We start from the raw sequence: 288,358 nt of genomic DNA, 5'->3' as shown, positions 1-288,358 counted from the left end.
TGCAAGACAGCAACTGCAGTCCCTGAGGAGTTGCAAAGAGCAGAAGCAGGCCCTAAGAGAATTGGTACATTTTTCAAAATCTGTTTAGAGACCTAGAGGAGAGCTTTTCTTCTTTGGTGAAGAAAAAGGAAAGGTTATTGAATGATTTTAGTTCATTAGGCAAGCTGATTCACTTTATGAAGGGGAAAGGTAGTGGAACAAGGCAGAAAAAGAAGGAAGAGCTTTTGCTTTCATTCTTGTATCACTATTTAATGAAGCATTAGAGAGCTTCATTTGAAGATTTCACTTTATAGCAAAGCTAATAAGAGGATTTATTCTTTCCATTTATTGTAAAAATGGTGTGAATGATACTAGACTATTTTCTTGTCATTGTTTAAGCTAGTGATGTTAATTCTAGTGGCTGTTTTTGCTTTTCGAAGTGAAAGATATGAACAAAACATCTAGTTTCTTGAAAAGAGTGTGCATAAATAGATTATTCACAGTTGGCATTTCTGTGTATCCTGATTCACTTTATCTTTGGCTTCTTGCCGTCTGGCATATTATAGCAAAAATACAAAAGATGACTACAGAAAATACAAACTGTTTTATAGTACAGGGCATGCTGCACATAGAGTGATGAAATGAGAGTGATGAGAGGTTTCATTAACAAGAACACAGTGCCATGTCAGCCCCAGTTAAATGTCTCAGTTTCTCTTACTGTTCAAAGGCACTGTTGGGCTAAAACCAAAATGGCATAGCTTCTTTATTTTGAAAACAAACCATCAGTCTCACAAGCAAGTGATCATTCTAGTAAAATGTGAAGGTTTCTGTGACTGGCTTCTGTTTTTATTATAACTGTCTTCCAACACTTCTTGCTTCTTTTTGCGTACGTATGCACACCAACAAGAAAATCAGTTATGCAAAAGTTTTGGATTTTGCCATTAAAATATCTAAGAGATGCAATGGAATTTATAGAACATTTGAAAAAAGAGATGTTGATCAACTGCTTCAACACCACATTTGGATTTTGGAACAAAAGGGGAGAAGATCCAAAATCGGGGATGAATTTAAATTGTATCCATCAGGCTACTTCTGTGTGATTTCTCCCTTCAGTATGATTGACACACTGCTGTGCAGTGTTAAAAGATTTAGCATGAAACTTACCTGAGTAGTGAATGGGAACTACAAAGAGAAATATCAGGAGGAATATCTGAAAAATTATAGTCTTGTTCATCACAGAAAAAATGAGGTTTTGCCACTGAACGTGATGAACATGTCATCTAAGCAACAGACTTTCTAGTAGCTTTTTAAAAAAATAATCCTTATTAAGAATTTAACATAAAATTAACTAGATTTCTATTAATAGCATTTAGTTAGTTACTGTGCACAATAATCCGTAAAGCTGGGTCCTTTCAGGAATGATACTGTTACCTGTTATATTTTGTTGTCTTTTATGGTATATGTTACTCATTTCCTTTCCATAGCAGGGAATGTCTGGGCCTTTCTTTGATGTTGAGTAGGTCAAATATTCCCCAAAGTAAGTATGATGAAGTCTAACTGTCAGGGGTAGCTAATATGCCTGATGTAGATAACAGTTCTGTGCATTGAATTCAACCAATATTCAATGTTTTTGGCAAACTAAGGTGTTTTCTATGTGGCACTCAGTAGGTCTAGTGTTCTATTTAGTACTCTGTATAAATAGATGGTTCACTGTGCGCTGATCATTACGTGTAATTCAGCTAGGCATCTTTTAATAGAAGGGAGTATGTATGGATAGACAATTTCTTTATTTATGATGAACAGAAGAAACTTTATGGAGAATGATTTTAACAGGATAACACGTAACAAACTTTCTTCACCAGCTAGCTAAGGTGACTCTTCCTTGATTGCTATCGTATGATTCTTTAAGGAGAAAACACTGATACAACATTAAATAGGAGACATTACTAACACCTCCAGACTGAAATGCCAGTAGTAAAGACTCTTCTACTGAAGGCAATCTATTGCCATCTCATAAGAGCACTTATAGAAAACAGAGAAATTCATAACAGAATAATTGGCAAAGCTGTTAATTTCAGAACATGGATCTTGAAGAAGATCCTAATCTCCATTTATTTATATGGGAGTGATAAAAGGAATTATGAATCATCTTAGTCAAAAGCAGACTTAGTCACTCTCTGTTAGTTTTTATCAGTCACAAAGGAGATGAACTCACTTCACACAAGTCATTGAATCTTCCTTCTTTTTATTTATTTATTTTTTTGTATTCCATTCTGAGATTCATTCTGCTTCAGATGCAAGCCCTTCTATCAAGCCATCCCATGATAATATCTCTTCTCTCAAATTTCTAGTGGTCTTGTTGCATTTATAGAATTGCAAATGTAAACAAAGTGGCAGATAGAAACAAATGAAGAGCTAGGGTCTTTCCCCTTCTCTCTAACTTAGATTATCTAAAGTATCATGGTGCGAAGGACCTGTTAGAACTCTGACTATTTCCATAAGGCATGGTACATCTTTCTCCTTTTCAAAGCAAGAGAAATAATTTAGAGAGCCTGGCGTTCCTGAGCACTAACCGCATCTCTCGCTATCTTACTGTGCAATTTCAGACCACTCACATTAGTTCTCTCTTTCAATTTCCCATTCTGTAACATGAGGGATGACATTTACATACTTCACAAGAGTGTTGTGAAGATTGATTATATAATTTTTGTAAGGTACTATGTAAGTATTAAATATAATTACTGTTAAAGGACATTGTTTACTTGTGTTTCCATAGTTTCTTATGTTGATTGTAATCAGTTGTGAAGTTTTGTGCCTTTCTAAGAACAGAAAAGACATCAGTAAATTATCTGGTATTATGAGCTAGTACAACACTCTTTCTCCTGACAACAGCATCCTATCTCTTCTGCCAGACAGTTAGAACACTAAACTACAAATTGTGTAATATGTCTCTGTTTGAAGAGATGGCATGACAGTCTTTGCATTGGAAATTAGAATCATCTAATAGAAGGAGAAGTGGAAGGACATTAATACTTCAAAGCAATTACTTTTGGTATCACTTAATTTTGGGCAATTCACAGTTTCATTGGACTCATCTGCTGATGTTGATAATTTAGGAAACCTTTCCTTGGCTTATTCTTGATGACACTGAGTAATGGGTTAGATGGTTATGTGTGATATAGTAGAGTACTATGGAGTAAAGCTTTGTTAGTCTATTTGGAAAAAAAATGAATCCACAAGTTCACCCAGAGGTTGAATGTGGAATTTGTTATAATAATAAAGATATGAAAAAATCTGAAAAGATTGCCACTGTCAGTTTCTTTTAATCTGTAATTTTAGACCAAACCAGTACAAATACTGAAGTATATCGTCCGTTTTTTCCTTTGTGCATTATATTATGCAGGAGAGTTATCAGTGTGAATGCAGAAGATAAGTCTATTCATAGGGCTTGATAAGAAAACATATTTGTAAATTTTTGTAATAATCTGATCAGAATCAGAACTTCCTATTTAATTTACAGTCATCTGCATCTTCTAGCACTAATTATGTCTCTGTTTCCACTCTGAAATCTTCTATGAGACATTTTAGTTTCAACAAATTGTAATTTTCTAAGAAAAAAAATAAATCTACCTTCTATTCTTAATGACTGAACCAAACCCTGTCTAGCTTGTGAGATAGGAGATTACAACCAAATGATACAGCAGCACGATGCTAAGGTGCTGCTTAGAGGTGATAAATTGCAAATTGCTGTAGTGTCTTTGGAGAAAAGAAGGGAAGCAGTTTCAGCTAAGATAAGTTGCATAAGCAAGTCTCAGGTAATGAAAAACAAATCAGTAACCTGGAGGGAAAATAAAGCACATAAGAGAAATTTCTACTTTTCCAAATACTGGTATAAAAAATACAATGAATATGAAGAAAAACTGACAACTAGAAAAATAAAAATGTACATATTCAGGATATCCATGTAACCAAAAAGTCTGATTAAATAAGTTTCTGTGTTGTAAAGAGATGACTGCAATCTCTGACGCAGTGCACTGACTGCTGCCTCCCTTGAATCCCAACAGCTCTTTTGAAGAGGAGGAATGGTAACAGGGTACCAGCTGGGAAAGAAACCCCTGATCCAGTTAATGCTACTGAGAACTTGTGAACCTGGTGAGAAATATTATAATAATGCCAGTCTAAATTGGAAGCAAGAAATCCAAAATAGTTCTATCACTGTAAATTTGAGTAACAAAAGTACGATCCGTCCAGTTTCTTCTTTTCCCAGATTAGACAAGAAAACTTAAAATAAATATTCATGTTCTGTATTGTTTTGACTCACTTTGAACTAAGTAGTTGCCTTTTCTGTCTGTTGCACCCCAGTTATCCCTACCTATTGGCTTAGAATACAGATAAATATGGTGCAAGGACACCAGGAAAATGTTTCCGTTTCATTTTTCTCCCCCTGATGATTCCCCTTCCATGAAATAAAATAAAAAGCAATAAAGACAAGATGAAAACTTTCTTATTAGCAATGATATTCACTAAGTGACATGAAGAGTCCTTTGGAAATATTTATATTCTGAACTTGTCAATGAGTGGAAGTGTCTTGTGTACACTTTTTATAGAGCTTGAAAACTTCTAGTGCTAGTGTGAATCTGTTCATAGTTATTTGTTGAAGTGTGACACATTACTGCATAGGAACATCTGCCAGACCAGATATTAATTAATATGCATTGTCCAAAACATCTGAATCTCAAATAAAAACTGAATCTTGACTATGAAGACTTTCCACATTGCTTCTGTTGCTAAGGGAACGACTTTTCTGTTACTCATGATATTCATGTGAATCCTAATTTTTAATGGCTTTTGAGAAAGATAGGAAGAGAAGCAGAAAATGCATAACAAACAGCAGTGAAAGATGGGGAAAATACCTGAATTGTGTTTTATCTTTTAAAAATACTACTTATTTCTGGAGAGGGGGAGGTGAGAATTTTCATTTTCTCAGGCAAAGAGCCACAGCTATCATTTTGTATTCTTAGCTCTGAGTGTTGCAAAACTGAGTGAAGTTAAAGGAAGGTTTTTCTCTTATTTTCTCTGACTTTTTCATCCCTTTCTTACACCTCATAATTCCTAAAATATTCAGACATGCAAATCCTCCTATTGCTTTTCATATATACAAGTGAGTTAAAAGTTTGGATTTAGAGTTCCCCTCCCTCTTTGGTTTTTTTTTGGGGGGGGGGAGGGGAAGCAAAGGTTTCAGAAAGTAAATAAACTCAAACAGGTATAAATTTGATAAGTAGTCATTTTATTACATATTAAATATTTTTATGTATTTGGTATCTAAATCTTCATTTTTTTCTGTTGAACTCAGAGACGTTAAGCAAGACTGTGTTTTCTCTCCATTCCGCTAACAGCTATGTATAGCAAAAAATAGGATTTTTTCCTGAAGGATCTCCTGAAGGCCAGAGATATAGATAAAGATAGAACTTGTCAAAAATTCCTATTAAAGCTGTCTTGAATAGAAACTGGGTTTTCAACATAAGTGGTTTTGTATAGATTAACTTGCTTTTCATTGACATTTTCTTTTTCTGCAGACATTTTTTGCTTCAAATTAGGAGTTGTGGTAATTCAAAGACACTGTAATTTGTAGCAATCTGAAGAGTTTTGCATCTGCTCGGTGATAAGCTTATAGCTTTTTCTTTTGGACATGATTACCTTACGATATTGTGATCTCTGTCCAAGACCATTCTCCACACGGTAAGGCCAATTAAATTTTTAATTTAAGAGATGGAATGGAAACTGCCTTCTTCTTAAGTGGTGCTTAACACAAGCAGCACATTACAGTGCTGCTCCGGGAACTCATTTGCAGTGACTTACTGGTAGGAGGTTACGGCTTGCAGTTTGTCCTTTAAATGCTATTTTAAATGCTACTGCTGACTGATACATAGACTCTTTAGCTAACTAGCTAAACTGAACAAAGTAAATAAATTAACCAACTGAAACTGGTTATTTTAATTACAGAGATATGATTAATGATGGGGTGCTCTTGTTGGCTGTCCCCATTCATGGGAACCCTTCTCTCAGTCTAACAGAGTTTACGCTTCTGGTTCATGCAGTTAGACTTTTTCCAGTTTTTGGACTGAGTTTAGCTCTGGCTGACAGAATAAAGGCCTAACAGGGATATGACTGTAGGCTATAAATGTATCAGGGTGTAGAAAGCAGCAAGGGACAAGATCTGTAAAAATTTGACCATCTGAGCTGATGGTCAGTTTTGGCACAAGTACAAATGGGTACCTTTGTCCGAAATAAATTTACCTGAAAATTAAAAATAGGTTCTAAGTCTTTAGAGTCATCAGCTCCTGAAGAATTCTACCAATTGAAGAAGTTCAGGTATAAAAAGATTAAAATAAAAAAGGCCTTAAATGATTTTAGTTGGAAACTTAATCAAGCTTAAGAAAAGAATGAGGAAGCATGATGCCCCAGCTAATGGGAACTAGGCTAAGTCACTAAGGAATTCCATATATATTCGATTATGAGTTTGCTGGGCTGAGGGTTAGCAAGGAATATTCAGGTACTGCTTTGATGTTAACTGACTTCTGAAATCAAGATTGTATTTTGTTGCTATGCTGTTGTTTGGAGGAAACTTTGTTTATATTTTGTAAAATCTGTTCAAACACTGAAAAATACTATGAAGACAAGACACACTAAAGACATGTGAAGAAATGAATAGATGTGGGGAAGTACTTCTTCACCTCCTACCCTCCTAGTCTTACTAGTAATATGAAAACCAAAGTTAGAAGGCATATTTTACTTCAGAATGATTTCACTCTGTGTGCCATTAGTAATGAATTCTAGCTGCCTTGTCATGCCTATTCGATGCAAATATAGAAATGTGATAAGAGTGTAGAAATATAAGATTTGCTTGAAATGGTTGTTGAATGAGATGGATTAATAAAATATGTAAGTATAACATGGAAACTTACTATGGTGTTACGGGCAATGAATTTTTGATGTGTTCAATGCATAGCACATGTTTTAGAAATGCATTGTTGCTGTAGATTGTGGGCCATATTGTAGAAGAAAGCCAAGATGATACCAGATGTTTTTCCCCATCCAATTGCTAAAGAAGTTAAGTGTCTGACTAATACCTGTACTTCTTTTGACTATTATTAAAGAAGAATTGTATTACATTGTTGGAACAAATGATGGATAGTTTAGTATGCATGTTTGGTAGATTTAAAAAAAAAAAAAAGGCACATTTCAGTTTCTAGATAATGGAATAGCTAATGTTTCAGGGAACCATTGCATAAACTGCCATTTTTATCATGTTAACAAAATGTGTTGAGAACTGGTTAAGCTATTAAACCTAAAGAAGTAGCTAGGAAAAAAGGAACTGTGCTCATTTCTGTTCTGGGATAAGTACTGTCTTATACTTTGGAAAATTTGGTGGATAATTCAGTCATATGTTTGAAAAATCTCAGAGCCCTAAGTCAGGGTGAGTAAAGATCCAACTGCTTTAGGTCAGTATGCCTCAAATGCCATGGAGAAAATTCCTGAGAGCGAAGATCAATAGATTGCACAGGGTGTGAAATTGGAGGCAGTCTAGAATGGGGCACCATGATGTGCTTGACAGTGGCTAATTTGAAGAACAGTGACACTTGGAAGGGATTTTTTTTTTAATAGAGAAAAAGAAATAGAAAACATTGAGACTGTCATTTCTGAACCAGTACTAGATGTGATAAAGTTTATTTCCATCCAAGATCAGTTTTCTCCAAAATGAAGAAGCTCTAAAACAAAGTACATGACTTCCATGGCAAAATGGACTGCAGTGTTTTTTTTTTCTTTTTTCTTTTTTTTTTTAGGAGCAGCATAGACTCTTCTTCAAAAGAGATATGAGAATTATATGCAAATATTTTTTATTTTTACAGAAGTTACGGAAAGTATTTGCAACATCAAACATTTTCTCACATTGATCTTTTTTCCAACATATTCTTTGCAAATATTTCAAGAGATTTTTGTGAGCCAAGAAATGTTCCAATGTTTTCTTTTGTATCAGCTCAAAGGGCAAGTGTGTAGAAATAGCTAATGCTTAGCTCCAAAATTATGGAATTATAAAATACTTTTTACAAAATATTTCATAATTCAATTAAAAAGAGGAAAATAGATGCATCATAATTCTCAGTTAGCTGAAAATTAGAATACTACTTTATAGACTACCTTCTGCCAAATGGCTTTGACTGTGAAAATAGAAGCCATTGTTAAATTATGCAGCATACTTAAAAAATACACACTTTTAATTGGTGGCTGGGTAAATGGTACATTAACAGAAGAATGATTTAATTCAGATTTATGAATTGTCTTTTTGTTGTTATTTTGCTTTGATTGTTTTATTGTTTTTCTTTTTTAAATTTGCCACATTCTTTTTTAACTCTACTGGTTGATAACCTTGTAGTTGCATTTATACAGCTTCTTGCTGTACTGTATCCTTTCCGTAGACTGTCGTGAAAAGTAACAGGAGGCAAAGAAAGAACATTACTTAATGCCTTTGAGGATGTGATATTTTTGTAAATGTTGTTTCGGTGCCAGTGAATCAGCATTTTTCCAGCATTGAAATGCCATTGCTGAAGCCACCACATACGTATGGATTACTTCAAACAGTAGGGATTCAGCACTGTGAAAGAAGATAATGCTCCCATACACGTGCAATGGATTCCTGCTTACACTTTGAACAAAATAATTTTTACAAAAAGGTTGAGAATCGTATTTCTGAGGTGTCACAAGATGAAATATGTTAGATGAAACTGGATTTTAAATAAGCTCTTTGCATACCAGGTGGGAGTCTGTGTGTGTTTGATACAGGAGACCCTCAGAGAATGGCAGTGATGTAGACTGTCTCTGCTGAGTCACTCTGCTGCTACTTGTTGAGGCTTGTTAAAGAAATAGCATAATTTTTATCACATTGCAATAATGTGTTTTTAAGTTAAAAAAATGTTGCCTCCTACAGAAATGTGTCTGGGAGGCCAAGCAAAGCTGAACATCTAAACAAGTAGCCATAACTCCAAAAAGGAAAAGGAAATCTAAATACAGTTTTACCATATAGCCTTCTACCTAAAAGGGGAGGGTTTGAGGCAGAGTATGTGTGGTAGGGATGGAAAAGGCAAAAAAAGGATTAGGGCATGCTAAATTTTGCAGTTCCATGTTTATTATGAAATTATAATTGGTAAAAGCAGCACCAGATAGACTAAACTAGGTCAGTTCTACTCTGCTCAGTTTTTAAAATTTTTAACAAAGTGTGCCATTTCTTTAGAAGTTATGCTAGGTAAGAAGTAAAGAATAAAACAAAAGAGAGTTAGTAATTTTTTCTGCAAAATAAGCCAAATATTCATCCTGCTTTGGTGAGGTCAGAGCTGAAATAGTACTGTTCTACTGTTCACATGTGCAACAGAGCTGCTCCTTTATCGTGGAGGGTCACAGTCCACACACATCCCTGAATTTCTTGCACATCAAAATTTAATGTAGATGAGAAAACAGTAATGTTTCCTACAAACATAATGGGGCAGCTCTTAGGTCTGTATAGTGGGACATCCCTAGAGTCAGTCATGTTGTGCGTCATGCATTGCGTATTTGTGGTTTAGACTAGAAAGGGTCTAGGTCTCTATAAATGTCTCCTGTAACAGCTACATTCCTTGAAATGCTCCCAAATGTTTAACTGAAAATTTTGCTTGTATCCTCAAGAATTTATTTTCATAGTGTACAGCAGTGTCCTGAGGTATTAGTCTGAGGTATTGTACATATTTGTTATTTTGAGTACAGCTATTTTCTCAGGAGAAGGTCTCATAAAAACTTTGCAGGTCATTGGATATGACTCTTTATTTAAATATCTAAGAGTTTATTCCACCAGGCAGCTCTTTAAGCTTTGAAGTCCAAAAATTCCCTGCTTCCTTTACTGAGTTTGATGTAAGTGTGAGAAACAGCAAAGTCATCCAGCTGTTATGAAGATAAATATTTTTCTAGTTTGACTGTTTTATGCACTTTTATTGATTCAGTTTATTCTTAAATATGTGGCTTGACTTTACAATCTGATTACACTTAGATTTTTCTTGTCCAAAATCAAGCCTAGCTGACTGTTCATGCACACTTGCACAATATTTATAACACTTAGAATATGTTATCAGAGTTCATGAGCACCAAGTTCTACTAAATTTGAAACAGGCGCTTTCAATTTTTACATCGCATCTACTAATGAAGCCTACTAATAAATTTAATGCAAATACCAACATTAAGTCCCTGCAATAGTTCAGCCACTGTAAATAATAGAATAGATAGTTGGCAGCACTGCTGACAATCCTCCTGACATAGTTTATTACTAGTTCCTGACTAGTTTATTATTAATTGCTAACATAGTAGAGTGTTCACTCCTCTATACTTAAATTCATGTCAGCATTTTCAATATAAATCTCTATTTTCTAGGATTTAGACTATTTTTCGGCAGTGAACAATCAGAACTGTTATGTATCAGGCAAAAATATAAAATGAAAAATCTGTATTTTCTATGTAGAAAAAATGTTCTCACAAAGTGCAGTGGTACAAAGTTCACATAATTACCCAAACTTTCCCCTTCGCTAGTTCTGAGATTATTCATTTTGGTATATATGGAGAAGTTTTAGGGTTTTTCATAGAAATGTGATATCTCTTTTAATCTTTTAATCAAACTCCCTAGGCAACATATTTCCAGTGTATAAGTAGTGTTACCACTGGAAAAGTTTCCTAATGTCGGACCCAAATTTCGCCTGTTGTCATTCAAGCCTGATACTTCTAATCATTCCCAACATGGAAAACTGGGAAACAGATTGCCCCCCTTTCAAGAGCCTAGCTGATAATTAAAAATAGGTTTTTCTAAATGAGAAACCCTAATTTCTTCAGTCCTTCCTTATATGTAGTTGATTATTGTTTGTGTTCTCTGTTGTCTCCAATTATCTCATATATATCTCTGAAGTATCAAAATACAAGATGTCACAGCTGCTTTCGAGAGGAAGCTGAGCAGAGTTCATACTTACACAATTTCTAAACTTTCTGTTTATATTGCATTGTTCTTTTGTTTTTTGTTTTTTTTGTATCAGCAAAATACTGTTAATTCATGGTCTGCTTGTGATCCATTCTAATTTCTGTTCTTCTCTCCATATCCTTTTCTGCACGGATGCTGTCTACGCAATCACTCTGATCCTATATTTCTGCAGCTGATTTTTCCTCTCTAAATCTTGCACTCAAACATACTGAATGGTATTTATTCCCTAGGAAAATAGAATTGCATTCTATGCTCCTTTGTTATGGTTCATGTGAATTCAAACCACACTTTTCACTGAACTGATGGTTTTCTTCAGCATAGTGCCTGTAAAAATGTCATGCACTAACTTGCTTTTGCATCCTTATAGACCCAGACAGATCATGTGGAATCCTTCTCCTTATACATTTTCTCTTTTACAATAAACTATTCACAAGTTTTCTCCAATTAGGGTTTCCAAACAGCTTTGCAACCCAACCTGTTGCATTTCATGTAGGGCAAATCTCCTTGCTTAGGAAGATGTCATATGAGACTATTTCAAAAGCCTGAGAAATATTAGGATTGCTGTGTTTTCCCCATTTCACAAGTCCTGTTATTCTGTTGTCATGCATTCCACTTTAAGTATTAAATTTAACTCTTGTAGGAGTTTAATGGGAAATTGTGCCTCCCCAGCCACTGTGTTGGAGACAGTGGTTACCACTGTGTTTGGTTTCAGATGAGAGCTGGTTATGATCTGTATGTATAAATCCTACTTAAGGGTTTCTGTGAGCAGCAAGTTATGTGTGTATACACAAGATGAGGCTTATATAAAGGATCTGAAGGAATCCAAAGGCAAGTAACATTATGCTTCCTAATGAGTTAATGGGTTTAGTTAAACCTGTAAGGAAATGCATCTTGACTAACTTTAGATAAGTACAACGCAGCATACACATCTGAGCTACTGCTCTGAGCTCTTTATAGTTTCTGTTGAGAAATAGGTACTGCAGCAGCATGATTCATGTAACCTATTTTAGAGGTCTATTTTAGATGACTATTTTTAGATTATTATTTTAGATGTCTACTTAGATGTCTATTTGAGATGCATTGCAACCTTTCAGAAGCTCTTTCCTTTTATTGACCATAAAAGAAGTTTGGAGAATTAACCCAAATGTAAATTTGAATAGATCAATCCACTCTGTCTTTGGATGAAGTATGTGTCAACTGTTCAGGCTCTGTGTCTTTAAGACCTTCAAAGCAACTTATCAGACCTGGTTTTGGTCTACACTTGGGTTAATGAATACCAAGTGCGTAGGGAAAAAGAAGAATTGAATTTGAATGATCTCCGCAATATCAGGCTTAAAGTCTGCCTAAAGCTGTTAAACAGGGTGAGAGAAAACTAGGTAGAATTATGTGATTTATTTTCCTTCTCTTTATTTTCCTGTGTGCAAATGCACAATGCTTTACGCTATCTACTTTAATATTTTACATTTTATTTTTAAATGGTTACTTTTCTTTAATTTTAGCCTAAACTGATTTGCAGTAAGAGTGATTTCAGGGAACTGGTGGATGCATTCTGTTTTCTCAAGATATCAGTCCTCAGAACTGTGGCCTGAGGACTCTGTGAAGGTTACCAGTATATGTTTCCCATACATCCAGAAGGTAGTAAACTCTGTTTCCACTTACCTTGGCAGACTGGTGTGAGAGTTGATAATGCTGAGGAAGAAATAGCTTTTGGTAACCAGTGGAATATGTAGTTTAACAGAAGGAAATAGAAAGTACTAAAAATCTTTTTTTGTTGTTTTTAAAGTTAAATTACTATTGAGAAATAGACTTATTTAAGATTAATGGTACCTACCTTTCTTGCAGATGTTATGCAGTTTTTCTCATTGAACTGTACGTAAGTATCAAACATCTAATATTTCCTCTCCTTTTCTAGTCTGTAATCCCTGAATTTGCCTGGATTTTTAAGTTTTAGGTGAGGGTGTTTGGTAACACTCTCCTATGTCTTGTAGCCCACTTCTTTTTTTTCTTTCCTTTTTAAATAAGGATTGAAGTCATCCATTTTAATCACAATTTAAACGAGCAAGAAAGTAACTTTCATTTAAAAAATTGATTTTAGTCTTGTTTGGCATTCATACGTGTTAATCAGTTTCTCAAGAAAAGCTGGTACTCATTAGTTAGTAACAATCTCGAGTAAGCTGACTGGCAATTAAAATAGTACTTGACCTGCATTTGGTACTTCTTTTTGTACAGCTGGATAATAGGTTAAATAAATATTTTAACTATCATTCAGTTTTGCATTCATTAAGGGTTTTTTATTTTTTACTTTTCATCCTTCTTGTGTTAGAAAATATTAAATGCCATTTTATGATTCCACCTATTTTTTAAAGTTATTATATATGCTGCAACTTAAAAAAAAAAAACAAAAAAAAACCAACAACACAAACACTTCACCTCTTCAGGTCTATTTAATTTTTCTCAGTTTTCTTCTATTAATAAATGAATGGGATGCCAGTACTTAGCAGGCTGATGAGAAAATGTAGTTAAATAAAGTGTCATACCATGAACTAGATTTCCTGGAAAATGGGGAAAAAAAAATCAGAACCTGTTTGGCTAACTCATCTGTCTGCTGGTACTGAATTTGGGTTGTCTATTCTTCAAGATTTTAGAAATAGTCAATATTAGCATTTTGCATCTAGTTTTGTTTTGCAATGAAAATAGATTTCTAGGAAAATTCAGTCTGAGAGGTGCCTCAAGAGGTCTCTAGTCATGCTCACAGCTGGGTCAGCTGTAAGGCCAGACCAGGTTGCTCAAGGCTTTGTCCTGTTGGGACTTGAAAATCTCCAAGGATGGAGCCTGCACTGCCTCTTCAGGCAACCTGGTCCATTGCTTCACCATCCTCATGGGGAAAAAGTTTTTCCTTACATCTTATCTGAACCTCTTCTTTTATATTTTCTGAGGTTCAGTAAAAGAACCTAACTTTCAAAAATCAGTTCTTCTCTTGAACAACCACACCTTAACTGATAGCCTCCTACACTATCAGGTTTGAATTTCTTAGAAACTACAGCAGCAAACTTTGAGGTGAATCAAAATAATTTTATTTGTTGTAAACAGTTCTAGTAAGAACAGGTCTATATATCATATCCTAGTTCAACTTTAATACATTCATTTTTTACAGAAAATAGATTTTTTCTTAATGAGCCTGCATTCATTTTAACTGGCATATCCTTTTTAAATTCCGTGAATGCAGTTTTATAAACCCTGAGCTACTGTGATCTAAGCGCTGTTCTCTCCAGTAAGACTTTCTTATATAAAGGGTTGATAGCACTTAAGATTGAAATAAGAAAGAATTAACTGAAAAAAGACAAAAATATAGAAACCCAGTAGATAAATACATTAAATAGATTAGTCCTATATTCTCAAGGAAGGTGAAAGACTGAGGAGTATTTGGGGGATGGGGATGGGGATGGGGATGGGGATGGGGATGGGAGGGAGGGGTGCAGAACAAGCCTTATATAAGGAAATGAAGATTTCATTGGTAGGTTGTACTTCTTTGGGAAGTTGTCCCTTAAAGGATCCACTTTCTAGGTATTGAGAAATACATAAAATAAAAAATTACCACTTGATATACTATACTTGCTGTACAGTCATCTTCAAGAGTAGATAAATAATTAAAAGCAAGGCCATTTGTTCAACTTCAAATAATAAAATTAAAAAAAGATTTTGCCATCCTTTTCATATAATCTGCTCAATAATGCAGTATTTCATGTCTTTAGCAGACTGAAGTCAAATCCAGGTTCTACACATTCAGAGTAAAATAAATGCCAATACCTGTGTATGATAAATAAACAGAAGAAAATGAACAGTAAACAAAAAAATTCTATACCTGTACTGACATCAAACAACTATGACTTAACTGAATAACAATGTCAGTAATCATTTTTGTATTAAAAGTCTGGAAACTGTGAATTATTTGATTCTTCTCAAGCCCACAGGCAATTTAAGGAAGTCATTTTTAAGGTCTGCTTTATATCATACTATAAATGTCAGTTTCTTTGACTGTTGGTTGAATGTTGTTCTTTTCTCAATGTCAAAAATAGCTAAGGGAAAGGTCCCTCAGGGTGGAGGTTTCCTTGGGAAACAAGGGCTTCCTATTTACCTCTGTGACTAATATTTATTTTTTAACCGATACCAAAATGCTGGCAATTTTGCCACCAACAAAGCCACCTTTAGTGTGGAATTAGAGATGTGACTCTTCTTATTAATGGGGTTAGCGTGCTTCTTTGTACTGAGCAGATTATTAAGCTGAATTTAAAGTTCCAGTTCAAAATAGCATCATACTCTATTTGAGATGCATGAAGGCCCTCATGTGGGTGAGCCAATTTGGGTGCGTTCTGACATTTGAAAAACAGTTCAGCAGCTGGGTCTTTTAATTTTGTGTTAAACATATGTAAACTCATTCTCCTGGATCAGTAAAACTCATTACCTATTTCAAATCTACAGACATTCACACTTGTAAGTATCCATGGCCAGTTTAACACACCATGAAATGGCATTTCAAAACATATATTATTTATCTTCAGCAACTGTAGACTTTCTCTGAACTCACAGATCTTGGGCAAGACTTCTGTACATTCGTAAGGCAATGTGGGTTAAGCTCCCTTCCAGAGAGTTCTGCTCCTTTCTGATGGCTTTCTTTTATAAACCACCTCCCTAGAAAAGTGAAAATTAATGGCTGAAAAAATATAATGGTCTGAATGATGGTCTGGTAGGTTGTAGTTCGTAATAGTGGTTGAAAAAATATGATGGTCAGATAGATTATATTTGATAATAGTGGTTGACTGAGTGATGTATATTGTCTCCGTTACTCTCAGAATTTAAATCTCTAAGATTTAAATCTAATGAAGACTTGGATTTTGTGGCCAGATAAGTTTGGTGTCTAAAAAGAAAATGTTGCAACAAAAGTAATTGAAGTCTCTCTAATCTCTCCATGACATGGATCCAGAGCTTCTGATCCCTTGAAATAGATATATATGCACTATCAATTTGGTGAGATAATTCAGAAGCTACTTAGCAGTTTATGTGAGCCCCTTCACCACCCCCAAGAAAGAAAAGAAGAATCAGTGGAAAAAGGAGACATACATATCAGAGGTTTCTCTTGCCAGAGGTCTTGGTGGAGGTTACTTGTCCAACACTGAGTCTCCCAAGCATCTGAAGTTGAAACAGAAACTTTTTTACGTGTGCCTTCTTACTAATTTTAAATTGTGACTTGTACCTACCTCCTAGCTTAAAAGCAGTTTTGAGGAAATTAGGTCTGTCCTTCCAGTGAGCTATATTCTTGATGAGGAACGTGATCTGAGCATAAGATGGACCTTTGTGGCAGGATTATCAGACTGTATTTTTAAGTAGGAGTAGAAATCTTTGTGAAAAAATGCATTTATATAGGACTATAAGTAACCCTATCACTGACATTTTAATTTTCTGGATGTCTATCATCAAAGCATGTTGAAAAGAGAAAGAAGGTATATTATTTTAGTAAGTCCATAATTGTGATAGAAAAATGTCATTTTTATTAATCACAGCTTATATTTCATTAGCAAAACCCTCTTTTAGCAGTGTTATGAATATTCTAAACTAAGTATTCATCTGACACCCATGCTCTATTAAAATTGGGAGTTTGCTAAGGGTATAAATTTATGATACTAAATTTATGAAGGTTGATATAATTAAGATGGGCAGGCCGAAAGGAAAATGCATCTATCAAACATCTTCAAGGTGATCAGTGTCAACATTTTGATATTTAAAGCCAAGATTTGAAAATTGTGTAATATAAGTTATTAATCAAAAAAAAAAAGAGTCTTTGCTTCCTATTCTTTAAGGATGAATGATACTGGTATTCTATTTCTGCCATGGGATAATCTTGAAAATGGAGAAACAAGTACATGGCAAATTGCTTGAATCTGCTGGCTTCATATCTGTTGGATCTTGTATATTTTGAAGAGGTTAGTCCTTACTAAGATGTTGCATTGATGAGCCATGCTTTTGTGTCAAAGACTCGAGTGTGTAACAAAAAGAAGAGATGAAATGCTTTAGACATTTATGTGAATTTCTTGCTAGTGTGGCTAGAATTACAATCTGGATCAGCTCTGCTGTGCTGTGATTCCCATGCTGTAGAAGACCACATATAAATTCTGGCAAATGGAACCTGTAAGTGCTGAAAATGGGTTAATTTTCTATTGAATGTGAATTAATCATTTTACTGTTTCCCAGGCTCATTATAATTTTTACTACATAACTTGATTAATTTCTCTCCTTTTGTTCTCCTGATTTAATTGTCAAGAGAATGAGTTATCATGGAATACTAATAATTCTGATATAGTTTATGAATTAAGGTAGTAGAACTTAGATCTTTTCGATATTCTATGCTCTGGTTGGCTATTCCACCATGAGATATATTACTGACTATCATTTGGGGTCCATAAAGCTCAGTAAAGATTTTCCATTTCCAGAGAGCAATTCTGTCTTTTACCCTTAGGAAAGAATGTCTTAAAAATGAGTAGAGCAGAAACAATAGCAGCATTGGGTGACAAATGGACTAAATATGCTTAATCTCTTAAGAGTAAACTGCCTCTGTTAGGCATAGACTGTCCTAAGGAAGAGCGCATTGCCTACAAGTAGGCCTAAGTGAATAATTGATATTTCAGGGCAGCTGTCAAACTGAAAATAAAACTGTAATGACAGTAAATAATAAAATAATGACATTTCACACTGAATTCTCTCCTTTTTTTTTCTTTTTTTTTTTTCCTGTCTGAAATCCAGCTGCCTCATATGATACTCCTAACTAACTATCAGGCAAGGAAACTATCATGATTCACTGGATTTATTATTTTTTAAGTAGTCCAAAGCCATTTTCTTTACAAGCACAACTGAGTAGGACCTACCCGAGAATACCTAACAGCTAAAGCACTCTTGTTGCAAGAAGAAATGAGGGGACCAAACCCTACAGGAAAAGTTACCTACCTATTTATTGGTTGAGTGCATTAGCTACAAGGCTGTCAGATAAAACAGACCGAGACCTAAAATTTTGTTAGTCTAGCAACAGAAACTGCAGATTAAACTGTTATCAAATTTACCTTAAATGCTTATATGGTTTGGAAATAACTGAAATTGTGTTTTCCCAGGGCCCAATAAAGAGAAATTATTACTTAAATTTCAATTAAATGTATTTTCAGAAGTAAATTATTTATGGGTACAAGCTACATAATCATACACCTGCACTAAATTATTAAAATTTTGTGTAACATAATTAAATAGCACAATTGAATAACTGCTAAATGCTCTGTATTTGTGCTCTCTCGGCTATAGTTTCATTGTTGTTTCTTCAGCAATGAAAGTTCCACCACAAAGGCAGTGGTAGGGAGAAGATCTTCATTCAGTTTTGCCAACCTCAATCTTCCGATGAGAGTGCAGACAAGATAAGTCATAATTTTTGTGTAAAAATTGTGTATTGCATGTATTCAGGGAAGCAAACATTTACAGATGAGGCTTTGCAGTGCCCAGGCTTCTACTTTTGTGCTTATGAGCTCTAGAAATAGTAGTAGATTAAGACTAGATCACTCCTGAAAACTGATCCTCTTTCCTCAGTCCCCTTTACTGTTACAGTAATAGTAAAAGGGGCTCACATTGACATGGGACTATTCCCTTTGGGACAGTTTGTCCTTTACGTGTAGTAGCTAGGGTGTGGAAGACACCCCAGACTTCTCCTCCTTTTAGGTGTCAAATCTTTACCATATAGCCTGCTGATGGTTCATTAGTAAATGGGGACTCACATTCCTTTGCACATCGCCTTTGTATATCTGCAGATTCACTCTCAGTCAAGACCTAAATTATGAGATATATATCTAAAATAAAAATATAGGAAAATAATTTTAAGAATGTGTGAAAATAATTATTGATATGAAGAATATACTAAGTTAGCTTAATGGGAATACAGTTTTTCACAACTGTTTACAGCAGCAACATAATTTGCATTCCCTTAATTCACCAGAGGAAGATGGAATAGAGAGTTAATCAATTAGAGCACGGTAAAAATTAGAATAAAAATTGGAATACCAAGGCTTCGTGATTCTGTCATTACTATTATCATTTTCAGGATTCAAGTTAGTGATGCCTGCTCTATTCATATGAAACTTAAGTATTCTTATAATTACCTCTTGTGAAAAAATCACTAAAAGTAACAGTATAATCTGCTCATCCTGCAGTCTTCATTCTGTAACCTCATGATGTTCCCTTGGTCCTAGCTGCACCAAAATTGTTTTTTCATCATTGCTTCCTGTGGAGAATCTATTGGCTTCTAACGTAACATGTTCATATGACAGGCTTATTTCCAATATGCTCTACTGCATTTAGGTGATTTCCCTGATTGCTATGATGCAACAAAACACCATTTTTTGGCATAAAGGTTCGAATATCACTATAGCTTTTGACAAATAGTCTACTACCATTACTTAAAGCTACTGTCTTTACATCTCATAGAAAGAAATACGTTTATTAGAGTTTAATATATGTTTACTAGGGTTTCTGAATCACTCAGAGATGCAGAAACTTTTGCTTTCTAGATGCAAGGAACTTCCTGCTTACCTCTTGGTTTTATACAAAAATTGTTATGGTGTCTTTTTCTGTCTGCTCCAAGGTATAAATTGACTCAAAGTCCAGCAGTAAGGAGACTTCTGTGATAACCTTTTAAGAAAGTGCAAGCAAGTTTTCTTATCCTTCACAACAGGGATTTCAAAAATGAACCACTGCTTTCTGTTAAACGTCTGTTGGTACCTTCCAGTACTCTGCAGTGTGCCTAGGGCTTACCAGAAAATTTTCAGCTGAAACAAATTCTCAGATCTCTCCTGTGGCAACAGTGTTTGCTGGAGCAGTGGTTTGAACTTGGCTCTCCTACATTCCGGATGCTCTGTGTTTATCCTTGAAGTTTTATTTTTTTTTCTTGAAATACCATAAATGTTTTCTATCTCATACTGGTGCAAATACCAACAAACCAAAATTTAAATTTGTTGGGGAACGGAAAAATGATGTCCTGCCCCATTCAAATCTATCCTAATTTTTTGAATCTTTGAAGGACTGGGATTCAAATATTGTGCACATCTTCCCTCCCCTTACTTTGAAAAGGTAAACATGAAAAATCATTACATTTGTGCAGTTTGTCTGTGTCTGCTGTTTCAGTTGGCTGAGATTATTCTGAAGACCTAATGAGTACTGTCATGTGGGGAGAAGGATTTTCTTTCGGCAACAGATTGCAATAAAAGTTCTATTTGACTTGTCACCTTCCCATTGCTTTCTGCTCCCTAGCTGCTTGGCGACACTGCCCTCAACAGCGATGCAGTCTAGTGGGCCCTGGCACTAATGTATTTCTGGTGGATTTAGGCCGTGGTCTGATGCCTGGTAGATTTATTTCTCTTTGTCTTACAATTTTGTTAACAATGATGATCCATATCTATTTCTGACCAAAGTTGGCTAGACCTGGAACAGTAATGACTGAGGATGTCAGTTTGTCACTTTTCTACAGAAGTTATAGTTTCTGTGATTTTTGTCTTTAAAAATGAATCCATAAGTTCTGATGGGGAGATTTTTTGCATCTGGATGACTGTTTTGTATGTGATAGTGAACAGCTGAACTGATTTAATTTGAACTGACAGTTGCAAATCTGGGCTTCTTATGAGGCTGAGAATGAGCAGAAACCCTTCATAACTGGAGTGGCACAGGGCTGAAGGGATACTACATTCAGTGACTAAGGTTTGGGGGACAAGGAAACATTGCTGTTAGCTGTGCACCTAATAGTCCTCTACACCAGCCCTTTGTGGTGTGGAAATTTTAGACATTGCTGAGAAACATAAGGAAATCTTGGAGAATTGCTGCTCTTTGGATAGATCTCACCTTCCTTTCCCAGCCCTGTCTAAATTCTGTAGGTATTTTTTTCTGGCCTTTAAAATGGGGTAAGCTGTGTTGTAATTATGGCTGAGCATTCTGTAAACTTGTACCCTAGTTTCCCCGCACAGTAAATTGTTAATGTAATTATACTCTGAATGACCTCGGATGTTTTAGTTTATGTTGCTTGGTTTCCTAATCTATGGAATTAAACCTATATAAAGATGCAACAAATACTGTAATTTAACAAGCAGATAATTCCCTGTTTTAGAGCTAAATATCCTGGCCCAAATAAAGATTCTAGATGCAGCAGAACTGTATGAATTAGGGGAATATAATGAATTTAGAAGGCTGTATGCAGGACAGTGGCCATGTATGCCTAAGAACAGGCCTACATGGTTTCATTACAACATGTAGAGGACAGATATAAGCTGAAGGTATTTTAGGTTGTGAATGGTTACAGCAATCCTACCATTACAGAAAAAGCACATAATAGTCTTGGAGAGGGGGGACTTAACATCTCTCTTCTCATCCATCAGTTTTGTTAGTATAATATAGTTTGGATGAAGGCATGACCTTATTTAACATTGTGTATGGTCCAATGCTATTTTGATATGTTGGCTGTGGTAAATCCTACTGTTTCCACGCGCAGTGGACTTGTATTTCCAGACCATTCACAGCATATTTCAGTGTAGTGGTAAGTGGATTCCCCCTTTGCTGCCTGTACATAGAATTCACCTGAAAACAAAAATACCCTGTGGGTAATAATACATGTACCTCTACATTCAGCAAAAAGTACTCATATCACTGTCTGGTAGTTTGGCACTTCTTATAGAACACCATTTGTCTAATTGTTTCTTTTTAATTAAATGCTATTTATACCAGCAGACTGCAATGAGAATCTAAATTAACTAAGAGCCTTGTAGTGAAATTAAATCTGCTTATTAAACAATTGTTGAAAGTTTATTTATTTTCCCCCCAAATTATTTTTTCATTCCAATACAGTGTTCCTAAGAAATTCATTAATTTCTGTTTTTTAGTGTTTTAACTTTAGTGAAATAAAGGATTTGTCTGAACTAATTATAGTTTAAGAGATTTCCTTAGCTATAAAGGTTTGAGGTCTTTTTTCACAAAATAAACTTGAAATGTTAAAATGCTGTGAGAAGTCTAATATCTTTCTTGTAGGAAAATTTGCAAAGTTCTATTTTGTATTGCGCAGTCAAGCAAAAACCAGCATTTTCTTCTACTTGGTGATGTATACCACTAAAAGCTGCAAAACAGAGGCATTGAAAGTATGCTAAATGCAGTAAAAGGGGTCTTAGTCTCTCCTAAGTACGTGTTTCTCCATGTGTTTATATGTTTACATGTATATGGGTGTATACATAATATCTGCGCTCCCAGGAGCTCCCCCCACCACCCTACACTGCTGCTGGTCACAGATATCAGGACTACAGCTGGAAAAGAGGCACACATCCCCAATTATCTGAGAGGTCTGGATAAACAAAGTTTGAAAGTGTATTTTCATTTGAAGTGTTTGACTAATAAGCAAGCAAGTGTATAGAAAAAGAAAAGGTCAAGTTCTGTGCCCTGTCCATGTGCTGTTCTGATACAGAATTAATTGTGTAGAGATCAAGAAGGTTGTATGCAGCCTGTCAGGGAACAGAAGTCTGTATCCAGCTGTATATTGAAACTATTTCTAAAGCCTCAGGGCTGTCCTAGCTTTTATGGGGGCTGTCATTTATCAAATGCATCCATACGTTTGAAGATTCACTTTGTACCTTTTAATTTCTGCATGGGATTTAAGGAGTAGTGTCTTGAGATGTGGCCGTATGAGAGAATTTACAGCTTAACAGTGCAGGTTATAACCTCTGGTTAGACCATTGGACTTCAGCACTGATTACCCATTAACCCATTAGTCACTGCAAAATCCATCTGTTGTCCTGACTGTTGTGGGGAAGAACGGCATAAAGTTAAAGGACTTTTGTCTTGAATCTCACTCACTCCTAGCAAATCCTATCTTCTTTATGAAGTTATCTGGGATGTTAGTTTGCTATGTTGAAGTGTATTCTACCAGATTTGTTTGTTTATGTTTGCTATTGTAGAATTTGTGTTACAAATTTAGTTTGAGCAGTGGACAGCCCTGTAGTTACAAATACAAACAAAAATATATAATGAGTTCACACAAATTAATGGAGTAATTACTGAAGTTATGTACTTAGAAAAAGTTGTCACTTAACAAATATAAACATTTTCTACAATTATGTTTTAACGAACCCCAGTAAATTGGTTGGAAATCAGTGAATATACTTTAATAGACTAATAATACTCAGTCTGTCTGACTCAGTAATCAATGGGCTGGTAATCAGTTTTGGAAATTTTTAACTCTAGGTCACTGGAATAAGTGGTATTAATAGTGACTGAAAATCCTTGCTATGTTAGACTATATGAATTGAGTTGCTGGTTTAATCTTTATTTGAAGTGGAGTGGATTGAAACAGTACTTACCTTTGCCATAAACTACACTTTTATTAGTATTTTAGGAAAGAGATCAGTGTTTAATGGAAATGGGAGCTGCACTAACCTGTCATGGGAACTGCACTACCCTTTCAATGAGAGAATGTGACATATCAAATATTGGGGAGGGCAGGGAGAATTCCGCAAGGAGGGAGGCATGATTGAATCAGCAGGGCTGGAAAGTGGCCTTTGAGCTGAATTTTGGATGGAATAACAAAACAAGATTTACCAAGGCCAGGGAAAAAGGTGTTTCAGAAATGTGACTCTGAGAAGACATGAATCTGGACAATACTTTTATCTCTGAGGATAGATAAGAGGAGCTGTATGATTGTGATATTCTTGTGCAGAAAGATATTAGACCCTAGCTGGGTGAGAGGATCTAGAGAAAGATCAATGTTGAATATGATATTTAGATGATGGCAATAGGTGTCAGATAAATGATGAGATAGTCCGTAAGGAAAAAAAAAAAAAAGATATAGATTTACAAAGAGAGAAAAAGATTAAGAACTCCATTTTAGCCCTGTTGAGCCTGAGGTAATAGCTAGAGGTGTGGGCATGTCAAAGAGACAGAGATTTTATTTTGGAAAAGAACATCGACGAGACACGTCTCTCTGCTTGTTAGCTTTTGCATTTGCAGAGCTTAGCACAAACAGCTAATCTTGATCTTTTGAATGAGGAGTATGAATAAATCAAAACATGGAATATCTAACGTAGTAGTGTAATACAGAGATTTTAGGGGCCTGAGTTCAGGATGGTCACATAAGCCATGTCTGGAAAAATGAAGACTGACAGGGCAGCCTAAATAAGCTCCAGTAAAACCTTTATAGCAGAGCATATTGTGGTTTAACATATTCAGTACATGCCATCCTTTTTTCACAAGGGATTTTACTCTTGTATCTTTTTATAATTTTCTGTGTCAATAAAGCTTTACACTATTTATTTCTTTTGAATATTAATTAGATACTTTAGTAGTACTTTCCTTTGCACTAGCAAAAATTATGGCAATCTAAATATTTTATGATATTTAGTATTCTATCAAAACTGAAAATCATTTTAAACCAAATTTATACCTCTTGCAATGGAGAGTAACTTAAACCAAGCTCTATGAAATGATCTGTTATAATACACTCAAGAATGTGTGTCTGTATTTAAGTCAATATTTGAGTTATTCCCTTATCTATGTCTGCATGCAATTTACATGAGATACATAGGAGTACTTTGCACTGATGTAAAGAAAGTAGAGATTTGGCATAGGCGTTAAATCTCTTGGAATCCCTAACAACATCAACAGTGATATGACCTAACTGAGCTCCAAGGCAGAGAGATGTGCAGGGTTTCTACAGCATGACTATGTTCTGGCAAATTGTGTGGGTCAGGTGCAAAGAAACCCTTTGCAATGAACTGGCTTCTGAGATCTGTATGCAAAGGCAGGGTAAGGTATGCTGGTGACCTACACAGCTGGGTTGCAATGTAGTTGCAATGTTGATCAGTGATAAGGGCAAGAGACTTGCAAAATGTGGGCATCCACTGCAAGGTTGGGAGCAGACGCAGGGTAACTGCAGCCGTTCTGAAAGTTCAGGCCATGCCAAGCAGTACGTGCTGGGTTCCAGTGTGAAGGCTATAGCTCTTTATATTTCAATTTACTTCTGATACCTTCAGGATGAAAAATGACAAACTCTAAGATGTTTTCATTAATTGTTATTAATTTCCATTTGTACAATTTATGCTCTCACTTAGCAAATGCAGGGCTGTAAATACCTGCACTATATTATTTCAGGCATCCCATCCTTCTATTTTATATTCTCTTCCTCAGGAACTTCATAATTGCAAACAAAAGACAGAGGTCAGAAATAAGCATGAAGATGATGGAGGACACATTTACGTTTTCTGAAATACATAGAACAGGAGTTTACATTCACAAATCATGGTAGCGAAAATAAGAGGTGTTTTGCACAGCTGTGACAATTTACCTTTCTATGATAGTCTGTGAACAAATTTTAACTAACTCAATAAATGACATTCAGAAGTCTTAGTCTTCCATCCTGATGCATCTTTAGATAGAATTACCAGTGGATAGTTTGGCACATCTGTAGCTTAAAGCACCATTTGTTTAATTGTTCCCATTTAAATGAACACTACTTATTTCAGCAGACTGTGAATTGATTTTAAATTAAAGTATGATCTGGTAAAACAGGGAACAGTACAAAAGGATTACTTGTTCTCTATTTTCTCCGAGCATCTAGTGTTATTTCATTTTTCTTTAAACAAGGTAAACATAATATTTTTGTATTTTACCTTCAAGTGATCAGGGAAATTCAGGGAAACTTTGCATCTTGACTCCAGGGCCTAGTTTTTCTTGACAAATCCATTAAGCAATTAATGTTACTAGGAGCTACACACAGTCATTAAGGTGAAATACATATCAGCCATCTTCACCTTGACAGGGAGTTAGGAGAGCAAACACCCACGCAGAATTGTTGTGTGGGACAATTCCTTCTCCTCAGAAAATCTCCAGGTGGTAAAGCAACATTCAAATATTTAAGGGTGTGATTTTCTTTCTAGACATCTATTCTCAGAATTCTGAGTATGTGTAATGATTTTTACTTGTTCTTTCCTAGAGCATTTGCACTTAATTTTTGCAATATGAATCTCTTAGCACAGATGAACCAAGAGTTAGGGCAGTTTGAAATAAGCTGAAACTTGAAATTCAACTGTTTTGAAGCAAGTGTCTGATCCTTACAGGAGGTGAACATGGTTCTATTTTCATAGGCTACATATGACATATCTAGAAAATGAATGAAATATTTTTAGAGAACTGAACAATCTTATTTCTTTACAAAGAGTTTTGCCATGATGCTAATTCTATTGCAAGCACCGATATCTTAAAAAAAATAAAAAAATCTTTCTTTATTCACTCAAGATCAGATCTGGAAATTTGATCTTGCAAAAATATCAAAGACTCTCCTTAAAATTCTCACAGACTTCATTTGTCAGCAGCTTTTTACTTGGGTAGATTTGTTTCAGTTCTGCTGTGTGCATTTTACCTGTGAATAGTGCAAGGAAACTGTGCATATGCTGCTGTTTCTCTCACGCACAGCTAAAATTTACATTGTACATGTATCAGCAGTTTCTGTGTACTTACTCTTGCACAGCTCTCCCTTCCAGAAGACATTTTTGCTTGTATTTCAGTACATTTTTCAGAAACGTGAATCTGTCAGATATTGATTTGTGTGTGTGACTATAAAGCATTTTTGAGCATGCATATTTTCAAAACAAATACAACAGGTGGTATTTCAGAAGTGTTTTCCACTTCACGTTTGGGAAGGATCCATGTATTGAGCACGGTGGGATAAATCCTTAGTCATAGCCAAGGAGAGAGTAATAGAAAGACACTTTTATAATTCTGTTATTGTGAGGCTGTTTTATGTGGCTAGGCTTCTGACTCAAGCTTGCTGAGAACAACCTGTGACTTTTCAGGCTAATAAAGCAGCCAAGACTGGTTAGGTGTCTGCAGTCTACAGGCATTATTTTCTGCTTTGGTCTTTATTATGATACTTGCAGAAGTTCAATCTCTGTTGGCAGAGTACTTCCAAGAGACTTATACATAAGGCAACCTCTCCTGGTTATCATGTATATTGTACACATGGTTATTATCAAGTGGAGAAAATCCTTGATTGGTTTTACCTATTCATTTAATTATATCCTGTATAACATGCCTCCTGGGTTACAGGAAATCTGTGCCCATGCATGTTACTGTCTAAATATTCTAAATCGTTTATTCTCAAATCTCAGAATCAATGCCTGGCAGACTATTTCAATTTTTGTAGTGGTATTTACTTTGTTCCATGAGAGAAACAATAGAAATGACCAGCAGAAATCCCCTTGTTTCAGAAATTGATAAAACAGGCTTTAAAACATTTAAAATTTTTACATTATTATGGTTTAGAATTAAAGTTTTAGAACAGTGTGATGAGAAATAATAGAGCAATATCTGAAATTTTATAGTAATATAATGAGGGAGTCTTTTTTTTAAAGAAATTACAGTTTGTTTTGGTAATTGACAAGCTATTTTCCTGACAGTTTTCTGTTACTTTTATGCTAAAATGTGTTTGCAGCTGAGCAAATGAAGACAAACATCACCTTCTTGTAGACATTTTATTTATTACAAAACAAAACATGCCAGTACACAGAAACTGTTTATATGTTTTAATGTATTTTTTCCTAAATATCAATATCTACTCTAGCACCAATCAGTAAAACGAAATTATTATTGATTTCAGAAATCATAGCTTTAACAAATAATACAAGAGAGTGATTCTGCAATATCTACTAGACTCACAAATATGAATGAACTGAACATCATGTGGTGAGCCAGGATCAGAGATCAGGTTTAGCTGACTGAATTTTATTTTTTGCCTTCTACAAGGCTGAGATTGTACCAAATAAAGAATTTGACATTTGGGGTGTGAAATTGAACTGTGAAATTAGAATCTGCAGCATTCTTTATTTCACTGTTGTTTTTTGAGTAGAAAAACAATAAATAAATAGATTCACAATTACTGAGAATGTTTTACCTCAAAAACTTCAGGTGATAGTGTTTGGTTCTTTTCATCAGTTATAGCTTTTGAACAGAATATGGCTGTTTTTACCCAGGTATGCAGATGATAGGTAAGCAGCCATAGTAAAATCCCTTTCTTGTGTATTTTATGATGGAAAGCAGTGCTTACTTGATTTGTGCATCTGTTCTCAGCATAGAAATGGGAGAATCCTAGTGCTCTGGGACATCTTTTAGGCAAACACAACAAAAGAGCGTGAGGACAATACCATCCTTGTTCATGACACCAAATGTGTCAACCCCTTAGTTTGGGGCTGTGAATAACATGTAATCATTTTCTTCCAAAAAGAATATGCACAAGACTTAATTTTTCATCCTAGTTCCACAGAATGTACTTTTAGAGAAATAGGTTTAGGTGGCATTCCCTTCATGGCCAAACTTGGGTGATGAACTTTTTAATCCGTATATAATTTTGATACATATAATCTGAAAAAGCAATATATTGTTAGATCTTGACCTAGCAGTTTGATAGTATCCCATTGCAGTGTTCTGGAGCTCTATCTATCTTGTTACATCTGTCAAAGCTCTGCATTTTTTCTCCCCAGAAAGTCTCACTGATGCATGTTTTTTCTATCTATATACCTTTGTCTTGCTGTGATTCCACTAAGTCTTTTGAATGCGTCTCAGATTCTTAACAGGACTTAAAGTATTCAAAAAAGTCTGTAATTATCCTTTAAAGAACCTTCATTAGGTTTACAGTGATGAATGTTTAGGGCTGAGACATCTCTTTGAGATATCCTTCAGCAAGGGTTTTCTTTTCTTAAAATCACCTTAGATGTCTGGTCTGGTTTGACTTTAACACTCTATGTATCTTATCACCTCCCTAGTCCCTTACTCCCTTATTTCATTGTTGGGTTAGCTTTATATTTTATTTCCTCCATTGCATATAACTCTCAACCACAGCAGAATCTTTCTGTTAGAATGGGAAAATCATGACCAAATCCATCTGCTGTGAAAAACAGAGACAAAAGAGAGAATATGGAGGCAGAAGAGACAGAAAACAAGCTGCTGGTAAAGCAAGAAGGTAGAAAAATGAGAAGGGCAAAAGGCAGAGAATATGAATGAGGAACAAAGGAGGAGGGAGACGCTTATGTTCAAATGTGCAATTTTTGATCAGTGTATATAGTTAGGAGATTTCTGTTATGACGAGTCAGTTTGTTCTTTGTCATCAGAGCATGGCTAGTATTGCTGTTTCGCTGCATTCTGTTCCTGAACTTTGTTGGTCAAACTCAGTGCCACAGGCTAGTAGCCTATAATAGGCTGGAAAAAATCAGAAAAGAAACCTGAGCAGGCTATGGCTCTGTCCCCTGCAGGTTTTGATTGCTTTAGACCATCAATCAAAATGCCTGGTTAATGTATTTTATACTGTCTCCTCCTCTGCTGCTGCTCCTGTTATCACTAAGGAACAGTTTATCAAAAGAGCACCTCCTGTAAAGAAACCAAGTGTCAGTTTTGACTGACAATCTGAGAAAACTGAGAATACAAGTGAAGGGGCTTTAAGCAGTGCCCCTTACTACTTCACTAATAAAAAAAGACTCGTGGGAGACATGGAGACTGTGGGAATATTACCTGTAGCCTTGCGTCTCTTCCCAGTATGCACCCATTCAGCTGATTATCATGCTGTGGCACAAAGCTGTTTGGGGAGTGAGGGCAAAGACTGTGACTTAAAGTCTGGGCTCTGGATAATATAAAGTTTGTGAAGATGCTGGAAGATATAAGCAAAGAAAATCGATGTATGTGGTACACACTGCTATAACAGGAAGTTAAGTTATTTATGGTCAGGGAACCAATTTCTTCTTTCCTTCCTCTGATTAAAAAGTCTGATTTCTGTAATGGTCCAATGGATATATTTATGTACCATTTGGCTGTACTGTATGGTGCCACTTTCTCTGATACATGTTTGCAGTTAGAATCAAAGTAGGCTGCTTTCAAAGACTTTTTTTTTTTTAATTGTAAATACAGTATCAGTGCAATCTTATTTGTTCTATTTCATGGTGCAGTGAGACCTACTTCAACAGCAACAAAAATAGGTAGGGGAAGCATTTTTTCTGTAATCTGATGTCAATTTTGATGTCAAAGAGCATGAGGTCATTAACATTATAACTAGCCATGTGTATACAAACCACAGTGTGACTAGTACAGGAAATATAGAAAGCATTGTAAATCTAGCTAGAAGTCATTTCTTAGTGTTGATTCATGCTGCCTAATGGAATTTAGTATCTACTAATAAGAAATAAAAATGTTACCTTGCTTTTAATAGAAATGATGTGAAGTCAGTGCTGTTTTGTCAGGAAATTCCAGTTTCAGTGATGAGCCTCATAACTATTTTCACAAGACTTGGAAAAAACAAGTCCTTGGAGAACTCAGCCCAATCAGTTATGTAAGTGTCAACAGATTAGGGGCTGCTGTGCCTAAATTTTAGATACCTGTCTTCTAAAGGGACATCCAGAAGCCCAAGTCTGATTTTTAACCTCTTCACACCAGATATGAACAACCTAAAAAGTGCAAACTATTATCTTAAAAATGTTAAATAGGATTCTTTTTATCTGAAAATATGTATTATGCGTGAATCAGAACGTTCAAGGAAGATCCTCAGTGTATTTTAGATCATTATCTGGAAGCCAGTTAGAACCTAACCTGCCTATTTTTTTTTCAGAGAATATCAGAGTTTCAGAGAAAATCAGGGTTTGCTAACTATTTTTTTAATAGCTCTGTTATTTCTTCTAGTGTGGTATGGTGACAGAATTACCCGTCTTTCACATAATGACTGTTTCCCTAGGAGATGGACAACTTCATCTTGTTCATTTGTTCTTACCCTCATAGGGTTCCAGTGACTATCTTCTCACTGCCCAGGCTTATGTCTTAATTACAATGCTATCTCAAAGGCAAAGAAAAGGCGCTCTTCACTCCTTTACTTGAAGTTGGGCCACTCAAGCAAAAAGAAAAGATTCACAGTGTAAGAGAATAAGCTGAAAGAAACCCAAACTACTGCTTAGGGCTCTCACTGGCAAGGGACCTGATGCCTGTGGTAGAGCCTGTATTTCACATTAAGCGCTCACTGTGTAGACTCAAAAGCAGCTTTCTCTTGGAAGGTGGGGAATATGCAGGCAGCATTTCCCCAGATTGAGGAGAGACTTAAACACCGGTCTCTGGCTATCCATTTCTCCCACTACTGGGTAATCATATAAAAACAGATACATCACCATTATAGCTCTTGTTTTCTGAATGCCAGCAGGTCTTATTCAGAAGCTGGAGGAGCCATTGCTCAAGCTGGGGCAGAGGCATGAGTACTGTACAGAATGAGTTAGGTGCTTTCAAAGGTAGATGACTCCTGCACAAGTATCTTTGGCTTGCAGCATTGATGAGCAGGATATGAGTGCCTACTGTCCTCTTTTGAAGTTTATATTCATGATTTCCCTGTAATGTCAGGGAAATGCTTAAATTTGTTAGGTGTGTTATCTGCTGGGAATAATTTACTAAGCCTATTAATGCATTTCTAAGGAGGGCTGTGCACATCTCAATTAGAGATAAAAAGATGGCTCAGAAAACAAAAACAGCCATGCAAACATTTCCGTATTTCTGGAACCGATATTTAAGAAAATTCTGAAATGCTTGGTTACACTTTCATTCAATAGTTTTCAACTCCCTGAACTTCTGTTTTACTTATTCTTTTGCTCCTCAATTAGTACTGAAAATCTTTGATAAAGTTACTGTAGGTGAAACCAGCTCAAAGAGGAAATAATGAAAATGTTATGGAGAAAGCAGGTTCTTAGGAAAACAGAAATAGTACCTTTAGAATAACAATCATAGATGGGGTCTTAAGTGAGGCTGTTCATTTGTCTAGTAAATTAGAACCTTAGTCATTCTGAAAGTGCTAAAAAGGGAGAACACTCTATTTTATCATTAAAAAATGTCTGGCTCAATATTGTCACTCTTCTGTGAAGACGGTAATCACACTTTATACATTTTGCTGCCCTTTTAAGTGGGCATTTGCTTGAATAGCAAAATGAGTGCTGTGGAATCAGATATCAAACCAAAGACCTTTTGTAAAAAGCTTCTTTGGTTACCTTGCATGTTCACATACCTTAACATGGTTATATTCACACAGGTATCTTTATAATGCCTGTTAGGATACCATTGACATTGAAACATAAGCACTGAACTGTTGGAGAAACCTAATAGCTGGGGCTGCCTTTAGATCCACCGTGGACTGTGCTGCATGAGCCAGTGCAGCACCTATTCACACTAGTAAGTAGGCTGCCATTTTCTTTGTAGAGTAGTGCTGCAATTGGGAGAAGTTTTTTGGCTTTGAATTTCACAGACTTTTCTGATAGAGAAGCAATGATTCCTGGGAAACTTGTTTCTGGGCTTCTTAAGAGTCTCCTACTGGCCACAAAGTCTTTTGGTTTCCTTAGGACAACTTCTACCCAATCCACTTCAACTTCTCTTTTTTTTTTCCAGATCTCTTTCCCCTATACTTTTTTTTTTTCTTAATCTTTAACCTTCTGGCATTTATCACAGTCCCCTTTCCCTTCCCCACTTCTCACAATATCCAGATTTAACTGGGGAACAGACTTTGCATCTATTCATCCCAGACCTTGCTAGCTCTGTAAGCACATCGTATTTGTTCACTGTGTGACTATGATGACTGATCTTAGAGATCAGCTGTCTTGCAACTTCTAGACAATCAGCTAAAATAAGTGAAGCACTTTGGGGCATCATAGTCTGTGACTGGTTGACCCTGAAGATGAAAGGAATTTCTTTTTAATAGAGGTAAGACTAAACATGAGTTTTCACACTGTAAAAAAAATCAAATTAGAGGAGTTATCTTGTCACATTTAAATTAAAGGCAGAGAGAGAAATGGTGCTTTTTTTTCAGACATTTCTGTTTCATGCACATTTTTAACATGATTCTTCTTAGATACTGGTAATGGATGTTTTTAGAAAAGGATATATTAGTTATGTTAGGCTTTGAGCTAAAAGTATCAATTTGTATTGTTTGTATTGTAAAGTATCAAGTTTATATTTCATTTTTGACATTTTACCGTTTCTTTTTCTTTTTTCCTTTTTTTATTCATATCCCATATAATAATTCCTTGCATGTTTTATTTCAAGATAATAAAAGACAATTTGTATAACATACAGATTCTACATGTAACCTATGCCAGTAAAATAAGTTGAATAGAACTTGTAACAGAAGAAAAGTTATTCTTAAAACAAGGCCAGTCCTATATATCAGTAATCTCTCATGCATATTCTATTCAGACTGTTTTTCAATTCCACTTACTCATCATCCTTCCTCCCCCAGAAGCCTGTACTCCTCTGTTTCTACCGCAGAATATGAAAGTGTAATTTTAAAATTACGTGTTTAATCTCTGTTGTCAGGCAGCCCATAATTAAGGAATGGCAGGCATCTCTGAATCTGAACTAGCAGTCCTGAAAGCTCACCTGTGATAGGGGAGTTCAAAGCTATGTATTTAAATTATTTCAAAGTATTCTAGAATGGGACTTAGTCTAGAATAAGAGGACATTAGTGCCACTTGCTGAAAAACTCATACCTTGATTAATTTACATGCTTTACTTTTCAAAAACCTTTTTCTATAATTATTTTACTTAAAAATGTACACAAACATTTCTGCACTTAAATTTTGATGTGTGTGGTACTTGAACAAATACAAATATTTATTCTTAAATATGAGCACAATTTGTTAGTTCTGGGTGCGCACATGCTGGATTAAATGACCCATTTGAGGTCTGGGAAAAACCCACTGAAACTGATTGAAGTCTTTCCAGTGATGTCATCTAAAGCCTGAACCAGGACTGCTTCTGGAGATCGGTCACATTGTGGAACAAGGTAAAGTTTTCTATGGCATCCTTAAAACTTGTGCTTTTAAAAACATTCCAGGCAAAAAAGCTGTTTTAGAAAATGAAAAACAAATTTAGGCCATAAACAATTTTATTAATTTATTCTTTAAATATGGAATGGGAAAAAATGTCCTATTTTTCTAACTTTGAGTGCCCTTCACAGTGTCTCAGTGGTTTTTTGTTGTTGTTGTTTTTTCTTGTTCTTGAGTTGCTTTTCCCTGTGATGGTTCTAATGTATATATTACTACACTATCCCCCATGCCCCATTTTCTTGAGGATAATCCTGGAATATAGGGGAAGACTATAAATGTAAGAAAGACTAATTAACATCCTCTCTCACTGATTACTGTGACAAACCAATGTAAAGATCCTGTAAATGAGGGAAGGGTAAGGTGAACAGCTTTAACAAAATCATAAAATACAATGAGGGGCTCTTTAGAGTGTAATCTTTCAAACGAGGTTGCTCTAAGGAGATGAATTTTAATCATGTGTTACAGCCCATAAATATAAGGCAACTTCTTATCCACATATTCTGGTTAGTCATTTTTATTAATAGCTTCTCTAAGTTTTTATAATATAATTGTCCGTAAAATAGATAAGCAAAAGCAGATATATTTAATTGCAAAGATATAGCAGGTATTTAGACTAATAACTGAATTACTTAATCTGTCTGTCTTGGACACTGAAATGGTTTCCATTATTGTGTTGTCTGTGCACCTCACAATTAACAACATTTTCTTCCTTACAAAGGTCTGAAACATGAGGAAGTAGCAATATCTGTATTTTAAAAAAGGGTGAGAGAACTAGGACCGAAGACCCAATCCTATGGTTTTATTTGTGACTAAAAGTTAGGTGACAAAATGCCAGGACTGGCAACTAAGTGTGGGGAGGCTGGGCCTTGCCCTGGGAATTGCTTCTCTGCACCACGTAAATCAGTCACTACTCAGAATATGGAAACTTTCCCGAGAGCTATGGTGGGAGCGCAGATGTGTTCCCTTGACTCCTAGGCTGCAACATCATCCTTGCCCGTGCACTTATTCTCTCTTTCTCACCAACAAGGGATCTTAAACTCCTTTTTTTTTTTTTCCCCACAACAGAATAGCTTCAGAAACTGGGAGAAACTTCTCTCCACCGTCCAAACTCAACCCACTAAGTAGGAGAGAGCTGTGGCTTCAGTTTCCGCAGAGGCAGATTCTAGTGTTTTCCACTTCTGGGGAAAGTGCTCCAACCTTCAGACTATTGCATATAAGGAAAGGTAGACTACCACTGCAATTGCAGTTTGAAAAGGATGTTGTGGCCACAGATAAATCTAGTGGGTCATTAAGTCCATTACATGTGTATTAGACTCTGGTTACGACTGCCCTCCCAAGGAAGCAGCAGAGTGAATGCTTTGTTTCTGGAGCTTAGTAAGGCCTGAGAAAACCACTTTGCTGCTCAACACTGAAAATAGATACAGACACAGTTTTTTGAGTAAAGGTGATTCTAGCACTAGTTCGAGGCTGAATTTTGTAGCTTTGCAATTTGGGATGTGACAGCTAACTCATAAATCTTTCATAGCCGCCTTTTGATCTGGCCCAAAATGGCTGAGGTTTATTCAGGAAAGTTGTGCCAGCAGATGAAGTGAACCTAGTAGCCTGTATCAGACTAGTGCCAAAATTATTGCCTTATACTTCCTCTCTTAGTAAAGATTACTGAAATTTCCGAGTTAACTGTTTTCCAAAGGCTTATTTACATAATTATTTAAATAGCATATGTGGACACAGAAGTATAATCTTAGACACCTGTTCTGAAAATATTAGTCTAGATTTTAAAAGGTATATTTTGTAGTATCATTCTGCTTTCAATGCTTCAGTCTGCTTGTATGAGAGAACTCCCATTGATACCTGCTGAGACTGAGACTGGGACATGGAAAGCATAGACCTCTTCTCTGATGCAAGACGGATTGTTTTCTATTGTTTTAGTTGCGTGCAAATTTTCTGTAGTTCTGGCATTTAAAATCATGTGAGGTGAAAATTAATCCATCATTGAAATATCAATTAGTGGGGAGTTTTGAAACCTAATCCATATAAAGTTTTCATTAGCTGTCAACTGCTTCTTTTCTGTAAATCCATTAAAAGCAAAGAGCAAGAGTTACTCACTCGGAGTTACAAAACAGAGTTCATTAGTTTGTTTCAATATAAAATCCCAATTTTTAATTATCCCTATTTCCCATGTAGATTATATAAGAAATAAAAAGCTTGTTATCATTTGCATTCAGAAAGTGCATGATGAAGTTGCATTTCAAAACAAAGCAAAGCCAGCTGAATACTTAATTTGGTTCTATCATATTATTAAGGCATGGAAAAGCAAAAGAAGGGAATAACTATAAAAAATATTGACTGACATACATGAAATTAATGTCTGATCATGTACAACATATAAATGGATAAGCAAATCCACTAGTGTTCAACACTGACTACAACTTTCTTCATTCCTCTTTAAGAATTCTTTTCATTAAGGACTTCATAAAACTAAAATACACCAGTTTTTCTATTCTCTGCTTATCAGATATGAAACAAGGAGTGGCCTGTGCTGTAGCCATGTATTACACTGATGGCATTTAAAGTTCATAAGGAGGTTACAGGAGAAGACAGGGAATTTCCCAGGTGAAGAAAGTGTTTATCGCCACTGTAGATGGCTTTCACTATGTTGCGATCCCTTTGTGGGCTCCTAGTATAAAATCATGACTGGGGATTAAAGAGAGTATGGAACCTCTTTCAGTTTGCTTTAATTAAAGTAAAATTGGAGAGTTTCTACAGATTGGGGCAACAGATGTACTCTGTTGGAGGTGACAGTCACTTGAGTGACTTAAAGCTAAATCAGGAGTAAAGCTAAAACTGCTCTTCTCTGTTTATATCTCAGGAAACTCAGCCCCAAGTCTTCTCCACTGTATTCTTCTAAAATGATAAATAAGATCAAAACTTTCCAGATTGATTTTCATGACTGTAGGATTCCCTTACAGTGCTTTCCAACATCGTGTGGCACCTGTCAGTTTGTTTGTCATTTGCTCCACATCTCCGTAAAATCTGCATGTTTCTTATACTTGCTTAGCTTTTAACTGCACTAGCAGTATTGCTGATATCAGCAGGAGCATGCACAGCTCAGTCAAGGTTATGTTACAGCCAAATCATTCTCTTCTGTAAGAAAAACACTGAAAAAGATCAATATTAAACCTTGATTTGTGGAAAAGCCAGAGCATTATCTAGTGTTTCAGGAGGGATAAATGACAGTATGGAAGGCCTAAAGGATATAATCTTCCTTGTAATTGCATCAAGTGTGAGGATCTGAAGGGAATCTTGATTCCCAGTGCGAAGATACGCATTCGTAGCCTCTGCAGTACTCCTTAGAGACATCCCTCCCCTTAGCAATGTGGAGGGCTTAGTGGCTGCTCCACTGCTGTCTTCCTAGTTGCATTTTAGTTCTTGCTTCAAGGAACATAAATGTTTGTAATCAGAAGTTAATGCTGCTTTAAGCAAACTGCAGTGGGAGCTTGTCATGAGCTATTTGTGTATAGAGAGACACACTTCCTGGAGGATGAGGAGAAGGATGAGTGTGCAGTGGAGTAAGTATTGAGCACTAGAGCAAACAAAGCGGAACTATGTGGTACTGTGTATTAAACCAACTGGTTAATGCTTTTTGTTGTTGTTTTGTTAATAGTGTGAGAAAAGTCTTGGTAGGAGTAAGAGGAAAGAATAATAGCTGGAAAAAGCTGCTAGGCACCTCTTTTTCATTAGCATCTTGTTTATCATCCCAGGACTTTGGAATGCTGTGTCTCATGAGATTTCCCCAGATCCCAAATTCCCATGGATCTTTCATTCTCAGACAAGAGTTGGTCTGGGTTCTTGATGCAGTATTCAGCACAAAGGGCAGCCTAAATAAGTGAGTGAATTTGTCCAGTCATGTCTATAATAATAAAAAAGCACAAGAAGAATTTATTCTTTTTGGTTTTGTATAAAAGAGAATCATACAAGACAATTGCTCATTTTACATTCAGAATGAGACAGCTTTTGCAAAGGCTTGATAGTTTCCTGGTATGGATGGGGAGAAGTACTCCTGTGGTTGCTAATCTTGCTGTCACTGCTCATTTCCCAAACCTCTCTCCCTCACAGGCTCTGTGTCGTCCAATGAAATAAAGGCGGACCACCTACCTTTCACATACCTACAAAGAAATTCTGCTCCTTCAGGAGATCATTGTCCTATGCAACAGCTAGCTCTCCTCTGTGGTACTGCCATATTAAGAGCTGCACATAATATCATGTGATGTATATACTGTTAAACCATAAATAAGTAAACCTACACATAGAAGCTAGAGACTATTCAAGCTGGATATTTCCATGTATATAATCTCTATAGGGCTGCAACAAAAGAATGAGGGTGTTAAGAACAAAAAGAGTAATGTGTTTTTTCTTTTTATTATGCCTGGAAAAATAATATCTCAAGGAAAAAAAAAAGAAACAAAATAATTTTCCTTTAGAGAAATGTGTGTATGTCTAACACGTTGAACAACGTCAACATCAGTTAGCCTACAGTATGTAGAGTCTGACCCTGGTCTGTAAAATCTTGTCCAGATCAATGAAACACTGATTATTTGTAGCTTACCCTAAGCGCTGACAGTGCAGGTGAGACCTGCCCATTCAGTTTAGAGTTACTTGTGTTTTTGAGAAAGCTGAGTCCCATATCTGTGACCTTGTTCAACTTGCGCAAGTCTGTTTACTGCCTTTCTTCTTCCATATTATCTCCCTGTTACACATTGCTTCAACAAAGCACCAGATTTGTATCCTAATACAGTCACAAATTCTGTTGGCAAAAGAACAATTTCACACAAATTAAGATAGGGAAGCCATATTACATGGCTTTTTCTCCTAACATTGAGGAAATCAAACTTGTATAAGTTATATCTCATGTTATACAGCAACTAAGCCCTTGTCTGCTTTCCACTAAATTTTCAGACTTTGAACATGAAACTATTACATATAATTAAAGTCTAATGGTGTTGCAGTTTGTTTGTATGGTCAAAACAAATTTTACATAAACAACTTACTCATCTTTACCTTGATAATATTTTTACTTCAAGGAGGGTTTTCTTTTGCAGAGAGAAATAAAAAATAGGCTTTTTATGGTATTATAATTTCTGCTTTTTTGGCATTGAAATCTTGATATACAAGGCTTGATACACAAAGAGAGCTAGGCTGCATCTGCTTAAACAGGTGCAGACAGACTTGAGCTACAGTTCTCATACTTTGAGTAGACAGACACAAGATAGCTCCAGGCTAGATGCTTTGTAGTCTTATTTGCATTAGTCTGTGTAGACATATCCTTGGGCATAATGAGAACACACAGCTCCACATCTGACTTTCAGGTGCCTGAAAGCTGCAGATTTCAGCCAGGCGGCTACGCTCCCTATCTTGTGCACAGAGGGAGTCAGTTGTGAATGGGACTCGCAGCAACCAGAGCCCTCTGGACAGCTACCTGAGTCAGCCTGTGTGAAATAATAAAGTAAGAGAATTATTTTAATATTCTGTTCCTATTGAAGTCTTAAAAGGTTGATTCTGGGCTAGATGCCATACCTGTATCAAACTGTGAGGCAGAGCCCAGAACCTTCTCCAAGATTTAGTTGCCTCCTTCAGAAAATGGAGCAGGAGTTTTTCCTTTATTTGAAAGAGTTTCTAGAATTTCTGGTGTTTGAGTCATCATCCAGGGTGTGTATCTTTGGTTCTGGGCTCCTTACTGTCCCTGAAGATTCAAATCCATATTTCCAAATCTGGCACAACCAATAGCATAAAACCAGGGAGAGGGATTCTCTGGATCCTTTATTCTTGTCAGGCCCTTTGGCTCCCACTCCATTCCTAACCCAAGAAGCATTACTTCCCTGTTTCTACTGTAAATACCTCTCTGATGCATCTTACAATTTGTTTTTTCAATAACTCGACCATATTGGTAGCTTAATAGTCAGCTCACAGTTGGCTGATTAAAGTAAGTCCTCTCCGTTCTCCTTTGCTTCCAACTTAAGAGCTCCTAGCTTACAGCTGCATTTATTGTTGTTGCTATCAGCCTTAAATAATACACTTAATGCATTTTTTACCATTGCATGTTGTTTAACTGTTATTCTTCAGCAAGGTCATCCTGTGCTTTGTGTATGATTTTGTAGTCCTTTCCTACATTGACAATATCTTCCTGAACATCTCCCAAATCGCGAGCCCCATGAGCCTGTTCCTAATATTTGCACTGTAGTCATTAGTGAATATATTAAACAGGATTCAATCTTTAATGTAAGATTGACCTTGATACCTTTTCAAGTTTCTCATTACCTTCTATTCTTATTCATTGCCACATATTCTTTGCTAAACTCCATCTTTTCTACCTTATCAAATATCTTAACTGTATCACACTATGTCAAATGCATTCTGTGTCCAACATCTACTACATTTCCTTCTTTTAGGAAGGAATCAGTTATCAAAAAGAGCTATCAAGTTAACCTGGCATGATCTACCAATAGTAAATCCATGTTACGTTTTATCCCCTCACCACCGCCTTTCTTAATTAATTTCTCCTTTAAGTCATGCTGAACTTAGGAGCGAAGCCACAGAAGTAGCTTAGTATCAAGTTCTGCAGTTGTCTTGCCTTCTTTTTCTTACTCCCCTCATTTCTTTTACTTGTGCAAATTTTTCTATTCTCCTTGACATGTGAGACTTGTTACAAATGTTTATTAGCAGGTGCATAATTTCATTCTTCAGTGTCCTGTACTGAAATTGTAGCTTCCTGTGCAGGAACCCAAGGGGCACAGAGTGTCTCCTGAATAGGGATCAGAATTCCTGAATGTGAACTGAGAAGATTCAGGGGGCTAAAAAAAGGTGTTTTCACCAAGCCTTTGAAAAGCTGCCTCCAGCAGTTTCACTGCATCCTCCTGGGAAGGGAATTGGAGTGATCCTACAGCAGTAGTCGACATGCTGCCTGTGCAGGCCCACACTTTGTGCCGTCCCTCAGACCCACTATTGCAAAAGTGATCAGAGCGCCCAAATAGTGCTGTTAAGAGAGTGAATTCTTACATGGGTTTATCTTGTGGCTGAACCGAGCCACTTCTGCTTACATGAATTATGTGTCATGTGAGGAAGAAATAGAATTTTCATTCCTATTGAAATCAGCATCAGGTGTAATATTTGGTAAAATGTTTTGTTCACAGACAGCTCCCCCCCCCCCCTTTTTAACCAATGCACCCTGAAGAGGAACTTGCAGCTTTGCAATCAGTGGACAAATTGTACAATTCTGCCCCTACTGGAAAAAAATAGTGCCAAGACTGATAGTTATACTGTCTTCATTTTTGACAAGCATATTTTACTCTATGCTATCCTTATTATAAAGATCAATGTTTACAAAAATATGCTAAAAAATTTTATGTGAATATGAATTTTATTTGGCCTTACAAACAGCTAAAAAGATACCAAACCTTGTAATTAACGTATCCTATGTAATGAGTCAGAGAGGTGTTTTGTCTGCTCATTTATTTTTTGTTTATGTTTGCTATTGTGCATTTTTGCTCTCTGCAGTCTAACAGTTACGAGGGTATTGTTCTGCAGGGTTGGTAGCAATGTTGGGAAGCAGATTTTACATGCTCTTGAAACAGTCCACTTTGCATTGAAAGATACGATTTGTTCCAGCTGCATTATATGACTAGATTGCTGTAAAGAGAAATCCGTAATACCATTAAAACTGCAGCAGGTGGCACTAGAAGGAGGGTTAACCAGGGCCACCAGGAGGGGATCAAGAAAACAGAAATAAATGGGATAAAGACAACAGAAATGTTTAAAACCTGTGTATCTTTCCTTCTGTTCTCCTGCAGTAATGATAAAGTGGCAGAGTTGTTTGGATATAGAAAATACAGGCTTGGTGGAGCTGGATTAGTGAAAGGTGAGATGCAGAAGGTAATGAGTGAATAGCTAATTTCCACAGTTTGGTGGTTAGTTTCTGAGGACTTTATGGGGAATGAGGGATTTACTGGGGAGGATTACAGCAAGTCAGTGTGGATGCTGAGAACTGTGCATGCATCTGTTCTTGCATTTCACAAACAAATAATCTATTATTATATTTGCTGTCATTAAATATAGTGTAGTGAATATCTATGATATTCTGAAAATGACAGTAATTTTTCTCCTGTAAAGCTGGCTTTCTGACAGAGCACAAGGAAGTGCTACTGCTGTGCTATAGCTGACTACATTCCTATGTCTTTATCATCATTTTAAATTGCCTTACAATTAATAAGCACATTGGAGTAGTATCAGGAGTATGGTTAGCATGAATTTAAAAGTGCTTTCTCTTTGTAGACAAAAAGTCACAGGGAGAAAAATTTTAAAGGAGAATTATATTTCTACTAGTTTGAGTTTGCTTAAAAAAAAAAATAGGTGGAGGGGCACTCTGTAAATGAAGGTTGGCAATACCCAAATCAAATATTCAAACTTTGATACAGACAAATTTTGCAGATGATTTAAGTGTGAGGATGAAGCTATATAAAAATAAGACAGTCACTATTTCAGGGAACTTGCAGTCTTTCTGAATGATACATATATGCAGATCACACTGGGAAAGATCCTGTATCAGACCAATGGGGAAAATGCTACATTTCAAAGAGATAAAAGTGAATAAGGTTTCTGGCATGCAGGAAAAATTTCAAAAACAAAAGATGAGAAAGCAAACAAAACACTGAAACAGCGAGGGAAATAAAAGGGGGCAACAGGAAGACTAAATAGTTGTAAATAATATATACAGCCACATGGGAATGGGGAAGACTTGTCCAAGTCCCACAAAGAGTGTCTCAGAAGTTAATGACAAAACTGGACACTATATGGGAGAGAAGTGGGAATGGAGATGCTGGAATAGAAAGATAAGATTATTTGAGCAGAAGCATTTCATTTATGTAGGAGAGAGATGTGTGATGATGAAAAGGCAGAGAGGAGGTTGCAATATTCTAGGTGAGTCAAACCATGCTATTTTGTATGCTTTCTAGGTACCATGGATTCATCCTTGGATAAAGATGATGATTAACATGACATTCCAGATACTTGCTGTTCTATAGAGTTCTGAAAGTCTGTCTGTCTACACATAAACATACATATACATTTTGGCATATTATTTTGTTGTATCAATAAAGCTGACTTTTCCACACTTATAAACGTAGATTGCATCCATTTGTATATTTACTTGTAATTCGGCCAACAAAAAAAAATGCTGTGACCTCTCACTGTCAGATGTGCCTTTCTGGTGACTCTAAGCTATATTATAAGACAAATATTTACCCACAATGGCACTGGCAATTTTACAGAATTTGCATTACATTACCAGAATAATAATTCTTCCTAATTCAAAGCCCTAGGGCTCTTAGAGCTAATCCTAAAGCCCTTGCCAAGATTTTGTATGATATTTGTCCTATTTTTTAACAGGAAATTTTGTCTAACTGCAGAGCTCAGGAATCTCCGATGGGTTATTCTTTAGAATTGGGATGCAGCAGAAAGAATATTTTTATGTTCACATTAATTTAGTCAGAAGGTCAATATTAATTCAGGGAACTAAATGACAAAGAAATCCAGCTTATAGACAGGATATTATATGGTTGAACTAAACTCCAGGAAGAAATGTAAGCATTTAAGGAAAGAAGTCTGAGACCCAGAAGGCCAGTTCATCCATGCTCTCTTTAATATAGTTTCTCCATGCTGCTTTCATACAAATAAAAGTTGATATGGAGGTTAGGGAGGCAGAACACACAGTAGATTGTCATTTTAACTTCTCATGAATCTTTTTGCCCAATATGGTCACTTAGAAATAGGCCTATCTAATCTTAACCATGCTGATATGCTATTTTAAATGGAATGTACCCAAAAGTTGCATTAAGCACCTTTCAAAGGTTTTCTGTTGTTTAGCATTTCTGATTTTCGATATTTTGCCCAAGCCATGCATACATTTTTGTAAAACCTACATTAGTGTGGCTGAGGTAGTGTGAAATGAAAACTCTTCTGATTCTTCCCTCTCTACTTGAATCAGAGGATCGTTCAAGGGCTTAGGAAGTTGATTTAAATAAGCAACTGAAGTTCAGAAGCTTCGAGGGGTTAATCCACATTTCCTCTCTGTTCCACTGGTGTTCCTAGCATCAAACCATTCTACACCGCAATATGCATTAAATTCCATCATCTCTACAACATGCAGAAATGAAACTCTGCAGTACCCTTAATGTGCTTTCTAGTGGCTGACCTATTTGGGTGGAAGGACCTGTTGGTATTTCTGAGCTTCAAAGCTCTCTACCTGAGGCAGGAGGACAAAATTTGGGCGCTGAGCTGAATTTGCAAGTGTTAAGTGTGCTGTTTACGCACCTCAGAGTAACTGTGAATATCCTTATTCATCATTTTAGTAGTTTCTGACAAAATCTAAAGACCGTCTATACAGTGGAAGCTCTATGGAAACAGTAGTGATGAAAGTCTTTAGTGCAGCATTAGTATGACTGTAGTTCTCATTCATGTCGGGAGGACACTAATAAGAAGCTTATTTCTCTTACTTGGAGGACTGTATCTTTTCTGTAGTTACCATTCACAGCAATTTAGCCCATTTTGCAAACATACTTAATGACCTAAAATTCCTCTGAAGTTCCTCATTTCTGAAGTGAACTGTTTGCCCTTATGTTGCAAACATTAGGACAGTTTAAAGATAGCTTCCACTTGGTGAAAGGATAGAAAATAAAATGTGTTCTGTTTTCCTATTTGGGGGCTACAGTTTTCTGGAAAAGCCTGTCACAATCTTATGTTTATAATATAAATGTTGTGTTTTATTGGTTAAGATTGTAATTCTTTCATGTTGTTATTAACGACAAACCTGACCAGAGAAATTCATGGTGCATTTTGCTGAGAGGCAGCAGATCATTCAGTCCTGTGCTCACTTTGTAAGTAAAAGTACACTGTTCTTTTACTGGTAAGCCTAGGATCTCTACTGCATTTATAATCTGTTCATTCAAAAATGCAGAACTTCAGCAGTGGAAAGTGGACAAAATTACCACGCTCAAAAAATACGAGGAGCAGCAGCATGCACAGCTAATTCCTCCTGTTATCTCCCCCCTCCCCGTCTTAAAAGCTAATGGCAAAGAGCCGGTCGCGGGAGCACCCAGCAAGCGCCTCAGTGCTCATGTGCTGCCTGCTCTGTCTTATTGTCTGGCTTTCATCACAGCCTCCCATTTCCTAGCTTTCACCACCAGGGGTGTCCAGGACACGCTAGGAGAGCGGCGCTTCAGCAAGCGGAGCCGTATAGGCTAGGCTAGCAATTTAGCCCTGAGTGATGCTGTGAAATCGGAGGAAAGATTCTCGCTGCAGCTCTTCGGGGATTGCTGTTGTTAGGGGGAGAAGCAGATTTGGAGGTGGGCATGCATGTGTGAGAAGATGCGGAGGGCAGCTGACTGAGGTGTCTGGCCACTGGGAAACACTGCAAGGAGAGAGAGGCAGTGCGCAGAAGAGGCGAGACTAGAGGACTGAAGTATAGAGCAGCTGTTTCCTAATACTCTGTCTCTTTTGGGTGCCTCAGTGAATGTGAACATGGATTCTGTCACTGAAATCTTCCTGAAGCTTCTGGCTCTCATAGCTGTTCATAACTGGAACATGCTAGTGGCAGGAAATAAATGTAAGTATTGCATATGGTTTAAAACTCAAACCAGAGTGTTTTGAAAACTTCTGGGATATTTCATCTGCCTTTAGAATAAATATTATTCTTGAGAGAAATGCTTACTGCTTAGAAATCATAACAGCAAGTTACTAGGCTGAAAATGTTCGAAAATCCCTCTACAGATTTTTGTTATGAGTCTATGTGCAGCGTATTGCTTATAAAGCTTATATTCTAGGACTATCTGAAAGCAACATTTTACTAAGGAATTGCATGTTCAGCCTCATTTTCATTTTTGTTTTGTGTTATAAGTGCTGCATTTTCCAAGGAATTATGTCTTACAAGGAAATTACTGGCAGATTTCTATTGTGTTCTGCATCAGCTTGGTTTTTAGCAATTTGTAATTTTGCAGGTTGGTATTTGCATCTCTGAATTAAGCTGGCACTCAAATAACTCTGATGAACATTATTGTGCAGTTCAAGAGCAGTACAAATGTAACAGGAAAATGTGGAGAGTGAGACTTTATGGGCTCTGTATTGATTGCTTAGGAAATAATGTGCATGCATGACTAAAGAAGCGAACGCTATCAGTTCTAGCAGAAAGTTTTTAAAAAATGAGTAAATCATAGTTAGCCAGTAGGGTGGTATGGCAAAATAAAGATAGTGATTACTGTGTTTAAGAGAATATGCCCTCTAGAAGGCAAATCTGATGTACACACTAAAATCTCTGGTTTCAGTGCTGAGTTGTATTAGGGTTTTTTTTATATTAGAAAAAAACTTATCAGGAAACTAATTTTCAAGGTTTTTCTTATTCAAGAATTGTTCTGAGGTATTCTTGTTCCATTTCAGCTTTAGCAAGCTGAAGGATTTCATTTTGTATACCCATAGTAGAATAGTTGCCTAAATGCCAGATGCTCATAACCTGAACTGAGCGTCATTTTCTCCCCTTCCTGTTAAGGCAATGGCCATGCATCATAGGAACAGGGAGGGCAGAAACAGTGCCTGTTTGGGAAGAAAGTGAACGACAGAGCGAGTGGGAATGGTCAGGAATAACCTTAGAGCCTGGCAGCAGGGGCTAGCTCCTTGGAAAGATTTGAGCAATGACAGAGAAGTTTGAAGTGCTGGGTGGATCTATAGCCTAGGGTTTTGCATATGGATGGTTTGTAAACTAAACATGCTCCCATGAGCCAGCCATTCACATTGCAGCACCAAAATGATCTTGTGCTGTCATTCAGTAATGATATCTCATTTGATACTCAAGTGCATAGAGTAGCCCTAAACATGAATACTAAGTTCCTCTTGTAAAACACCCTGCTGCAATCCAGCCTCAGCTTTAATTCTCTTCATCATTCTGCATTGTGCAGTTTATGAATACATCCATTTTCACAAGACCATGATAATTGAATTGCACATTAATAGCATTTGGCACTATGCACAAAACTAAATCAGTCACTTATAGGAAGGCATATTAAAACCACTGCAAAAAAGACTTGTGGCACACAACAAAGCAATAAAGCACTAGAGGTCACTCTTGCAATTTAGGAAACAAGGTTTGAGGAAAAGAATCAAGCCTCTTTCCAATACAGAATTATGAAGGATAAAACAAATCAGATATGAAATACAATTACTGCTGTTTTTCTCAAATACTTCTCAAAAGCAAGCCAAGCTTAATTACAGTATCAAATGGATGACTTGAATTAATAGATTTCTTTTTCATATTTAAGTCAGCATTTATAAATTTATATATTTTTATTTATGAATAAATCCTAACTCCTATTTCAAAACATCTATCCAAATTGAGGAATAAGTATTCTTCTCACGTTACAGACTAGGAAACTGATTGTGGGGAGAGTAAATTAAAGGACATTTAAATGTGGGGACATTTAAATTAAGGAGTGAGTGTTAACATCTGAATTAGATGAGTTTGACTCATCTAGTGCACATTTCTCCTTTTTAATATCTAATCTAGAAAAATACTCTCTCCTTTTTTTCTTTTTAGATGGGGACATTTGGGTGGGAGAGTTAGTGTGTTTTTAAAGTGACAATTTCCATCTCGAGTCTCAAGCTATGAATTTGGCTACTGCGTTCAGTTTCATAAAATGACCTCAAAAGGAATGGTTTGCCGTAATTACTGATTACAGCAGATACATGTAGCAGCCATTATATACCCACTTTAACTTACTTTATGTCTTTCTTCTTGAGAAGTTTACCAGGAATTGAAATACTTTTCAGTAGATGGTCCTACTATTGGCATTAATGTATTCAATACTTCTGCAAGAACAGGTAAAGTTAAGTTTCCTTGTGCGGATTTTGATGGCTAGATTGTAGAGTAGGCTGTCAATCATCAAAGAAAATAAAGTATTTTTATTCTTCTTCTAAAGTAATCCACCTTGCTTCTTCTTAATTTTATGATTCTTTTTTAATACCAAATGCTGAAGACTTCAGTTTTGCTTTGCCTTTACTCAGACCAACTCCCAGTAAGAAAACACCGAAGTAAAGACCTTTACATTTCACCTTGAAGTGTCAATGCTAATCTTACTAACATTTCTCTAAAGAAAATTTTTTGGATCAAAGATTGATATGTTTAGAATTATTTCTGTCTTAAAGGATCTGCAGTATTCCTCCTTTGAGTAAAAAGACTGTGAAGTTCCTAAGTTATCTGAAGATGACAAGCCCTATCATCTTGATTATGAAAGTTTATTTCTGTTTTTTTTTTTTTTTTTCTGAAAAATAACACTGATGTTTCCTACCAAGAGAGGTAATGATTGCTGCTGGAAACCCAAATCTTTTAAAAGTTCTGTTGCAGTGCTGCTTCATGTTAACTGTTTCTTATGCTTTCTTCCTCCCAAGGAATTACACTTCCAAAGCAGCTGAAAGACATTTGAAATACATGGCCAAGAGTGAGAAAGTATATGAGGTCAAATGTGAGTTTTAAAAGAAGGATCAAAGCAAGTACTCCCATAAAGCTTTTTTCATTGGGGCTAGCAGAGAGTTTTATTTTACTGGGAGCTGGCTCTACCACTGTAAATCAGCAAGTCACTAAATCAGCCTTTGAGAACTTGCCAGAAATTGGCACTCTAAGAGGTGCAGTCCTTTCTCTGAAACTCTGCAAAACTGAAGTGTTGCACAAAACAAAATTAAACCCCCTACACACTTTAACGCAACTGTGACTAAAAATTATTAAGGCTAATTTTGGCAGTGAATGGAAGTAAAAGCAGCAAATTAGGGACTTTTCATATAAATTCTCACCTCTTTATACCTATTTCTCTTTGTAAAGCTTTCCGTTTTTACAGAAGCTTTTATTTTCTCAATTTAGATTTTCGTATTTGTGCCACAATGATTCTAATCTCTATAAACCCAGAAATGCTTATTATTATTATTATTTTTATATCTCTGGGATTTATTGTTAATGCTATAGCAGAAGACCTCTTCTGAAGCTGACGGAGAATGAACGTTAATGATACTGAGACTTTTCATATAAAGAATTCAATGATCACATACCTTGATTATATTATCAGATGCAAGTCATCGTACAAGTAATATTCCCAGGGAAAAGATTACTTACTATTGTAACTTCATTTTGGAAAATGTTTTAGAATTTCATTCTGATATTAATCATCAATACAGAAGAGATTTGTAGACTCTTCTTATTTGACAACTTCATAAATTGCATTTAAAATATAATAAAATGTTGTTTCTCATGAAAAATTTCTATTAAAATGTAGTTCTTTTAATGTTAGTTTGTGGCTGATGTGAAGTGTAGGAGTGGAGAAAATAGAAATGTCCTTAAATTTTGTTTAGTCTCATTAATATTTGTCTTGTGTTTATTATTATCTATATTCCTTCTAAGCCCCATCAGAGATGAGGCTATCTCTGGGCAATTATTTACATTAATAAAATATTACAGCCCTCTCTAGTATATTTTGCACGTTTTTAGTACAGTAATGTCAAAAGCTTGTATTAACAGCACATCCAAACCAATACCAATGGATGCAAATTTATTTCAGTCTTTCAAGGTCAAGAATTCACATGAAGGCCTTGGGTCAGTTACACTGAGTATAATCCACAGTTTGCATCCCATTGCTCTCGCTTTACAAATTCCCTTAAGTGTATTTGTCCCTGGACTCAGTCAGCAGAATGGGCAGAGCAGATTTGGTTATTTTGATGGATATCAGATTGATGGATAGTGACAAGCAAGTAGTAACATTCTCAAAGTAGGATAGAGTCAACTATATCAGGAAAATGTGGTAGATTATGAGTAAGGTATGTTATGCATACCAGTGATAACATTTGCATTGTGTGTTAGGATTCACTGTGTTTTAGTTCAAGTACCGTTTGCCAGTCAGGAGTTACAAAACCATCACTAACTTACTCAGATCTTAATGATACTGCAGTCATGACCTTTCACTTTCTTACAGGATAAGTAGGTGTAAACGTATATCCATATGGATCAATATGAAAGACCAACTTTAACTTGTCTTATCCGGTTACACGTATCTCACAAAATAATGTGTACTTGTATGACTATATATAAAGTACAATGTTTGTTTAGTATTTTATCTGAATGGTTCAACAGTAGAAAGCACACATAATATGACTTGTAATATGTCATATATTCATATCTCTTATACAATATATTTGCCAGTATTCTGCCTTCTAATTCATTTTCTGTAAGAACTTTAGCAGCCAAAACTTAACAGCAGCTTCTAAAAACTTCAGTTGGGAGAAACAAGGCAAATCTCTCTCTCGCCTCTCCTGCCCCAAACAAGCAAATCAAAGAACGCTGGAATGGTGAAGAAGTTACACATCTTTCAAATACTGACTTTCTTTTCTCAAAAAAGAGACCCTCTGCTTTCGTTGTCCCTCACAGGTTTACTGCAGAGTATCTCACAGAACTAGATATCTATTCTCTGGGTAAGTCAGACTTGCTTCTCAGCACTTTTGTATTTGCATTCATTGTTTTTAGTTGCTCTCAACAGCGAAGGCACTAGGAGAGGTGGGGGAAATGAGACCAAACACTCTCTGATTCAGAGTGCTCTGTGTCCTGGAACGAACTGAGCAATTCGTGGGCTTACATGATAAAAGAAATATCAGCATTTAAAATCCGTCATGTGTGTAGGTGCATCCACATGTACACATTAAATTTATTTAAGAGGTTTCTGAAGTGCAGAGTTAAATTTTCCTCTTCTTAGGTCACTTCTCGGTTTTCAATAATGTTATAAAGAGGGATGGAAAACAAAAATAGTAGTGATAAAATTGTTTGTTCTGCTGTTTTGGTAGGTTAATTTGATAATTCTTGAGTGTAAAATACGTTTAACATGTGTATAATTTATAATTTGTAACCTTGACAGTTAGGGCCTGCACATGACTTTAGTTTAAAGATGAAAAAGACATCTGTGTGTTTCAGTATATTGCCATGTATTACATAAGTGTCATAGTGACAAAAGTTACCTCTCTTCACTTGAAAATATGCAATTTATAGGAGATACAATACGCTATCATGATGAAAACAGTTTTGCTTTATTTTTTGTGGGAAAAAAAAATGCAACATCACACTAGGGTTTAACCAAACCTGGTTAATAGAAATTTTAATTCTGCAGGGGTTTTGTATGTATTTACTCATACTTACTTATATATTGTGTGTTAGTGTTTTATGTATGTACACATATAGCATTACAGACTAATGTTTTTTAAAGGAAGACTCTATAATTCTCCTCCCACCAATTGAAACTGGTACCACTCACCCTGACTAATATTTATGAAATGAAGAGGAGTATTGGTCCAATTGTTTTGTTTTTCAGAAGACAGTTTTTACTGTTTATTAAAAATGCTTGTGCTATTTTTTAGTTTTAGGAAAATGTGGTGTGGACTGGGAGGTAAAATTGGTACTTTTTATATTCTTTTTAATGAGTATTTTCTGTGCAATAATTTGAAAAGTGATTGAAAGCCTGGAAACTTCTGAGATTTTAAGTAGATTTAAATTAGTAACTACAGAATTATTATTTAAATACTATACCTACTTAATAGACTACTGAAGAAAACTACCTCTAGGGTTTTAAATCACAAAGGATAGAGGAAAAAATGTGGTTAGAAAAATCTCTCCAGCTGGGTATCGGATAGATTATTAAGTATGTCTCATTACTTGGTAGTGCTCAAGAATAAGCTATTGCTTGTTCCTTGCTGGTAGAGTGTCTGTTTGTTTCTATAACAATCTTTTAGCAATTAGCATATTTACATATGTGGTCTTGAGGGAAAATTAGATTAGAAACACCACGTTGGGATATTTGAATTTATTCTTATTACTTAATATCATTCTTTATTCAGCCAGCAGCTGAAATAGATACTACTCTTTTTCAGGCTTTTATCAGTCCACCCTTAAATCCAAATAAGAAAAGTTTTCCAAAAGACAAGTTCTTTCTAAAAACATAAAGGTCTTTTTTCTATTATATTAAAAATTTACCATGAAAATTTCCCAGTTGCAGGAGGAATAATTATGCTATTTGCTTGGGTTGAACTTCAGTTGGTTGACTTTTTCAGGGTTACTGTGAAAACATACATCTAAGGAAAATTCTAAACAAAAAAACTGAAATCTCAGAAAATATGTGGTTTAAACAGGATGCAACAAATACCGTTACTCAGATACCAAATAACTTAGCAAAGCACCACACTAGGAGAGCACATGAAATAGGTGACTATTAGAGTAGGTCTAGAGGAAAGGACCTTCAGAGGGGAACTCACAACATAAAATCGATGCTGTAAGTAGGCTGAGTTCCACATGGGGAGCCTGAGTCAGTTCAGGTAATTCACCTGCAGCTTTATGCTATGTGTCAGTATCCTCTACTACATTTGATTAGATACACTCAGCATGGACATTCTGTAATTATCTGAAAATATTGAGGAAAGGAGAGGAGAAACTTTTTTTCTCAAGGTAATGCATCATGATAAAGCTCTTGTGATGTTTCTTGTTATGTAATACTAATAAGAAGATGCTAATAAGTAACTGGAAGACAGTTTCATTTGGAACTAATAGGAGCAGCAGAAGGGAGATTTTGTTTTTTCTGAATTTTCGCTGCTTCATTAATTAGCAAAGATGCCTTACTTTTAAGCTATATGATGATTCTGAGGGTTTCTGTAGAGGCACAAAAGTTGGGATTCATCTGTCCAAATTTAAAAATCCAAAACTTGGATGACTCCTTCTGAGCTAGTTGACTCCCTTTTAGTCAATGGAAAAAAAAAAAAAGCTGTTCTTGAAGGAAAAAGTAGTTTATCTCATGCAAAGTTAGTTATCTAGTATAAGTCAGTTGATTTATAAATTTATATAAAAACTTATATATGTATAAATATATATATTTATAAAGCTAATATATATATTTCTATATATATAAATATATGTATATTTGTAAAGCTGATTTGATTTATAATGGGCACTGTAGGACTGCCTATTTCTCATTAGTGATTAGGGCTGGGAATCTAGATGACTAGGTCAGCTGCAGCTGTATAGATGGTAGACATCAAAAGATACATGAAATGAATTCCAATTCCACCAAAATATTCTACTGTAAATACATGTTATAAAAAAAAAAAATACACCATTACATACTGATTTTGTTGTAGAGGAATACTGTGGTTACATCCAACACATTGGTGCTCAGGGTTGAATTCCCCAGACTCTCTTGACTGTCTCTGCAAGCATGCTCTCCTTAATAACCTAAGAGTTAAGGCTGCTCTGCTCTTGCTGGTCCTAGACTAAATATAGGGACTAAATGGGGGAAGCTGGAAATTTCATAGCAGTGAAAGTATCCTTTGCTCATGAAAGGATGAAGTATACTGATATTTTCAGCATACACAATGCTGTTATAGACAGAGTGAAATCAGGCTCCTCCCATTGTCTTAAATTAGCTGGAATTACCCATTTGGCCCACCTGAAACATTGTCTGACCTTTCCACCCCTTCAACAAGCCATGATTTAAAGCTCCATTTTAACCCCAAGCCTGCCAAAAAAATATATATTTTTTTCCTTCTAAAGAAAGCAAAGAGTGAAAAATGGCTGTATTGTAAACACAGTCAGCAGAATGCTACAGCATTTCTTTTTATAAAGGAGTGATAAAACAGATAAGAGATATTAGATACTAGGTATCTTGGTAGTTTTATGGATACTTTAAAGCCTTCTCTGTGTCCAGCACCTAATGATGGTTATAGTCTGGCTGTTATACTGGATAGGAGCTGTTTTATACTCCAAACCAGCAAACTCTAGGTCTTCCAGTAACTTCTTTTCCTGACCAGCAGTCTGGTTGGCAATGGTTTGAAATCATGGTGAGACTTACTTACCATTCTTTTTTTCAAAAAAAAGACAATCTTAAATGACTAAGATTTTTTTAAAAATCAATGAAAAGCACCACTGGATCTCAATGTCTTTATTCAGCTAAAGCTCCTAGGGAAATCAATGGGAGCTTTGCCTAAATAAATATTGAATAAGAGCTTTAGAAAGGATGAACTGAATATTCATGCAGCGGTGATATGCTGCATAGTTTGAATATAACTGGTCTCTTTATTTCCTTTCTATGTACAAGTCTTTTCATTTTGCCATGTTTGGAGTACTCAGATACAGAACTGTATAACAAACAAGAATTACTCATTTGTCCTAGCTGACAAAAAATAAATATGAGGAGAAAAAGACATTTACAATTTTAGCTAGTTCCTGTGGTTAGGGAATTTCTGTGCCTGCAGTGAAAAACTACTGCTCTGTTTTTCTGAGCCAATGGTAACATTTTTGATGATGACTGATTTTAGTTTTCAAGAATAAAGTATCCCCTCAAAAGTTAGGGCTTTCAGGAGTGTCTGGAAATGTAGCAGAGCACAGTGGAGGGTGCTGAGCTCTTGCCCTCCATGTGGCCAGGTACATTTGGTGTCTTCTAGTCTTTTTAGTCTGAATCTAGAATCTGTAGAGCTGTTTTTCAGTAGCACCATGCTAGGAGGTCAGGAGCTTCTCTGTACACCCCAGTGATCCCATTTCTGGGATGAAGCAGAGTCAGTCCCAGTGTCTCTTTGTCTGCAGTGTAGGACTGAGAAATGATCTCTCAGAGGAATGAAGAATCATAAACCTTCTCTGCAAGTGCTGACCTGTAATTTGAGCTTATTTGCTTTCATGTAAAATGTATGTATAAACATAAATCACTGCTTATGCTTCTTTCAGTGTGGAACAGGAGAGATGGAGCCACAGTTGAGGGTGGTCACATTTCTTCATGTGCTTTTGGAAGGTCTGTATGACAGCAATGAGCCTAGCACAAGAAGAAGAATATGATAGAGTTTTGCTCATGACACAGTGCTGTAAAAAAGTCCTGACTTCACTGCAATATACTTTTGTCGTAAAAGGAAGTAAATAATTAAGTAAAAGGAAGTACAGAAGCAGTTAAATGCTAGATGAGTCAGCTTTCAAATCTCTCTTTGGAAATTACAGAGCCCAACTGTGACTGTTAGATGTTTTGTCAGCTGGGAAAAACATAAGATGGATATAATGCTAAACAAGTGTAAAACCTCAGATGTCCTGGCCACGGTGCGAGGTTAAAGGTGACCACAGCATTGGCCAGAAGGAGACTTTTAAGATATGTTAGGGAATGTCTACATTTCTTTTACAGATGATCACTTTTTACCATCTGCTCCTCATCCATTTTTAATCTATTTTGAGGCATGATGACTTCTTTCTTTTTTCTCTCCTTTCCCCCCTGGGGACTCAAAAAAACTCGTCTGTGCTCAATTTGTAAACTTGTTTTGATTTTCATGAACTGTCTTTATCTTATAGATCATTCTTATTCTGTACAGCTGTGCTTTACTGAGTCCTGATTCATTCTGCTTTGGCAGGAAAAAAGAATTAAGAGATAGAGACTGGGGAAAAGGTGATTGATGTTCAAATACTGGTATGTACATTTCTGTGCTACCTACAATAAAGAGTTCATTATTTTTGAACCTTTTATAAAATATCTGCATCTGTTTGCTTGCTTGCCATATCCCAGAAGTGGTAAATATCCAATCAGACTGCTCTAAATTTTGAGCTCTGGATAAGGGAAGGATTCACATTTATACTGCACTTGAGCTCTGTTATACTTAGGATACTGTAATAGAAAGCAAGCTTTTTTCACCCTCCTGTGTTATATTTGCAGAAAAACCTCTACTCTGGCAAAGACTGTGTTCTCCTTCGTCTATCTCTGTGTTTATTGCTTATGATTTAGGCATCAGTTTGTTTCTTTGAAAGTGTGGGATCGTATTCTCTGTAGGTCTAGGTAAGGTTAGACTAAGAAATTCTAACACAGAATTCCCTGATCTAACTCTCACTGCTGGTAAGGTGCATATGTGTGATAGAGGTATTGAAGGGAGTAGTTTTTGTTTTGATGTTTCTAATATAGTTTGGAATGTCTCAGTGGATGTGTTTCTAACGTACTGCCTCAGGTGCTGAAAATGTATGTTGAGTGGAATCAAATTATGTCAATATTTCAGTGCATGTTTGTCCATACTTGAATATTAGGAATTGAAAGGCATGATTCAAAAATCTACCAGTAAACTAGTGTCAGTAAGTTAACAGTATGACAGATCATAATGGCTTACTTAAGAAATGTTGAATATGGAGTGCATATTTACATGTTTTCTTTCATAGTTATTCCTAACTGTGTCTTGCCAAATGCTTTTACACCTTATCAGCTTTTTTTTTTTTTAATGGGAGAGTCATCTTTTATACCTGGACTGTTATTTGACAGTTGCAAAGGTGTTATGATGTGCTGATTCTATGTATATTTAAATATATACATTATCAGTGTAGTTTTAATCATGATAGAAGTACATTTGGAAAACTATATCTCAAGTTGGAAAGTTTCCTTTTCTCAATAATTCAATTTGATAAGTCTAGCACAAAACAGTCTTAAATGTGGCAGATGCTACCTCATGAGAATATTGGGATGTTGCTTTGACACTTATATTTCTACCATGCTGTGTGCCAGTACAGAATCATGTGTGGGAGAAAGGGGTAGTGAAGAAAGAGTTCCTCTAACCCCACTGCAGAAACTACTTAAAAAACACATTTGTAGCAATGGAAAGCTTGAATCAGAATATCAGATGCTATCTAGAGCAAAATCCTTTTTCAAAATGTAATACTGCAAGATATTGAACATTTCTTCAGCTGTAATCTCTCATAAACTCTCATGGTTGGGTAAATGGGTCCTCCCAAGAGGTACTGAGTAGGTTGCCTACTTGGAACATAAACAGTGGTCTATTTTGTAGTGTCCTTTATGTCTGCCTAAACATAATTGAAAGGAGTATTATAATCCATTTTAATTTCTTCAAATCTAAAAATTCATTGTAAATTTTTCCTACAATTAATCTTTGTCATCACTGAGAAAAGAAGTCTTATGTCAGTTCAGAGAGTATGATACATATTATAGAACATGGACATTGACATGGAGGAGAAGTTGTACCTCTTCTTCAGACCAAACAAAGATTTTATTTTCAAAACCTAAAATGCAAGACTCAGAAGAAGATTGAACGTTCTTTAAAAGAGTAAGTGACATTCTTCTGTTAAACCACTTAGGACTTGTGTAGCATTTTATTTAGCTACACCTGCTAAGTTGGATTTTGTGGTTACGTTAAAATAGAATTTCCAACAAATTGACATACAATACAGTTGTTGAAAGGCTAGAATGTGAACATGGACAAAGCACGGATGTCCACCACTTATTCTGTTACATTTTATAAAGAAATTTAAAAGTGAAGAATATTGACCTGCACAAATTTTTGAAGGACTTATAAATTCATTCATTTGCTTTCTAAATGTACAGCTAGTTCATATCAAACATCGTTCTGAATGTTTTTTCCTATTGCCTCGGTTTTAGTTTGTTTTTATCAAGGGCAAACTTTCCTGTAGTATGAAATGTTACCTGATTAATCAAAACCAAGATTTGCAGAGCCTGTGCTCTCTCACTGAGGTGGTATTTTGCAAAATCCCTCTATTCACTTTCACAGAGGTCAGAAATTCAAATGGCAGATTGTGTCCTTTTACTGTGGCCTGATTTTTTTCCTGGCAAGTTCTCCAACAGTTGGAATTATCTCTGTTTCTGACATGTGGTTTGGTTGCCAAGAACAGCCTTGGCTACTCTGCTCTCTATTGGTTGGTATTGTTCCCAAGAAATGCAGGGATTTCACAGTGATATGAGTGGATGGAGGTATATCCTTCCAGCCTGGAATTCTTGCATGTACTTGGTATCTGAAGCAAGAACTCATTTTTTAAAAAAAAGAAGAGAGTAACGGTCAGTTAAAATGCGTACAACTAGCTGACAGCCTATTTTTTATACATCATCTTATGTGCTGGCAAATAGGCTTGATCGCAAAGGTTGTTTGTGCATGTCAACACTCTTTGCACGTACAGTGTTGTCAGCTCTCGTAGCTTTTATAGTGTCTTATGGTACTGTCCACTTTCTGTTAAACTCCAGCATTCAAACAATTGTACTAAAATGAAAGCTTTAAAAAGACCTTTTTGAAGTCTAATCTTCGTAGGTGGGGAGCAGAGAATGAAAACATACAATGAGATACCTTAGGGAAGGCATAAACAACCTCTGCACAACTCATGAGGATTTCAAGTGCAGTTCCCATTCTGGGGTCCCCGTCCTGGCTGTGGAAGGAAGGAAGTCAGCAGATACCCGACTCAGCTCAGCCTCTGTAAAAAGCACTAGGACTTTGTAAACATATTCCCAGATTTTCCCTCTGCCTTGCATCTATAAGTGCTTGTGTATCTGAGCTATTTGTGATGTTTTATATGAGAACTGATTATAGTGCCAGGCAGATTTTGTCCATATGGCTCAAAACCTGAAAGAACAAAAAAGAATGAACTTGTTATCATTTAACTCTCAAGAATTAAACCTCATAATATTTTGATGCATATTGTCAATAATTAAATTCTTTGGGCTGGCAAGATTGCATATGTAATGCTTGCCAATCTAGTTGTAAAAAATCACCTTGCATAGGTGTTTTTGACATTTCTAGATAACAAATCAAGATTTTAAAATTTATTCTAATGTAAATATTTAGCATATGTTTGCATCTTTTTAATGTGCCTCACACCGCAGAGGTCTTTGACCTCTATTTTGTGCTCAGTTTCTACATGGTTTTCCTACTGATGTCCATGGGTAATTGTATATGTGAATTTAATACAGGACATATGTAATACAGTTTAGTTGCAGATATCAACACAGAATGATAAGGAAAAGATTTATTGTTATTCTGAGTTAGTTTCAGAGTTAATTTTGATATATATTCAGAGCAAAGATACAAATGCAGAACATGCAGAACCTGCTGCATAAACATCTTTTTACTTTTGATTCCTCATCTACAACTACTGGGTTGCACTCACATCCATAAAAGTGTTACATTTCCAAATGACATAAAGCTTCTTTAGAATACTTTTTTTTTCTCCCCGCAGTAGCAGTTGTGACCATTTCTTGACGCTTTTATGTGATGCTATTGTGCATAGCCATTTTTTAGTCAAAATACTGGTTTGTTTCAACAGAGGATCTAAGCAGTCATGGCAGAGAAGTTAGGAAAGGGTTGATTTTTATTAAGAGTAGCAGGCGGAATTGCTGCTCTCTTTTATTAGATTGGTGGGATCCTTTTTACAGTGTCCGTCAGGACTGCAGATGGAAAGGATTCCTGATTGCTCACTACAGGATTTTGTGAGCAAGGCACATTTTAGGGCATGCTGGCACTGCTTGCCCTCCGATTGCAATGTCACCTGTAGGTGCTGCACAGGACTAGCAAAGCTGCGCAAACAGCCAAACACTAAAGAAGTTTGGCAATAAGATTAGTGGGATCGTGAGTTATTGAGAAATGAAGATGCAGCCACTGATCTATATTTTCTGGTGGTATGAAATGCCATGCTAATGTGTATTAGTCAGTATTTGCTTAGGCATAGTATTTCTGTTGCTCAAGAAGAAAAACAGCATTCTGCATATTCCCTCCAGTTTAATTGTATTTTACCCTAACTATAACAGAAACAGACACTATGGAGTTAAGAACTTTGGACTATGTCTTGTTTTAAGCTCAGTTTTGCATTGACATTGAGCTATCAAGAGGCCAGGGTAGCTCTTTTTTCAGATCTTTTCTCAGGTCTGCATACATGTTTTAGAGCAACTTGGAAATGTCTGATTATGCAAGTGCCATGATGTACGTGTAGTGTATTTTGTTCCCTTCCTTTGCCCATTTGCTATGTCCTTGCCTCAGCAGAGAAGTCCTTGTGAAGTTGTCTTACATAGATTACAATCCTGCTATATGTACCACAGCAGCACATGGGACTGTTCTTTGCAGCAGCTGCTTTTGATCATGTAGAACACCTTTAATAGTCCATCTGTTTCAAAACCTCGTCTTGATGTCCATGTTTTTGGTAATGCCTTATTCAGAGTCAATAAAACAAAACACATCTGTCTCCCTCACCACCCCATCTGCCTGTTGCCATTAGTTTAAGTTATTGATTTAATAGCAAGAAATACATGGTCTGTTATTAAAATTAGTTACTCTTTTGAAGAGAAAATGAGTAGCTAGTACTTTACTCAGTAGAGCAGGAGCATTCATTGGAATGACAAGATGGGCTTTATTTTAATACCAGATAAATTCATTAAGCAGTAATGAAATGCAACATTTTTCTAAGCACTGTGCTGTATTAAAGATCATTTGTTTTCTTTAAAGGAGAATCACATTTCTTTAAGTAAGCCAACAAGGTAAGGTGTACAGCAGAGCAAAAAACTTCTGCTATTGTGATGGTATATACAACTCTTCATGGACAGGTGAGGAGACTGTGCTCAATAGAACAGCTTCTGGCAAGGGATTTCCTCTCCATCAGCATGGAAAGAGTGTTCACTGAGAAAGATGGAAAAAGACTGGAGGAGGTAGGGCCAAGAGCAGAATGAATGAATTCTGTCAGTCAAACCATCCTTTTCAGAAAAAGGAGCGCACATTTATGCTATGTACTGTATCTTTGAGGCTTCAGCATTTGCCCAGAGATTAAGATTTTATCTTCTTCAGCCTAAAATGATTATTCTATTTATGGCTTGAGTAAACAAAACAGTAGAAGCTCATAGAAAATTCTTATTCTACTAAAAATTGACATACTGATAAGAGGGGTGGTAATTTAGTTAACAAAGTCAGAGCTGAGTGAGTTGGTCTCATAACTATGAAAGCAAATTTCTCCCAAACTCCATTCTTTTTATTGAAAAAACAGTTATCGAACTGCAGGGCTTACTCTGCAAGTAAATTGAAAAATAAATTGTGCCTCAAAGGCCTTATTAATTTTTTAAAACAATTTAGTGATATGATGCTTTATGAAGATTCTTCTGGGGTATTATTGTTATATAGTATTTCAGCTCTATTACAGCATGTGGGAGCTGTAACAAAATCTTTTCTCCTTTTTTTTTCTTTTTTGTCTACTTTGGGTAGATCTCTTCATAATATTGCAATATCGTACTCCAAGCATAAGTGGAAAAGGAAGGATTCTTGTGCGTTCCTGTGTTTTTCAGTGCTGTGGATAATCAGCCTGAATAGTTCTTGCTTTATTGATATTTTATCTGTAAAGATGTATCTGAAATGTATCTAAACTAATAGTGTTAACAGTCTAAATAAAGCAGGAACTGTTCAGGATGATTGTCCATATGTCCATCCAATGGACCAATATCCAGTCCATTGCACAATGGACTATGGTTCTAATGCATTTGCAAAATTTAAATAATGATTAGATGTAAGCCATTGGTTTCATTAAAAGATCCATTTTTAAAATTCTGGGGTTTCTATTTTGTATGAGGAAACTTGACTTCATCAGCATATGCTTTATTGTGTACTTAATAGTTCAATAGAGTTGTAACATTCATCTGAGAATGAAAGGTCAGTAATGCTGAATTTTTTCTGTCCCATTACTTTAATTTTCTTCGTGACCGTTTCTTGCAAAATATGAAAATGATCCATGAAAAAGGAACTTCTCCCTTCCTGAAAGTCTCCTAATTCCTGGTTTACAAAGACATGATCTCTCTCTACTCTCTCTCCTTCTTCTCTGTCCAAGTGATTGAGGGTTGTGGGAGGGATGCTACCCACTGCCAATAGCCTACAGTCACTCAGTTAAGTCAGTGTCACAGTTCATATTAGCGGGTAATTTTATGTCGTCTTATGACTAACTAATCCACCTCAGTCATGTCTAATGAGCCTCTGACTTGAAATGAAATTCTTGTTATTTTCCTGCAGGTATATGAATTTGTATTTTCTACTGCTAGATTTCATTCTGCTTCTGTTGCTCTGTCATCATCTGTTTCTTTCTTATGATATTTCAATTCTGCCCTGTACTGATGATGCCTCCTAATTTTACAAGGACCAAAATTCATAAACACACCTCTATTTTTGGTGTCACAGTCTTAATGAAAATAAAAAGTACCTAGATTCCAAACTGGTCTTTGAAGAATTTCTGTGTTAATTTCCTTGTGGTTTGATTCTTCCCCCCCTCAATAACTCCCAATACCATATTCCCGATAGAGCAATTTTCTTATCTAGGTTATAGTTTCTTTCTCCCACCTATTCCGGAATGACTAGCAATTTCCTATGCAACAAGAGATAAAATCAACCACTGCTCTTCCCTCTAAAAATTGCCTGTCAAAGAAAACCATAGATTACTTTGACACAATCTACATTAGATAACCTTTGTTCCATTTTATCTAGTTTCCCATTTACCTCCATTTCCTTCAGTATTATTTCGTTTCAAAATTGTAGTGTCTCATGTATTGTTGAAGTAAGATTTACATGTGTTTAGTTGCCCGCATTGCTCCCCTTCCACCTTCCCTGCCTCCTCCCTTCTGTCCAGTCATCCACTACCACTTCTCCCTGATAGGTTAGTTTACAGGGCTTGTTTCAGGATTTGTGATATCTTGAATCAAGTTTTTCAGAATTCAAGAATACAGATTTTATTCTAAACAGAGTTAAGTTGTTATATTCCACTGCTGTTAATTTGCTTTCTTTTGTTCACATCATTCATCCTGTCTCTGTCCCTTTGGTCATCAATAACATCTCTAAAATATTTTGAGAGACTTTGTTATGTACACTTTGTAGTTCAAATTATATTTGAACAAAAGGAAAGAAATTTCACATTTAATATTTTTTCATACTTTAAGAAGAAATGAGATTCCTGTTACAAAAAGTAGAATGTCTCATCAATAAACATAGCCACAAAGTACCTGGTAAACACCCTAATCTTCTGAGTTATGGATATTAGGAAATAAACGTACTCAGAATTCATTCTTAAATTACTTCACAAAATATGTGCAATAAAGGTTTATAAGTGTTTAAATAACGTGAACTTTGGAAATGTTTCTGGAATAACTAAAAGTACTCTGTATATACTGAATTTTATGTTTGTTTTTTGTTATATTATGAGAGAACAATTCCATTTTATTTTGTAATGTTAGTTTTTCTTTCACCTCTTTTCTGAAGCTAGTTAAATCACATAATGTACCTGCACTGCTGTGAATCAGTAAGTGTTTTGAATTTACTAAAAACACCTAATCAAACATAAAAACAAATGCAACTCAGCAGTGAGTTCTGGCTTATTTATAAATGAGTTGTGCCTGCATAAATGGGTTGTGCCTACTCTTCAGTAGCCTGCCGCAATTTAATTGTGTAGTATATTTTTATAAACATTTTTTTAAGTAATTAAAAATGTTTCTTTTTTGACTTCTTGAGTAGATTTTTTTGGAATATTGTTGATTCTGGTGTATAAAGTATTCAGCTATGGTACTCAGCCAATTACATCTTTTTAAAATGTTACATGAAATCTCACTAGGTATAAAATTTGGTTGTCTATAAGTATCTGTGTGTATATATTTAGATATAATTCATAAATTAATAAAGATAAAGTTACACTCGTGGTATAAAGTCATTTTTCTATATGAAACCTAGGAAAATATGGTGTTTCTCTGGAGCAATCCAACGTTGAAACCCCCTTAGTATATATATAAACTTAAAAAATTGTTTAAATTGTGCAGTGTTGTAACAGTAATGGCCCATCATTTTGAATAAATACAAGCAGTTAAATGTAATGATTGTTTTATGGAAATTACTTTGGCTCATTCCCAATTTTTAGGGTACTTCTATTAAGTAAATCTAAATAACTTTTAGCTAACAGTTACATTAAGCAACAATGTGAGTAGTATAACAGAACCTCATTGCATTAAACTGAAGAAGAATTACCAGTGCTTTATATTAAAATGTGTATCTTTTTTGACATTAGGTCCCATAAGGTAACTATCCTGAGATACTGTTTCTAACCACTGCATATAGACAAGGTGCCTCTTTCTCTAGTTGACTTAGGGTTTTTGTTGTTGTTGTTGTTTTTTACGTAAGGAAAAGATTAATATTCCATAATTATTCAGTGTCTTCCCAACCCAGAAAAAGGAAAAGAAGAAAGAAAATAAACCTCATGGTACTATATAATTTACCTGAACTTTTAAAGACTTTCAAACTGTAAGTATTTTGAGGCTTTTTTGAGGAAAAACTACAATCTGGTAATATTTATTATCTGAAAATACTAAAACAAAAATAATTTTGTCTGACTGTAGATTCAGTTTCAATAGAGAAGACTAAGTGCTGACTATTATTATAAAAATTACTGAGAGAGAAAGGGTTAACTATGCATCTCCTATATATATCTCTGAAGCCTGTTTTTCACTCCCCTGCCCAGCAGGCTTACCATGAACTCTTCTGCTAAAGGCCAAGGTTCTTCGGCCCCTGTGAAATGAAGAGTATAAAACTTATTTATAGGCAGTTTTAAACTTCAGCACTTCTGAAAGCTCTCAGTCTTGATATAGCCCTTCTCCAACCTTGGGATTTTCCCATTAATATTGAAGACACCATCAGCGTGTTCCTTCAGTCTCCACAAGCACTTGTTTTATGTGTGTGTGTGCATGCACAGATGCTATTCTGTCATTACAGGGAAAGGATTCTATTTTCTTTCTGTTTTTTTTCCCCTCCATTTCTCTCTCATTTAAAAATAAAACTTTGGAGGAGAATGAATAAAAAACCTAATATCTGTCATTATGATAATTAAATGATCAGCTCCTTATGAATGAGATTCTCTGTGAGGTGAGAAGCTTGGGAAAGACTGTCTAATTAAACCTTCAACAGCTGCGAATGTGGACATGTAGCTGTAAGTCATACTTGGGTTTGCTCCTGTCTGTATATGGATATATGCATTTGAGACTAATGGATGGAGCTAGAATAGGAGGTAGTAGGTGGAATTGAACTGTCAGTTGCAATCAGATGTGAAATATGCCATATGAATTCATTCATTTGTTTCTGACAGAGGAGGGAAAAAAAGCAGAAAGTACAAGTGCTAAAGAAGCCTACTTTTCTGTGGATTTACATCTCACAGTATAAGATTGATTGTATGTATATTGATTGATATAAGCTGCAATGTAAATATCTACCTGGGTTTGTGGTATTGTTTACAGTAGGTTGTGTGCATTCTCTGGTGTCTTATAAAATAAAAGCCTTCCAGCTTGGCTTGCAGGCAGGATATTGTTGAAGTCCCTTTCCCATGTCTGCAAAGCTTTTAGGAACTTAACTATCTGTGGAACATCCACCATGCTTCAAATGGGGTTGAAATTAGGAAACAGAATCAGAAGTTGGAAGACAGAATGAGGAAGAGACCAAAATAGACAAATGCAATGTAATTGTAGTACCTTCTTTCTTTAGGGAGCCAGGTCAAACTGTATGTATGATTAAGGTATTTTTTCTTTGCATACATCTTTTAAGTTCTTGGGTGTATTGGGAGAAAATAACTGTCCAGTTGCATATGACTTGGGAGATCGCTACTAAGCCCTCCTTTGCTTCAGTTACACCATCTGGTATCTCTTAGACATTCTCTGAAGATAAGTAAGTCCTTGAATAAATAAATACCATAAAGGCACACTCAGATAGTATACTAATGGGTGCAGTGAACTAGTGTAGGATAGGTATGTACTGCTTTCAGGCATAATCATATGTGCTGTACCAGTTTTTAAGGAACAGCATGGGGAGGGCATGCTTCTCATGCAAGTCCAAGTACAGGAAAGAAGCATCCTGCCTCTGGCATTTTTAAATATGTCCATCTGGGGCAAAGATCATGAAAAGTACACTGAAATGTTAAGAAATCTTGCTGGCTACTGTGACTGCTACTGCTTCAAAGTAGTAACTGAAGCTAAGTCTGAGATTTTCTCTTATTTGTTATTTGTTTTTCCTATATGGAGTATGGCATTGCTCTGAAGGAGAACCTTACAAATATAGTAAAATCACTGTTGTAATTTAAATTCTAATTGAGATGAACGGGAGGTTGCAGGTCCCTAACTGCAGTCCCCAGGAACAAGAGCAGAACCTGGCGAGCTGACTTCAGTGGCTGATGGGCTGGTAGTGAAAACCAGCCCTCCTGGCCCTCATGACAGGTAGAGTTGAAGATTACAGTTGTCCTAACAACTCAGATGGTGTTTGCCAGCTTGGCCTCAATTCCATCTCCCATGAAAATAGATGTTGAATCTGGAAAAAAAGATTTAGACTGATCAGCTGAAATATATTGCAAATCCAGTGTTGACTGCCATGGCAGTTTGGGTAGTTTTCTTCATTCATAATGTATTTGCTTCATATATGGAGAAGCCAATCATTCTTTCCTTGAGGATCAAATTTTTAAGCTGATTTATAGTTGTTTCTTCCCCCCCACCCCCACCCCTCACTTCTTTTCTCCAATCATGGGAGTTTATTTGTAACTATAAGAGTAAACTGATGTCATTGCTCTAAGTATTACTTTGGTTTAATAGATCACCCTTGGAGCTGACTGGTAATTTTATTTCTCACTGTGTTGAAACTTGACTTTTATTGCCTTTGAAAAGATCTATTGGGAATGTTTAAATTAAATATTTAGTTTTGGATCAGTTCAACTTGAATCAAAATTCCCATTTATCTGGAACAAAATATTTTAATCACATGGCTTAAAGTTAATCATTATCATTCCAAGCTGTTGTAAAGTCTCATGGCACCCCAAGCTACATTAGGTTATACAGTCTTATTTTTTGGCTGAAATGTACTTCCTGTAAGGCAGTGTTTCCTCACTGTGAGTTTCACAAGAAATACAGTCTAACAAGAAAATCCAGCTCATAGAAAAATATGTGGTTACCCAACCTATTGCTCCTAGAAGAAGTTGCTTTGATTTTGGACTTACTAGAAATTAAATATTTTAGATTCTTATTTCATAAAGATTGTGAATTATGGACCTTTTCATTTCATGTTTATCTTTCCCTCCAAGTCAGAATGAGAAAAATATCAATATGTCTAGAGGAAGAATCACTCCCATTTTTTTTCTTTATTCATTTTGTTAATCTAATTAAACTTTCTTGACATGCATGGAACAATACAATGCAGTTAAATTTTTCGGGGGTGTAAACTGAACAAGATTTAGATGAATACTTGATAAATAAGTATTATCAGATGTTATATTCATGTTTTGTTGTATGAGCTAGCTGGAGAAGTCCAGGTAGTGGAATGAAAAATACTGTGCTATACCTACACTTGCAAAAGTATTGGGGAGCATTTGGGCAGTAGAAATTAATTTTTAGAAGTGCAGATGATAATCGTCAGGATAGTCTTAGGCAATTTTTTGGTCTGTTTTTACTCCCTCAACTCATTCCCAGGTGTAGTACATGAGTTATTGTGTACCAGAAGTTTGGCTATGGCCATACTGTCTGGGTGGTTAGAAGAGTTTGATAACATGAACATAAGACTTCCGTTGCCTGTTGACCTCAGCGCCAGAGAATATAACAGGCACGTTTCATTTATTCTTATAAATGTAGCATTTGTAAACTATTTATTTTACTTTCCAGTTTATATTGCAAGAGACAAATAATTCCTTCATACCTTAGTCTTCTGCAGCTTTGGAAAATCATTTCTCTAAAGGCAAACTGTATCCAAAATAGAGTGATTCCAAGGAGAATATGCATTTTAAGAGTGGTAGCATGGCATGATTTGGCTTCAAATTCTTAACTCTATAAGTCTTTGCCTCAAAGTTCTCATGTGTCCTTGAAGTAATAGAGTAATTCTACATAAGTTTCTCTGGAAAAGGAAGAACAACTTTATGCTCCATTGGCTACCTAAATGCTGAAATCCTGTAGCTGTCATATCTTACAAAGAGAATATTAAATTTATCAAGAAACAATAGAAATGATAAATGATTGATAAATTATTATTTTTATTCTTTACAAATCTAGAAATGGTTGTGTCATTAATGCCTTTGGAAATAATTGGTAATTAATCATGAACTCCTGTAAAGTATGCTTATAGCTGCTCTTATTTCCAAATGGAACTTTAAATGCCCTTTTTGCAGAATTAAATACTTTAAAAGTGTCTTACCAGTTCAAAACAAATCTCTGGTGAATAACTGATGACATTAAATCATGTATGGTTGAACAGAGTAACCTTTTAATAAATCTTATGGGAAAAATAGTAATAATGAAAATCCTCATTAAACTTTTAATAAGAAATTGATACCTATTGATGAAGTTTACAAATTCTATTTAATTATAATAAAAATATAAGAATTGTTTTCTATAAAAATAAAGGCTTTTATTATAACCATTTACATCTCCAACTGAATACAAACACACTTTTTTCCAAAAACAACTTCAAGATTTGTGTTAATCTTCAGCTGATTGAACATACTTAGTTATAATTCATGTAATCAACAGTAGTTGTAATCTGCTTTAGCTAAAGTATGAGAAAATACAATGTAGAGATATAAGATCTTTTTAAATCTTTTTGATCGCAGGATCACAGAATGCCTGAGGTTGGAAGGGACCTCTGGAGATCATCTAGTCCAACCCCCCTGCTCAAGCAGGGTCACCTAGAGCACGTTGCACAGGATCGTGTCCAGGCGGCTTTTGATACTTTGGATTGTCGTCTATGACAATGTTAGTAACGTAGTAGAGGAAAACATGGCTTAATCAAGGTTGGGGGGGGGGGTGTTTGGTTTTTTTTTTCCTTTTTTTTTTTTCCTTTTTTTTTTTTTTAGCATTGGGCAATGGTCTGGCATTGTCACTGTCTTTCCCAGTGTGCATCACTGGGTAAATGCATCCCATTTCACCATTTTGATTCGATAGCTTTTCAAATTCCATTTTGTTCTGGAAGCAAAGGCAAATCCTTCTTCTTTGCAGTGTGTTTGCTCACATCAGAAGGCCTGAAGGATTGTTGTCCCGTTTGTCCAAGTGGAAAACTTGGCTATTCTTTTTCATTTACCAGTAACCTTTGAACTGAGACAGATGAAGGGAAGCTCAGGGTATCACCTTTGTCTGATCATGGCCTGCTTTGATTCTTTTCTGTCTTGTCTCAGCTTGGTGTAGAAATGTGGGAATGACTTTCAGACATCCTGAGCCAAACAGCCATGTTTTTTTCTGGAATTAGGTGGAACCTTTGGGCGGTCACTCTCATGTGAAGCAAAAATTATTTATTCTTGTGTTGAATACATATAAAGGATGATACAAATTGAATTTATGTTAAAGTGGAAGTCATTACAAAGGATAGAAATGAACTCTGTCTCTTTCTAGACAGACATTACTCCAGTTCAGTACACCAATTAAAAATAAATATAGGAAACATATTTTAAGTGACATCTTAACTAGCAGGTTGGTGAAAAGCAAGAGATATGAGATCACTGAATGAGAATGGACTGAGAGGGAGATGACCCAGTGACTAAATTTTTCAGCATTAATTAATTGTATTGGTTATGTTTCTTGAAGACGCAAAGTTAGCAACAGATCAGTAGAAGAATTTTTTTTTTTGACAAGCATGTGCTCCACTAGGATTTCTCCACCAACTGCTGGACTTAATTTTTGCCTCGTGACTTTCATCTTTTATCTCTGTTTTATCGATATTTAATACAAAAATGATATGAAATAAAGGTTTACTTACATATTGCATGAACAGATCTTTTTGTTGTCATTAATAATTCAATTATCTGTTTTCCAGAGTGCACTACTGTGGATCTAATTAATTGATATATGAAATAATTATTTTCAGTTCATTTAAAAACTATATAAGTTTGCTGTCATTTTCTTCTTGCCATTACCACCCTTAAGTTCTTTCTGGTTTTCAATAAACTTGTTCTCACAGGAGCAGTACTTCAGCTTTGGATAGTTTTGTGTTGGAAATGATAATCACTCTTTATTCAAATGTTTGATATCTTATAGTCTATGCAACTTCTTAAAGCTGCCAGGACCTTATTTTATTTTGAAATGCAGCATTTTTCAGTGCTAAGAAAACAAAAGAGGTCTCAGATTTAAATTAAACTGTAATGCAACATAGGAAGTCTAGATGAGATAAGCCGTGTGCCAGTATCAAGTTTGTTTTGTGTTCTAAAAGTATAAAATTTGTCAAAATGAAGCATGTATACATTTTAATCTTTCAGAAAAAGGAAAAATATTTGCAATGTACACATAGAAATATTAAAGAAGAAGATTTTTGTGAGGAATTTAGACCTAACTCAATGGTTAGAAGTGAAAATGGGCTTTACAACTAGGAGAGTATCTCCACTAGCACTTGGCTTTCTAGTGGATATTTTTTAATAATTAATTCTGAATTTATTGTATCCACTTATTCTGTAGTAAATTGCATCATGTATAAATCATAAGCAACTGTGTTATGTCCCATGTCTTTTAAAACATGTTAAGATGAGCCAAGCTTTCCATTCAGCTACTAAACAGCTATCATTATTTAAAGGAATAATATTGTGTCCGTCAAAGGGATTTTATCAGCACATACTCTGTTTTGAAATCTAAATGAAAGTGCTCATATGTTTTGGAAGTACTGTATTGGATCACACAGTTGTTTTTAAAGTGTAGTCCTGAGGAAGAAAAATTACTATCCAGTCAGTAAAGTCAGTCTTCCCCCATGTAATTGTACTTAAGGCATCCAAAATTCTTTAGACAGTCTTGTGTGTTAATGTAAATACCTGTGAATGCTTATTAACTTTGAGCATTAAAAGATCTCAGCTTAATTTTATGAAATGAAAGAACTTTTCTAGTGTTTTATTCTAGTTATGATGCTGAGTGCTGTTCAAGAGAATTATTTAAATATATTCATATTGGGAGTAAGCTAGCACTTCATTAAATGAATGCAGGGCCTTTCAGATGGAAAATACATTTAGAGATATCACTGCAGAAGGACAAATGATGATTGAAACAAAGATCCGATTTATTCTTAACAGAAGTCAGTGGAGTCGTAACGATTTTTTCCCCTCTTATCAAGAAGTGTGGTTTAGATGAGTGGACAGTGAGGTGGATTGAGAACTGGCTGAATGGCAGAGCTCAGAGAGTTGTGATCAGCGGCGCAGTCTAGTTGGAGGCCTGTAGCTAGCGGTGTCCCCCAGGGCTCAATACTGGGTCCAGTCTTGTTCAACTTCTTCATCAATGACCTGGGTGAAGGTACAGAGTGCACCCTCAGCAAGTTTGCTGACGATACAAAACTGGGAGGAGTGGCGGATACACCAGAGGGCTGTGCTGCCATTCAAAGAGACCTGGACAGGCTGGAGAGGTGGGCGGAGAGGAACCTCATGAAGTTCAACAAAGGCAAGTGCAGGGTCCTGCACCTGGGGAGGAATAACCCCATGCACCAGGACAGGTTGGGGGCTGACCTGCTGGAGAGCAGCTCTGCGGAGAAGGACCTGGGAGTGCTGGTGGACACCAAGTTAAGCATGAGGCAGCAATGTGCCCTTGTGGCCAAGAAGGCCAATGGTATCCTGGGGTGCATCAGGAAGAGTGTTGCCAGCAGGTGGAGGGAGGTGATCCTGCCCCTCTACTCAGCCCTGGTGAGGCCACATCTGGAGTACTGCGTCCAGTTCTGGGCTCCCCAGTACAAGAGGGATGTGGCACTACTGGAGCAAGTCCAGCGAAGGGCTACAAAGATGATTAGGGGACTGGAGCATCTCTCTTATGAGGAAAGGCTGAGAGAGCTGGGCCTGTTTAGCCTGGAGAAGAGAAGGCTGAGAGGAGATCTTATCAACGTGTACAAGTATCTGAAGGGAGGGTGTCGAGAGGATGGGACCAGACTCTTTTCAGTGGTGCCCAGCGACAGGACACGAGGCAACAGGCACAAACTGAAACACAGACACTTCCATCTAAACATGAGAAAAAACTTCTTCACTGTGAGGGTGACAGTGCACTGGAACAGGTTGCCCAGAGAGGTGGTGGAGTCTCCTTCTCTGGAGATATTCAAAACCTGCCTGGATGCAATGCTGTGCAACATGCTCTAGGTGACCCTGCTTGAGCAGGGGGGTTGGACTAGATGATCTCCAGAGGTCCCTTCCAACCTCAACCATTCTGTGATTCTGTGATTATTATTCCTAGTGACGGAAAACAGGAAACACTGTAATGCTTCAGACCAGCTCACTCTTCTTGCTCTTATAAAAAGCATTCAGGAAGCCAGTGGGTTTGATCACCTGAGGATTCGCCCTGCTTAGGCAGAACTTTGCATGACATTGAGCTGCCACACATGGTCCTAAATGCTGTCAGCCCCAGCCCTGCAGTAGCTGATGCGAAGGGCAATGGAAAGGGAACTCTGCAAAGCCCACATGCTCACTGACAGCAAAGATGCTTGCAGGCACAGTAAAACAGTAAAAAGTAGCAATACCATTGGATTACTCTTCTTATTTTTAATCAACACAGTTCTATGTATCTCTACTACTTGGAGGCAGCTGTTTCTGGTTACTTCATTGTTCTAATAAGTTTGGCTGAGAAATAACTTTGTTGAAAATTGCAGATTACACAGAATATCATTCTGCCAATGCCATATCATGCTGAGGAAGGAGCAGTAAATAGCAAACTCACTGAAAATTAATGTCTGAGATGTAGACTATCAGTTCAAATCAGGTAAAATGCTCAGAACATAGTCATACAGACTTTCACTGGTTTCAGTTCAGTTTCCCTGAATTTGGTGATGAGGCTCATGTTAGAATTTGAACAATAAAGCTTTGCCATAGTCAGAATCCTATGCTCATCTCTTTCTAATGCAAAGGTGGTACCTAGGGTATGTTGTGTTCAGTTCATGTCAGAAAAGGATGAATAAAATGTTTTCAAAACAAAATCCTGAAATCTGACTCTGTTCAACATGACATCTCTGTGCTGTCCGTTCATGATATTACTTAACCATGCAGTTAAAAAGTAATAATAATAAAGCTCTGTTTTGTGCATTGTAGAATTGTTCTTTCAAGGAAAACATTCCATCAGTTGAAATGCTTTTAGCAATTTTAACAAGCTTGGCTGGGAATAAGCTTTCAAAAATCTCCAAAAGGTTTTCTTTATAATTTAATACAACACAGTGGCTCTTGAGGGGGAGCGGCAGGGGAGGGGAGAAAGAGGAAAGTATTCCCCTACTCTCCGTAAGTGACTTAGAAATGTGTAAAGTGAACAATATAGGAACAGCGAGATATTCCCTCTTGTTTTTTATTAATTTTTACTCTGTGTCTTATTGTACATCATCTTGATAGGTTAACTATTAAATTAAAGGAATGCCTCCACAGCATAAAATATAGTTGCAGAATTTTGTTTTGAAATGATTCACCATTTAAATCCATGTGTTCTGGTGATAGGAGTAATTCAGTGTTTTGGATATGTACTAAGGAGCTTCCTTATTCCTTGCTATTTATTCTGTTAGAGAAGCCCAAAGGCAGATTTAAAGCACTGGTTAAAAGTCCTTTCTCTGTGCAAGACCAACCCAGCATAGCATGATGCCACCATGCTTGTTAGGCTAGAGTTTGAATGCGGTGCCTGACACACAGGCATCTTCAGTTAAACTTGTGCAAACAAAGGAAGTCCATTTTGTAAGGAAGTTCTTGTCTGAGTCACTGTTAAAGTCAAAGCGCAAAGAGGTCACTTCATAAAACAGATTTTGATCCACTGTTTTTCTTCTCTGTGTGGTGAAGTTCCCTGTGTTGCATTATATTTTATGTTGAGAAAGAATACCACTGGTTTCACAAGTTTTAGGAGTTATGATCACTATATAAAGATCTATCCAAATGTCTCAGAAATCATTTTGTCTCCAGGTTTCGGTTCAGGACTTTATTATTATTATTTATTTTATGGATATTCAGCTAGAGCCACACTGAATTTCAGTTTGAGGAAGAAATTATATTGGGGGATTTGCAGTTAATTTTCTGAGAAACATGCCAGTGAAATATAGCATACAGTGAAACTTTCAGTGCTTGGCACAGAGCTGGTTTGAGTAAATTTATAAGCCTAGTGGGTTATGAAAGAGAACGTACCTTTCTTTGGCCTTCTTCCTGGGACACAGTTATGCTCTGATCCAGCGATGGGAATTTGCCAGCTAGTGATTTTCCGATCTCTTCTACTCTTTCTTGTTCTCAGATTTTATCAATGCCTATTGGCCTTCACACCAAATATTGGCTTGTTTTATCTTAGAGTGTAAATAACTGTTGAGGTATGTGTGAGAAAAGTATTTTAATTTATGAGCAACTTCTGCACACCCTTTCGTGAAATTCAGTCCTATATGGAGTGCTATATAGCACTTAAGCTGTTAATAGGGCATTGAATGGTATGTGGATAAACAAATGGATGAGAGCACGTTTATTAGATCTCTGTGCACAGCTGCAATTGCTGGGATCTGTCCCTGTGAAGCCTGCACTGAAAAGCTGTTTTCTGTGGAAGCCGCTGTGGTGTGTTATCATTAGTCATATTGATGTGGCATGTTTTCTCTTGGAAAAGATGCTACTGGCTCAAAGGAGGTGCGCATATTTCAACACATCAGAGAACGCTCAGTCGCCTGTATTTACTGGATGGTCAAAATGCGTAGGGTGGTTTACAGTGTGCCTACAATGTAGCAGTAGGGTATTCCACCAGATGCACTTGTACCCCAGAATGTTTAAGTGGATAATCACATTTAGGCTTTTGTATGTTTCTTAATGCACTGATAGATACTGCATATGAAGTCCAGTGTAAGAGATGTTTACACTAACACATTACAGTGTGTTGCCAAAAGATTGGGGGAGGTTTTTTCTATTGTTGGGGCAAGAAATTGTTTATTAGCTAGTAAAATGGAGGAGATAGCAACTAGTCTAGCAAAGAGACATTTGAATATTCAAGGAAGTGAAACAGTGAGTATTTTAGTTAAGAACGATGGTCAGCTAAAGGAGGGAATAAACAAAGTCTGGATCCCTAGAAGAGTTTGAAGATGAGTTTGGCTGTAAGATCAATGAAGCTGTTTGACAATGCACTTGGAGGGAGGCACCACAGGCAGCCCCTTGACAGGGGAGTCATCCTGAGCTGCTGCTTTCTGTGATAAGCAGTCCCAAACCAAACAGGGAGGCATTCAAGATAGGCACAAAGACTGGAACAGGAATTATGCTTTTGGTGGAATGAACAGCAAGCAATTTGAGTACAAAAAGTGAGCAAGGAAGAGAAATCTTTCTAATGAATGTTAGTAAAAGTAGAACATGCAATTTTGTGGGTTTTCACTTTTTCATATGAAGAACATTGACAAAGTTGTTTTTTTGGGGCATTCTGAATTAAGTGAAAATGATTTAACTGAGTTTTAAAGTAACTGGATAATAAGATATTATTCATCAGTGCATGTAGGCTGGAACACTCTGACAAATATCTTAGCTTTCAAAATACCTCTTCCAAAGCATGCAAAAGGTAATAGTGTGTAACTCCATTTCAACCAAATGGCCAGGTGGAGAAATGGCATCAAAAGAGAGGGAGAAGTGTGTTCCAGTCACCCATAATAATTGAGAAGGGACTGTAGCATACAGTAACATGCAATGAGGGATGCAGACTTGAGTTTTAAGATTTGTAAGGAATGTGTAATGTTCCTATTATAAGTACTTGTGCATTATTAATTTCTTCTGCTTTTTATTTCAGATGTATCCATGTAGAACTCATTATAGATAAATAGCAAGACTATAGATACTGTCTCTATTTTTAAATTTACCATGGTAGAAGCACTTCTCATTTTCAGAACATTAATAAATCTGTACATTTTTTTGAAATATGAAAAAAAATATGTTTACGTAAATGACAGTCTTTTCCATTTGGTCCTCTTAAAATGTTTTGTAGCTTTTTTATTGCATTTGATTAATGAAGTCAGATTTCATCATTCATGTCAGTGATTCTGACAATTTAAGTACCTCAGTCAATCCTGATTATTCGGAAAAAAAAAAAAAGTACCCATGCTTAACTCTGTGCCCATCAATAGATCATGGATATCCATGGGATTACTAGCTCCCATATAAATTTAGGAATTTATGTACAGAATCTGAACAAATTATGCCCTCAGAAACATGAGAAAATTAGTAGAGAACTAAGTTTTCTTCTTAAGATATACAGAAAAAGCAGAAAAAAATTATCTAAAAATTTAAGTTCAGTAAAAATTAACTCAAAGCTAAATGACAGTTGCTGAGTCATTTCTTTAAGAAAATAAGATCCTGGAAAATTTGAACCCAATACTTTATCAAAATTATGGCATGAAAGATCTTCATCGTAAGTGTAAGGAGAAAGAATTACACCCTTTTAATATTTTCAGTATTCTTATGCTCCAAGTACTGCCATTTTAGTCACCTTTGTTCATATCCTCGTACTCCTCTAGTATTTCTCAGTGAATGTGCTGACTGCTTCATGTACAGTTGTAGTAGTAACCTCACATAGAAGATTTTGCTATTTATCTCGCATCTGAGCAGAGTGGAGATACCTGTTCCTATTCAGTTTACACTGATTTGTAATACATGACTCAAGCAATGGAAATAGTTTTCTTTTTTAAAAAGTGTCCATGCATTCTACATATGTCAGAATATCAGTTAGTCATTGTTTTCATTCACAACTTAAAAATTGATCAACTAACTTGTCAGTGAACAGGAGTGGTATTTAGACTTTAAGAAAATAATAGTTTTTAATGACAGAAATGTATCTTCATAAACAATGATTTGGATAAGATGTAAGGATAGAGGCTAGAGTAATAGTAACTGCGTTTGAGTCTAAAACAGAACATCAGGGTGGGCTTGGGTATTCACATCAACTGAGCGTAAAAACTTTACTAGTAAGGACACACTTCACACCAAAGGAGTAAATGGCGTATTAATTAGAAATCTAATTGATAACAGTGCTTTTGTTAATACTTTATGCCTGGATAACTTTTAATCATGTGACTTACTAAGCTGTAAGATTTTTCATTAAATGAACCTGCATTGTACATTATTAATGTCAAACAACTTAAATGCATGAAAACTGGCTCAATGCCAATCTCAAAATGTGGCTGTAAATCGGATGATATCAGTAAGTTGAGCTGTGGTTAGCAGGATCCCTCAGAGACTGGTACTTAGTCCAGTCCTATTTTGAGAATGATATATGACAAAATAAAAGTCACATAATAATTACTGATCCTGTAAATAAAAAAAGAAAGGCAGCGAGACTGATCTGTATTGTCTGTTTACAGATTCATCATTCAAAATACCATGTTTTTTAGTGAGATAAACATAGATTTAAGTCACATGGGTAGTACATATGGGATCTACCAATTTAGGCTATGTCCAGTAGATGGGAGAGTATCCTGGGAAATACTGACCTAAGAAATGTTTAAGGGGTCATTGTGGGAAACTTCCTCAAAATGAACACTAGGTAGCCATGGGCAAAGTTTTGACAAAGCATCTCAATACTTTAAAATAATGGGACAAAAGAAATAAGAGCTAGGAAATCAATTTGATTTCTGTACAAAGCACTCAACCCTGCTACTGGTTCCTCTTCCAGTAGCTTCCCTTCAGAAAAAATATGCAAATCCTGGAGAAAGTTCAAAACATTGCAAGGGTGGGAAAATGAGTTTCACTGAATAAGATCAAAGGAATTTGTCTTATTAAAGAAGTGGAGAAGTGATTTGATCTCCATCTGTATAAACTTGCACTTGAAAAAATATAACTGATAGTGAAGTCAAGAGATTTTTCATTCATTTTGAGAAAAGATAACAAGATCCAAAGGCTTACAACGGAAGTTAGACTTAAGATCTTATCTTTGAAATCTTATCTTTGAAATAAGATGTTATTTCCTAGCATTAATGATATTTAAATTTATGAAGTTATCAAGAAAAAGGTGGATTTACAACATGGTAAAATACAATTAGACTGTGTGTATGTATGAATGATGTGCTTCCTATTCTGTTTCTGGGACAAATTTTGTAGCCTGTTTGTATATGGAATCTGGTATTGATTCTCTTAGTGTTGAAATTGGTAAATGTATATATTGTCATTACCTCTTTTCTTGCATAATGCAGATTTTAATGGTATGGCCCACAGCATGCCGAGACCTCTTGAGTTTCATTGTTTGTGCCAGTTGCTTTCTGACAGAGCTGGCTCTCTACCTTTGGAGGTGACAGGCAGGGACCAGAGTACATGCTCCCCTCCTGTCTTTGACCAAAACAGCAGTCACTACTGTCACATGTAGCATTGCTTGGCCTTGGACCTTTCTTCTTGTCTTTGGCTCAGCCAATTGTGCTGACTTTTTCCCTTGATGCAAATTAACTGCTCCTAAATTACCTCTCTGTGATACATCCCAGAAGGATTTTGCTGTTACTGTTAATTCCTCAGCTTTGGGAATGGAAGGCAAATGCCTATAAAGGTAACCTAAGCTGTTTAAGTCTTGTTAAACAACTGCAAGTGATATTGCCAGAGGTGGTTTAAAAATTATCTTCCTTTACCTAAGACACAAAGACTGCCAATGAGTGTATTGAATCCTGCGCGATGCAAAGTGGCCCAGCTACCCTGCTCTCCTATTCAGAAATTGTGTTTCAGGTGCCTGTGTATGGGAGGTACTTGCAAACCATTGCAGTTGTCCTGCAAGGAAATATTTGGCGAGGCTTCAAAAATAAACCAATAACTAGATTTAGAATAACTAGATTTAGAATTTTCCTCTCAGGCTGAGAGGGACCTTCCTGGGATCCCCTGGACATTTCTCACTGGATTGTTTATCACTGAGATTTTAGAAGTGCTGGCATTTCAGTTTCTGCTCTTTTCCACCACCAGCACTTTGAGTACTGAAATTTATCTAACTAAATTGCCATATTTGATATGACCTCTGAGAGACAAGAGATCAGATTGGCATCTTTTGGTCTGAAATTCTTTGAAAAATTTAGCAAGAATTCTACTAATAGTAATACAGAAGTAAATATTGGTAGATACGGTAAAACCATGAGACTTTTACAGCTTAAACATTCTTACCTGTATTCATTTTCCCCTAAACACCATTCCCTCTCCTCACCTCCCTATATTTAACAGCAAATAAAGCTGTATCTTGCAATTGTATTCTTTGTTAAGATACAATGAGATTTATATATGAGAAAGAACATTAATAATATCTTTCCACCAAGTGGTTTGTTAATCTAGTTTTACAGTGGCTTAATATATGATATATTTTGCTTGTATTAGTAAGAACCAAGCTGGAAATCAGTGGAGGTTCATAGCTGTAGAACTGTAACAGAAGAGTGAAATCAAGGGGATTTATTGTTGTAGTATTTTATACCTAAGTGGAATCTTGCAGATCTCAAGCAAACGTTACCAATTTGTAAAGGTCTGTGCTAGATCATCCCCTCAGAGATACTGTATAGAGTGATTAACAGCCAGGAAAAAGTTTCCTTTTTATAAAGCTTTGGTTCTAAGGTGTATCCTACAAATGTAATTTCCATTGACCTGAAAGAACCTTAGTGAAAGAACTTAAAAATACATGGATTTTTGTAAAATATTTGTGAGTTATTCTGTATATTATTTCTGGAGTGGGTAATCTCTTTGCAAACACAAGGAGATCTTTAAATGCAGTTTCTTTAAGTTTGCTGGCTGAAACATGATTATAAAGATGGCCAGGACTTTCTACATACAGCTCATTCCCAGTTGATAGGATTTAATTGAAAATGCCTTTTCCTCAGTTAATTTCATTACCAGAGTCCTGGATTGTATTATTTTTTGAGGCACTGAATTTAATTACTCATTTCTCTCTGAAACATTTTGGTGTATATTTTGCATTGAATAAAAAAAGGTTTTCTCTTTCCTCTTCTAACTTGTAAATAGACAAAATTTTCTTGCAGAGTGAAATGGAAAGCCTCTACCTTTGAGCAAAGTTTGATTAAAGAAAAGCAAAGTTATAATTTTAAATAGAAACAAACAAAACAACCCCTGCCTCCTTCTTTGTGTATTTTATCTGCATGTTAGTTTAGGAGAAAGAAAAAGGATTTCTACATTCTTCTAGTAATGAGGCGTTTGAAATACTCTGATTTTTTGTAAAGATAATTTATTAATCTCAAAAAAAAAAAATTGTTAACATCTGTTTATGTTATCCCAGCTGAAAAATAAATGAAATGCATGATCAAACACTCTGAATTTCAAAACATAATAGAATGGCACAAAGACAGTGAAAATTTAATAATCCAATGCAAAGGCGTAAGATAAATTTCATGAGAAATGACATTCCATGCTGTTATAAAATTAGTTTTCAGATACTGCACAGCTACATGGGAAACAGTTAATACTGATTTTAAAAAAATATCTATTTTGTATCGGTGCCAAAATAATATTTTACTTTTAAATTGTAAATCCCTTTTATCAGTTTCGTTATTATAAATTATACTTTGTTCTCTCTCAAAATCTTGCCATTTTACTACCATAAATTTTTAAAATACTTTCAGCTGATATTAAGAATTGAGTTATTTTCATTGCTTTTCACAGAATGAAGCCATTATATATACTGAATTAAAATTTTTACTCATAAGCTCAGTCTAATTAACACTGTTGAAACACACTGATAAATAGCTAAGGTAAATAACATGTAATACTTTTTAATGTTAAAAAAGCCTTATCGAGCTATATTTTTATTTGCCCAGATCCCCACCCAAACTCAAGAACAACAAAAAATACAATGAATGAACTTTTAATAATAAAAGTACTACGTAAACAATATCCATTTGAGTTGGAACAAATAGGCATGGTCCCATAAGATCCCACCAATTTTAGATTCTGCTGGTGTTTTAGAATGTGTTCTGCTTAGTCCTGCTAGTTTTGATTTCTGTTTGATATAGAGTATTGCTTTAAGAAAAAATAGAGAAGGTCCTTGCATATCTGTGTCGCTTCTACTTTCTTGTATTTTCTTTAGGGTACACCTTGAACAAGCTGATATAAAAGTGTTACTGCAGCATATTTGGTTAATTAATGTATTTTGCTATATGTCTTTAAAGTGAATAAGTAGTACCTAATAGAAAATGATGCATTTCTCCCGTCAGCTCTCAGTTCTAATTTGTCCTACTCTAATGTTTTATTGAATCAAATCCTCTTTCACCACTGAATTCAGACACATAAAATGTAATTGGAATCTATAAAAAATACAGCCTCAATCCAACAACCATTGAACTTAATGGAAGGACTTACTTTGGTTTCAAAGGGCATTAGCAATTAGAAGCTAAGTCATAGTGTCAGGTTTCTACTTGCACGGGAACATAGACTGAAAGTTTCTAAAAAAGACCAAGAGAATCAGGGGTTGTTAAATCAATTATCAATATGTCTTTACCATCAGTTAAGACAAGAGCTGTTGGTTCTTGGTAGATCTCTGGATACTGGGAACAGGGAAGTCCTTTATTTCATTTTGTTAAAACTAATTAGATTGTCCCCATGGTGTTCATGCTCCTATCTCTAAACTATGGGACAAAGATGGTTCATGAATTCATGTGAAAAATGAAAGGTCAATAAAGGTGCAAATAAAAAAAATCTGAGCAAAACATAATTCCCAGTGGTAACAACCATATCAGGTATTGAAGATTTATTACAGTGTGTCTGTCTTTGCAAATGTCTGTCTTTGGAAACAGAACTTTTTTTTTTTTCATCAAGTCCTTTGTCATTACATCCTGATCCATCTCACTTAACTTGTTCCAATCTATCTTTCTCCCTGTGGTCTGGCTTATAAGCCAGTCACAAAGGCTTCTGTGCTTCTGGACAGCAATAAGGTAGCCAGTGAGCCCGTAGGAAAGACGTCTGCTTCTTCTCCCTTCCAGTTCTTGGTCCTTCCTTGGCAAGAAACAACCACAACTGTGAAGTCTGGATTGCTCTTTGCAAAGAAGGAACTCTGACATTGCATGTTTGCATTAAGGTGGATGTCACATGCCTAATGAGAATTGACTATTAGGGAAATTTAACACTAAGTCAAAGAATTCTGTGCTGAATTTGTGTGAGCTCCAGTCTTCAAAGACTAATAACTTTAGCAGAAAATGAAGATTTTCTCAAATACAACAAAAGAATCAGTCCTGCTGTGAAGGTTATCCCCTTGCTAAAGAGATAACCGTTCTTTCCATTGGCAGGAAAACAGTAACAAAAGTCTGAAGACCTTTTTTATTTCTCTTTTTTATCTTGGGCAATGAAATCCCCCCCTTTCAAAAAAAAAAAAAAAGAAAAAGAAAGAGAAATAGCTGAACACTCTATAGAAAATTCATGTTCAAAGAAAAAGATTAGCCTAGGGCAGTCACCAGAAAAATTTACCTTGAAGGGTTAACACTTTTCAAAGTTATAAGCAACTGAAAATGGCTAGAAAACCTCAGCAAACGGGAGCACTGTGAGCTTTGATGGCTCGTATATGCACTTCAAATGGGATACGTAGAAATGCCTAAAAATCTTCCACAGAATGAACTGAAGAACAGAAAAGGGGAACGCTACTAGCTAAGAACTGCTTCAAGAAGCTCTTAAAGGTGTGCATTACAGGGTGAACTATTATTGTGGCCTGTTTTATACTCTTAGCTACCAGTGGGCAGCAAGGGACACAAGATGACGAGGTTATTTGAACAAAATAGGGTTATTTGAACAAAATCAGTGTCTCCCTCTTTAGGAAGGGAATGCAAAGTGAAGCCAATAGCAGCAACAGCAGCAACGACAGACCAGCTTGCCTGTTAAGTAGTGTTGTATAAAGTATAGATAAAAGGCCTGAACTAGCCTGATCTTATTGTGTGTGAATCCGTCAACTTGACTTCTCCTCATTATTCTCGTCCTTATTGAGGAAGAGTTCACCACAGCAAGGATCAGCTTTATGCTCAATACCTCTCAGCAAAAGAAAGAGAGGGGCACATCTCCTTTTAAATGTGTCATATGAATCCCATTAAATTCAGTGAATCTTTAAAAACTAATTACAAACTTGCACATGGGCCTAAGACTAAATTACCACAGTTAACATATTTAAAAGTTCTTTTAAGTAAAGTGAGATATATGCTCATTCCTAGAGAAAAGTAGATATTATCTTCTGTTGAAAATAGGAGATGGTCTCAAGGGCATTTGGGCCTTCAGGCAATAGGAAGAACACTTTAAAGCATCCATAGCTGAATCATAGCTGAAAGCTATACCTACTGGAGGATATGTTTTGTGGCACCTTTTTTTAAGTTTCAGCAAGTACCACTCCTGTCAGTACAATATGACATTCTTTTTATTATTAAGAGCCTTCTTTCTTAAAGCTGCAGTTTAAGATCCTTATTTTTAAGTTAGTTATCACAGGTATTCACAGAATCACAGAATCACAGAATCGCTGAGGTTGGAAGGGATCTCTGGAGATCATCTAGTCCAACCCCCCTGCTCAAGCAGGGTCACCTAGAGCACGTTGCACAGGATCGCGTCCAGGCGGATTTTGAATATCTCCAGAGAAGGAGACTCCACAACCTCTCTGGGCAACCTGTTCCAGTGCACTGTCACCCTCACAGTGAAGAAGTTTTTTCTCATGTTCAGATGGAACTGCCTGTGTTTCAGTTTGTGCCTGTTGCCTCGCGTCCTGTCGCTGGGCACCACTGAAAAGAGTCTGGTCCCATCCTCTCGACACCCTCCCTTCAGATACTTGTACACGTTGATAAGATCTCCTCTCAGCCTTCTCTTCTCCAGGCTAAACAGGCCCAGCTCTCTCAGCCTTTCCTCATAAGAGAGATGCTCCAGTCCCCTAATCATCTTTGTAGCCCTTCGCTGGACTTGCTCCAGTAGTGCCACATCCCTCTTGTACTGGGGAGCTCAGAACTGGACGCAGTACTCCAGATGGGGCCTCACCAGGGCTGAGTAGAGCTCAGTTTATTTAAATCTGAGTGTATTGATAACAGCAAATTAAATCCCTCCTAAGCATTTCAGCTTCACCTGCACAAGAAAGACTAGAGACTCCTAGAGACTCCTAGGGTTATTATTTCTTCCATTCTATTCTGTTCAAGTTGCATTTCCAGTTGTGCCTTGCTAGTCTACTTATCTGTTGATCATGTTTTTAATTTTCCCAGATTGAGGAAACATTAGCAAACTTTCTCTGATTTGTTAGATTTAATTTTATTTTTTTTATGTGGTTTTGGATGTGGTTTCCTGGAACAGCTGTTTTTTAGTTACACTTAAAATGTTTATCACTTTGCTCATTAAGCATTCCATGTTATCTCTGAGTCCTTGATAAGGCCAGAGAACATACCAGGTTGCTAGGGAAGTCAGCCACTGTAATTTTTTTCCACATTTGCTACCTAATTAATGTGTCTTGCTTTAACAGAAATTGGTAGTTCTTGTTTGTTGGAAAAGTTTTGAGTAAGCTAAGTTTAAGAAAAATAAGTGCATACAACAATTTAATACCTGGAGTTAATTTCATTAAATCATTAAATCAGTGAAATTGTAGTATATAAATGATACAGTGTTGAGACAAAAATTCCAATGTGAACAATTCCTGTATGATCTTGTCTTGAGATGTTTTAGTTTGAAGGAAGTTAGGGCTTCACTGAGGTTTCTCTTCATGTAATACAGTTTCAACTGCTTTTTAGATAATTTGAACAGCATCTTCATAGCATTCATTGGGCTCTACTGTTTGCTTATTCAGAGTAAATTTGCACTCAAATGTATCCAAAATTTGTGAAATTATGTTAGAACTTAAGTTGAAAATTGTGTTGGCATGCAGGAACCTGTTAGCTCCACAGTAAAATCAGTGCTATATATTCTTGATGTTAGAGGAAAGAAGCTTAATGTCTATAAATGACATTGGTCTTTTTTTTCTTCTGCATGGAAACCAAATTGTATACTTATGTATCCTGAAATAAATCTCAGGTTGTCCCAGTATTCTATTACTATCATCATCATCATCATCATCATCATCATCATCATCATCATCATCATGATTTTAGCAAAATACTACCCAGGTCAAAGACATAAAATTTATTTTATCAACCACAGTGTTATAAAAATGACTATGATAATTGCTTTACTACATGATATCCTATTTGAACTCCATCTGTTGTAGCTCAAATGGCATGTTCTATGTAAACTATGATACTACTGTATGAATAATCTCTTAGTTTACTTGGAATTTGCATAATGAGAAAGTATTTGAAGCTGGAAGAGAAATGATAGGCATTTTTGTACATGCAACAGATACTGTTTTACTCCTTTAAAAAGCCTTAGTTGCTTCACAGAATCACAAAATAGTTGAGGTTGGAAGACACCTCTGGAGATCATTTGCTCCGACCCCCTGCTGAAGCCGGGTCTGCTAGACCAGATTGCCTAGGACAATGTCCAGTTAGGTTTTGAGTATCTCCAGGATGGACACTCCACAACCTCTCTGGGCAACTTGTTGCAATGTTCAACCACCATCACAGTGAAAAAGTGTTTTTTTATGTTCAGATGGAATTTCCTGTGTTTCAGCTTGGGCCCATTTCTCTTGTCCTGTCACTGGGCACCCCTGAGAAGAGTCTGACCCCATCCTCTTTCTCAGGTATGGCCTCACCAATGCTGAATAGAGGGGAAGGATCACATCCCTTGACCTACTGGAGATGCTCTTCCTAATGCAACCTGGGATGCTGTTGGTCATCTTTGCATGAGGATGCATTGCTGGCCCATGGTCAACTTGTCCATCAGGACTCCTATATCCTTCTCTGCAAAGCTACTTTCCAGTCAGTTTGGCACCAGCCTGTCCTGGTGCATACGGTTATTCCTCTCCAGGTGCAGGGCTTTGCACTTCCCATTGTTGAACCTCATGAGGTTCCTCTCTGCACATTTCTCTGGCCTCCTCAAGGTCCTTCTGTATGTCAGCACAACCATCTGGTGTATCAGCTGTTCCTCCCTGTTTTGTATTGTCTGCAAACTTGCTGAGGGTGCACTTGGTCCCCAGGTCACTAATGAAGAGTGTGAAGAGTATTGGTCCCAGTACTGACCCTTGGGATACACCACTAGTGACTGGCCTTCAGCTGGACTTTGTGCCACTGATCACAACCCTCTGAGCCTGGCACTTCAGAGAGTTTTCAGTCCACTTCACTGACCACTTACCTACCCCGTAGTTTGTCGGCTTAATAAGTTTGATTAAATCAGCACTGAAATTATGGTATACTGAAGGATATGGTTTAGATGACTAGAATAACTTTTTGTTTGGTGATGAAACAAATAACATTTATTTGTTTATATATTCCCCTCCTGTATTTGCACATTCTTGCTTTGTTTTTTACCAGTTGTACTTCAGCTTTTCTCCTCTTATTCCCAGAATAATTCCCATCTATCCTACTGAATTCTACTCATTTTCAGACATGTTGTTTTTTAAATAACAACTGTTACAACTCACATCAAAGTACAGCACTGGCCGATCCCAGCAGCGTCTATTTCACAACTATTCTCCTCTCGGGATAGTGACTGTAAATCAGTCCACAGGCCTGAACTGGAGTTTGCTTGCAAAACAGTTTTGCATAAAACTCTGATATGTTTACATTTTCAGTATCCTTGGCTGTTGTTTATTGCTTAAAAATAAGATCTATCACAAAAAATTAATGTGAGATCATGCATTGCTTTTAAATAAAATTTTGTTTTGAAACTCATGTGAGAATAGGCAATTTACGTGTTCACTGAGCCTGGAAAGCTATGTGAAACATCTCTGGAAAGCACTGGATGACCTTTGGCAGCCAGATCTATTATGTCGTACGGATAAAGGATGTCCAAGAGAACTGACCAGTAGTGTATGGGTACAACAGTGAATTCAAACAGTGTTTCATCATGTAGTATTTCTTTCAGTGTAGTGAAACAACGTAGAATTGTCATTATGTACAGATTAGGTTTTCATTTGCTTTTATTAAATTCAAGAAACAAGTCAGTACTGACCATCTGGTTCCTGCCAACTTCTGCAAAGTGTTTTGTATTTAATTTTGGAATTCTTACTAAATTTTGAGATAAATTGAACATCATATCCTGGAGCAAGAATGTGTTTTAGGAATGATAAGCAATACAGAATAAGTTGGTATCAGATTACTTTCCTGAAATAAAGCACAGCAGCTGGTGTAAAATAAATGTTTAAGTATCCAAAGGGTAAATCTGTCTGTGATACATGGCTCACTTCTCTTGAATCAATATTTGGTAAAACAAAAAAAAAATTGCCTTGCACTGTTGGTTTTTGGCTAGTATGTTGTATATATTCAACAGTTTATATGTGCTTCTAACACAAATTGAGCTTGATATAGATTACTATGCAATCAATAATATGTAGGTGCTTAATGAGTTAGTCTGGCGATATCTCAAAGCAATGTATGAGTGTCACAGTAATATGAGTATTAGAGCTTCCAGGCAGAATAATACAATACTGTTGAATACTTCCTAATGTCTACATATGAAGGAAAAAAGGTGGGAAGTGTAGTCAGCAGACAAACAATAAAGAGAGAGTTGACTCATCCATCCAGTGATTTTTTTTTTTTTAATAAACCCTTCCCTTCTGAATTAAAAAGCTGTTTCTAAGGCATGAGGACTTAGACTGAGCCAAGAGAGTTGTAAAAATAGTGTGTTCAACTGTTGTGTATCTGCTAGTGCATATATGTACTGATCACATGTTGTTATTCTCAGTGATCCATTTCATAGTAAGTCACTTCACTAAAACAAACAACCTGAAAATGTGAAGCATGTGAAAGATTATGTACACAGATATTGGGGAAAATACCTTTCTATTGTCTCTCACTTTTCATTCTGGTATTCAGACTTACAATGTAGGTTTTGACAGTAGAATAAAGATCAGTGCCCCCTGAAGTGCTCCCTTGCATCACCAGTGTGAGTAGCTCTCTGATGGAAACAAGAAACAGCAGCTACATAGTCTTTTCTTTCTGGGGCATTTTATGAATAAAAAGTTATCTTTTTTTTCAGTGCTGTAAAGAAACCTTTCACTAATAAGATCCCTTTCTAAGGTCTACCAGTGTAACACATTTGAGATGAAATCTTATTTTCCTTAATTATTTTTCCTTCTTTCATGCTTACTTGTTGGACTAAAATTTGTCCCAAGCAGCACAGTTCTTTCACCTTTCCTTCACAGTTTGTTTCATAAATACAGTCTGTGGATAGTAACATAAAAAATGAGCTTGTGGTCAGACAGTAAAAAGTAGTTATATAATTTTGCAGTCTGTATTATAGAAGGCTAGTGCAGGAAATAAATTTATAGAAGTAAATAATTAATGCATTTGTTCCTTTCACATGAATGAAAGACTCTGAATTTGGTAGAAGTGTGGTATATGTGAGAATATCAGGACTGAGAAATGTGGCCACTTGTTTAGTAGTGACTAGATGTTCTACTGGGAACTTTATTTTTCCTTCATAGTAAATGTAGACCTGTAGGATCATGTGTATCTATGATTTGAGAGAACTCCTAACTGTGGCAGTCATAGTCAGCATCAGATTTTCTTTTTAGGAAGTGTATTGCTTGAATAACCCACTTAAAAAATTTTTTTTGAAGATGAAGAAAAAGCCCTTGAGACATTTATATAGTGCATATAAATGGATTGCTGCTAATTAGACATATCCATATTTATTCAGCAGAAACATTTAATTATCCCTGAGTCAGGAAAAGGTTTTTTATTAATTAATATTCATTATTTCTGTAGTAGAGATTTGGTAGATGAACAGAAGGGTTAGAAGACAGACTCATCTGTGAGTTTTCACTTATCAGTTGCATTCAGAGAACATGCTTGTCCCAAAAAAAGACCATTTCATAAAGACTAATAGCTTACATAATTTCCCCTCTTTTTCTCAACAACAGATGCCAGCATAGTACAGCCATCAAAAGACTTGCTTACACTTATCCTGGTGTTTTTAAGTTAGTCTTCTTTCAGCTAAAACTAGAAGAGATATTGATTCTCAATTTATATTTTGCAAATTTAAATGGAGAATGAACACATGCCCTGTATAGTAATTGAGCTGGAGAGGCATTTAACATCCCAAGTATTGATTAGCATTTGCTTGCTTGCTTGTGCACCATTGATTGTGAACTGCAGTTAAGTCCTCTTTTTCTGAAACACTCAGGTTTCATTCTGTTGGGTGTCAGGACTTGCATGTTAATAACTGCAATTTTATGCTACTTCTATATCAAAAACACATAATGCTGACAAAGCAAAAAAAAAATCCATTTTGTCATTCTTGCAATTCTTAAAATGGACGAGAGGATTTTTGTTTTGGTTTGGTTTTGGAAGAAGTAGCTGAATTTAATGTGATTGCAATTCTGATGTTAGGAAAACAAAGAGCATGTACTGCAGTTGTGGTTTCATGCTATTCAACTTAAGGCAGGATTGGAAGGTGTCAGTTCCTATCCATGGAAATGGTGCTGACCAAGCTGTGCACCATTTATCAGTACAGGCTCAGAAGTCAGGTTGTAATAGGCAAGGACAACGAGTTGAAGAACTTGGTAAATTATAGTAGCAAGATTATAGTAAATTATAGTAGCCTGGTAGTCTCATGAAATATTGATAAAAGAAGTGCTACCTCAGTACTGATGGGCTTACATGTAATACAGCAATGGGAAAAATTTTGAGACATGCTCTTCTCAGATACAGGGTTAATTCAGAGATTTTTCTAGTGTTCTCTTTGGTTGCAGTTCCAGTAACTTGTGTTCATTGTATTAACCTGAACGTGATATTTTTCACTGGCAGATAATTGTGATGATCAGCTGGTGTCTGCTTTGCCTCAGTCATCGTTCAGCAGTTCATCACAGCTGTCTAGCAGTCACAGCCCTGGATTTGCAAGGCTTAATCGAAGAGATGGTGAGTGGATTTTATTGGTTGATTGATGCTAAATTTTCTCAAATTTTCTGAAGCATTTTCTAACCTGCACAGAATCTTGAAATGATGCGTAGTGAGCATCTTCTGGGTTATTGGGGCTGAGGAGAGTTACATTTGTTGTTTTAAGGAGAATGGGAAGGTAAAAAAATTCATCTCAAAGAATTCACTTTGCCACATACACTAGTAAAATTATATGCCCAAACTCCTGTGAAGGTTTTATGAATTTTAGTGCAATGGATGCATCCTGATTGAAACTGAAATCTTCATGTGATTTTGCAGCATAAAATGTAGACAGCTTTTGACATATATCTGTAGCTATTCCAAAAAAAATCCTCTTAAATTAATTTTATTTGTTAGAAGGTCAAAAACACACAAGTAATCTCTTTTCTCATAAAGGACAAATAGAGGAAGTGCAAGTGCATGAGTTTCAGTGTGTATCATTCTGTAAGAAAATAGGGGTAAATGCAGATTCCAGATTGAAAGACAGGACCAGATACTCAGGAAATGTTTTTGATAAACTGTTTTTTCTTTTTCCTGGAAACTCAAAATCTTGATTGTTTTAGTTTTGTTTTTTTTTCACTGAGCCTATTCTTTTATTATGCTTATTCACTGAGATTGTGACAAACTAGTACAAACTGGCATAGGGTTCAATTTTTGGTAAAGGAAAGGAAAGTTGTCTAGTAAGTCATTATTTGTATTAAACACCTGTATTTGACTACTAATGGCTCTGGATCACTTCTAATTTTCATTGATATATTTATTAAGCATGAATTTTCAGCCACTTTGGTCAGTACACTTTATGGGATGCTTTCTTATTTTGTTAAATTTTATTAAAATTTTTTAGCATTGTTATTTGCAACTTTCCTGACTTGTGAATGAAAGGCTTAAATACTTCAGCATTTCTCACAGAAGGTCTGGAGATTACTCACTTCAGCTGAAGTTTAATGATAACTGGTATTTTATATTTCGTCAAGAAGTCCATTTGTATGAGAAATAATGAATTTCCTTTAATTACTGTAAACATATTTTCTGTTTCTAATGACAAAAGTCTATTATACTTTCTGTGTGAAGGACATCTATTCTGAAGCTTTTTGACAGTATCTGTTAGATGATATAAAATCTGTCAAAAAATGAATTTAAACCACCAAAAAACATGTCACATTAGACTTTGTGCTGTCTTGGTGGCATATTTGTAATACATAATTATATTCAAAAGTCATGTTAGAAAAATAAATGTAAGTACATAGAACATTAAAAAGATTAAAACTGACTTTGAAACACTGAGAAATTTCAGTCGTCAGCCTCATTAGGCAAGTACCTAGGAGCTAAGTCGTTCCTGTCAATAACACAGTAAAAGCAATTTTTCTTTTCTTTTTCTTTCTTTTTTTTTTTTTTGCATACCAGCAAGGTTCTTGATCTTAACATCAAAGTGCTAATGCTAAGGAAGAACAAATATCTTTAGGAAGGATTTCAAGCAGTATTATATTAAAATGTTGTGACATGGTACTATTGGTAAACAAAAGCCCACTTAAGTTTAGGTACCTAAAAATAATATTCCATTTTAAAGTTATGTCAAAAAAACTGAAGTCTTAGTTGAAATGAAATCAATCTGTGTATGCAAGACCATATGTTACTGTTTCAAATCATCTTTGTCTGGGTGTTTGTATATCGAGTCTGCTCCATAGCGTAGACTAAGTTCAAGGAAAACATAAAGCTCATCTTCCCACCCATTGGTACGCTGGTGCTGTGAGCAAGCAACAAGTGGGATTGCTATACAAGCTGGTGGAAGAATGATCTGCTGTGGGCACTGACTTCTGTCTCATGATTATCCATGAGGAAACGGAAGAAACTGGTTCAAAGGTGCAGTTTTGGGAGACTTGCTGAAGTATTGTGTCTTAGGTCATAATCTAGTCTTAATAATACAGCATTAATACAGAGCTTGAGAATTGTACTAGTTATTTAGAGCTATTCAAACACATCTGATCCCCTCATATATTTAACTATTATATTTTATAACAATGTACATATTTGATAAGTATTTGAATTAAATCGTGACAATACTTTGCACTGCTGAAAACATTTGCATTCTTGCACTGCTGTGATTTTCTGGAACTCCTGCTACATGCTAGTAGGAACTCTATACTGAAGAAGGAATATCTGAAATTATTTCATTATGCCAATGTATAAATTACAAATTTAATAAGTGTGAACTTCCGTTTTGAATAAAGTTGTGATATTACACAAAATTATTGTATTTCAAGAGGACTTAGAATCTTACCTAGCATCTCAGTTCTAATAAAATGTAATATTTGTCTTGCCAAAATGAACATTTAAATGTTGTTTTCACTGGGCTCTTTTCATGTACTGTGAAATTGCCTGTACCATATTAGAATGCATTTTTTAGAATTATGTTTTTCTTCACATTTCTCTCTAATGTGTTCACACATTAGAAATGATCATAGCTTTACCTCTGGCATCTTTCCATCTCATGTAGATACAAAGCAGTAGGTTGTCTAATTAGAAGATTGCTAGCTCTCTGCTTTCTCATTCTGTATATCTCAGGGTCACAGTACCTGGCAGGATACAGATTTGAATGTCATATTTATTTAGTGTGCTCATTTTGTTGGTTTAATAGTTTATGACCAGACCATTTCATTAGGTACCTTCTGGTTCAGTTAGACATAATTCTGTAGATTTAGGTACATAGGGGTGAAGTAAAAAATCTTTTCAGTCTTCAGTAAATTAGTCTGAAATAAATTAGTCTTAACTTTTGGGGGTTTTTTTGGCTTGAGAGACTTACTACTTGATCTGGAACAGGGAATATCTTTTCTGTACTCTCTGATAATACAGTTTTTAAATCAGTATTTAATTATTTTCTGTGAATTTTCATGGAGAAATCTGACTATTTTTGTAGGCGAATATACATGAAAGTTTTATTCGTGTGGAACAAAGTAAAATGTTATGCATACATACACATTTATAAACAAATAGTCACAAGAAATGTTTGTTAAATATCTATAGACTGGAAAAAATAACTTATAGGAGAATATGAATTGGATTGATGAGCTGTCAGTGATCTCATAGAAACAATGACACATCATTAGAATTTCCAAAAAATGTTCATTGGTGACTTAATTGTAGATGAAGTTGTGTTTAATGCAAATCTCTACTTTGAAGAAAAACAAATAATTAATTCAGTTGAAGTTAGTGTTTGCTGGAGAGTGATTGTGACCTCCTAACATTAAATTTACACAAATAGAATATGGTCCTAGTGCAAGGATAGGTTCTTAAGCTACCAAAATTAGGGAAAATTGAGCACAATTATATACAAAAAATTTATACAGGAAAAAAATACAGTATTTTTAGAGAGATTAATTAAGAGTCAGATTGTCATCATTTATCAGTAAAAAAAATAAAATCAATTTGAATATAAACCTACACTGTTCCAACTGGCAAATAAAGGGCAGAAATTAACAGGAAATTTGACAAGAAAGGAATATGGGATATTGTATTGGCGAAAGGAATAGATCTCTAGCCATATACCTTTGACTAAATATAGAAGATTAATAGGAGAAGTTAAATGCCAAGGGAATGGGAAGAGAGAACTATAGATTTCAGTAAGAGAACTGTAGTGTGGAGTTTAAATGAAGACCATAAAATGTGATAGCCTAGACTTTACTAGACAGAGTGGTAAACTAGCTAACTATAATGCTGAAAGAACAGAAGTACTTGATAAATATTTCCACTCTCTGTTTACAAAGGAAGAGGATGATGTGCTGGAACTACATGAGGATAGCAAAGGCTTTTTTCGGTTGTTAGTAACCAAGGAGAGTGATAACATCTAGGAATAACTTGTTAAATACTTGGCATATTTTAATTAATATTGGTGCAACAATTTCCTGAAGCTTTGCAAATATGAAAATTTCAGTTTCAATTCAAGCAATTCAGACAATGAAATAGACCTGCTCTGTAACTGCTAAAATAGTTACTCTGGCATCAGTCCTGCTCAGAAAATAACTAATGCTAGTCAAACATATTTTTTAAAGGAAAAGTAGATCTAAAAAAAACAGCTTTGATTTTGTTATTTGAGGTGGTAATAACTTTGGTTAGTAAAGGAAATGCAGGGATTTAATATATGTGGACTTTTATAGACTTTTTACTTAATGTTGTATGACTGTCTAATTTTTAAAAACAGGACAACATCAATACAATCCAAATTAAATTGATTAAGATGTAGCTAGCTGACAGATCTAAAGAGGTATTTATCATCACTATATAAAGATGTTGCCACAGAAATTCTGAGAAAACTGTAGGCCCAACTATTCAATATTTCTGTTGATTATGTGCAAGTAAATACAAATCTGTTATGACAAAATATGTAGATGACATGAAGATCGGTGAAACCGTAAATAATACTGGCATGGCAATTATGCAGAGTGATCCAGATAAGGCAAACAATTGACCTATTGAAATAAACATTTTAAAAGAGTCTAAAATAAATGTTTAGAGGTCACACATATCACATAGGAACTCTGTCCTTCAAAGAACTGACTCTGAACTGGATCTGGTAGCTGAGCTGAACTAGTAATTTAGCTTTTTTTCTTAAACCTGTGCTCTAGCAAGAAAAGCTAAAGAAAATTCTGTATATAGAAACAGAAGAAAGGAGTTTTTACTCTCTACATAGCCATTAAGTTGCCACTGAATTGTGTTGTAAAATTCTGGATCTTTAAAAGGTTGTTAAAAAAACAGAAAGAGAAATAGAAATCTTTCTTTTTTTGGACAGGAGAAAATGCTTTCCAGTGAGAGACTTAAGGAGCTCAACATTAAGAAAATAGGTGACTTGACTATAATGTACTTCTAAAAATACAGGTTTTCATAGTCTTTTAATGAAAAAGCCAGTGGCTGTACACCAACAACACGCAAATTCACATTGTGAACAAGAAATCATGTTTTAATGCTGAAAGCTATTAACCATTAGAACAAATGTGATAGATACTCTTACCTTCAGAAACAACCTTGATACTTTTATGGAATATATGTTTAAAAAAGCTGAAGTTCTCCACAGAGTAGTATAGAAGAGTCTAAACTCTTTTGGGTTTAATACTCTACGAATCTCAATTAAAATTATTGTGCTCAAGTAGTAGAAGAAGCACTTAAACCCTATAAGTATTATCAGTATCATCATTTAACTTTTGACTGCAGAAATTGTTTATCTTAAAATATTTTTAAATGCCACCCTTGCAAGAAATTGCTTATTGAAATCTATACAAACCTGAGTGCTGAAGCTATTATAATGCTTCCTTGGACAATTATAACCAGTAAACATTCAGTGTGAGATTTGGCAGACCCAAGATGACTAAGCATACAGCTGTTAACTTTAAATTTTATACTTGCCTCGTTCTGGATTGGATACATTGGGACTCCTGCCCCCTACCCGTTTTATTTCCACACTGTTCCAAATATGTGTATCTATGAAAAGAGGAGAAGCACCTCTGTCTTGATAACGTTGCTCAGTTTCACGCCTGTCTCAGCCTACTCTTGACTGAGATACACAAACTAGGCCATTTTTCTATGCCAATCCCTACACTGTGAATAGTCAGCAAAATGGCCAGCACTTAAGAGCATGCAGTGAACTAGATCCAGTGATAGGAGCCATGAGTGCAGCATCGAACTTGGGCCATGAGGGATGTGCCTCTGTCCCCTTAGTTTGCCAATAATTTCCATGAGGTGTATTGAGCTGAAGTTTGGCATTGCAGATGGTTTATACACAGCTTCAAGGAAATTTGCTCCTTCTGCAAATGTAGAAGGTTTCTTGAACTAATTTCTTCCAGCCATGATCTGTAGAAGAACCCTCTGCCAAACACGGAGAAGGTTGTGTTGCTGTTAAGGTCAGGGCATTTCTGCTTTTGACTGCAGTGGGATCAGTCATTCATGCTGGTGGTGGGTCCTCCCATCCACCATTCCAATCCCACCGGACAAAGACTTATTTATGGGGTTGAGAACCATTACACCCAAGAATGTGGGCCTTTATTTGAATTAATGAACTTTTGCAATTGTACAGGTACAAAATCCAGAAGACAGTTGTTCTGTAAGCATACACATACCCATGGAAAAGCCTTCACATTTTGGCAGCTAAATGAGCTGGACAGAGATTTGGCTGTGATTTCCATGCCCCATATTCACACACAATTACTTGATTAGAATGTGACAGAAGAAAATTGAATATAGAAGCTGTTAAGTAGCCAAAAAATCTGGCTTATGGCTTTCTATTTCCCTAAAGTAGGAAGAAACCCATGTATTTTAATTATACTGTCAACTTACATTGCCAGACATTCAGAAGTGGTCTGGAAATTTGAATGTGTTAACAGGTACTGGATGTGTTTCTTCTCTAGTGTGTATATGGAGTTTTTTTCTCTTTTCATTAATGTTCATCCCACCCATCATTTTCACTGAAAATCTAAGTCACCTTGTAGCACTTTCTTAATGGAAAGAGCATTTAAAGGATAGTTCATTCAATATGGTACTGTAAACTACCCAATCTAACCCTTTTTTGTATCAAATATTGTAGCTTAGACAATTTTCAGAGCTTGCACTAAATAGGTTAAAATGGAAAAATGAAATCTACTCATCAGTAATTAAAAATAGGGAAAAAAGAATATTTCTCAGGGAATAAGAAGAAAGGCCTATTTTCAGCAGGGTTTTTTTTTTAATTAATAAATAGTTTAACCTGTATAATCTAATACCAAAAATTTTTTAAAAAAAGCAGACAAATTTAAAAACCTACTAGCAGCTAGGTTTGTTAGTCACCAAAAGATAATTAAAAAGACCTCACTCCCTTATTAGTATGCAAATAAAATTCATTAAGACTGATATTTTGGTTTAGTACAAGCAATAAGAAAATGAAGCTAGAATGAAAATTATCCAATCTGATGGTAATCATTGTGCTTTTTTATAAATTAACAGCAAATCTAAGTTGGTCCAGCTAACATCAGGGCTTAGATTTTTATGAGTTACCTAACTTGAATAGGTGTATATGGAAACAGGCAAGAGTGGCAATCTGAAAATTTTATTTTTAAACTGAATACAATGATTGCTACAGTGGCTAATGTATAAAAGAAAGGCCAGATGGTGCATACTGATGTATTGACAGGGAAAGTCTTGGACCATTTAGTTTTTGAGGCAGAAATCATGATTTTTTTTCTCTAACTTTGGCATGGTCAGGTCCATCAGTGAGAACATTGCCATCAATTTATTAAAATACTAGTTATTGGTTTTAATATCATAGTATATCTTCAATTTTGATATAGAGAATGTTTTAACAACTTAAATATAACATGAAAAGCTGTGCATAAAATTGTAGGTGCACATCAAGAGTTTTAAAAAATGAAGTTCACACCAACTTCAGTGAAGACAGGATTTGACTAACAGGATTTCATTAATGTCTGTGGTTAAATTTATGCTGTTTCATTGTATTATGCTTCTGATATTGCAAAAGGTGTATGGGAGAAAAAAAGGAAGTAGTAGATTACTCATAAGTAGAGTGAGCAAATAGTATAAAATATTTATAAATATTTAAAATATTTACAGAGCAGTGTGTTTTCATGAACATTTATGAGGAGTTAGAAATAATCATACAGATATTTCCAGAAAGTGAATTCCAGCTTCATAGTCAAAATTCCTTCAAGCATAACAAAGATTTCAGCCAGCATTGACTATTTCATGTGTGAGAATATCAGTGGAATAGGAAGTTTAAATGACAATGAAAAGCACAGAAGAAGCAGGGAAATGGTAATAAGAGTATATTACTGGTGAATTGTTTGGGACTATTTTTCTAATTGAAATATAGCTATGGAGGGAATAGGAAGGTAAGAACGATTTTATGCATACAGCTAGAGTATTCAAATACTTCTAAGAATGTAGAACCTGCTGTGAACAAGATCAACTAAAAAAAACCTTTAAAAATTAAATTTTGTTACAACTCATTTATTCCATAACTTTAGTTATATTCTAATATAATAAAGATAGATTTTGATCTCTCCATGTTGATACTTTGGTGTTACGTATTTTTAAAGGATATATTTCTGAAATCTTAAAAAATGGTTATATTGCTACCCAAAATGTGAATTAATGTTGAATGTCTTTTAGAGAGTTATAACAGAGTTTGGCTCCCCAAGGCTGTTTTGCCAGAGTAAATAATTTAAGATCAGACCTCCTTTAATTTTCTGAGGGAGGGAAAAATAGATTGTAGGTGTTGGTGCATCTGATTTTCCTCATATATTTGGGGAAAAATTTTGTTGCTGATAAATCAAAAGCATAAAAAAGCATTCACCTAATGTTAGATGGGCCAAGATTAGAGATTAAATTAGAGACTAAATTAAAGAAGTAGGAAATTTTCCATCTGATGTAATCTCTAGTAACTTCAATTTGATTGTAAAATTAATTTCTCAAATTCCGATTTCTTAAGAATTCTTAAATCCTTCATTTCTAAAGGCAAGTGATAAAAATTTAAAATATTTTTCCTGCCACACCCACATGAAATGTTCATACTTTAAGAACCTAGAATGAAAGGTTAAGGGATCACTCGCTTGCCATCTTCTTTAAAATGTTTTTTTCTTACCTTTAATTAGTGCTTGATTTGCTGACATGCAAGATGTATTTTCCCTTATTGAGAGTTGTACTCATGCCACCATCCCATGGGGACAGTATGGTTCTGCTGTCAGGAGAAGTCAGAATTCCCAGGCAGTGTTTGTCTCAAAGGTCTACAAAATGGTAATATTATCACATATATTTCTGTGGCTAATTCCCACAGAAAGTCAGTGTCAGAGAGGTAGGTAATTCAGCTAAATGCTTTCATTATCTTTATGTTTTTATATAGACACCTCAAAGATGTAAAAATCCTATAGTAAGCCACTTTAGAAAATAGCATGAAAGAGCTCAGAGCAAGCTGGAAACTCCTGAAAAATGCATCTTTGGAAAATAACAGATTCCTCATGTTAAATTGACTAGTATTTAAAGTATGACTAACTTGTAGGTTACACTGACTTCACTCTGTGAAGTCTATTTCTTATAAAAGTGAATAAAAATAAAGTACCCTGAACTCTCCATTAATGGAATTGTGTTTATTAAATGTTAACTACAATAATAAAGACACTGCTTTAATATTAAATAAAATATTAAAGACAGCTAGATCAGATAACAGTGTTATGTATGCATAATATATACTTATCTCTTCGTTCACTTTTTAAACTTTCTGTCACAGCCTAGTCCTGCTCAGGAGATAAATAGGTGAGGAGAGGAGGTTTTCAGGTGAGACTGAGAATTAGTGAAATTGTATTAGTCAGCAATTTTGAACACATTTCATTGGTCTCTAGGCAAGCCAAGAGCAGCAGCCTCTGCCTTCTACTCAAATATCCTTTTTTTTTCCTTCCAAAGCTGAAATAATTTATATTCTAGATTAATCATTTTTGTTTAACTAAATTTTGTGTTTATACGCTGTTATAGATAGGAAGACTTAAGGAGAAAAATTAGTGTTAGATCATGAAAATTCTTTTAAAATAAAACCAAAAAAATGATGCCAGCTGAGATAAGAAGGCTAGAACAGGAAGTGCAAGATCTCTTGTATATTACAAATATTGTATTTACCTGTATGAGGCTACATTATATCCCCTACTCTATTTTCTTCATTATATCCCCTACTATATTTTCTTCATATTTTCAGTGAACAGTGGAATCTATCCTTGGTTCTTCAAACAGTTTTGTACCCTCAGAGTTGGTTGTCAGGGAGCTTGATTGATAGCCGGACAGATCGTAATAAATGATTCAGACATAGAGAGTAGATAGAGGATGTTACAATGGTTGCTGCTGTACAGAGCAGCATATACCTGCAAATTAATGGTCTTGTCCACACTGGGATTAATTCTGTTCATCACCACTGGCATAAATATCATGCAAGCATACCATGGTCCAGCTTCCACCAGAAGTGCTTGTAAGATAGCTATATGAACTGTGTTTTATGATTTTCTTTGTCTGCAATTGAGGTTGTTCCCATAACTCCTCCCAGGGACTGCAATCAGCATGAAAAAAGTCAAATAGCTCCATTAGCAGAATTAGTGATGTATAAACAGAAGTAATAATCTACTTTAAGGTTTTTTTTCAGCCAGTTAAATTAACATCATGGTAGATACTAAAGCAAAGTAGAATTGATTTGGACAGAATCAGTACAGCTCTTTATGAAGATCTTTTTCTACTTTTTTATATATAAACATATATGTATATATATATGTGTATGTGTGTGTGTGTGTGTGTGTATGTCTGTCTGTATATCTATCTATCTATATCTCTTCAGTTTTACTTTCAGGCACTTCACAATTAAACAATACTGTTTTAAAGACAGAATAAAGTTTTTTGCTGCATCCACCTGTGGTGGACAAACTTTGAAGATATTTATAAGACTCTGAAAACTTGTGGCCATTTTCAAGTTCTAGTCTTCTCTGACTACTATTTCATTTTTCTATTTCATTACATAATGTAAATAAGAATTCTGTTAAAAGTGTAGCAATCCAAAGTTCAACATTACGTCTTTTTAATTATTGAGGTCATTTAAGAATCATTAAATTGTAATAAATCTTAATATTCACATTCATATCATTTTTAGGATCCAAAACACAAGAGTTATATTCTGTAGTTATTTTCTACAGATAAATAGTTTATGAGTGTGTGAGTACTCCACAAAGCCTTTACCTGAGTGTTCTCTTTGTTGTTTCTCACCTTGGAACAAAGTATAAAAAAATTTTCATAAAATTTACATAAACCAATGGCAGGTCACTCATTTCATACAACTTAAGTAATTTTTACTGTCCTCCTTCAATTTGTACTATTAGGGATTCAGTGGAATTAAAAAACGTCATGTCATGATGTTGCTAAAATTTAATATTTTATTTAATATGCCTTGTGCTACTGTTGTTTGGAACAAAGGAAATGTTATCAATGTTATCAATATGCCACATTGGTACTTGGTACCAGTTAGTATCAAATCTAGACTTGGCCTTTGCCTCATGTATTGTACTTTATGGCTAATGAAACATGAAAAGAAATGTAAAAGTTCATCAGTAAATTAGTCTGCCCCGTCTTCAGTAGCTCAGGGTAAAAATCCCCTAGCTTTATACAGTACATGAATTTATTTAGACTGCCAGCACTACTGCTTCTTCTTCTTCTCAAGAATTATTCATATTACTGATTTTTCTTTTTTCTTTTTTTGTAGAAAGGCATTTCTTGCTTACAAAAAAAATGTTGTTCTTCATTTTATACGGTTGTTTGTTCTCCATATTAACCTGTTTTTCATTCTGCTTTAGTCAAGCAAATACAATTGTGGATGCAGCTCAACATGACTGTGTGTAGAAAGCAGATAAAGGCTGCGCTGTTTATATTTATGCACAGGTCCCAGTTCAGCCTTTATGTAAGTCTATTCTTTTAGTGTTCAAAATGTGTGAACATTACAGGAATGGAGTGATAGCCATTGCAAAAACTGTGTAAATACTTCGAAGTCAGAGATTGAGTGTTCATAGCAAATTTATCATCTCTTCTGGCTGTGTTTAGTTCCATACATAGTCCCTAATCCTTTAGCAGAGGATTATCCTGAAAGGAGGTTACTGCTGCTGGTACCAGCGATACCTGGGGAGATACAGGACTTTGCCTGAGGTTGCAGTCTGCCCGAAACATGAGTTGATTGCTAGATATCTCATTCCCAGACCAAAATGGGAAAGCATCCATGAGCTGCTCCCCAGCACCGTTTGCATGATGACATAAAGAAAGCATTGATGAAGGAGACTGATGTTCAATCTGGGAGATGAATGGCTGGTCACTGCTGAGATAGGTAGGTAGCAGATAATTTCTAACTTCAGTCATTTTCAATGCACAGTCAATCTAATGCAAAGGAACAGGGAAATTACGTTTTAGGATTCCTAGTAATTCTACATTGTTGCGAACAAATTTCGCAGAAATATTACAAAAAAGAAAATGTAAAGTAAATTGTTTTGGGACAGAACATAAGCACAGAAAAGTGTAACCCTAATTAATCCTGTTTGAGGAAATAGGTGTAAATGAAAATGCAAAATGAAAATCCAAATTATAGTAATTACTACTACAGTAACAAATCTGTCTCAGGAGAGGTTATATTTTAAATTCAAATCTATTTAGTCATTCTCAGTATAACATGATGATCCTGAAAGATTCAGTTAGAATCTTCAAGACTTCTTAGAGTTTGAAATCCAAATTGGAATTTTGAGCCTATTACCCAATAATTTAGGGGAAAATGAAAGAAATATCCACCAGAAATTAGAACTAACAGACTCTTTGGGAAAGATGAGAAGGACTTAGTCAAGCCAGTTTACCTCCTGGCCAAATAAGTGTTTTTACTACACAACTTAATCTTTGAAAAAGGACTCTGAAGACCGAAAAAAAATAGATTGTATTCAACAGTGGTCAAGAGTGCATGGATACTGTAATAAAAGATCTATCTTTATCCACTTCATTGACATGCCTTCTTTGTTAGATAAGTTAAAATGATCTCTGATTTTGAAATTTCTCAGATATAACAAAATACATGCAGTAATGAATACTCTACAAGTATTTTTTTTTTTTCATAACTAATAAAATTTTGAAGTAAGGCCAAATTTTAAGTACTGGTGGCATTGATCAGATTGAATTCTATTTCATCGTTGATTTAAAAATACCCAGAACTGAGATCTCCAGTGTTGGCAGCTACGAGGAGAGAGACACGAGTGGGAATTCCAGCACAGGCACAATCCACAGCCCCTTGATGTGAACGGATCTTGAAGCGTTATTCATTTCTGATGACAGTAGTTTAGTTTCAGTAATACTTGGAAATTCCATTGAAAATTCTGAAATTTAAAAGTGGGAATGTTAAAGAATAATTTTAATAATTTGAGAGAAATAAACAAGTGTATAAAATATACTTCACCAAATCTTCTTACTGTTACAGTTTACATTTTTATTTGTGTTTTGTGACTGATTAGTAAATATTGAGCTCATTATTTTTAGAGATAAAGCAGCTGAAGTCTGGCTTTGATATTAAATTCTTGGGCTATAGTGAGATGGATTTTTTTTTAGGGGAAATCCAATGGTTCTATTGATTTTAAAGTGTAAATTGTCAAAAACAGACTAGCAGGAGCTCACGGATAAATCAGTTTTCAGACAGTTCTTGACATTTCAACTTCTAACATTTTAAGTGTGGCTAAGCTGTCTTATGCCAAAATGTACCTGATTTCTATATATAGAATGAAGGGATGAAATGTGATCTCCACTCTTGCTGTGGTTGAGAGGGATGAGTAGTTTTGTATCTGGCAAGCACAATCCTTAGTTTGAGGTTATTGTATGCATATACTTCTGTATGATGTGTGCAGTTTAAGAGAAATTACAAAATCAGTTAAAATTTTGAATTAAAATCAAAATCAAAAAAGGTAGCAAATACAGATGCATCCTAGAGCTGGGCACTTAAAAATTTTAAAAGTTACTTAAATCAAACAAAAATCATGACTAACTGGGAATGGAAAAAGGACTAGAAAATACATCACTTATCACTGGAAATAATTATTTGTATTTTTTCATGTTTTGTTCCAGCTCTTCTTCCACAAGTGATGTTTCATAAGAGATTCAGTGGAGCACTTCCACTTCTTTCAATGTATCTTTGCAATATTTTACATCAAAAAGCTTCAAGACAGCTCAAAGACATGCGTTAGTTAATGAGCCATGAGAGTTTAAATAGACATTTTAGCCTTATTAATCATAATGCTTCTGGGCAATGTATGCAGTGTTGTTTTGTTTAATCCTTTGTTAAAATACTTATTTAGGTCTCAAGATCTTCAGTGTCTTCTCACAAATGACAAACTTATCTTATTAGCTGCAGAATATCCCTTTAATTTTTTTGCTAATAAATTTCAAATGCATTACAGTACTAGTAAGAGTACTGCATTCTCTTTTTACAGGGGCCAGTAGCTGGCAAAAAAGACAACTCTTCCTCTTAAGAAAACAGTTGTTGCTCAAAGAAACTGATACTAGAATAAATCTTCCATTTCCTTAAACCCTGATGCCCATTCAGTAAGACTTCCAGTTTTTCAAATTACAGCTATTGTTGGAGAACTATTTTGAATTACTAAAATCTTAGTGTTTTGACTCAGGTTTACAAAGTGTAGCAAATCTACAGCCATATACATATAAGCATTTCCATTTTGCTAAGTTGCAAATATTCAGCAGAAAGATCAGCAAAAGAACTTCTAGGATTAGTTATGTGCACCTCACACATAATCTAAAATACAAAATACCAGAACAGATTTTGGGTTAATGTTTTTGATTTTTAATGATGAATCAAGCTTCTTGTATTTTAAAGTGATAATTCAAGAGTTATGTTTTCTGCTTTCTGAACTTACCGTCTAGCACAGTAGCAATATTTATATATAAGGTCTTTTTCCTAAATTGAAAATTATTTGAATGATTAGCCTGGACTACTTTTGTAAATTGTCTTTTTATTCCCCCCCAATAGTCATAGCAGTAAGAGTTTTAAAATACATTTTGTAGGGAAATTACAGCCCCTAACATGTATTTTCTATATATACTCATAGGAATAGCTACTAATTCACTGCAGAAGGCCAACTGTCTACATTTAATACAAAGTTGACCTTGAAATTGTTAAGCTTATAAGAGCAGTCATGAAAGAGCAGCTCAGGCAAGAGTGAAACGACCCATTAGAATTATAGATTTCACAACTCATCGCATTGTTGACTATGTTTCCTCAAGGGATTGTTTCGCCTATTGGAGAACTAAGAAGTCTTGATTATTTTTCAAGCCTGTAAAAATATGGAAAAGCTTCCATCATTTAATTTTTCACCAGATGGAAATGCTAGAGATATAAATAAAAACATATATTTTCAGCTTATTTTATTTCCTGATGAGAAAAACAGCTCACCTAGGATTTGGAACTGCAACAAAGGATCTCCTATTTATTGCCCATATACCTATGTTTGTCTCCAGTTTTATTCTGGTTATGTATCTTTCACTTATTCTTCTTGTACAGATAGATTATAAAATCAATTATGTGGTCATAATTGGTACCTTCAAATTTGCTAATGTGTGTACATGGGGATATAGAGTATGTATATATTTATATACGTAATTAGATTATTATGACTAGCGATGCTTATGGGACTAAAAACTTCCATAGGATTCTTCACGTTCAAATGAAAGGTATAATTGCTAAAATCACCATGGCTCTATTCCCATTTCTTAGGAGCATGCCAGATACTTTTTCTATCACAAATCCAGTAAAGTTTTCTCTGTCCATCTCTCCCAATACTCTAAAGAGCTCCTTTCCAGATACATCTACTTGACTGATCCATGTGGTTCACTTTAATCTCTAAGATAATATCTTCAATAACAGTGAAACTTTGTGAGCTGCTATTAAGCAGTTTTCCCTGAAGTATTCATCATATTGTGGGACATGGAATTGAAAAGAAAACAGGAGGATTCTGGTGAAGTTAGGATTGAACTGGGATTTCCGGCATATAAAATTATACCACCGGGAATTCTATTATGAATACCTCTGGACTGTTTGAGCCAGTACCAGGATCTGAAGCAGCTGAATCCCCCTCCTGCTTTGGGAGGACTCACATAGCGACAGACAAGAAGAGTTTTCTAAATGTCAGAATTCTGCTTAACAGGAAACTAGATTCCCAGTGTTTTGTGTGGCTATATTCCATTTGCAGTAGCTCTCAAGGCCTTTCATGTGCTTTTTCCACTCATTTTTCTAGTCTTTACACAATTTCAAAGAGCAGAAGAGACAAACACACCGTTTTTTCTGTAGCTTCATACTAGCTGAGGCAGTTTTGGCTGACATGTGGCTACAGATGTCCTTCTGGCCTTTGATCCAGCTTCCAGACTGCCTGGACTTAATTTCACAGTGGAACTGCCAGATACTCAAACCAGACCTGAAGTCACTGCACCTGGTTGAGTGTCACATGCAAGAACTGACCCTGCAGGTACAGGATATCTTAACATGAAAATAGTTCTCTGAAAAAGTATCGCACCCCACAATTTTGCTAAAGAATTTGACTATTGCCTGGAGCTGGTTCAGGTTCTGGTATAGTTGAACCTTTGGCTCCCTGTTGAACTGAAAGCAGACAGTATCTACATCCATCTGACAAAAGTTACCTACTGGCAGTACCTCCATTTGTGCAAAAGTGTTCATCTGCAACAGTGTTGATCTTTTTTGCCTCACAGGATCAGTATTTGTGAAGAAAACATGACCTATCCAGCAGAGAAAATGCTCTTTTCTAAGACCAGCACTTACTCCCTCTGAGAGTCATTCATTATAATACCCCTTTTCAACTCACTTGAAGACATTCTTCATACATTATTTCAGTAGTATTTATGACTAACGTGATGTACTTGGGTTAAATCTCTTTAACTGAGGTCCACTTCCAGTCACATAGTTCTAGTTTTTTGTCCCAATCTACACTTCCTGTCTTTGATCCAAATCTTGTCTATCCATACAGAATCTTCTGCCTTCCCATCAGCTGAAGAAAGCAAACAAGAGAAAGAAAATGAGCTGGGAAAATGAGCTGGGAATTTCAGTTCTGGTGCCAGGCATTAGCCCGTTGATCTCCACAGCACTAGTGCTCCACTGGATCCATACAGGCAGGCTCTGCAGAGTGTTTGCCTAAAAAGCTTATCACAAATGTTGATCATTTGCTTGCAAATATTTATAAGTCAGCTAAATGTGGTGGCTGGAAAGGAAAGAAAAAAAACCCCATACCTTTGACACATATTCATCATCTAATAACTAGCAAAATTCTGGTCCAAATCTTAGAAGTGCTAAGGGTTTTAGTTAGATTAAAACAGGAAATAGTAAAAGAAAAATAAACCTGAAACAACTAAAGATTTCAGCCTGGCTATAAGTCTGACAGAATTCTAAATACTTGGAAACAGGGAAATGTAATTAGAAGTAATGGATAACATTAATAACAAACCATACTACCAGGGTTTCCTATAATGTAATTCTTCCTGCATTATTTACAGATCAGTGGATTTGAAATCCAGATCTATATCTTTTCCATTTCATGGGACTTAATAAAGGAGGAAGAACATGTCGGCTCTTGGCAGGCAATGGTTGGGCAATCAAGGTTCATAGCTGACATCTGGCTGTAAAAGGCTCTGTTAATATGATCATCTGAGGGCAGGTCTGTGACTGATTGGTGGCTCATTCCAATTCCATATGTGCATCATCCTGTTCAGTAACTCAAAGTGTACATATTACTGTTATATTACATCAGAAATAACGAGTTAGAAGTGGACTTTTAACTATTAGAATCCTAATTTCTATGGTGGCTCATAGAGTGGACTGTCAGCTGCTGACTAAAGAAGGAATAAGCAAACATAATACAGTATTTGTATAAGTTTTTTCTACGGACTGAACTTTGGACCTCAAGAATACCCTGCCATTTAGGCAAAGATCTGCATTTTTTAGTGAACCTCAGTAACAGAATCATATATCTGTATATTTGGTTTAACTATTTTAGGAAGATACAAAGTCATGCTATATTGACGCAGTTTACAAAAGTGTCCAGTTTAACTTTTTATTTCAGAAAAGGTTATGACACCATGTATATGAACTGCTTTCTTTGTACTGGTGTTGGAGAAGAGAAAACTTTTGGTTATTTTATTTATGAAGTAGTTAAATGTTAATTATTCTCCAAAAGTCTTAATTATCCTCCAGAAGGGAAGCCCTCCATGAGGCCTACATCTGCAAAATGCATGAAAATTTTACAGCTGGAAGAACTTGGGCAAGCCCGTGTTTTGTGTTATTTTGTGACTGCCTGCAGCAAGTGGGAGATGAGAGACATGGTAATAGTGTCTCTGGTGATAAAACTGGAAGAGCTTACCACTGCTACTGCTTTTCAGTGCCTTTGTGGCCAGTTTGACTTTTCTAAAATCTTTTTTTAACATAACATCTACTGCATTGCTACAGTACTCTGGTCTGACTGGGAGGGCAGGCTGCTTTCTACCAGCGAATTTCTCTTTGCTGGGAACTCCAGCTAAATTTGGTTATCTGCAGTTGACCTTCCCATCCACATTTTGTGTGCTATATCTGCATTGCTTCTGGCTTGCTGGCCTCATTCTTGAAGTCTGTCATACATTTTGACCACGTTTTAAGCTTCTGTTTTCACCTTTTCTTAGGATATGAAACTATGGGTTGCTCTTGGTAGGCGGAATGTAACTTCTCAAACTCCACTATTTGACAGTTTCCATGCTCAGGAAACATTTTTAGTATTGCACAGCTGTAACGGGATCATCTTCTTGTTGTTTAGCTTGTGATCACATTATAGCGCAGTAAAAGAAAAGACTGATCACACACTGAAGGATATTTCTTTTACAATTAGCAACTAAAAAAGATGCTAGTAATAATGAATAATTAGCAAACTATATTTCTTTAGTTATTAATAAATAGTTTCACTATCATCTACTCATTTAATAGTAGATGAATATTCTTTAAATACTAGTTTTCACCAGCAAGAAATGTTTACATTACTCTGCCTTCATTCACCTGCTGTAACAATAGGTTACAGCAGTAAATGAACAAAATTAACTCATAAGCATGTAAATCAGCAAAAAGAAAAGATAAAATGTTATCATGTGGGCAAATATATTGACTAGATAATGCAATGGCTAAGGGTTTCAAACTCTCATAGAAACAGAGATTGAGTTTTTATTCTTGGGTAGTTGCTATTCCTTGGTCAAGTTAGCCTTGATCCTTGACTGAAACTCTTCAAGATTACTTAGAAGTAAGTAGTAATGAGCTCTCTAGTTCATATATCCATTTGGAAAGCAGTTAGCAACGTGTATTTCTTAGCCACCTGGCGTTTCTAAATCAAACCAGTAATATGCTACTAAAGGGAATTTGTGCAAATGAGAAGCTGAGCATAAACAGACCATATACAAGGTGTTCGTCATAATTATCTCTTTCAAGAAGTCTTGAAAATAGAAAGAGCCAAAATTTCGAGTCAAAGGAGCCAACCCATGGAATGGAATACCACTGGAATACCACTTTCCATTTATTTCTATAATACATTTGGGTTGCAAGATAGGTAAGATAGACCAAAGCTTTTGGAAATACATACTGATAGATCAGTCCTGTTTCCTATTCTTTACTCAATCTAGGATAATATTTCTGGACGTAGAATGAGTTAAGCTGCCTATGTCATATACATATAGACCACAGACACAAAATAACAGTGCTGTCAGATGTCACTTTGCATTTGGAAATTAGTAATTCTATAAATATAGATGCAAACAAAGCACAAATATTGTCTCATCACATCTACTTACAGTTATATTTATTGTTGGCCTTTCATTTTGTCCAGAAGAAGAGTTTATATTTTAGTAACTGCCATTTTATTTATCCCTGTGTTGCAAGCGATTGAAACTAATTTTTAAATAGGGTGGTTTTATTCCTAAAAATACAATTATTTAATGGATAATTGCTGATTTGGTTGTCATCTTGATATCAGATTAACTTCTAAATCATCAGACTCATGCCAAAGAAATGTCACTTTACAAAGTTAGTTCATACATGCAAGAAGAGACTATATCACTATTATAAAGTTATAACAGATTGGTTACATTTTGATCATGTTCCTTTAAAACAATTCTCTGCAGTATTTTAAATAATACAACATTTCTGAAGAAAAAATTGATTGAAGTCATACTAGACCACAGACTCTGTACTGTTCAATTCATCAAGGCTTTTAACAAGAATATTACTTTTCCAAAATCTGTGAAAACTTTTCTACACAACAACTACTATGATTTATTTATTTTTGATGTATATTATATAGCCTGATTGCAGTAGTTCTACTCTGCGTAATGGGTGTCATTAAAAGTAAGAAGCTGTGATGCTCTGAAAAGATGGCATCTGAATATGCATAAATGCACAATTTTCAGTGTGAGAAAAGCTTTTAAGTTAAACATAGCTTTATAAATAATACAGCTTAGCTGTGCATTTGTTATACACCAGTTGCCGTAAAACTGATGCAAATATGAAGTCCTTGAATTTCTCATTTGGCTGTTGAGGTTGGCTGATTTGGTTTCATAAACATTATAATGATATTTCTGAAAAACACAAATGAGGACTAATATCATTATAATATTCTTTGGGGAAAAAAAAATCTGGATTGCTGAAAAATGAAGCTTTGTTCCAAGGACAAAATTTTAAGTGAATTGAACTGCAGTTTTTCTTCATTGTTAGGTACTTATTAATAAACTTTGTCCTCCAAAGTTGCATGAAACAATAATAAAACACTTAGACTGGTAATAGTTATACCTATACCATCCATAATCTAAGTATTTAACCAACAGAGATGTTGTCTTTTATTTCTGATAATCAAGCCAGATGTGATTATATTTTCTGATTATGAAAGTCCATTAGTCTAGCTCAATTACATTTTCCTTATACTATTTTTCTAGCCATCATTATTATACTTTTCTGTCATTATGCCAACAAAACTGAGCAGTCAGGAGTGCATGCTGTTTGTCCTTTTCAAATTTAAAGTGCTCAAACCTCTTCTTAGTCAGAACTTATTTAATAATTCTATGGTAGAATAACAACATCAGAATCCATAAATTTTGAAATACACAGAGACCACTGAAACAGAAATTCCTTTAGGTTTGAAGAGAAATAATGTAGTTATTTTTTGAATTCTTTTGCTAAGAATGGGAATATTAAAACAAGGGAGGCAAATGGGCTAATGAATTGGTTAAATCATGTCTTTCAGAAAGCCTTGCACTAAACTCTTATATCAACATTTAAATGGAAAAGATGATGGAAAACTAAGTACAATGATTTCAATAGAGTTATGTTAATTTTATATCTGAGGAGCTGGCATAGTGTGTCTATAGAGATATATGAATAAATTTCTATATTCCCTTGGAATTACTGAAAAGTGCTGGTAGACAGAGGGATGCAGATATTCTAATTATTAATGTACACATTTTCTAAAATAGGTGTTGTAGGATGTACAATTGCATAAGTTAAAAGAATGTTGGGAGTGATAACTGGAATACCAAATTAAGATAATAGTTTATGCAAGGACATTGCATTTAAATGGTTTGATGCCATCCTGTTATGTTTTTGTCAGGATATTTGCCCACACATGTACATGCACACTCTTGGGACAGCACATGTACATGCACATTGCAGCACTTGAAAGAGAATAGTTTCTGCAGAACTGAATGGAGGTCGGATTAAATATTTGAGTTGGTTTACAGAATATCTACCAGTCCATTGTGGAGTACTCATATTCTTGTGCACACAAGCACAGATAGACTTTAAAAACCACAAAGGTGACATTACACTTATCTTCTTACTTATAAAATCATGTTCCCTTTGTGTATGTCATATCTGTGTGCAGGCCAGTAGCCAGATGGAGTTGGCCAGTGTTCCCAGCTGCTAGCTGTAGCAATTTATGCTCACAATAATGGAAATCAAATTGAGATTTTCTGTTTTAAATATATGCACTTAGAGTATGTTTACTTGGAAACTGCAGGTGCCAACGTTTTATCTGTTTGCCTTGCTGTACTAACTGCAGCATGCTGTATGTGCTAAGACAGGTGCCAAAGTCAGTGAATCAGCATTTCCAGAAGTATCACCATCAGAAAGTGGTTCATCAAGGACTGAGATTACATTAGTGTGATAAAAATGGCAGACACAAACCTATTCATATGCTCAGAGATATTATTGCCCTGCTCATTCCCCAGTAGAATGCACAAACATATCGCTCCTGTTAAATACAACTGGAGACAATCTGGCCTCACATTAGAATTGGGTAATAAAATTCAGTGTTTTTTAAGATTTGGTTTGATATTATTTGTAAATTTGTTGCCATTCTTTCTACAGCTTACTGATATTCTTGTTTCACTCTCTCCACAGAAATGTGCAATTCTTTAAGGAAGATATGAGACTATCTGAATTATGCTTCTAATTTTTTGCAGTATAGTAAAAGAAAAAAAAATTCTTGGTCCATACTTATCTTTATCTGCTTTTAATAAATGTTAGTATTTCCTACTGAAATGCCAGAGATAGATTTATGTTTGAGGAGACAGGAATACCAATCATAAATTAATGTCTGGATCACAGAAATGCAAGCTGTGTGTGTGTGTGTGTGTGTGTGTGTGTGGCACATATTTAAAGCAGTTGACAGGCTTCCTCTGCTGCATATACTGAGGCCAACTGATCAGTACAAAAGGTTTTACTTTTGCTTTCCATTTCTTTTAAGTCTGTGACTGTACTCAGTGAAGTAATGAGATGGCAAACTAGTTTGATGCAAACAGGAGGCTATAAAAAGGACCAAGTCTGATTCAGTTTGATAGCTCTCATCAGGATGTTTCACATCATAGGGAATGAAAGGAAAACAATTAGAAGGAAAAAAATTAAAAGTTTTTACAGGCAAAAATGAGAGAATTGCAGAAGTTTAAATGTCAAAACGTCTTTGTCAATGTAAAAATATTTTTGATCATGATGGCTATGGTTAATTATTTGTCCTCGTTTTAAATTGTAAATAGCATCTTGGGTAAGACCACTCAACAAGGAAAACAAACATAGGTATTTGCCGAAATCAGTTGTCAGGTAAAGATGGTGTAAAAAATTTATTAGGCTGAAAGACTGTATAACTTTAACTGCATCAAATTGTGCTGAACAATGTTTTAGAGTTAATTATGACTTTCTTTTGTTTTGCTAGAGTGAATATTGATACAATTAAATACCTATTTTCCATTAGGTATTTCTTTTGGTTGATATTTGCTACCACATCATTGGATATGCAATTAGAAATGGTATCAGGCACAGAATTTTGGATCAGAAGTCTGTTTAAACTCAGCAGCTTAATGAAGGATGGTAGTAATAAGATCTTTTTTTCCTGGGAAGTTTTCTTTGCATCACCTACCTGTGAACAAAATGGCCTCAGACAAAATTAAGAATGATGAGGAATAAAAAGTCCCCATTTTGCCAATCAAAACAGAAGCAGAAGATTAAGGATGAAAAATGTGGCAGGTATATCATAAATATAATGATCCAATCTTCGCATGCAGTGAGGATTACTAACCCAGCACCCTGAGCCCAGATATATGTACCTGGAATAGAGACAAAAAAGAGGAGAAAAGCACTACTACAGGACTGCATTTCTCTATAAATTAAACATTCTGGCTTTCTTTCAGTCCCGGATTATTGTCAGAATATGTTCTGAAATGGGGTGCACCTGCGCACCACATGCAGTTCACAGTTCCTAGGAAGGGATATAGTTTGAAGACAATCCAGTAAAAGTGGATGGTAATAGTCAAGAATGAGGGAAATCTTGCAATGAACTGGCACATTTCCAGAACAGTTTCTTCCTAAGAAACATGGTCTGTGAAGAACAAAAACTGCCTTTCCAGGAGAAAACTATTGGAAGGACATTTGTTCTAACACCTGCCTTCTATTGGGGGAAAAAAAATCCTTTTTAACATATAGCAGGAGCAACTCAGTCTCACAATATATTCTTCACAATTACAACTGCATATTAATATTTCTCAAAACTCTTAAATATTTCTATGACAATGGGGCTACCTTGCAAAGAACAATATGTGGTGTTAATTACATAAAAGTATTTGACTCAGACTTGGTCTTTCCAACACAGTGCAAAACATGTTGTCTAGTGTAGACAGTTGGTTCACAGCACTTTGTGTTATGATAGTGATGGAAAACCCAAAGAAAAAGTAGTGGCTTTGGTAAGTCTTTGAATCATCACAAATAAGGTGTCCTTTTGATAAACCATGTCAGTCACCTTTATGAAATATCTCCCTGGGATATATTTAAATAACGACTGATTGAGAAAAAATGTCTTCAAAGACTTCTGAAAATGCAATGCAAAATGGGAATCAGTCACTCACTCATCTAAATTATTGTCAACAGAGAAGATAGATAGGCTGAATCAAAGTGAGCTACATTCTTCTAACTGGCTCCATAGAGATAAGAGTAAACTTTGTAATTATAAACACCACTCCCAAGCACTTTTCTGTCACCCTCAATCAGATGCAAAATGCCTCTGGAACATCTCTTGACATAGTAACTGCTACTTGTCACAAATGATTATTAAAACCTAAAATTTTTTCTAGTAAGACTAACACCTGCCATGCTTTTGAAATTTAGGATCCTTACATGATAAATATTCTGACAACTGAAAAAATAAATGCAGTTGCTGCTTTCCTTCTTAGAACATACCTATTTTCTTCACTGATACTCAGGTTTAGAATATCTCAAAACACAGTAGATCTTCCTACGAAAATAGACTTGTTCTGTAGGGCAGTCTCCAGCTGCTGTTGAGGCTAGTGGAAAAGCTTCTCAACCCATCCTCCTTAGAAAAGAGTAAATGAGGCATCCTTATAGCTCTTCTGATGATCTACCTAACTTAAAAGCCCCTGAAATTCTCTAGTAATTTTGAGTTCCATTGAGAAAGTTCTACATGCCATCTGTACTGGGAAGATATAGCTTCCTTACATGGAATAAATTGCTGTTCTCTCTGATTTTGTTCCCGGAAATCACAGAGGAAGATCTTTCTCATCCCTCAGCTTCTAGGAAGCTAGATTTCTTTCTACTAGCTCTTTGTCAGCAGAGATAGCTTATTATAGCTTTCAGAAGCATATGCCGATCATGTAGGACTTTTCAGTCTTGTTTCAAACAGTGCTTCTCGTAAAGTATCCTAGTGAGAAATTCTGCAGCTGGACCTAGGATTTTTCCAAATACCAGGCCATCAAAAAGGCACATTTTAGTTGTCTAGTCACAATATTTCTGAAACCCGGACAAGAATCCCTATAACAACCCAGAAACTGTTGGTTCATATGTTGGGAAAGATTGGGTGGTATTCAAGTCCTCCAGAGTTTTCATAACTAAATAAAATCTAGTTTTAACATAATAGAGAGAGATACATATTCTTAAAGGAGGATACCATTCTGAAGATTTCTGTGAAGGAGAGATTGCATATTGATTCTTTGGTCATATTCAGAATTTCTTTTTGTGTTTCAGTTATTCGGAAGGTCTTAGTATATATTGAGTTTAACCTATATGAAAGTTCTCCATCTGTTTGTAACATATAAAGATAAGACCAGGATCATTCCATTACGGCTCAGAAGCCATGCATAAATATAAGAGTATTTCTTAGGTTACTGTTTTTTCTTGATAGTTAGGACACAGCACTTGGGTTCCTAACTTCAATTTAAGCACTATTAAAATCAGTGGAAAGTGATAAAGACTTGGGTCACTTGAGACAGTGGGTTTCTCCTGAGTCCAGTTATGCAAGAATACTGACCCATGACACTGAATTCAGGCCAGCCGTGGAGTCTTTTTATACACTGATAAAGTAGTAGGTCACAACTGCATTTAGTGTTTCTCAAATGAGTAATCTGTCTCCTTCATGTAGAAAATTCATTCCCTTTCTCTTATGCACATGCAGTTGCCATCAAAATCTTACTCATTCAAATGAGATTTATATTCAGAAATGATTAAGTTCCTTCCTCTCTCCATTACTTATTTGTTTCAAATTATGAAGCAGGTATACTCCTGGAATACAATTTTGTAGTTGTGCCTATTGTTTTAGTGATCTTTAAATAAAGACGTATTTATTTGTTTTCTCAATTTACAGGAACACAACGTACCTGTTATACTCACCAGCTTAAAATAATACATGATACTGCAGAGACAAAAACATTAAGGTTGTTCAGGGACCAGGTAGATACCATCCTTTCTTTAGGCAATGATGACCCTTTTTCAGGAGCAGAGAATTACTGCGCTGAATGTCCTTTTGCTGTTTTAGGTCACAGAATTGACTCTGTTTTGTCTGAGAGTCTTAAATACAGATAATATATGAAAATTAGAAAGACTTTTGAGTTCTGAAAATAATCTGATGGGAAACAATAGGATTTTGCTTAGATCAAAGGCAAAGGATGATGCAGTTATCAAATGTGATTGAAAAACACCATGCTGCAATTTTATATATGGAGCATTGACTTCAGAGTTGGCTTCAGATCTAGCAGTCTCTCTCTGCCTCCTTCTTTGCATGTCCAAAGCAGATTCTCAGTTCAATGGCTCAAGGTCCTTGATCCTCCTCTCAATTTTACTTGTTATAGTTTGTCCAGGGATTAATTTTTTGATGCTTAGGTTCATGTCTTTTATCACTGAGGTAAGACTTAGAACAGCATTGCTGCACCAGCTTCTGCGTACTCCTTCCTGACAAATTTGCCAATTTACTGATACAGTTTGCCTTCTTTAACATCTTTGACCACTTACGTCCTGCCTGAGAGTTACTTTTCTTGCACTTTGTTAGTGTATATAAGTGGGAGTTCCGAACTGTATGAGCTGTATTTCTTAGACTGCCTTATTCAAGAGTAGAACTGGACCAATCCCAATATTCATCCTCTTCTCCCCCTGCCATCATCAATCAATAAACTTTTGTAGAATAAAAACCTTGCATTGTTTACTTACATTGTTAGCCTACAGTCTCATAAATCTTCATTTGTGAAAGAGGATGACTTGCTTTTCAGGTTGAAAAGGCAAATAACACTACATTTTGATATTTTGGTCTTTTTTTGATGTTGTAACACACTTCATTTGACTTTTCTAAGCACAGGAGGCCTCAGTTGTCAATTGCTTGCATGTAGAAAATCTTCTTTGTAATATGTGCAGCCAAATTCATCCCTCATGCAACTTTATTGACTTCAAATTAAAATCAGCTTCTGTTAAATGATCCACATGGGAAATACAGCTTAGTTAATCAAAGAAAAGCATCCTTTACAATGTGTGTTAGTTTAAGTCTGGATTTTTACTTATACACATTGCTTGCCATTATTTTGATTAAATATGCAAAAATAGACCAAAATTGAAAGTGGTGTTAGCTAAATGGTATAATGAATTGCATGTGGAGAAGCTGGTGTTGATGCATGTTCCAGTTTCAGCTATTTTGTAGCTTGCATAATATAGCAAAGGGAAGCCATATAGTAGGATAAACAAGCAGAGGGGGAATCTTGGGGTTACCCAGTGGGGGAATCTTTATATCAGTTTCTCTTCTCTATTGTTCAGAGATTTTTAAATGAAGCAGAAGATGCCTAACAGTCTGATGACCACAGAGTGCCAGGTTAGAAAGCTTAAGCATCACTTAATAAATTCTCTGCCAGCAAGGTTAAGTTTTAACTATAGTAAATGTAATTTGAATCCAGACTCCATAGTTCTACTAACCTTCCAAATCCACTGTAAGACTATTTAGCTATTTTCTGTCATGGTTTTGAAGTTTTGGGCCTTTTCCTCAGTCATGTCCAGTTTTCTTCTTGGTAGCCACTTGCTAACTCTGCTAATTTTTCTATTTTTAGTGCTTTAATCATAATGGTATTGCCATACTGAGAAATTATTAAAATACATGCCTTAAAACACTTACGCTAGCAAACATGAGTCAGGATGAGGAACTAATGCCCACTCAGCATTATGATTCATTTATATTGGTGTTCAGTGGGGGAGGACAGAGGATATTTCACTTGCAGAAGTAAAGAAAATCATCTCATAGTCTTTAAAGTATATGTGAAGCACATAAGAATGAAACTCTTCTGGAGACACAAGCAGTCTGAAGGAGAGCAGGTCCTCTCCTGTGAGCTTACTGTCTGTATCCAGGAGACAGATTATAGGAATATACTCTTGTTTATAGCTGAACAACTTAAGTGCCAAGGAAATTGTTCACTAAACTCCAAGTTGATTGTTCTAATGAGTAACACCTCCCTATATAGCTTCTGCAGAAAAGCATTGGTCAGTGCTTTAGTCAGGTGAATGGGATACCCCAATAAATTGCCATTAAACTGAATTGAAAATGGATGTTATAACATTGAAGAATGTAATATGCATGACTTCTTAGATTTTAAATCTATTACAAGTGAATCAATTTTAAGGTACTTTTTTAAAGCATTAGATAGGTCAAAAATTTAGAAAACAGCATTTCCCATCATTTAATAATCAACTTATTCACAAATATTATATCTAAGGTAGGAGTCTGTTTCTCTATTAGTACATACTGATATATCAGTGTGTCAGTGACTGATGGAAACGATGCTATTTGATTTTGTCTCTGCCTCCCAGTAACCCTAGTCACTCCATTTACTTGTCAACCATCAAGGCAGGCTGGCAAGTTGCTAGCAAAGTGAAACTGAAAAACAGAAGTTTAGGAGTTAAGAGAAATATTCAGTACTTCAGAAAAAGGTCTGCAGATGCTGGATGTGTTCAGTAAGTTAATGTATTTTTAAAAAATTACAATATATTTGAGGGGTTTATATATTTTTTCAGATGTTTATATTAAAAAAAAAGTTAAAATAGGAAGATTTGACATGTTAAGTAGAACCAACAGGCATTATTTATTACTTTAGTCAGGCAGTTCTTCAATAAAGAGCAACTATTTAATGCTTGCTTTTGAACAGAAGTCAAGCATGAAACTCCTTATGCTTTTGCAGCCCGACTCTAGAATTTTGGCATAGCGTATGCAAAAAATCTCAAGGGGCAGGGGAAAATGAAGGTTAAACACCTCCTGAGACAAAGTTCAAAAAAACCCAAAACTGTAGATGTAAATTGTCTCCCCTGTGAAAATGATTTTTCTGATTTGTTGTTAATTCATAAGAGGGAAAGATGCTTTATCAGTGGCTATTGGAAATACAGTGAAAGGCGATTGAAGAAAATGTATGTTATATGTGACACTGGCAGAAAGCAAAGCTTGAGAATTAAGATTTCTATTGAGATTGCAAAGTCAATCATTCAAAAAGTTTAGAAACGGTAAGGCTATGTTTTTTCTTGTAAATCTTACTTCAGTCCCTGGTGTTTGTGCATTTTGGCACGGTCTTGAACAACACATGCAATATCTGCATCCCCATGCAGACACTTCTGGGCCTCTGCAGACCTCCCCAGACGTATCTAAGTGGCACGGCACGTATATCTGACAGACCTTTCAGGTTTCTTTGCAAGATCCTTCTGACATCCATTGTGCCCCTGGCTTCCATGCATTGCCATGTCCAAGTGTACGATACAACAAAAAAGGTCCTGCCAAACACAACAGTTTGGTGTTCACATTAATCTTGCTGCAAGGGCAGAAGATACAGCAAAAAGGAAGCAGGGGCAGGCATGGTACAGAAGTGGGGCAGTGCCACGCTGCGCCGCTGGACAAGGCGGGCTGCAGTGGCTGAGTGGTGATCCAAGCTGGGCTGTGGCTGCACGCAGATCTTCGGGGTGTCCTGCTGCCTCTGCTCGATGGCCGTTTGATTCTCATGTGGCATTCCTTGGCGGAGGGCCAGCTTAGCACATCTGGGGCTGCATGTGTATTGCGCTTCCCAGACTGGCTGTCCCTGGTATCAGATGTCTGTGTGTCTGTGCATGCAGTATGGTGAGGGGGATAGGCTTCCTCATGGCTTGCCTTGAGGGAACTTTCTGGGAAATGTGGTACTAAAGGCAGAAGTACCTACCTCAGCAGATAATGCTACCATAGCACAGCTTTGACTTTTTCAGACATTTTTGTGTGTGTCTTGCTGCACTTCATTCTAGATAATATTTTGCAGTCTCCAAGTGAAAATGACTTTTGCAGATGAGCTTTAAAAATTATGTTCTCAGCACAGGCTGCCTGTGGACTCCTGCTGGCTCCACAGTGCCCCCCTCGCAGTTGAAAAGTTCAAAACTATCACCTGATTTACCACAGTGACACAGCATTTTGAATGGCAGGGCTGGGGATATCACTGCACGGCAGGGCAGTGTGTGCCTGAAAATGCTGGGGCATGAACCAAGGTCTTGGCTGTGAGAGTTAAGCTGCCTGGTCTTGTGTGATATGCGGCAGCACATTCAGCGTGAGCGAGGCGGGAGGATGTGGACGTTTGCATACCTGAAGCCTGGTGTTTAACCTCCAGGGCTGGGGGCTCCCAATTCCTGCATGTCTAATACTGCCAGATTGCTCTGCACAGCTGCTGAAGAGTGAAACCCTGCGGATGCAAAGCTGAGGTTGGGGACTTTGCAACATAGCAATTTAGATGCAAGCAGTGAAACTGCTGGGGAGATGGTATTGCTTGTTCCTTCCGAAGCAATAACATTAAAGGAAGTCTTGTTTGGCTTCCTGTATTTCAACACAGAGCATGGGAAATATTAGTGGAGCCTTCAAAGAAAGTAAGTGTGAGCATGTGAAATTTGTCACTGATTTAATTTTGACTAATTTATATTGGGCAGATGTCAAATGATGAATCTCCTGCTAAATTTCCAAGTCCCTGACTGAATTAAAGGAAGCAGCAGAGGTTCATAAGAAAAGACAGCTAGAATTTGTAAATGTTTCTCTAACATTCAGTGTTTTCATAAATTGACTGCTTTGGACAGTATTTGTAGACCTTTAGAAAAAAGAATTATTTTCTTTGACAGAAAATTGAAAATTTCTGAAGACTAAATGTCATTTAGTAATTCTAATGGGAAATTGAGGTTTTTCATGGAAATGTTTTGATCAACTCTAGTTTGCAATTAAAAGTCCTTGCAAGTTATATGACTTGCTTAGAGAATGATGAGACATATGTTGGTACTTAACAGTGATTATGGCTTGAATGAAGGGAATTTATTACTGGAGTTCATTCTGTATTCACACTGGTTTGCCACTTTGTATAGTTCTCATAATCCCTAATTTCCTGTCCAGTCTACTGGCTGTGAAGGAAGATGCCTTTTGGCAGTTCTGACCAACCTCACTGCAACTGCTTGGCCTTGCATTTTAAACAGGATCTAGCCCACTTGCAGCAAGCTGCAGTAAGGGAGAATTGATTTTCGTGGCACGAGATGGCATGGGCCGTTATGACCTGTTGGTGGGAAGGCAGTCCTGATGCCCTGGTTGGCTGGGGTCATGGGGATGCTGCCCCAAACAGTGGCCTGTCGCCTCCCCCATGGGGGCACCAGCCCCCTTTGTTGGGCTGGATGCCACACTCGCCTGCTGGGAGGTGGCACTGCCGAAAGCGCTGACGTTGGCAAGGGCGGCTATGCAGAGGTGGGCACAGGGCGAATGGAGGCTTTTAGGTGCTGATTGTGGGGGAACTTCTCAGTGGCCCCAAAGAGGATGCTTTCATGAAGAACTGAATTTACCTGAGAGGAGGACCAGAATTTTTTTCCAAGTTGTTTGCCTTAAAAATCTGCGATTGTCTTAAATTCAAGGTCATATTCCTTTTGCATTATTACTTTTACTCCTTACATGTACCTTGTACTGTTTCCAGGGAAGAGGCCAAACAGGCCGGGATTCCCTGGGACCACCATTTGAGAAAGCTCAAGAACATCAGCAGCCCCTTCCCAGAGAGAAAACTCGTGGTGGGCGCTGTTTGTCTGCCTAGATTTTGCGGTAGTGAATATGCTGCTAGAAATATGTTGCCGCTGTAGTATGTAAGCTAATACAGCGCATTTGGTGCTGAGTTGCATTAGGAGGCTGTTTCACTTCAGAAGGCAAGTGAAGACCTGGACACGCATGCATGAGGCAGCAGTACTTAAAATACTGTAGGAGTTTATGCATTTGGGGTTAAACATCTGCAATTTTGGCTTCCCCTTTAAAATCACTTATTCTGCTGATTAAGGAAACTTTATTATTTAGTTCCATAAACGGCAGTGTTGATCAAATGCAGGAATAAGGTCCTGGCCTTGCTACCACTCACATAAAGGCTTAACTTTATCTCCATGAGTTGGTCTCCTGATTGAAAGTATGCATGTGCAGACCTCATACTCTTTTATTGTTTTGTGTACAAATTGGTCATTTTAAGAGGGACCTGTAAATTTATCATCTAATTGTGCTTTCTTGCTTCATATATAAATTTGTATATTCTGCCCTTGTGGAACACAAAATCACACAGAATCATTCAGGTTGGAAGGAACCTCAACAGGTCATCTAGCCCATGGGAAGTAACAGAAATTGAGATGTATACAACAAATAAATAAAATTCTGCATTGTTAACTTGAAGAGCATTGCCAAATTGAATAAAAATTACTCAGAAGAATCCATAACAAAAGTGAATTTTAGAGCGAGATAAGGAGTAAAGCAAATTCACTCTGACTTTTAATAGTTTTAAATGGCTACATACATCCATGTAATACATATCAATTTTTACGCTAATTGACAGGTAGTATCAAGCCAGATTTGGTGCAGCTTGAATCATTCATTTTTGCACGTACAAGTTTTGTGTTAACTTGCTTCTATAAGTAATAAATTTCAGTAGGTTTTTTTGTCCCTTTTAAGGTGCTGGTGGTTGGTCTCCATTTGTGTCCAATAAATATCAGTGGCTTCAGATTGATCTTGGTGAACGAACGGAGGTTACTGCTGTTGCTACTCAGGGTGGATATGGCAGTTCCGACTGGGTAACAAGCTACCTGCTGATGTTCAGCGACAGTGGAAGAAACTGGAAGCAGTATCGTCAAGAAGAAAGCATTTGGGTACGTTCCTTTAATAATGGGAATTAGGTTTCAGTGGAAGAGTAAAAGTACTTGTTCTGTGTATTGTTGCAAGCATATATCAAGCAAACCAGTGGAATGTAAAGAGCAACACTGAAAGTGTTTAAAGTAAATAATTAAATATAAAACCTAATTTAGCTTTTGACAAGATAAAGGGCTTTAAAAAGCAAACAAACAGCAAAAACCTAGCCTTAGCATTATTCCATTAAGAGCCACAAGGATATGTTCTGAAGACTAAAAATCTCTTTTATTATGTATGGTAAGGTTATTTTCCCAAAGTATTTATGCCAGTGTGTTAAACTTGTTTTTTTAATTAGAGAAAAAAAATAACACTATGTGCTTTATTTTTCTGGACTGTTTAATCTGATTTTAGAGAGAAAAAGAAGCCACACAAAGAAATCAAAATCTAAACCAAATAAATCCATGGGTTTATTAAAAAAAAGTAAATAATCAGCAAGAACCAATTAATATAGATTTTTATTGTTGTTCCTCTGTAATTCAGAATCTAATTTCTGATGTTCCAATCTATTTAACTCCTATTAACTTTGTAGCTAATAATAATTAATAAGCCTGGGCATGCTCATCTCCTTCTATTCCTATGAAGTTTAGTGAGAGTGGAGTATTCTCAATACCTCATAGACAATGTCCAAAATCCACACAGAACCCTGAATGATAGTTTTACACCACAGTTGCAGCTTTCCTTGATCCACAGTGATTATCAGCCTGGACTAAAGGCTGTGATTTTATCCTCTCAAGTGTTACTTCTGTCTTTGTTTTATGCATATGAAGAGTGGATTCATTTTTCAAGTTTACTAAGCTTTGGGCTTCAGCTGCTTCTTGCTGCAGTTAAACATTATGTTAAAATGTATTTCATTTTATGCATTTTAATTTTGTTGACTTTTAATTCTAAATGTTCTTGTCACTCTGTTATTGTCAAACTCCATCTATGGTATAATGAGATTATGCAGTGGCTTACTTGTTGCATAATTATCCTTCTTTTTGAATTTGCTACATGCTTCTGCTTCAGATTGTGTTTTCATAACAAAGAGAAATAAATGAGTTTCTAATCCATATGGCTGTGGGGAATGAGGAAAGAAAAACAATCTTCGAAATGTTAAATGAGCATAAGCTGCTACAATATTGTGTTTGATCATCGTCAGGGAGACCGATTAAATGAATCTGAGAGGTGGAGTTGCTTGATCTCTTTAGTGAGTGCTCTTGTGAAATCCCTTTTTGATATTGTGAACAGTGACACAGATAGTTATTTCTGAACATTACCACAAGTAAAATATCAAACAAAAGTTCCCCAAATTTTTAGATGCTGATGTAGATGTTGGGGTAAGAAGGTTTTTAGGTCTGCAGGAGTGGAAAAGTAAGGCTTCAACTCCCTTATCTCAAACTTAATTAAAAAATGATTATTTTAGTGATTGCAATGCAGATTGGAGGTATGGCTTGCAGGCAGTGATGCATAATTCAAGAGCGTGAATCATCAAATTCAGGCGTACTTTACTGATCTTTTTATGTACTTTTATTTATTATTTCTTTTCCTAGGGGAGTGTATTTTTTCTTTTCTAAACTGAGTAATGTATAGATGTAGTCTTGGAATGAAACCCTTAAATCTCCATTTATTTTATAGATTTTTTCAGACTGTTATCTGCTTATGTTAACTCTTCTTAAATTAAGTACCCAAATTCATGTCAAGCAAGAACATCTCACACTTTATAATATCTTCTTCTGTGTTATTTCTGTCTTAATTGAGTCATTGCCCTACTACAATATTTCAGATTACTTACCAGAGGTAAGCAATTTTTTCCCTTTTTTTGGACTGCTGTTGTACATTAAAAAGACAGAAATTGCCCATTTTCAAGGGCCATGAGATGCTATAAATACTTCAGAATTCACCACTGCATGCACGGATTTGCAATTTGTAAACATTATCTCTAAACCTGAATAGGAAAGACATATTTTCTGTAAAATTTCACAGCTTCCTGTTTTGTTCCTTTTCAGATGTTATTTTTCAATTGTCTTAGTTGCCTTATGGCTTATCTTAATTTATGGTTCTGAAGCTGCTATCATGATTGGGACTTGCTACACAGTTGTACCAATGTCGAATATAGTCTTAATTAGCTTCTGCATGACGGTAACGTGTTGCCTTCTTTAATGCAGAACTTATTCTGCCAAGTGTTTTTTCCATGCCTTTCTTCCACATTTTTTTCATGTAGATATCTACAAATGATGCAGTTGTCTAAACTCTCTTTATGGTTGGTGGAAAGGAAGAGGCACTTCAAAGGCTCGTTCCTCTGACCTAATTTCCATGTGAGGTTGAAATGAATTGCATCCAACTACCTAATTGTTTTTTTCCATTGTCTGTAAAATGATTCCTTGGCTGTGGGTGCTGAATTCAGATGCAGATATTCTAAAGTTAGGTGAGATGAACATCTCTTTCATCTGGTGACTGCTAAATATGATTTGTCTTCATTTCTCTGCATATTAGGAATTGGTTTAGAAGGAACATTGGTGACACTGTTATTTAACCATGCAATATACTTTGATCTCAGCCTTCCCATTTGCAGTTAACTGACCACCTAAATATATACCTTACTTACTGCCTTACACCTATAAGGGGTTTTCCTGTAATGTAGATTTCAGTTCTCCTTAAAAAAATAGTACTTTTAAAAATACTTTTAAAAACATCCTTTCGAAAGACTAACTACATTGTATTTGCTAGTTCTGCGCTCATTATAGATTAGCTGTTTTAATTAGCTGTAGTTTGAGAAAAATTCTCTTTGCACAGCTGCTTTAATTTCTTTTCTCCCTGTCATGACCACCACTATCTTTTCTTGTTATCTCAAAGTATTTTCTCCACATTTTTTTCCATGATACTTATGTTAAGATTTTTCAAGCTGCAACTCCTAGAATCAATATTAATATCTTTTTAAAAAGTTCATACAGTTCTGATAAGCATATAATTCTCAAGTGAAGTAGTTATTAATGGTAAAAAACATAATTTTGTACAAAACTTTTTCCTTTTCAAAGGGATTAATTTAATCTTTGAAAGAGATTAGCTCAGCTCAAATTAATTTTAGATTTTCTTTTATATTTCTGTAAATGTAAATGCATTTGAGCAAGGAACATTTTATGGCTTTAATATACTCTTCAACCTATTTCTATTTTTCCATTCCTTAGCATATAATTTCAGATACAGCTAAGCCCAGCCTCCCTTTTACATAGTTCTTTTTTGCCTCTAAAGTGAACAGTGGTTGCAAATCTGTATGCATATTAAGTTATCAGATTTGTATTCTGTAAAGGAGAATTATTCTTTTGGCTTGTTTTCTTTCATACTTCAGGAGACATAAAGTAGAAAATCATAAAAATATGTGGTAGACTTAAACATTCATTCAAGAAGCTTTGAAAAAATTTTGCTTCTCTAAATATTACCTCTAATAGCACTAGTATTATTACTTCTTCCTAGCAATTTCTGTTCTAGATATAATCACCTGTATTTTATTTGTAAAGAATCTCACAATGTGTTTGAATCTTTTATCTATATATGGCTATGGATAATAATCTTTTTAACTAATCTAACTTTTAGTTTTAATTAGTTGATGGTTTTGTATCAAAAATGATTTTATGCTATGTACTATCTTCTTAACATTATTAAATAAATATGTCTTTAATTTAAATGTTTCTTTAAAAAAGTAAGAACTTTTAACAGAGCTGGCTTTCTCCATCATTTTTCAAATGGAGGAGCTGAGAGGGAGAAGAAACCAAGCAATTTACAGTATGAATGGCAAAAGTACCCATGGCTGATAATTTGAGTGAAAGCACGAGTGACACAGCTCGCAGGAAAATATATCACAAGGCTGTTCACCAGCAAAAGTTTCGGGAAACAGAAAAAATGAAATTTCTCTCAAATTAACATTTGCCCTTATCTCCTCTGATACATCTGGGAAAATGCAGAGTTTTAGCCTTCTCTTTGTTTTGAATCAGTTTTCATTTTTAATTGTTTTCAATCTTCTCAGTTTTAAATCCAAAGCTAAATTCAGCAAAATTCTGACAACCTTGATAGCATCTGTTTTAAAGACAAATTTGTAAATGTTTTGATGCAATATAGAAGTATGTTTATACGTATGTGTGTGTTTATCTAATTTTTGAAGCCTATTTTCCATTTTATTTACTTTAGATGAAGTTAAGACTGGAAGTTTGTTTTATCTGCTCTTTCTCAGTCTTGTGAGTTTAGAAAGAAATAGTTTTATTGTAAAGTTTACTATTTTATGGTATGTAATAAAATCATACTAATATCAAATGATTGGTTGTGTACATAGCTGCACATATTCCCAGCTTCCTCCTTTAAGGATTTAGAGTATCAAAATTTTTGGGGAAACTCCTCATGCTGTAAAACGAATCACTATTACGGAAAGTCCCAGGCTAAAGAATAACAAATCATGGGTATTCTGTGGTAGTCACATTATAGGATTCAAGAGAGTGGAGCTGCTTTACTGTTTTCTTGAAGCTGGTGGCTCTGCCTCAGTCTCAGGGATTAACGCGTGTGCTAGAAGCCATGATCCTCCTTGCAGAAAACCAGGCTCACTCTTCTGGACCCTGATCTGCTTTGGGGTGGGGGAACTTCTCCAAAGGAAAATTCAGTGCTACAAAAGACACTACTTCCATGCTAATTAGCTGGACTTATATATTAATTACTACTTTGAACCAAAATAAGTTTCTAAAGATTCTTTTTGGAGCTTAAGGCAGAGCTAATTTAAATGACTACTCTATCACCACATTTTTCTTAGATGCAGAATTTAAAATGTTGTGAGTTCAATATGCAGAGTGATGTGTCATGTTTTCTGTTGCTTCTCACAGAAATTAAAATCCTCTGTATTTATGAATTTCAGAAGGGTAGATGATTTAACATAGTTGGTTCTGATGTGGCTATATTTGCAGGAACTCGTTCATCATTTACTCAGTATCTTGTCTTGCCTTTTCAGGCAGAAAAACAACAATCTCCTCAAAGAAAAAATGAGCACAAACTTTGTCAGGTGTGTGCTTTACCCATAAAAACTCTAACATGTACAATGTAAGTGTTTTTTTTAAAAAAAAGGCACCTGAATCTTAAAACTTCTGCATTCTTCGTTGTCAATGAGAATGGCATTAAAGCCAACCAAGAAATGTTTTACTATAGGGTATACATTGCGAAGCTCAATCCACTGCATCCTATTTAGCATATGTATTTTAAATAGCAACCAAAAAAAACTAAAAAAAGACCCTAAACATTTATGCCAAACTTTTCAGGGGTGTCAGTGGCGTCAAAATTTCTAATGGACTCTTGTCTCGTGGAACATTCTCTTTCAGGAGGGTATTTTAAGATAGCAAAAGGAGCAGTTATGCCATCCGCCCAATATCTACCCAAGTTCTGTCTCCAGAAACCTTAAATGTACAAATGTAATACACAAAATTAAGAACCATGAAGTGATAACTAGCAGGATGGGAATCAGGGAGACAGTAGTCTCCCTGATTATAGCTTACAAAACAGAATATTCTCAGAATCCATGCAGGCCAAAAGTGACTTTTCTAGTGATACTAACATTAAAGATACTTAGGATCTTATAGCAAAAGATGGTACATTAAAGTTTAATGATAGATAAACAAATCAGCTGTGTCACGCTAGCTAAAGACTTTTGCCTTCAGAAGTCTACACATTATTAAAGTAAATATCAAATAGACTTCTTTTCAAAGAGTAGCAAAAATATTATATAAACTTCTGTAGTTTCATTGATTTATATTTTCTTCTTTGTTTTGCTGCTGCCTTAAACAGACTTAAATAATTCCTTATCTAGAGAGAATTATAAAACCAAAAGACGTAAATAGAAACCAATTTGCCAGTGTCCTTCAGATGGCATATTTAATGGTGCTTTTCTATATGGTTTTAACTATCTGCTGTAATTATGGTTTTTCTGTCATTGAATATACTTTTGAAAATGAAATCATTTTGTAATTTATACTGCAGTATTGGCTCATTTAATAACTTAATGTAGGTTATGGATTTTTTTTTATTATTATTATTATGGGTCAGCAGTGGAAGTGGGCATTATTATCTTCCATTGAACCCATCCAAGATGGGTCCAAACAAGAATCTAAAATCCCCTCTGAGACAGAAAAGACTGAGTGTCAGTGAAAATGGTTGGATAATGAAGTTTATATTGAAGTGAGACAGCTGTAAGATTTGCTTAGTCTGTTATTTCGCTTGAAATGAGGAGGAGAATGCAGCCAGGTGAATAATTCATAACTAATAATTTATACAATGAACACTTGCATCTCTGCTTGAGAATTGTCTGAGAGCAGAGTGTGATTTACATAAATGAATTTATATTTTAAAATTATTTGTGGAATAATGCTTTTTACAAATAGTTTGAGAATTTTATTCAGCTTACTACAGTATTTAGGAACATTTCCTGGGCTGTTTTCAGTGGACAGACTGATCACAGTAATATATTTCAATTCTCCAATTAAATAAGAGTAAGCATTAAGATCAGAGCTTTCAGGGTAAAAGCTCACAACAGTGATTTGAAGCTCATTTTCTGGAAGAATTTTGTAATAATTTCCTGACTCTGTTGTGAATATATTAACAGCACTCCATGAACTAAGAAGCTGTAGAGAGGGAAAACAAACGAGATATGAAAATTGCCAAAAATAATTTAATTTACAAAACATGAATGATCGATTTTAACCTTTGCAATGCTCTACAGGAAATTAATTCCAAGCATCTCAGTTCTGCTAATCTTATAGATATTTCTAGTAGCCTCTGATTTCTTAACTTTTGTCTTTGGTTCCACAACAGCTAGTTATTTTCTGTAATTGACAGAAATAGTACAGTGAATAACATTTCAAAGCTCTTTGATTTCTATTCTCTTGCTTGCAGCTGAAATAATATTTTGATGTACACACACACACACACACACCAATATTTCAGTATAGAAAATGGACTGTTAGAGATTCTAATCAAGAGACTTTGCATAGAAATATATCTCTAAATATAGGGGAATACGGGTTAAGCAATTTCAGGTATTACTACTTAAGCAGTGTGTTTCTGACTGTTCACATGGTGCAGATACTTAAGTTCATTGTTGGAACTCAAAAGAAACAGTTTATTGGGGAAAAATACTCGGGGAGGTGGGAAGAGGCAGAAGAGATCAAAAAAGGAGATTACTCTAACGAGGGGTAAAAGGAGCTTGAAGGTAAAAATGAAAATGCAGTAGGAAGGAAGTCAGAGATGTAAGGAAGGTTGGTAGGAATAATAAACAAGTGAGGGATTCTGTTGTGGGGAAGCTTTGTGAAACTGATTCTGTGCATAATATTCCATTTGGAAGTGAGGATATTATGATATTTATCTAAAATGTTTTAATTCCTGAACTTAACTTCTAACAGATTTTAGATTTCTGTATGCACTTCTGCTTAAAATGCGCTCTGACCACACTGCTATTTTTAGACACATAAATGGCAATCTAATAAGGCTAATTTAGCAGTCACAATGATTAATGCTCTGTACAAAACCTATTGTAGGTGAAGAGATGAATGCATGCATCAAGGTTATCCTGTCCTGGAATATTTAATATGAGATATAAAAGAGAAAAAAAAGAGATTGAAACATCTGCAAATAATACAGTGTTCTAAATAAAACCAAGATAAAAGGTATGGCTAAACATTAAAGAAATTATTAATGCCATAACAAATAAAATATATATTATAACTGCGTATACTATGGCAATTCATATATGGAAGGAAGAAGAAGTTACATTGATGTAGCTAAGAAACCACACTCAATTTAGGACAGAAAAATGCATTCAGAATACACATATATGGCAATATATAAAAGTGAATGTTCTGCTAGAATTAGAAGTTCATGAGTTAGTCTTAATCAGTATATGTTTTGCTATTGCAGTTATAAAATTGCTTGGGTGAACAGAAGCCTTGGGAACTGAGCTTCAGTGTGTTAGGATACTTTATTCATTTTAAAAGCTTCTACCCAGATAAACTGTTAACTCAGCATTAGAACAGGGCCCTGGGGCTGGCCTCATTGCTCATCAGAACTGTTTTTCTGACAGTTATCTGCAGCATCCATGGTCCTCTTAAGAGAAAGGAATGAGAAATCAATTACAATTGGTTGTATTTGAGTAGTAGGAGCCAATTCATTGCTCCTACTTTTCTCTGGATACTTAGGTAATAGGTTTGTGTTTTAAAAGACTGAGTATGAATTAGAGTTTCTGAGATGCCCAAATCCTGGAAAAGGCAATGCTATTGTATGAGTTGGTTTTGTAAATATCAATAGTAGTCTTTTATGAAGGCTATTCCTTTCTTTAGACTTCTCACTGTGTCTAGCATCAACATGGGGATGGTGGCACACCATTTTCATTGAAGATCATTCACTGAAACAGATGTTGAATTATTGTATATTTGTTCCACTTATTGGATGATTTAAAATAGATTTCAATATTCATGTCTTGGAAATTACTGTAGGAATTGTTACTTACATTTAGAAATAATGTGGTCGTATGTTCTAGTTCTGTGCATCTCGGGAGTCAATGGTTGTTCTAGAACGGGACAATATTGATATGAGAAGCTTGTCCTTGAATAGATATTCACATCTGTAAATTATTTAAGATAGATATGGAAAAATTGTGTTTTGGATAGGAAATGATCATACCTGTTTTCTGTAGTAGGTGGATTGTTGGGAATCACAGAATCACTGAGGCTGGAAGGGACCTCTGGAGATCATCTAGTCCAACCCCCCTGCTCAAGCAGGGTCACCTAGAGCACATTGCACAGGATTGCATCCAGGCGCATTTTGAATATCTCCAGAGAAGGAGACTCCACCACCTCTCGGGGCAACCTGTTCCAGTGCTCTGTCACCCTCACAGTGAAAAAGTTTTTCCTCATGTTCAGATGGAAGTGTCTGTGCTTCAGTTTGTGCCCGTTGCCTCGCGTCCTGTCGCTCGGCACCACTGAAAAGAGTCTGGCCCCATCCTCTCGACACCCTCCCTTCAGATACTTGTACACATTGATAAGATCTCCTCTCAGCCTTCTCTTCTCCAAGCTAAACAGGCCAAGCTCTCTCAGCCTTTCCTCATAAGAGAGATGCTCCAGTCCCCTAATCATCTTTGTGGCCCTTCGCTGGACTTGCTCCAGTAGTGCCACATCCCTCTTGTACTGGGGAGCCCAGAACTGGACGCAGTACTCCAGATGTGGCCTCACCAGGGCTGAGTAGAGGGGGAGAATCACCTCCCTCGACCTGCTGGCAACACTCTTCCTGATGCACCCCAGGATACCATTGGCCTTCTTGGCCACAAGGGCACATTGCTGCCTCATGCTTAACTTGGTGTCCACCAGCACTCCCAGGTCCTTCTCCGCAGAGCTGCTTTCCAGCAGGTCAACCCCCAACCTGTCCTGGTGCCAGGGGTTATTCTTCCCCAGGTGCAGGACCCTGCACTTCCCTTTGTTGAACTTCATGAGGTTCCTCTCCGCCCACCTCTCCAGCCTGTCCAGGTCTCTTTGAATGGCAGCACAGCCCTCTGGCATATCGGCCACTCCTCCCAGTTTTGTATCGTCAGCAAACTTGCTGAGGGTGCACTCTGTGCCTTCATCCAGGTCATTGACGAAGAAGTTGAACAAGACTGGACCCAGGACTGACCCCTGGGGGACACCGCTAGCTACAGGCCTCCAACTAGACTCTGTGCCACTGATCACAACTCTCTGAGCTCTGCCAATCAGCCAGTTCTCAATCCACCTCACTGTCCACTCATCTAACCCACACTTCCTGAGCTTGTCTATGAGGATGCTATGGGAGACAGTGTCAAAAGCCTTGCTGAAGTCTAGGTAGACAACATCCACTGCTCTCCCCTCATCTACCCAGCCAGTCATTCCATCATAGAAGGCTATCAGATTGGTTAGGCATGATTTCCCCTTGGTGAAGCCATGCTGACTACTCCTGATCACCTTCTTTTCCTCCACATGCGTGGAGATGGCCTCCAGGATGAGCTGCTCCATCACCTTTCCAGGGATGGAGGTGAGGCTGACTGGCCTGTAGTTCCCTGGGTCCTCCTTCTTGCTCTTTTTAAAGACTGGGGTGACATTGGCTTTCTTCCAGTCCTCGGGCACCTCTCCTGTTCTCCATGACCTTTCAAAGATGATGGAGAGTGGCTTAGCAATAATGTCCGCCAGCTCCCTCAGCACTCGTGGGTGCATCCCATCAGGGCCCATGGATTTGTGGGTGTCAAGTTTGCTTAAATGATCTCTAACCCAATCCTCCTCGACCAAGGGAAAGCCTTCCTTCCTCCAGACTTTCTCTCTTGCCTCCAGGATCTGGGGTTCCTGAGGGCTGGCCTGAGCAGTAAAGACTGAAGCAAAGGCAGCATTCAGTAACTCTGCCTTCTCTGCATCCTTCGTCACCAGGGCACCCACCCCATTCAGCAAAGGGCCCACATTTTCCCTAGTCTTCCTCTTGCTGCTGATGTATTTGAAGAAGCCCTTCTTGTTGTCCTTGACTCTCTAGCCAGATTTAATTCCAAACGGGCCTTAGCCTTCCTTGTCGCATCCCTGCATACTCTGACAACATTCCTATATTCATCCCAAGTGGCCTGTCCCCCTTTCCACTTTCTGTAGACTTCCTTCTTCTGGTTGAGTTTTGCCAGGAGCTCCTTGCTCATCCATGCAGGTCTCCTACCTCCTTTGCTTGACTTCCTACTCATAGGGATGCACCGCTCTTGAGCCTGGAGGAAGTGATGTTTGAATATTAACCAACTCTCTTGAACACTCCTTCCTTCCAGGGCCCTCACCCATGGGATTCCTCCAAGTAGGTCCCTGAAGAGGACAAAGTTTGCTCTCCTGAAGTCTAGGGTTGCGATCCTACTTGGTGCCCTGCTGCCTCCTCGCAGGATCCTGAACTCCACCATCTCATGGTCACTGCAGCCAAGGCAGCCCCCAACCTTCACATCTTCCACCAGTCCTTCTTTGTTTGTTAGTACGAGGTCCAGCAGCACACCTCTCCTTGTTGGCTCCTCCACCACCTGGGTCAAGAAGTTGTCACCAATGCTCTGCAGGAATCTCCAGGACTGTTTGTGCCTAGCTGTGTTGCCTTTCCAGCAGATATCGGGGTGGTTGAAGTCCCCCATGAGAACCAGGGCCTGGGATTGTGAGGCTACTTCCAGCTGTCTGTAGAAGGCCTCATCGACTTCCTCTTCCTGATCAGGTGGCCTGTAGTAAACACCCACAACAGTGTCACCTCTATTAGCCTGCCCTTTGATCCTTACCCAGAAGCTCTCGACTTGCTCTTCATCCACCCCTAGGCACAGCTCAATACATTCCAGTTGCTCTCTCACATAAAGAGCAACTCCACCACCTCGCTTACCTGGCCTGTCTTTCCTAAAAAGCACGTAGCCATCCATGACAGCACTCCAGTCATGCGAGCTATCCCACTATGTCTCTGTAATGGCAATGAGATCATGGCCCTGCGACTGCACAGATATCTCTAGTTCTTCCTGTTTGTTCCCCAAGCTGCGTGCATTGGTGTACAGGCATTTCAGGGAGGTGATCGAGCATGCAGGTTTCCCAGGAGGGCTAAAAGAGGGTCCTCCATAGCCACATCCCATGCGCACTTCCCTGGCTGCATTCACCTGTTGGAGGCATCCTGACTTGAGCAGTCTTTTGCCAACTACCCTGTCACTATAACTCTCCCCTTCCCCCATCTTTCCTAGTTTAAAGCCCTCCTTACCAGGTTGGCCAACCTGTTGGCAAAGACCTGTGTGCCCCGCCTCGTGAGGTGGATCCCATCTCTCGCCATCAGTTGTCGATCTTCAAACAGGGTCCCATGGTCGTAGAAACCAAAACCCTGTTGCCAACACCAGCGGCGCAGCCAGTCGTTAACCTGGAAAGTCCGTCTCCTCCTCCTCTCATCCATCCCCCTCACTGGCAGGATTGAGGAGAAGATGACCTGGGCTCCCAGACCCTTGACCACCATCCCCAGAGCTCTGAAATCCTGCTTGATGGTCTCCAGTTTGCCCTTGGTGTCATTGGCACCCACATGGAAGAGCAGCAGTGGGTAATAGTCCGAAGCGTGGACAAGCCTTGGCAGTCTTTGCATGACATCTCTCACACGAGCCCCCGGCAGGCCACAAACCTCTCTAGACAAGAGGTCAGGTCGGCAGATAGATGCCTCCGTCCCCTGTAGCAGGGAGTCCCCCACAACAATCACCCGCCGCTTTTTCCGGGTGTTCCGGCAGGGCACAGGGTCTGTTGTCCCGGTTACTTCCCTGGCAGCCATGCCCATCTCCTCCTCATCCTGGAGGGCACTAAACCTGTTCTTCAGCTTCAGGTCTTCAGGAGGAGTAGGAGCCTTTCTCCTCCCACGAGCAGTGACCAGTTTCCAGCCTTCTTCTGTGATGTTATGATGTACCGTTTCACACGGCACAGAGCCCTCTGGCAACTCCACTGCTGCAGGGGGTTGGGACTCCTGGAGCTGTACAGTCTCCGAGAATACCCTGTCTATCTCTTGCTCTGCTTCTCGGATGCTGCGCAGCCTACTGACCTCCTCCCGTAACTCCCTTACCTGACGACACAACTCGTCAACAGCAGCACACCTCCTGCAGGAGAGCTGGCTGCCAGCCCAGGCCTCCTGGAGAGGCCCCAAGCACTCCCTGCAGCCTGAGACCTGTAGAGCCGCATCTACTGTCAGAGGGTCAGTCTGGGTCCAAGCCTCTGACGCAGCAACTCCAACAGTCACTGGGGAACGCGCTGTGCGGCGTGTCACGACCATACTTGAGGAAGTGTACACCACAGGGAACAGAAACAAAGGTCCCTTCGCGCAAACTGCTGCCTCTGTTCGCTGCGCTCTGGGAGCTGCGCTCTAGGCCTGGCTCTTATATAGTCCTCTCCCTAGCACTGACTCACAGGGTGCTTGACCGCCCAATCAAGGGCCACTGGGATCAAAGGCCCCAACCCCCTCTGGTCAGGGGCAACCCAGAGAGCTCGTTAGCAGCAGCCAATCCTAGCTGGAGCTTTTCCCACGAGCTTTTCCCAGGAGAAGTCAAGGAAGATTCTAGATGACTGGGGGAAATCATGTCAGTATCTTCCTGGCTTTGGAAACACAGTTCATCTTCATAGGCAGAACAGGGGGTTTTTTAGTTTGTTCAAGGCCTGTTAAGCTAGTAAGTAATAGTAGACTTCACATTCATCTTCTCTTATTTAACCTAGACACTCCCTGAGATGTATTACAAATAATTTCAAAAGAGAGCTTCAGACCTCATTTGGAAGTATCTCTCTATTATACATGGATTTGTTTAATGCCCAGTATAATCTCTCAGGTTTGAAGTTAACCAAAGAGAAAACCCTTCATTTTTATTAATACTTTGGCCACAGAAGATGGATGATAGATTCAGAGAAAACCTCCAGCTGATTTTGAGTATATATGGTCTTCACCCTGGCATTGTGATGATCATTCCATTGTAATAATACATCTGTTTTTCAGTGCAATCATATTTATACCATCTTTACATTTCTGTTTTAGTGGCTTTAAATTCTTCTAGAAAACTTTTTAAACTTTGAAATGATAAGAATTCAATAGATATAGCTGTAACAGTGTCCCATTTCAAAGTCATTTAAATTTTGTGTTTAGATCTACTGTGTTTCAAAGAGTGGCAAACTTCTTTCTGGATGACTGTTTTGTGGCTTTGACATAGAGTTACTAGTCACTACCTTGGTGATGACTGCAAATTAATTTTTTTCAGCTGGTGCATGGTGATTATTGCTAATGTCTTATAATCGTATCTCTTACCCTAAAGACTTCCTTAAAATGACCTGCAGATATTTACCACAATGCACTTCTGGATCTTGGGCCCTTAATCATCCAGATTATGGTAACTGAAGTTGCATGTTTGAAAAAGAAAATGTGATTTTATGTATTATAATTTCTGGTATTGCATGTATTCCACAGAGATTCATAATTCAGCTGCTGGAAGAAGAGGGATAGAGATAGGAAGGGTCCACACTTGTTCTTGGAGTCAGGATATGACTGAGGTACCTACTTGAATCTGAGAGCTCAAAAGTACACTCAGATTTCCAAATTCATTTCTGCTTTTAGGAATGTAGTTTTTTCTGTAATGATTCAGATACTTAAGGTAAATCTTAATCATCCATTTCTGTTTTTTCTCTAGATTTATATTTCTGTTATATTCTGTAATATTCTGTTATATTACTCTTTGCCCCAGCTCACATGTCAGTGCTTTGAAGAAGTAAAATCTGCCATTAAGTTTCTGGGCTAGTCATTCTGTTCCACACAAAAAAACAGAGGTCTTTGTTATTTCCTGCACTGTATGGTCTAACGTGGAATAGATAATTATTGCTCTGCCATATGATCCTGCATGAGCTGTTCAGTCTGTAATAACCCATTGCACTCTGAACCTAAGCATACCTCCAAAACATGGTTAAAATCTATTTTGTCACTTTGTTTACATAGTTAAGGTCTAGAAGACGGATAGGCATTAACTTATAAACATTGCTAGAATACTGAGACTTCAATCTTTTGAAAAAAGCAAAAATTGAATGTTTCTTAAAGGACGAATACAGCTAAAATTTTGGATCTATCTCTTTTCTCCAAGACAGTCTTTATAAAGTTTAAATATACAAAGAACGGAACATTTCTGAGCGTAAGCATGAAATTTCTGTTGTTTTTTTGAAGTATAAGTCATATACCTCACAATATGAATGCCATAGTTTATCAATATAATCTTCAAGTGATATTGATTTGTTTACTGCCTTGATAAAATCTCCATTGTATGTATTTCTCAGTTGATTTATATTACGTGTGGCCATCATATCTTTGTGGTTTTGGCTTCATCGTACCTTGGTAATGCTATAGAATTTTCTAAAATTTTTCAAGCTTGTGATTAATACATATTTTAATTTTTTTGTCTCAAATGTGAAACAAATCGTGTAAGAACTAACATGAATAACCTATATATCAGTATCGTGTTTAGGTGTAAGTTTCCTGTTGCCCTCCACTAGACACCATGCATTTCCATGCAGAATAAAGAATTATTTTTTTCTGTAATAGATTGGTGTTTAACCTATTTAAATCTACATTTTCTATTGCCAGACAGTGACATTTTCCATCACTTGCTTTAAAGGTCATAGGTAAGTAGGTTTAAAATGAACTTCATTATATATTTCATCCCATGTATAAAACTTGCTAGATTCAAACCATGAAATAGATATCTCGGTGTGTTTTAAATATGTGATTCAGCAATTATATCAGCACTACTCATCTTACATCTAGTCAAAGTTTCTGTGAGACCAATTTTGTATTTTGCAAATTCAGTGATTAATACCTTTTTCTTTTACTTTTTAAAAATTGCCCGATATTTTGAAGGTCACTAGCCCTAATAAAAATATCACAGGAACTTCCTTAAGATCCCTCAAGCACCCTTTTCCCCATTTCTCTATATACTTAGCTTTATGGAAATAAGCTGCAATTGCATATATTTTTCTGGTGTCCAGAATTGGCTCAAAACGTTTGAAAAGTGCAATGAAACATATTAACAGATAACATGTAGCTTATTTTGACAATGTAGGCTTCCTTCATCTTAATTCACCTACCACATTTCCAGCAGATTTTATTGTGTGATAGTCATAATTTATTTTATTTAAACCCCATGGATATATCTATACTCTGACATATTTAACTCACTTCAGTTATGAAAAAATATGTATTCAGCACATAGATTTTTATGTAGACTTCAGTAACTCCAAGAATTTTCCATAAAAGTCAGCTAAATTTTAATTTTAGCTAGTAGGAAAAGTTTAATTTTGCTTAGTGGACAGGTCATGGATATTAACATACCTGTTGTGTTTTAATTTGGCATTCACCTTTCTAGCAGCTTAGGCTGTGGAAGACATTGGAGAATTCCTTATGGGTGTCTGTGGCATTTGCAATAATCATCTTTTTAGCTACCTGTCTGCCCTTTTTTTTGCTCCTATGTCAGCACTGATGATTTGGAGAGTTATTGACAGAACAAGTTTTAGGAAAAGTGATAATAGCTTAGTTGCATAATATGCTGGATCTGAGAGAGCACGTTGTAGATTTCGGTACTAAGTTCTTAGCAATAGTATTGTATATTCTTCTTAGAATAGTCAAGGATTATGTTTTAGTGTCTAGCCATTAATTCTAGATATAAAGCGTGGGATTTTTCTTCACATTGATGGAAGTATTGTTTTAATTTAGTTACGGAATTATACAATACCGGAAACTCATCTGTTTTAGCCTTATATGAGAAACAAATGTTGTATCATCTAGGCTGTATTATTTTTGGGACTTCCTAATGGATTTAAAAATCAAAGTATTGATAAATGCATTGCCACATTCCATTTCCTCAGTATTCTGTGTCTTACTAAGGGACCACAACAGAACGTGATACAGAGGAAACTGAAATCCAAAAAATTCAATGACTTGAGCTGTGGGAGAACACTATGTTCTATTGGGAGAGGAATGTAAGTATTAATGAAAAGATCTGTATTCTATTCATGGTTTAGGTGCTAACACTGAATATGTCACTTGTTTTCTAGTCTCCCATGTAATTAAATATTAAAGTTATAAATGTAGAATGTTGAGTAATACATCTGTCAACTACATGCAACTGTGAGATGGGATTGCCCTGTTTACGGTCTGATTTTTCAGATAAGTCCGTAACTGAAGTCTTGGAATCCCTGTGTGTGGTTAGAAAAGAAACCCATACCACTGTTTCAATTGTCAGTATATGCAGTATTCCCTCGTTTCCTTCCAGTGTAGTACACTATGTATTGACTGTCTGCTGTCTTTAATTGGAACCTTGAGATCTTTCAGTGATGTCAGCTATATATCATACTTTAAGTCAAAGACTAAAATTAAACTAAAATAAATTGAGAAAAACTCTATTTAATTCCTTTTTTAAAAACTTGATGTAAACCTATGTGAATATCTGGACCGATATTACTGAGGTCAAGGCTAAAGAAAGGTTAAGCTTTGTCATGGGTTCTTGCTTATTAAATCACAGAGAGCTAGTACTTTTGTTTGCGCTGCTCTACATGAATTCTAAAGTTCAGATCAAATTTATTAAAGTGTCTTAACCATGAAGATATTTTGCCATCATCTGCATAGGTGTGGGAAATGTTAATAATACTTTGGCTGATACAGTGGGAAGGATGTAGCAGAACTTTTCGGAGGTGTACCAATGTCATCACAAAACTGCTGATACACATCACATCAATTATTTATTATTGATTTATTCCCTAAACATGCTCATGTAACTGAATCATGTGGCAAATATGGTATCTTACTAACTGAAACAACTAAAATAATGTAAATGTCAGAAGAGTAAAATAGTTTAATTCAACAAAAAATAGGGACTTAAAGTTTTTATTTTTAATATAGTTGAAGTATGCAAAGCATGCTGAGAAGAGGTTAATAATGTTGAATACAATTGTCAAAGTTAAGCACTCACTACTGAAAGAGTGATTTTTGCTATTAGCCTACTTCTGACCTCTTAAGAAAACCAAAGTGATTTATCCATACTGTTTTATTTGAGGTGATACGCTTTGGCTGTATCAAATTATTCATTGAAATGTAGCTCTATGTTAACAAGTCAGTGTTCTTATTCTTGCTGATCTTTCCACACAGTTATGGAGACTTATCAGTATCAGTGTTTTATTAGACACAGACCATCAGTACAGTGCTCACTGATAGGCTCATTGTCTAAAAAACATTGTATTCCTAGAATTTCTGTTTCCCAGAAAGACTTTACCAGATTTATTAATGTGACATACTGCTATTTTGTTTATAACATGTCCCCTTTTTAATGTTATTTAGCTGAGTGAAGAATAGAAGATACAGGAGTATGTGTTGGACTTATCATTGGAAGGAGTATAGACTTTTTGCTTGATGAAAAAACAGTAAGTTCTGCAAGAGCAGGTGGGAGGCAGAGTTGTTGTTTTTGTGATGTTAGGTAACCTGTTTATAGATTTGGTAGTTTGGTTTTAAGTTTATTTATTGCAAAGTCTGTAAGGGGCTGTGTAGCATGAGTGGAAGAGAAAATTTCCAAAGACTTTAGATTCCTTGTGGTTGACAGTTAAAAGAAAAACTCAATGGAGAGGGAGAACAGTGAAAGTCTTAAAACATAAGTAGCCAGAGAATAGAGAAATCACAAAACAGTAAGCAGAAAACAGATGAGTTTATTTATGAACTTGGGAAGGGTTTTTTTCCTCTTTTTTTCCTTGAAAGTTGACAGGTGTGGGAATGGTAAGGACACTGGCATGTTGAAAATGTACAATTTCTTTGGGTGGATATATTTGAAACAATTTATTTTTACTACCACTTGATAGTTCTTGCAGAAAAGACTTGAGGACTGGAAATGCCATTGAAGACAATGGTGGAGTTCACATGGGATTTGAGTTGAGGACAGAGCATAGAAGAGGGAGAAGATTGCAAGGACAAGACACACCATTTACAGGTACTTGATGAATAAGAGAAGGTGGAAAAGACCCTTGCATGAGGAAGGGACTTGAAAGTAAAAATAGAGATAATAGAAAAAAACCTACAATGAAATCAGGGTTTGCTGTACTGAAAAACATGGGGGAGGAAATAAATACAGGAAAATGCAAGGCAGTGAAGAAAAGAGCAGTTAAACTAACATGGAGAAGAGAAAGAATTAACCAGGGAAGACAGCTGAGGGAGAAACATGGACAGTGACATATGCATTAGTGAGAATCAAAAGACGTTAATCTGTGGACAGAGTGAAGCACTGAAGAGATGTACTGAGGTGCAATCCTTTTTTATTTTTCCATTGACTCATTAATGACTGTGGGAAAATTACTTCTGCTCACTGCCGCAGAGTGGAACAATAAAAGATTATTCTACAGGCGATACTTCATCATCCAAAAGGAAGTTAGGCTTTATGAATGTCAGAGCTAATTCAATCATTTAAGCATACTTTTATGTATTGGAAGAAGCAAACCAGAGATATATGTCACTGGCTTTGTCTCTGCACTATTTTTGTCCAAAGAGCTCTACTCCATTAGCACACATGTGAAATAGCTAGGATTACCCTTTAGTTTCTATTAATTTAATAAAAGTAAAAGACCAAGAGAAAATGCTAGTCATTTCTACCTCATTTGTTTGAAAAATGTTGTCTGAAAACATCACAAGACATCCAGGACAACCTTAGTGTTAAGATTTTTCTAGAAAAAGGAAAGGAAATAGGAAAATTATTTAAAAGACTAATACTTTGTTCCCCCTATAACATGAGTCTGAAAAAGAGATCAGTGGTTAACACTGGAATACAAAATAAGTAGGATCCTCAGATTATTTACTTTAGGAAATCTGAATACATTAAATGCAGCACACACAACCATGCTTACAGCAAATGAAATAGGAAAGAAATTGATTTTCAAAGACAGAGTAGAAGAAGGGGAATATTCTGTGATAATGCATTGGGTGAATGATCCTGCTAGCTAGTAAAAAAAATCACTTAGTGTCAATGAGGAGGTGGTAAAACTTGATAGCTTATGATCTGAAGCTTTACAGTTACCTGATTAACTATTTTCACAAGGCTGTTGTTGGGGCTTTTTTTAACTGAGTACATTATCCATTTCATCCCTAAGCTGCCAATAGACAGCTTAGACTTATTTTCATAAGTTGCACCTTGCACTTCACTGGAAGCCAAAGAACTTTAGTACATCTGAAGCCCAACCCAGAATTTATATATTCTGCTACTTTTTTCCACTTCTTCTCTCATTTCAAAGATAAGACTGAAAGGTAGTGTTACAGAGAGTCTGTGATCAGTCAGTTAAGTTTCCTAACAAAGGAAAGGGTAGCATGATATAAAAACTATCTTCCCTAATTGGGAAAAATCTTTCCTAATTGGAAAGCCTGAATAAACTAAATATAACTAGACAAAATGATCTGTGAATTTCTGTGACTGAGTCAGACATCTAAGCCATTGGCTTTCAAATGGTTTTATATCATTAAATATTGTTTTTCTGTAATATGCCTCCTGAAAGATAGAAGAAGGAATGTACTGGTATATCAGTCTCTATGGTGCATGGGCACTTTCAGATGATTGTGTTGGAATACTTCTGAAATGATGATGACAAGCAACTTTTCTTCGATCTAGAATAGGTCCTTTCTATGATTTGAGTTAGAGAGAGCTTTCTGGACAAAATGAAGAGAAGTTACATCTTTCCAAATAGGTAAATATCAAAACCATTCTGTAGCGGTGGGGGATATTTGTTTCAGCCATGAAGCAAAGCAAAAAGAATGCTTGTTCACTGAAGATCAAAAATAACTGGATATGCTATATGCACATTTTTCTTAAGTGTCTTTTTATTCTATTTTTGTACAATTATTTTTTAAGAATGCTGGAATTGTAACTTGGAATTTCACAAAATCTCACTTCAAAAATTAAAATCCTTCAAATGCTGGATACAGGGTTTGTAGCCAAATTCTGACTCTGCATGTTCTTCTTTTCTTTTCACTGAAACACATACACATGTACGATGGTAGTCTTGAGAAATTGAAAAAGTCTCTGATAGAGGTTTTCTAGCCAAAGCTATGGAGGGGAAAAGTATGGAACGACTGAAAAGGTCAAGGAAAGATGTGGTTTTGCAATGATTTGGGTAAAAAAAGTGTTGCAGATCCTCCAGACTTTTCCTATTGTTGTTTTGTATCATCCGGACAAATGAAGTTCTGTTGTGTAAAGTGAGAAATACATGTTTATTCAGAACTCAGCAGGGATTTCAAGCATTAATTATATGCTGTGGAATTTGCTCTACACTTGAGCATAGAGCTAGGATGTAAACACTTGGAGGTTTATCTTCCTTCCTTGTAGTGCGTATATTGATTCAGCAATTCTTCTGCCAGCCTTTTTAAAGATAATTTTGGCCTTCTTCATTGGCTGCTACATATACTCTAGTCCCTGCACAGTACCATACAACTATAAACCAATCCCTGATGCAGACTTCTGCAATGTAACTGAGTGGATTTACATCAAACATCCAAGAAACTGCTAAAGCATTGATTCAGTAATAATTCAATGTTCTTGGTGTTAATGTTTAGTGAAACTTAAATCAAGGTAACTGTACTGTTTTACACATGCTGGTTTGTTGTGATACCCAGTTAAAGAATGAAAAAGCTAAAAGCTGTTTGGCTACAGAGGATGAAAACTTCTAAAGTCCTTTCTGACATAAACATATTCCCTTTTAAAGCAGAGCCCTAGTGATGTTATCTATCTTTTATTAATGTTGCATTAGCACAGTATTTTAGATTACCTGTCTTGTCAAAAGTATTATGTATGGCATATTCACTGGTGTCAAATGAATTCCTTTTAAGAAAATCAGGATTCTGAGAAAAGGTGGTGACTATACTAGTATCTGTTTTAGGTTTTCTGGTTTATTGTCATACTTAAGAGAAGGCTGAGACTATGTTTTTGATTTGATCATGTTGAAAGTACAATGCTATCTGCTTTGTCTTGAGGCTAAGCTGGCTTGCGTGTGGCTTAATGTCTCAGTCACTTTCAAGGAAAACGCTGTAGTCCTGGATTCTTAGTTCTGAAGAGGTCACGTTAGTTCCCTACGAGGATGCTGTCTGCATACATAAGGTGAAGTCTTCTGTTACAAACAAAGGATGATAGTCTCTTCCTTCTCCTTCCTTTTTATAAGCAAATCCTGGCCCTTTAAAGAGAAAAATATGTCCATCCGGTCCATCCAGCCATATCACATTAGATAAATCTAAGCTCTGTGCACTGTCAAAGATGCCTCCAATTACTGAGAAATCAGAAAAACTGCCAACATTCAGAACAGTGTTCAAACAAACATGTTCAAAACAAAGGGTCTGCCTTAAAGGTCATCAAACTAAGAGAGTTTTTTCATTCATAGAAAAATCTTTTGTTCTGTTTTAGGAAATACTCTAGGCAGCCACTTGGTTATTCTTGTACAGTTTTTCAAAGTGCTAAGCACTTTGAACCAATTATCTGAGTCCTGAATGAAGATGAAGGGAGGCCATGATGATAACCATGGTATAACCATATCCAGGTGCTTATTAAAATTGATGCAAGTCTTAAAGGGTCAGGACAAAAGCATTAAGCTGTAGCAGCAGTAGCAGCTCAGCCACAGCCTACCCTGTAATTGAAACAATTCATGTGACAGCACTTTCAGCAGCTCCTTATGAGAAAATTTTTATGATGTAAAATGAAAAAAAGAATTTTTGTTCAATATTGGAAAGCCCTTATAGCCAGTTTACAAGTGCTTTAATTAAAAAAAAAAATCTTTTGCATGTCCAGGGTTTCTTCAAGAATAAATATTGAATCCAACGCTATGCAGTTCAGATAGAATTCTAAACGCACAGACATAATTACAGCTAAAAGCAGCATAAATTAACTACTGAGTTCAAGCAGTATGAACGGTTTTGTTGATAACCTAGTCGCTGGAAAATACTGAAATAGTGGATAAGTATTTGTTATCTTTTGTGGGTAAATTCACATCTTTATAAACCAACTAAAAATATTTGACTGATTATTTTGCCATGAAAAAACATATATTAGTGTTGGAACTACAAGTTATAACAGCTGTATTGGCCACTTTGATCAGCTGAACATATTTGTTCAAACAGTAGAATAAGTATCTATTCATTTTTAAAAGACATAACTCCATTTGCTCATTTTCTTTGGATTTGACTGCAATTATTCCACACGATACCATCTCCACCTTCCTACTTATGCTATATTGCTCTTTCAAACAACTGAGTCTTTCAAAACTTAAAATGCATTTATTCAATACCATTCAGATGTGAGCATTTGGGTGCATGTTCCAATTTGCAATCAAAATAAAATTGGAACCTTTAAATTAATGCAAAGCCAAATTAATCAAATATGCTTAAAACAAAATTAGCACTGAACATACCTTTATGAATCCTTATTTATTGGTGGTTACGTTTTAATACATATCTGCTCTAAATGCGTGTTGCTGATTTATTAGATGAGGATAGGAAGAAAGTAGGAAGGAAAAATATGTAACCAAAGAAGATATGAAGACATAGTCAACTCCTACAGCCCTGAAATGAAATGGGAGTTATAATCAGGCTTCACCTCCAGTCCCTAGGAGGAAGCATGAGACCTTACCTTGAGAGATGAGAGAAGATGAAAACTTTCTCTGCTTCTCACTGTTTCCTTTGATTATTTGTGGAAAGGAAACAGTCTTTTCCTTTGCTTCCTGTAAGTGCATCCACAAAAGCGTGCAGAGGCCATTTAGTTACAATATTTTCTTCACCTTCTCACCGTATAAAATTACCGTTGAAGAAGGTTTCTGAGACACTGTGGTCTTGACCACTAACAGGCCTCAGATCAGTCATCTTCTTGAGGAGAAGTTGTCCACTGAAGATTTTCATTTTTATCAGGATCTTGGCTGCTAATAAAGAGTGTAGAGTACTGTAGAGTACTGAAGTGGTGACTTTATAAAGGAATGTGCCACTTTTCTCTAATTTATTGCCAGGAAGGAGGCTCAAATCAATCAGTTTCTAAAATGAGAGACCCAAAGATTTTTATTTACAGCAGGAAAAAGATTAAGGTGTAAAGGGAGGTGTTTTTCATGCATCCTCACCTAGTAAAGTCGATTTGAGCGGTGGGTAGACTCTTCAGAGTTAAGTTGCCGAACACATACCTTTATTCCAATTTACAAGTTAAATGCCTACAGTGCATTTAACTTTCTGTCAATTGAAATAATTTTACATTTTGAGACAAAAAGAAGGCATCTTGGAAACTGAAACTTACTATTATGAAAATGTCAAAATAGAGAAGCCGTTTGGCAGTATACAGCATTTCCTTGTTGTTGTTAAAAGCTGATATTGGGCTAAGTTTCCCTATTTGACTTTGGCTTATAAGATTAGTAGCTTTATGTTGTCAGGGGAGCTATTATGGAAGAATTTTTGTGTCCTAGTTAGGTAACTGAAACTACAGTTCTTCAAAACAGATTACTGGAAAACAGTACTTTGTGGTTGGCTGATAATGGTGTGGAAATCTACCCAGTCTCTATTAGTTTAAATGAGGTTTCTTTCGAAAGAAGGCAGTTGTGGGCAGTGATTTTAATGCCTTTTAATGGTGAAAAGGAACAGGGGACCACCATATATTAAAAGATTGGTTTGGGTGCAAGAACACTCTATTTTCTTCTATTCAGCCAAATATGTAGTTTGTTTGCCATCAGTTCAGCTAGTGTGTAAGTTGAGTTAGCATGATATCTCCAACATGGTGAATAAAGGCTTTTATGAACTCAGAACATTGGTCTGAAGTCCTCAACTATCCAAAAGAACTAATGAAATAAAGCCCTGTGTTGTGTAGGAAAAATGTGCAGACGTGAAGAGTTCTGTACTGGTCTCTTGCAATTAGAGGGCTCTGTCTCCTGTAAAAATCTGTGTGGTCTTACTCCTTTTCCTTGGAACTGTATATGGGTCAGTTGTATTTGTTTGTGGATGATAATTGAAATGTGCAAAATCTCAAATACTTTTGGAGAAATTCACGGGCAGTTCACATGACTATTTTTTCCCCAGTGATCACCTTATAAAACTGATTGCATGTAGGTGTGAGATAAGCCTATTAACAGTGAGACAGATGTTTAAGGCATCTTAAAAAATAAGTAGAAGAGCTGTCATAGCTTGACATTTGTTCAGCTTTTGAGTTCACCCATGGTAACAGCAACTTTCCTATCTTACTATTAGGAATGTTTTTTTCAATGTTATTTTTAAAAATAAGTTGAATTGAAAAGATTATTCAAAACAGTGTTCAAGAACAAGAACAAATTTGCTTATCAGCTTCTGTGCAGAAACAAGATTAAAATTCCAGTAAATAAATATATTCCTAAAAAGGTTTACATTTTACTGTTCATCTTTTTACAAAATATCAGACTTGAACTACAATATGCAATTCTGAAATAAGAATAAGAAAATATCACAATTATGATTTTTTTTGCATTTTAAAAATGCAATGTTTTACATTCAAGCCATTTGAGTCCCCAACTTTATTAGTGCTAGTTCTTCATGAAAGTCATAACAAGGATTTCAGTGAGCTATTGTGAATAATAGGAGATAAAAAGGACCCAAGTTTATTGTTTTGTTGTTTTCTTTGCTGAAGATGGGGTGGTCATTTTTGTCTTATTTCTCCAAGGATAAGATATGTACTTGTTCTATTATGCATAAATCTCCAAACCCAGTAGGAAGTCGAAATTCTTCATTTAGTATACTGAATGGTTTCTGATGTTTAGCTGTAAAATTTTACACAAAAGTGTATTTTTAATCAGGGTTATACTATTATAGCCTTTTTACTGAAATAAAAAAACATCTTTAGTTAATTTCTGTTTCTTATGAGGACCTTAACCTAAATTGGAAAATAAATGTAAAAAGAAAAGAACAAGGAATTCTTCAAACCCTAGAGTATCAGAATATCTTAGTGAAATCATGCTACAAATGGTAAGAAGAGAAGACTAAGTGACAGAGTAGTATAAGACCCATTGAAAATCAGTAGGAATTCTGCTTCTAAGTAACTTGAAGCTTTTTTTAAAGCCTCACTCACAGGGAGTAAGAGTCTTTCCACTGACTAGAAATAAATTAGAACCATAAGTCTTCTTCTGGAACTTCAAAATCCTAATGGCGAGCTCAAGCCTCTAACCTAAACACTCTCCTGTGCATTTGCTACTGGTGTTTCACCATCATCTTCTCTTTATGTGTAATGTTTGTCATTTAATATATTTTTTTTCTAAATCTGGAGGTGAAGTTTTTCTTCCTTTAGCTTCCCCTTGCTATTACCATTTTTATTCCTTTGTTTTGAGACCACAAATAATTCCCTTACTTCATTTATATTGTTACCTTGAATGTATTTATAGATTATTATTACATGCCCTTGGGCTTTGCCTTTTCCCATCTATGTAAATGTTTTTGTCTCTTCCCTATATGTCTTATCTCTTAGTCCTTGAATCTTCTTGGGATGAGGGTCATGCAGATTGTATTTTTCCTTTAGTTTTTTAATGCCTTTTTGTTTAAAAAGAATACTAAATTTTCTCTGTTTCTGTTGATCTGTATTTTTTCCTAGAATTGTAGTTTGTTTAGGAAATTAATTTAGTAAATAGTATGGCGTGGAAAAAATTAACAAGTGGACTGATAGAATTGTACAAGTCCGTATAGCAAATTAGATATTTCTTTGCTACAAATCTCTGGCACATAAAATCTACAGACAGTTGGCAGATCTGGCTGTCTGAGACCTCCTTGAGCATGTTGAATTCCAGCATAGCTAATTCTTCACTAGCTATCTTCCTTCAACAAATAGCATAGCATGTAGTAAAATAGGCATAGCTGCTAGTAATGCCCTTCAGTGCCAGCTTTTCAGAGCTGCCAGGATAGGCAACTAGTGATTCGATGAATACTGCCAAGTTGGTAGAAGAGTTAGGTAGGTCATAGATCTCATTTATGATGGGAAAGAAGGATTTAATTTCAGTGGCATGAAAAATGTCTTAGTTGCATTTCTTGCTTTCACCAGTTGGCACTCTGAAATCCAGTGCTAATCTTGTCATATAAGGCATGATGGAAAGTATTTGGCCAGAGTTAATGTCTACTTCATGGGCCTGACATAACTGTTTGAGCAAGGTGCTGATATTGGAATGGCTGTGATGACGCACTGGTACAAAATTCCATCCACAGGTCAAAACAAAATTTACGTGGTTTATGATCCCCCATTGACACCATAGTTAAGTCTCCTCCCCTCCTCCATCCAGTCATCTGCTCTAGATCTGTTCATGCGTCAATCCATCCATCTCCTCTGGGTGTGAACATCTCTTCCTATCCTATTGTACTGAGTCACACTGTACTCAGCACGTATGTCTTTTGCATTTTTTTCAGCACTGCAAGTCTTGCACCATTTTCCTGATCTCATTAGCTAGTTACATTGAAGACAGCTTATATGCTGGCCGTAGCTTCTATGAAACTCACTTTGATAAATTCAGCTCTAATCTGAGGATATCTGCTATTCAGTGCTCGAGGAAGACTCCATGTGATATAGTGCCATGCTTCCTGCTCACACTCAGAATTCAAGGAAGCCTTCAAAGCTCTTAGTCCTTCACTCATTTTTCTCTTTTATCTTTATGGGGGAATTGGTAAAGTTAAGGTACAGTTACTTTCATGACCAGATTTCAGTATTATTAAATTAATACTTTGCTGTTTTATTTTAACCTGTCTACACTGAATTCAGTAAAGTTATTCCTATTACATTTTATAATAAGATCAATGACTGTTGCCAGTCCTTAGTATTCAGATATCTACTTGCTTTATTCTTACTTTTATCCGTGGTTGTAGTAGTATATTGTGTTTAATCATGACAGCTAACTCTGACATCAGATTAGGCAAATTTGTACTGTCCTTTCAGAGTCAGTCTCTTCTCAGGCATGAATATCTCTTATATTTCATATATTTCTTTATAAAGAAAACAAATGCTGAGAGGGCTTTTTGTTAATACACTGATTTCCTATTCATGGGAATACAGGTCCTCGGTAATAAGAAAATGATAGTCAGATAAAACAAACAGGAAATTGATTACAGATCCATATTCTCATTTTCAAATTCTTGATCATGTGCAGTTAAGCACATTCTATTTATCTATCCTGTTAACAAAATTGATTTGTTGAACTATATTCTGTTCTCTACTGCAGAACAAATTGCAGCTATACCTAACAAAGCAATGATAAATAAGAAATATTTGCTTTTACCTTTCTTGTTTTTTTACAGACAGTTAGGAGAAGGAGATCAGAGCAATTCAAAAGTTTATAAGTGTTTATGGACTAAAGAAATGGACTAAAGAAATGTATTCCTCTGACTGAAAAGAGAAGAAAATAAGCTGTGTGGAAAGAAGAAGATGCAAGTTAGATCAAGGTTAACCACACAGTTCTTTGAGGATTGGTCTAGATATAGTTTTTAATAGTTTTTAACTGACATCAGGAAACAATTGGAAGTGTGCTGATGAAATTTACTGATGATATTTAATTTGTGTCGCCCATGTAGGAAGATCAGAATAGTATGTGAGAAAACTGGATAACACTGGGTACTGGGGCAGTAAAAATGAAGCAGCGTTCAATAGCAACAGGTTTAGGGACTGGAAGCAAGAATGATTGTTATATGCTGAGAGTTCATAGTTTGGAAAAACCTAAGGGCTTGTGTATCTTACCTGCAAAATGACTGGGAGCTGACTAACATGGGTCTGAAAAAGGCAGTAGAGATCATATGGAGATCAAAACTCCACTTGGAACATTTTATGCTATTCAGGAGTAGCTACTCCTGTTCCAGAAAAGTGGGTCTGAACTGGAATGGGGCAGAGAAGGGCTAGGAATATCATGAGAGGAATAGAGAGGCTGTCACGTGAGCAGAGGCAAAATATTTTGATTCGGTTAGTCTAGCAAAAAAAGCCGAGAAGAGATATTTTCACTATCAATATGTCAAGATACACAGACTAAAAGGAGATAGCACCTATTTAAGATAAAATGAAGAAAACACAATACCCTTAAGGTTGGCACAAAACGAGTGAACTCACATGCATAAATTTAGAATAAAAAAACAGAAAATTTCTAACCTCTGGGTTTTGGATTCAGCCCCAGCAATAGCTTTTAACCAATATCTCCATGTTTATCTTTCACTTGTATTGCTCTCTCACATTGGTTTTGCAGTGGTCTTCAAAAGAAGATAGAAATGTATTTTAAAGTACATTTTTCTTGTCTTTTTTCTATTTCCATTTTTTCTTTTTTTCTGGTAGGTAAGGTGTCATGTAAAGACCATCCAATTCAGTTCTGTCTTTCTCACTCAATCAGATGGCTTTGGGACCTATGCGCTGATATAACAGAGAAAATATTAGCTTCTTTGGCTTAGCTTTCATAGCACCACAGACACCTGTTTTGGTCTCTGATACATACTTCATGTTAGGAACTTGACTAGATCTACTGGGATAAGAAGGTATCCCTGCAGTTCCGTAGGCCATTGAAGGTCTTTAGTAATTATGGAAAGGTCTTCATATTTGTAAACATAAGGATACAACTGGTACACAGTTAGAACTTCATGACAGTTAAAATAAAACCTTCAGCTGCACTTATTGGTATCTGATTTGTACACTTAAGCATTTTATTTGAACATCTGCTAATATATTTTTTCTCAAAAGGGGGAATCTGTTAATAAATGTTCCTAAATCCAGCTGTTTATTTGGGGAAATTATTGTATTTTAAGGAGTTGATGAACACTTCTTGTTGTCGTATTGGCAGCTCTTCTTTTTGATGTTTAATGTTTCAATTTCTGCAGTTTCCGAGGGTTTGTCTATAGCATGTGAGTTAATTTCTTGTGAAAATTTTGCATGCACCTCCTCACCTGTGTACTTTCTTCTGATATTAGCTTCCCTTTGTTTACATTATACAACAATATAAACAGAGACTAGGGCCTTTCTCTTTCGAAGAAAGATTTAAACACATTAGGGATTATTTGATGGTGATTATTCTGGTGGAAATGATATGACATGGTTGCTTGTGACTTGCCTTTTTGACTCAAGAGGTCCTGATGTTAATTACATTGTTCACATGAAATCAATATAAGCACGCAAATCAGCAGAGTGTGCACTGTTGCCTAAGTATTGCAAGCTGGGACTTTAAATTGAGTCAACACCAGCACAATTAAACAGCTGTATCAATAAATGCTTCAGCCAGAGTATCTTATTACCTAACTATTTTGTTTGGGCTAATCCAAGAATGTTCTGTAGCGACTGAGATTTTTATTTCTTTATTTTGCTTTTAAATCATTAACCATAAGAGCGAATTTTTGTAGAAAACTAAGTAATGTCGGCTTTTGAAATTAATCAATCTTGCCAAATTATAATTTTTCTTCTGTCCTGCCCATCAAGTTCTGGGGTCAGAACAAAAGCATTGCAGGGCATTACTTTCTTCATTTTGATATTTACAAAACAAATCAGATTGTGTCAGAAGAGGTACTCTTAAAAATATTATCTACTGTAGTTTATATTATTAAAGTTTTAAGGTATTCATTTCAGGGAGGAATTTAGGGAAAAAAATCTCCTATGCATGTAAAAGCTAAATACATGTAAATATTGAACTCCTCATGAATATAACTTGGCAGGCAGAAAAAGCTAAAGATAAGTTTGGGACTTCTTATTCCAGTTTCCACAAGCTGTGACATTTTATTATTTGCAAAGGTAATGAAATAATGACTTTGCCTAGTTCAGGAACTTAATGGCTTTCAGAAATAGTTTATAATGAGCAGAAAAGTAAAGTTCCCTGAAACACATCATAGGTCAATTGTTCAGTTTAGCTTTATAATCTTGCTAAATTTTCTGCTAGGTGAAGACATTTAGCTGTGAATAAATACATGTTACACATATTTTGAAAAGGCTAAATTGTTTTTAATCTATATGTAAATTCACTTTAAATGTATTGTGGTGGAGATTCTCTATTTTGTTACTGATGCAACAGATAGCATACTCACTGTTATCACAGCTGAAAGGCAAAAAATTATTACTAGACAAAATAAGAGTTTATCACATTTAAAATGTAACATGGAAATGAAAATCATAGTAGTACGATTAAAGAATTTTTACAGAGGAAATGTTTTCCTCTTTGTGACAGCAAACGTAGTGAATACCTTGATTGGATGCAATACGTGACTTAAACTGCATAAAACCAGGGCCCTCAAACACTGAGCAAATGTCTAATCCAGTGTGTGGGGGGAGGGGGACAAGAAAATAATTTTTCTGCTGTGTTAACCAAGATTTTAACTGCCGTACAAGTAAATTGGCCATGGTAGATTTTAAGTCAAACTGTGTCCTTGGTTTTCTTTATAAAACTAGAGCTTACTTTGGTATAAAAATAAAAATCATACAAATGAGTACTAGCAACACAAGATCATGCTTCAAAATATTTTTCTTGTTTGTGTTTTTCAACAGAAATTTTTTACCCATTTCTTTTAGAGACAGTACAAAATATCTTTTCTTGCTCAGGTTTTTCTACAGAAATGTTTTTTCCACTTTTATTTTAGGGAAGCAATTTTTTTTTTCCAGTGGCACATTATTGCATTATGTCTGTGTTCTTGCTAATATTTGAATTACCTAACAAATCTCTCTAACAGCCTGTGTCTCAAAACACGTGTGATTCTTGGAACCAAGACCGTTTCCCTTTTGCACTGAACTCTTAAAACCTTTGAGGCAATTGTAGGGATTACATAGTGGCCCTAAGATCAAAACAGACGGTCTTTACCACATGAAGAGTCACTTACTTCTGCTGTATGCTTGAGTGATGGAGCTAGTCCTTAGGACGTGAGTTGACAGGAAAACGTGTGGCTGTTGTGGCTGTTTGTGCAGATGTGCCACTTTGAGAACTTCATCTTTTTTTTTTGTCTTTTTCATTCTGTGATATGCACCTTTCCTTATTCTAGGGAGAATCTGTTTCCTCAGAAGGAAGAAAAATAAAATTCATGTTTTTTTTCTCATAATACAGTCAATCATTGGAAGAGGTCGTTGTCTTTCTTTTTACGTGTACGGGTGTCACATAGCTACTTAGTGGAGACTTGGCCAGGTCAGATAGATGCTCAAGACTAAAAGAAGATTACCAAAAACCTATGGTATGCTTCCTGAGTATTTAAAAACATAAGCAGATAAGTTAGGGTACAATTACATTCATATTTCAAAAGTCAAAGACAGCTCATTTTCTGAACTCTTCATGAGACTTGGCTTTTCCAGGGAATAAATTCTCTCTTTCTCTCTCTCTTTCTCACTCTCTAGTTCTCCTAGTAGTATAAAAGAACCTGAATATAAAGACTGAGTCATCTACATTCATAGAATTCTGAGGAAAATTTGTGTGAGTGTTCTTTAGTCTAGATATTTTATGTGAATTTTGTACATATTGACAGTCCAGGCAGTGTAATATTAAAATGGTAAACTACATGCTTTTCCTGCCATGAAGGCCAACATGTTTGGGTGCTTCTGATCTTAAATATAAAGGAAATTTTGCGTCTGCATACATTTGTGCTATGCCTTTCCCTTTGCTTTCTGCTATATATCCAGTAATATTGCTTTGGAGGTAGTGAAAATACGCTACATAAAAGAATTATCATCCAATCGTGTGCTAATGATCAGTCACATAAGCATCCTATTTAACAACAGTACTTGTATTTGTAGTTGGTCACCTATTTAAATTTAGAAAGTTTGTCAGAACCATGGCAGAGCTGTGGTCCTAGCTTTAGATGACCAAAGTGATTTTGAACTGAATGGGGAGATACTCGGAGGAAGAACTCGCTGGAAAATGAAAACCGGAGAATGGCTGTGGCTGAAACTGCAAAAATGCCACAGGAAGGATAGTGTGGCCTGTCTACAAGAAGGTATTTATTATGCATATGCTTAATTATGAAACATTCTTTTTCCCTTACTGTTCTTTACTACAGGCATGCAGAAAAATCTGTAGATTGTAAGCCTTATTCAAAGGCAGAATACATGACCCTCCTATCATGTTTTCTATGTAGTTTTGAGTCTGTGTGGTTTTTTGTTTGTTTTACTGCTGTTGAATAAAATCTAGTACTGCATGAATGCATGGCATGGTGGTTAGCCCTGTGTATTCAGTTAGACAGAAAGGATTACTTATATCATGTTCTTTATATATTCCTTATATCATGCCACTGACAGATTAAGAGCTTCTTTTGTGAGCCATATGGGGAAAAAACTCACCTGTGAAGCAAGAGTTAAAGATTTTAACATGAACTTGAGCTAAATAAATAATTTTGACTACAAATTAATATATTTAAAAATTAGACATGTTTCAAACTCTCAACAAAGCAAATATGACTGGGTACTTTTCTGAGAGGCAAGATGAAAATGAAGTGTATAGATATCACTTAATACTAAACAACAAATCAAGAGCTCTTCTGAAACTGCTTGACTCAAATATTATTGTGCAAATCTCAACGCCTAGGTTTAGGCTCAGTTTCTTCATATGTCACCTTTGTACTGGCAATGTTGTAAGTAATACCATAATGTTTCCAGTTTGTTCCGGCCATGTGCTGGATATATAATGTATGGACATCAGACTCTGCCCCATGTGCAGTAAGGAATCATTACTATAGCTAATAAAAATAACAAAAAATGAAATATACTACAAAAATTGTTTTGGTTTGTTTTGGGCACTAAAGTGTTTTGTGTTTGTGTTTCAAGTTGCATGGAATTCTTTAAATAAAGTCAATATGACACCAGAGCTAAATGTCAAGTGTGCATGTATGTACCCCCCCCCAATATATTTTGCCTGACTTACATGATGACACCTATTTTTTGCTTTATAGTAGAAATGATAGTCTGTCACATAGACTAGTGTCCCATTGTGCTAGAGAAGGTACAGTCCCTGCCTTGGAAAGAAAACTTACTTCCAAGTCTTGTCATAGCATCCACACATTCCTTAGCAGATCTTGAAAAGCATTATTTAGACATGACCACAATTGTTTTATTGTTCCAGCGTCGGTTAGTTGTAGGAGAGGTTATCTCCAGAAAATTATATTCTCCACTGAGAATAAATTTCGTCATGGAACAGAATTGTTCTGTTTTGTTTTTTTCTGAAAATATGACATTCTGAAACTTTCTCTTATTTTAATAATGTATAACTCCTCTGGAGATACTTCCATATTTGATGAAAAATGGAATTATCATTGCTAGTCTTCCATCTGTTATTTTTTGGAACTTTTCTTTCTGTCCACTCACTGTAAGTAATTGATATTATCACAGACAGAAACTGCATGTTAGAGGAGTTAGGATATAGGATTGTAAAGCTGCCTTATCAACTCTGGTGGAAGTCCTGTTAACATTTTATTAGCTACTGCATTTGTGAATGTAACCATGAAAATGGAGTTTTCTTCATAAAAGAACCTTTGGAACAAATGCTGTATTTTTAAGAGCAAAACAAAGCATGTTACCTAACAATTAGATTTTTAGTGGCCTAAAATGATTTATTAAATACTTAAACTGACATTTTATTGATATGTATCAATGCAACAAAACCACGAAACAGTAGAGTCCAATATAACTAAATGAACACTAAATGAAATACAATTTTACCATGTTAGATTTCTGTATTGAATACTGGTGGATGTTCAGAGCAAAACTAATATTTATAAACTGCATGTTTATAAATGAATAAAAATTCCATACAATCCTTATGGGACTCATTGGGTCAGGGAAGTTGGTCCAAAACAGTTTTGTCTTTGAAGTCGCAAAAACTAAGGGAGACAATGACTGTTGTTGTAATCATGATACCATGTAAACCGTCCTGTTCAAAGAATATCAAACATCAATAGGAGTTAAAGGAATAGAAAGTATTAAAGAATAAGTAAATATTAAAATAATAGGACAGTTTACTTAGGCCTGGATTCACTGCACTGAACTTTAAGGCACATAAAGTAGAACATCTGTCTTTTAATAAGATAACTGCACTTTAGTCACTTCAGAATAGGTTCTGTGAACATTCCTTTGACTAGAGTCATTCATCACCAGTACAAGAGTTTTTCTGAATGTAATTTTGTTCTGTTTTAATTGACACTTCAACTGGAAAATAACATTTCTCTAAAAAAAAATTGTTTTTTCACACGTTAAGGAAGGCAGAAAACAGACAGACTAGTCTGTTAATGTAGTCAAGACTTGGTCAAAACCTGGTATGTTCATCTCCCTGGGTATGTTCTGTGCACTTGCTGTGTCAAAAACTACTAGCCATATGAAATACAGTTTGGGAGATATTCATCAAACTGATATTGACTAAACAAAACAATGATGAGGAAGCTCACTGGGACCTTAGCGCTAGTTCCTAGAATCAGTAGGAGTCTTTCTGTTGATTTCCATTTACCAAGGTTTGTTTTTTCACCAGGAATACTTTAGAATTGGATATTGTTCATTTGGAATAAATAATTTTAAAAAATTTGTGTATTGAATAAAACCAATTCCTTTGATTAACAGTATAGGTATCTTTGGAGTATTGTTATGGAAGTCTCCCACTTAGGGGTTTGGATGTGGAAACCTACCATGTAGTTTATTCAGTTTATACAATTCAATTGTATAGTAAAAGTAAGAATATAGCTCAAAGGAATACATGCAGTTTATATTCTGCAAATTGAGTTTGCATTTTGATTTTGTTCTGGCATATTTTTTTCTTCTATAATTAATATTTCTATTAATCACACAGACAGAATCACTTTGCCATAGTAAATCATAAATATTTTCAGTGTTTAATATATTAATTTTCTAATTGTGTTTTATAAAAGGTGCTGAAGCAATGGAAAAGTGCCTTAAGTTGCTAGCACTATACTGTTTTGCAGTAACATTTTTAGCTACTAATATTCCTACTGAAACAAAAATCAGATGATGAAAAAAACAGATGTGTTTATTTCTAGGAAGTAGAATAGGGTAACAGGAAAAAATCACAATATTGTTATCAAAACTATTCGCCAATAGTTGTTCCTCCCATTCATCAAACGTATCAAATAAACAAAAAGATGCTAAGAAAGGTTATTTGGGAATTAGTGGCTGAATTTAGGAATCAGTTTTTCATAAGTGTTCAACTGTTTTGGGAAAATGAAGCAGTCAGATATCATTTTTTCCTCTGTATCTTGCCTGAGACTTTTTCTTACATTTCACCTCACTTTTTTTTTTTTTTTTTTTTGACTGCTGATTTTATTTCGTCACCCCATCTTCCACCCCAGTGTTGTGCACAATTGCTTTGGCTATGTATGCTCTTCTCAATGGTTTTGCCATATTTAGTATCAGGATAAAAATAATTATAATAGTCTTTGTTTTTGGAGAGTTGTTATACAAATCAGTTCCAGATGCAATGTGATTTTCAAGGGCAACATAGTGAATGATACCAATATTGCAAAAGTAAGTCAATTAGGAAGATAAGCCAGCCTAAAAAATATAGCAAGAAAATTATCAGAGATAAATGAGCTTAAAAATTAAGATAGTCAAAAATTCTGCATAGATATGTGTCTTTTTATAGAATTGATTTTATTTTGTTCAGTCAGGTTTGCTACTCTGTATATTGGTCATCCGGGATATCATAGTTAAAGCAAAGATACAGACAATACTAAACATGCGTAAAACAGGCTATCAGAACAAACACTGAGGATGCAAGGAAAAAGAGAAGGTCACTAGTACTACTGAGTATTTGTTGCGCATGGATCTATGCCGGTTCTCAAGTTTCCCACCTTGAGCAGGTTCAGGCAGACCCAGCCTGGATGACCTAGAACCCACAGCACAGTTAACCTGCAGTTAACTTGGGTGATCCAAAGATGGACAATCAAGAGGTGATATATATACAATTCAGTGGGAAATTCCAGTGAGTCATGGAATTTACGTAGGAAAAAGATAATTGTTTACATTATCTAATATAATCTTACTCAAAATTAGTTCAATAGCAAAAAATCCTGTTGACATTCGTGAGAGGAAAATGTGATATATGTTTTATTCCCCAGGTAGGTCAGGGTTAGTTTTTTCCCAAAGGTGTTTTCTGACTTAACCTTAAATATTAAAACAAGCTTTCGGTGGGGTAAGGTAAGCCAGAGATGCCCTTGTTTTAGGCAGTCCCTGAGCTCTGATCATTTCTCTCTGGCGAGAATTTTGGATTTACGTTGAAGGAAGCAGAGGTATCAGTCAAACCCAAGCTAATCTTCAGCCTGTTCAGATAAGATCACTTGAGCAATCAACTTCAAAACTTAACAAACCAAAACATTCTTTCACCCTCCCAGTGTATCCAACCTAATGCCAGATACAGCATATTTGTTTTCAGAGACTAGGCCCTTGCTGTTTTGAAATGTGAACATAGCTTAATGCTCCATTCAACCCTGGGCATCAACACTGGCTTGACAGAAAAAATAATTGCTGTCAAACTTAGAACCTTCTTACCCTTCCTCCACAGTCTTTCCTCCTGGTTTCACTGGAACTATATTTGTTACGGTTTCATACCTAACATTCTGATGCACTGATTTCTTCTTCGGGTTTATATCTAAAATACCTGTGGGAGATAATAACAGATTCATGTATTACAAAACATAAATATAAATGGATAAATAGGAAATTGATTGACTATTCTTTCTTCATTATGTCTTTCAGTAACCTGTTTTCTATCTTTTAAATTCTCTGATCTTGTTAGTTTCAGTTGGATTTCTCAGACTGATTTAATTAAAGTACCTTACTATCAGAATCTCCTTGTTCCTTTCTGTACCATCTGAATTAAATGATTTGAAACTACTTTCGTTCACAGAATTCCTTCATCAAAGCTGTGCGAGGGGAACCGAAAGATTAAAGCTTTCGGAAGCTGCAGTCCTGTATGTATATAATTCTACCACGGAAATCAATGACAATGTTCTCATCAGCAGTCATAAGGACAGTGTGTTGTGCCAAACTTTTCTTTGTGCAGACCCAGCCCAAAGTGTGAAAGGTGTTTGCCCAGCCCTGTTGAGTAAGTCCTAGTCATGAATCACTTAGCGATATAGTATCTCTTCACTTTGTGTACAAACTTTTAAAACATGAACAAAGAAGAACCATCTCTCCTTCCTCCCCTTGACCTTCAATGTACACATTTAAAACACCATACTTGCAAGGAAATACAGCATAACATGGTTGATGATGTCATTTCTAGATTTGCTGGCAGGATCATTGACCAAAATAAATAAATAGGCGCATAATTAAAATGTATTTTTACTTTTTGGTTCAAGCTAAAAGATTAGTTTCTGATGGATTCTTAACTCGCTATTTCCATAGCTGCTTTTTCTACCCTTAATGGTTGTTATTTTTCCTTTGCTGTTTTGAGATTACCTTAACATGACCTGTATTCAGAGACAACACTTCTGTTTTTTCAAGGAAAGAAAAGATTACTTTTTTGTGTTTGGCAAGTCATGTGTTCTAAAGATAATTTTACAGGGTAATGACGATAGTTGGTCATTAATAACTCACAAGCTGAGTAGAAAGAACTCCAAAACTCTCAGAAGTGAGTCAGATGAAATTTTCATAAAAACAGAAACTGTGGGTGTAGTCATCAAATGGCTATTTATATGAAGAAAGAATGCATTTGTGGTGTCATTAACTAGGATACAGTTAGAAGGGTCATAATACCCTTATAGATTGGTGTACAAATTGATTCCTTGGTTAGGAAAGTAGTAGCTTAGTACACCAGAGAGCCTTAAGTTACTTCTGAGACATCTATAAGCTTATCTTTCTAGCAGATTAGAGATATGGCCAGTCTTTTCTTTTAATGGTCATTTCTCTGTCCTGATCACAACTATAGAAGAAATCACAATTCAAGGTACAGGGGAAATAGAACAAAAGTGGTGATAGCTATACTTAGTAATATGACATACATCTTTTTCAAAAAGCCGTATCGTAGATTTTGTAGATATATGTTATTTCTGACTGTAGAGCTTGATTATGAGAGTTGTGAGATGGAATTCTCTGGCTAAATCTTTTTGTTTCTTGAAGGTTGCTTGAACAGCTGACAGTAAAATAGTTACAAGTCATTTGTACAGAGTGGACTTATTTACAGACACTATTTTATGAAGGATTTATCAGGCTTTTTTTCTCCCCTGCTGAAGTCTTTTGAAATCTTTGTTTATTGTTACTGTAAAACTTGCTTCAGGCTTTAATTAGATATTTGCAGTATCTCTGATGACAGATGTAGATTGTGATTTACATTTAAAAATATATTAGTTTTGCACTAATCGCATTGTTGCACTGATGGGCTGTGGCCATTATTATATGTCAGCATACATAGCATTATATCAATATATGTTGCATTATTATATCTCTGCATATATAGCATTTCTGAACATTGTAAGATTTAGCATGAATTCCAAACTCTGATTTTGTAGACATATTTTCATGGTGTAGGAGCATATACTATGCGTCATTTCACTGCTGTCAAAATGACATGGCCTTGAAACTAGAATGTGGTAGTCATTATGACGGTATCAGAATCCTTCTAGGGAGAGGAAAATGAGTATAGTTTATCAATTGATGTGTAATGTAAATAATTAGAATAGTGGACTTTCTTCAGGATGTTGGAAGAGAAAAAAAGGAAGAACAATTTCTACCATATATATCTCTGGTAAAAGACAAAAGTTGAAATTTAAATGCATTCTTGCCCAGCCGGTACCTTCCTATGACTTCCAAGGACAACAGAGAGAAAAGAGATAAAATCTGTTTTTATAAGTGTTTTCTATTTGCATGTTTCTTGGGACCTGTGTACAGGGGTAGAGTGCAACTGATCGTCATAGAAAACTATCTAAAAATATCAGAGGATTTCCTCTGGCTTATTCTAGTCTTATCCAGTCTAATATACAGGAAGTGTTGGAATATCCTGTATGGAAAAACATTATATATGTGAATGATTCCAGAAGTCACATTTTGGAAACAATTAAACAAAAACTAATATTGTGATTAAAATCTAACTAGATGGGGTGTATTTGTGTATACATATACAGTGTCTGTTATATGTTAAATGCCTAAACAAGTCCCAGAGAAAAAGTACTTTGTCTGATAAAGAATATGCTATATTTGGGGCACGCTGGGAGTCTGATTTACTCCCAGCCTGTTACTTACCTCTCTTAACTGTACTAACAATCACAAAGAAAGAAAATAATCAATTAGTTTGAAGCACACAAAACCTCTTTGGTATGAAACCATTTCTATATTTCCAGCTAGATAAGTACATTTAATCTATTGGAGTCAAACACATTCAAACTTAATAAATTTTAACAAAAACATGTTTTAAATTAAGTTCAAAATATGAAATACTTGGGGAAAAATTCCAGTTTACAAAAAATAATTTTATTCATCTTTTATATTTGGTGTAAGCTCAAATCAACAAAGGACAAGGAACCTCATATGAAGAGATTTTCCTCCTGTATGTGTTTTGTATACTCTTTAACTAAATCAAAGGTTCAGGTGGCAACTCTTAAAACTTTGACATGTCACTTAATTATCTGGTAAAATATCTGCAATGATATACCAGTGGAGAAATAGAGGAATTAGTGGAATTACCATATGTGCTGTGGAGTTATTCTGACCTTTGTTCATACACTGTGTGTATATCATAAATAATGTTCCATTCAGTCATGGGAGGATAGCTCAGTGCATGTCGTTAACAAAGAAATATTCTTTCGGCTGTCTGAACCTTCCCTGCAGATCTTCCATTTCAGCGATACTCTGAGAGACCAGGAGAAGAAGGGTATTGTGGTGTTCTGTTCGTAATGAGCAGCAGCCCCCAAACCATGTGGGTCTGTAGCTCCTCTTTTCTGGCTAGGAAAACAGCAACAGCACACAGCTCTACTCCCCTTCACTGGAGGAAGTGATTTGATACTGAATAGTATCAAATAGTGGCTTACTATGCATAACTGCTAGAAAAATAAATAATAACCTGTGCTTTCTCTATAAGCAGAAGGGATTTTTTTGGTGTGTGCGTTAGCGTAAGAAAATATTTTCCTGTGTGGTAAATCTGCTTAACTGCTGATGTGTAGTCCTGGACTAAATCAGACATCACGCTGTCTGTGATATCTAAAAAATAACAACAACAAAGAAAAAAATAACAATAACTTTTTTTTTTTTACAGTTGCAAGCCTTTTTTTTTTTTTGGTCTGCTATTTCTCTTTGACGTTATATCTTTGATATTAAAATTTTGGGATGAAGTTTCAGCCAGGAAACACCACCAGAAGTCTTTTTGCTCTATCTTAAAACCCAAGAGTCAAGGACTGATCCTAATTTGAGACCAAAAAAAAGCAAGATCAGCTTAATACTGTACCTTAATGTTTCCACAAATACGTGGTTATAGTGGAACTAAATTTTAATCAGTGTTACAAAATCAGAGTTACATACCATTAACTTCTATCAACTTTAAAATTTTACATCCTAGAAAAAATACAAAAGTACCTTTTCCTCCTGTGGTATTTGGCAACTGTTAAGATCAGTGGGAGGTCTTGAGTTGGACCCTTGTTCCCTTAGAAATGGTAAGGTGGTACTACCTGTAGCCAATTTCACATTTTTCCCAAAAGAACATTCCAGTAAAAAGAAATTGAACCTTTTCAAGCCTCTCAGTGGAAAGATATTTTGTAATGTGGCTGCTAAATAATAAAGAAAATAATCTGGTCTTTAACAATTATAAAATATTTCAAAATTTTAAGCATCTCTGAAATAAACAGCTTTCATATCTAGAAATGTTTTCTGCATTTAAATTCAGTTCTTTAGAAATCTTTGCATTTAATGTCACTGTTTCCTTTTAGCATTTTGTAAAGAATACATATACCATCAGAACTGATTCTATCAGTGGATGTGTGCAGCTCTAAACATTTTTGGAATCTTAAAAAGGATTTAAGTGTTTTCATTGAGCTACTTAAAAAAAATCATTTCTGAGGTAACTGTCAGTCTCAACAGTTTGTCAGCAATGACTTTGGCTCAAGAGGTATTTATTTTCATTGTGTCTTTACTGTGGTGTATGAATACATTTCAAAAGGGGAGGTCAGAGCGGTGCTGTCAGGTGCAGGACAGGTGGGATTACAGCTACCAGCAGCTAGATCTGTTTCGCCTACCAGTCCAATGTGCTCAGTTACTTGACCATCCAATATCATGAATTTCCAAGAAGTCATTCACGCATAAAAATTTCTGTGATGCTGGAAACAAACTAGTAGCTTCTGAGTCACCTGAATCCTTTCTTTATTTGTGTAAACAACTTCCCAAGGTATAAAGCAGTGGACAGTTGGGCTCATTGCTTGCTCATTGAAACGAAACTAGGGGGCTTATTGTGAGTATTGCTGCAGTTTCGACATAGCTAAAATTAATCTGTTATAGTCTGACAAAACCGTGGTCAGCCCTGATCAGCCCCAGTCTCACCTCTGATTTTGAGGTGCGCTTGTACACCCTTTAGGATCACTTCTTGAGGGCTCCCCTTCCTTCTGAACCCATTCCATTAATGAACATTCAGAAATTGCATGTACACTCTTTAATTTCATTAAACAAAACTGTTTCTTTCCATTTCGTTTAGAGATATTTTAGCTTTGACAGTGGAAATCAAAAGGCTTAGTCTTGTCACATTAAGAGAGAGGAAGAAAAGCCTCCCTTTAGAAAAGATTTTTATACCAGTTACATTCATGTACTTGAAGATACAATCCTCCTCTTCCGAACACTTTCCACAGATCAGGCCACTTAGCAGATTTAATGCCTTGTAGTGTAAAATTCAGAAAGTGGGGGGAGGGAAGAAATTACCATTATATTATTGTTATGCTCTTGGAAGGTGATGTAAATTATTTGACTTAATTCCCGGTAATAAATTATCAGGAGTACAGAATTACTGCATAAATACACCATCCTACAGAGTGCTATTTAAAAAGAGAACTGCAGTAAAATTCTTTCTTTAGTGAAACCATTTTAATTCTCAAAAGACATTCTTGGAAAGAGAAGGGTATTATATATGAGAAGGGCATATGGAAAGTTTTGCTATAAACAACATTTCACTGTTCAAGAGCTTTATGAGCCACTTAAATTTCTTTTGATCAGGTTAGCATTTAAGCTGTATTTATTATTTTTTATCACAGTTCTGGATAACTGATACAATGGGGTGTCATATTTTTCTACTTCTGCTGTCTTATAAACCAAGATCAATTTTATCAAATCCTGAAATTCACTTAGGAGAAAAAAAGTATTAAAAAGCAGAATGAAAGAATTTAGTAGCTGTGGGATGATGAAGATATTTGGTTCAAGCACTCTGATATGAAGGAAATTGAAATTAAACTTGAGCTGGTCATAATATAGGCAACAATCCATTCCACACAATCGTATACTGTTCTGCAGGGATATTCTTGGTATTAACTAGAGGGATGTTTCTCTTGGTGATATGCTTGATAATATACATCTGGTGTATGACACAAAGAAGGAATTATACAAAACTCTACAAAAAAATGAGAGCAATAACTGAGTCCAAAGCTATAATGGATGAGTCCAAAGCTGTAATGGAAGTGATTCTGAGGACGCAATTTCCATTGACAAGTAAAAGGTGACAGTGAGGAAGCTGTAGCAGAATTCCAAAGACAGGGATTATAGTGAATGGAGAAGGGAGTATTTTTTAGTTAGATAATGAAGCAGAACATACTTTTAACATGAAAAAGCAGCTTGTGTTGAATGGAACAATAGCAAAGTTCTTTCATGAATTGATTTAGTTATCTTAGTTATATGTAGATAAAAAACAAGGCATTTTATTTTGAGGTTTCTGCAGTTTATCTTCATTTTATTTTAAAAATGGCAAAAAATTGTCCTAAGTGAGATATGTTTTGAATCAAATTGGTAGGTGCTAGATAAATGAACTTCTAAAAAAAATGTATATATATGATCCACTGCATACTTGCAGCTTCATTGTACAGTGTGTTCATGACCATTACATATAAGATAGAGGAGATAATTGTTCTCTTCTATTCCACATTAGATTTCAAACCTGGAGGCACTACAGTTTAAGAAAGATGTAAACAAATGCAAGGACCAGAGCAGAGCAGCACGAACGATCACACATTTTAAAACATGACCTATTATGAGAAAACATTAGCAAGGAGTGAATGTATTTGTAAACAGTTATAATAGAATAATCATTTGTTCCCCACGTCTTCCAAGGTAGGACAAATATAAATTTATTTTGCAGCAAGAGTATTTTACATTGAGTACTGGGGAAAAAACTTTTAAACTACAAAGTTAGTTAAGCACTGGAAAATGCTACCTAAGGACCATCTTACAGCCAAAAGATGATTAGATGACCAGGCCTCTGCAAACTGTACACTTTACTGAAATGTTATTAATCTTTTTCTATATTAAGTAAATGCCTTTGAAGTGTTCTGCTGTAAATGCTTTAAAAATTATATTTGAGCTAAACGAATGTGGATAGAAGTATTTTGTTATTCCCATCATACATAAACAGGTTAAAACAGAGATAAAAAGGTCTTCTGTGTTCCACCCTAGATTTTTAAGTGCAGCTTCTTCTCTGAAGATTGCTATCTTTAGCAGTGTTATCACCAAGATTTTATAAGTTGTGTAAGTATATATGTTTGGAATATATTGCATGCTCAGGAAAAGGAGCAATTTATTTCTGACTGGCTTTGTAGCAACAGAGCAGGCACTGATTTGAGAAGCTACTTCCATTCATATCCCATTCTGCCAGAACTCATCATTCCTAGTCTAGAAGAATCACTTCCATAGAGGACATAATATTACAGTTTCCAATCGGAGTTAAAATCAGTTGGGCCTCAAAAGAGGGGAAATATTGCCAGAAAGATTTGTGTTGTATAGAACACTGGACACCTGTCCACTAGAAAATGGAATAAGATCAACAAAACCTTTCAAATAGGTCATCAGGCAGTCTTCAGATAGTGATTTTTATTCACTACTGAGCTGGACTGAATTCAAACTGGTCACCTAGAAATGAAAAGCTATATTTCCCGTTTCTTGCTCTCGTGAGTATCTGAAGTCATATAGAGGTTTAACATCTCTATCCTGGTCAAGTGTACTGAAGAGTGACGATTTCAATATAAGGATTAATTGGGCTCCTGACAGATACAATTACAATGAGGGGAATGACTTAAATGTTATGGAAATAATTGTAAATCAGTAAAAGGCACTTTTATCAAGTTATAGTTCATTTTTGTTGATTTACTTGAGTACTTGTTCAAGATATTCCTCAGAGATGTGCTAGAAGCTGAGAGATTTCTACAATAAAAGTGATATATTGTGAAACAACAGCTATTCTTCAGCTGCAGTCAAGATTGAAACTGTTCTGCACTGTATTTTATACCCCATTTTCTATTTGTGGCCTGCCTTTGATTTTGTTTGCACCTTATATCATAGGCTCAGTTTGTCACTAGAATTCTATGGGGAGTCCTGTGGTACCTCTTGTTTATTTTCTCAGATCATATGCTGCAGTATGCTGTGTATCCTAGGAAGAATACTTAAAATACTTATACTTTTGTTTCTTTTGTAATACACAGATAGTGCAAGTGGTGGCACCTGTTGTTATAAAACTTTGGATTGAGTTGAGGGTATTTCTGGAGATATTTGTCTAAAATTTTCTATGCCGGACAAATGCCTCAGACGAAACTGTAAGGTTGGGAGTGGGAAGATTGTCAAATAAATCTATCTCTTAATTTCTGATGATAAAAATAGGGAAAATATGCGATTTTGCCACCTAGAGGTATACTTGCCATTCTTTTGAGAAAATTCCTGACTGGAATTTATCCCAGCTAACTGGAGACACTTTATTAGAGACTGTAGGGTTAGCTGCCTCATTTTTATAGTGTTGATGTTCAGTGTTGATGGAAAGAGGTAAGTCACCCCAAAAGGCAGTCCATCTCCCCTACAAGATAACTTATTTCCTGCATGTACCTGGTTCTTTTCATGGACTCCTAAAAAGTTTAGAGCAAATGCATCTAGTTCCTGGAATATAACTGCTCCAGCATTCTTAACTTGCACTGAGTCACAGAGTTATTTCCAAGAAGAGTTGTCAGGATAATTGTTCTTGGAGGTAAAAGTTTGCAGGATGGAAAAAGTCACACATCTGAACTGCTGTTTCAGGCTGTTGCAGGGTTCGTCACTGGTATAGATGTTATGTCAATATAAAGCTTTATCTCATAATCATGAATATAAACTTTTTTTAATGCTAAATAGTGAGATTTTTCTGGAATTGTCATACACCAAAAACTAAGATGTTTATAAGCACTTCATTCTATTCCTTTTTGCAGTGACACAACAGCTATGAGTGAATTGATTCATCAGGGACAATGTATATCCAATGGAAAAGGATTCTCTCTGATTCAGCAGTCACTGAAATCAAGTTTCCAGTCTATATTTAAACTTTTATCTTTGATGTAAAATGTTTCCCATCATTTCCTCACTAGTCTAAGACATTCTTTTGTGCCAGCAGAAATGTCCCTGAGATACATGGAGTTGGCATTGTGTGAAAGCACTTAGATCCATAATGAATTTAATAATGTTTAAAATGCAATAGTTAAAACTAATTTCAACACTTAAAAATATAGTTCAGATCTGTATTTTTAGTAAAGCAAATATTATCATGTAATTTTTCATGCTATTTGTAAAGAAGAAACCTCAATATCAGAACCTTCTATTAATCTTTTCACTTATTAGTGACTGTAAGGTTTGGGTTGTTTTTTTTTTTACTTTTTAGTTTTAAAATATTTAAAGGAATCCTCTTATGCTTTCCTAACTCTCTCATTCCTCCTGTATTATCATGTCTGTGGTTCAGATGTCTTTGTCTTCCTACCTGCCTCTTCTTAATTCTCTTCCCAGCTCTCCCAGGAAGGACCCACATGCCATAAGTACTGGAAAATCTGGCAATATAATTGAGGGATTAATACATTTCAGATTACATGTGCAATCTGTTTGTATTTCATTATGTCAAAACACCTTGATGCAGCCTCCTCAGAAATTTCCCAAAGGAATCCAGTAGACTCATCTTTTTGTTTTGCTCAGATAGTATTGTATCTGACCTTCCCCCAAAGAACTTCCTCAGATTTGCAGCACCACCTGGTGCAAAAACAGTGTTTATTCTCCTGATTCTCCGCTGATGGATTTCTTTCTGAGCTAGAGACATGAACATTTTGCAACAAGATATGTGATCAGTAAATTAACCAGGTGTCAAGTTTTATTATGAAAGTAAAGTTCCAGAGATTTGCCTCTAAGATATTTTTGAGCATGATGAGGTTTGGCATTCTAGCATAGTCTGTCTGAGTCTGTATTTTATTTGAATCCAGTCAACAGAAAAAAACACTCTTCCATTTGATGGCACTGAACCTGTTCTACCTATTATATAATGGGAGATTGGATGTCCTTCAATCTCCCTTTTCTAGGTCTTATCCTTTGGAAAAGGGATGAGAGATGATTTTCTCTCTTATTCAGAAATTGGCTATTCAGAAAGTGAATATTATAGGCCAATTTTATTTTTAATATCAATACCATTTCTTAATTTATTATCACAACTGAATGTGTTTGCAGGGATTTTGACATGGTGAAAACAGGCTTTAAACATTTGTTTTTGAGAAAATAATACACTGCTGGAGTTACCTGCAGTTCTTAAAGAGGTTGGTGACAAAAATAAATTAAAAGGATGTTCAAAATAATCTTGCTGGTTTTACTTTGGATTATGTAAATAAGTAAATCACAGCAGTTAAAAGAGAATGGGTAGATAGGTGGCAAAACTGAGCTTTTCCAGTGGATTTTTTTAACAAAATCTTTTGAAAACTGTATGCCTTGAAGATTGAAAGAGAAAACAATGAATAAACTAAATCATAGAGAGTAAAGCTGCTGAATGAGATGGTATGACTATTGAAAGCAATCTTTTAGTTAGTGTCTTATATAGACTTGTTAGGTGAACAGTACCAAAATGAGTGAAGATAATATCCTGAAAAGCATTATTAGGATTTAGATGTAAAGTCTGCATTCATTTTTTCACTTAGATTAGGTTTCCAGTTCATTTGCATACTTTAAAAATGTCTTCTGACATTGTTAGCTATGATAGTATGGTGATTTGCAAGTTCTCAATTCTGAAGTTAAAATACAAACAATTAAGCAAAATGGATAATAGTGTTGGATGTTATTTACAGTTATTTGAGTGTCTTCAGTTAATCCATTAGAAATTTAGAAAAAGTGGGAAAGAAGGATAGGGATTCTTGTTTAAATGTTCATCTTTAAAAACTTGATTCCATAGTAATGACAAATATATTCATTGTCCTTAATCATATTTTTTCCCTCAAGAAGGTGTTGTGGATACTTAGTGAACAATTTCTTTTCAGCTACTGTTTTTGCTTTTATTATTTAACTACTTCACCAGTCAGATGAAACCAGCTGAGAAAGATGTAATTAAAGAATTTAGTGTGGTTGCATTTCACTAAAATGCTTCATGATTTGATTAACAACAAAACTTTTCTGTGATTTGATCTTAGGAACCTCAGCTGGTAACAGACTGTAGGTGAAAGTATGTATTTATACATGTAAAACCTTTTAACTTTTGGATACACCTGAGCAGTGAAAAGAAACATTTTTTCTCTCAGTAACAATGGTTCTACTAGCATCTTTTCCACACAGTTTTGTGGATAACTGAGGTAATGTGAAATCTATCTCCATTTTCCAAAGACAGAAAACACTTTGGAGAGAGTGTAACTGGTGGAGGTTTATAATATACTTATTTCACTGCAAATTATGTTAGCTGGTTCTGCCAATTTTTATTTTGTGAGCATACAGTGACACAATGTGATTTCAAAATTTAAATACTTAAACTGTGGATTTTGTGGGCAGTAAACCAAACCTAAAAATCAAGCAAAAACTATTCAGTAGTTCAATTTATTTTATACATCTTTATTAACATTATATAAATGTATATTTAAAATACTATAATTAGCAATATGACTATTTATTAATGTTATATATTATTTATACAATCATATATACTAAATACATTTGAATTCTCTCACTTTTCTTCCCCTGTTTGTAAATGGTATTTGGGAGTTGAAAGTCATTAACTCCAAAAAAATGAGGTGAATAACTCAATTTCATTTTCAGGTTGCTGATGAACAAAATGGGAGCCTGAGAGCAACGCTCAGGCTGTTTTGCTTGTAACAGATAAATAGTCCAATATGATAAAAGGTGTTTTTTGTTGTTGTTGTCATTGTTTTTAACTTGCATATAGATCCTGTGGCCTATACTTCATCCCTCTTTAAACAGAATTGCTATAGTATGAAGCTAAGTAACTCTCTTAGCCTCTCATTTACTTCAAGTGCTATATGGAGCATTATCGCTGAAGGTAGTGTCTTATATAAGTGACTTCATCAAGAGATGGTGTACTTGGTCGCTTTGAAGAATCAAGCCCTTAATAAACTGGCATAAACAGAAAGAGTATCTAGTTATGCACTCTGCTTGTGTCATTTTTTTTTCTAACCTGCTGTAGAAGAGACAAAAGGAAAGAAAAGAGTTCTATCCTGGAAATCTCTGACTGCTAATATGACAGACATTAAGTAGGCACAGCAAAATAGGTATCTTTGAAAAGTAATCCTGAATCTCTGCAATAGCTACTTAATTAAAAGTTATAAGCATATTTCAAGGTATCCCCCTGAGATACTCAAGGCATCTATGTACGAATGGCTTAGCCCATTCAGATAGCTTTAAAGTTCCTCAACATATACTTAAAATTCTAAGCAAACATGTATTCTAAGTACCAGAAAAGTTTCCAGTAAACTTGTCCAACCTAATAGCTGAGCCTGCTTTGAGCAGGAGGTTAGACTAGATGACCTTTCCAACCTGACTTATCCTATGATCCAAGGATTCTGTATTCTTTTGCATGATTCATGAAAGTTTAGTTAACCATTTCACCTGCTAGTCTTTTTCTATCTATCTACTGTTTCATGATTTTGCAAAAAATAAAAATAAAAATATTGATATGATGTGGAGAGAAACAGAAATATGCTAGCATTTATTTAACTTCAGAAGCAGGATGATTATAACATCACATAAAGGGTTATGTTCTAGTAAAATTCCTAGTCATCTTCTACAAAATTTTAAACTAAGTCTCAGATAACTAGAAACGCATGAATTAGTTAATGAATATGGCCATTCAGTTTTCACACCTTCTGTATTTGTGTATGGTATCCTGTATGTGACCTTGCATTTTGGATCTTCTCTGACATGGTCAGAGAATTTGTACTAATTGCTTCTGGCATATTGTTCTATATCATTAACACTAAAAAGAAAAAAAAATGTCACTCCCAGATTGAGGTGTGTCACTGGTTTTGGTCTGGAGAAAATTCCTAAGCTAACATATATAATGCTATAAAGAAAAGAAAATTAAAAAATATTTCTGGCTTCGTTACTAATGTAATGCATATGGCAAAAAAAAAAAAAAAAATCCTTCCTATATGAAAAGACAGTCTGTGAACAAGCACAGGACAGGAGCTTGAGGTTATAAACAACAGTTCTATGAAAATACCAGCTCAATCCTCAGGAGAAAAGATGCAAATGGAGTGTTCTAATTTTTAAGACATGAGCAGAGAATGAGACAGAAAATGATATTATGCCACAGTGTAAATCTATGTTTTGTTTGTGTCTTAGGTGCAGACCTGCTCACCCATCTAAAAATGGTGTAATAGAACTGGAAAATATTCAGAGAGTGGTGATCTAAAAGATTGAAAAGGGGACAGCTGGCATGAAATAAATGGCTGAATAGACTAGGATTCTTTGGCCTGGAATAGAAACTATTGGGTATGGATATGATAGAAATCTGTAAGCACAGTGGCTTGAAGAGAAAAGAGGTCAGTAGTTCATTGCCTCTGCTAGTACAACAGAGCTAGAATCATGTACCCTGCTCATGAGTCAACAAAACTTATCCCTTTGGGGATGTTTATTCTGAGTAGATTGCTTAAAACTAGGCTTTGAAGGCTACCTGAATGAAGGAGGCATCTTACACTGGAGCGCACCTAACACTTCCTTGTATATAATGCATTCTGAAAAGAATTCAGTGTAGGCACTCTAGAAATGTCTTTATTGCAATGATGATGATAGTCATTATTGTTACTAAAATAAAAATGTCTTGTATAAAAGGTCATGTATGTTTTTTGTCAGAAAAAAATTAAAAAGTACAAATAATTAGGGCTATAAAAATAAGCATTCTATATTTGTTAGTACCTCTAAATATGGAAAATTTTAAATATTCTTTCTTTCAATTAATTTTATCAAGAGTTTGTATCATATGGTAAACACATTCTTCTGGAGGTTTGCATAATGGATAATTACACTGTGGTATTTTCTGTGGCTCTCATCTGTTCAAACAATGCCTATCATTATGCTATTATAATTTTTTGAAGACAAATTTAGATGTTAGTATCAAGCATCCATGACAGTTTGGTTAATAGGAGTGTTGTGTGGAGTTGAAATTACGTTTGCATTCCACTTTGTCATATTCAGAAGGTAATGTAATTTTTTTGATGGGGGGAAGGTTACTCAAGTATTATTCAAGCTGAAGATATCTTCTGATATTTTGTAATCCTACTCAGTTGAAAAACATAGAAAAGAAATTATTCTGAAACAGCAAGAAAGTGGTAGCAGCCTGTGTTTAGTAAGACTAGCAGCTCATAGGCTTTGGAAAAACGAGAAGATATGCTTATGTTAGACCCAGATATCTAGTACAGTTATTATCTTCCTTATACCCAAAGAACTAAGATAAAAAATGAAGTCTACTACCAAAATTATTTTAGTGCAGGATGTGATCTTTTGAGTGACCCATCCAATCCTATTTGTGATGGTGGGTCTTAGGAATATGAAGCATATTGCCTCTGGTGTTATACAGATGAGAAGCTGAAAGCTTTAAAGATGCTTTCATGAATGCCAGCAGGAGAAATCAGAGCTAGTAGTGGTAGCTTCTGTAAGACTGGGAAATCTGTATGGTCTCAAGTAACTGACAATTGCTTTATCACTATATTTTAGTAACCAGCGTGATAAACCTGATGTCCTTACTATATTTTAAAACATTTTCTTTTCTGGAATGCTGTTATTGTATAAATTGCAAGATGAAAATAAATAATGTTTTTCATGCTGAAGCTAGGAGAATCTCAATAAAGCACAGCACTTCAGATGAACCTATAACTTTTTTATTCATAAGAAGTTAAGGAATCCATTGTTGTATTTAAATCTTTGCATTATAGTGTAAGTAAATCAAATCAGTTAACCTCAAATTCGTATACAAATGGCAGAAAATCCAAATGTACAGAAATAGATGTGATTTCACCAGTGTAAGAGAAAAGAATAATCATGCACCTTTTTAGTGAAGATTGAATTAACTCAGATATTTTAACATATTTAAAATCACCAGGAACAATGTGAACGTTTGCATATGGGGCTTTTTACCTTAGCTTTTATTCTTTCATGTTCAGATTTTCAAAAAGCACTCCACAGGTAGCCTATTTGAAAGGATTTCTTAAAAAAATAAAATAAAAAAAGGCATCCATTTGCTGTGCTACTTGTTTGGCAACTTTAAATTGAGATTTATTAGTTTGTTTATAGCATATATTTTTTCCCCTCTCAAAAATCTTGGAAAATGTTGCAGTCAGGAAACAGGCTTTAAAAAAAGAAGAAATGAAGAAATTTCAGTTCAGATGAGATCAGTGGAATTATGAAACTACATTCCATCTGAGAATATGACCAGTTAGAAGTGTGTTAGGACATTACATATTCTGCATTTAGCAAGTAATTTTTTACTGGTTTTATTCCTCTTTATGCTAACTTCAAAGAAAGCTTCAGTTTGTCCTGCTTTCTGTCACTGACAGAGCCTATCCTTAATTTTCAGTTTTAGACTTGCTTTTGATCATCTGTGGGAGGTTATTTTTCATGTGGCAGAGGTGTCTTCAATATAGTCCTGTTTTAGATATTCTAAGGGAATGCCTAAATTCTAACATATTTTTGGCTACATGATTGCAATTCCATATGTAGCAGGCTGTGTTATTGCCCAAATGTCTCAAAATTCCAGCCTCCCTCCAAATTTTCCACAGTAAGATGGAAATGGATCATTTGGATGGATGAGTCATTTTTGAGAGATAGTTTACTTGTGCAAGTAAACTTTAAACTTTTAAACTTTGCTTGTGTTCTGGATATGTTTACAGCTTGCCAGCCATATACTCCAACCTCTTTACCTGGCATAAGACGACAAGAGTGGGAATGAGGCTTACATAATAGTGTAAGGCACATCTCTATCACAGAAGTAGACATAGTATTATAAGGACTGCAAAAGGAAGGAGGCAGGAAAGTGTGCTGAGGCAGTCTGAAAAAGCCCTGTTCATTATTATAATTGCTGCGTTTTCCCATGCTGAGACATTGAGTGCTGCCCAAGCTGAAGATGTATTCTTCTGGCCTGGGGCAACTAGCAAGGACCCCTCCATGAGCAACTTGCAGCTTTGAGATTTGCTCCTATGCTTGCACACCTCTAATGAACTTTCTGTTAATTTAACTTCACTGAGTTGGAGCACGATTTCAGTGTCTTGGGCCATAGCTTAAGAAAATTTGCTAAACTACAGAAAACTCTAGAATCAAGTCAAGTTTTGTTTTTATAATAGTGATTAAAGATTTGGCTAAGAGTTTAGAAAAGTTATAGCTGAAAAAAATGCTAGTAAAATAGAATTTGAAGATTCTGGTTTTATTGTGGTCAGTGAAACTGTTAGAGACCTTCAGTTAAGCCAGATGATGTAATTTACTTCTTTGTGAATATGGTAAAAAATTTATTATAAAACCACGAAATAGTCCTAAACAGAGTTGAACTCAGCTGAAATTTCTGAATGAACATGTTTATTCTAACTAGTAAGGTAAAGGTCCAGAGAGTGACTTACTAAAAAAATAAGCTGACTTTATAGAAGGTCCTCATCAGAAAAGGAGCCTGGAAAAAACAGGCCATACCAATGAGGTAGCAGCCCAGCTCTCTCTGTCAGCGACCTCAAGTTGGAGTAGGTCTTAGTTTGGGCATGCTGAGGTCCATGCCTACCAGAACTTCATATAACTTGCTAAAACCTTTCTTTGTAGTTCTGTCTCTAAAGCAAGATGCAGTGGTCCCATAATGCAACAACAGTTTACCTGTTGTACTAGGGAACTAGCTACAAACTTCATACAAACTTATTACAACGTGAATTAAGATTCTATAGAATTTCTTTAGCTACTACTTCAAAATGTTCTCATAGTTCTGCTCACTAGCTCTAAGTGGGGATTTCACGGACTATCCGCAAACTCAGACAGGAGCGTGCAGCAATTTGGATTGAGTGGGAAAGGGGTGCACAGGAGTGAGCTGCAAGGTCCTTTACAAGGTAATGGCTATTTTAATTCCAGTTGCCAGTGATTAGCAGTATATGTTTTCATCTTTTAGTACAATTTTGATAATAAATATACGATGTTATTTTTTGTGATACTCCTCTCTTAAATCTTTGTTGTGTTGCACACAAGTGCATGCACAGATACTCACATTGACATTGACAGATTCCTACTGCTGAATTTTCTCTTGAGATCCTCAGCAGCTAAAAACTGTTAGAGCCACTACAGACCTAAGGGAGTGAGTGTCAGATGACAGATTTGATTTACCCTCTATATGATGCCGAGCTGTAATTATTTGGGGGCACTGGCCATCAAGGTTATGGCAGGGAATGCAATGCACGTAAGTGGGGATCATGTTGAATTACTTTTAACAGATTTTTTTTTCTTTCCCTGACTTTGTTTACATACACAAATTTGTAAGAACAAAGAAGAACAAGGTCCTGATTTTCCAGCAAACTCAGTCTGAAGTATAAGTTCTTTTTTTTTATCTATCACTGTCAACATATCTAGTCATGGGAACAGCATAAATGGTACAGCACACAGTCTCACAGATGGTCCATGTTCAAAAAGCAACTTTTGTAACCTTGATGTGTAAACAACAAGTAAGCTGCAGAATAATGAAGTTCATGTATTTCTGCTTTGCATTCTTTTATCAGTTTGCGCACTCCTAGATCCCAGTTCTTAGTTATGTTCCCAGAAGTCTTCCATTAGCTTTGGCAGAACCTTTTTCTCCTCCATTCCCTTTCTGCGTCCTCTACCTATTCGGCAGAATGAGTAAGATTCCTAGTTTACAGTTGTGTATAGTGACTGCCAGTCAGTACATAAATTTCCGATTTCTAGAACTACCTTTATTTTATTAGGGAAACTACTTTAAATCTCTTACTTTGCCTGCTCCTGATTCAATAGTCTATTATTCTTCCCCCCTACCAAACTTAGCTGAAAATATTTTAAAAACTTGCAAAGAGGGGAAGACCAGGCAGACTGGCAGGCAGCCACATGATCACATAGCCCATTTTAGATAGGACAGTGGTCTGAAGATGACTTGGGCATTGATATTTTCTTTTACTCTGGTAAGATTCCCCCAGGACACAACTTCCCACAAACTTAATGACAAACTGAGTGAATACATATACTGAAAGCAGAGTTTGAAAAATCTGAAGTTTATTTTTCGAGATTTTCAGTTTTGATTTTCAGTTAATACTATGTTTTAAAGACAATTATCATAATTATTATATTATGTTATTATATTATTTATATTACATATAAATGAATTTACAAAGTAGGACATTTAGGAAAACTTCAAATTCAGCAACTTGAATGACATTTTTAATTAAAAAGTAACAGAAGTCTTTTAGTCGCTCTGTGTTACGTTAAGATAATTTGAAGTGTAGTTTGATAGCTGAAGAGTGATATCCATATTCTGGCAGACCTAAAAATATATTCATTTGACACCCTAATAAATTGTCGTGTCCTTTTACTGTATTTATTTTAATATCTCCCCTGATTGCCAAGATGCTAATCTGCGAGCAGAAGCAGTCTCCTTTTATAATCAGCTTGGTCCTCTTGCTTGATTCATTCAGTGATGACAAAAGTGTTTGGGACCAAACAATTCATTATTTCAGAGAGCACATGCCTATTACAGAGACCGGATGCTGTATATTACAGAATGAGTTCAGCAACTGTTCAGTTTAATCCAAAACTCAATGGTCGTTATCAATAAAAAGTAGAGAAGTGGTTTTAACAAGGTTTTCAAAGGTAGAAGGAGCCACGTAATGGGGCTGTTCTGGAGTGGGGACTGCTCAACTTCTAAAACAAATTAGGTGTCAAGTGTTAGGTCATGAAAATGACTGAATTGATTTCTGTGGGCACTTTAGAGTGGATCATTAGCTATCACATGGACTATCTGAATGAAGTGGGGGGTGGGGGGGTTTCTTTCCTTTCCTAGGTTGTTCCCCTGCCCAAAATACCTGCAAGACACACTGATGAAGTAGTTCCATTTTTTAAGATCTTTAGCTTTAGAGTATTCTAATGATTGTATAAATTAGACTCATCTTATCTTCTTTAGTTGCTCAGTTAATTATGTTGCATTACTATTTAGAAGGTTGTATTTGACCTTCACTCTCATGGTACTCAAAGGCAATATTTCCTGTTTAAAATGCTGAGTTGCACTCAGCCCACTTCTTGATTGATTTGTTTCTGCATTTGGATCTTTTGGGGAGACAGAATGGAGTTTCTACTGTAGCCCATATGTACTGAGATTCCCTGATCAAAGGCATAAAGGAATAAACTATCCTCGACTGTAGTGATAAAATGGTTTTCTAATTAGGATCAGTGGAGCACCTCCACTGATCCTTAAGCAGTGAAGTGGTCGCATGGCAGTAATGCTCTCCTTATTTCTGTTTGCTGAGATGCAATAAAAATGCTTTAAAAGCTTTAGTACTTTCTGTTCCAGCAGTGACATTACACCATTGTGAATTAAACCATATATGCTTAGTGTCAGTTGTAAAAGAAAGAGAAAACAGTCCTCAGCAGAATTACTTTTGTCTGATGCAACCCATATTTATGAAGCAGTTGAAGAATACTTCTACCTACCTATATATATATATAATGTGTGTGTGTGTATATATATATATATATATATGTATGTATATGTATATCTGCAATGTTATGTTTCCTTTATCCAAGCTAGGAGCAGTTTTTAGATAAGAATTGGACTTTATGAGGTGAATCATAGTGATACTTTAGATTGTTTTTCAGTAACCTATGCAGGAGATATTAAAAAAAGAAAAAAAAAAAAGAGAGCGTGCTACCAGAATTAAGGTTTAGATTTGTATCTGAATTCCTCTGATTTCTCAGGTATTTAGAGCCAGTTTGAATGCATTTCAAATGCATTTCAGAATCAATTTATCTGTTTACAAGTGCTGTTTTCTCTAGGTATTTGAAGCTGATTCTCCATTCCCTTGTGCCTTGCACATCATCATTTCCAGATGCACATAGTATGTAGAAATACCTAGCAAACTAGAATTATCCACTTGTGACAGCCTTATTTACACCCACTCTACAGCACCAGTATGTAGCTAAGCCAGTTTAAAGATGCAATATGAGTGAGATACATTATGTTGAAATACTATGAAAAGTGTACAGCACTAAAAGTTAATCTATGTCACACAGTTTCTACAGACCACTTCAGCTTTCTGTATATCTGAAGATCTTCTAAAATTACAAATAAAATAAGATTGAGTTTAAATCCTCTGTCCCATAAAATATATAGTCAAAGAACTATCATTCTTACTAAGTCAAAACTCTTGTAGAGGAAAGCAGGATTTTCCTTACCCCTAAGTTCAGTGAACAATGCCTACAATGAAAAAAAAAAAAGATTGTATGGTTCTAATTTCTCTCAATATTTAGTTATTGTTTTGTTTTCCTATATTATAGAAAGCTGTAAGTGTGCCAGCCATCCCCAGCTTTGGCTTAAAGAATGGTTTTATTTTAATTTATTAATTTATATTTTTATTTATTTATTATATTTATTTATATTTATTATATTTATTTATTTATTTATTTTTATTTTTATTTATTAATTTATAAGTACTGTGGAATGATACTGCTTCTCTTGAAAAAGCTATTCCCACATGCTCTGTTTAGGCTATCTAATTTAATGAAAGACAAATTAGTATCATGACTACTACTGAGCAAAGAAAAGTTTAGTTGGAGAGATGTGACCAGCCAGGTACCTCTTGTCATTTAATCACAATTTCCAGTTTTGCAACACACAAATGAGTCTGTTTCTCATCCTTCAAGCTTTATCATAAATGTTAGACATAAAAGATATTAAATGTGCTGGAAATTACGATAATAGAAGCTGGCAACACTTGTGCTTGAGCAGAGCTGTGTGGCTTTGACTTTGTCTCCCAAACATGTTGCTGGCTTGAAAGCCTCCCTCCAGGGGCACTATGTTCAGCAAGTGAAGTTGATTCTTTCATTTAAGGAGGATTACTTTTAATATAAAGAACTGTACTTCATATTGATCATCCCTTTTTAATGACACTTTATCCAGCAGACAGTTAATTATTGGAAGAAAATGGTTGAATATCAAGGAAAGTAAATGCATTGTAGTGTGGATTTAGCAACCTACACAAGCTGCCACCCGTTCAGGACCATTTTTTCACTGGTCTGTATATTAGCCTTAACCCTTGCTGACAGATGTACACACTGATATTCAATTAAATGCTTGGTGTGATCAAATAACTAAAATGATTAGCATTTCAAGCTGCCAGTACTGTTCGCATATCTTAATCAGCCACCTTTACTAAAGAAGCAGAGCCATGGTTACTTATGTCATATTAAGTAAATAGAGTTTATTCCTATTTACCTCCTATAAAGTCTGATTCCCAATTTTTAGGGTGCAACACCCTTGAAAGACCCTTGGAATCTCAAATCAAATGTTATGTCCATCCTGGGTAATAACAAGACTTTTATATACTTAACTGCATTCTAACTCTGGGGTTCTTGCAATGCACTTCTGACTTGCAGTGACACCATTAGTATGAAGCTAGATTTGAGTAATATGTGCAGTAACACTAGAGACTGTAAAAAGGAATACTTATGTGCCTACCTTCAAGACAAATCAACCCTAGTGTATGTTGGACTCAGAAGGAATATGTCATTTGAGATGGATGTATTCTGAATTTTTAAACTTAGGATATAGCAGTTAGGACAATTGAATTCAAAACAATATTATCTGCTACTGAAGCAATTTAAATGTTTATTTTTTTCCTTGCAAACAGAGAAGATAAAGTAACATGTTCCACAGAAAAGAAAGAATTAGTCTTCAATGTGGCTGATCTGTACTAGCCTTTTTGCAGAAAGTGCTCTATCAGAATTATCATTAAAACCACATACCTTCTACTTTCTACCAGATATCCTGTTATGTAGGAAGTCAGTGACCATCACTGATCAAATATATCTCCAGTGAAGCATACGTCATTATGGTTATTTGTTATTTATGTTGCCTGACGTCAGTGGAGTTATCCTAATTTATGACTAACTATTTAGCTATTACTATTATTTTTTATTTATGACCTACTGTTTTGTACCTGCAAAGAAACTCTTTCATAGCCTGAGAATACAAGACCTAGAAGTTTCAGTATACCTAATACAACTGGATCGTAAATGTGCACAGGTTTTGATCTGCCACAGGCTGGACAAACCTGAACAGTTGTTGCAAGGATTAAGATAATCTCTAATCTCCATTTGAAAGGAATAGTTTTGTGATATTTCTGCAGAGGTCTCATTCTTCATTCTCCTTTTCTCCATCGCGTGGGTCGGGGGAGTGTGAGCTGCAGCCTCTCTCCTCTCTGCCTTCCTTCCCTGTCAGCTGAATGACACGACCGTTGCAGTCACTTTTACTTTCCCTTCCAGATTCAGAGAATTCACTGAGGCCAGCAGGTTTATTATTTCAGTTACCTGTCCATCACATGTCCTTGACTGCTTTCATTTCATGGTGTATTTGGTGGTATTGCTTGCATTTGTTGGTGATTTATCTGTATTTAATGCGCAGGAGTATAGGAAAGGCTATATTATCTTTATTTTTCAGCTTAGGGGACCCAGAGATGTTGGTTAGTCTCATAATGGATTCTGCATTGGACATTAATTTTCTGGGTTACAAATATATGGGAACTTGGTATTATTACTATTCCAATATTACTATAATCACTGTACAGTAATGTGCCTATAAATATGTTAGCTATTAAATGTGGCTAATTAACTCTCACATGTCTTGGATTCTCTCTGCTCTGCTCTTAAAAAGAACAGAAGATGCAACTGTTCATGTTCCATGTTTAATATGAGCAAAAACTTTTGGTCACACTTGTTCTGCGTTTTATTCCACGTGTGTCACAGTCAGAGTGTGACAAGTATTGAGATACCGCTAATAAGTCCAGAAAGAAATGCAGTTGTAACTGATGGTATGAAATCTAGTCTTCACTGAAGCCTAGATTTAGGTTCTATCTTCCAGAAACTAGCAGATCTTTCCCTGAACATAGAAAATTAAAGAGTAGAAAAACAAATCCTTATTCATCTTTACTTAAATAGCCTGAGGTTTAATGATTTAAGGCGTTCTTTTGCTATCTTTACTTCACAATGAAAAGTTATCAACAGAGCACTGGACAAAATGAGTCCTGAACTTTATTTTCCATAATGTTAGGTACACATACACAAAGCATCCCTTAAATCTTGTAAATTGGATTCTAATTATGTCTATTACCAGAAAAAGAGGGGGGAGGGCCCTAGATTTTTTATTACTTTTTTTTCCCTAAAATAAATGAGTAAAATTCTTTTGAATCTATTCTGGTAAAATAGGCTACAGGAAGAGGATTCCTGGGAGGCTGAGTAACCTTTTGCTAAAGTCTAAACCATTTTGTCTCACAGATGCAGACTACTTTCTTTAAAAAAGCTTTTCTTGCTTTGTATAATTCAAATTTCTACATCTCTTTTCTGCTGCTCTGCATTTCCATCTGGATTCCAAATAGAAACACTACAAAACATCATGCTGTTACCACCTTCAGTGCTGGTAGGGGATTCTTATAAATGCTGACAGCTCACCACTTTGGGTCACTTTAACTGCTTCTCTCTGATTTGAAGACAGAACTGCACTCTATTTTTATTTTGTAACCTCATGAAGATCTAAGTTCTGCACTTGTGAGTGGAATGTGACTTTGTTCCATGGTGACTCTGTCTTTGAATCTTCCATATTTGTGCATATGCTGCAGCTGCTGTTAAGCACAATATTCACGAAATTGAGCACTGCTGAAAACACAGGTTCCACAGCCAGTTCTTTCGTATTGTATTCAGAGTCTTATGTGGGCCAAGATGCACATGTCAAAGTCATGACTCAAACCAGTGCTGAAATATGAAGCATATAGAAATGTCTGTGGCTGTTTCCACCAAAAAAAAAAAAGTGTTTATTTCATTTTATTAAATTAAATAAAAAGATAAATGGTGGCAAGAAGAAAAATCACAGAATCACAGAATATGAAATGTTTTCTTTCACGCAATAATCTTTATTCATAATCAGAACGAAGCTATCTCAGTCTCATGGTACCTAATTTAAGTTGTTCCCTATCTTATTATATATTTTTTATTCTCTGGGAAGGAAATAATAGTGTTTTCAACCTGAAACATTCACAATTTTTGTTTCAGGCTATTAGGATAGTGAAATTAGCTTAACGTGTGTTGTAATTTTTTCTCTGAAATCATGAAAACCAGAAGTCTATTTTATTTTAGCTAACAAATCCATATGACCAATTGAAATGCTTACATAACCATCTGACTCCAGGAGTCAGGTTTTCACATGAATAGTAATTGTTTTGTGTCTCAGTCTAGGTATATTTTTTTTCATCCCAAATTGACTTAGTTTTGCTGCCTTAAATGTGGAGGAAAGAGGACTTGATAAGAGGAAAACATGGTCAGTTCCCACTCTTCTTGCATAGACATAATAAGCAGTAAACGTGTTGAAAAGAAATCACATGTTGAAGTCAGATGGAAAAGAATATGGTGGTGTTAATCTGCTTAATCCTTTGTATTTGGTTATATCAGGCAAGTGATAAGTTTAGCCTTTTATTTTTACCCAAATGATCATTTCAGTACATGCATCAGTTAAGAATAGTTTTGATTTCATATTCCCCTTCATTTCTCTCCTTGTTACAGACTATTTCAATGCAGAAGTGTAACTGCAGGATAAAGTAGTCAGCTAGAAGTTTGGTTAACTGGATGAGGGATAATCAGAGAATGTCATCAGGAAACTCCAATGTGGGGGGATTATTCTGTTGTTCCATCTGTTTTCAGTGTGCCTACAAAATATACTGACATTTCCAGATAACTGAACTTCCACTCCTGTACTCCACATGTTCTTGAAAGGAAATAATTTCCCCATTCAATTTACTTTTTTCTAGTCACCCATACCTACTGCTGCATGCAACCTTAGATATGCATTTGCTGCAGATGTCTACTAAAACTTAATGCAGAATTAGTTAACTTTATCCCCAGATTTAAAGATCTTTGAGCCTTGTTGTTTACACTCTGAAGAGCTTAATCTCTTCAGTGAGTTTCTCTTGGGTTTCACTTCAAAGTATCTTTCAGCGGAGTAAAGCAACCAACACGGCAGCCATTTGCTTTTGAAAGGTTTTCTTAGTAAGAATGGCAAGCTGTGTTTAAAAGGAGATGCTATAATGTGCCACTGAGCTTTTTACTGAGATAGGTGAATTATTTGACTAATATGGAAGCTGTGGCCATATAACCGTCTAATTATCATTAATGTTAATGTTTCATGCTGTGTAATATACTATTGTGAGTCCATCATGATGAGTTACTTACAGAAAAATTCATATACTGGCATTTGTCTGAAGTGAAGAACAGTGAGACTTCATTTATGAAAAACTACAGAAATAAATTTAATAGGAAGCCTTTTCATTGAACTGTTTTATTGCCTATGACCCCCAGGACAGAAAAGCTACAAAGCATTTCCTCTGCCATTTCTATGTTGCATAGATAATGAGGTTTCTTTCTTTCTTTCTTTCTTATTTACTTTCTTTCTTTCTTTCTTTTTCTTTCTTTCTTTCCTCCTGGTCATTTAGTTTCATTTCAGAGCAAAGTGTAAAATTGTATGCAAAGGGGAATTCTATACTGTAATATTAGGACAGGTTTTTTATATTGCTTTGAGCAAACAGGATTCCCACGTACTGTTTTGACATTTCAGTAGATGCACTGCTGTTGCGTCACAGTTATTTTAGTCATATATTAACTGAATTATTTTTATTATTCATTTCTGGTAGTGTCTGTGTTATACTATGCGTTGTATATGTATAATCATAAATCCTGATCCGTTCCTAAGTTGCCCACACTGTGGGGAATATATCATCCCTCACCATCCCTCCCCCCCACTTTTAGACTTATAACAATTAAATATGCAGGAAAGATGAATAAACAGGTTAAATAGTTTTGCTGCTCTTTTAAAATTGTTTATAACATTTATGGAGCTTGTTATTTCAGAATATGTAAATATATTTGAATTAGAAATCAACATTAAGTAGCATTAGTAAAGGTTTCTTTTACCCAGCACAATAGTAGTTAAACTTCAAATTGATTTGAAAATAGATAGTTACATTGTAACCCAGACTCAGAAGGCAATTTTTGTATTTCTGACCAATTGTTTCAAATAATTTATAAATTTAGTGAAAGTAAATTATCATAACACTTCCATTAAAAAGTACTTTGGTTGTTATCCTTAGATCACAGTTACCTTAAGAACAACAGAATCCAAATTCTTGAACTGCAGTTCCATATTTTAAAAAAATATGTGTTTATTTTAGATAAAGAATTAGCTAATCTTTGAAGCTCTTCAAAGGTAAAGGTTGTTTAGAATTCCAATAACTATAATGAGACATATTCACCTTTTTAAATTCTAGGGAGTATGTGTGAGCAAGGAGGATGCTTAGTTTGTTACTCAGTATTAATAAATCATCATATTTTCATAGTTACATGGTCATTGCATATTAGAAATTAATAAAGAAGAATTGTTATGACAATTTTCTAAGGGGGGATTAACAAATACCAATGCTATGCCCAGTTGTATTAATACAAGAGCTCCCTCCAATGGTGACAAATTATTTCACATAAAATTTATTGCTGTTTTAGATTGAATGAAACAGGAAATAATGTCACCTGTAAAAGAATTCAAAAGTAGTTGTCACTGTTTCTTTTTTTGCATTAGGATAATTTTAATGAATACATTAGTTCCCACACAATGACAGCTAGACCGTGGTAGTACCTTTTAATTTCAGATTTACCAAATATGCTCAATAATAACAGGGGAAGAGGAGAAAAAAGAGGGGGTTCTAGTGATCGAGAACACTGTTTTTTATCAACTCCATTTCTTAAGGAGCATGACAAACTGGAGACAGACCTCTGCTGGACAGCAATAGCAGTTGGAGAACCCTAGATTCATACCCTATATAGATACCCCTGCGAAGCTGTTTGGTAAATGGGATTTCTGAGTCCTGCAAGATCTTCTGTTGCTGTTAGCTTATTTTTTAGACAAAAAAATCGTCCTCATCAATATCAATATGCAAGCATACTCTTTCCAAGTTTGTTTATGGAAAAAACAGAAAGACAGAAAGAGATCTCTTTCTCTGTAGTGCTGGGAGTGTTCACAAATATAGGCTGTCTCCTTTGATGAATTACCTGGTAGGTTTGGGTCATTCTTTCTTCATCTCATCCTTCTAGACCTGTTCGACTGTGTAAAAATATGCTGATATTAGTTCACAGACAGTGAGAGATAAAACCCAGAAACGATCATGACGTAACAACCCAGTGACTAGAACGCTCACCTGCATGTGTAGACAAATAGGGAAGGGGAAGAGAGAAAGGTTAGCCCAGGACCCTGGTAGCATATAGTGAATGCTCACTAGCATGCTCTCCCAGCCAGCAGCAATTCATGGCTCACTGCTTCCCAGGAAGAGAAATTTGGAAGAGATGATAGAAGTCGTGGAGAAGTGTATAAAATCCAAAGCGTTTATTGGTGGGATTAGAACTGAGATAAGAAATCTGAAGACAGGAGGTAGGCCCAGGATTTTTACCAGAGGAAAATGAAAGTTTGGGCAAGTGAAAGAGGAAGAAGACAGGACTGCAAAGGCAATATTTAACACGGACAATATCAATTTAATATCAAGCTAATATTCAGAGAGTATTCAAAAGAGCTGATATCTCTGATGGGTAGTTGCTGTGTCAAGTTTTCTGCATGCACGTTGGGCATGGTGATGCTGTTAGTCCATGAGGAGGGAGAGGGGGACCTGGAGGTCCCAGTCTTGCTGAGGTTGCACAGTGATTTCAGTCTGTAATTATCATATTATTAATTCTGTTTTTCTGCTGCCCCCCTCCTGACTCAAAAAAAGTTTTTATGAAAACCCTATATGATTTATAACATGAAACCACATATGGCAGAATTAAAGTCACCAGTGGAGCCTCCAGTTTCACTACCCTTGTGTAGAGGAGCCAAGTATCTCTTTTGTGTCTGGGCAGAGTAACTAATAACTTTTATAGGCACAAGTGTTAGAAAGTTCTGTCTTATATCTGCATAGTTCTTCTTGCATACATGCTATTTAGGCATTCAGTTCTGTTTCAAGGTTTGATACATCACTGTCAGAAAAAGTGATGGAGTGAAAAAAGTCTGTCAAAAAGTCACAGATGAGGAACTTTATATAAGAAGGATGGCACTAACAGTGGTATGCAGCCTGTCCATCTGATTTCTGGGTCATTTTTCTCAGGTGAAATGACATGTTCAAAATGATTTGGACACTATCATGTCAATATTAATATATTCCTTAGCATTAGCATTACTAAATTTAGTTTACAGACCACATAGTATAAAGAAATGATATTGTTGACAGGAGACCCAGCTGGGAGAGTCTGCAGAGATGTCTTTCATGAAGCAAAGTACTTTCTGAATTTCACCTTTTGCTTATATTGATGCATCTCATTTTCACCTTTTATTAAAAATTAAAGGAACATCAGTCATACTTCTTACACATTATTACTGCCAAAGAGGAAATTGCAGTGATTTAAGTTTATGAGGTAGCACATATAGTTTTATATAAAAGGTTTGGCCTCCTATTTCATAGCTGCTGAACATTTCACCTGTTTTCTTCTACATTTCCTTTTCTGAGAATTGGTGATAATGGCCACTACATTTTCAACTGTTTTTAAGTTTATAAAATTCTCATGAATTTTAATTGTTGTTGTTTTCTGATATCTTTTTATTCAATAAAATGTGTGTGCAAATGCTTTTCAGTTCAGGCTGTTTCAGGATCATGTACCTTCCTTTTAGTTAATATTATAACTGAAGCAGATTCATTGCCTACATAAATGTAAGTACCTGTATGACTTTTTTTAGGAGGATATTGTCAGCAAACAAAGTACACATGCAGAATGAAAAATGATATGGCATAAAATATAATACAGTTAAATGGTAGAGTAAGTTTCATGGCTTGCTGACTCCATTATTTTGTGTTTGAAGTTTAAATAATTTGACTTATTTTGGTTTTGATGTTCAGCCGTCCTTTAGCACCTTTTAGTGGGAGAAAGAAATAGAGTTTACAAGTCTGTGGTCTGTGGGAAGAAATTTGTTTTAAATAATATTCTGAAGAGGGAAATGCAAAGGGAACAATTTACAAGTCTGAAGAGAAATCAAGTATGGTTAATGCATACCCTAATACTGAAATTTCACTGATTGATCAATCATCTTACTGACCATTTAAATTTCATGATGTATTCCTTGCATACTTCACTGTCTATTGTCTTTCATGCTGTGATTTTTAAGAATTTCTTTGTTTTTTAAAAAACTGGAAAGCATCCAGAATACTTCTATACTGCTACAATTTGTCAATATTATAGCATAATATGCTTAAAGAAGTCAAGTAGCATGGATAGGTAAATGACAGGACCATGTAACAGTGTATGGCAATGAGTTAGGCAATACAAACATGAATATAGAGAGCTTGAGTTGTAAATGGAAAGAAAAAAACAGCAGAATGGGAGGAGGTTTAGGTGACGGTCATACTGGTCAACCAGTTAAATGTGATAAAATATTCCCTTAATGTATTGCCACATACATTAAAAGACACTAAGGAAAATTCTACAGGAAAAGCTATGTTGCTTTGGAGTGTTTCAGCTAATTCTTTGGGTTACTGAATAATTTGAAACAGGTAGCTATATGTAGTAGCTATAGTTTTATTTCTGCAAAAGATTTACACTCTCCTCCTGCTTTTCATTATATTACATGAGAACAATTCACTTAGACGTGTTCTATCATGAGCAGAGACACAGTTTAGTAACTTCTTATGAAGGAAAGACACATAAGAAAATGATGTACAATATAATCTTTACTTAAATAAATTCCATCTCTATATTTTTAGCTCATCATGTATAAAACCGTTAGTAATGCAGTTGCAAAATAAATAGCGTTTTGAAACATTCTGAAGAGTACTCAATAGTCCATTTTTACCATCTGTAATTTTAATGGTATTCAGAGGTGGCTAGTAATTAAATGAGAGATGTGTATTCCTTGTGGTAAGTGAAATGATTTTCTGTATGGAAAAAAAACAGTAGTATTTTCAGTGCTACAAGCTATAAGAATGCTATTTTGAATTCTTGTTTTAAAGGTAGAATAAATGATGTTTAATGGCAAATTCTATGGTGCAATGAATTGTAAATTGAAAGACATTTAAAATATAACGTTGAAAGGTATTCCTTAAAACATTCTTAATGGACTGCAAAAACACAAAATGAAAATATAATTATAGATGAAATAGTCTTTGCAATCTCTTCTTTCAGAGGATTTGTTGTTTTAATGTTTTTTTTATTATTATTTTTCAAATAAGATTCTGTTTAAACAGAATAGTATTGTGAATTGCATTGCTCCATTTTATAGCATTAGGTGACGAAACCAGTATGCTGCATGCACTTGAAATCTGTTTAGCAAGGATGTTAGAAATACCTATATAATGCAAAAACAAAACAAAACAAAAACGAAGCTGATCGATAGACTGAGGGAACAACTGAAAGAAAGGGCAAACATGATGTCCTTGTGCATGACATCAATATATCTGACGCTAATTAGTCGTGGTTGCAACATGGCAGTGATTTTAAGATCCCTCCACAGTTTCTTTTTTTTTGGGGGGGGGGGTGGGAGGGGAAGGGGGAAGAGAATCATTTTATTGCTGTAGCTAGTCAGCTATGTTTCTTTTGACAATAATGTAACTATTAAGGGTGCAGATGATGCAAATGAATTAAATCTGGCTAGAGATGTCAAGGACAACAAGAAGGGCTTCTTCAAATACCTCAGTAGCAAGAGGAAGACTAGGGAAAATGTGGGCCCACTGCTGAATGGGGTGGGTGCCCTGGTGACGAAGGATACAGAGAAGGCAGAGTTACTGAATGCTGCCTTTGCTTCAGTCTTTACTGCTCAGGCCAGCCCTCAGGAACCCCAGACCCTGGAGGCAAGAGAGAAAGTCTGGAAAAGGAAAACTTTCCCTTGGTTGAGGAGGATTGGGTTAGAGATCATTTAAGCAAACCTGACACCCAGAAATCCATGGGCCCTGATGGGATGCACCCACAGGTGCTGAGGGAGCTGGCGGACGTTATTGCTAAGCCACTCTCCATCATCTTTGAAGGAGAGGTGCCTGAAGACTGGAAGAAAGCCAATGTCACCCCAGTCTTCAAAAAGGGCAAGAAGGAGGACCCAGGGAACTACAGGCCACTCAGCCTCACCTCCATCCCTGGAAAGGTGATGGAGCAGCTCATCCTGGAGGCCATCTCCAAGCATGTGGAGGACAAGAAGGTGATCAGGAGTAGTCAGCATGGCTTCACCAAAGGGAAATCATGCTTAACCAATCTGAAAGCCTTCTATGATGGAATGACTGGCTGGGTAGATGAGGGGAGAGCAGTGGATGTTGTCTACCTAGACTTCAGCAAGGCTTTTGACACTGTCTCCCATAACATCCTCATAGACAAGCTCAGGAAGTGTGGCCTAGATGAGTGGACAGTGAGGTGGATTGAGAACTGGCTGGACGGCAGAGCTCAGAGAGTTGTGATCAGTGGCGCAGAGTCTAGTTGGCGGCCTGTAGCTAGTGGTGTCCCCCAGGGGTCCGTACTGGGTCCAGTCTTGTTCAGCTTCGTCATCAATGACCTGGATGAAGGGACAGAGTGCACCCTCAGCAAGTTTGCTGACAATACAAAACTGGGAGGAGTGGCGGATACACCAGAGGGCTGTGCTGCCATTCAGAGAGACCTGGACAGGCTGGAGAGGTGGGCGGAGAGGAACCTCATGAAGTTCAACAAAGGGAAGTGCAGGGTCCTGCACCTGGGGAGGAATAACCCCATGCACCAGGACAGGTTGGGGGTTGACCTGCTGGAAAGCAGCTCTGCGGAGAAGGACCTGGGAGTGCTGGTGGACACCAAGTTAAGCATGAGGCAGCAATGTGCCCTTGTGGCCAAGAAGGCCAATGGTATCCTGGGGTGCATCAGGAAGAGTGTTGCCAGCAGGTGGAGGGAGGTGATCCTGCCCCTCTCCTCAGCCCTGCTGAGGCCACATCTGGAGTACTGCGTCCAGTTCTGGGCTCCCCAGTACAAGAGGGATGTGGCACTACTGGAGCAAGTCCAGCGAAGGGCCACAAAGATGATTAGGGGACTGGAGCATCTCTCTTATGAGGAAAGGCTGAGAGAGCTTGGCCTGTTTAGCCTGGAGAAGAGAAGGCTGAGAGGAGATCTTATCAACGTGTACAAGTATCTGAAGGGAGGGTGTCGAGAGGATGGGGCCAGACTCTTCTCAGTGGTGCCCAGCGACAGGACACGAGGCAACAGGCACAAACTGAAACACAGATGCTTCCATCTGAACATGAGAAAATACTTTTTCACTGTGAGGGTGACAGAGCACTGGAACAGGTTGCCCAGAGAGGTTGTGGAGTCTCCTTCTCTGGAGATATTCAAAACACACCTGGATGCAATCCTGTGCAATGTGCTCTAGGTGACCCTGCTTGAGCAGGGGGGTTGGACTAGATGATCTCCAGAGGTCCCTTCCAACCTCAGCGATTCTGTGATTCTGTGATTCTGTGAAACTTGCAGGCTGGAGTATGCTGATCTACAGAGATAGCAGAAGATGTGACAAGCAGTGAAGACTGACTAGAACAAGAGTTTGTGTCTGTTTTCTAGTCAGGTTTTGTCTATGTTAATCATGAACTATCCTCCTCTTTCAAGGAGGTTATGATCAGCTGGGTTTATGAACATGTGTAACCACCATATGTTTTTGTCAGTTAAGATTAGTCTACTGTAGTGTGACTATATCTTCAAACAGTTCAAAGACAAAACCTATTGAAAAATACAGCAAGTCACTGAACAGGGCTCCTCAGTAAGATCCCATTGCCAATATATTATAGCTGTCAAATCTGTCAGTTTTTATATAAAATATTGATTACAACCAATAAAGCTCTAAATAATCTTTGATCATCTTATCTATGCAATCATTTTCTTCTTGTCATAAATCCAAACTGGAGATCAAGTAAAGGAGATGGTTGTATGGTACAGTGTTTTCTGATCAGATTTGAGGACTTTTACACTCATTTTTTCACTTTATACAAACAGTCCACATTTGTCAGCTTTTAGGACAGACTACAAAAGGCAGCTGTTCAAAAGCCAGAAAATAACTTCCTACAGTGGTAATGGGATGAGGAGGCAGAGTCTGACTGGTTGGGCTCTTGTGAAGTCAATATTTTATTGATGTCAATATTAATAATACTGTGTGCTAGATTAGCATGAATGGACACCCCTTTTGTTTTATAGATCTAAATAGTTAAACTAGTGTATGAACTTGGATACATTTTTGTACTAGTTTTAGTAGTAGAATTCATAAACCTTGTGAAAGAGCTACAGATACCCAAAGGAACTGCAAGCTTAAATTGGCGTTTTATATACTTTTTATCTATTTGACCTAAGTTTGTGACACAGCAATATATATATATATACACACACTTTTATATATCTATATCTATATATTTATTTATACTCTTGGTATCTTCTAGAATTAAATCAGTATGTGGAACACATCAACATCTTTTTTCTAGAAAACTCTTTCAGATAATTTTGTTGATCCAGTGTTTAAAGACTGAAATTATTACTTGCTAATAAACACCTATATAAAGAATATCAGTGAGTATTTTCAGAAATGTTACTGTTCATTTATAGTTTCTTTTCTGTACTTTATTTTATAGAACTTCTTTCAGAAAACTTCCTCTAATGTGGCTGATATTGTTCTCAGGCTCCACGCTGGTCCTTAATTGGAATGAAGAAAAAGGAATCAGATTAAGCACAAAATGAGAGTTTTCCTCCTCTGCACCCTTTTTTTTTTTTTTTTTTTTAACTCTAGTCCTGTGCAGAACACACACATCAACATCAAAATCATGTTATTCTGGACAGGTTGAACTGACCTGTCATCATTTCTGTCTTCTGAATTCATTAGAAAAACAGTAATGCTGACTGAGTTAGTATTGGTTTGGGCCAGCGATTCTCACTGAATGCTGAGATTTCCCAAGACGATGTTTCGACACATTGGTAGGTCAAATGATCATAAAACATGTGTCTATGAAATTTTATGCGCGCACACAAATGGACACACACACACACACACACACACACACATTTGCTATAGGTAGAAAAGCCATGCCTTCAGAAAGTTAGGGTCTTTGACATCTTAAAGCTTGTTGTACCGTAGGCTTCCAATAAAAGCATGGAGCTGGTCTTCAGAACCTTCTTGAGGTACTCTAGTAGCTCACTGCTGAACTTCTTCTTCTGACAAAATTATCCATGTTGGGATCCCATTCTAATACTTGCTGATTAATATCAAATTAGAATTTGTATCTAAATACACATATTTAAAATTGTAATATTTGTTTTATTTACTATGAAGTAATATTTATACAACTTACTATATGTACACTGTATGTAAAAACACTATGCATATTATTTACTACTCTAGTATGTCTTACAGTGTATATATAGTATATTTTATTGTTAATCTTACATTCATAAATAAGCTGTTCTGCATGGTCTAAAATATGGCTCTGTATAGGCAGCACAAAATTCATCTCATACACAACTTTATATATGGAGGGCTTTTTAACTGTGTGAGGAAGTTTTGGATGTGATGCTGGTGTTATCCTATTTCTAAAAAAAATTTCCTTTCTTTCTGGAAAGATTCTGGAGAGAGAATGAACTTCCCTTTTAATTTATCTTAACATAAGCTTGCCTTGACAGCCTTTCTGAGCTTGGTGATGCCCTTCTCCACACAGGATTTCAGTTCGCTAATGCAGCCTGGAGCACTTGGATGATTTCTGATGCCATAATGAATTTAATAATTCTGTCTTCAAAGCAGGGTTAAAATAGCTTGCAGTAAAGAAACTATGGGGTTCGAAACTGAACAGGAAGGTAAAAACAAATTTGAAGGTAGGTCTGCACTTTGGCCTTCAGTAGGACGTGGAATATTCCTCCTTTGTGGCATAAATCAGGCCATGAAGAGCTATCTTATTTCTGTGACTATACTGCTGAGTGCCCCTGCTACCCTTTAAGACTAAACTGCAGTAGAGCGTTTCCATACCTCAAAAAAGCTTTTGAGAAAGATGGCATGTTTTCATGTAATTAAAAAGCAGTATAGTGTATGTAAGAGCACCAGCTAAGATTCAGTAGGCAGTTATATTGGAGGGTTTAGCTTTACAGCCCTATTAATATTTTTGTAAACATAATGCTTATTATGTGTAATGTTCATATTAACCAAGGGTCACACTGAGTGTTTTTAATCATCAGACAACTACGTAGTTTGTGAGGACTCTGCTTCCTGCATAATTCAGCATAATGGCATGGTCCCTATGAGTGATTTGGCATGAGAATGAAGTAATCTGAATAGTCTAAAGAAGGGATATGTATGGGAAGAGGGAACCTTATTATGTGGCTCTAATTGCATGTTTAAATGATTGCCATATCAGACTGTAAAACAGCAATTGCATCTAATTTGTAGACAGGAATGTATCTGTCAGGCTGAATACACTGCTTCTCTAAAAAGCCTGCAGTTTACTTTCATAGGCTTTGGATATGCCTTTAGTATTTGTAGTCAAGAGGAAAAACTGAGTGCCTTCTCTTTCTCTTTCTTGTGAAAAATATAAAACTGAAAAAAAACCCTATATATTTTAACCTTTAAAATGCATAAATTCCAGTGATAAAAGACTCATTTAATATTTAATTGATATACTTTAGAATCTGTTCCTTCCTCATAAAAGCTTTGTAATATGACAGCTAGCAAATACAGATTTCTAAACTGACCATTTTGAATGGTTTAAGGAGCAGTCTCAATTACTTTTAGACTGTTATTGAAGTCAGAAACCTAACTTTAAATTAAGAGCACATGGCTCAAGTATGCCCTGCAGTAAAAAATCAGGTCATATGCATTCCTTACTCAAAACTCAATAACTAATTTTCATGAGGTGGTTGTCTTCCGAAAATGATCTCAGAAAAAAAAATTGAAATCTTAATCGAACCCTTAATTTGCTCACAGTGCTTAAACTTCTGGGGCCTGGGTTCTGGTTCAATCAGCAAAGTAATTGGCACATTCACTGGCAGTTACATTTGTTACAGACTGCAAATAAGAATTGGAAGGGACAAGAGATCTGAAGGGTCTCACCCTGGAAATAGCAGCAGCTGTCCTGTGTTTCTTTTAGGATGTTTCCAGCTTTACCCGCTGTGATAGTGAGCTTAGAAAATATAAAGCTGAAAGTGGGGTAGACATTTAGAGTCTCTAACTCTCATTGTTTATTACTAGCTCTAGGTTAGTTCTAATAAGCCTAATCACTACTGTTTTGGGGTTTTTTTTTTCGTATTGAACACTTGGAGGTTACAATGTATTTGAAATTTTATTAATATGGGGAGGGAAAGTGGGAAGATTCGTATATATGAGGGTGAGTAATGAATGCAATGAAGCTCGCCTCTGCTTCAAAAATTATGCAAAGAAAAGCTGCACAACTAAGTATGTTGGTTTCTTTATACTTCTGTAGACCAACGTCTGTGGCTCATAGCTACAGCAACAATTTTGTTCATACATCTGGAAAGGTGTAGTCTTTAATTCTGCTAATCAAAACATTTCAGAGAGCTATTTCTGTTTATTTATCAGATCTTTTAACCCAAAATGTTTGAACAATTTCTTTCTTCTTCACATATCACAAACAGGCAATGAGAAAAACCTATACACCTATACTATCAAAGTCAGAAGATATTATCCAATTTTTAGGATATTAAAGTTCATGACTCATGATATTAATGTTCAGAGCTTTTTACATTTTATCTGTCTTTTCCTTATGTAATGAAAGCAAAACTAATCTTACAGTTTAAATTCTGCAAGAAATGTTTCTATATAATAGTCTTTTTAATTTTTTTTATGTGTTGCCTGGAAAAAAATTTGTAATGATTTTTATTTTCAACAAAACACTGAATTAAAATCCATTCATAATACTCTGGCTTCTTTAGCTGGAAGCCAAAGTCTTTCCATGCCGTGGTCAGTGATTATGAGGAAAACTTCTTGGACTCAGCATACTCCACATCTAAAGCACAAGTTTGTACTGAAATTTATTTAACCCTTAGGTAAGAGGAAATCATAGAGCTCACACTATTCTCCTAAAATAGAATATTAAGTGGTACAATATACTGAAATGACAAAGTTTTCCGCATACATTCCTTTGACAGAGGAATGTTTGTTTCTGAAGCAACATTTCCTTCATTTAAATTTTAGAAGGCTGAAATATTTTTATGAGCCTAGTATCAATCCTAAATAGACAGATAACTAAACATTTGATCCTGAAGAAGAATCAAGACTGATTGATTCGCTATTCCTATAGAAGTTAGTGAGACTAGATGCATGAACAAATTTATTCCTGTGCTTGGCTGTGTGCCAGATAAGGACATAAAGTGAAAAAGTCAGCAGTGCTTCCATATATTTCTGTATTCAGTTTAGACGTGGTTGATCTCTTTTATTTTCTTTTAGGCCTTTTCTGGAAATACAAATGCAGACAGTGTTGTATACTATAAGCTTCAGCATTCCATTAAAGCAAGATTTCTCCGTTTTGTGCCTTTGGACTGGAATCCCAATGGAAGAATTGGAATGCGCATTGAAGTCTATGGATGCACATATAGTAAGTGTTTTGCTGAGTCAGCTGAATGAAATGTCTATTCATCGTTGTCTTTTGATACCTAAGTTACACTTGAAGTAGATTTATAAGCTTAATTTCATTATTGAATTTTACAGATTCCATACTTTGCTGTGCAGACTTTGCTATTTCTGCATCATCTAACAATATTTGATGCTTATTTTCCAGCTCTTTCTGTGTTGGAATGAATGGTATGAACAAAACTGAATGACTGGTTTACACCAAACTCTTTTATTATTATTATTATTATTATTATTATTATTATTATTATTATTATTTTATTACAAACCTAATTTTAAGATGTACACCTTCTTCCTGAAGGCAAAGTGTGGAAAATGTTTACAGTTTTTTATATATAGGATCCTGGTCCTGAATTGGTACAGATGGATACACCTACAAACAAGGGAAACGTCAAAGTCATTATTTATTTAAAGAGTACATTTAGATAATTTAGACAATTAGATATGTCATTAATAAGAGATTAGTAGGTCATATAAGAATATGGGAGACAAAAGCATAAGTGTAATAATTACATTAATTTGCCTGACACTGTAATTCTTTCTGTTATTGTCTTCCTGTTATCATCCTTCGTTGATTTTTTAAAAATATTTTTCTTTTAGCAAGTTGTTTACTGCTTTTTATTTCCCACATTTTTGTCCCTGAGGGAAGCAGAGTCTATTTTAAGCAGCTTTTTTGGTTGCTTCTTTTAGATACGTTCATCTTTTATTTTGTTTTCAACTTCCACATTTAAGTCATATTTCACAAAGCTGTTTTCTTCTGAACATTCTCCTTATATCTAAAATATATCCTCTCCTTCTGTTCAGTAATATCTGATTTGTCACTTTAAATTTAGCATCAGTAAAACACCTCTCTGGATCTTCCTTTTTACACTGCGCTTTGTAAAATGAGTAAAATTAATAAATGAATAAAAGAGCATGAACTAAGGCTATTGAAAATCTCATATCTGGCTGTAGGAGATTAGGTCATCTCAGAAATTAGGTAAGCAGCCCTGTCCCAGAAATCAGCTAGCTCATAGCAGGAGAAGGATGGAAGAGACACATTGCTGAAGTCCTGCAGAACTCTTGAGGGACGTCCATCTAGAGACTGAGAACATGGCATGTGGTTCTTAGGGCAATCTAGCGATGCTGCTGTAACTAAGAAATATCCCCAAGATTCAACTTAAACTCCACTGTTTTAAGCTCCAGGACTACTAAATGTTAAAAATTGAGGTGGAACAGATGACTTTAAGCTGAAATCTCATCTGAGTATCCCACCTGAAATCTCATCTAGAGCCACAGCAGAGGATCTCATCCCGCATGTATTTAACAAACCAAGTCTCAGTATGCTCTGTGATGCTTGAAAAGACCCCATTCTTTCCTGTCACTGAGCTTCATTAAGAGGTAACCCACTTTGCTTCTTCCCAGGCCGTTACCTTACGCATTAGGAAATATTTAAATTCCTGTTCTCAAACATTTCCAAGCTGAGACACTCTCATTCCCAGCAGACTAAAATCCTATGTAGATTTTCACTATCTGTATTCACTACTGTAATTTGCTCTGTGACCTCTTGTGATGTATCTTACAGCTTTCTTCTGTCATACCCCTACTGCCAAGCTGCCAGTGGAAAACCTGCAAGGATATAAGACACAAGAGGATAGTGTCGGTGTTATTAAAAACAATAAAGCATACAGAATAACAAGTTACACAGTTAAAATATTTTATGCGTGGTCAGAAATTACCTTAGCGTAAGATTAGGTTTCTCTCTGTATTTTACTTATTTGGTATAGGATCGATCCTATACAGAGCTTATGGAAACAAATCAACAACTCTTTATCTTCTAAGATTAGGCTGAATCTAAAAAGAATATTTAGTTGATCCAATATACATTGTAATGCAACACGTAAAGAATCTGATAGTTTTACAAATATTGAAGTTTTCTTAAGCTGGTCAAGACTTTTTTTGTAGTGATGATGTTGTGAGTGAGCTGTGAGTGCCTGATGTTTATTTTTAGTATCTACAGACCTTTCAATTCAAAATGAATTGCAGACTTTCTTAGCATTTTTATTTACATGGAACATCTAGAATCAACTTGTACTTCTAATGATTGGTGCAATTCAGTGGTACTTGTTGAAGACAAACCAGATGATTACAGTCTTATAGTTCTAAAAGATTTAATAATTTCAAAGGTGAATTCTTACTCTCTTAACTTTTATTACATTTATCAGACACATATAGAACACGTCGTTACTGTGACAGTAATAATATCTGTCAATTTTTGAATTACTATATGTTATTCCAGGCAGGACCAGAAACTAAAGAAAAGGAGAAATACCAGTGATATCTGCTTTAACTTTGTTCACACCTTCCAATTCTTCTTTCTTCCCTTTGGAGATAGGTGTTAATTCTGGTCAGCTCAATGGATCCTATCTTGTAAAAGTAAACAAGTCCCTTTCCCTTTACCAGTGAATACATGGACTGTGCCCTGTGTTCAAGTGAAAAATCCAACAATTTCTTCAGTGATATCTGTTACAAATTATGCAACTCAACTAAAACCACAGAGATGGTATGAAGTTATTCTCACTAATCCATAGAGTAATACAGATAAATTTGTTTCTGTTATATCCAAAAGAGGTAAATATTATGTTAGTTAAGTAATACGTACTGGAGAATTGTTAGCACTACTTTTGTCTGCTCTGTTACCCAAAATACCATCTCCAAAGAACTTAACAGCTTGGTGTCCTCAGACCTAACATCTGCCTTTTTATTACAATCTCACTGGGATCAGTGATGTCCATGAGCAATATCCACAGGACAGGGCTGGTTATTGTGAGTTTCTTTAGTTTTTTATACAGAACACATTTTGGACTATAAACTCTTGGGGCCAAGGCTGTCATATTTTATATGTCTGTAAAGCACACATCCAAAATAAGTCCTGCCATTTTTGCCTCTTAGCACTTTTTGAAAACAGGAGTAGTCAGTGATGGAATTAAGTGCAATATTAAAAGGGTTCCTCTGTATTCATGTTTATTTCTTCCTTTTCCTTACCCCACTACCTTTGCCATGTGTCTCAGTTTCTTACACCTGCCATTGCTCTAGAAATGCTTTTCATAGGAAAAAGAAAGATGTATTCTACCTGCAGGTAAAATGCTCGGCTTCATATGGATTGACTGAATATGATTATGCCATGATTGGAAAACAAACACTGTGTTTCAAAAAACAAACAAACAAACAAACAAACAAAAACTCTTGGGCTCTGACTGCTGGTTCTTCCTATTCAATTTGTGCAGGAGAAACTAATGCATCTCTGCAGAAATTTTCTGTGGTTTGTTGCCTGCTGAAATGTCAGCTTGTGAGAATAAAGTCATGCTTGACATTGTTCGAGTTAAACTATCCCCTGGCACTTAAAAATGGAGCTTAGAAATCTCTTTGGCATACTCTTTTCTCCCTTCATTACAACCCTCTCTTGCTCATTCCATCTTCTGAAAGACAGTAATGGCAGCTACAATCAGAAAAAAGTAATGGCTGGTTCATATGACAGGCAGAAAGATGTATTAAAATGCAAAAATAACCATGGTATATGATTGTAGGAGAAAGGTAACTGGGAAGTAAATATTGCTGAGTTCAATGCCTAGCACTGCACCATAGATACTGCGATAAGAAAACCCTCTACCAGAGTCCTGGCTCTAACACTGTTAAATGAGCTGGATAAGGCTTTGTGAGCATTCCCTTCACAGCTGGAATGCATAAAATCGATGACACAATTACATAGTCAGAGAAAGAACTTCCCATGCTGTTTATAACTGGGATAACGTGCTTTCAAGGCTTTGGTGCGAATGTGATTGTAAAAAGTTAATTTTAAATGTGTCTGATTATGAATAATTTCACCATAGCAGATATTTTAAAAGCTTTGTTTCAAGCTGTCCTGGTTTACCTAACTTTTCTGAACTCCATGCACCTTTTCAGATCTGCTCTCTCCAAAACTGGCAAGGGCCACTGACCAGATTTCTCATCCTATTACACAATTAATAAGGAATAAGAGTATCTAAAAGCAAGAAGAAATACCAGTCTGAATTGTTTGAAGATTTTTTCCTGTAAAGCATTAGTTGAATAATTGCAATAAGTGAAGAGATCAGCAAAAATCAAGTCAACATTTTTCAAACAAAAATACTGCAGCTAAAGCTCTAGATCTCTAGAACTATTGATTCTATGGTGTGTGAACAGGCTTCCAGGATTCCTGATTGTTCAGAGGCATTTAATCACTTCCAAAGGTATTTTCACAGTATGGTAAGGATTTAGACTAATATAACTTGAGAGCAGGCACATCTTTATGATAATAATTGTGCAATAAAATACATGAGTTCATAAAGTAAATCAACATCTTTTTATTTTCCTTATTTATAACAGCAGAATAGAGAAAAACCATGGAGACTGATGTTCAAGCCCAGGGAATATTAGGAGCTGATTGGAGGTGACAAAAATGAAGAAGGAAAACAGTGTAATACCCTGAGTATTTGAGCTCATACCTTCTATCCTGATAAGTCTTTAGGAGATCCAACTTTATCTCTCACAACTTTATTTATTTATAGTGGTAATGCATAGCTGGTGAAGACAGTGCATGGATAAGAAACTTTATAAAAGTTTTGATTAATAGCTGCAGTTCTTTCACAGTCTTCATTCATGCATATTTGTGGGGGACAAGTTTGTTTTTGTTTATTTCCCAAATTTGGACAGAGTAGGTTTTGCTGCTTAGGGGATAGTACTGCAGAAGAGTGAAAGACATTTTGGAAAACAGGGATCAATATCATTCATACTCACATACTTAGTTTTCTCGGTAGCTAAGAGTAAGAGCATGCTCCCAATATAAAAGCCTTGCTGTTATCAGTGTCTACTGATAACCAGGAGTTAGCTGGTTTGATACATACATGACAGTATACAAAGTTATATTATTGAAGTGCCTAGCTTTTACTGAGGCTATTAAACTTAGCATTCATTATTTAAATTTGACATTGATTTATGCTTTCACTGTCCACATTCCTTCAATGACATAATGAAGTAAAATAGTCAACCTAGGATTCCTTTTTAGGTGTAATGTAATATTTATTCATTGTACACTTGGTAAATGAATTCTTCATAAGTTCGAAGCACATTAACAGATGTGTGGAAAATGAAAAAATTGAATTTAAAAACATAGCTGCATTCACTTGACAAGAGTTTTTGAAAATGGAATATAAATGACTGACTTTAAAAACTGCAGTTAGTTTTAATTGAGTTCTTTTCCATGCCAACAATGTGGAGAGATATTTTTGGTGAAATTAAATAAAGTTAGTAAATAGATAATGGGTTTCCACTGACTTGGAAGAAGTCAACCAGTCAGTTGAAAAATAACTTCGTATTTTATTGAGTGTCCTTTACATCTTCATTTATTTCACAAATGTATCTTCCAAGGACAATTACCTTTTTCTTCTTTACTTATGAACTGTGAATACTCTATGAGCTTCTAAGAGTGTTATCAGTTCCTTTGTGTGTGTCGTCTTCAATCTGCACTGATTTTGACAGATATTCTTTTATATTATTGGGCTAAAATCAGTTCTTTCTTCAGGTAAAGTAAATGTATGTGACCTTGAAAGAAACTAGATAAAACACTGTCACAAATAGAAAGTAGATTTCCCTGGGGCATTGTCATGCAGCTTGTAAGACGGTACCTTTCAACATAGTCATGGAAAGTATGAATGTGACAGAGTAAGTCAGGAAGCATGCAAACACATATATAATGAAAATTCCTCAGTGTTGCTATTGTCTTCATCTGTTGAACTTAGCAGTTTATTATTTTGTTTATTGTCATATGGAATCAAGATGTCTCTTGAGGTCCCCCCCTGCTATGGGAGATGGAGGCCCCTATTTGCTGACCTGACCTGCTGTCTAGGGAGGTTTTCTAGTTGCGGGGGCTTGGATTCAGGATGCTGAGGAGAGACTGACAGGGCTTGTCCAGTCCTCAGACTATTCTGCCCACTGATCTTCCACATGGGCACCAGTGATACTGCCAGAGGAGATCTGGCATGTATCAAGCATGACTGGGAAAATGAACACAACTGGGTGCCTCTCTCAAGTGCTGGTACACTAACATACACAACATGAGAAACAAACAGGAGGAATTACAGGTCTGCTTGCAGCTGAAGGGCTACAGTCTCTTTTGGACCACAGAGACGTGGTCACAGATCACATGACTGGAGTGCTGCCATGGATGGACACCATCTCTTTGGGAAAGAAAGGCCAGCATGCTGAGGAGACAGAAGCACACTTTATGTGACAGCACCACAGGGATGCATGGAGCTCTGCCTGGGGATGAATGATGAGAAAGCTGAGGATTTGTGGGTTAGGATAAGAGGGTAAACCAACATGAATGACGTTGTTGTGGGTGTCTGCTATGGACCATGTGATCAGGAAGAAGTAGATGAGGCCTTCTTCAGACAACTGGATGAAGCCTCATGTTCACAGGCCCTAGTCCTCCCCCAAGGGGGACTTTAACCATCCCAATATCTGCTGGAAGAGAGGGCATAAGCAAGACAGGAGATTTCTGGGGTATGCTAATGATAACTTCCTAACACAGGTGATTAAGGAGAAGATGAAGAGAGGCCCTCTACCGGACCTGATTCTTAGAAGCTAAGGACTGGTTGGGGATGTGAAGTTAGGAGGCAGCCTTGGCTGCGGTGACCATGAGATGGTGGAGTTCGGTATCCTGAGAGAAGGGAATAAGGCAAAAATCAGGATCACAGCCCTAGACTTCAGGAAAGCAGACTTTGGCCTCTTCAGGAACCTGTTTGGAAGAGTTCCATGGGACACAGCCCTGGAGAGAAGAGGGATCCAGCTAGCTGATTTTCAAGGATCACCTCCTCCAAGCTCAACATGCTTGAAAACAAAAAAGGTGGTTTGCATGCTTGAAAAAGGGTCTCCTGACAAAACTCAAATGTAAAAAAAGAAGCATACAAGAAGTGGGAGCAGAAGAATATAGAGATACTGTCTGAGCATGCAGGGATGGGGTTAGGAAAGCTGAAGCTCACCTGAAATTGAATCTGTCAAGGGAGGTGAAGGACAACAAGGAGGGCTTCTACGGGTACATCAGCAGCAAAAGGAAAGCTAGGGAAAGTGTGGGCCTGCTGCTGAAAGGGTCAGGGGACCTGATGACAAAGGACACAGAAAAGATATTCAGTGCCTTCTTTGCCTCAGTCTCTACTGGTCATACTTACTTTCAGGAATTCCCAAACTGCTAGGAAAGTCTGGAGCAAGGAAGACTTACGTCAGTTCAGGAGGGAACATTTAAACAAACTGGACATACACACATTCATGAGTCCTGACAGGATGCACACCCCAGGGCTGAAGGAATGGACAAAAGTCACTCTGAGGCAATTCTTGATTACTTTTGAAGTTGTGATCAAGAGAGGTTTCTGAGGACTGGAAGAAGCAAATGTCACTCCTATCTTAAGGAAGCATGAAGGAGGAACTACAAGCCTCACTTTGATTCCTGGGGAAATCATGGAGTAAATGGCCCTGGAAATTATTTTCAAACATATGAAAGACAAAAAGATGTCTGGGAGTGATCAGCAGGGATTTCTGAAGGGGAAATCATGCCTGACCAACCTCATAACCTTCTAAAATGAGATGACTGGCTTGGTGGATGAGGGGAGAGCAGCAGATGCTGTTTATCCTGACCTCAGCAAAGTTTTCAACACTGTCTCCCATAACATTTTCATAGACAAACTGGTACGTACAGGCTAGATGACTGGTCATTGAGGTGAATTGAAAACTGAACTGCCAGGCTGAAAGGGTGGTGATCAGTGGCACAAAGTCCAGCTGGAGGCTAGTCACTTGTGATGTATCCCTGGGGTTTGTTATTGGGGCTGATAATGTTTAACATCTTCATGCATGACCTGGATGATGGGACCAACTATACCCCTAGCAATTTTGCGGATGATACAAAGTTGGGAGGAATGGTTGATAAACCATTGGTTGTACTGCCATTCAGAGGTACCTGAACAGACTGAAGAAATGAGCTGGCAGGAACCTCATGAAGTTCAACAAAGGGAAGTGCAAAGTCCTGCATCAGGGGAAAAAATAACCCGGTAAGGGGTTTACTGGTGATTGACCAGCTAGAAAGCAGCTTTGCAAAAAAGGTGGGAGTCCTGATGAACACCAAGGTCAATACATGAACCAACAGTGTGCCCTTGCATCACAGAAGGCCTATGGCATCCTGGGCTGCATTAGGAAGAGGATTGCCAGCAGGCTGAGAGAGGTGATCCTCCCCCTCTACTCAGCACTGTTGAGGCCCCATCTGGAGTGCTTTGTCAAGTCTGGAGCTCACCAGTACAAGAGAGACATGGACCTACTGGAGCAAGTCTAGCAAAAGGCCGCAAAGATGATTAAGGGACTGGGGCATCTCTCATACAAAGAGAGAACTGGGATTCTTCAGCCTCAAGAAGGGAAGCCTCAGGGGAGATCTTATCAATGTTTATAAATACCTGATGGAAGGAAAACAAAGCCAAGCTCTTCTCAGTGGTGAGCATTGACAGGACAAGAAGCAATGGGCATAAATTGAAATACAAGAACTTCTGTTTAAACATAAGAAAAACTTCTTTATGGTAAGGGTGATTGAACACTGGAATGGGTTGCCCCAAGGGGGTTTGGAGTCTCTATTTTTGGAGATATTCAAAACCCAACTGGACGTGCCCCTGAGCAACCTGTTCTAGTTGACCCTGCTTTGAGCAGGGCAGATGGCCTAGATGATCTCCAGAGGTTTCTTCCAACCTCAGTGATTCTGTGATTCTGTGATTCTGTGACTATATGGCCTTACTGGAAGACTGATGATACAGAGTCATTATTAACTTGTGTTCAAGTTTTAAAGTTGCATTTCAGCTTAATTAAAGTGGTAATTCAAAATAACATTTATGATGTCAACAACGTAGCATTTGATAAGAGAACCAGGCCCTACTCATAACTAACAGGTCGTCCTTTTAGAGTATTTTTGTTTGTTTCCTAGAATAATATGCCATAATATTATTTCAAATTATTGTAAAGTTATCCAGATTGATTTTAATAGTGGCTTGAAGTTATAGCCTGCCATGAAGTCCCTGCAAATCAGTTAAACATAATGGAAATGATTTTCTTCTTATTTATTTTGTTAATTGGAATTAATTGCAGAGAGAAATTAACAGAAATTCTCACTCTGGCCAATTCTGCTTTTACTGTATGATTAATGTGCTTATGGCGCCAAGGCAACAAAGATGCTTCAGTGTGTGATATCAGTACTAGATAGGGGTAGAAGCTGTGATCTCTTCAGCTCACCTTGTTTTATATTTTAGTAACAGCAGCATCACTAATATAGGCCAGTCTTAACATTTGTGAAATACTAAGAATAGCATTAACATACTCCTCTTTATTGGGCACAGATGAATGTAAGGATGTTAGTGGTGGGCCTTCATAGTAGTGAAGTTATATGCAACTGTTTCTTTTAGACATAGCATTATACATTATACATTATCTTTAATTTGTTTATTTCTAGGGTCCGAGGTGGTTGGTTTTGATGGGAAAAGTTGTCTAATTTACACATTTAATCAAAAACTCATGAGTGCACTGAAAGATGTGATTTCTCTGAAGTTTAAGACAATGCAAAGTGATGGAATTCTCCTCCACAGAGAAGGACAAAATGGAGACTACATAACACTGGAATTAATTAAAGGGAAGCTGTCCTTACTCATTAATTTAGGTAACAACTACAGTTTTATTCAGTCTAATGCAGCTCCTGAGTATTATTTGAGTAAAACTCCTTTTATTAAGCTGATTTTAATGTATAGTATACCATAAGCTAAGAGTATATATTTGAATATTTATACTTTTTAATGTGAAATTAATAGTTTCTTATTTTTCTCCTCTTAAGGTGATGCTAAAACTCACTCTTCTAATGCCCAAATTAATATTACCCTGGGCAGCCTTTTGGATGATCAGCATTGGCATTCTGTCCTCATTGAGCATTTTAACAATCAAGTAAACTTTACAGTGGATAAACACACTCATCATTTTCATGCAAAAGGAGAATTCAATTATTTGGACCTTGATTATGAGGTGTGAAAATTGCCTTTCATTTATTACATTTATCAACTTTGTTTTGTAAATGCAATGAAATAAGCAAAGGGGATAGAACTTACTTACGGAAGTTTGTAGAGCTTAAGACTTTAGGCAATTTTATCTCCTGAAGGAATGGATTGGAGAAGTGTTCTTAGCTTACTAATGCTTAGCTTGCCAGACTGATAGTCCAAAATTTTCAATAGACCATCTTTTTCATCTCAGAAATCATTACTGTTGTCTTTGTTACGATACTGCTGCAAATGTGTTGAACACTGTGCAGACAGAAGAGGAATGAGCCCCAAATCAAACTACTTATATTATGATTTGATGAAAATTAGAGTAAATCAGTATGGCTAAAGCCCATTTCAGAAGTGTTTAGGTAAAAATTAAAACTCCTAGTAAATCTAGCAAATGTACTGTGAGCAAATCTCATTTACACAAATGGTAGATTCGTGAAAAGGAATATGTGTAACATGGTGCAAAAGTTTCCCAAATATGATCCATAGACCATTATTTCATGGTCTGTAAGTTGGTGAGTAGTTGCATTATGTTTGCTCCCTTCCTGTTTGTAGGATGACACGATGAGTTGTAGAATAGAGTGAGCCCACTTGATTCCACAAATCTACATTACTTTATTCTATCAATTCAAGTTCTGAATCAGTGCCATAACACCTACCTTTTAGGCAGCTAACTCACTTCTGTTAGTCATTATCCTTGATTTTGACTGAGTCACGCGAGAGAAGTAAATGATTTCATAGGACACTTTAAATGCACATTACGAGGAGAAATATTAATTTAGATGATCTAAATCTACTTTATGGAGGTGTCTAATACTGTTCTTGAGAGGTCATAGCCTTCAAAGTGGTGATTTGAATGCTCTCCTCTTTTTCCCTCTTGTTCCATGTCTGTAATGTTGCATTTCAAGAATATTATTCACATGATTAAAGACAGGACCTTGTTTAAAATTTCTGAATCTAAGACACAATGACAAAGCTTGGAGGATCATACAAAAAAAGGGGGTGGGAGGGCAATAACAAATACATGTAACTTTTAACTGATTGTGATGAATAAACTTATTTTAGTAAATCAACTAGTATTACAAATTTATTTTTCCTCTATTCCACATACTGTAGTTTGCATTATGGATGTTATCAGTAGAACAAGGTAGAAAGAAGGGCTTTTTAATGCAAAAACTTGAAAAAAGCCTCAAAACTTCCCCAAAAGTGTGAATCACTGTATTTAATAATACATTTCTGGAAATCAAAACTTCCCAATTTAATAACTTAATGACACTTATAACTTATGGTATTTAATACAGAATATTTCATTTTGAATGTTTTTCATAAAATTACTTTAACTGTGAAGTGAAATTTTAAAATGAAAAGTTTTATGATATTATAAAAACCTTTGTGAGTTAGAATGTTTAAATAATTAGTTAGAAAATTTAAATAACTATTTTCAGAAATAAATTTTCAGGATGTTCTTTAGTTCTAAATTATAAGAATTCAGTTAGTTTAAACTGACCTTTCTTACAGTCATTTTGAATGTCAATCAGAATAGCTTTGGAATGGCTGAGTTCAAAAGGTCTCCCAAGCCAGCATCCTGTTTGTGATGGTGCCCAACAGTAAAAACATAGACAAGAGTATAACTCAGGTCAACGATGTAATAATCCTTTTCTAAAATAATCTACTACTCTCTAACATTCTCTGCCTCAGGGACTTACTGAGACAGAGTGATATTTTTGAATTTAATAGGTCTTCATGCATTTGTTTTATTTATTTTTTATTAAATCTTCTAATCTCTTTCAGAAAGTAAGTAAAGCTACAACATGGAGGAATTGCACAGGTTAACTAAGCATTCTGAGATTTAAAAAAAAAAAAATCCTTTAATTTGGTTTGAACAGCCATAGAATAATTTAATTTGATGACCTTTTTTAGTGAAGAAGTCAGACACAAATTTACTAAAGAAGTTAGAGAATTATCTTCTCCCTTTTAGCATTGTTCAACCTTGTCCTTCTTCCCCTTGATACCACAACTGTAATTGATGCTGAAAACTGTCAAGACTCCATATCCAAGCTATTGCTAAAAGCATCCTCTAAAAATGCCAACATTTCAAAATATTTTTATATATATATACATATAATTTGATACAGTCTACATTTTGTTAGCCTGTTCTTTTAGTCCATAGATATGACACAAGGAAATAGCTAAGAAGTAGTGGATTCAGTTATGGCCAGTCTTTGACTTCTGCTCTTACACTAGTGGTAACCTCTTTCATTAGAAAATTACTTAATAGTATTATTGATTTCTCTTCTCTTTCTAAGCTCAGCTTTGGAGGGATCCCAGTGCCTGGAAAATCAGGGACATTGTCACGCAAGAACTTTCATGGGTGTTTTGAAAATATTTATTGTAATGGAGTGAACATTATTGACCTGGCCAAGAGGCATAAATCTCAGATCTACTTTGTGGTAAGAGATGCACAGTTAAAAAAGAATAAATGAAAAAAAGAAAATAAAAAGTCCACAGCCACTTTCATATGCAACATGTAAATTCACAGTTCTAGGAAAATTTGTGTTTTTCAATGAAAGACAAATCAAGGAATTGCCTAAATGGGATATTTTATTGCTGCTGCTGTAGAGATTCATCCAGCAGACCATGCAGGATGCATTTTATTTTTCAGTTGTTTTGCAAATATTTAGATGTGTGTTTGACATCTTATTGTTGTGCAGGTAAGCAAGTGACTACAGTAAGATGTATTTGAAGTCATCAGAACTCTGGCTATAATTTCTGCACCTCACTAGTGGAAACACCAGCAGTACATTTTGTAAACATTCTGTTGCTGAAGACACTGATACATTCTATTTTCTCTAGAGCATTATAGTTTTGATAAATAAGTTCTGTTGTTCTGTTTGATAAATAAGCTCAATTTATACCCCCATTTGTCTTAAGAGCTATAATTTAGGTTGGTAGGTGTAGTGCCTTTATTGTGACACAGCCAGCAGTTCTAGTAGACAAATCCCAACCATTTAGAGAAATGATTTCAATAACTTACTAACTTCCATCATGTGTGTTAACAAAAGTTTTCTGTAGTTTTTACTAAGTTCATTGTTTCTTTAAAGCTAGCACAAGAACAATCTTTATTTGCAATATTTAAAATCTTCAGCAGCCACAGAGATATGATACAAAGAATAATTTCAAAGTAAATAACTAAAAGTGAAATGCTTTCCAGCTCCAAATCTTTTGGATTCAAAACAGGATCAATCAGATCTGGTCCTCTGTCCCAGAAAAATGGGTGTATGGCATTTCCTCTGATTTACTTTATTTCTCATGTGAACGTCATCTGAAGTATTCCAAAATCCACTAAACAGATACCCTCATAGAATATCCTGTCTGTGATGCTGATAGTTGTCGAGGGGAGGGCAGTTGCAGAGGAGTCTCGGTGGACTAGGGGAAAGGATACTGTAAAATTATTGTTATAGAAGATTATATCATCTTTATCTCAAATAATATAAACTGTTGTGCTACTTCCAGAACTATTTAGGAAATATTTTATAGCACAAGTGCACCAGAAAGTATGTATGTTACCACAGAGTCCTTGTTAAATAGCCAGTATCAGGATATGGCCTGATACAGTGTCAGGCAGTTGTCCAAATAATGCAGAGGGGGAATGTGCAGATGGTAAGCTTTTAGTGTTTAACATGGTTTATTAGTCTGATGATTGCCTTTTGAGTATGGGTCAGTTCAGTTGACTATTCATCTCTCTGCAGTTGAGTTCATAAGGCAGAGCTTTTATTTATTTATATAGTTTCCTTGAATGAAGTGAAAACAGATAAACTTTAATGTCTTGCCATGCCATGGGCTAGTGGGTATTTTTCTTAAACTGATTTTATAGCTTTGTGCTATAAGGTCAAGGTTTTATGTATGCTTAAAAGTTTAAAAGCTGTTTGTTGATTTTCCGGAGACATTATTCTTCTAGTAATCATCTGTACAGAACAAATTAGTTATAGCTGAAATGATGCCAGCAAGTCATTAGATCAAAGTACATCCTGTATCACTAGGAAGAGTCATAAAGTATTAACTAACTCTAACACTAGACCCAGAAAATATGTTGTTGCTGTTCCAGTCTTCTTATTTATGTCATTCAGTATAACTGCGTATGCAGCTTAACCTCAGGGTTTGTCAACCAGCACATCCTCAAGTTTATTCAGGTATCTAAGAACCAGCAATTTCAGAAAGAGTCAAACACAAAATAAAAGTTAAGTGCCTAAATACAGCTTATGATCTGGTCCATATGGACCTGCTAGAAAAAAAAAAGGTCCTTCTGCTTTATAAAATTCATATCTGAATGTAATAAGAGTTTATATATGCAATATTCTCTGCTTATTTGCGAAAATGAAAATTAAGGTCAGTGCACATCTCCAGTTGCGCTGAATTGGAAAGGCTGCTCCATGGTCCAACAAAATGATTTTCCTCAAATTTAACACTATCACAAACACTCAGTAGCCCAGCCCAACACTTTTCTCTGCATACAAGCATTTAGACCCCTGTAAATACTGGCACCAAACTTTGCATTCAGTGGCATTTTATCTGACATTCAGAAATCTGTCAGATCTCTAATGCTTCCTGAGGCTGAGCCAAATAGAAACAGATAGGCCTGTGTAAACCCTGAAGTACCATTTAATCACCTAGGTAATTTAGGATCTCACTTCATTCACTCAAAGGTTCTTGCCACTCTTTGCCTAAGCAGGTTAGTCTGTTCTGGTCAAACAATTTGGTAAACGTTTCTCAAAATGATACATTCTTACATATTCATACTTGATTCTTAGACTAACACATCCAGGAATTATAAATATTAGGTTCTATTCATAATGTTTCCAAACTGTGTGGTTTCCATACAAAAGTTCCCATGACTATTTTTCTCTAAATGTTCTTAATGCTGTGTTTGTTTCATTTTTTTCTAGGGCAACATGTCCTTCTCATGTTTAGAGCCACCAGTGGTTCCTGTTACATTTCTGAGCTCCAGTAGTTACCTGGCATTGCCTGGCACTTCAGGGCAAGAGGAAGTGTCCATCAGTTTCCAGTTTCGCACCTGGAACAAAGAGGGACTTCTGTTATCTACTGAACTACACCAGGCTTCAGGTGGTCTTCTCCTATATCTGAGTGATGGAAAAGTTAAAATGAGTCTCTATAAACCAGGGAAAGCACTGAGTGACATCACTGCAGGTAACAGAAATGGAGAGGGAAGAAAAAGATTCCTATGCAGGAAAAAATAAGTCATGTTATTTAGTACTTACATCAGTGACTTGGTTCTATGACTAGTGTGTATGTAACTGATCTTTACTGATGTGAATTTTAATCCCAAATGTTTCTTTCCTTTCTGTCAAACATGCATATATGTGTTTCTTCCTGTGATTATTTGTTTAAAAATTACTTGTAAGAATATAGGTTGCAGACTTGGGTCCTTAGTTTGCATATGTAAAGTTCATCTGTATAATCTGAGTATTCTGAGATAGCTAAACAGTTTTTTCATTTGTGAAATGTAAACAAGTTAATTTCTTGCTCTACCAAGCAGAGGTGTTAAGATGTTTCCATTTGTCAGTGTTTTCACAAGGGATCAAGTAACTCATTTATATATAAAGTTATACATTATTATATATATTGTGTTATGTTATTTCCTAGAGGTGTCAATTAAAGAACTTTCTATTAAATTTGGGCAGAGAATGCCAAATACTAGATTGCGTTCCAAAAAAAAACTGAGGAAAGCTTGATTTGATATTAAGAAAAGATGCATAGTAATGACAAGAGGAAATAGAGAATTGAGGAGGCTGAATGACCGAGAGCTAAAGGGTCACTTTTGTAGTTAATCGCTGAATTGAGACTAGATCATTTGCACTTGGTAGTGTGCATTGATTTCCAGGGAGCCCCAGGGCTGAAGCAGAGGTTTCCAGACAGCATGCCCTTTATTCTTCTTTTGAGCCATTCCCCTGTTTGAAAACTAGCATATAAGGACAAGAGAAGGAAGAAAATGTAGTAAAATACAGTCATGTTAGAGAATGTCTGCTGAAAATCTTAAGAAGCAGCTTTCCCTGTCACGCTTTCATTTAGCTTGGGAGCCAGGGCACTGCCTGTTTCACCAAGAGGCTCCTTGGTTTTGCTGTGCGCTGTTATCATTTGATTTGAGACTGCTAGTGCAGCCAGGAAGAATTTTGTTTCATTCAAAGTAAGAGGAGGACAAGGTTAACTGACAACTACTCCATCTTCCACAATTTTTTCAAAAATGGTGACAGGGAGTAACATCACTGTGTGATAATACCAGTGCCTTCACCTAGCAGTGCTTTATAAATGGTATAATATGCTCTGGCATTCCATGCATCAGAACTAGCTCAGAGTTTCTCATCTGTTATGTAAAAAATTGAATTTTACCACTCTGTTATAGAACTAGCTCAGAGTTTCTCATCTGTTATGTAAAAAATTGAATTTTACCACTCTGTTGTAGAAGGGTAAAATGGTAATGAGAGATGAGTTCCCAACAGGCAAGATGGCGTTAGAGAGATGTGAGGGATAAATGGGATTTCACAGAATGTATAAAGATGAGGAAACAGGACTGAGATTGGAGCAGGAACTGCATGGACAAAGAAGATGATCAGAGTCCAGTAGCTGGGGCAATATGCCATAGAAGCAATGGGTAACTTGGCTGCTGAAAACACAATGATGATCATCCAAAAAGTAAGCTGATCCTAGATTTATTTTAGATTTGGTACAAACATACTTTTCATGTTGTGTATTCATAAAGCAGCAATATTACTAGTGGAAAAGAAACCAAGTTAGTTCCAGTAATGTGGACATGTGAACTGAATTAAAAGGTGAATCAGGAGTTGGAAAAATGCATTTACAAATGTACTCAGCAAACCTTTAAAGGATTAGGATGCATATTATTTGATCTCTTGTAAAGGGTATATTCATTGGAAGGACAGGAACCAAAGCATGGGAGTTTTCAAGTAAGAATATAAAGAGAGCTGAATGATGCTGTTTATAAGCAAGTTCTTCTTGAGCAACAACCAATACCGTAAGTAACCACAGCAGTTATTGCAGTACAAATCAAAAACTTAACCCTCTTGGACCTCTCAGAATTCAAAAGGCTATGTAAAAGAGGGAGAAAATCTCAAGAAAAATGAATCTTGGTACAAACACAGAATAGGAATCACTTCTGATCTAAAATGCTCACAATTTGTGTGTTTGGCAGTGTAAGGCAGACAAGGGCAAAGCAGAACCAAGTAGAGCAAAGAAACAGCCATGGGATTTGGAGACAGGGCATAAAACCTTGTTCTGTGCCTTAGCAATACCACCTTTGTTTCTTTTAGGTTAATTCCTTATTTCACTGACACAAAATGCAAATTCCTGTGAGGGAATAAAAAAAGAAAAAAGTTAAACATAACTCCAGAGCTCATTATCTCTCTACAGGTGTATAATGATTAAATGTAAAATTTTAAACAGTTGATTATTTTAATTCAGGAAAGGATTGTGAGCCAGTAATGATCATGGATAGTGTTGAAATTTACATAAATACTTTGATCCTGTTTCTGTGGGTGACAGTAGGATCAGCCCCAGTATTTGTTATAATCTAAAATAACCGATGCACAAAGAATACCATTTTAATTACAAGAGGTTTCCCCAGGCACACCATTTGAAAATGTCAGTTCCTTAGTAAGAATGTCAGTGGTAGGTAGTTAACAGTGATGTATTTGACTTTTTAGGAGCTATTTCAATTGCTGTTCGATTAGATTATATATGTAAAAGAAATTGGTGCCATGCAGTGTCACTTCAACAGACCAGCTGAAGTGGTGGCACTTCTGCACATAAGGCAAATTATCCAACTTCAAACTTGCAATCAAATACATAACGTATTAGCTGAAACACCTCAAAAAAAATCTTGAAATTCTATGCTGAAACAGAATTTAACATTATTATATTACGTTAAGCTTACTGTTCATAAGGTCTAACAGGTGGAATAGTGTTTGTCCTTGTGAAGACAGAAACTACTGTAAAAATACCTTATTCTCTTCTGAGAAGTTATCTAGCAAAACCATACAGTGAACTTTTTCCTGAGCTTTTGAAGTGTATATTGTTGCTACATTCACTGAAGCAAATAAAGCCTGTATTTGAAGATTGAGTAATTAAATTATGGACGGTTGGACAGGTTTGTTGCCCTGCAGGCAAAGACTTATGACCTGTCTTTCACACAGACACAAAATTTGATAATTAAATCAGAGCATATTTCTTTGTGAACAGTTCTTAGAATTCATTACCATCAGTTTTTTAAAGATTTCTTCAGCCATATAAAAATGAGGAGAATGGTATATTAATTCTTGAGTGATTAAGCTATAATAAGCTGTATCCTTCTTTTACAGAAGGGTTGCTTAATATCTTTCCTTTGTGGCCTCTTTTGCAAGTTGGTCATAAAATATTCACAAAGAAATAACATACATTAAAAAAAGAAATGAACACAAAGTTAATTTGTGTTGAATGATGAGTCCAAATTGAATTACAAAATGTATGAATGTTTGAAGTATTATTACTCAGTTTCTTCATACGAACCTGTCTTTCTATGCAGCTTTTAATTAAATGATGTTAACAGTCATTGAATTTGGAGGTTATACTTCAGACTAATCTACAAATTATTTCTAAACTACCTAAAAGCTTTTTACTTCTCACTGATCTCACAATAAGCTATATGCACTGACTTTTGATATATGCTTTCATAAAGTTATATGTCATTGTTCTGCAAGATCTCACACAGCCTTTTTTGATACTTAAATATTAGCGACTTAAATATTAAAGTGATGGAAGTACAGGTAACGTGAATAAATGCAAATCTTGTTTAACAATTATGTTAATATGCGTTAATAATATAATTGCCATTTTTTCTTCACATGTCTCCTGGTAAAGCACTTTTAAAACTCCTGGTAGAGCAGCAATTAGCACAATTTTCAGATGAAATGGATATGTTAGCGGTCCCTTCACCTTCATCATTCATATGTAGTGTCATACCATGCCTTTACACAAGCAAATATGAATTTAATTAAGATTCTTGATATCAGGGCTGCAATCAGCTGTTTTCTCAGGAATGTTTTGTGCTACCACAATGGCATTCATCAGTTCCTAGATTTAATGAAAGGGACCTTTGAGAAGTTTTAACTCTTCTCTGAGCTCGGTGGAGTGCAGTATCTCTAATCATGCCAGCCTGAAATAAAATCTCTCTCGTATTATCATTGAGTACATCAGTATGATGAAATACAGTAATCTAAACAAGAATCGCGAAAGTCATGTGATCCATTTTCCTGTAAACAAATATTTTTCCACTTCAGTCATTCATGCAATCTGTTTCTTTATGTTTGGGCATTCTCTTACCTATCTTGCTGTTCAAATATTGCAATATTTAGAAAATGATTTCCTTACCAAAACAAGAAGTTAATGAGCCAGGAAGCAACACTAAGAATTAAAAGCAATTGGCCTTGCTACAACTGAAATGAAATTACAAAATGCTTTGTTAGATTACCAAAGGAAGACATAGCATATTGCAGAGATATGACTGAGGAAAACATCAGTCACTTGAGTTACCTCAACAAATAAAGAGCCTTCTTGCTTAATCTTAGAGATGAGGTGAAAGAAGCTGGAACTTTAGTAGATAGGGAGTGAGGCTAGAAAGGAGGAAGGAGATAAGCAGGTAGGGAAATACTTTGTGTGAGAATCTTTTTCTTTTATAAAACTAGTTAAAGATACAATGTTACAAGTCGTGTTATACTCTGCTCATTTTACAATCTAATTTCTTATTGAAGGATCATTCTACAATGATTCATATAAGAAAACTGATTACAGTACTGCAAATTGGGAAAGAGCCTTTCTCAGGTTTAATTTGCCGTGCTCTAAACAAAAACCTTATTCTTACTCTCTGTTTTAACATACCTGTTAGGTTTTTGATAAAAGTGTCTGTAGTTCACTGAGGTTGAAAGTGGTATAAAAGACCTAAGGATGCTTTATCTGTTTGTGATTCTTTGTTAGTTTTTGGTTTGAAGTTAGTAGAACCCTTTGATATATTTTATGAGTTCTTGCTGTAAAATAGTACTAAAAAATAATAAGGGAGATATATAATAACACCCGTGAAGTCTAAAAACTTCAGTATAAAGTGTGACTCATCTATGCCCCTGACCCTGCAAGGCAGCAGTAATATTTTTTTAGCACTTTATCTACACTGTTTTTTAAATGTCTGTGGAGCTGCAACAGATTACATAATGAAAACATACCTAGAGCTTTAAGGCATTTGCTTGATCCTCAGCTCAGTACTATGCCAGCCCTAACATAAAATACACTAGCCTGTAGGCTACGGTAAATTATATTGACTGCCACCAGTCCAAAGGGACTTGTTCAGCAGTCTGAGACCTTGAAAATGTAGGAAAACTGCAGTCGCTCCCTCCACATTGCCTGTAGAGCTATATAAATCCTTTTTACCAAAATATTACCTTTCTATGGGTGACCTTTTGGTAGCCAGCTGTAATAGCTTTAATATTATACTATATTGTGTGGAATAAGGTTTCCAATTTTTCTTTTAGTAGAAAGTCCATCTCTATATATATCATTAACAGAGAGGTTTACGTAAGTAGAAAATACACCTACCAATTAATCCAGAAAATTGGTGTTAGTTGTTTTGGTAATTATTCACCCTGAACGTAAATGTGCTGCTCTTGCTTCTGGGAGATTGGACATGGAATAAATGCATCCTCAAATACCACTTCTCATGGAAGATTGCAGCTAAAATAAGTAATTGTCAGAATGCTACCAGAACACCTTCAAACAAGGCCCTGCATTTCCTGGCATTGCATTTGAAAGGGGAATGGTTCCTGAAAGGGCCACATAGAGATCAGATGATCTGCCTGCTGTATTTTTCATATAATACCACTTGGACTGGGGATAGAACAAAATTTTAGTGTTACTAGAGGATAAGGTTTCTTCGTGTGTATTACATAATACTGGCTGAAGTAAGGAAATGAGCAACAGAAAGTTTGTATATGTCTAATATTATATTCAATTTATTAGAGACATTTTCTAAAAGATTGTGTATCTCAGCTTCTAATGCAATTCTAACATTTATCTGATGATTGTATGCTGAACTTATGTGTTTATTCTGTAGTAGTTAACAATATATGGATGAAATTTAGCTATTTGAACCTTCTCATCCTTCTATTTTGGCCCGTTTTAAACAAATCCATTAAATGGTAGGATATTTTCCAGTATACAAATAAATTCTAGAGTATATAAATGCATGAAATTTCAAGAGGAAAATCACAGATCACAAATCAGAGACAGTCAGCAGCTGAGAAAAGACGTTACTTAATTCAAAGGTGGTATTCTCAGCTAAAAGAAGCATCCCTGTTCAAACAGCGCCCAAGAACATGATTGACTTAAAGCACTTACTTAAATATAATAACATTCTTACATGCTGCCCTGAACAAAATGTATTTAAGTATGTATATAAGTGCTTTCCAGAATCAGGACTTTAGGCTTATTGCTTTGTGGCACCATACACTTACTCACTGAGAGGTAGCATAAATTGGTGTTAGAGGCTAAACTCTCAGCAAATAGCTCCAGAATTTACCCATGCATTTCATGTAAAACAGACAACTGAAAAAACAATCTTGTGATATTGACATGGCAGTTGCTGAATCTTTTAGCATTTATAGGATTTTTCTATTTTACTGGGATGTAATATAATGACTACCTTTGATTTTAAAAGATGAAGAAAACCCTTGTAATAGTGCAGTTAAAATGTGTATTATGTTTAAAATATTGTATCAGTCATCACCATGATGTCTTAATGATAACCTTCTTAGATTGAGAGGACACTTTTCACAGTCACTATATTAAATGGATGTATTACTAATAATTAGGAACATTGTAACTGCAGGTTTTCCTTATTCACTGAAGCACTTTTATTTTTCCTTATCAGAAGGTGAAGAAAATGAATGGATGCATGTTCTATTTTCACTCAAGACATTGTGTTCTTTGTTCATTTTTTCTTTCATTTTCACTCTGAGTTGTTACATAGGCTACAGATTGCTGTAATAGTTTCTTCTCCTTTAAAGTCTATATTGTTCAGCTAGTATAACAAATAATGGATGTATGTATTCCATTCTGTTGTTTATTTTTCTCTTAGGTGCTGGATTAAATAATGGACAGTGGCATTCTGTATCTTTCTCTGCAAAAAGGAATCGTATCAGTGTAATAGTGGACAATGATGTGACCTTGTCTGCTCAGGCCTCCATACCTCGGCAAATTTATGCAGGAGATACTTTCTACTTTGGAGGTAAAATATGTTGCTTATTTATGCTGGCAATATCCCACAGTTAAACATAAATTTTCCTGACATATCTAATTAAATGATGAGAATGAATAGGCTTGCCTCAAGTCTTCTTTGCCCAGCTTGGGTTTTTCAGGTACTGCTATGAGTTTTGAGTGCTTGTGTTTCCTCAAAGTTCTGTAATATTAGGTAGAATAAATCACCACTCAAATCCTCGGTCACTTTTTAGAACACAGTTTTCTAGTATCATGCTGTTTTAATAATTAATGATAGTTCTGACTGACAAACAGACAGTCATACACAGGTTGACAATCTCTCATGCCACACACACATTTTGTTGCTAGATCAATGTCTGTGAGAATCTTCCACTGGGTTCACTTCAGGTTTTCACTTAAAATGCATGTTTATTTACTTGTGCAAATATCCTCTCTAGGTCCATATGTATCCAATGCATAATATACTCTTAAAAATTGGCTTTTATCACGGTACCACCACTTTAGTATGTTTGGAGAATATAACTTGTGCCTAAAAGCTAGATTTAGATGCCCCCATTTCTCTAGGGATATGTGCATTTTTTGTTTCTGAATCCCTTCATAGGCAGGCCATGGAATGTCACCAAGTAACTTTGTCATTAAACACACATTTTTACCAATAGCATTGTACAAGTTGTAATGAACCTGAATCTGTTGAGAATGGACTGCATAATAGCAATGTTATACAGTATCTGAATACATTATTCAACACTAGCCAAATGCTTTGTCTCCTGTGAGCTTTGGAATTGACGACGGAATGCTTTATTAACAATTCCAATTCCTGAGAAAAGTGACAAACACAAAAAACCCTAAATCATTATGAACCAAGTGATTGTCCACAGATCAGTTCCCTTGAAAAAATGGACTGTGAATAAACTGTATGCTCACAAGACAAAATTAGATCTAGGAACAAAATTAGATCTAAAACTAGATCTACAAGAACATCCATATGACTTCTGAGATGGTTTCAAACTTGGCATCTAGCCTTTTCTACTAAAGATAATGGAACCCTCTGCTCTGGATTATAATCAGAGAAAGATATATAATATTGGCTTTGGATAGTGAGAAACATTTTTTAATTCTTTCTTTCTACATTGGTCCTGGTTCCCACATCTCTTATTTTGTGATTTGCACCAGTGAATATTGCAGGGCTGATGGCAGAGGTGCACAGATCAGGATGAATGTGGGCAGTTGCAAAAAACAGCATATCCAATTAAGTTATACAGCAGGACATTTCTATTTATCTTTGGGGGGCAAATTAATGCTAAGAACATTGAAAGTGCTAATTTCATACCCACTCTTCAGCTTCTCATCAAATCAACAGCTTGTGCATGTCATACAACTTGGGGAAAAACAGGTAGAAAGCTTCTGAGTTTAGAAGACTGTTTATTAAAATTTTATGTCATATGCCACTGCCAAAATGCAAACAATGCATTTTGACTTTCTTTCTAAGTTTGTTAAAATGCGTACTATGTTTCTGTGTGCTGGTTGTTAATATGTGAATACAAGCCTTCCAGGAGAACTGTCCAGAGAGACATAACGGTTATTTTGCTTGTTTTAAGGAGTACAAAGTATGTGAGAAGTATGTATGCTTACCTGAGAAAATGTGTAATTATCATGAAGATTCTTTGGTATATGATGTCAGCACAAGTGCTACTCATGCTATCATCAAGGACATGCTGCATCTCTCAGTTCTTGGAATAATAATTCATTGCAACTATGAGGGCAAAAAGAGATTAGTTAAAAATACAATAAGCACATTAGGCATATGTCATTATTAATGGCTTTCTTTCTTTCGTTAATGCACAGCCCACAACTATAAGGAACCCCACTTTCATTAATATTAATGAGTGAGTTGCATTTTCTATAATAGAATTAGAAGACACAATGTTTTAAAAGACAGACAATATGAAAAAAATCTTGAGATTTTTGCAGAGTAACAAGTGTCAAAGAGGTCTTAGTTTTTATTGGCTATTTGTTTTTTAAAAGTAGGGACTCCATATTTCATTCACAAATGAGTATCATATTTTTCACCACAAATAACAAAAAAATTATTAACATTTTGTTGTAGAATTGTGTAGAGCATATGGTTAAACTGTCATTGATCTGTCTAACTGTGTGGGACTGAAAGGTTACTGCTCTCCTGCTTGGACTTTTGCAAGTCCAACAGAGGTAACTGGGAACAGCCAACATGGATTTACCAAGGGCAAATAACACCTTTTTCTTAAAGTGGTTAAAGAAGTTAATAAACAGTTTCCTTAGAAACAGTTTGGTTCCTTATCAGAAAAAAAGACACTGATTTTTTTTTCATTGAAGTCTTAGTTCATTTTCTGTTTTATACTTCTTGAAAACCATGAATACTTTTTATGTTCTTTTTCACTCATTTGAATGGATATACAAGTTTCCATTGTCATTTTGTTTTCCTGTAGAGTAAACCTCTGTACTGTCTTTACAGAACTTTAGGAAGTGCCCATTAGCTCTACAGAACAGATAAATGTCTTGAAAGCCACTGCTTGCTAATGTTATGAAACAAGAAGCTCTTTGAATGATGTGAACCTGAATGCAGTATTATTTAAGATCAAAGTATTGCCCTTGTGCATCATCCCAGAAGCAATATTACCCACCAGAAGAAAGCTAAAGAAAAAAAAAACATTCAGGCACATGTTGTCATGTAGTGTTCATTTGTCACAGGTAAAAACTGCTCAGCTTACATGGTTTAAATCAAATCAGGATTGAAGCAGTTTATTGATTTACTAATGATGTGTAATTAACTTGCAGTGAACAGTACCATTCAGATCATTATCAGTAATACAACAGATAAAGAACAATGTTAGATACTTACAAAATGTTTATCACTGAAGTATAGAATAATCTGGGTGGAAAGGGACCTCCAGAGGTTGTTTAGTCCAATCCCTTGCTCAAAACAGGTCTGATTAGATCAGGTTGTGCAGGGGGCTGTGTCTAGTCAAGTCTTGAACAACTCTGAGGATGGAGATCCCACAGCTTCTCTGGGCAACTTGTTCATGTGTTTGACCATCCTCATGGTAAAATATTTTTTTGCTAATATCTGATCAGAATTTGCCATTTCTAACTTGTGTTCTTTGCCTCTTATCCTGTCATTGTACATTTCTGGAAAGAGTCTGGCTCCATCTTCTCTGTATCCTTCTATCAGGTAGTGGTAGACAGCAGTAAAATCTCCGCTTTGCTTTCTCTTCTTAAGGCTGAACAGGCCTGGCTCTCTCAGCCTTTCCTCATACACCCTGTGCTCCAGTTCCCTGACCGTCTTGGTTGCCTCTGTTGGACTTGCTCCAGTATGTCTTTGTCTTTCCTGTGCTGGGGACTCCAGAACTGGGCACAGTACTCTAGATGGCATCTCACAATTGCCAAACAGAGGGGCAGGATGACCTCATTGGACCTGCTGGCTGCACTCTTGCTAATACAGCCCAGTATACCATTGGCTTTCTGTGCTGCAATAACACACTGATGCTCCACGGTCAACATATTGTCCACTGGGACCTTTCTGTCCTTTCTGTGGAGCTGCTTCACAGGCAGCTGTCCTCAGCCTGCATTGTTGCATGGGGTTATTCCATCCCAGATGCAAGATCTTTCACTTGCTTTTGCTGAACTTTATGAGGTTCCTATCGGCACATTTCTGCAGCCTGTCCAGCTGCATCTGAATAGCAGCCTTGCCCTCCAGCATACTCGCTACTGCCCCCAGTTTGGTATCATCCACAAACTTGCTGAGAGTGCACTCCATTCCATTATCCAGGACATTAACAAACATATTAAAAAGTATTGGTCTCAGCACTGATCCCTGAAGAGACACCACTGGTTACTGGTCATCAGCTGGACTTTGCAACACTGATCATTCACTGAATCCACCCATATCTCATTGCCTATATCCCATATTCGCTGCCCTTTGCTTGTCCACAGTGCCAGTCACCTCATCAAAGAAAGCAAGGCAATTTTTGTCAGGTATTATTTGCCCTCGGTAAATCCATGTTAGCTGTTCCCAGTTACCTTCTTGTCCTTCATATTTTTAGAAAGAGTTTCTGAGAGGACTTGCTCTATAACCCTTGCAAGGACAAAGGTGAGGGTGACTGGCCTGTAGTCCCCTGGATCCTTTTTCTTGCCCTTCTTGAAGATGCTTGTGACATCTGCCCTTTCTCCAATCATTAAGAACTTCCCTGGATTGCCATGTCAAAAATTAAGATAAAGACTAATGAAGATGTCAGCCAGCTCCTTTAGCACCCTCCAACACATCCTATCTAGCCCTATGGATTAAGTGGTTCCTAACTATTTCTTCCTCTGCTGTGGGTACGGCTTCACTCCCGCAGACTCTGCTAGCATATTTAGGGACTTGGAAGCCTGAGGTCAAGTCTTACCTATGAAAACAAGCAAAAAAGGGCTTGAGCAACTCAGCCCTTTCCATATCCCTTGTTACTAGGTGCCCTTCCCTACAGAGCAATAGGCCCACACTCTCCTTAACCTTCCTGTTGCTAGTAATGTAGTGATAGAAACCTTTCTTGTTGCCCTTCATGTCTCTGCTAGTTTCAAGTCCAGCTGAGCTTTGGCTTTCCTGACTCTGTTCCTACACATGCAAGTGATGTCTTTGTATTTCTCTCAAATAGTCCGTCTCTGCTTCCACCTTCTGTTCACTTCTTTTTTGTCTTTGAGCTCAGTCAGAGGCTCCATGGTCATCCTTGCTGGCCTTCTACCCCTCTTGCTCAACTCTGCACATGGGAATGGACTGTTCTTGTGGTCTGAGGAAGTTGTCCTAGAAAATTAGCCAGCTGTCCGGTGCCCCTTTGCCCTCCAAGGCAGCTTCCCATGGGATCCTGTCAAGCAAGTCCCTGAACAAGCCAAAATCTGAGATCCAAGGTTGTAATTCTGCTTTTTGTCTTGATCGCTTCTCTCTGGATCTTAAACTCCACAGTCTCAGGCTCACTGCAGCCAAGGCTGCCCTTAACTTTCACATCTTTGGCTGTGTCTTCCTTGTTTGTGAGTAGCAGGTCCAACAGAGCACCTCTTCTCATTGGTTCATCAATCACCTGCAACAAGAAATTGTCATCAGTACATTCCAGAAATCTCCTGGATAGCTTGCACCCAGCCGTACTGCCCTTCCAGCACATGCAAGGGTTGTTAAAGTCACTCATGAATACCAAGGTCTGTGATTGTGAGGCTTTCTTCAACAACCTAAAGAAGACTTTATCTATCTCCTTCATCAGGAAGTCTGTAGCATACACATACTGCAACATTACCTGTGCCGATCTGTCCTCTGATCCTTACCCTTACTTACTATCATTTGTATTTCAAGTCAACTGGAAGACTACATGATTTTTTTCCTAGAAAAGGTGACCTGAAAGGTCAACATGATTAAACTTGCTTACAACATTCTAACTATGAACTGGACACTATTACCTATCTCTATAGCAGCTTTCTCACAGTAGCTTTTTTTTCTATCTGTTTTCAGGGGAATTTATTTCTATGTTTTATTGGTAATAAATGTGTGCATTCATATTATTAAAAATGACAGAAACAGTAAGATTATACAGATAAATAAAGATCACCATATTTAGTAGCTCATTGTATATCTTATTTGACTTGGTTTGTGACTTAAAGCCTGTTCAAATCATGTTCACCTTGTATTGTAAACTAACATTTATGACTAAGATCAGTCAGTCAATCTGTTTACATATTGATTCCATTCCTTAGTTTTGAACTGCTGTTTGAATTATCCTTTATCCTAATTTTTAATGATGGTATTGCATATACTTTTAAAGCAATAAGACCAAGTAGAAGTCTATCTTTACTGTTCCACCACCAAGCCTAATCAGAAGAGCTTCTGGCTAAACCTTTCCTCTCACAGAATTTACAACATCTGGAAATTATGAATTTTGGGTCTACTTTTGGGATATATAAGCTTTTTCAACAAAATAATTTTTTTCAGCTCCAGGTTTTTTACTTGTTTCAGGCTGTCCTAATGGTGGAAACAATACTGAATGCAACAGCTCATTTGTTGGTTTTCAAGGTTGTATGCAACTCATTTCTATTGGTAACAAAGCTGTGGATATAATCTCAGTTCAGCAAAACGTTTTTGGCAATTTCAGTGACCTGCAGATAGACTTATGTGGCCTCATAGACAGGTAAGAAAATCTTATCTAATCATTCATTTATTTATTTGAATGATTTGTTTCAAATATTGACTGGGTGATAAAGAACATGCTTTTTCTTTCGCAAGTGGTCAAAAGTCTAGAACTACTGCAGTATATTTAGCACAATCATGGAAAGAAAATTTCCATTTACTGATTTACCACTTGCACATAAAATTAGAGAAACTGAGGTTAAAATTATTTGAGGTTTTTGATTCTCTGCAGCTCCTCATCTGGAACAAACTTCCTGTTTATCAAACTAATTCTACGTCTGACTGTAAATCCCCCTTGAAAAGATACTTTCTTCTTTGCCTCTGACAAAATTGCTAAATTACTTATGTGTATTAAATAGTTTTGTAATAGGTAGCTTGTCTCATTCTGTGTGCCCTAACATTCGTGAGAAAATGTTCTCATGTTAGAATGACTTCTACATATCTGTGGTGCCCCAAGATAATGTAATCAGGGTTTTTGCCATTATGCTCTCAATGGTAGAAATCTTCCCTACAGCTGAGGGTAAGCAAATCATTTCTTTATCTTTTCTGCTTTTCCTGTGATCTACATTTTCATGCACACATTGTCTTCTTCTATTTTCTAATTTGTAAGTTCACAATGTGTTCTTATAATTGTAAGATGCCAGGACTAAATGTGGCTTGTTGCTGAACCTCTGGTTATCTAATAGTCCACCAAGCTGTTTACTTGTTCTGGACATTCATGTTTTTCTTCCATATTTTCATTCCTCTCCTGAAGAAAATAATTTTTCATTTTAAATTAAGAACATATGATAGAAAATTAAAGATAAAAAGTAATGTAATTTTTCATTCCTCTTCTGACAAAAATAATTATCATTTCAGTCCTTGCATCTTTGAATCTTTACTAGAGTCTTTGCATCTTCAATTCCAAATGCTGAAGCACCACCCAAATTCTGGAGTTGTCCATGATTTTTGTAATAGAAACAATGGACCATTAAATGTAATAGCTTTACACATTTAAAATGTATAAACACATGTAAAAGTTACTGTTTGCACAGTGATCTGAATCTCTATGCAGTATAAAATAAACTGAAAATAATGAATATATTGTTTATATATCATATATACATATATATACAGTCAATTTATAGAGAGATATTCTTTATCAGATTTAAGGTTCTCATAGGTAGTCATTTAATCATTAATTTAAGCAGTCAGGCATAATTTATTAGCCTCTTCTTCTTTAAAATGAAGCAAACAAAAATTCCCTGTCATTTTCTTATTTTCTATTTTCTTAGTTCCATAAAATTCCAAATTCCATTCCTATACATAAATTATTATGACTCTTTCCAGTCATTGCTCTTCACATGCTCCTTCACTTTAGTCATTTCATTATATAATATCTGTATAATGCTGCATTACTCATATACCTCTTGGGCATGCAAATAATCCCCAAATAAATCGTTTTATCTGTTTAAAAAAAAAAAAAGACACTGGCACTGGGGAAGTTTTTGAACATTTTTTCTTTTTTTTTAACTAAAGACTGAAGAAATAAAAATAATGAAATTTACAGCAACTTTTGAAAAGAACATTGTTCTTTTCAAAATATCTTTTTCCATAGTCTGAAACTATGGTAAACAGTGTGCAGATAATGTCTTTAGTAGATAGCTGGCATATAAAGTTCTTCAATTTTTCTTCTTTGACAAAAGTATATTTGTGTTCTGGTTCAGTGATCTCTTTTGAATATTAGCTTTTGATTATTATTAATCTTCTGCTTTGAAGTTATGCATCATTTGCAGATGTCATACGCGTAAAAGTATATTACTGAGTAATATGTGGTCAGGTAATATGCTTGATCCACTGCTTTTTATTTTAAGCAGACATGGTGATGCATGCAGAAATTACCTTTTACACCAGAAGTATCAGAAATTTTTGTCAGAAACTTAAGTTTCTTCAGAGGAATCACTGTTCTGAGTCTCGCTTTGGATAGGGCTGATGAAAGTTGTGTAATTTGTATAGCTTCACTTTGACTTAATTAGTGGCTATCTTCTATTATACATTCTGAAACAGAGGATACAAAATTTATTGTTAAAAGATTTAAATTATACTCTAAGTTGTTTTCAATTCTATTAAAGTTGACTCAAACATCACCAATTTCATCTAAGCTTTTCATCTTGTGAATACTATTAAGCAGATGAACTAAAATGAACAGGGAGTCAATACAAGAGAAGACCATGTAAATTATTTGCAATGTAGGAATAATGATGTTATTTATCAAAAAGGAATAAGGCAATGGAAACTACGACTGAAATATACGCAAGTGGGGCAGCTGTCAGAGAATGGACTGAAAGTCCTGAATGGCAGCTATAGGGTATTTTATGAGTATTAACAATGTTAGAGGAGATGTATATTTATAATAACTAAATATATTTATTTATAACTACAATCATACCCCTAGAAAGCGAAATCAAATGTTTGTCCTAAGAGTTATTACTATCCACGTTTGTATGCATCATTTAAACAAATTACTTAATACAAAAGTGAACTTATGTCCAGTGCCTAAAGCTCATTTTTGTGTCTCAAATCCAAGCTTCTTCAGACATATACCATCTCTAGACTTGGTTTAGAAATCCACTGTATGAGTGAGATAATATGTACATGATCAGCTCTTTCACTGGTAAAAATGTCACTTATTTCCTTGAAACTTAGTGACCTATAGTGCTGTACACCTGCTTACATTTTTAATCTTCTGTGGAAATCTCTTCTTATCTTTGTTTTTAACATAAAAGAAAAACAAAATTAATTGAGCTTTAGTAGTAGTGGATGTACAAAGGCCCTGAATAGTCACAGGACAGATGTGTGAACTGCTGGACTTTTACAGTCTTAAAATAATACCCTTCAAGGTTTCTTGAATGAATTAAAAAGAAATTTGCAGACCTGTGAATATTATCTGGTCCGTCTTCTTTTTTGTGGGTAATATTAATAACAATGAATTTTTATACATTCTGAGCTATTTCTTCTGTACACACAGTGCAATTAGAATTTTATTTAACTAATTCCCAAGGCGAAAAGCTTATAAACAATCAGTTGAAGCATGCAGTTCTACTCAATATATTTTCAATTGTGGTTATTGAACAGATAACTTTTTTCTTCTCATGCAATAGTTTACACTTAGGGAGACTGCTGCAGTCTTAACCATAAAACAGTTATGGGCAAATCTGTTTTGCAGTCAACCACTGTAAATCCAGAAGAAAGCCACCAAAATCAGTACGGTTTCACCAGATTTACACTCATATTACCAGAATGAAAAATGGCTTTCTTTTTCTACCAATAGTTACATCTTGTGGTGGAGCTGACATACTACGGTATTTTTATCCTTTCTAGAACAGGAAATAGCCACAATTTTAGAATAGGAAATAACTCTGAGGAGCAGTGGTTGGTTGTGTTTGTTATGGGATCATTTTGTAATTTTCTGGGATTTTTAGAAGAATAGAAAGTAACCTACTGTGATGCTACTTTGTTGTGATTCATCCTGTTGAAGAAATCACACCTGTCACAAAACTTTCCAGTGAATTATCAGCATGCAAATTTTTCATTGTTTTATCAATCTGTATTAAATTATAGTTAATTGATTGACAGTAAGTAATAATTATGTGTGTTACACTTTAATTATTTCAGTTTTCTCAGGTTTATTGCATAATTGGTATATTTATGATAGTCAATAGGAATAGTGGAGAATATGAAGGGAAATTTTCTTTAATTAATTTTCTAGTAGTCACATTGACATCTTCCCTGATATGCCTGAAGACTTCCTTTATATAATAATATAAATATATTTCTTTTCCTTTGGCCTAAATATAAGTGCAATGTCAGAGAAAGGAAAAGAGTGAATATGCTTGCTTGTTTTTTGTTTAGGTGTTTGCCTAATTACTGTGAACACGGTGGTGAGTGCTCACAATCCTGGAACAGCTTCTACTGCAGCTGTACCAATACTGGTTACAAAGGCGCTACTTGCCATTATTGTAAGTCTAAGATGCTCTCTTACTATGTTTTTGTTTCCAAATGATATTTTCCTTCTCCAAGAATACACCTTTGTGTTCATCATGTATATTGCAAGACCCTTCAGTCATGTAAATGTTCATAAATTGGTTTGAGGAAAGGCCTTGAGAATTCAAAATTCTGTTGAAAGATCTATTGGGTATCTCTTTTCGTGCCATATTTTTCATAATTGACACAAGCTGGTCAGTATTTTCCTCTTCTGTTGATAAAAATCTGTGTTTAATTTTTCTTTATTCATCACAACAAATAGTATATTTTTATTTTTTAAGACAATGAGATGTTACTACATGCATGTGTAAATGTCATCACAGGCTAAGCCTTAAGCACATGTTTATATAATTTGCTGAATCAGGGACTAGATTAGGAGAAGGCTGCAGCAGGGTGACTGGAACAAAGCTGGCATAAATAAAAAGGAGTTGGGCAATGCTGAGGACATCACATACTGATCTTTCACAAAATTTGGTATTACATTTAGGTAAAAGCTTTTTCAGGAAAAAAAGAAAATGTAGAAGGAGACATGTTCAGAAAAGAAAAGTGAACAAGGACATATCATTAATCTGCTCAATACTATGACTGTACTTTGATCTTTGTCTTAAACTAATTGAAAGTTATTGAACTAATTTCACAGGCGATGCTCCACATTTATACTGCTTTAAGCATGTTCTGGGTAGCAGAATAAATTGTTACTCTAGCCTTGATTATATATACATATAAAAACTATAAATCCTTATTAAAAATGTACCGGTAATTTTTTTAAAAATTCCAAAATTGCCCTCATTATCATATCAAAAAGAAGAATAACTGTGTCCAGAGAAAATTTTCCATACACAATTTACAAAATCTTTGTTAGCATATTTTATGAAACAAATATAAGTCTGTATACTGACATATTTTGAAAATCACTGACTCTAAAAAAACTGTGTATTAAAATATCACTTTTACAATGTCAGTTTCTGCTTGTTTTGTACTACCTAAGTTGTAAAGAATGCAGTGGCATAAATAACATGTTTAAGAAAAAGTAAATCCTTGTAGCAGGGAAAAGACATCAATAGTACAGATGCTTTTGAATACCACAGGGTATGGTATAAATCTATGACACCCCCAAAGTGAAGATAAATATGATTTGCTTCATTATAATTTGAAAAAAATGTATATTCAAAAAATTGGTGACATCTACGAGGACAAACGGAGGCCATCTTTTCCAAATGATTGGAACTCTCTGTGAGAAATATAATAATATGTTAAGAGTTACTGAGTTCTTCTTCAGTGTTGAAAAATATATGCCAAAGTTTTCTGGGATGCTTATCTATTATTAATAAAACACTGTATTTGTGGATAAAAAATATAATCCTGTTAGTATCTGATTGCAGTGATTTTAATAATGATTTCAAATTAATAGTCTTAGGGTTTTTTTGTCCATACTGTCATACTTCTGTACAATTTCAAAAGCAAAATATGTCCCTTGAATTCTAAAATAAATATTCTTTTAGTTATAAGCCTAGAAATAAGTTACTGATCTGGAAATATTACAGAATCACAGAATCACAGAATCGCTGAGGTTGGAAGGGACCTCTGGAGATCATCTAGTCCAACCCCCCTGCTCAAGCAGGGTCACCTAGAGAACATTGCACAGGATTGCGTCCAGGCAGGTTTTGAATATCTCCAGAGAAGGAGACTCCACAACCTCTCTGGGCAACCTCTCCCAGTGCTCTGTCACCCTCACAGTGAAGAAGTATTTTCTCATGTTAAGATGGAAGCATCTGTGTTTCAGTTTGTGCCCGTTGCCTCGCGTCCTGTCGCTCGGCACCACTGAAGAGAGTCTGGCTCCATCCTCTCGACACCCTCCCTTCAGATACTTGTACATGTTGATAAGATCCCCTCTCAGTCTTCTCTTCTCCAGGCTAAACAGGCCCAGCTCTCTCAGCCTTTCCTCATAAGAGAGATGCTCCAGTCCCCTAATCATCTTTGTGGCCCTTCGCTGGACTTGCTCCAGTAGTGCCACATCCCTCTTGTACTGGGGAGCCCAGAACTGGACGCAGTACTCCAGATGTGGCCTCAGCAGGGCTGAGGAGAGGGGCAGGATCACCTCCCTCCACCTGCTGGCAACACTCTTCCTGATGCACCCCAGGATACCATTGGCCTTCTTGGCCACAAGGGCACATTGCTGCCTCATGCTTAACTTGGTGTCCACCAGCACTCCCAGGTCCTTCTCCGCAGAGCTGCTTTCCAGCAGGTCAACCCCCAACCTGTACTGGTGCATGGGGTTATTCCTCCCCAGGTGCAGGACCCTGCACTTGCCTTTGTTGAACTTCATGAGGTTCCTCTCCGCCCACCTCTCCAGCCTGTCCAGGTCTCTCTGAATGGCAGCACAGCCCTCTGGTGTATCCGCCACTCCTCCCAGTTTTGTATCGTCAGCAAACTTGCTGAGGGTGCACTCTGTCCCTTCATCCAGGTCACTGATGAAGAAGTTGAACAAGACTGGACCCAGTACGGACCCCTGGGGGACACCACTAGCTACAGGCCTCCAACTAGACTCTGCGCCACTGATCACAACTCTCTGAGCTCTGCCGTCCAGCCAGTTCTCAATCCACCTCACTGTCCACTCATCTAGGCCACACTTCCTGAGCTTGTCTATGAGGATGTTATGGGAGACAGTGTCAAAAGCCTTGCTGAAGTCTAGGTAGACAACATCCACTGCTCTCCCCTCATCTACCCAGCCAGTCATTCCATCATAGAAGGCTATCAGATTGGTTAAGCATGATTTCCCTTTGGTGAAGCCATGCTGACTACTCCTGATCACCTTCTTGTCCTCCACATGCTTGGAGATGGCCTCCAGGATGAGCTGCTCCATCACCTTTCCAGGGATGGAGGTGAGGCTGAGTGGCCTGTAGTTCCCTGGGTCCTCCTTCTTGCCCTTTCTGAAGACTGGGGTGACATTGGCTTTCTTCCAGTCTTCAGGCACCTCTCCTGTCCTCCATGACCTTTCAAAGATGATGGAGAGTGGCTTAGCAATAACGTCCGCCAGCTCCCTCAGCACCCGTGGGTGCATCCCATCAGGGCCCATGGATTTCTGGGTGTCAGGTTTGCTTAAATGATCTCTAACCCAATCCTCCTCAACCAAGGGAAAGCCTTCCTTCCTCCAGACTTTCTCTCTTGCCTCCAGGGTCTGGGGTTCCTGAGGGCTGGCCTGAGCAGTAAAGACTGAAGCAAAGGCAGCATTCAGTAACTCTGCCTTCTCTGTATCTTTCGTCACCAGGGCACCCACCCCATTCAGCAAAGGGCCCACATTTTCTCTAGTCTTCCTCTTGCTACTGATGTATTTGAAGAAACCCTTCTTGTTGTCCTTGACATCTCTAGCCAGATTTAATTCCAAAAGGGGCTTAGCCTTCCTCATCGCATCCCTGCATACTCTGACAACGTTCCTATATTCCTCCCAAGTGGCCTGTCCCCCTTTCCACTTTCTGTAGACTTCCTTCTTCTGGTTGAGTTTTGCCAGGAGCTCCTTGCTCATCCATGCAGGTCTCCTACCTCCTTTGCTTGACTTCCTACTCATAGGGATGCACCGCTCTTGAGCCTGGAGGAGGTGATGTTTGAATATTAACCAGCTCTCTTGAACGCCCCTTCCTTCTAGGGCCCTAACCCATGGGATTCCTCCAAGTAGGTCCCTGAAGAGGCCAAAGTTTGTTCTCCTCAAGTCCAGGGTTGCGATCCTACTCAGTGCCCTCTGCCTCCTCGCAGGATCCTGAACTCTACCATCTCATGGTCACTGCAGCCAAGGCTGCCCCCGACCTTCACATCTTCCACCAGTCCTTCTTTGTTTGTTAGTACGAGGTCCAGCGGCACACCTCTCCTTGTTGGCTCCTCCACCACCTGTGTCAAGAAGTTGTCACCAATGCTCTTCAGGAACCTCCGGGACTGTCTGTGCCTAGCTGTGTTGTCTTTCCAGCAGATATCGGGGTGGTTGAAGTCCCCCATGAGAACCAGGGCCTGGGATCGTGAGGCTACTTCCAGCTGTCTGTAGAAGGCCTCATTGACTTCCTCTTCCTGATCAGGTGGCCTGTGGTAAACACCCACAACAGTGTCACCCATGCTAGCCTGCCCTTTAATCCTTACCCAGAAGCTCTCGACTCGCTCTTCATCCACCCCTAGGCACAGCTCAAATACATTCCAGTTGCTCTCTCACATAAAGAGCAACTCCACCACCTCGCTTGCCTGGTCTGTCTTTCCTAAAAAGCACGTAGCCATCCATGACAGCACTCCAGTCATGCGAGCTATCCCACCATGTCTCTGTAATGGCAATGAGATCATGGCCCTGTGACCGCACACATATCTCTAGTTCTTCCTGTTTGTTCCCCAAGCTGCGTGCATTGGTGTACAGGCATTTCAGAGAGGTGATCGAGCATGCAGGTTTCCCAGGAGGGATACAAGAGGATCCTCCACAGCCACATCCCATGCGCACTTCCCTGGCTGCATGCACCCGCTGGAGGCATCTCGACTTGAGCTGTGTTTTGCCAACTACCCTGTCTCTATAACTCTCCCCTTCCCACATCTTTCCTAGTTTAAAGTCGGCCAACCTGGGAAGGAGGACCTTTTGGCAAGGACACCTTGCCCCGCTTAGTGAAGTGGATCCCATCTCTCCCAAGCAGATGTTCATCTTCAAACAGGGTCCCATGGTCGTAGAAACCAAAACCCTGTTGCCAACACCAGCGGCGCAGCCAGTCATTAACTTGGAAAGTCTGTCTCCTCCTCCTCTCATCCATCCCCCTCACTGGCAGGATTGAGGAGAAGATGACCTAGGCTCCCAGACCCTTGACCACCATCCCCAGAGCTCTGAAATCCTGTTTGATGGTCTCCAGTTTGCCCTTGGTGTCATTAGCGCCCACATGGAAGAGCAGCAGTGGGTAATAGTCTAAATGAATTGCCATGTTTCTAAAATCTTCTATGCATTCACATTCCCAGGACAAAAGGCAAAATGGACATGTAACTGAATACGATCTCTTTTGTGATCTTTCAGATATAGCTAAGACTACTTACTGTAGGGGACTATAAATTTCTCTTTGAGGATGGCATGAATTGTGCATTCTGAATATTTCATTGAGTAAGCAATATTTAGTGAATGAAGCATTTATTATTGCTTTAACAGGGGACACCATGTAATGTCAGTAACCATCAGCCAAAAATTACAAGGAAACAGCATTGTCCAAACACTAGCTTCTTCTTAAAAAACAGCACCTCTTTTGGTTTACTTTAGTAGTATTTTTTAATCTTGCATTTTTTATAATAAACTGAATTTGTATAGAGAAAAATCTTATTGACTATGCATAATTCCTACTCAGTTGTGTTATTATCTATGTAGCCTTTGTAGCCTTTTTTTTTTTTTTTTAAGGTAATGGCTATTTCTTTTTGACAGTGCATTTTCTAGTTTTGCTAACAGTTAATTGGTGAATAGAATACACAGTACAGTTTTGAAAAGAAAGACCAGCATAGCATGACTGCTCGGTAGCAATGGATTGGCTAAACAAGAAGTTAAGCTAAAGCAGTCTTTCTATTTAATTACAAAGGGGGATTCAGAAGTCCCCTTTCCTGGTTTTCGATCATAAAGAAGTTGTCATAGACTTTTCATCAGTCCTTAACTGATATAAAGTATACATGACATGGGACTGAGGAGCTGTCATTTTGTCTTTGCTGATTTGGTGCTTTTTCTGCAGTCTCTGACAAGTCATTTGCCCTGCTATCTGAAAATAAGAAGTACACAAGCCAAAAAATGCCAGGAGACAATCAGAACATCTAGAAATACTGCTTGCCTTCTGTTGCATGTAATAAAAATAGTCTGTTTCCATTGAGGTAGTTCATTTTGCTATTTGCTCCCTGAAATTTCTAGTTTGAAATACAGAAAAAAATGCTTGAAAATGTCACTTTAGATCTTCCCTTTAAAGAAAACTAAATGTTCTTTACAAATGCAAATAAAATGTATAATTTTCATTGCGTGATTTCTTCTATTTCTTTAGCTGTGAACAAACACCTCTTCTTTTCCCCATACACAGGCCTATGCACTTTTTTTTTCTTCCCTGAATAAAATGTAAAATGATGCCATTACGTTTGTGATGGAATATGTTCTCTTACAGCCGTCTATGAGCAATCATGTGAAGCCTATAAGCACAGAGGGAACACTTCAGGCTTTTACAATATTGATTCAGATGGAAGTGGCCCCTTGAGACCGTTTCTTGTATACTGTAATATGACAGGTGAGGTGATAAACTTCCTTAACTCACAGTTCGGTCTGTATGCATGCTCATTATATAGAAACAAAATCTATCAAGTAAGAAGCCTCTGTAATGCATGAGTTTAATGTATACAGGCACAGCAAAATAAAGGTAACTCCTTAGCTCGGAATACTGGGCAAAGAATTAGACAGGAGATTAAAGTAATAACAGGATTCAGGCTCTGAATGGGTTCCTGTTGTGTTGTGCATAAATGGGATGTGCTCCATTTGGAGAGAATTTCATAATAGATCATTTTTCAGGGGGGCAGTTTTGTTTTAATTGAAGTTAGAGCATCTCCAAGGACATTTAAGGAAATGAGAGATAATTTATGTTGTATGACAAAATTACTGATTTTTTGCCTGCTAGCCTTATGAACAATTGTAATTCAGAATGGAACTTCCATTGTTCTGAGGAATGCAGGCATTAAACTGTGTCTTTCAAAATGCTAGTAGATCTTTTGGAGAAGGCAAATTCCACCAGCAGGATTCTCGCAGCCTTACCTTCAAGCACTTGACCTCCTTTTCTGCACTCGGTTCTTTGCATGTGATCATTTCTGTCACTAGAGGTTTTAGGTATCTGGATTTGTTATCATTCAGCTTTTTAACAAACAAGTTGTCCGTGTATGCCTATTGGTATATATCCTTCCAGTTAAACTTACATTGTTTAAACACCTTTCTGAAATTTAATATTATTTTATTTGTGTCTGTTTTCTTTTCTAATTAATTAGCTTCTTTTTTCACTTGGATCACTTTCCAGCCAAAATAATGGAAATATTTCATTGTTTTATGTGACAAAAATATGTTCTGTGAAAAGAGACTTTTACAGAGTTTTAACTGTTCAAAAGCGTAGGTGGTTGAGCCATGGATGAATTTGTTTTGAATACATCCTACATGTTAAGAACTTGACTTAGAAAGCTTAAAATAATCTTCTGGGTTTTTTTTTAAATGTTGTATATTTGTTTCATAAACAGTTTTCACATATTAAGGGAAAAGATCATGATCATGTTTATTTCTTGAGAAATTCGTAGAACTGTGCCTACCAAAGACATTGGTTGATTTTCACAGGAATCTAAAGAGTATTTATTATATATACTGAAATGGTAGAATTGTTTCCCTCAGTCTGTGCTAGTCTCCCCATCTCAGCTCCTGACTTTGGCTTGTAAAGGAAACTGTGCTTAGTCATAGTGGGTACACTTCAGATTAGCACAGGCCCTTGAAAAGAAATGCCTGTGTCCTGTGAGACTGAAAGAGACCAAAGAATTATGGCAGAAAGATGACTACTTTTTAAACTGGGTCTACCCCTCTGAGGTACAGTGCAGTGTCTGATTTATCCTTGTGTGTCCATGAACAGCTGTTCCTGTTTTCCTCAGTCACTCCTTGTTCACCACATTAAGCAAACCTCATTGATCAGTTCTTTGTCTCGCGATCCAACCTGACAGGATGAAACTTCTATATTTGTTTCTCTCACAGTTTCCTCATGACTGATATTCCCTTTTCCCACCAGAGGCAGGGAAGGCAGATGCCTGCATTTCTTGCAGCCCTGCCTTGTCTTTGACATTCATGTGGCTTTATTTTCGGGCAGCTGGGAGGGAGGTGCCTTTCCCCACTTTCAGTCTTGGAGGTCAGCTTTGAAATGAAAGGCTGTAGCCCAAAGTGCCCTTTAAGGTGACCAAACTTTTCAGTGACCTGCTTTTCTTTTTCCTTTGTACCATTGGAGTTGCAGAAATGAGTGGGATAGCTGACAAGTTTGGCTCTGAATTTCTGTGTTGAGCATATGTTTGTGTCTGTGTGTGTGTGAGTATGTGTACAAAAAGAAATATAAGTTTGTTATGCTTTCAGCTACCTGCTTTTTGATACCATGAGCATGTACTTAATAAAATTCTATAGCTTGGCCAAAATCTTACAAGCAATGATAATAAAGCTGCATGAATAGACTCCTTTTAGTATAATATTTCTTGAATAAGGATCACATCTTGATGTTTCCTTTAGTTTTTCTGATGAATAGTGTCCTTTAAGTGATCATCAGTTCTTTTCTTACTATAAAAATCTTTTAGTATCAGCCATGTGTGGCCTACAGGAAGTTAATGAAATAAGGTAAAACTCTATTAAATAGTTATAAATAGTAATATTAGAATGTTATTAATATTAATATTTTAATAGTTAGGAAAAATAATATTTCTCATATCCACTCAAATTACATCATCATTAAGTCATCAGAATATGGTGAACATGAATGTAGACTTGGCTTGACTTGACACAAGTCGGCTTTAACCAGGAACTTGCTCATCCCTACCTGGAAATAGATTTAATTAGGTGAGTTAGATTGCCACAGGCTTTGTAAGCGGAAGATGAAACAGCTAGAGCTTGATGCTTCCCTTTTCACAGTGTGAGGGGATTTAGCCAAGCTACAAAAAAGCAGAATCGTATTTTTACAGGTGGCCTTTATTGGCCAACTGTATTTATGGTAATTTATATTTCAGGGAACATGGAAGGTTTAATCTCTGTACTACCAAGCAGACTGAGTGCTTTTACACTTCCTTGTATGTGAACACTAAGAAACAGCAAGCAATGCCTTGCTATGGCACCAGCCAGTTTAATAATTTCTGTGTCTCAGGGTGTAGAAAAATTATTTTCTTTAGTACCAAACTAAATACGCAATAGTTACCCTAGGGCTCCTGGTAGATATTAATGTAATGACTTCATATCAGTATTGTAACATTAAAGTGAGTTCTTGATTTGTTTGGTTTTGCATTAGAGTAAGTTTTTGCAATTAAAAATGCTTTCCACAATCGTTGTAGAAAGCTGAATGAAAGCTTTTAATGTAAAAATATTTATGAGGTACAAATATAACTGAACAACTATTGATGTCCTCACTACCTTGTTCCCTAGTGTAGACGGATATGTCCAAGCTGGAGAAAGTCTATTTCTCAGTAGACTGTGCATATCCACATCATAACATATATTTTACCTTTTATAAACACACAGGATATTGTATCATTCAACTATTTGAATTATATTTGTACTTATATGTAAGTCTTTCCTGCTCTTTCATTACAAGAGCCTTACTTTGGAAGATATTTTTCCAGAAGGAATATTTGGAATATATCTGCTAGTGGTTTATGGAAAAAGTACTTCTCAGACACAATTCAGTTGCTACTGGAAGTAATATTTTGGCAATATTGTGCATGCCCCGGTTTAAATGAATCATTAGGCCTGTCTACACAAAGTAATGTAGTACAGAACTGTGTCACCCAGCAGTACCTGTGCTAATAATGAGCAGTATGTATTTTTCAGGGAAATTCGGTGCTCAGTACCTGAACTGGTACTTCATCATGTTACAGCACTGAGTCAAGTGGGAATACCATGGTGGTTATCGTAAATCAGTACTACCTCATGTGTTTGGAAGCAACTCTGTACTGAACTTTGAAAGTTCTTGAGTCCTGAAATTCTTAGGCTTTGACTAAATACAGATTTTGAATAGTATGTCAAGTAATGATTACTCCTTGATTTTAGATGGCTAGAAAAACCTTCATATTGTCTGGGTTTTGTAGTAAATGCAAAATCTGGAAGACACTTTTGCTTCTTTGTAAAACAGCAAAAGGGTGCAGGCTATTTTGTCAGACAGACTAAATTAATTCAAAAATATAATGATAAATGCAATGTAGATAGAATGTAGGATAGAATTTAGTGTTATTTTATGAACAGTTTAAGCCTGGGAGAAGTAACAATAATAAACATTATTTTTTTCTATTCTTTCATTGCAATTCTCCATATAGAATATGTCATATTTAGAAGAGAAGTATATGGATGTCTTCACTTACTCTTTTCTTCCTCAATATTTATACCAAGCTGAATACCTGTTACAGTTGTGGCAATCTAATTTTAAATAGAAAGAATGATTAATTGTTTTCATTTTGCTCAGTTATGTCTTGTTTCACATGCCCCAAAGCCTTTTTTTGTGACCAAAAATGTTACTTTAAACTTTGATAGATCTCTCCATACATTCTCTTTCCATTGCTAACTTTTGCAATTCTTTCATATTCTTTATTACTTTTCACATATGTTTCTCAAGATACAACGTGGACAATTATACAGCACAACAACACCAACTTAACCAGAGTCAAAACTGCTAATCGAGAGAACCCGCACACTGTGTTTTTCAAGTACTCTGCCAGCCTAGACCAGCTTCAGGCTACAATTAACCATGCAGAACACTGTGAACAGGAGCTTGCTTACCACTGCAAAAAGTCAAGGCTTTTAGATAAACAGGGTAAGTAAAGCAAATATATCTTATTATGTTGCATAGTGTTTTTTATTTAGTTCGATAGAGGTTATGGGATTTTGCTACTACAGAGTTTAAACAACTTTAAATATCTAGTTCTCAAATCCCTGTAAGTCGCTAGAGGTATTCGAACCAGAAAGACACTAATGTCAGTTTATGATGATCTTCATTCACAATATTAAGTACTCTCAAAGTGAATTTCCTTGTAAGTCTATTAAATTAACAGAGATTATTATTAACAAAGTCCTATTGGTGTGCCTGTCAGAGATTTTTAGGGAATTGCTAATTATTGAGGAAATATCTATTTCAAAGAACACAGACTAGTGCATAAATACCAGTAGAAGTTTGTTGAATGCTTTTGAACACTTATTGTTCAGTGTTTGTCATTAGTAAATAAAACTCTGATGACATTAAATTTCCACTGTCCGATATAAACAGTCCTAGAAAAAAAAAGATAATTAAAATGTGGATGAATGACAACACTATATTTGCTTTAATAGAAAAATTACTGGTGATCCTCTGACGTACTTAAATTAACTTAGGTAGTCAAGTTTACATCTTAACTCTCACTGATGAATATCTGCTGTTAACAGGCTTAAGTGTGAAAATCCATTTTAAATACTACAAAATAACTTGGGGAAAAAAATCCCATTGTTTTCTGTCTCTTGCAAAACTAAGCCAAATTGGTTGTCTTGTCTGCTAGAAGCTCTGAAACTTTTCCTTACATTTGTTTCTTGGCATTCTTTTCTAATAGCAGGGCAAGAGCAGAGAGGAGGCCTTTGAGTTCCCTGGTCTCTGGTTCACACTCTCACTCCTTTCTGTATATATTCTGCGTCCTTATTTGTATCATGGACATAATATTCCACCAATCCTTCCTTTATGTATGGACTCCAAAGTCAAGCTATGGTTAGGTGTTCAAAAACCCAATGGATACCAAGCAGAAGGTTTCAAGATTGCGCTCTCTAGGCATTTCATATCTTTTGGCTATTAAATGCCTTGCAGAGTAAGATAAAAAAAACAAAAACAAAAATAAACCCAGAAACCCCAGCAATCTGAATTAATCGGTTTGAGTCATGGAAAAATTATGGTCAGAGAAGAAGGAGGGAAGAAACCCACACAAGCAGGATTTTCCACTTTTTTTGCAATCCGCTGAGATTGCACAGAAATACAGGTTTTACTAGAAAGCTAAAGGAGTACAAGTCAATTATGCTAAATCACCCAATATTTAGAATTTTGAATGTTTAAGAGTAAATAAGCGTGTGAAAGTTCTTTGTGAGTTATGTAGATTTTCTAAAATCATTCTTAGTTAAAACATTAACACAGAATACAAATACAACTTCACATTCCTCCAAAGAGAGGATTTCAGTCAGTTCTGAAAGAGAGAGCACTAAGGTAAGAGAAAACTAGCATCTAGTGATGTTCAGTCTTGGCTTCTTTACTGACACTTCTAATAAAAGTCGGTGCTGAGTTTTCTGATATAAGGATGAGATATGAACACTTGTTAAAAAGAGAATTAGGATTTATGTTCCCTACTGCATTTCAAAGCAGCCAGAGACACATTTTTCTAACTTTTTAGAGGAAGTATTAGTTTTTCCTTATCTTCTTTTAGCATTCTTAATTAAAACACTTCTTTAAAAAAAAAATCAGAATTTTTACATTCCAGGATTCAGATGTGCCCTGTTCTATTTCAACTGTGATGACCGTGGGAGAAGATCCAATAAGGCTAGACCCTCTTTGAGACTTTCAGTCATACTAACGGGAGGCATCGAGGGAGTTCCTAGGGGAAGAAGCAGATGCCTCCTTGAGCAGTGCCGACTGCTCTGCGCTTTTGGAGAGCTAGCTACAAGGGGGAGAAAAAAGTGTTTTTTTTCCCCCCAAATCCATATGCTGGTACTTGTTTTTTCAAGGAATTCAGTGATTAGTGTGCTTAGTCTCAACGGTATCTACAGAAACAGATGCTGTTTTCAGCATCTAAACTCCATCAGCAGCAAACACTGGGAGTTTGCATGGAGTTTTGGAGCGTGTTGGCACCTGTCAGGTTTGACTATTAGCGGAAGATTAGGGCTATGTTTACATGGTGATCACTGTAGTGACTGTAGCTTAAGAAGACCTGACTGAGCCATCTTTAAACTGCATAGATCAGATATCTACCTCCGAATAGCACAATAATATAGAGATACGTACAGAATTAACTATATGAATCCTGTTGAGTTAGCTTCCACAAAGATATCTGTACACTCGTAGAAGTGCTGAAGATATCTACTTTAAAGCAAAATTGACAGTGCACAGATGAGCAGTGTTTAAAACTGGGATTTCTCTAAATAAACTGCAGTAACTGTGTTTTAAACATATCTTAAAATATTTTTACTTCAGTAAATATTTGGATTCTTTGAACATCTCAGAATGTAAGCTGCAAAATTTTTTTAGTGGGGCTGTGAGAGCCAGTATTTGGAAAAACCTCCAATTTCTCATCCCTTTTTTTCTACCAATATAAGTTTAGGACATTCTTTCACTGGAAGGGAGAACCTCAGAAGAAATCTAGGAACTTTTGAAAATTTCAAGGTCATGCCACCAGATGAAAGGTTTCCTTTCATCTCCTAAATATCATTCCAGTAGCATCCACTTGGCAAAAATTTGGATGAATTAGCAATCCTTTCTCACTTTCATTTCTTTCTACTTCAAAATATATTTTTCCACTGAGAAGTATGGAGGTAAGAGAGAACACATTATTTGTTCTCTGCAAAGAATATTAACTTCAGTTTTAAAACTGTTACTGAAAAATGTTTTTGAGAGCTTTGAAAGGAGATTTCTCACCTATTTCTATGCGAAAAGAAGTTTTGTTTATTATGAACATATTTAAACAGAAGGATTTGAAATGCTAATAGTTGTATTATCAAATTTCATACACAATTTAATCCCACCCACTTCTGTAATCTGTAACCTCCACTAGGTATGTCTGACAAATACAAAATTTGATGATAGTTATGTTAAGTAAATTTTGGGACATGCAGTGCAGACAGTAATTCTTAACTGACTGTATTTTAAGAAAACATTATAGTCAGTCAGCCTGTACAATATTTTGAAATCATGTCATGAAAGAAGTTACCTGCTACTACATCTATGTGTTTATTTGGAAGATACCCCTACCCCTTTTTATTAGCTTTATTTTGCTCTGAGCAATATTTACTGCTAAAGCAGAAATACTAATCTGGATTAATCAGTGTGAACTTGTTGTGTTTCAGTAAATACTCTCTCCTCACCCAACTATATGAACAAGTAACTCAGACCAGCTTTTAAATACACCCGAATATCCCCAGCCAAAGACTGGTAATATTAATTCATAACTACAATATAAGGTTTAGGGATGCTGTTGAAATGGCAGAAACACACTGCTTTTTATAGTCCTTGTTGTCGGAAGATTTTTAAAGTGATGTCTGATAAATTATTTATAAACTGTCTCCAGGTTTTCTCCCCCACTGTGATGTCTTGCGAACAGAAACACTGATATTGGGCATTGATGCCATTATGCAAGTTTGACTTTCCCAGAAACTGTTCTCACTGTTTTTTGGCCTGCTGGGCCGACAGTTGTGTGGTAATGAATGCAGCCAATATGTTTAGGAGCCGAGAGATTGTCAGCGTAACAGAGGTCTTATCTAACAGTGAGGTTTAATAAGCAGTGGCGGTTGTAAGTAAAGTTGAAACTAGGATAAATTCCAGCTTCTTCGTGGGGGCTTGCTGCTGAAAACGTAGAGTTTCAACAACAAAAAGAAGTGCATCTGTAAGGAGGAACTCTACCATTTAACAGTACTTGAGTTTCTTCTCATGCCCCGACTTTCATTCATTGCATCTTTTACCCTTTTTCTCTCTCATCTGAGATGGTTTATCTTTATGCTTCATATCTTTTAGCGATTATCTGCTCTGTATATTTTGTCTATTTATTGCTGTGCTTGCTTGGCACCATCTTTGAGCTGAATATGCAATACTGTAGCATTAAGGAAACATCTAGTTTTATCATTTTACTATAAACAATGCCGACTGGATGCACCCCACAGAGATGTAATAGGCTTGGGATACCTCATTTCTACTCACTGGATACATCTACTTGCTTATCTGACATAACCATTAATACAATTTCTGCTGTCTCTGAGTATATAAATTCTGAATCCATTGTGTGTGGTCTAACACCTGTCTTTGGGCATATCTGATTAACACCACACAGCAGTTCTGTTCATATGCTTAATATGCATCACAGACATATGTAGTACTCCGTAGTACACTTAGTAATGGGAGGAGTCGATTTCTGAGTAGCTTTTCTTTAACTCTTCACATTCCACATAGTGAAATTAGTAGTTTCATGATCTGAAATTGATCTTTACTTGGGAATATTAACTATTTTGATTTTTAGGGTGATGGCATCTCCTTTTTCATGGGCTATTTTAAAATTAATTACATAAATGGACTGCTTAAGACAAATGATTCTAATATCATGGCTGGTTGAGCTGGGGACTGTGAGTTCTCTTTTCCACTAATACAAGCAAAAACCTGTGACAATACCTGATAATGAAGTACTAAAATGAATGATTGGTTATCATTAAAGAAAGGTGGACAATTTTTTTCGGTTGTTGTTTGGACCTTTTAATTTGAGGGGTATTTTCTCTTGCTTAACATTTTGGAAAACTGTTCGGATGAGAAAAAGTGGGAGGAGCAGGAGATGAGATTGGGCATTGATTTTCTCTAACCTGACTTTTAGATGGGATGCCATTGAGCTGGTGGATTGGAAGAACCAATGAAACACAGACTTACTGGGGAGGTTCCTTGCCTGCCGTTCAAAAATGCACTTGTGGATTAGAGGGGAGCTGCATTGATTCACAACATTACTGCAACTGTGATGCTGACAGAGACGAATGGTGATTTTTGTATTGTTGTTTATTTGTGATAACTTTTTCTTGGCTAGCAAATCAAAAAAAAAAATATATATATATATATATATAGGCTTTAGCAGATTTGGAAAGCCAAGGCTGTTGTAAACTTAAATGACCACAGTATCACCTGCTTCCTTGGTATAAAACACAATTTCTCACCAAATTAGAACTGTGTACATTAAGTATTATTGTTAATTCTTTCACCTCATTTGGGGGGATATAAGGGCTATTTGGGGAGGGTTTAATTTTACACAGAGGCTGTACAGTTTTGGAGTAAATTGCATGTTATATTTTCAGAAGTTAAACTCATGTCTCTAGTATAACTTCAGTTATTAGAATTATAATACTGAAGGTAATTAAAGCTAAACTATGAGGTTCCAGGGGGAAAAAAAAATGAGTTGAAGATTTCAAGGAATTTCTAGCCTAATTTTTAGTTACACTTAGTTAGGCTTTTTTACCTCAAATTCGAATAGGTTAATTATCTAAAACTTAGATAATTGAATTTGGAGGCAGTTGATATCAGCAAAACCAAGCATTCATATGAAATCCTAGTCTGAGGGAATGGAAGTATTTCTAAAATGTAGATCTTCTGCTTATACCTGAAATTCATCTTGTGTTATTTATGATCCCATTTAAATAAGTAACATCAGAAATGAGTCCCTGTTATGATGTCAAATCTGAACCTGAGCTTTCATTTAAAATATTAGATCCAGCTTTCTCAATAATAGTTGTAGGGCAGTGTAGGTACTTGATTCAGCAGGCTAGGACATTTTAAATTAAAACTTAATTGTTTAAGAAACTTTTAAACTTTTAAAGCATATTTAACTTCTATTAATCCTGTTCAATGAGTAGGTAATGCATACACATTAATATATGCACCTTTTAATAGTAGTATCTGTTTTTTGTAAAATGAGGAGAGTTGTAGAACTGAGAGGTCTAACACTGGGAAGGAGAATAGAATAGGCAAGGAAGGTGCTTAGGAATGTCTCGATGTGTAGAAAATTAAGTATTTAGCTTGTATTGTCCTCAAACTAGATATCACTCTTCCTTTAAAGGAGCAGCTAGTGAATTTGGTTTGAAAATGTTGATTCTCTGATCATGAGTAGGGAATTTGGCAGATACAGAAATAAGAATACAACAAAGGACTCATCAAAATTCTTTACAAGCATCATAAGTTTCCATAGATTTACAAACAAAAAGAACATACATCTGCAGTAAAGTTCACTAAGTAGTATCTGCTGTGTTCATTCTACTAAAGAGCTTAAACAAAAACCCAGCAGACTAAGAATTTCCCTATTATTGTGCTACATAAAAATATAAGCAATTTATGATTCCCAAATGCAAAATAAATGTTAGAAAATAAGCACATTTTGACAAAGGATTTTGAATAGTTGCTAGTATATGTAATATATTCTTGCTCAATTTTGTCATTCATTTAATCCATGCTCACATTCATATGCATATTTTATGATACCATACTTGTGTATTAAGTAGATAGGAGATTTTCTAGGTACAAGTCAAGGATGCATGTCTCCACTATAACCAGTCTGAGTAATTTGTATATGTTGATGAATATATTTCATAGAAAAGATAATGGCTCCAGTATTTATATTTCTATATGTATCCACTTTTGACACTTTAATTTTCACTTTAAATGAAGGGACTTATCCCAGTGACTTCATTTTTTATGGAGGCTATGTTTAGATTCATTCTGGTAGCTGTGCTTAACATCACATTTGAATTCCTAGAGACAAGTGATTTGAATCAGTTGCTTCAGTGTTGCTCATAGGGCAGGGAGTGCAGGTGGAAGCTGTGCCTGCTTGAGATGCTTTCTGAATGAGCACGCAGAACCAGAGTTACACACCATATGGTTCTGAGACGTGGTCTTGATTTTGTGCGTTCATAGTAAAATATATCTGATTTCATAGACTGGATACAGATATAGCCATAAAAGCCCTTATTTGACTACTTGAAAACTCAAAAAAAAGTCTAAAAAACACACTCAACCTGAAAAGAGAGTAAAAAAAAAAAGTCTTCCTAAAGATCTATGAAAAGGCAGATCCTCTCTGCAGAAGAGGTAAGGCAGTTTCCTCTCAGTTTCCCTTTATTTGGAACACAGTTTTATGCCAAGCAAACACCTTTACTGATTTTTGTCAGTTCTAATTAGAAATGTGCAGTATCTCACCTCATCAAAGATTAATGTAAAAGTTGTTTTTGAGTGTTTTGCATGGTGTTGCAAAATGGATAAACATAAATTGCCTATGGAGAAAAGACTGGTGATGATAGTAAGGGTGAGAGAAAAAGATCACTAATTTCATTCGGCTCTAGGAGGGAATGTCTTCCCATTCCCTCAGTGCCAGTGTATAGAAGGCTGAGAGACTGGGTTGCTAAACCTAACCACACTCCCAAAGAGACATGGCTTGCTGACTGGATGCGTGTCTAGCATTTAATCTCTGAGCAGTGTGAATTCCAGATCGTCTCCCCACTGAGTTCCTATTGTTGTCTCTGAGCTATTTTCTTTGTCCATTAAGGGAGAATTCTGTTAGAAATAGATTGGATGGAAGGATTGAATTTTCCAAAATGGTCCTGGGTGATTAAATGTTTCCATGTGTTTGGTGAAAGCAATTTTAGGGCCAACACTGGTATTGTATGAAATTCAGTAATTCAGTTCTGACACTAAGTTAACAAAGATATTAAATAAAGAATTCTGCCTAAGATCAGAAGTACTGTGCATGTGCTCAAAGTGCTAGACTGCATATTTCCTTTTCTGCAAATTACATATTTGAAGCATAAAATGCTTTTGCTGTAATCCCAGCATGACTTCTTAATTTTCTATGTGATCTTTTTAAACTTCATCAATGTAGAAAAGGAAAAAGAACATTAAACTTATTTGAAAGTTATACTAAGTCTTTTAGTTTTTAACACTGAAGAAACATACCATGATAGATGCAATACTTCCTCAGCAACATGAAATTATTGACATGTGCATATACATTGGTTTAGGCAGCCAGTTAGGTACCTAATTATGTCAAATACAGTACCTTGTGCTTTTGCAGACGAGCACAACCATAAACATGCCACTTCTCATGCAATTATTTACAGTCCTCTAAATGACCACAATATCGATAGCAAAGCATACAGAAGTATGCTCACATTTATATTCACAGTCACTCTATTGCCTATATCATGCAGCTCTTTTCTGAGAATTCTTTCTTCTTCCTCAAAATGTATTAATAATAAGGAAATGTGTTTATCAGAAACATTTAGAAGAGTTCTGGTTTCGTTTTACCTTTCAGGACTAATGATACTGGATTCCTCTCCTACAAGGAGCATCTACCAGTAACTGAAATTGTGATCACAGATACTGACAGACCAAACTCTGAAGCAGCTTACAAGCTTGGGCCTTTGCTTTGCCGGGGTGATAGTAAGTAACAACTGCAGAGTTTTGCTAAGTAACGATGGGTTTTGATCACCATAAATTTTAAATGTTGTATGATAAACAGGCTAAGATATTGCTTATTCATCCATTTTTTTAACTAATTAGAAAGGAAAAAGACAAAATGTCACTGTCCATGAGAAACCAGGATAGAATTTTTAAAAGATACATTTATAAGCCTTATATATCTGTAGTGAAGACAGGAACAGTTAGTATAGTTTTCAAACAGAAATTTTGAGGACAAACTCCAGTGTTTTTGTGTGATTTCAATTCAGTTATTAATGAAACATTACATTAAGAAGAATTAATAGTTGTTTACCATATCTCAGGAGAATCATGCCCATTACTAGATATGCATGCCTCTGTCACCAAACCTTATGTATATTAACTCCTCTGAGTACCTGTGCAAGTAAGAAAACTGTACTAAGGGAGATTAGGTCAGTATACACTGTATTTATGAACAAAATTTCAAATCTAAGAATTTAAAAATTCAAAAGATATCTAGTATTTCAAAAGTAAAGATAATACATGCTGAAAATGTATGTACAGCAACTAGAAAATGACTAGGTCTGAAGAATCATTGAATGGTAATGAGACAACTGGATAAAATTTGGTATCTTATTGAAGATTTATGATGACATTTATGATTTCATCAATTAACATCTTCCTGTCAAAGAACACAGATCTATTTTATGTTCAGTAATAAACTATTGAACAAAATTTTATGGCTGCTAATATTGTAATCAAAGGTGAGGAGAAACAAAATATAGGTCATCCTAAAAACCTTGACTGATAAGTTGAAGGGGCAGGATTTCTGTCTGTAGTTTAGGGAAGGGCTAAAGATATTTAATAAACCTCATTTTTTGCATCAAATGTTATCCTATTAATTTTCATGAACCTCACTATTGCTTCAGATAATTACAAATTACTATTTTTATTTGTTATGTGACTGTCCTCTTTCATCACATGATGTGTTTGTTTTTCAAATTTCTTCAGCCTTTATGAATAAGGGGAAATGAATACCTATAAAGAAATACTGAGGTTTACTCAAGAGACTGCATAGATAAATGCATAGAAATCAGAGTGTGTTCATTTTTATGTCATCTCTGCTTTCATTCCTGTGACTTGTCAGGATGATTATGCCTGAAAGATTTGTTAACAGATGTGTATTAACAGCAGTGCATTCTAATTTACTTATGAAAATTCATAAAGCTCAAAAATACAATTTGGAGCTTCCTTTTTACTTCTTTGAAACCTGAATGTGAACTAACTGATTTTTTTATGCTCCCTGTCATAGAACTATTAAATCATGGAGATATGATATGGGATAATTCAGATTGGAAGGTTCCTCAGGAGGTCTCTAGCCCACCCTCCTGCTCACAGCAGGGTCAGCCATGAGGCCAGACCAGGTTCCTCAAGGCTGTGTCCCGCTGGGGCTTGAAAACCTTGAGGGATAGAGCCTACACAAGGTCTCTGGGCAACCTGCTCCACTGTTTCACCGTCCTCATGGGGAAATATCTTTTAGTTATATCGTCTGAACCTCTCTTGTTTCAACTTATGCCTACTGTCTTTCATCCTCCTGCCAGGCACCACTGGGAAGAGCCTGGCTTCATCTTTTTGATGACCTCCTCAGAGGTTTTGGGGGGCTGCTGTGAGGTCCTCCCGGAGCTGTCCCTTCTCCAGGCTGCACCAGCCCTGTCCCTCAGCCTGCAGGGCAGGACAAGTGGTCCAGCCCTCACCAGCTTGGTGCCCCTCCACTGAACTCGCTCCAGTTCATCAATGTCTTTCCTGTACTGGGGGCCCAAAACTGGACCCAGCATGTAGATGCAGTCTCAGGAGTGCTGAGCAGTGGGGCATAGCCATGTCCCTCCACAGCCTGGCCTGTGCCCAGCTTGCTGCCCCACCAGGGCCCAGGGCCTCTCGGCAGAGCTGCTCCCAGCCCTGCAGCGCCCAGCCTGTGTCACTACAAGGGGCTCTTCCTTCCCAGGGAAACTTGGCATTTTCCATGTTCTTAAGGTTCCTGTCAGCTCATTTCTCTGTTCTGTCTAGGTTCCTCTGGATGGCAGCTCTGCCCTTGAGGCTATTGACTGGTGATCCTGGTTTGGTACCATTTGCAAAAAATAATACTGAGCTGTGCTGTAATTTAGGATTAGATGGTGTTTTATTTACCTTAAAAAATTGCACAGAAAAAGAATCAGGGACAATGACAAAAATGGAGCGGAAGTACTTACAGTTCATGTACTATTAATAAGTGTGGAAGAATTCCATCTCACTGCTTACAAGTTCCCAGCCATTATTAATTATGTAACCTGATCTCAATTATCACAAATCTTAAAATATGGATTCCAACTAGTTTTCCTGATGCATCATTAAAATATACACACAGCACTGACACCCAGTGACATCCCTGCCTTTATTTGATGTTTTCTTAGTCTGAGTGGTTGAATTGCTATAAAATTTCATAGTGATGCTGAAAGATCACAGTGTTTCTAGACAGGCTACTGTAGAGAACTCTAATATATCATGAGGAGAAGTACAAGAAGAAGTCAAAGTCTGAATGTCAGAAAAATAGTTTTATAAAGTCAGATGATATTATAGAGTTTGGCTTCGGGAGAAGCAATTTGGGATTGAAATAATCTCAGTGAGAAGAGCTTTCCAATTGTAACTGTTAATGGTAATAATACAACAAAAACCTTGAAAAGGAACGTTCACTTAGGTTGTTTAATAGGAAAAGTAAGAATAACGTTTTTTTCAGACATTTTCAATATGCCATTAAGACAAAGATTGAGAGAGATGGAATGCTTTCAGGGAGGTAGGGGCTAAAATTTAAGAAAACAACACAGAATTTCTGAAGTTAAAAGATGTGCAATCATAGAATTGTGACATAAAAAAAAGGCAAGGTATTGAATAAAACTAATAATACTAGAAATGTTTGAATATATTCACTAGAAATTCTTTACTGTGATCTTTACATTTAGGCAGGGATATACATAAGGAATATTTTCTTTAAAATTCAGTTTTCCAGAAACTATAAAAAGCCATGAGTTATAGTAGTTGTTAAATTTGAAGCCAGACAGAACGCAATCAAGACTAAACTTTCTTGTAAGATCAGGGATAGTTAGTAGCATTTTGAAGCTTCAAGAAGGAAGCAGATTATTTTCTAATCTGAAATGGCATACATCTATGAGGTTCTAATTAAAAGCATTTTAATGACTTTTTTTTGTTCTGCACCTTTGGGTAGGTGGAGAACACAAGATTTGTGGCAAATACCCATTTCTCAGAAGTGCTGTTAAACAAGGAAAATAGATATTCTTGGATTCACAAGTATGATTTGAGTGCTCTCCAGAGAGATTATTGCTTATTTCTGCTTCTGTCACTCTCAAAAACTAAATTATAATTCTACCTCATAGGGGACATCCTCTTATTAAAAATGTTTTTATTCTTTCTAACAGGCATAAATTCTTCAAAATTAATCACTGGCATACCGTATAAAAAGATGTGGGGAAGGTTTACTTGTATTTGTGATACACACACTTGATATGTCATCAAATGATTCAAACCCCAAAGACTGTAAATTCTCATGACACCAATAATCTGTTCTTTGTAGAACACCTATTTAGAGATAAAAATAACTGTTTATGTCAACAGAAAAATAAAGTAGATCCATAAATAGTTCAGAGAATTGAATTGTCGTAAATCATGCACTCTGTTTGACTGAGTTTCCAGATTGGACATACTTGATTAGGTATTTCTAAAAAGTTCTGCAGCATAACTCAATGCAGACCAGCAAAAGTTGCCCTTGTGTGATTGGCTGCTTTTTATTTTTACTCTTTTATTTAACATTGCACAACTGTATTTAACCTCTTTATGTTAGCTTTATTGATTAGTTCTCTTCAACTCAAATGTGTTACTTATAAGCAGAAAGCAAAACCATATTTGCAAGACCAAAGGAAGGCAGAATAATCTAATATTAGAAACAATAATAACAACAGAAATACCAGTATTTTTTCATTTTATTTATAAAGTTTCATTTAGATATTAATGATATTTCTCAGCTTTTGTGATACAGCTAGATATCTGTATTTCCAAGATGCTAAAATGCAGTGAAAAAAGGAATGACATTCTAGGAGAATTTGGCCATTCAAAGAAATTAGGCCATAGGATTTGGTGACACTCAGCTATGTGCACACAAGCAACATTCACCCTTTTCTGTCACCTTTAAAATATATTATTGATTCATCTCTACATTCCCTCATAATTTTTTGCTGCAGACAATATGTCTAATAAATTATATGTCAGCATTGCTGGTATCAGATTTGAAATGGTAACTAGATTTAATAGCTAGATTTAATGAAACTTGAGATCTAAATTAATCTATGATCAACTGAGTAGGACAGTCAGAAGAATTTTTAAGCATACAAGGACAAAAGAAACCTTTGGGCCATTAGTAGATAGAAATACTATGGTTTTGACCAAAACAGGAGATGTGTTTCATGATTTTTTTTCAGTATTTGAACAAAAGCCAGATGTTGATAAAATTCTAATAAAGAAAGTCAGTTAATAAGGGCAGACTTTTCAAAATCAACAGCATTCAAATTTTTTTTCTTAAGAGTTGTCTGAAAACTCTCTGATATATTACTAGCAAGTTCCAGTAAAGATTGGAACATACAAGTATTTTCGAAAGACCGGAAGAAAACTAATGTGCCAATATTATGGGTAATAAATGGGTAATTATAATCTGTCAGTATGGGATTGATTCCTGGGCCAAAAATAAGATTGTTGATATAGATCTTAACTGAATAAAGCATAATATAAGGATAATGCAATATAATGGAAAGGCAATATACCATTCATCATAAGTTTATATATGAATGAACTTGGTCAAACTTTTGAGGGACCAGTATTATGGCTGGTAAAAGTGGTAGTGGTGAAGTAAGATACTTGGAATTCGGTAAGACATTTGACAGATTATCACATACTCTGTTGACTAAAAAGTATTAGAAACACACAAATTCAATTGCAAGCAGATAGTTTTGCAGATAGTCAGCAGGTAGTTGCAAGCAGATAATCCATTCAGTCTGAATTCCCAGTTTGACATTATATATACGTATATATATGTCTGACATTCTTTAATGGATATGAATGTTGAATAGGTATTCAACAATAGGTATTCAACAACAGGTATACCCACTGTATTAATGGGTTGTAGGTGATATCATTATTGATGGCAACACACTAACTTCCTAAGTTGATCATCAGCCAAAAGGTCTGTTCCTCTTGTTTACAGTAGCCTGAGAACTCAGGGCATGTCTCTTTGCTGTTAATAACAGATGTATTTGCATACCAGGTGTCCACCTGTTCCTCATGCTTAGGTTAACAATGTCAATTCATTTTGTCCAAACCTAGGTCTAATCAACACTATTTTGGCCTTTTTTACTGTTTTCTGGGTAGTTAGTCAAATAATTTAATACAATTAGGCATGCCTACATGCCTACAATTTTTAACTGTGTAGATACAATCTAAGGTTACAGGATTGCATTAAGGGGTTGAAAAGATGCATCTTTTAGGGAAAGCCTCATGAGCTCAGTCTGTCTGCTTAACTCAGATGAAGTCTGAGGTGTTATGTTCAATTTAAATGGAGTCTTTCATGTAGTAAGTACTTGAAAATAATGTTTTTAAAGTCATGAGAGAAAATCAGGCAAAGATCTAGTGGCTGGGATTTGAAGCTAGGGAAATAGAATTAGCATATGTGCATACATAAGCATATAACTTGACAGTAAGAGCAATCATGGATTTCCCATCAATGGATAATTTCTTTTTAATCCAGATTGAGGATTTTTCCTAGAATAAATGTTCTTTTTCAAACAAGAATTGATTCAGGGAAATTATACAGTCTGTGTTATATAGGAGGTCAGACTAGATGATCACAGTTTTCCCTTCTGGTCTTTTAATCTATGACTTATAATAAGCTGCAATGTAGCGGAGCTGGAAGTAGTGATACAGATGGGGCAGCTGTACTCCACAAATTCTCAAAGGCAAACAGTTGCCAGCTGGCCAGATTTTAGCTTTAGAAGAAGCAATTTGCACACTTCTCAGTAATTCTGCCTTCCTTATTGCTCTGCTGGGTGAAGGGAAACTTTTGCACGTAGCAAAGCTGACTGTGCAAATATGAAGGAAATAGATGTGACTCAATTATGTAATAGATCGTGATTGTTTTCTTGCCTTGTTTTGCACAGGAATGCAGCAAAGCAACATTCCCCCCACCCCCATCCACAAATCCATTAGCATGCAAAGAGTGTGATCACATAAGTTAAAGATCAGTTTTAGAGGCAAGACAAAGAGCACCAGACTAAAGACAACAGGATATATCCAGACCTGGTAATTTCATTGAGATCAGATAAGCTGAACAGTTTATGCCCTATGCTAATAGGATCCACAATTTACAATGAGCATACTTTGTTCAGTATTACCCTTCTATATTATTACTACGGTGCATTTATAATCTAATCATGGTGACATTTCAATGATATTCAAAGATCCTGTTGACGGACCTGTGGCCAGAAGCTGGCTCTTACATAGAAGAGCACTTTGCGTTGGAAGCTCTCTGGGTGCTTTGTAAATGTTTCACAACATCCTTCTCAGGGACAGAATATGGAAAACCTGGAAGGCAGCGCAAATAAAGCATCTTCTCAAAGACAACAACCTGCTTGAGAAGTCAACTAGGACCTCCAGGTTAACAGCAGTGTGCTTCAATTACATCTCTCCATAAGAGATGGGCATTATTTTATGTGTCATGTCAGTTAGAGGTTTGTATTGTTTCGGGGAAAAGGGAGACTGGTAAAAAATATTTATAGAAAATGTTGTTCTGCAACATAAGAACAGTCAATTATTTCCTGCTAAAAAGTACTGTGTTTATTTCCCATGCCTTAGCACTCACTTTTATCCCTGCTGGAGTTTCACACTAAAAGAATGAATGACACAACACTTAAAAGTATCAACAAGAAATTGTTAAATTAATGATAAATTCTGTTTTGATGAAAAACTTGGAGAGCTCTACTATATACATTTACACAATTGGTTTGAAAGAGTCATTTTTATTATCTTGGCAACATTCAAATGGCTAATTTATCTGTCTCATTCCCATTTTTCCCTTTTTCACATTATATTTTCAAGCTGGTATATGCCAAACACTAAAGTATTTTTTGCAACATATATAATGCTATTTTTTTTTATTTATAACAAACAAATCTGCCTTCTGCTTTTGCTTTTTTTTATTCGCAGGAAGACTGTATTCTTACTACACAGATAAAATGCTAAATACTATTGATTTCTTATCTACATGGTGATTGTCAATTACAGAAAACTCAGCAGGAGACAGTGAGACAGATGCTGTAAAATGAAGAAGTTTTTTCCTATCCTGCTTTACAACAGCATAAGATACTTTCTAATACACTTTTCATAGATATGCATTTATCCTGTTTTATTCGTACAGTATCTTAACATGCACAAACCACATAATTTTCAGGGCTGGGAAAAAGAGCAGTTGGAGAAGTCAGGTGAAATTAAGACAGAAAGAATAAAACTTCTCATTTTAAGGACAGTTTTGAGAGTCTTAGTGTAAAAACAAAATTGTCAAAAGAGAGGGAGTATTCAACCTACCTTTTAGGTCACTGTATTTCATCAGTGCATTTGACATAGCTCAACTCTGCCCTCCCACAAAGACTCCAATCTGATCTGCAAGGATCATTCAAATGCTTCACTGAAGCTAATTGTGTCATTACTCTACTGGACTGTTGCTGCTGCTATTGTTTCTGTTCTAATTACAAGCAATGTTTTACCAATTTTGTATAAATTACTAGTATTAAACTTCCTATTGTGTTTGAATTACTGGTAATAGCCAGCCCATTGTTTTCTAAATAGTTGTTATATTCTTGAGTCATAATTGCAGCAAAGTTCTGCTCTGTGGGAGCCATGACCTGAAACAGTTGAAAAACATGGGCTTAAAAATGATTCCAGTGCGTAAGGCTGTTGTCTTCAGCTCATGGTGTTTTGCACAAAATGATAAGCTTACTTCCACAGCTGCCACAGAGGAGCCCGTCGTACAGCGTGGGAGAGTGAGGTGCAAAGCTTCTCTTTTCTTTCCCAGTCCTTAGCCATCTGTTCACAGCTCTGGCCTACCGTGCAAAAATTGCCCTGATGGCTGCTCTAACTTGTGATGGCTGGCAGTGGTCCCAAGTGGCTAGTGTCGCAGCAAGCAGTTGCCAGAATAAAAGCATATCCTGCCATGCTGCTTTTCCAGGTGCAGGATTGGAACCCTGATTAAAACTCTGTTAAAAAGTCCGGGGGGATGCGTGAGGGGACTTCGATTTTATTTCAGTGAGCTGTGGATCAGGCCTGCTTGTACTGCAGGCTTTGATTCTGCAGTAAGAAAGGAGTTTGCAAGTCTGGGCTTTTTTTCAAAATCTGGGAGTGCCTGGAGCAAAAATCATACTTTTCCATACTGTTTAGAATCAAATCACAGTGTTATCAGGAGAATGTGCACTGGCCTTGTTCAATTAGATAAGAAGGTATTGAATGCCTCATTTGATTTAGAAAGCAATATAGCTTAATAAAGAGACAGATAAATCTGTAAGAATTCAGCAGTAATAACAAGGTATTTCTACTTGAGCAGCATAAAGTAGATAATGTCCTCATTAGAAGAGAGTGCTTTTAGAGATTATTACGTATGCTTTTTAATAATCAAGAACAAAATTTAGCACATTATAATTAAATGCCAGCTTAAAGAAAAACAAAACCAGTGGAACATCTCTGTATCTGATCTTGTAACCTTTTCTCAAGTAAAGGTGGCTTATGTTGGAATCATCATGTAAGAAAGAGTGCATGTAAATCTCTAAACTGCAGTCAATTAAAAGACAAGTATTGTCATAAAATTTAAATATTTAATTCTTTCCATAGGAATTATTGGGAACTTTATCCTGCTCTGTGTTATCCGGCAAAACCTCATTGGACGACAATAACAACATGACTGTGTTCCTCGTGATTTGGGAAATACATATAACCACTGTCACAGCAATTGTTTATATCAGCTATTGTAGATATAGTACTTCATTCAAAGCTGCTACCTTTATTTGCCTCTAAGAAGGTACATCAGGCCCTATCTGGAAAATCTAGCTGCCACTGAGATTCCCAGCCTTTTATTTTCCATTAACTGGGTTTTGGTTGAAGTGATCACTTTAACCACTCCTTCTGAAACATTTTTCTGTGTCTCCAGGAACCCCTGGTTCTTTCTACTGGCTGGATGGGAGGCGTGTGTAGACGTTAGACCTGCTGCATGTTACAACTCCTGCCTTGACCTGGCACTCTGTTTAAGTGGTTATAAAATTTAAATTGACAATATTAGATAATGCTGTGTCACTTAATTTTTTGCTCTGATTGACCAGGAGCATTTTGGAATTCAGCCTCCTTCAACACCGAGACGTCCTATCTTCATTTCCCTACCTTCCATGGGGAGCTCAGTGCAGATGTATCATTTTTCTTTAAGACTACTGCTTCCTCAGGAGTGTTTTTAGAAAACCTAGGAATTCAAGACTTCATAAGGATAGAGTTATACTGTAAGTAATGCCACTGAAGGGTTTTTTATTATTTTATTTTAGCTTTCAATTGGAGCAAATTAGAATTTAGTTTAAAGAGGGAATATTTTTAAAATGTTCTCTGGTTTTATTACTGTTGTTACTACTGTTATTGTAGCTTTTTCATTTCCAAAAATGTCCCAACTGTGTACCTGGATTTAATTTTACAAACATACCTTCAAAGAGTATTTCTGCCCCAGAGACTTCTCAGTCTAAGGACACAACAAGCAACGTGTTCAACCTGCTTGCCTGCTTCCTTCTGCTATCCCCACCAGCTTCTCTCCCTCTGAGTTTTAAGACTAGATCTTACAGGCAGATGCTGGGAGATTCACTCAGAATCAGAATGTGTGACTCACTCAGGTTCTGTAGCACCATATCCTAACTTAGGTATACTTTTTCCTATATTCGAGGTGCATATACCTTGAGTATATTCCCTTTTTTCTTTTTCTTTGTACTTTCCCAAAGTTAGTCTTCTACACATGGATAAATTTTTGCTTTAAAAGAGAAAAATAAATTGTCTCACTCAGTAATATGACTAATGTGGAATGAATGCTTTATGTTAGTTGACTTGTATTTTAGTCTTATGTTGTTCATTATTAAAAGGAGAATATTTAAAAGGACAATACAAGAGTGTTATTTCAAAAAACTCTTGTATTCATTTTAAATGGCAAATCATTTAAAAAGCCTCATACTTAACAAGCTGTCTTTGAGAGTTCTTGATAATTCTCTTTATCTTGGGATTAGAGAACTCTTCATTTTTTTACAGATCCATTATGTCAGCACACTGAAGGATTATCCTGTGAAGAAATACAAATAAATGAGTAGATACATAATACATTTCATATCATATAAAATAATGCTGTAGTAACAGTAGTGTATGTTTAGTACAAAATGAAATATTGTTTGCTTGTTTTTTGCCAAGTTTAAGATGTTACCTTATTGAAACAAAAAAGAAAACAGCCACTTTATTCTTCCAGAGGCAGTTTAATTACAGAACATTCTGTCTTAAGCTTGATGGATTTGGTTCACATTGTCTCTAACTGTAGTGCTGTATTCAAAAGATACCCTATTTTCAGTAATGGTTTTGCCATGTTTATCAACAGTATGAATTGCCTTCTGTTACAGTGTTGTGAACAGGTACAGAACATATTAGCATAATAAATTCAGTGCCACATAATACCAAAAATATGCTGGGTTAGCACTTCAATAGAGAAACCATGAAGCAATGACGATATTCTTGTGTGACAGATTATTTTCCATTCTCAAAATAAACGATTTAATCTAACCCTAGTTAGAGGAATTAGAGGAATGCCACTGAGTGGAATTAATCATTCTCCTCTGACAAAAATTTTTTATCCACATGGTTGGCAGAAGATCATATCTCTTTCCTCGTGATAATAATATGCAGACAAACCCATGTCACTGTCCCATTCAATCATAAGCATCCTTCAGCTGTATAAATTGCTATATACTTCTGTTTGTTATATGGCCTGTGCCTGGTGAGGCATGCAGAAAAGGGAAGGGCTTTGCCTTGTTGAACTGGTCTCAGCATTTAAAAAATGAAGTTTATCACATTGTTGTGTAGCATATAGACATATTTCTTTACTCCCAGAAGCATTTTAATGCATTCAATAAATAGCTTTTTTTGTAAATCATTTGCAGAATTATTTGTACTGGAGCCAGAATTATGTGTTTTCACTGAGGGTGATAACGTGCAGAAATATGCACTTTTACCACAAGTATCTATGCAAAAAAAAAAAAAAAAAAAAAAAGCAACAACAACAATTGAACCACCTTGAACATTTCTCATTGTATGGGATCTTTTATATTTCATCATCACATATTCATTTCTAATAGATGTGAATGTAAATCACCAACCTACACTTGATATACTATTAGTAGTTCCACATAAATCAATGTCTTTGATTTGTGTAATAAATAACAATAATGAAAATGTCAGTTGTCAGTATTTAAGATGAGGACATGTTAGAAATGATTTTAAACTCATTATGTGATTAATATTTGGCATTCTATACTTGCTAACACAAGTATTTTTTAGCATTTTATTGATTGTTCTCAAGCTTTAAATCTAATTCTTTTATTTATAACATAATGGTCTTTAGACATTTAAGTCTGTAGCTTTGCTGAAGCAAGAAGTGTCAAATCAAGATTCTTAATATGAAATGTGAAATTTGGTGCTGTTAAATTTTATGAACAGTTATAAACATTGCAATGCTTCTATGTATAATATTCTAATTAGCCATTGCAAGAAGGAAGATGTTCCTCCCAACTATATTTTAAAATACAAAGTAATTGAGTCATTTTGAATAAGACACGACTCTTATTTTTTTACAGAATTATAAGAAATTCAAGTTTTTATTTTCGTTTTAGTTCCTGTGATCTTCTGCAAAGTTAGTGACTTAAAGCAGCAAGGGCTAGATTCAATTCTGAGAGCTTAGGTAGCACACTCTATTAAATACTGAAGTGACCACAGGTCATATCCTCTACCCAAAAGTCTAAGTAGCTTTCTTATACTTATGAATACTCATTGAAAAATTCTTTGCTGTTTAAAAGCAATGATTTAAACAGAAATTTAGGGTGGGTCTAGAAACCCAATCATGTGTTAGTTTGGAGGGTTTCTTGCAGCTGCATTGGTACTAGTTTTCAACAGTTCAATATGGAACTGCTGTCTACCTCCTTTTGCCCAAATTTATAATGTATTGTCCAGGCTGAGAGAGATCTAATTGCTTCCTCTACAGAAAGTGCTCAGTTTTTGTTTTCTGTAGGATATTACTTGGTAATCACTTTCTGCTTCTGCATGTGATTGGTACCCTAAATGGTTGTTAATGACTGTGCTCACTGTTAGTGGTCTTAGCCACAGGCAGCCACGATCACTCTCTACGATCACCATTGACTGCATCTTCCACTCCACTTTGCCAATCTATAGCTGTGCTCTGCCTATGTTTGAGTGCACCTGGCCACTTCTCACAGGAGTCCCTGCACTATTTGGACTATGTTTGTTATAATGCAAATGCAGATAAGAGCCACAGGGCATCTTTGTCACCAGAAGAGAATTCCTCAATAAAGACTTTGCACGCTGCTCTGAAAACTGCCAGAGTGCTCTTTGCCCAATGGTCCTTTGTCCCGAGATGACAATGGAACATGGTCAACATTCTTCCACATCCTGTGGCACTCCTTCCACAGGGTTTGACCTCTACACTTACAAATGTCAAATTTCTTCCAAATTTACAGTGTAGTTGGTCTAACAGAGTTGTTTAAAGTATTATAAAATATTAATTGTTTATATTTATCCTTGGATTTGACATATTCTGTTCAATCTTAGGACACTTCAACAGATGCTGTTAGAGTCATCCTAACTCTTTGGGTCTTTTTGGATTGATTCCCTTTTTTCAAGATCCTATGATTTTTCTAGTAGTACTAACATAACTTGTTATTTCATTGGTTATTTCAAAATCTTTGTTATGTGTTGTCTTGGCTTTAAAATCTAAGCAGTCACATTGTTGATCAGATCTGTCATTCTAATATGCTATTTGATAGGCACATTCAGTAAGTTCAAAGCAGAATTTGTGTTTTCAGGCTTCACTCCAACAGTATCCAGAGGATTACAAAGACCTCCCTACAGAAGGTAACATTCAGCAGAAATTCTCCCTACCTGATCACATGGAGTTTCTGTTGCTTTTGTTCTCCTACTGTGTATGTGTTTTGGTTTTTTTCACCCTTCAGTAAGGGGAGACTGAGCTCTTAACCTTGTCCAAATGAAAGAAATTTATCCTAAAACTCATTTTACTAAGGAACTGTTATTAGGCATCTGTTATTTCTTATTATTGTAAACAGCACTGTTGATTTTTAAGCAGAAGTGATCACTGATTACAGAAGGAGTTCTGTTTAAAAATTGACTGCACGCTATGCCTTATTTATTTTGAAAGTCAAATGCTTTGTGTATTTATCATTTTATTTTTCTCTCTCAGGCTCAATTCTTGAAGCAAAATATTTAATAATAACCAAATTTGAGGTTTAAGAGATTACAAGTATATGGCATAAGTCAGTCTAAAGGTTGGCCAAAGTGGATCTAAGTGTTATAAAAAGGTTAATGTGTCTTTACAATGTGAAAAACAAATAAAACTGTTTCATTGGAATCTTATATATGTTTATTATTTCTGTAAATTCATCTTTGAAAATGTTGTTTGAAGAGGTTTGATTTCCCTTGACTACTTCTGATCATGTTGCTTTTCTCTCAGAGTTCACTGAAGTATATGGAAACCTTTCTGAGGGTTTCAGTGGATCCTTCTCAGATGTCTATTTCTTTATTTAAATCCTTAATAATTTAAATTGTTAGCAATCCCTTATTTAGGGATTTCTTCATTTAATAAGTTTGTCCTTCAGTGTGCAAAAGAAACAGTTTCATAGAGAATATTTATAATTTTCAGATTTTTTCACATATTCCTCTTATTATTATTTGACATGCAAAAATTCAACTATAATTTTTTAGGAGTATATAAATCCATACAATGTGAGAGATGCTTAGGGAATGACTCAGGTTACTTTACCACATATGCAATCTTATAAACTAACTAAGACTTTACCCTATTAGTCTGCTTGAGCAAGTAGCTTTAGAGTAGGAAATTGTATGAAAGAATGGATATATGACCAGTCCATTCATATCAAGCAGGCCTGTCTTCTGCCTAAGAGCAGCATCACAGAAGTTGCGTCGCATTCTGCAGCATCTCAGCAGAATGCTGAAAACACAACTCTCTTCAAGCAGCAGTTCAACAAGTTTTTGACTTTTGGTGTTCTGACAACCTATATAGCCATTCTGGACATGAAATTAACCTATCCCTTAAATGAGATCCCATTTTGAAATTTGAACATCTCACAAAAAGAAGTCAAATGACATTAGATACATTATGGAACAAAACTGTTCTTTTGAAAAAGTTGCTTTACGGATTTGGAAAATAAGTTGCATTTGTTTCAATAGACAGATATTTCCTTTTATCCAGTGTACATGCTTGCTAGAGCAAAATTTGCCCTCTGATAGTTGTAGAAATTATGTAAATAAATAACAAATAAAAAGAGCAGGTAGAAAAGATTGATTGGATTATAATAGTGATAAAAGAAATTTAAAGTTATCAATGGTAATCAATTAACATGTAAGCAGGAGGTGATTTTTATCCAAACTGAAAAATAATGAAGCTAGCACTTTCACTGTTTCTTGACTTGGTGTCTAGGAGGCCACAAACAGCTTGATTTCCATTCTTTTGCTAAATCATTGTTCTCAGTGTCAGTGAATGTGAAGAATGAACTTTATGGATAGGTCCCCTTAAGTCAAGTTTTGCTCTAAAATGAATACTTTTATCCCATGATAGCCAGAGGAAATAGTAGGCTAGATATCTTAAAAGAGTTGACATTTAATGATTTTTTGTGACTCAATTAACTATGAAATAATTTGAATAAACTGTCACTGCTGTCCTCTTTGTAGCTCCATCTGAAGTGGTTTTTTCATTTGATGTTGGAAATGGACCTAGTGAAGTTATAGTGCAATCACTCACTTCCTTAAATGACAACCAGTGGCATTATGTGAAGGCTGAACGAAACATCAAAGAGGCATCCTTACAAGTAGATCAGCTTCCTCAAAAGTCTCAAGCTGCTCCACCTAATGGACATATTCGCTTGCAACTCAACAGCCAGCTTTTTGTAGGTAGGCACTTATTTCACAGATTTTTTATGAAAACTTTTTTTTTTTTTTAAGTAACTGAGCCAGTAGTTATTACTAGATAAGCTTTCAATTACACTATCCTTTTTTTGAGATTTGTTTGAAGAACAACTAAAGGATCTACTCCTCTGGTCTTTATTAATACATTTAATAAAATGTTCAGATTGTGTTTACTTAATATTGGAAATGAGAAAAAGGGACTGTTATTTGCTTTCACAGAACCATGAGTAATCCAGTTCTACAGTCTGTTCTAACTAAACTATGAAAAATTCAAATGAGGAAGTTTACCTGAGCAATCCTGGCTTTGTACTTTAGCATATGTGACATTAATGTATTTACATAAGCTACTGGAAAAGGAGAAATAGTATAACCAAAAATTAATGCTTATTTAAAATAGTGGATAGGTGTTATGTATATGATAGTGTTCTCACTGTAATATTGGCATAGTATTTATTCATGTTTCTGGTGCACTCATATAGCATACACTCTAAGGGCATATAAAGACTGCCTTACCTTTAACCATGCCAATAATATAGTTAGATCTAGTCTGAGACATGCTGTACTAAATGAACTTATTTTTCATTTGCTGGGCACTGGGGACGAGGGCAGTTAAGGGTAAGAGTGTTATGAAATTGTAGCTAAAGAAGCTGTGTGTCCTTAAGAAAAATTTAAATGGAGAGGGAACCCTAGTACACTCAGACTGGAATTTTGAACTATGTCTCAAAAAAGCCTCAAGAGAAGGAGATGAAACCAAATTTTGGAAAATTTTGCATTTTTGTTATGGAGGAGGATTCTGTAACAAAGAAGATATCCAAGATATGAGCTATAGTGGAGTTAGGAAAAGTCCTAAAGTTAGTTTATATTCACAGTAACGGACTAGTATATTTAATGGAGGGAACAGGAGATTTCTGTTTAATATCCTTCAATAAGTTATACGGTTATCCTTTTATTTGTCTTACCATATAACTACTGTTATGTGAACAGCTAAAACTACATCGGTTTGAATATGCAAGGTCTGGTCTTTAAACCACTTCTAAGAAACAGTCTAATTCTGCAGATTTTCTCAGGTATTTTGGCACTTAGAATTTAGGAAAAGATTTACGGCAATATAAAGTTACTTGCTACAGTGAGCTAATCTCTAGCTTTACTAGCTCTTTTCCCAGAAGATCTAAAACTGTACTAAGCTGTATTCATGATTTCACTTTCCAGTAATCTTTTTCTGAAGTATAACAGTTTGCAATGCCAGTGAACTTATATACATTCATCTCCCATATGGAGAGGTGGCAATTTAAAAATTGGTTTGACTTTCATCTGCAAGCAAGCCGTCTAGCTTGTTTTCTTCAGATATTGTTCAAGTTGAATAATTTGTATTAGAAGAGTGTTTCTGTTGTTTTGCTTCTGGTGGTTTTTTCCTCTTTAAAAATTTCTTAAAATGCTGGGATTAAAATGAAATATCACAGTATCCCACTGCATACCTTGAAATTCTTCAAAGGTTTGTACAATTACTTTGAAATAATTTGGAGCAGAACTGATAAAAGTGATATTTGTTTAATTTTATTATGTAAAAATAGCATATTTGAAGTTTGACATAACAAATGACAGTGATTATTTGACCCATTTGTGCCAATGTATTTCTTGAATATAATTTGTAAAGGTTTATTACTTCTTCAGCAGTTTTCTTTTGAGTAATCTCTTTGTTTCTGCAATTGTATTACTGTTTTGTGGATCAGTGTGGATTTCGAGTTTATTTTGCTTATGAGTTAAACCAGTCTGTTGTCTATATATATATATATATATATATATAAAAAACTTTTTAATAACTGCCAACTATTTATAAGATATATTTTAATTTTCAACTCTTTAGTCAAATCTAATTTTCTTCAGTGGAGAGAGTCATCAGACTTACTGTTTGACTACTTCTACTTACAGTCGACTGGTCATTCATTACTCTGTGCTCAGACTTGTCTGCTCAAGCTAGTGAAAGCGTCTAAGGAACATGAAACGTATAGAGTGTCATAGCGTTACATAGCATTAGCAGAGACACATTTTATTTAAATATCATCTTGTTTGCCTAGTAACTGCCATAGTTACCTATCAGTCACTTACTAACTTACTAGAACTGTGATTTCTTCAGGCTAACACACTCTTGATTTCCTTGCTAAATGTAAATACTCTGGTTTTCCAAAAACTATCAATAAAAGCCTAAAGCTGCCAACAAAATGCTAATTTTAGCAGAGGCAACATAAAGAAAACTTTCTCATTGTTTTGTGGTTTTGTGCTATTTTATCTGTGAAAAACTTAACAGCTACATCAAGGTACCAAGTACCAATAAAATTGGTACTCTAGTATGTGTAAATGTAATATGCTAATAAACAAATCTATGCCCCACAGACCTTATGGTGTTTAGAAGATTAATATAGAGAAGTTAGAACACACATACATTAAAAAATCTGGAAAAGAACAGTTTGTCCTCTTTCTTTTTACCTCATATGTTGTGGTCCCTAGAACTGCAACTTTCACAAGGTTTAAGATATTAAGGCAGTAAAGCATTATCATTCCCATTTTGTAACGAGAAGCTGAGGAACAGAGAAATTAAGGCTAGGTCTGTCTTGCAAGGTATACACTGCAGGCTGAAGAGCACATTTCAGCACACCAGTTCAGTAAACTATCCGCCTTTCTTTTGCCGAATCTGAATATTACTTTGTCAAGGTAGAGGAAAGACTGGGATATCTTCTGGAAGGAATTGGCTGAAGTGGCCACACTGCATCATATGGGCCCAGACCTTCCTATTTCGTAGATGAGAGCTTGGCTCTCGGAGATGAGCATGCTAAAGCTCTTCCTCCTTTAAAGGTGTTTCAAGTTCAGCAACAATTCCTGTAGATCACGTACTAGCATTTGAACAAGATGGGCAAACTCAGACTAGCAGGCAGAGCCAAATCTTCTCCTAGGTGACAACGTACAAACATATACTAAATAACTTTCCCAAAATCGTTGAGGAGGTAGAACCATCTAGGATCTCATGTTAATGTCCCAACCATGGGAACTCCCTTCCACAGTCAGAGTTCATCTGTCCTTCTTCTCCCTCTCCATCTCCTCTTCCTCTCCTCTTTCTAAAAAAACCCCTAATTTCTGGATGTGATTCCTTCATGAATTAACAGAACTACACATCATTGCTTGGTATCTTTACTGTGCAAAATACTTGTTTTCCATTAAAAGTTTCAAGAGTTCACTGTAATTACTTGACAAATAAGTAATCAGATATGCTTTTAGAGCTATTTATAAATATTTTCACATGTTTAGGCATGTATCTTAGAAACTCATAATGGACTGTAAAACATAAAGAGTTTTTTACACATCAATTCTTTTCAGTTTTTAAAAGTTCATATGAATCTATTTCAGGTGGGACAGCATCCAGGCAGAAAGGATTTTTGGGATGCATTCGTTCTTTACACTTAAATGGAATAGCCCTTGACCTGGAAGAGAGAGCGAAGATAACGCCAGGAGTTGAACCAGGCTGTCCCGGACATTGTAGCAGCTATGGTAACCTGTGTCACAACGGAGGAAAATGTAAAGAGAAATACAGTGGATTCTCTTGTGACTGCACTTTCTCTGCTTACGCTGGGCCATTCTGTAAGAAAGGCAAGCATGTCTTTTAGTTTTATAAATTATTAAGAATAGAACCATACAGTCTAGAACAAGATCTTTACTACCTTTTAAAGATGTGCCTAAATACTTGCAAAATATTTATGAGTGAGTTTAACTTAGTGTAGAGAAACATTTAGCTGAATTTCTTCAGTAACTGTTGCTACCTTTAACACCGACATGAATCTTCCAGAGAGGTACACTCAAGACATACCATTTAAAGCAGACACCACACTCTCCAAGAGGAACAGCATCTTTTCTGTAATGTTGTGCAATGGTTCTGAAACTTTTATATTATACTACGATTATCAATACTTTCAGATTTCTCTTTCAAGTCTTAATTTCAAAACTAGGACTAAACTTGGAAAACAAACCAAGAAGCAGAAAATCCCCAAAGTGTTTTTTACTCTAAGAGATAAGTGAGATCATGGGAAATAGGACTGAGCTCATCCTACCAGTTATTTTAAAAGAACTCTTTGCTATGGTGTTTTATTGGTGAGTGATCACAAGTCACTGAGTTTGACTTTAAGAGTGGAAATTCATCTAGAACTTTTAGTATTTGCAAATAATTATTGTCTGCTAAAAACAGCTTGCTACCTTCATGTATTAAATGCATTCTGTGAAGTACTGAGCAGCTTAAATGCCGTAACTCCTTGTTCCTGTAAATCAGTGAGCAAGGCATTGATCCAGCCATTGAAAAACCCCAGCTGCCACCACAAGGATATAGGACTCATGTGAAGTCCCTCCTTATCTATTACTGTGGAGCTAATGCCACTCACTGAGAAATGGAACTTTCCTCCTCCCCAACAAACAGCAAAAGAGACCTGATGGTCATACATGCTGTTTATTATTCTGGAGTGCCTGAGCGGGCTCTGTAGCTGAAAGTGAGGGGTCACCTATACTAATAACTTTCAGTCACTCTCTATCAATATACTGAGTCAGATTACAATAATTTCCCAAAGGTTTTGTAAGTGTGGAGGCTGTGTGCAAAAACAATATAGTCCAAGACAGTGACTTTTAGCAGAAAACCTTTGTGAGGAGACACAGACATAGAGACCCTCTATGAGTGACTCTTCTGTGAGAAGACCATAACCTGGTTTGTATTCCCCCTTTCCTTTCTCCCATCTGACCTGTCTCTATCCCATCACCCAGTGTTTCAGGCATGGCCAAGGTTAGTCAGTATATTCATGCTTATACCTTGTACCCATTTCTCTGCAGGAACACTATACCAAGGCGAGAGGACATATGCACTTGAGGATATGGATAAACAGAAAAAAAACAGAAGGCACATTCAAAACCAGACTAAAAGAAACACATCTTCATTCAACAGATAGATAATCTGCTTATTTAGCTGGCCTTTTGGTCCAGGATGAGACTTATTATTCTTTACAGTCCTGAATAGTAGTGCCATTAATATTTCTTTTTCAACTTTACCACTATAGCTAAGAATACTTTTTATTCTTTCTGTGGTGGAAAAAGAAAAAAGCCTTACTGTTGTTTTGCATGGTATTTAAAACTGAATTACCTGTTGTTTCAGAGATCTCTGCCTCTTTTGGGACTGGCACTTCTGTGACATACAATTTTCAAGAATACTACCCCTTAGCTAAAAATTCCAGTTCTCACGCTTCTTCTTTCTATGCTGACATGACACTGAACAGGGAGGCAATTACATTTACCTTCCGAACAACACGGACGCCAAGCTTGCTGCTTTATGTCAGCTCCTTCTACAAGGAATATCTCTCGGTCATTCTCACCAAAAACGGTGAGTGTTCAGCTAGACTGTCTAGAAACACTAATGAACCTCACAGCTGCCAGCCCAGATTCATTGTTTCCCAGACCTGAACCACAAACGAAGCATTGTCCTGTTGCTGCTTTAGATGGTGGATTTATTTTTCAGCTGTACCAAGCAATGCTTTCCACCTGAAAATTGCTGCAGCCGTACTCTATTATTCCCTCCTACCATCATTCAAATTTTTACTTTTTTTTTTAAATCCTGTCAGCAAAAATGATTATTTCTGGAAATCCTTTAGAAATGCAGTAGAATATTTCAGATTACCTTTTTTGCAAGTTTCAAAATTGAGACTCAAAATATGTCTGCTGTGTCCATTACACATACAAAGTATAAAGTGCCAAATATTTATGATAAAAAATGAAATGAAGTACTTTTTGAAACTGTATTGTCCATTTTCCAAATTAGTCACAGGCCATTTTGCTCAGCTATTGCTGCAGCCTAATTGTATTCCTGGTGAAAATACACATAACGTAATTGGTGTGAGATGACCTGTGTCCATTTTAGCTGAGCACGAAATTTTGTTCAGTCTTTGTTTTCCATTCTTTCCTCTTGTCTTCTAATTTCTGAATGCATGTTTTCCTTGTCTTACATCTGGCTAAAATCTTCATTTTTTAAATTAAAGTGAAATTAGACTAAGTCAAATCCTTGGGTTTGTCCCAGAAGGTTTTAGCCAGTTCTGACCATTCCAGTCACACTTGTCATATGCTGAAAGGGACTGTGTATTTTCTGGGTATACATTTGGATGCAGAATAATACTGGGATGTCTTCCCCATCACGTGAGGTGGAACATGCTTTACTCATGACAGGCCCAGCTCTGCCTGTGTTTTCTTATAGTAATCTATGGGTCTTGCTTTCCACTAGAAAAGTAGAAAGTTGTCCATCTATGACTGATAGGAAGTCTCTGAGAAGTAAACCACTGTGCTTCTGCTCTGGTGTGGAATAGTCTATACAAGGTCATATGTGCTATATGTGTAGGGGCAGTATACTAAGAGTTAACAGAGAGAAATAGAAAGTAAGATAGAAACTATTTGTCAACTGGTCAGAGAATTAAACGTCTGAAGAGTGTAAACATTATGCAAGAACAGTGCTATTAAGGTAAAAAGATGAGTTTTATATGATGTCAGATTGATATGAGCTACCAGACCAACTCTTTCTGAGCTGAATTTTAAAAATACATAAATAAATTGCTGCACATTTTTAGTCTTTAACTCATTATCCAGATTTGTCACAGTTTATGGTTATCTTTGTTATTACTTCCCGCTTCCAATATTTCTATTTATTTTCCTGTTGCATTCTTTCATTTCTCACTTATGTCAATTTCTACTAGTTAAGCTGATCCCTCAAATAAATCAGATATTTGTCTTCCTCTACAAATGCGCATGTGAAAGAGGAAGAATTATGTATTACCTACACCATCTGTTTTGTACATAGTTTATGATACCATTTTATCAATCCCTGCAGGAAGTTTACAGATCAGGTATAAGCTAGATAGCCATCAAGATCCTGATGTCTTCAACATCAATTTCAAAAGCCTGGCTGATGGACAGCTGCAACATGTGAAGATTAACAGAGAGGAAGAAATACTCTTTGTAGAGGTAATTCAGTTAAACAAAAAAAGTGGATTGTCATCAAAGAGTACAAGATCCAAAGTAAAATGAAATAAAAAGTTACAATAAAACAAGTACCCCAAAATAAACTGTGTTTTAATAGCTCAGGTAAATAAAGTGAAGCATAGAAGACTCATGCTGAGCCTCAGTGTAAGTCTCAATTAGACAATCTCTTTGATGTCTATCTTTTCTATTAAAAAGTCAGTTTTCTATTATAAAGGTCAGTTCCTCCTCATCATTCTATATGAGAATACAATTAATTTTTTTATGGCTAAACCTTCATAATTTGTAAAATGAGGATGACTTCTTGTTTGGGGTCTTGTGTTTTGTTTTTTTTCCTTCAAACAAAGTATCAAACAACAATTCAGACACTTTACCACTTAGGTTATAATTTAAGCTTGCTTGTCTAATTCTCACAGGTCTCTTTTACATTAAAGGAATATGAACATTAAGGAAAAAATATCAAGAAAAAGTGGATTTGGGTTTTCCATTATTTTTGATGAAATTGGATGATAAGATAGAAATATTTAATATGCTACCTCTAGATACTAATTTATAAAAAGCTTTAACTTTAAGTTAAATGCTAAAAAACATGAATGTTAGAAATTAGTGCTTTGGGGCAAGATCTGAATTTGCATAAGTATGCGCTGGTATAAGGCTTGAAGGCAAATTGTTCTAGAGGGACTATGGGGGCAGAGCATTTACAGTATAGTATTTAATCTTTAATTATGTACTGTTTATTATTACTATTATGTAATGTTGAATGCCTTTTTTTTAATGAGAAGAGCCTTTTTTGTGTTTTCAGAGGTTTAGCAGTTTTATTCATCCTATAGATAACTAAGAAGGAACCATACAAATCAATAAGATAAATAATGGTTTTACTAAGTGGGATGCCTAGGAAGTTTCACAGTCATAATCAGTGATCTGAGGAAGCTGGTCATCAATTTGTTGATTAGTTTTTATGGTACAATTAACAAAGGTTTCCCTCAGCTCTTTCTATTTTTAACCTTCATCTTCTCTCTTTTCTACAAGCTCAAGCTTTCACTAATATCTTTTCCACTATTCTACATTTTTTCACTGAACCATTCTGCAGGTTAACCAGAATGAAAGAATGAAATTTATTCTGTCTTCAGGCACAGAATTCAATGCAATCAAGTCCCTCACACTTGGCAAAATTTTAGGTAAGTTGAATGTCACATGAATTTCAAAATATCATCATGGCACATAAAAAGTAATAACCCTAATCTCACTGAGACATGCATTGTCTTGGATTTAATTAGACACTGATTGACAATTAGGGTAGAAACTTCAGTCCTGTCAAAGTGCAAATATAATCATGTGAAGTGCTTCCTGAAAAATGAGCAAGTGGGTTCCATCAAAAATAATTTCACATTTATCTCTCTCATTTTGCAATCAAGCATTAGGAAACACAACATTTTTCTTACTCTCAATAAAAATTAAATCACTATCAAATCATACACAAAGACCACAGAGTGGTATTAATCAGGTACCATATCTGAGAAACTTTCTGTGATTAGATTTTGGAGGAAACAGTTAGGGTTAAAGTAGTGTAAGAAAAAAACGTGTTGGAGTTATATTTTTAAAACAAATTAAGCTATGGCAAAATATTTTGTCTAGTGACAAAAGTCTAGTTGATTTATCACAAGCTGCCTGTCTGTAATGATCAAAGTCTAATTTACCTATCTGCAACTGCCATTCTTTCAATTATGTTAAAATAAAATAGGCTGAACTAGAATTCTCAAGATCTTTTTATTTTCATATTTGTCATATTGGGAAACCTCAGTGATAGAGTAAGGTGTGGTGCTGGTGAAAACTTGCAGGAAATTTTATTTCTCCTTCCTGTAAAGTGATTTAAAATTTGTGTTGTTACATTTCAGTATCAAGTAAAGGTTCTTTTGCATGTTCTTGCTCTAATAGCAGTTTTTGTTGCAACAGTGTGAAAACAGAGCTGTAAAGCCTGGCATAGTCTGTGGTGCACACTGACTAATGCTGCACTGACCTTTTCACTGTTTTGCAGTTAAGGCTGATTATTTTCATCCCTCCATGTTTAGTCTTAAGGGAAGTATAGAATAAATGGGTCTGCCAAAATACTGGTTACTGGAAAAGATCATACATAGGTTTACAGAACTTAAAGGTTTAGGATTTTATATGACATACTGGTTGTTATCATCACTGTCAGCAACTCTGTTTATTTTTAATATAGAAAATATTTTTAACAAAAATTATGGCACCTTTTTCCAAAACAAGACTGGAAAATGACCTGCCTCCCTTGATCTCTCTTTGGTGCTTGACCATTTAGCCAGTGAACTGCCTGCAGGAGAGTGATGGTTTCTCATTCTTTTAAAATCCCTTTAAGTAAGCTAAAGTGTTAACAAAGGCTTTTTGTAGGAATAAATTCAGAAAACATAGAAGAAATTGAGTTTTCCTCTCAAATTGGTATAGATGTTGTATTATTTTATCTTACTTCCTTATGCTTATGGGAAATATTTACATGTTTTATACAATACCTAGCCTAAAAGAGAAGTTCTAAAAAGTGTTTCTGAACATTCAGTTTTATATGGTTTAGTTTAGAGGAATTTTACTACTATGTACCTGAGGTGTGCCTCCAGGATCTATATATCTACCACTTGTGGTATAGTACCTTTGGGAATACTATAACAGCTTTGGAAAATCAATGTTTCTGCCATTGTAACAGACTCAGAAATACTGTCCTGAGTATGAAAGTAGAAAACTGCTGTTTTTCCATAAAATCTCCTGTTGACGAGTAAAGCATTATCTAAAAATGTCCTTCAGGCCACTGGATTAGAGGCAATAAATCTGGGGCTGCGTCTGTCTGACCTGTACCACATTCAAATCATACAAAAGCTGCACAAAAGGTGCATGCAGATCGTCTTCGCCTCTGTTCTGAGTAAAACGAGAGTTTAATTCTCTCTGTCTCACATATGTGTGCACATGTGCACACACATCAGTTCCCAAAGCAGCCTCTCCTACATGTAATCTTGGCTGGAAAAAAGGGTTTCATAATACTTTCAGGCTCACAGAATATTCATAGTTTCCAAACAGATGCATAATTAAGATGACATCTGACATATCATTGTTTTGAAAAGCAGATATGTAGACAAAGTATTTGTGAGAGATCTGAATGTGACATTTCAGGTGTAAATAATTTAATGGCTCATACAACAGGTGGCTGTGTTTTTCAGTTCTAAGACTGATATCTAGAAGACATGAAAGGATTGTTTTGAACATATAATAAAATGTATTCAATGATTTTTTTTTTATATTTCCAGTAACAGAGTACTGATGGGAATTACCTTAAAATGAATTAAATAATAAAATTTAAAGATCACATTTATAAGGTTTTTTAAAAATCCTAATTTTCACATAGTTGTGATTTTTTGGAAGAAAACTAGTCTATTTGATCTGTTTTCTGACTGGAAAAGTAATTAAAGACTTCTAACACAAACAAATGTATATTAATTTTGAAAACTAGAAATTGCTTTTATAGAACACAAAGTCCAGCAAAGAACTAGTATGTAGATATGCACAGAGAGAGAATGGAAAAGACGATCATAATTTTAAGCATATGTATAAAGCAGTATTAGCTGAAATATAAACCTTTAGATGAAAATTGTTGAAAATGTGTTTAAAAATAAATCAATAATAAAATTGAAACAAGCATTGATAATATTTTGGAATGTATTATTCTATCCCAATCACACTCACATAAGGGCAATATCACAATGAACAATACAGAAGTAACGGATTTGACTTCTTTGTTATGAAATTTCTTATCAAAGCTTACATAATTTTACTTAAAAATATATTTGATCCAATATAATGAAATGTACATTTTCAGGAAAATAGCAGTCTCTTTTGATCAGTAATTTAAATTAAAGACCAATGTTGTCTCTGCCAAAAAAAACCACATTGTTATAAAAGTCCAGAGATGGTCATTTCTTTGGTTATATGATTGCTTTGCATCATCAGAGTAGTGTGAGGCATGGAGTTACAAAGACCTTGGGGGCATTCAGCTCAATTTGACTCTGTCCTGAGGAAAAAATATGCTGTACTGGTCTCCCTTTTAAAGGGGGATGTTGCTGAAGAGCTGCTGTTTCTTTTATAGATGTGACTACTCTGGGTCTGATTCTCGTGAAGTCCTGCAGTCTAGAAATGGGAGGGGATCCTGTGAAGAGAGTAGAAACAAGATGTTTAAACAAAGGAAGAAGTACCAAAATAGGAAACCATTATTTACTTCTCATACTTTGAAATGTTGGTCAGTCAAAAACTGACAAGTTGTCAGAAAGCTATGGATTTTCTAAGAGTCATCTTCAGTTGAAGAGGTGCTCGGTCTGAACTCTTCTGCAGTTATATATAGGCCAAGTTTTTGTTAAAAGCAAATCTGAGAGTCAGTTACTTAACTAATTTTGAATTCCCAGAAAAAAATATCAGTGGTCTCTCTCATTTCCCCAAACCTAAGTTTTCCAGGTTAAAGACCCTTGAATTTCGCTTTATGTAACATGGTGACAAAATAGGCCGGGAGCTAAAGGATGTTGGGACTCAGCTAAATACATGAAGGACAAATTGTGAAGGAAAGGAGAAGAAAGCACATTCAGCCACCCAGTTTGCAGGATGAAAGCCAAAAGGGCTTCTTACAGTTTTTCCCCTTCAAAGGTACTCCCTCTCAAAGCAACCCACACTGCAGGAAGGCTAGAGAAGCCTCTCTTCTTATGGTAACCTGCTGATAAAGTAATTTACTTCAGCTGAGTAAAGACATATTTGGCCACGACAAAGCAACCTAGCCAGGCCAGCAGGAGAGCGGACAGCCCTGGGAGATGTTCTTCTTAGGGGACAGCAGTTAATCTTTCCCTGCCAACTAAGATAAGGATATGTTTTCAGCAAGCTTTACTTGGATCTGATTTATATGCAGAGTTTAACAACTTAAGAGAGTGCATGATTTTAAGCCAATTTAGTTAAACCAAGGCATGACCCTGAGTATGGACACCTCAAGCAATGTAAAAGTGGTTATTTTAATAATAAATAAAAAGAAAGTTTCACTAGACTGTTAAACAAAAGTTCTAAGTTAAACCAATAAAATAATTTTAAACTGATCTCTTCAAGGATATTTTGTACCCACATTTAAAATGTGATTTCTGTGTATTAAAACTGTTCATATCTATTTATAGTCAATTTGTCCTTTTTCGTATCAGTTTACTTGTCTCTGCAATACATACAAGACTATTTAACTTACTTATGGGAATATTGTTGAGGATAATTAATAACTGTACAGCTTGCTTAAGAAAGAAGAAGTAATTATTAGTTTTTATTGATAAAGGAGTGATGGAATTGCAAAACTCTCACTGTGCTCCACTGATATGTAAAATATATGATAATTCAAATTGTTAATTTAAAATCAGCCTTTTAAAACAATAATGTCTGGGTACTCCTACACAAGTGCCGAAGTGAAGCGCATGCTAATTAACAGTTGCTTTGAAAAGTCCCATTTCCCTTAGAGCAATTTTTTGTTACTATTTGGGAATTCAAATAGTAAGAAGAGAGCAAAATTTAGTCTTTTAAAGGTGGATTAGAAAAGCTTTTAATATATGCTTTTGGTGTAAAATATGCATTTTCTACACAGCTGCTTTAATTTAATGTACACATAAATGTAGTCCAGCAAGTTCATGAGAGGGATATTTTAAAACCTGGTTTTTTTTTTCATCAGACTTTTAATTTAGTCAACCAAACTTGTCTAGGCATACTTCCAATAAAGAAGCTTTTCAGGGCAATCATTTGGGGAAACAGAATGTTTCCACAGTCTTAAAATCTTGGATGAAATGCCAGTATTTAAAAATCAATATTCAGAGATTTAGCCAAGATACTTTAATTTGATGAAATAATTCTGTTTGCAAATATTTGCCTTCTAATGTTTAAAATAAAACATTAAAAAATGAAACATTAAAATATTTTTTTTTCTAGTCACTCTCAGCAATGTGGCAAATGACAGCTCCAGAAATAACACCTACTTGTAACTCCTGACTGCTGGATTTTTAAAAGTCTCAGTGGCAAATCTCTCTCTTTTTTTTTTTTTTGGTATTTCCTGTTAGTTAAATTGCTTTCTTTACTGGCCTTTTTTTCAGTAGTAAACTAACTGGTAACAAGTTAATGAAAAGGGCCCTGAACTGGTTTGGAATATTTTTAAAGGATATACTTCTGCACACAAAAGTCCACAGTTCAGAAAACTGATTATTTAATGAGGTATTTTTAGCAGATTTTCCTCAAATCAGCTACTTTCTAATTAAAACCACCAGCAACAACATACCAAAACATGTAAACTTTCTGATCCACATGTGGATTTTTTTTTTTTGGCCAAAACACTTTATCTCCTCCTGATGTCTCCTGAACAGTTTGATCTAAACCTAAACTTCAGTAAAATAATCTTGCATTTCTTCATGTTCTAAAAAAGTTACAGTGTGTAGGGGCACTGCATTTACCTGGTCACACAATTACTGCAGAAACAAAATCCAAATGTGATTGAAGTCAGTGGGTGCGTCGATATAGTTACTCTTGACTGTAATAAACACTTCTAATGCAAAAAACATGGCCGTAATAAAATGTATGTACCAACACAGGACTGTTGTACAAATGCAGGATTTCATGACAGCCCATTCTGAGTACACCATTAGCATCTCCAGCTGACAATTGAACTGTGAATGTCAAATGTTCATTATTTTTTTTCTACTGGGTAGGTTAAAAAAAACACTTTTGCTGAGAGAAATGATAGGCAAGCTGGAAAAAGCTAAGCAAAGAAAGGATCTGAGATAAGATAAGATTCCACAAGAATCTGAAAAAAAATTGAAAGCTTGATTATCATCATCATAAAAGCAGAGAGGTCACACCTAAGTCTTTTGGTTGCACCATTCTTGTCTTGAAATGTTCTGTTAGGAGATGTCTGTCTGCAAGCTTTCAATGCTGCTTCGTAGAGGACCGATGGTTGAAGTAGAATTCAAAAGAGAGGGTTGGTTTTGTTTTTGTTTTCTGTTGTTGTTGTTGTTGTTGTTGTTGTTGTTGTTGTTTTTGAATGAGGCAATGTTGGTGGGGTAATTTATTCTTTATTTTCTGAAAAATGTTGAGTACATTTCGCAAATAGACTGGTATGAAGATGCCCAAGGGTGCAAAATTGCACCTTAATACAAAGCACAGTGTCTGATAAGCAACATCTTTTTAATGTGTTATTTTCAGTCAGGAAAATTTGACATAAGTTTGTGTTCCCCAAAGTTTATCTCTTTTTCCGGTGGTATTACTTGGTCTAATATGAAGTTTAACTTTATCCCGATAGTCTTTTCTAACTAATGAGTCAACTGAACCCTAAGGATTATTAAGTATCTAGTTTTCTTTTGCATTATATGCATACAACATTTGCCAAATGTTTTGCATAGGAAACTAGAAGCTAACAGAAAATCCTTCACTCTTCAGATTTTCCATCTGCTGTATAGTTAGGAATATATTTCTTTCCACATGATTTTTGGGACAATTTTTTCTTGTTCTCTCAGACTAAAGTCTTTTTTACATGACATCCAGATAAAAGAAGCAATTAAACATCCACTTTTTATGTAATCTATCAGTTTAGATGGGCACACATTTGGCTAACATCCATCTATCTAATAGTATACCGGCTTTGAATTAAGGAGCAAGCAGCTGAGGAAGATGTTTTCTTGTTACTTTGCGACATTCTACCGAAACATGTTAGCCCAGTTTTCAATATCAACCTCACTATAATGAAGATTGCATTGTATGTTGGTATTTAAAATTGTTATGGTAGCCATTGTAAAGATCTCAGGTTGATCTGTGTGTTCTAGGATAAGCTGAAGAGTAAATGAAAGAGACGACATTCCTACTTACTTAAAACTTAAAAACTTACTCTCTTTAAGAGTCCACTTTGAGCAATTAGAACTCCCCCAGTTTTTGCTTAAATTAGAACTGTCAGAGTGAAGAAACTATTGCCAGACTAGTGTATTAGTGAGCATTAGGTGCTGAGTAAATAGTGAGCTCTGACAGGATACGTATACTTAGAAAGACAGCTCAAGAGAATAAGAGGGTTTGGAGTTTTTTTAGTGGAAAAACTAATAGTATCATGTTTAAAATGTACAGTCAATTGGAACAATATTCTTTTTTTTTTAATTTCACAGAAAAATATCATTATGTCTTTCCTGAATCTGAGGTCTTCAGAGACTGTTTGTTTTGACAAAGCTGATGATGGTGGGATGGAGTAGATATATGAATCTGTAGAAAGAATATGATCCAGTAATGTACATATTTATGAGAAGGAACCTAATAAAATATGTATTTTTCATGAACACATACTTCATCCTTATCTTTTTGCAGAATGAAAAAATGATTCATTTTAATGTAAATATTTTAGTTACATTTTAATCTTTTTGCTTTAGAACTTGCTATAGTAAGTTAAAAGCATTTCCCTCAGCAGACTGACAACTGGCATCCTTAAAGTATTGAATGTATCTGACTGTCTTTTAATTAAAGACAGACAAGAAAGGGATGCAGTGAATCTACATATGTTGTTGTACTCAAATATACTCAGAGGAACACAGGTTAATTATTCATTTATTCTTCTGTCACTTTTTTTGTACGTTTGCGGTATGATTAATTGTGTTCTGTTCCTTTTGATTAACAGAAAACAGCAATGTAGATGAGGAGACTGTGAAGGCAAACTCTCAGGGGTTTATTGGATGTCTCTCTTCAGTGCAGTTCAACCACATTGCTCCTTTGAAGGCTGCACTGCACCACAGCAGCTCAGCCCCCATCATTGTAAAGGGACGCTTCACTGAATCCAACTGTGGCACTTTAACTGGAGCTGACTCAACATCAAGTGAAACAACCCATTCATTTGCAGGTAGCATATGGTTCTCACTTGCTAATCTCTAAAGCAAAATCTAAGTAGAGGACTCATGACCTGCATCACTACTGTCTTTTTTTTAACATGCGTTAACACCTGAGGGGTAATTTGAAAAATAATTCTCTTCTCTTTGTGCTTACTTCCCTTTATCTAGCCTTTGTCTTTTCCTCTGAGCATTTTCATTTTTCTCTACATCTCTATAAAGTGTGATCTACATCACTGATATTTGCACTCTTGTGGACCCCACGAGTGCCACTGTTCCATACTGTATGTGAGCTGTAACCATATGTGTTTATCTTGAGAACCCTCCTTCTATTTGTCTGTCATTTTCCTTTCTTTTTCTGCTGCAGATCATTCTGGACCAATAGATGAGGGAGAGCCCTTAGCTAATGCAATCAGAAGTGACTCTGCAATTATTGGAGGTAATAGGGACTATAACAACTCCACTGAAATCTTAGTTTTCTGATAACTGTGAGTCTTTCAGCGTTGACGTGAAGTCAGTGAGAGTTTTGTGTGCATAAGGAAAGAAAGCACAACAGTTTGATTTTATTGCAAGTGATATGTGTTGAAAGACAAAGATGAAAGTGTGTTTTAAAATGCAAGCAGTAACTCTCCGGTTTTCTTGTTACACAAAGTTATGCCGTCACAGTTTCTGTATATTGGAATACTCTGCTGAAGCACAAGATATTAAGAACAGGTTTTCAGCCTGCATAATGCTAGTTTCTATGACCTAACAACAAACTATTTGGATCTGTTGTGGCAAATAGCATATGTTTAAAGAACAACGTTTGCTCTCTGGCTATGCCAAAACATTACCTTTTGCTACATGGACAGGTTCAAAGTGAAGAATCTCTTGTTTAATATATCTCAGCAGTACAGCTCTTTCTTGGGAAGATGGGGGCTCACATTCTTTGAAAGAATCCTTTGACACTTTGAGGCATGTTTCATTTTAGTTATTATTTGGAAAACAATACATTCTTGGGCAGAGAACCACTTTCACTGATTTACTGTTTAAAAATAAAATACATGTTAAAATACACATAAGGCACATAAGGCACGTACTGTGATTGTGAAACAAGGGAATGACTGTTCTACTTAATCTAAAGACGAACCAGATCACTAGATATTTACTCAGATTTCACAGTCTAAAAAATGTCCTGTAAAAAAATCTATGGCCATTAACATAAAAGAAAGATGGCTGCTCATATTATAGAATGACAAACTGACAAATGCTGGGTTTTGCTTGAGAATGGATGGTCCGTTTTTATTTACAGCACTCTCTTTTGAGGACTTTTTTGGGTACTAAGTATTTTTATTTTGCTTGCAGTAGCCAATTGCAGTAGCCCAGGTTATGCAGAAGGTTGTTCCATCTTGCACAGCAGAACCACTGAATTACAACCATTTCTCAGACTGTTTATTATTTTTTCCTCCTTGTAGACAAATCTTGCTTCCTGCCCCTCTGTTTCACAAGCAGTTTCTGCTTCCTTTCTGTTTCTTTCCTCCCCAAATTCCTCTCCTCCCACACATCTAACTCATCAACTTGAATGGGGACTGAGATCATCCTGAGGATGGAAAGAGGATGAGGGGAGAAGGGCTGGAAGTTTGTAGCCTCATAAATATCTCTTGGGGAAGTATCTCTTTCCTCACTGCTCCTAATCTGTTGATCTGGGAGCAGCATACCCCTGGTAACATTTCAATAAATGTTAAATACTTGTCTTTAAGATTAAGTGCCCAATATACGTAGTCTCTTGTATGTCAGATATGTATCACATATAGTATCTCAGTAAACCCCTGTATAAAGTTATATTTATTTTGCCTCCTTTCTTTTTTATCTGTCCAGCCAGAACAGTATAGTACAGGTGGCTGTAAAGATAATGATTTTACCCTATAGGCTGGGATTATTAAAGCTGCTAGAAAAGAAAGCTTGTTCACTACCCCCTGTGTAGGCACTGACTCTGCTTACTTAGGACCCTAGGTTCACGTAACTGTGCAGGGCACAACCATATCTAGGATGTCAGGCTGAGTGCCACAGTCTTGCAGGGAAGGGAGGGAGCCAAACCTATTTTATTTTACCTTGAATATGCAGTGAGCCTTGCTTTGCACCCATATCTTCTGTATTTTGTCTAGTGTCTATTCATTACAATGGGACAGTTACATAGACAGGAGCCTTAGTTCAAGCAGATTATGAAATCCTTTTAAATGAAAAGCAGTTAGGTGCAGTGGGGATCTTCTGCAAGGCAGGATAAATGTTAGAGGTTTTGTCCCATTTGACCTGAAGACAGGCAGCTATAAACTCTGGCCAATATTCACTGGAGTCCTTGTGATAAACTGTTGTATATTTTCCTTTATGAATACTCCTCATTAAAAGCATTATTTAGTCAGGACCACTTGTCCTATGGCCTGAACTGATTTGTGCAGAGTACTGGTTATGAATGGGATTAATTTTGTGTAAGCGTAAGCTTGGATTTGATTGTATACACAGACAGGACTGGTGCAGGTTCTGGTTCAGAACTGCAGATATATACTTTTCCCTGTGCATCTCTTCTGCTCCGCCTCTGCTCTCCAGATCCCTTGCTCAGAGCTAGAGCAGTGACACAAGAGTGGATGGGCAGGGGAAGGCTGACAAGGGGCTGTGTGTCGCCTTCCCTCCTGATGGACAGGTGGGGTGAGAGAGGTGAAGGGTGTGAGTGACTGAGAGAAGAGAAAGTACTTTGTCCTGTACCCGTGGGAATGGGGGAGAAGAGCAGAGCTGTAGTGGTGCCCTGTGTCAACCCATGTCGTAGTCTGGTGGCAAAGTCCCTGAAGAGCAGTTTCTCAAGCCTGCAGTAGCTTGAGCTGTCAGACTGGCTGAGAGCTGGGGGTGATGGTGAAGGGGGAAAAGACAGCCCCCTAATCTGCCCTAAATCTCTACTGGACTTGTCTTCAAAAGTTTCAAAAAATTATGGTATTCTGTGGCAGCTTTTGGTATCCACCGTGTGCAAAATTGGAAATGTTTACCATGTAGCTGGTGCTGCAGCACTATTTCTGGTGCAAAAGCAGCTATGGCTTCCTATTTCTTGTGCTCCCTGGCACCTCACTTCACTATGCAATAGAGTCATTCCTTCTTTGTCCTACTCCCCAGCCCATGCTTTCTTATTCGCATATCCTGTTTTGTGACTTGTCTCTCTTTCCTCCTCCTAGGTGTGATAGCAGTCGTGATATTCATCGTACTTTGCATCACTGCCATAGCCATACGCATTTATAAAAAAAAAAGCATATATTCAAAAAATGAGGCAAAAGGATCTGAAAATGAAGACGGCACTGAGTCTGCGCTGAAAAGTGAGCTCAGCATGCAAAACACAGCCAATGAAAATCAAAAGGAATACTTCTTCTGATTGGCATTTGTGATTTAATTTAATATAATAATGTGACAGTCTGACTTTCTTGCCAAGCCAGGGGCCCTCAATGGACAGAAAAAGCTCTTGCACTCTGCAGTGAATGCAATGGATTTGAGACCTATTATACTGCATATGCTCAGTCTCAGTGTTTGCTATAGGAGGCCTCTTTAAATTACATGCATTCCTTAGCTATTATACTGTAAATGCATTTTATGTAACAGTGAATTAGATATTGTAACCAATTTCATTGTTGGTAGTTTCCGACTGTTCTGATGTGACCTTCTACAATTGAAGTTTAACGTACATACTGAATATGGTTTTCAAACGGGAAAATTGTTATGAAGCTATTCCCATCCTTCTCTTTAAAATTTGATTCTGGAATTTTGTTCAAGGTGAAAGATGGATTTCTAATAGTTTATGTTACTAAAGAAATTCTGCTGTGTTGCTTTATAGTGATCTCTTTTACTTCCTGAAACTGAAAATGCCTTTTGAACGGCTGTTGGCTGGTGTCAGCATCTGCTTGTGAGCCATGAAGTCAGGTGTCCAAAAAAACTGTATTTTTTTCCCCTGGGATATGCCCAATGTCCTTATTATCTCTTTTCTTTGGCAAGTCTAGCAGGGCTCACAAATGAAAGGTGTACAGTGTGTTGATATGCTGTGAAGTCTCTTTTGTAATAGGTTTTCGTTCATGGTTAGGTGGTGGCCTCAAGTCAGACCTGTACATAGTCTAAGCATTTTAAATAAAATTAGCACCACAGAAGCAAGCATTTCAATTGGAAAGATGAAGTAAAATATTAATAATAGTAAATTATCAAGAGCAACAGCACCAAAAGATAATCAAAGTTATTTTTCCTAGTAAATTTTGAGAATTAGAAATTACTTCCTCTGTGAAGCAGTAATGCTTCCTTTGTACACAATCCGGGATGCATTCTCTGAAAACATTGCATCTCTAATCTGCTCCAGACCTCAAGATTAAGTTGTTCTACTTTATAGAAATAGTTCCTGATTGCTATGATAATAAAAAGTGGAGCATTTAGAATCTAGTACAATGGCTGATGCTTTAACAGTTTGGCTTTTCACCCATAATAGTATTTACTATACCTCAGTGAGATAATGCCTGAGTGTAAGTACCCCTCAAAATTAAACAGATATTTAGTATCTTAAAAGTGTAAATAAAAGCTATCTATAATTTTGTATAAATGAATTATGGGACATGAAGGGTAGGATTAAGTTGTCTAAGCAGAATGTCACTTTAGATACCATAGGGGATCTGAAATATGTGTGACCTGGTGGGCATGTCACAAGATCTACAGAAGATAGTGTCCTTTGGAAGAAGAATCTGTAGGTCAGGTAGGACAAAGGCATCTAAAATGGCACTAGATACCTACATTCATGTGACTGACTCCCACCCAGAGGGTTTTGTTTGTGATTTTTTTCAAATAGAAGACTGTGTGCCTAGAACTGGAATCTAGGAAAGGATTCAGGACTTCTGTGTCCCTGTGGATTTGAAAGATTTAAATTTCAAAATAATTTAGAACTGATTTATGTCTGCTCCCATTGAAAACAATGATAACACTCCTTTTCTTTCAGAGAGGAGGAACAGAGCTAGACCCTGTACTGTGAACTTTGGAAAATATTTGCCATAGATACTTGAAAACATTATAAAGGCCCATAAACCTGAGATGATGTGCCAAAGTCTTGAATGTTTAAATTACTTTACATAAATTATAGTTGTAAATAAATGTCAAGCTGAGGTATCTTTGATAATATCATCTTTTAAAGTTGATTTTCTTCCATCAGTTTACACCTTTTGTTTTCAGGATCTTACAGTTCCTTTTCTGTTTCCTCCTGTGCAGCTTTACTTCATTTTTAGGAAAAAATTCTTTCCCATTTTGATGACTTAGGGACTCTGCAACCAAAAATTATACAGATAGTGATGCGCAGACCTTTTGTTCTACTCATTTTTGTAGTTCTGGGTGCATCTATAATACTAGACTAATAAGACCCAGGACCCAGGTTGAAGAAGGGGGTATCCACATAATGTATGTGTTATTATATTCCCTGGTACAGTTTTGTCCTGGACAGCTAGCTCACTTATAGAAAGGTGGCACCAGAACACATGAAGGGAAGGATACTGGACTGTTTCCAAAAGGTGATATGCATGAGGAAACCTCATTTTATGGATGAGGAGAGGAGGAGATGAAAAACACATGTGCGTGAGTCAGGTCAGTAATCCCACCCACTCTTTAGTTTACTACTTTAGACACTCTCAGTCTAGCCAGTTACATTAAAGTGAGAATTATGCTCCCTTCTCTTCAAGGGTTTGATCTAAATTGCACTGAATTTGAGAGTCCTTCCATGGACTTCCCTGAAACTTAGTCCTGTGAGTCTCAGGAGTCCTTCCCTTCCCATGGTAGATGTACCAGTGTCCACCCTCTTGCATCACTTGTAACAACTCTTTTGACGCTGACTCACTGTAAGAGTCCCAGTTGGCTCCATTTTATTCAGTGCAGGAGATAGTAATTGTGGGGCAAAATTTGTATGATGGTGGTAATTATAATACATTAGACACTTCACCAAAATTAACAATTGAATTAATTATAAAAGAGGGAGTTTTCATTTGCGAGTTATACTAACCTAATAAAACCCAAAGCATACCCACACCAGGACAAGTTGGAAGTATGTCAGTCTAACTTTCCAGTCATTTTTTGTTTTTAATTCCATTTCTTAGTTAACTTCATATTGTGTATCTCAGTGGAGAGAAAGGTTTCTTCCTTCACTTTGTTTTCTTCCAAATGAACGATTGTTTTCTTTCACTATTCTATAGGTCTTTTTTAAAGGCAAGAGGAAGGCAATAGCTGAGTAAAACCCCAATTTCACAGAATAATTAAAAGGGGGTGGGGATAAATGCCTGTGTGAATGACACACTATTTCATTCAAAGATATTTTTATGGCACTTTATTATGTTAAGGATTCTAAGGGGAAAAACAGGTAGATTTTGTTGAATACACATCTATCTGCAGATTTGTAGCATACAATAATTATGTCTCTCAGAAGAAGTAAATGCCCATTTTCCTCCATAGAAAGAGTGATCATGTATTCGTTACCTGAGTCCAGAATATACAGGTTCACAGTCAGTGAAGCAGCATTTTCCATTACTTGCTGCGTTTCTGTGGGTACAACAAAATGGTGGCACCAAAGTGCGCTGAGACATCATACACCATTGTGCTGTCCCTTCTTTCCAATGTGTGACCTTTCACCTCTCTGTTAATATAAGAAACACGTTTTAAAATAAAGTGAGGAAAATATTTTTTAAAAAAATTGTATAAAAAAAGTTTAAAACTGAGGACAATATACTGATTCTTTTTTTTTAAAACAGTAAAGAGATGTAGAAGTGCACATAAGATATTGGTGAGTGTGGTTATTTATAGACATAACAACAGAGTGCTAATGTAAAAAATCCACTACACAGTGACGCGTTTTCGGTGGCAAATATTTTTTTTTTTCTTAAGCACATTAGAAAATAAGTAGTGGCATGAGTGTTGGTACACTTTTAAAACTTTGTGGGGGTTCCCACTACAAATGGGTATATTATATAATTCTAACTGCAAAAGGGGTATAAAATACACAACATTTAGCACATAAATATGATTTAGTCAGGTTTTGGGAAAATATTTGCAACACAATACCCTGTTGTGTAGAGGAATAATGTGTAATAAGCTAAATGCTCAACTTAACGTGAAACACATGAACAGTCAAAATGAAATAAATTTACAACAACATTATTCATGGAAGTGGAATATGGGAAAGTAGTATGTAAGACAAAACAGTGAGAATTCCAAGGAGGAATCAGTTGCTTAAATTACACTATACAGATTTAGATTTAGATTTAGATTTAGATATTAAGCAGCCTGCAGCAGCAGTATGAGATAAAATCAGAAGATGTGACTATTGCAGGTCAGCAGGTGGTTGTTAGGAAATGTCCTTTGGAAAAAAATAAATTACCTTGAGAAATAATTGTAAAAGTTTAAACTTACAAAGAAATTCTGGCTGTATAAACCATGTGATGCCACAGGGAAGAAAAAGTGTTCTTTTGCATCAGAAAAAGTACTTGCTAAGTCGGAAAATTTAACAACGAAAAAGCATGTGGCCCCTTCTCTGGGGTGCAACATGCAAAAATGTACAAAAAGCACTGAAGCTGCTAATACGAGAAAACAAAACAGACAAAAAAGGGGTGCTTATGGATTTTTTTTTGCCAAAAAATCATACTTCATCCTCATTCCTTAAGGGCTGTCTAACAAGGAAATATTGGCAAGAACTAGCACTGTTTTTGGATACACAGTCTAACCCTTTTAATCTTTATTCTTGCCATTGTTAAGAAATGAATCAAACATTACAACCATATTGCAGGGAGATGGCTGCCTTTCCTTCAAAAATTGACATAGAATCACATTTATTTTCATATCAATTTCTAATTTTATGGTGAAATTCTGATGTTGCTAACATCTGATATAAATAACGCTGAATAACAATGCCTGAAGTCTTTATTAATAGCACAGTAAGTCCACAGGAAAAAAATCTCCATACACATGCGTGTGAACACACACACACACATATATACATGTGTGCAAATGAACTATCTAGTCAGAAATAGGATTGTTTGGATTTTACTATTTTCTTTATATTATGTCAAATACTGAAAAAATAGCCTAGAGTTCAGAAACTCCCTCACTGGTGAAAACATATCCAATCCATTTCACAAAAATACTTAAAATTTCTTAGTTTCTTCAAGAGAAAAAACAGTTACAGCTTAAAAATTTCTCGTAGAACAAAAAGAGAGAGACAGGCAAATGGAAGAGAAACAGGCAAAACAGAAAAATGGGAAGAGAAAAGGGTCTTTTACCAGATCACTTAAAGCATCCTTCTACCAGACAGTTAACTCACTTTTGGGAAACATCAATGTTTATGCCTTCAGATTGGGTGAGGCAGTGGGCATTAGCGAAAGATTCCTAAAAGCCTTCAGAAGGGAAACAACTACTCAAAGTCCTTTTGA

At 36.0% G+C, this 288,358-nt stretch overlaps 1 protein-coding gene across 1 annotated transcript; it reads left to right on the top strand.

Moving 5' to 3' along the window:
- The first annotated feature begins 45,528 nt into the window (after positions 1-45,528).
- CNTNAP4 (contactin associated protein family member 4) lies at positions 45,529-284,150 on the top strand. Its single transcript, XM_067315163.1, has 24 exons — positions 45,529-45,613; positions 89,557-89,667; positions 122,034-122,227; positions 196,853-197,000; positions 206,568-206,771; positions 206,943-207,127; positions 209,454-209,597; positions 212,091-212,352; positions 219,338-219,487; positions 225,464-225,659; positions 229,550-229,656; positions 235,819-235,938; positions 240,028-240,225; positions 244,988-245,144; positions 248,456-248,583; positions 258,036-258,206; positions 263,722-263,940; positions 267,355-267,594; positions 269,135-269,359; positions 270,851-270,984; positions 272,090-272,177; positions 279,707-279,925; positions 280,279-280,350; positions 283,109-284,150. Exons 1-24 carry the CDS (start codon positions 45,529-45,531, stop codon positions 283,300-283,302), a joined length of 3,951 nt encoding a protein of 1,316 aa, XP_067171264.1. The 3' UTR covers positions 283,303-284,150.
- The last annotated feature ends 4,208 nt before the right edge of the window (positions 284,151-288,358 follow it).

Source organism: Apteryx mantelli, chromosome Z, assembly GCF_036417845.1.
Source record: "Apteryx mantelli isolate bAptMan1 chromosome Z, bAptMan1.hap1, whole genome shotgun sequence".
Lineage (NCBI taxonomy): Eukaryota > Metazoa > Chordata > Aves > Apterygiformes > Apterygidae > Apteryx > Apteryx mantelli.
This window is presented reverse-complemented; position numbering and strand designations above follow the sequence as displayed.

What these genes read in the sequence shown, in the direction of transcription:
- CNTNAP4 (XM_067315163.1), top strand. Translation starts at nt 45,529, where the DNA reads ATGGATTCTGTCACTGAAATCTTCCTGAAGCTTCTGGCTCTCATAGCT. An exon ending in AAGGCTTAATCGAAGAGATG is followed by an intron (nt 89,668 to 122,033) that starts GTGAGTGGATTT and finishes GTCCCTTTTAAG; the next exon opens with GTGCTGGTGGTTGGTCTCCA. An exon ending in GGTCATTCTCACCAAAAACG is followed by an intron (nt 269,360 to 270,850) that starts GTGAGTGTTCAG and finishes CAATCCCTGCAG; the next exon opens with GAAGTTTACAGATCAGGTAT.